The 205,038-nt window shown below is 47.4% G+C and overlaps 5 protein-coding genes and 1 pseudogene across 16 annotated transcripts; 3 read left to right on the top strand and 3 right to left on the bottom strand.

Annotated features, from left to right (window-relative positions):
- Nucleotides 1-3,843: 3,843 nt before the first annotated feature.
- Nucleotides 3,844-7,486, bottom strand: LOC109575899 (nuclear pore complex protein Nup88 pseudogene; annotated as a pseudogene).
- Nucleotides 7,208-110,977, top strand: FYCO1 (FYVE and coiled-coil domain autophagy adaptor 1). 6 transcript variants are annotated; one of them, XM_070776811.1, is made up of 18 exons: nucleotides 7,208-7,317; nucleotides 42,565-42,707; nucleotides 46,339-46,445; nucleotides 48,165-48,290; nucleotides 51,384-51,490; nucleotides 54,745-54,888; nucleotides 58,064-58,154; nucleotides 59,111-61,477; nucleotides 62,466-62,558; nucleotides 63,317-63,435; nucleotides 65,556-65,723; nucleotides 68,245-68,394; nucleotides 69,109-69,308; nucleotides 71,798-71,942; nucleotides 91,283-91,378; nucleotides 95,158-95,368; nucleotides 105,039-105,148; nucleotides 107,196-110,977. In XM_070776811.1, the coding sequence occupies exons 2-18, from the start codon at nucleotides 42,653-42,655 to the stop codon at nucleotides 107,269-107,271; spliced, it is 4,365 nt and encodes a 1,454-aa protein (XP_070632912.1). In that variant the 5' UTR covers nucleotides 7,208-7,317; nucleotides 42,565-42,652; the 3' UTR covers nucleotides 107,272-110,977. The 6 variants fall into 6 exon arrangements, with proteins under 6 accessions (XP_070632912.1, XP_019839889.2, XP_019839885.2 ...); XM_019984326.2 differs by lacking the exon at nucleotides 7,208-7,317 and adding an exon at nucleotides 31,946-32,409; XM_070776812.1 differs by lacking the exon at nucleotides 7,208-7,317 and adding an exon at nucleotides 36,815-36,865.
- XCR1 (X-C motif chemokine receptor 1) lies at nucleotides 20,455-30,592 on the top strand. Its single transcript, XM_019985151.2, has 2 exons — nucleotides 20,455-20,997; nucleotides 25,419-30,592. Exon 2 carries the CDS (start codon nucleotides 25,436-25,438, stop codon nucleotides 26,435-26,437), a length of 1,002 nt encoding a protein of 333 aa, XP_019840710.1. The 5' UTR covers nucleotides 20,455-20,997; nucleotides 25,419-25,435; the 3' UTR covers nucleotides 26,438-30,592.
- On the bottom strand, nucleotides 79,879-85,269 carry CXCR6 (C-X-C motif chemokine receptor 6). Of its 5 annotated transcripts, none has more exons than XM_070776816.1 (3): nucleotides 85,139-85,220; nucleotides 82,431-84,641; nucleotides 79,879-81,747 (listed from the first exon to the last, which is right to left on the bottom strand). In XM_070776816.1, exons 2-3 carry the CDS (start codon nucleotides 82,536-82,538, stop codon nucleotides 80,704-80,706), a joined length of 1,152 nt encoding a protein of 383 aa, XP_070632917.1. In that variant the 5' UTR covers nucleotides 82,539-84,641; nucleotides 85,139-85,220; the 3' UTR covers nucleotides 79,879-80,703. The 5 variants fall into 5 exon arrangements, with proteins under 5 accessions (XP_070632917.1, XP_070632916.1, XP_019839890.2 ...); XM_070776815.1 differs by having other exon boundaries at nucleotides 82,431-84,908; nucleotides 85,139-85,154; XM_019984331.2 differs by lacking the exon at nucleotides 82,431-84,641 and having other exon boundaries at nucleotides 85,139-85,269.
- A 10,971-nt stretch (nucleotides 110,978-121,948) lies between the features above and the next one.
- CCR9 (C-C motif chemokine receptor 9) lies at nucleotides 121,949-137,960 on the bottom strand. Of its 2 annotated transcripts, XM_019985133.2 has the most exons (3): nucleotides 137,838-137,960; nucleotides 130,995-131,039; nucleotides 121,949-124,130 (listed from the first exon to the last, which is right to left on the bottom strand). In XM_019985133.2, the coding sequence occupies exons 2-3, from the start codon at nucleotides 131,013-131,015 to the stop codon at nucleotides 123,048-123,050; spliced, it is 1,104 nt and encodes a 367-aa protein (XP_019840692.2). In that variant the 5' UTR covers nucleotides 131,016-131,039; nucleotides 137,838-137,960; the 3' UTR covers nucleotides 121,949-123,047. The 2 variants fall into 2 exon arrangements, with proteins under 2 accessions (XP_019840692.2, XP_070632919.1); XM_070776818.1 differs by lacking the exons at nucleotides 130,995-131,039; nucleotides 137,838-137,960 and adding an exon at nucleotides 127,078-127,428.
- Nucleotides 137,961-177,842: 39,882 nt separating this feature from the next.
- LZTFL1 (leucine zipper transcription factor like 1) lies at nucleotides 177,843-195,942 on the top strand. 2 transcript variants are annotated; one of them, XM_019984983.2, is made up of 10 exons: nucleotides 177,843-178,001; nucleotides 182,517-182,641; nucleotides 184,925-185,119; nucleotides 188,552-188,612; nucleotides 189,616-189,687; nucleotides 190,729-190,794; nucleotides 190,877-190,954; nucleotides 192,893-193,069; nucleotides 194,106-194,209; nucleotides 195,497-195,942. In XM_019984983.2, exons 1-10 carry the CDS (start codon nucleotides 177,999-178,001, stop codon nucleotides 195,513-195,515), a joined length of 900 nt encoding a protein of 299 aa, XP_019840542.2. In that variant the 5' UTR covers nucleotides 177,843-177,998; the 3' UTR covers nucleotides 195,516-195,942. The 2 variants fall into 2 exon arrangements, with proteins under 2 accessions (XP_019840542.2, XP_070632920.1); XM_070776819.1 differs by lacking the exon at nucleotides 190,729-190,794.
- Nucleotides 195,943-205,038: the final 9,096 nt, after the last annotated feature.

The raw sequence follows: 205,038 nt of genomic DNA on the forward strand, positions 1-205,038 counted from the left end.
CTCTGTGACCCCCTGGACTGTAGCCCACCAGGCTCCTCTGCCCATGGAATTTTCCAGACAAGAATACTGGAGTGGGTTGCCATTTCCTTCTCCAGGGAATCTTTCTGACCCAGGGATCAAACCCGAGTCTCCTGCATTGGCAAGCAATGTGCTTGTCATATATGGGGTTCACAAACACTTTCTCTCAGTCTGTAATGTATCTCACCAGTATCATTTGCAGGCAGAGGTTTTTCATTTTCATGAAGTCTAGTTCTGTCTTTTATGTATGCTTTTGGTGTTCTAAGAATTTGTCAACAAGCTTTCAGTTCAGTTCAGTCACTCAGTCGTGTCCGACTCTTTGCAACCCCATGGACTGCAGCATGCTAGGCTTCAATGTCCATCACCAACTCCCAGAGCTTGCTCAGACTCATATCCATTGAGTTGGTGATGCCATCCAACCATCTAGTCCTCTGTTGTCTCCTTCTGCTCCTGCCTCAATCTTTCCCGGCAACAGGGTCTTTGCCAGTGAGTCAATTCTTCGAATCACATGGCCAAAGTATTGGAATTTCAGCTTCAGCATCAGTCCTTCCAATAAATATTCAGGACTGATCTCCTTTAGGATGGACTGGTTGGATCTCCTTGCAGTCCAAGGGTCTCTCAAGAGTCCTCTCCAACATCACACTTCAAAAGCATCATTTCTTTCATGCTCAGCTTTCTTTAGAGTCCAGCTCTCACATCCACACATACGACTGGAAAAACTAAAGCTTTGACTAGACAAACCTTTGTTGGCAAAGTAATGTCTCTGCTTTTTAATTTGCTATCTAGGTTGGTCATAACTTTTCTTCCAAAGAGCAAGCTTCTTTTAATTTCATGGCTGCAATCACCATCTGCAGTGATTTTGGAGCCCAAGAAAACAAAGTCTGACACTGTTTCCACTGTTTCCCCATCTGTTTGCCATGAAGTGATGGGACCAGATGCCATGATCTTAGTTTTTTGAATATTGAGTTTTAGGCCAGCTTTTTCCCTATCTTCTTTTACTTTCATCAAGAGGCTCTTTAGTTCTTCGCTTTCTGCCATAAGGGTGGTGTCATCTGCATATCTGAAGTTATTGATATTTCTCCCGGCAATCTTGATTCCAGCTTCTGCTTCATCCATCCCGGCATTTCGCGTGATGTATACTGCATAGAAGTTAAATAAGCAGGGTGACAATATATAGCCTTGACATGCTCCTTTCTCTATTTGGAACCAGTCTGTTGTTCCATGTCCAGTTCTAACTGTTGCTTCCTGACCTGCATACAGATTTCTCAAGAGGCAGGTCAGGTGGTCTGGTATTCCCATCTCTTTCAGAATTTTCCACAGTTTGTTGTGATCCACCTAGTCAAAGGATTTGGCATAGTCAATAAAGCAGAAGTAGATGTTTTTCTGGAACTCTCTTGCTTTTTCTATGATCCAACGGATGCTGGCAATTTGATCTCTGGTTCCTCTGCCTTTTTAAGTCCAGCTTGAACATCTGGAAGTTCACGATTCAGGTACTGTTGAAGCCTGGCTTGGAGAATTTTGAGCATTACTTTACTAGCGTGTGAGATGAGTGCAATTGTGCGGTAGTTTGAGCATTCTTTGGCATTGCCTTTCTTTGGGACTGGAATGAAAACTGACCTTTTCCAGTCCTGTGACCTGGAGGCCTCAAATTTGAGTTTTGCAAATTTGCTGGCATATTGAGTACAGCACTTTCACAGCATCATCTTTTAGGATTTGAAATCTTTCAACTGGAATTCCATCACCTTTACTAGCTTTGTTCGTAGTGATGCTTCCTAAGGCCCACTTGACTTTGCACTCCAGGATATCTGGCTCTAGGTGAGTGATCACACCACAGTGGTTATCTGGGTCATGAAGATCTTTTTTGTATAGTTTTTCTGTGTATTCTTGCCACCTCTTCTTAATACTTTTTCCTTCTGTTAGGTCCATACCATTTCTGTCCTTTATTGTGCCCATCTCTGCATGAAATATTCCCTTGGTATCTCTAATTTTCTTGAGGTGATCTCTGGTTTTATCCATTCTCTTGTTTCCCTCTATTTCTTTGAATTGATCACTAATTCAAAATTTAAATTGAAGTTCTTTTTTTTTTTGACCTATAAATATCCAGTTTCTCTAGCACCATTTGTTGAAAAGTCTGTCCTTCCTCCAGTGAATTAATTTTTTTTTCCCAGTGAATTAATTTTGCAGTTGTGTCAAAAATCAGATGGCCTCACTGGTGTGGGGCTATTTCTGGGCTTTCCATTCTCTTCCACTAATCTTCACATCCACCCCTCTACCAATACTACAGTTTAAATTATGACAGCTGCATAATGAGTCCTGAAATAGAGTAGGATGATTACTCCCATTTCTTTCTTTTTTTCAAAATGTTTTAGTTATTTTGGTTCCTTTGCTTATTACATAAATTTTAGAATAAGTCTGACTCTGCCTGCAAAAAATCTTGGAGGATTTTGCTAGAAATTTCATTATAATCATATATCATTTGAGGGAGATTTAACAATTTTACTATGATGAATCTTCCAACCAATGAATGTGTCTTCATTTATATAGCTTTTAAAAAAATTATTTTATCAGTATTTTGCAATTTTTAGTATATATATTTTGTACATTTTGGTGATTTATGCACAGGTATTTCTTTTTTGAAAGCTGCTAAGCTGACAGACTGGTTCCAAATAGGAAAAGGAGTACGTCAAGGCTGTATATTTTCACCCTACTTATTTAACTTATATGAAGGGTACATCATGAGAAACGCTGGACTGGAAGAAACACAAGCTGGAATCAAGACTGCCAGGAGAAATATCAATAACCTCAGATATGCAGATGACACCACCCTTATGGCAGAATGTGAAGAGGAACTAAAAAGCCTCTTGATGAAAGTGAAAGTGGAGAGTGAAAAAGTTGGCTTAAAGCTCAACATTCAGAAAATGAAGATCATGGCATCCAGTCCCATCACTTCATGAGAAATAGATGGGGAAACAGTGGAAACAGTGTCAGACTTTATTTTTTGGGGCTCCAAAATCACTGCAGATGGTGATTTTAGCCATGAAGTTAAAAGATGCTTACTCCTTGGAAGGAAAGTTATGACCAACCTAGATAGCATATTCAAAAGCAGAGACATTACTTTGGCAACAAAGGTCCGTCTCGTCAAGGCTATGGTTTTTCCAGCGGTCATGTATGGATGTGAGTTGGACTGTGAAGAAGGCTGAGTGCCAAAGAATTGATGCTTTTGAACTGTGGTGTTGGAGAAGACTCTTGAGAGTCCCTTGGACTGCAAGGAGATCAGCCCTGGGATTTCTTTGGAAGGAATGATGCTAAAGCTGAAACTCCAGTACTTTGGCCACCTCATGTGAAGAGTTGACTCATTGGAAAAGACTCTGATGCTGGGAGGGATTGGGGGCAGGAGGAGAAGTGGACAACAGAGGATGAGATGGCTGGATGGCATCACTGACTTGAAGGACGTGAGCCTGAGTGAACTCCGGGAGTTGGTGATGGACAGGGAGGCCTGGCGTGCTGCAATTCATGGGGTCGCAAAGAATTGGACACGACTGAGCAACTGATCTGATCTGATCTGAAGCTGCTGCTAAGTCACCTCAGTCATGTCCGACTCTGTGTGACCCCATGGACTGCAGCCCACCAGGCTCCCCCATCCCTAGGATTCTCTAGGTAAGAACACTGGAGTGGGTTGCCATTTCCTTCTCCAATGCATGAAAGTGAAAAGTGAAAGTGAAGTTGCTCAGTCGTGTCCGACTCTTAGCGACCCCATGGACTGCAGCCCACCAGGCTCCTCCGTCCATGGGATTTTCCAGGCAAGAGTACTGGAGTGGGGTTTTTTTGAAAAAGAGGTTTCAAATATAATATTGTACTTTAATTTTGCTTTCCATGTGTTTCTTGCTAGTATATAAAAATGCCATTGATTTCTATGTTGATCTTATATCTTGCAGCTTTGCTAAGCTCACTTACTATCCTAGAAATTGTTTCAGTTTTGTTTTGTTTTTGGATGTTACTAGACCATTATGTCAGCTGCAAACAGAGATTCATTTATGTCTTTTCATCCTGTATGTCTTTTCATCCTGTACGTCTTTTATTTCCTTTTGCCTTTTTGTGCTACCCAAGGCTTCCGGTACTGTATTGAACACAAGGAGTTAATACAGACACCCTTTCCTTGCTCCCAATCTTAGGGAAAAACATTCAGTCTTTCAATGTTAATATTTTAGTAGCTGCTGGTGTTTTAATAGGTACTTTTTTTTTTAATCAAATTGAGGAAGTTCCCCGCATCCCTTATTTTTTTTTAAGTGTTATCATAAATAGTTGTTGAATTTTTTCAAATGATTTTTCTGTATTGATTGATATGATTATGTGGTTTTCTTCTTTAGCCTTTTAATACAGTGAATTTCATTGATTGACTTTAAGTATCAAACCAGCCTTGCATCTCTGGAATAAATCCTGTATTCTGTTTGCTAATATTTATTAAAGGTTTTTTTATTTGTATTTGTGAAGGATATTGATCCATGGTTATACTATGTACTTTTTGGTATCATCTGTATCCAGTTTTGGTAGTAGGGTAATACTGGTCTCACAAAGTGAGGTGTGAAGTGTTGTCTCTTCTTCTACTTTCTGTAAAAGATTATGTAGAATGGGTGATAATTCTTCTTTAAACATTTGAAAGAATCCTCCAGTCAAATTATCTGGAAATTTCTTTCTCAAAAGTCTTTAAATTGTGACTTCAATTTCCTTGAAGGGCTATTCAAGTTATTTATTTCATATTGAGTGTGTTGTGATAATTTGTATTTTGAGGAATTTATGTACTTCATCTAAGTTATAGATGTTCATATGATTTGATTATTACCTTTGATATCTGCAGAATGTGTAGTGACACACAGTTTCCTTCCTGTTATTAGTGTTTAATAATTTGTCTTCCTCTTTTTTAAATACAAGCATTTATTCAATTAATAAGAGTATAAAAAGTAATGTACAATCACACCAAAGTTCATCCAGAATGCCTCTTCATAAATTATGAGATTGACGCACTACCTACTGCGCTAACAAGGCGCCTGCCTCTTTATATATTGGTGCTATGTGTTCATTTTACAGTGAGATTAAGCCTGCATGTGTGTTAACTCAGACGTGAGTCTGTTCTTGGTGGTTCAGAAGTTTACATGATTTCAGATGCCATTAATTTGCTTCACCATTTCTCTTATGTGCTCACCCTTCTCCTTCAGGATGGACTGAATGCATTTCCACTGGTAGGTGCTGAGAGTAATGGTGGGCTTTTGAGGACTCAGTACCTTTTCCATCTTTCGTTGTTGATAGTCTTTTTTCATAGTAACCCATTTGACAGCATTGCCCAAATGACGAAGTTGATGAGTATCGCTATAATTCTTTCTTCGTGTCTCTCTCACTGTCAGAGAGAACTGGGAGCTGAGACTGAAAACTGTGAAGTACTTTTTTCATTCTGTTCATGATGTCTTCTTGTTTTTCCTTGGCTTCCTCATATTTGTCAGCTAAGCGCTCAGCCATTTCCCGTAGACTTTTCCTCTCCTCTCAACAGTAATTGAGATCTTCTAATTGTTTCTTTTTTAGTCACACAACAATTTGACCCTCCGCTGAATCTCCTCATTTGCCAGGTCCTGTTTAAGAATGTAGTATTCCCTGAACACCTGGGTGGCTCTGCTGATGAGCTGAAGACATTCTTTGGGAGGAGGAGCCGTATCTTTTTCAGATGATTTCAAAAATGCTGGATTTGCAACACCACGTTGCAAATGCTTCTAATATGCTTTTCAAAGGAATCCGGGGTTTCAGCCAGAATACGGAGGGGAGACTCTGCCATTTCAACATCTTCTCGGGTACAAAGCAGGGGAGGAGACGCTAGATGGACTGTGCTTAGTAAAGGCCTGAGGAGGTATTCATAGGTACTGGTGATGCAGATCATTGTTGGCCCCAGGATGTCAGGGATGATCCAGATCCTTGAAAAGGAGCTGGCTGACTGCATGGCAGTGGCTTCCTACAAAGAATGTGCTGTACAAAGCACTTCTGTTCTGTAGCCAGTTCCTGTAAACTGTCCTTGTCTTCTTCATCTGATCCAAGAAACTTGTGAAGTTTATGAATCCAAGGTAGCCCAACACTATGTACAGCAGCTTAATGAGTATAGTGGAATCTTAAGGGACACTTGGGATCTCTATGAAGTTTCATTGGACAAGAAAAGTCAGAATCAAAGGGCTCATCCTCTCCGGATGCCAATTTCAGAGCAAGCTCCAACTCAACACACTCAAACACATACAGTGATGGAATGAGGTCAGCCCTGGAATCCCAGGACTTTTCTGATGTGTGGTCATCTTCTTCTTCCCCCTCCAGCACAACGCAGTGATGAAGCATTCCTGACTCAGTAGTAATCACCAGGATGTTGGCGACACATGGTAAGCAAAGCACAGCACAAGCATGGTAGCCATAGTTATCTTCAACAGCAGGATGCATGGGCAACGGGCCGAATAGCTTACCCACACTCCCAGGGCTGTGCAACAGACTAACAAACGTAAGGAAAGTCTCCTCATTTTCATATAAGATGTACAGGGAGTAGCCACTACTTCTTCTTTGCCTTTTCATCCAAATATGTGCTTTGGGACTGCTGACAATGGCCCAAAGTCAAATGCAACTGCTGTCTCTTCCAGAGATGCTGTGTAGGCCCTTCCTTTGTTGAGTATGAGACTTTCCTCTTCTGCTTCTGAAAGTACGATGACCTTAGTCATACACAAAGGGTAAATTCTTATGACGTTGTCTGACGTTAACGGCACAATTTGAGTATCTAGCAACTCTCTCGGATACCAGGCAACATGCTTCAGAGTCAGAGAGGTTGAACTGGTGAAAAATCTCTCAGCAACGGGAGTCGTGCTACAATTCACTGCTGATTTTCCACCTTCAAATTCAGAATTCTTTCCCCATCTTTTAGGTAATTCTAATATAAGTCCTTTTATTCCTACATGATGCTACATGATGTTGTGCTGGGCTTAACAAGGCTTGATAGATTTCAAACAGGGGTGCATTTATGCAAAGCCGTCTCTGGTACTGCGAGAGGGAGGGCTCCTCACCGGCGCAGCTGGGGCCCCGAAGGCGCATGACTAAGAAGGCGCTGTCTTCTGCGCCCCACAGAAAGAGCTCTCTGCGAGGCCCAAGACCAGCTTTCTCATCAACAGCTGAGGAGGCAGTGGCGGCGACGAAGGCAATGATGAAGCTGGCTTCTCGGGTTCAGCTGAGCTCTGCTTTTTCCGTCCCTCTCGGAGCCGCAAGAACACGGCGTGGTTGGGCAGCCAGGTAGGCCGCAGCTCACCGTCCCCGGGGCCGCCTTCGGCGCCGCCATCTTGAGCCCACAGCTCTCCGTGGCCTCGCCGCTGAGCGCGCAGCCAATCCGCTCCAGCCGTCCACTGCCTCGGCCCCGTGTTTTTTTTTGTTAGTCTTTCTAGAGGCATACCACTTTTATTGATCTTTTCAAAGAGCATACTTTTTTTGTTTCGTTTCTCTGTTGGTTTTATGTTTGCAATTTTATCAGTTCTCTTCGTTTTTCCCGTCCTTCTACTTGAGTTTGTGTCTCTTTAGGTTCTTAAGTGCTTAGATTATTTATGTGAGATATTTTCTCTTTCTTAGTGCTAAAAATTTCCCTCTTGGTGCTGCTTTTAACTGTGTCCCACAAAATTTGGTGTTGTGTTTTCATTTTTATCCCATTCATCGTTTTTTTTTTTAATTCCTCTTAAGTCCTCTTTGATCCTTGGATTATTGAAAAGGGTGCTCTTTATTTTCTGGTAATTCACTTGTTGAAGATTTTTAGGCACAGTATGTGGGTTTACTATTTTTTATTATATTATTTTCAATTGTTGATTACATAGTGAGGATGGGTTGAAAGGAGACCCATCTTTATCATTGAGGGAGCCCAGAACTTTGTCAGCTAAGTTGTGTTGATATGGAAATCTATATGAACCACCCCACCATACACACACAGGAGCACACAACCACACATACGCAAGCCCACACACATGCCCGTGGCTTACTTATACCCACACCTAACCAGTGCAGCTCAAATTCTCATTTTCAAAAAACAAAGCTAATGGCAGGGACCATGATTTAAAAACAAAAAAACAGGAAAAGGAAGCTGTTTAGGAAGAAAAAAAAAAAAGCACCAAATCAGCGTCATATCTCTGAAAAAACTAGGTCAAACCAGAACCCTCCAGCGGAAATAGAGGTATTTCAGGTTCTGGGTTGCCTGTAAGCAAGCTGAATTTCTTTTATGTTGGCAGCACCTGCCTTCCTGGTCAGCCTCTTCTCCCTTCCCACCATCACTGCCCCCATCTCAACAAGGCCAGTCCGACAAATTCTGCTTTGGAAAATCGAAAGGAAAGAAGACACTACACTGACTACAACAATGGAATAGAAATTCCAGGAACTAAAGATGCATTGAGAAGAGAGAAAGTTATGTCCTGCAAACCAATTCAATGTCTGAGCGATAATAACGCCCTTCTCAAATGACATGTAATGAAAACTATATGTATATTGTATTTGTGTTTATATGTAATATATGTACATATATAAGTATGTTCATTCCCCATCTGATAACTATTTCTGTCTTGCAGGTTGTTTAATTTTTGTTTCTTATGTTTCAATCTATCTAAACATTTACATGGTTGTAGCTTTATAATACACAGATATATCTGGCAGTGTCTCAGGTCCCTCAGAAACTGAATCTTTGGGCAGGCTGTTAGTTCCAGAGGTGCAGTGAGGGAGGCACCCAATCAGTGTAGACCAGGGTTTTTCAACCTCGACACAATCGCTATTTTGTTAATTTTCTTTTGTAGGAGTTTGTCCTGTTTGTCCGTATCCCTGGCCTCTACCTGCCAGGTGTCAGTAGCTTCCCCAAGCTAAGATGACCAAAAATGGCCACCAGACATCACAAAATTGCCCCCAGTGAAAAGCTGGTTGTTTCAACATGTTTCCTTATTTCCTGCCCTCAATGCTGTACAAAGCTGTGATACTTGGTACCGTAGCAGGCATCTTGCAGGCATGAGGGAATGATATTACAGAGGCACTGAGGCTAGTACATGAGGTAGAAGGGGCCATGGTTTTTGATGACATTGCCAAAGTACTACACCAACCCTAGCATTACCTCCCTATGGGAAATCAATAGCTGCCACCACTTAAGCCTCTTTGGCCCTGTGTTTTGTCATTTACAGCCAAGACCATCCTAGTGAATCCAGTGATCACCTTACTCCTCTGCTTAAAACCCTTTGCTAGTTCTCCATTCAGGATGAATTCTAGACTCCTGAGCTTAGCACCCGAGGGCCTTTGTCTCTCCCTCCTGCTCATCTCTCACCACCCTCTTAGCACATATCTTTCCCCTCTTGAGCCTTAAGTAGAGTCCTCTGACCCAGCCTGGAGACTTCCTGTCCCCTATGTTTACACTTGCTGGTCCCCAAATGGCACATCCTTCCTCCTCTGCTCTCTCCCTTCACTCCTACTCCTACCTTTCAAGACTTAGCCCATGTACTCTCCTTCAGGAACTTGTCCCCAAATCTCCATGTGGTGGTTTTGAAACATGGACTCCAAATTATTAATATTTGACACTCGTCTACTTGAGAGTGACTGGGCAGGGATTTGGACCTCAGTGACTTTTTATATTCTGGATGCTGAAGTAGGGTGCTAACTGACTGATCCAGGGAAGTGTTATTCAGTGATACACAAGACAACCTTCGTGATAAGGACGTGCAGTGCGTGAGATGAGCTAGTCAGACCTGCAGGCGTCGGGCAACCCAAATCAACCCAAGCCTCTGATGCTGCTCATCTTTCCAGCCTCAAACCCTAGCAGTCTGCCACTTCCACCACACACCTCTCTCGGTGTGAATCATTAGGAGGCTCAGAATGTGCCCCATTGCATAAGTGTTCCCCCACACCTGACATTTAGCCACCTTTCCCTGCATAACTCCTACTCATCCTTCAGATCTACCTTTGACATCACCTCCTCTAGGAAGCCTTCCTCACCTCTCCAAGGCTGGCATGCCCAGAGCCTTTCCCTCACACTGCACTTAACACATTGCCTTCTACCACCCGTTTCCACCTTTGTGAGCCTGTGAGCATCTGAAGGGCAGAGAATGATTTATTCCTTTGTGAGCCACCAGCCCCTAGAACAATGCCAGAGGCTGTTATGAAAATTAATGTTCATGGCATGGTTGTGCCAGTGGTGTGGCTGGCTGTGTCCTGCTCTTGTCCTCCATTCAGCCAACATTTATTGAGCTCTGACCATGTACTGAAGGTACAGCTCTCTGCATTTCGTCTCTTGCCACTCTCTGGGGAGCTGGAGCTCACAGTTATAGAGCTCTCACTGGGGGTTATCCTCATACCTAACTCATCCGCTTTGTTCGATCCTCTTAACAAGCCAGTGAGGTTGTAATTATCTGCAATTGATGTTGCAGATAATTGTAATTATCTGCAATTCATGTTGGAAACTGAGGCGCCAGAATTATTAAATGGGCACTGAATCCTGGAGTCCACCTTTGAACCCCTGCAGCCCAACTCTAGAGCCTGTGGTATTAATCTCTACACTGCCTAGCTTCCTTATGAACCCCCAGACTTGTCACGAATGCAGAGGCCCAGGCCTCACCTGAAGCCCTTGTTTCTGTTGGTCTGTAGGCAGGACCTGGGGATCCCCTGTCCTCATGAGCCCCACATGGTGCAAAAACGACAGTGGCCAAGAGCATCACAGAGGGGCTGAGGCTCCGTGAGGTCCAGCCCTGATGCGCCTGTCTCACTGCATCACAGACACCTCCTGTCCCCAGTCTTCTCCAGACCCTGGCTGCTTCTGCCAGGAGAAGGGTCCCCACCTCACGCACCAACCCATGTACTTGAGGAGCAGTGAAGCAAGTGAGAAGAGGGAGCCCTTGAGGCTCAGGATGGGCTGGCAAAGCCCCAGGGACATCCCAAGCGGCCCCTTCCAGAGTCCCTGGAGAAGGTCAAGAGGTCTCCCGCTCTTCAAATGTCTCTTTAGTCTGTGGTGCTGCCAGACACGTCCAAACGGCTCCGTCCAGAACCCTCCACACCTTCTGAGCACACCCTGGGGTTCAGTCCTCTAACCGCAGCCATGGGGCCCTCGGAAGCTCCTTGACGATGAGTCCTGGTGATGCCAGTGGAGTTTGCTGTACCCGGGACAGTCCTGGCTGGGGAGCAAGTCCTCAGTGAAAGCAGGGCAGCCCTGGCCAGTGGCTGATTTCCCCAACTCTCAGTGTGAAAACCGTCCACCCAGGCCTGTGGGTGAACAGAGCGGACCTCCAAGGAAAGGGCCTCTCCCCGGGAGTTGGTGACTTCACCATCACAAAAGGTTGAAGGGGTCAGCGGGAAAATTTGGCCCTTGACCCAGACCAACTCAGCGCTCTTCACTACCTACTAAACAGCCAGACCTGCTCTCAGGGGATTTCCCAGCCATGTTCAAATGGAAGCTCAATCGAGTAGGCACCTCTGTTAAAGCCACATCAAAGGTTAGTTTCTGGAGAGTTAGTAAAACTCCGGATGGTGATAGTCGTCAGGGGGCATGTAGAGCGTGGGATGGGCGAAGGTGGAATGGAAAATCGATGCAGGGATTTCCCCGAAACCAATATTACAAGTTCTGACTCTTGCTCTGTAATGAGGCACCCTCCAATACAGAGGCCTAAAATAAGAGCCATTTTATTGTGTCTCACAAATTGTGACTTGGAAGCTTGAGCAGCACTCAGCTGGGTAATTCTTTTTCAAGTGGCATCAGTGGGGGTCCCCTCATGCCACTGAGCTAGAAGATGGATTGCTCCAAGCTTCCCCACCAGGTCTGGTTCCAGTAGAGGAGGCTAGAAAGCTGGACTGGGCAAGATCAGCTGCCCCACATGCAGCCTCACCAGTGTGGTGGCCTCATGGAGCTGGACTTCATAAATGGTGGTTCAGGGCTATCAATGAGAACGGTAGGGACCCAGCTGAAGGCTGCTCGGCTTCTTATGACCTAGGAGTCCCAGAATCTCATGTCCACCAAATTCTATCCATCAAGCAAGTCACCAAGACCAGCCCACATTCAAGAAGAATGGAGTTAGACCCTGCCTCTCAATGGAAAGACTGGAAAAACATTTGCAGCCATATTTAATGTCCCTACTACAGAAGAGCTAGGAAACACTTGCTGCGCGTACTGAGGGGGATTTTTACTCCCCATGTTGGTCTAGCTCATACTGTGTTCCAGGCTGTGTCCTGGGCAATGGAGAGACAGAGCAGTGATCAAGGCAGAGACATGGCGCCTGCCTTCTCAAATACAGCCATAACCCAGTGCCTGGCATGTGGGAAGTGCCAGGAAATGTGAGCTGCTGGTATTTTAATTGTTAAATGAATCATTATTGGATTAAAAATAATAAGCACAGTGAGCATAAGCAGAGAACAGTTTTGGAGAATGACAAGGTGCAAAAGAACACAGTCAAGAGAGTCTGACCTGTTCAGGAGGGTGAAATCTGAGCCAAGGAGGAGTAATGAACTGGGGGGAGGGGAGCGGAAGTAACGTGTGTGGCCACCGAGTGCAGCGGACAAGGGAAGCGTGCATCCCACGAGCTGGCCAGGGTCAGGCCATCTAAGGCTCTTAACTGAGTGCCTTACATCCATCCTTCCAGGCCATGGCTGATGTCTAGCAACCTTCTCCAAGAGCCCATCTCACCAGGTCCTCCAGTGGCTTTTTCTTCCCCAGGCCTGGGCTCAGTAGCCACTGCCTGCCCTCACTGGTCCAGGGACACCTCCCCATCTCTGCCTGCATCCCACACCCTGTCCATGCCTTTGTGAAAGTCCATTCTTTGCATTATCCTCAGTCACCCTCTTGAAAGGACCATCTGTCCCTTCCTGGAATCCTGAATGATACCACTACACCAGCAAGAATAGGAACTTGGGACATTATCTCAGGAGCAATTCTAGGAAAATGATAACCTTCTATCCAGGTGGCCTGGTAAATTGTAACAACCAGCTCTCCAGAGGGTAAAGCCCTGATTTGCATTGACTTCCAGATTCCATTTTCCAGTTTCCCCCTCAGTCAGTCTCTCCCATCAGGAAGCTCCATAAGCCTCTTATCCTTCTCCATCAGAGGGCAGACAGACTGAAAACCACAATCACAGAAAACTAACCAATCCAATCACATGGACCACAACCTTGTCTAACTCAATGAAACTATGAGCCATGCCGTGTAGGGCCTCCTAAGACTGATGGGTCATGGTGGAGAGTTCTAACAAAACGTGGTCCACTGGAGAAGGAAATGGCAAACTACTTCAGTATTCTTGCCTTGAGAACCTCCTTAACAGTATAAAAAGGCAAAAAGATATGACACTGAAAGGTGAACTCCCCCAGTCAGTATGTGCGGAATATGCTACTGGAGATCAGTGGAGAAATAACTCCAGAAAGAATGAAGAGACGGAGCCAAGGCAAAAACAACACCCAGTTGTGGATGTGACTGGTGATGGAAGCAAAGTCCAATGCTGTAAAGAGCAGTATTGCATAGGAACCTGGAATGTTAGGTCCATGAATCAAGGCAAATTGGAAGTGGTCAAACAGGAGCTGGCAAGAGCAAACATTGACATTTTAGGAATCAGCGAACTAAAATGGATGGAATGGGTGAATTTAACTCAGGTGGCCATTATACCTACTACTGTGGGCAGGAATCCCTTAGGAGAAATGGAGTAGCCATCATAGTCAACAAGAGAGTCCAAAAAGCAGTACTTGAATGCAATCTCAGAAATGACAGAATGATCTCTGTTCGTTTCCAAGGCAAACTATTCAATATCACAGTAATCCAACTCTATGCCCTGACCAGTAACGCTGAAGAAGCTAAAGTTGGATGGTTCTATGATCTACAAGACTTTCTAGAACTAACACCCCAAAAATATGTCCTTTTCATTTTCAGTTCAGTTCAGTCACTCAGTCATGTCCGACTCTTTGCGACCCCATGAATCGCAGCACGCCAGGCCTCCCTGTCCATCACCAACTCCCAGAGTTCACCCAGACTCACATCCATCGAGTCAGTAATGCCATCCAGCCATCTCATCCTCTGTCATCCCCTTCTCCTCCTGCCCCCAATCCCTCCCAGCATCAGAGTCTTTTCCAATGAGTCAACTCTTCGCATGAGGTGGCGAAGTACTGGAGTACTGGAGTTTCAGCTTCAGCATCATTCCCTCCAAAGAAATCCAGGGATGATCTCCTTCAGAATGGACTGGTTGGATCTCCTTGCAGTCCAAGGGACTCTCGAGAGTCTTCTCCAACACTACAGTTCAAAAACATCAATTCTTTGGCGCTCAGCCTTCTTCACAGTCCAACTCTGACATCCATACATGACCACAAACACCTGGAGTAACAAGGAAATTTGGCCTTGGAGTACAGACTGAAGCAGGGCAAAGGCTAATAGAGTTTTGCCAAGAGAACGCATTGGTCATAGCAAACACCCTCTTCCAACAACACAAGAGAAGACTCCGCACCAGACATCACCAGATGGTCAACACCGAAATCAGATTGATTATACTCTTTGCAGCCAAAGATGGAGAAGCTCTATACAGTCAGCAAAAACAAGACCAGGAGCTGACTGTGGCTCAGATAATGAACTCCTTATTGCCAAACTCAGACTTAAATTGATGAAAGTAGGGAAAACCAATAGACCATTCAGGTATGACCTAAATCAAATCCCTTATGTTTATACAGTAGAAGCGACGAATAGATTCAAGGGATTAGATCTGATAGAGTGCCTGGAGAACTATGTAAGGAGGATCATGACCTTGTACAGGAGGCAGGGACCAAGACCATCCCCAAGAAAAAGAAATGCAAAAAGGCAAAATGGTTGTCTGAGGAGGCCTTACAAATAGTTGTAAAAAGAAAAGAGAAAGGCAATGGGGAAAAGGAAAGATATACTCATTTGAATGCAGAGTTCCAAAGAATAGCAAGAAGAGATAAGAAAGCCTTCCTCAGTGATCAATGCAAAGACATAGAGGAAAACAATAGAATGGGAAAGACTAGAGATGTTTTCAAGAAAATCAGAGATACCAAGGGAAAATTTCATGCAAAGATGGCTTCAATAAAGGACAGAAATGGTATGGACCTAACAGAAGCAGAAGATATTAAGAAGAGGTGGCAAGAATACACAGAAGAACTATACAAAAAAGATCTTCACGACCCAGATAATCACGATGGTGTGATCACTCACCTAGAGCCAGACATCCTGGAATGCGAAATCAAGTGGGCCTTAGGGAGCATCACTACGAACAAAGCTAGTGGAAGTGATGGAATTCCAGTTGAGCTATTTCAAATCCTAAAAGATGATGCTGTGAAAGTGCTGCACTCAATATGCCAGCAAATTTGGAAAACTCAGCAGTGGCCACAGGACTGGAAAAGGTCAGTTTTCATTCCAATCCCAAAGGAAGGCAATGCCAAGGAATGTTCAAACTACTGCACAATTTCACTTATCTCACACGCTGGTAAAGTAATGCTCAAAATTCACCAGTCCAGGCTTCCACAAGTTCACATGAACCGTGAACTTGCAGATGTTCAAGCTGGATTTAGAAGAGGCAGAGGAACCAGAGATCAATTTGCCAACATCTGTTGGATCGTTGAAAAAGCAAGAGCATTCCAGAAAAGCATCTACTTCTGCTTTATTGACATTGCCAAATCTTTTGACTGTATGGATCACAACAAACTGTGGAAAATCATTAAAGAGATGGGAATATCAGACCACCTGACCTGCCTCTTGAGAAATCTGTATGCAGGTCAAGAAGCAACAGTTAGAACTGGACATGGAACAACAGACTGCTTCCAAATAGGGAAAGGAGTACGTCAAGGCTGTATATTGTCACCCTGCTTATTTAACTTCTATGCAGAGTACATCATGAGAAATTCCAGGCTGGAAGAAGCACAAGCTGGAATCAAGATTGCCGGGAGAAATATCAATAACTTCAGATATGCAGATGACACTACCCTTATGGCAGAAAGTGAAGAGGAACTAAAGAGCCTCTTGATGAAAGTGAAAGAGGAGAGTGAAAAAGTTGCCTTAAAATTCAACATTCAGAAAACTAAGATCATGGCATCTGGTCCCATCACTTCATGGCAAATAAATGGGGAAACAGTGGAAACAGTGAGAGACTTAATTTTGGGGGGCTCCAAAATCACTGCAGGTGGTGACTGCAGCTATGAAATTAAAAGATGCTTGCTCTTTGGAAGAAAAGTTATAACCAACCTAGACAGCATATTAAAAAGCAGAGACATTACTTTGCCAACAAAGGTCCTTCTAATCAAAGCTATGGTTTTTCCAGTAGTCACATATGGATGTGAGAGTTGGACTATAAAGAAAGTTGAGTGCCAAAGAATTGATGCTTTTGAACTGTGGTGTTGGAGAAGACTCTAGAGAGTTCCTTGGACCTCAAGGAGATCCAACTAGTCCAATCTAAAGGAAATCAGTCCTGAATATTCATTGGAAGGACTGATGCTGAAGCTGAAACTCCAAAACTTTGGCCACCTGATGCAAAGAACTGACTCATTTGAAAAGACCCTGATGCTGGGAAAGATTGAAGGTGGGAGGAGAAGGGGTCGACAGAGGATGAGATGGTTGGATGGCATCACCGACTCAATGGACATGAGTTTGGGTAAACTCCAGGAGTTGGTGATGGACAGAGAGGTGTGGCATGCTGCAGTCCATGGGTTTGAAAAGAATCGGACATGACTGATCGACTGAACTCACTGACAAGATTCCAAGGTGTCAATACTTCCACCATGGTTGATTTCAAGCCACCAATGTGACAGCAGCCAGTTCACAAAAGTCCTAAAAATAAAATGCAGGGTGGTGAGCTAGCTCCATCATTCCTCTGCCCAGATCAAATGCTAGCTCCAGTCTCTCCATTGGAGCCACCTCAGCCAGAGGCTAGATGTTCCAGCAGAGAGGTGGGGGGCCTCTGAGTGCTGTTGGCCTCTTGCCTTCTGGGCCCTATGAATCCCAGTGAAGCCAGGATGCTCTCTCTAAGGGCTCCTAAAAGTGCAAGACCTTTCATGTCCCTCTGCCTGCTCTCATGTGCATGGGGCTGAGACCAAAACAACTATCCCTCTCCCTGGATTTGGTCCAATTAGGTCATGAGACCCTGGGGATCTAGAGTCAGCAGTTCTCTTATTAAAAGCAATTCATTCCCACCAAGAGCTGCACTCTGATGCTGATGCCAGAGACCTCTGATGCTGATCTCGGCCCTGAATCCCGCTTCCCCACAGAGGGATCCAGACCTTAACTATGATAACCAGACCGCTAAATACTTTGTGCCTCACCCAGAACTGAACTTCCCCCTCTGTATGTTGAGTCTGTATGAGGCTGAACCTCAATTCCATCTGTGTCCAGCCCAGCCAGTGTTTTAGAACTTTCTGTTTAAGGTGAGAGCATGAAATTCTTTCATAACGAAACCAAATGTGAGGAAATGTGAAATGATACTTTCAAATTTTGTCTTCATATTTAGGGAACAGACATTTGTTAAACACTTGCTGTATGAGTCCTTTCATTAATTACCTACCTTGGCAAAGAGCAGTTATTATTACAGACATGCATACACACACACTCACACACAATTGGGAGAGTAAATTTGTAGAGAAAATTCCTAATTCAAAACAACAAAATTTGAATCAAAACAACATAATATTACAAGTATCCTTTCAGACTGACAAAACTTTTTAAAGTTACTAACACCTGATTTTGACTAGGTGTACACTATTGTGGAAATGTAAATAAATACAACCATTTTAGAGGACGTAAATAGTATTTTGGCAACACTTCAGTTCACTTCAGTTGCTCAGTTTTGTCCAACTCTTTCCAAGCCCATGGACTGCAGCATGCCAGGCTTCCCTGGCCATCACCATCTCCCAGAGCTTACTCAAACTCATGTCCATCGAGTCAGTGATGCCATCCAACCATCTCATCCTCTGTCGACCCCTTCTCCTCCCACCTTCAATCTTTCCCAGCATCAGGGTCTTTTCAGATGAGTCAGTTCTTTGCATCAGGTGACCAAAGTATTGGAGTTTCAGCTTCAGCATCAGTCCTTCCAATGAATATTCACGGCTGATTTTCTTTAGGATTGACTGGTTGGATCTCCTTGCGGTCCAAGGGACTCTCAAGAGTCTTCTCCAACACCACAGTTCAAAAACATCAATTCTTCAGTGCTCAACTTTCTTTATAGTCCAACTCTCACATCCATTCATGACTACTGGAAAAACCATAACTCTGACTAGAAGGACCTTTGTTGGCAAAGTAATGTCTCTGCTTTTTAATATGCTGACTAGATTGGTCATAACTTTTCTTCCAAGGAGCAAGCATCTTTTAATTTCATGGCTGCAATCACCATCTACAGTGATTTTGGAGCCTGAGAAAATAAAATCTGTAATTGCTTACACTGTTTCCCCCTTCTATTTGCCATGAAGTGATGGGACCAGATGCCATGATCTTAGTTTTCTGAATGTTGAGTTTTAAGCCAACTTTTTCACTCTCCTCTTTCACTTTCATCAAGAGACTCTTTAGTTCTTTGCTTTCTGCCATAAATATGGTGTCATCTGTATATCTGAGGTTATTGATATTTCTCCCAGAAATCTTGATTCCAGCTTAAACTTCATCCAGCCTGGCATTTCACGTGTTGTACTCTGCATAGAAGTTAAACAAGCAGGGTTACCATATACAGCCTTGACGTACTCCTTTCCCAATTTTCAACCAATCTGTTGTTCCATGTCTGATTCTAAGTGTTGCTTCCTGATCTGCATACAGATTTCTCAAGAGGCAGGTCAGGTGGTCTGATATTCCAATCTCTTTAAGGACTTTCCACAGTTTATTGTGATCCACACAGTCAAAGGATTTGGAATAGTCAATAAAGCAGAAGTAGATGTTTTTCTGGAACTCTCTTGCTTTTTCGATGATCCAACGGATGTTTGCAAATTGGTCTCTTGTTCCTCTGCCTTTTCTAAATCTAGCTGGAATGTCTGGAAGTTCATGGTTCATGTATTGCTAAAGCCTGGCTTGGAGAATTTTGAGCATTACTTTGCTAGCATGTAAGATGTATGCAATTGTGCAGTAGTTTGAACATTCTTTGGCATTGCCTTTCCTTGGGGTTGGAATGAAAAGTGACCTTTTCCAGTCCTGTGGCCACTGCTGAGTTTTCCAAATATGCTGGCATATTGAGTGCAGCACTTTAACAATACTTGCCAAAATGTAAAATGCACATTCTCTATGATCCAGAAATGCATCGCTTCTAGTAATCCATCCTACAGAAATTCAATACCAGTACATTAAAAGTATATGTATTATAATCCTTGCAGCATTCTGATAATTTTAAAAATTGAATGCAAAATGGATGTTCGTTGAAAGGAAAAGAAGCAAACCCTAACACCATAATGCAGTGGAACACTTTCTAGCCATTGAAAAGAATAGGATAGGCTTGGAGAGACTTTCATGCTGCTGCGTTGAATGGAAAAAGGATAAATCAGTGTACATGATAGGATCATGTTTTTGCAGAGAAAGACTACAAAATTTGAGCCTTCATACATTATTGTTGGGAAAAAAAATTTGAAGCAGCTCTGTGGAAGATGATTTATCAGTTCCTCAAACAATCAAACAATCCTGCTCCTAGGTAAATACCCAAGAGAATTGAAAAAAATTATATGCATACAGAAACTTACAAATGAATGTTCAGAGCAGCCTTATTCATCACATCCAAAGAGTGGAAACAATCCAAATGTCATTCAGTTGACAGCTGGTTGAAATGTGGTTTATCCATACAGTGGAATATTATTCATCCATAAGGAGGAATGAAGTACTGACACATGCTGCAACATGGATGAACCCTGAAAATATTGTGCCGAGTAAAAGTATCCAGACACAAAAAGGATCACATATTATATGGTTCAACTCACATGAAATTTCTAGAATAGGCAAACCATAGAGACAGAAAGTAGACCAGTGGTTGCCAAGAGATGGAGGGAACTAGGGAGTAAGATTGACTACTGGCAAACAAGCATGAATTTCTTTTGAGGGTGATGGAAATGTTCTGAATTGGGTAGTAATGGCTGTGTACAACACTGAATATGCCAAAAACCACTGAATCGTGCAGTTTAAAATGGTAAATTTTATGTTACATGAATTATTTCAATTTAAAATAATAATAGTCATGCACTACTGGTATTTATACATTACTTTAAAACATGTAGCTATTTTTAGTTATTTTTGGCCGCAGTGAATCACCGTTGCTGAGTGCGGGCTTTCTCTAGTTGTGGCAAGTGGGGACGGCTCTTCGTTGCAGTGCACAGGCCTCTCATTGCGGTGGCTTCTCCTGTTGCAGAGCACAGGCTCCAGGATGCGATGGCTTCAGTTGTTCTGGAGCCATGGGCTCATTAGTTGCGGGATTCGGGCTCAGTTATTGTGGTATATGGGCTTAGCAGCTCTGTGGCACGTGGAATTTCTTCTTGGACCAGGGATCGAACCTGTGTCCCCTGCATTGGCGGGTGGATTCGTAAACACTGGACCACTAAGGAAGTCCCACATATAGTTTTTGATAAAATTTAAAATACCACTTTAAAAAACACATTATCTTTTAAGATCCCTAACTGCAAAATTACTTTATCTGTCCTTGGTGGCACTGAGGGGCTCAAATGACACCTAAGTCAACAAGGTAGGAAAAGACTCATTGAAAAAGATTCTGCTTCTGGGAAAGAGCCTAATGTTGAGATGGTTGGATAGCATCACCCACTGAATGGACATGAGTTTGAACAAACTCCAAGAGGTAGTGAAGGACAGGGAAGCTTGGTGTCCTGCAGTCTATTGGGTCACAAAGAGTTGGACGTGACTTAGCAATTGAATGCCACCACCGCCTTCCTCTAGCCCACTGAGAGGGTGTCTCAGTTTCTTTGTGCAAAATAAGGAACAGAGAAGCACCATTTCTGCCTGAAGGCGCTTGTACAGAGGTGCACATATAGGTGAGTTCCTTTACAACCCTTTCAAACGTATGTTTTCCTCTACTTTTAATAGCTGATAGCTGGAATTCTTAAATACTGAGTAGGTATCAGAAGCACCTGGAGACCAGCTAAATAACGCAGATTCCTGAGCCCTCCATCCAGAGGCTCTGGTTCCCTGAATCTGGGTTTTCCCAAAAATCTGCAATGCTGCAAAGCATGTCAGTAGAACATGCTTTGAGTAGGACTGTCATACATAATCCTTTTTCTTGTGCTAAAGAAAGGGGAGGTGTTTGGTTATAAATCTTTAAGTAAGGCATTGTTATTATTAGTGTTTGAATAATTTAGAGCTGTATTTCTCAATCCAAATTATTCTGTGGACCAGAAAGCTAAAGTTACTCTGTTAGAATTGAAGTGGACTTCGGAGATCTCAAGGTGGGAGGGCAAGGACATGCAAAGGGAACCCCTAGGATGAAACTCTGAGAAGCTTGGGGTTTGGCACCATTCTCCTTTCCGTGCCCAAGGCCCACCATGCCCAGACCAAGAGCACCTCTGAAAACTTGAGTAAACGTATTAATAACTGACAAAACATGGAATGATTTGTTTTTGTAGGTGCCTGATATCCCTTTAATTTCTAGTTTGCTGAGTTTATATCATGAATTGTTGTTGAGTTTTGTCAAATGCTCTTCTGTATTTGTCAAAAAGGATCATATAGTTTTGTCTTAGTATGGTCACTTAAATTGATTGATTTTCAAATGTTAAACCAACTTCATACTTTTGGGATAAACACTTGGTCATGATGTATTAACCTTTTAAAATATATTGCTGGATTTGATTTGCTAATAATTGGTTAAGGATTTTTATGTCCGTCTTCATGAGAAATATTGGTCTACTGGTCTATAGTTTTCTTTTACTGTAATTTTTATCTGGTTTTGGTATCAAGGTTATGTTGGTCTCATAAAACAATTGGAGAACTACTCCATCCTGTATTTCATGTAGTTTGTATAAGATCAGTGTTATTTCTTCCTGATATGTTTGACAGAATGCACTAGAAAAATCTGGTTCTGGAGTCTTCTTTGTAGAATAGTTTCTTAGTTTTTTAGAGCTGACAAAGTTTCTGTAATAAAGGTAGGATTATGTCATATCATTTCATGTCAGTTCTGGTAGGTTGAATTTTTAAAGAAATCTTTCTATTTCATATATGTTTTTGAATTGGTTAAAATTGATCATAATATTTCTTTGTTATTATTTTAAAGTTTGTAAGACCTGTAGCAATAACCACTCTTTCATACCCGCTATTGACAATTCATGTTCTCTCTTTTTGTTCTCAGTCTAGCTAGAGTTTTCAGTTCAGTTCAGTCGCTCAGTTATGTCCAACTCTTTGCCACCCCATGGACTGCTGTACTCCAGGCTTCCCTGTCCACCACCAGTTCTTAGAACTTGCTCAAACTCATGTCCATTGAGTTGGTGATGCCATCCAACCATCTCATCCTTTGTTGTCCCCTTCTCCTCCTGCCTCCAATCTTTCCCAGCATCAGAGTCTTTGCCAACGAGTCTGTTCTTCACATCAGGTGCCCAAAGTATTGGTGTTTCTGCTCCAGCACCAGTCCTTGCAATGAATATTCGGGACTGATTTCCTTTAGGATGGACTGGTTGGATCTCCTTGCAGTCCAAGAAACTCTCAAGAGTCTTCTCCAACACCACAGTTCAAAAGCATCAATTCTTTGGCACTCAGCTTTCTTTATAGTCCAACTCTCACATCCATACATGACTACTGGAATAACCATATCTTTGACTGTATGGACCTTTGTTGACAAAGTAATATCTCTGCTTTTTAATATGCTCTCTACGTTGGTCATAACTTTCCTTCCCAAGGAGTAAGTGTCTTTTAATTTCATGTCTGCAGTCACCATCTGCAGTGATTTTGGAGCCCAAGAAAATAAAATCTGTCACTTTCCATTATTTCCACTTCTATTTGCCATGAAGTGATGGGTCCAGGTGCCATGATCTTAGTTTTTTGAATATGGAATTTCAAACCGGCTTTTTCCCTCTCCTGTTTCACCTTCATCAAGAGACTCTTTAGTTCCTCGTCACTTTCTGCCATTAGAGTGGTGTCATCTGCATATCTGAAGTTATATTTCTCCCGGCAATCTTGATTCCAGCTTGAACTTCATCCAGTCAGCCATTTCACACGATATGCCCTGCACATAAGTTAAATAAGCAACATACAGCCTTGTATATAAACAATATACAGCCTTGACATACTCCTTTTCCAATTTGGAACAGTCCATTGTTCCATGTCCGGTTCTAACTGTTGCTTCTTGACCTACATACAGATTTCTCAGGAGGTAGGTAAGGTGGTCTGATATTCCCATCTCTTTAAGAATGTTCCACAGTTTGTTGTGATCCACAGAGTCAAAGGCTTTAGTATAGTCAGTGAAGCAGATGTTTTTCTGGAATTCTCTTACTTTTTCTATGTTTTAATACCTCTTTTAAAACTTTTCCCAAATAACCAGTTTGGGCTTTATATGACAGGAAGTGGGCTTAACAAACTCCCGTCCCAAAATATCTCCACTTCAACTTGTCAGGAAACTGTAAACTTCTTATAGATAGAAACTATTATGTTCACATCCTAAAATCCAACATCTATCATGGTGCCTGCTGTGTGTCACTGATCATTATGGGCTGTTGTATTGAGTCAGATAAACTCTTCTTTAAAATGTAAGCACTCAATTTCTAAATGTCAAAAAAATAAGACCATGAGATATGATTAAAAGCAGAATGGGTTGACCAGTTTAAGTAAAGGGCTCTTAAAATCCATAAGGAAAACAGTATTATCTCAAGTAGAGAAAGAAATAAAAGCCATAAGTACTTTGAAAATAAGAACCAGAAGTGGACAGTAAACATGCAGAACTATCTGTATCCCCCTATATAGTAAAAGAATACAAAACAAAACAACCATCTTAATATTTTCAGTTATCTTCATTTTTGTGTTTCAAGAGGCAAATTGACTTACCTACCTAAAATAGGATAAATTTGGAGACTCCCTCCCCTCCTTATTAGTCCTCCTATCCCAAACTGGAAAATGGTAAACTATTCCTCCATTTCTTCTCCTCAAAATACAAGGACATAAAGTCTGGATTCTAGTGTTGGCCTTCCTGGCTGTTTCCTGGCTTTATAACATTGAGCAGTTCGTTTTACCAGTCTGAGCTGGTTTCCTCTTCTGTAAAGTGGAAATGGTCCCATCTTGTGAGAGAGCGCTGCGGGATGAAGGGAGCAGATGAGCACTGCGAGTCAGCACGGGGTCTGGCTCAGAGTGGACGCAGAGAACTCTTACAGTGCGCTCTGTTTCACGTAGCTGCTTCATCCAGGTCTCCCATCCTCCTCTGAGGCCCTGCAGCTTCATCTGCCTCTCTCAGTGAAATTGCCAGCTCTTCAATCCCTTTTCCTGTCTCCTTGGCTTTCTAGTCTCACTGTTTCTAAAATCTCACTAACCCAGAGGACTGAGTCAATTTGCCTTTATGTTTTCCTAGCCACTCACCTTCTAATGGACATAGGTTATTTCTACTTGCTCATAAGATATTCTATAAACCAAGCTCCTGGATGATGAAGCTTTCTGCTTTGGGAGTTAATCCTGTGTTAATGGGGATCTGATCTCCCAGATTCTCAACATTCATTGAAGTCTTGAGATTATTTCATAATTAGATTTACATGAAACAGATGTTTGCTTCATTTGTCTCTTTTCTTTTTTGACTGGTTCCAAGAGACTGCAAGTGTCCTGAAACAATCCTGCTGTCAGGATTCCTATACTTTCTGGGAATGAGGAAGGAAAGGAAGGAGCAGAGGAAGAAAGGAAGGGAGGGACAGAGGGAGAGGAGACAGGAAGGCAAGTAGGATTGGTAAATGCTCACTAGGTATTAATAAATGAAGGGATGACTCTGGGATCATTAGCCCTGCTTTGAAGATAAGGACCTAAGGTTCAGAAAGGTTAAAAAGCTTGTCCAAGAACACAATTTTGGGCCCTACACTTGATCTCAGGTTTTTCTCCAATATTTTGGCCACCTGATGTGAAGAGCTGACTCATTTGAAAAGACTCTGATGTTGGGAAAGATTGAAGGCGGGAGGAGAAGGGGATGACAGAGGATGAGATGGTTAGGTGGCATCACCAACTCAATGGACATGAGTTTGGGTAAACTCCAGGAGTTGGTAATGGACAGCGAGGCCTGGCGTGCTGCGGTTCATGAACTTTGATATCCAGTTCCACTGTCTTTCTGTTACACCTCCTGGGACACTGGTCTACCTTAGTGCTACTGAAAAGTTCCTAATTCCATTATAAAGTTCACCAACCAGTAGCTGGGCCATGGATCACATCTTTTTGTACCTTGGGTCCTGTTGCTCTCTAGCCTAACCACATGGCTTTGAACTCCATGTCTCTATCACTTCAGATGCTCTCAGCGTCTAGATGGAGCCCTCAGACATCCCGGAGTCCACCACCTTTTATGAGTATGATCCTCAGAGCTTTCTGTGTGAGAAGAGGACCTTTGTCTTCGCCACTGTCAGCACCACCATCCTGTACTGCCTGGTGTTCTTTCTCAGCCTGGTGGGCAACAGCCTGGTGCTGTGGGTCTTGGTGAAGTATGAGAGCCTGGAGTCCCTCACCAACGTTTTCATCCTCAACCTGTGCCTCTCAGACCTGGTGTTCTCCTGCCTGTTGCCTGTGTGGATCTTGGGGTACCACTGGGGCTGGGTGCTGGGAGACCTCCTGTGCAAGCTCCTCAACATGGTCTTCTCCATCAGCCTCTACAGCAGCATCTCCTTCCTGACCATCATGACCATCCATCGCTACCTGTCGGTGGTGAGTCCCATCTCGTCCCTGCGTGTCCACACCCTCCAGCGCCGTGTGCTGGTGACGGCTGCCGTGTGGGCAGCTAGCATCCTGTCCTCTATCCCTGATGCCATCTTCCACAAGGTGTTCCCTTCGGGCTGTGACTATTCGGAACTCGAGGGGTTCCTCGCCTCCGTCTACCAGCACAATGTCATCTTCCTGCTGTCCGTGGGGGTCATCCTGTTCTGCTACGTGGAGATCCTCAGGACCCTGTTCCGCTCACGGTCCAAACGGCGCCACCGCACGGTGAGGCTCATCTTCACCATCGTGGCGGCATACTTCCTCAGCTGGGCTCCCTACAACCTGATCCTGTTCCTGCAGACACTGTTGAAACTGGGGGTCATTCAGAGCTGCGAGGTCAGCCAGCAGTTGGATTACGCCCTGCTCATCTGCCGCAACGTGGCCTTCTCCCACTGCTGCTTCAACCCCGTGCTCTACGTCTTCGTCGGGGTCAAGTTCCGCAGGCACCTCAAAAGTCTGCTCCGGCGCTTCTGGCTGTGCCGGCAGCAGGCGCCCAGCCTCCCTCCGTCACCTCACCCCCCAGGTGCCTTCACCTACGAGGGCATCTCCTTCTATTGAAGGGGAGTTTGGTGGGGCAGCAAGGAGATGGAGGGCACCAGGCTGGGAAACGCTACAGCTGCGGCTGGTGGATGACAGCAGTACGTTACACCAGGGGGTCCTACGGGCCCCCTCTTCTGCAGAAAAGTTCCCCACCTGGAAATCTTACATTGCCATCCAGAAAAATGCTTCTTAGATTTTGAGGAAATCTTTTCTCCTTTATTCCTTCATTCAAACATGGATTTCTCAGCCTTGATGAGGTCAGGAGACTCTCAAATGTGAAAGGCTTCTGGGAAAGAAGCGTCCTTCAGGACTTGACGAGGGTCTGGAATTCAGTTGTGCAGCTCTAGGCTGCTGGCAAGATGGTGTTCCCTCCCTGACTGTAGGATTGTCCCCCGGTGTTGGAGGTGGTGGCTCTGGATGGGGCTGTCTGCAGAGCAGAAGTGATTACACCTGCAAACAAGCACAGTCAGAGTGAAACATGGATTCTGAATTCCCACAGCTGGACCAGAGATGTGCCCTGTACCATAGCTCCAGCGTCCGGCACATGAACTGGCTACTTGCATATTTAGTCTGTAAATCTTTTATTGAAAGAATGAATGCAGTAAGTGCCACCTTCTACAGGCGTTTATGTGGAAGCTATAAAGAGGAATGAGATGCAGATACTACCCTCCAGGTGCCAACAGTCGAGCCCTGAGGGCCCAGATGACTGGACACCCACCTTGCTGAAGGCATCCAGGGTGAAGATTCCTCCAGCACCTCCTCCTCTCCAAGTCGATGTTGAACTGACGCTTCCGATCCATCACGTTCCACCTAAAGTGTTCTCCTGCTCCTGGTTGATGGTGCCAGCTTTCTCCACAAGCCGGGTTATCTTGGAGCCCTGCATTTCCTTTCCCTCCACGCCCACGGCCAGGTCCTGTTGATGTTACCTTCCCAGTATCTCTCACATGCCTGTGGCTTCCTCCCCAAACAGCCTCACATCCTCAGCATCTTCCTGCTGCTCATTTCTTTCCCCACCAAGTGTCCTCTGCATTGATATCACAGCACTTCAAAACCCTCACGTTAGGTTCAGATAAAGCCCAAATACCATAGACTTTATTTGCATGTAAATAAAGACCGCTTCAATCTGGTGTCAACTAACTTTTCCATTCTTTCTAATTTTTGTGGTCGTTCAGTCGCTAAGTTGTGTCTGACTCTGCAACCCCATGGATTACAGCACACCAGGCTTCCCTCTCCTTCACTACTTCTTGGAATTTGTTCAGACTCAAGTTCATTGAGTCGGTGATGCCATCCAACCATCTTGTCCTCTGTCACCCCCTTCTCCTTCTGTCCTCAGTCTTTCCCAGCATCAGGGTCTTTTCCAATGAGTCAGCTCTTTGCATCAGGTGGCCAGAGTATCTGAGCTTCAGCTTCAGCATCAGCCCTTCCAGGGAATATTCAGGGTTGATTTCCTTTAGGATTGACTGGTTTGATTTCCTTGAAATCCGCAGGACTCTCAAGAGTCTTCTCCAGAGCCACAGTTGGAAAGTATCAGTTCTTCGGCTTTCAGCCTTTTTTATGGTCCAGCTCTCACATCCAATTTTGATCCAACATAAATCTTCACCCCCCAAGCAGCCTAGAACCCAATCACAAAAGACCACATTGGTCCTTTCCCAAACACCCTTCTCCCAGTCTCCTCTGGTCCTCTGTCATGCTGGGCCTTCTACTCCTTAACCGGCAGGCCCTATCTGAAACACCAGCACCCTCGGTAAGGCATCTGCAATCCGTACATTAGGAGAATAGTCTCTGTGGTGTCGAGGCACCCTGCCTGTCCCTCTGAAATAGCATCTGTCCCCTTCCAGTGTGTTGTAGTTGCACCCACGGATGTCTGCTCTCCCTGCCCCATCACACTGGAAACTCCCAGATGGTGGGAACCTGGGCCTGCACCTGCCAAGCAGGGCCCCAGTGTCCTGTCACTGTACTGGGTGCAGAGAAGAGTAACAGCTGCCGCCCGTGTTCTGATGTGCTTGTGGGGGAGCCAGGACCACGTGACACATTCCACCCTGTTTGCCCCAGCCTGCTTCTTTACCGATACTAACTTTTCTTTGCTAGTCTCCACTCTCAGAGCACACTGCGTCTCTCTCTCTCTGTGGCAGTGGCTTACCTTGCCCATCCTTTTTATTTAGTGGTACACTGCCTATTTCTTACAATATCCCAGAGCTTCACATCAAAGGACGTAGATGAAAACCACCCTCTAAGCTTTCCCCTACCCCACAGACCTGATCCCAATCTGTGAGCCTGATTCACTCTGGAGTAGGGCGTTTGGAAAAGCTCCCTAGGTGATTCTGACATGCACCCCAGTTAAGAACATTTGGCTGCAACTCCTTGAAAATGGGAATTCCAGAGACTTCCACAGTCCCCTGAGCAAGACTTTGCACTCAGCAGGCATTCAACACATGCTTGTTGAATCTGCCTGCCAACGCAGGAGACACAGGTTTGATCCCTGGGTCAGGAAGATCTCATGTAGAAGGAAATGACAACTCACTCCAGTACTCCAGTATTCTTGCCTGGGTAATCCCATGGACAGAGGAGCCTGGCAGGCTACAGTCCACAGGGTCGCAGAGTTGGACATGACATAGCAACTAAACAACAGTAGAGCCCTCACCTAGAGCTTAGAGGGTTTATACAGCATTTCCCCTGAAGTTCCTGCTCCAGTTTCAATGATCTCTTTGCCCCTGGGCAGCCAGTCTTGAAGGAGTTTGACCTGACTGGGGAAGAGTGAGGGTCTAGTTTTTAGAATTATGCCTGTAGCATCTGTTGGGGAGGGCTGGCTGGTGCAGTTGTTAAACAAAACTCCCATGGATTTGCTAATCGATTGGCGTGGCCATCACTCACCATGGAAGAAAGGAAGAGCAGAGGAAGGAGACAGATAGCTATGGGGGCAGAGCTAAGCCTATGAGCTTCTGGTCAGGCTCATCATCCCGCACTCCTTCAAGCTGATGTTATTAAAACTGTATTCAAATTCTGTTCAGAGGGCGGACTGAGCCCAGGGAGCAGAAGGGCAGAGGACTCCATCACCCACCTACTTTGCTAAATCAGAGCTGGTTTTGAGCCCACTCTTCTTAGAAGGCAGGTTTGGGGATCTTGTGTCACCGCTGGGCACGGCCTTTGAGAACCTCACTCCATGGTCTCCTCAGCCCATCCCATTCCTTCATATCCCAAGATACTTCTCTGAGTCAACACATACAGCCATATCCCTGGGAGCACTTCATCAGTACAATCATGTTTGTCTCTGCATTTCTAGTGATGTTTTAGGCCCTCCAGTAGTCTAGGGTAATCTTTAATCCAGAGTCTTCTCCTAATCTAGCTCCTAGAGAATACAAGGGAAGAGGCAGAGAGAGAGAGAGAGAAATGAATGGGAAGATGGAGGGGCACCCACCCTACCAGAAAGGGACCCTGGGTTGGACTGCTGAAGGAAGCAGCCTGCAAGCCGCAACCCAGCGACCACACTCCATGTTTGTTGGCCACACTCTTCATGGACGACAAGCTCCTCCTTTCCCCTCCCTCTACCACTATTGAACCTGAGCTGGGCCACTGTGGGCCTGTCCCTTCTTATCCAGTCAAAAACGAGATGCTCTGGACTCAGGGCTGTAGACCTCCTGCCATTCCTGGAGCATTAAAAACCCACAACAGCGCCAAGGGAAGAAACTCCTCACAGCATTTCCACCTCCACCCTCTCTCGGACAGAATCAGCAAGAGAGAAACCATGCTGATCTCTAAATAGGAACATGCCTCCAAGCCCAGGGCAGCCCCGGACCTCAGATGACCCCAGGTGACCCCAGCCAGAGTGGAGGTTCCTTGAGGGCACGAACCCCATTGTGCATATCTAGAACCTCCCTCAGTGCCCAGCAGTGTTTATGGTTGGTTAAGTGGATAGGAGATCATCTTTTTAGCTTTTTTCCACTTTTGTTTCTTCTTCCTACACTTGCTTACATTACATCTTCCACTCAACAACAGGCACCAGCCAATGGGCTCACCAGCCCAGACAGTGCCTGGTTTGTTGAACGCATGGCTTTCATTTGTGAAACCTGCCTGTGACAGGACAAATATGGATTACTCTTAAAAATCATCTCATAAAATATAGAAACCATCACTGTATCATGGATGCAAATAAAAGATTAGCATGTACTGACTTACCTTGGGCTGTTTATGTTCTCCTCATTTCTACCCAAGATGATTATTTAAGATTCTTTTATTATTTATTTACTTGTCTGTGCTGGATCTTAGTTGTAGCACTCAGGGTCTTTGATCTTCATTGCAGCAATCAGAATCATTAGTTACAGCACACAAACTCTTAGTGTGGTATGTGGGATCTAGTTCCCCCGCCAGAGATCGAACCTGGGCCCCCTGCATTGGGAGCATGGATTTATAGTCACTGATCACCAGGGAAATACCATTATTTAAGATTTTTAAAAGCTCTCTGTTTATGAGGGATCCGGGTTAGGTTCTTGGGTGAATGGAGTGATACAGAAGGAGGACTAGAGGTAAAGCATGGAACAAGCTCTGTATGGGTCAGGATGGTAGGAAATTGGCTCTGCTCAGGCCTTAGGTGACATTGCCCAGGAGGCCAAATTTGTTTTGAATGCTCCTAGCCTCAGTTTTCTGTCCCTCCCTATCTCTCCCCTGGCCTAGCACTTGAGTTTTCCATCTTCAGTGTGTCTCAGGACCCACTGTGCGTGAACAGGGACCTAGCAGAGGTCAACCCTCCAATCAGAAGGAATGCTGGGAATTTCAGGCATCCTGAAAACTTGATAGGATATATTTGACAGATTTGGAGGGACGTTTGGTACGGGGAAGAAAATTATCCTAAATCCTCACCAAGTTATTCTGAGCACAGCCCCCTCTTCACCTTGGGGTCATCCCCAATCTTAGGTGTGGGGTTGTTGCAAACCGTCCCCGCCCCATGCAACCCCCTCCACAGAAGAGTGTGGCTGGAAGGACCAAAGGATGACAAAGGTGGCCTGGCTCCTTGACTTTATCATTTTCAGAAAATTAGCCTTGAGCATCAGAGAGAACACATGGGCAACAGATGGGCAGGTGGAACTGGACGGTTGCAGGGATTAGAAAAGAGGGTGGATAAATCCTGTGGGGTAGAAAAGTGTTTCAAAAGAAAATGGTGAGAACGGGCCAAGAGAAAGGGATGGTGCTGCCAGGGCCAAGGAATGGAGGACAGCCACAGACTGAAGTACTCCACGTACTATTGCTCTCCTCTCTTGTGCCCAGTCATTACTAATGAATGCATTTTGTTCTATTGAGTGTAGACTCAGAGTGCTTCACAACTTACCAACAGAAAATATACCATGAATAGAAATTGGGCAGAGAGCATGGAGAAGTTGGGGGAGGTAGTTCATTCATTAACAGTTTTTGAGCACTGCTTTTAAGCAGGTCCCTGTGTTAAGTACCAAAGGGGATGAAAAGACAGACCATTAGACCCAGCAATATATAATGCTTTTTATTTAGCCCAATAAATTTCTTAAAAGTTATCATTTCAACATGGAATCAATATAAAAATGTTTGTGAGCTATTTTACACTTTTTTGGAACTCAGGTGTATTTTGTACTTAACAGCACATGTACAGTTCAGCTCTAGTCACAATTCAAGTTCTTAAAAGCCACATACGGACAGCACTGCCTGCAGGATCCCAGGGATATGTTTATAGACCAGCATGCCCCCAGAGACTGCAAGAGTTAATTTAAGGCCGGCTGCCCCTTAGGACCTGTGTGAGTAGTAAACAGCAATTCTGCGGGGCATGCTGGGAGTTGTAGTTTGCGCTCGTCTGCCCATGGAGTCCAATGGGAGTTGTAGACAGCGGCCCTGTGGAGCACGCCGGGAGTTGTAGTCCGCGCCTGTCTGCGGAGGGGTCAGCGTATCATGGCCGCCTACGCTGAGCTCTCGTACTCTTCCGCTTGGCCGCAGAAAGTTTCGGTTCTGTCACGCCTTGGACCCACGAGCGAGTAAGTGCTGCGGAGGGCCGGCCAGACTCAGGGGGCACCTCTAGCTGCTGTCTCCGGAGCGGAGACCTTCCCTCCGGGCGCGACTTGTCACCTGTTGCCCTTAACGTCCCTTCCCATTCCCGAGTCTTCCACAGACCCTGTCGGAGCCCCGAACCCTTGCCCAGCGGGCTTAGGAAGCACCTCGGGCTGATGGATCTGACGGTAGAACCCAGACCTCCTCTGATCATCAATTAGAAAGACAGACACCCTTCGCCCCCTCCAAGCGCCAGTTCCAAGACTCCCCTCGGCCGTGGGGTCGCCAAGGAGGCCACCATGTGTGGTCCCTAAACGAGTCTTGGAGTCTGTAAGCACAGGACAGGTCCCGAGTTTCTGCTTGCCTCGTCTAAGAGGCCGCTGACCTTAAGAAGCGTACTTCCTGCCTCAGCTGGGCGGGGACAGCCCACCCCTTAACTTTGCAAGACTCCAGAACTTAGCTTTTGCCGGGGTCTCTCCTCCCGTCGGTCAGCGGACGGTTTATTGATCCTGTGCCATCCCAGGCCACGGCCTAGTCTGTTGACCCTCAGCGGCTTGTGTTCCGGTGCAGAGTTTCCAGATAACACCTAGGTGATTGTTCCTGAAACACCTGTGGATTTATGAGTAGTGGGGTGGCTGCACCGGCCTCAGGCTAGAGTCCATGTTGTTAAGAACCTAGGTGGGAAGGCTGGGTTTTATTTTTGTGAGAAAAGCGTGTGTGGTTGGCACTTTGACCACGTGGCTCTCAGTGCATTTGTATCCTCCGATGCCCTTTGTCACTCTTCTCAGTTCCATCCGCTGTCCCGTCCGCAAAAAAAAAATGAGCGCTGCCTGCGCTGGCCACAGCGTCTCTGCTCCTGTACTTGTCTTACCACAGCAGTTTCCTTCCCAAACTGAGAAATGGGTCAGGGGCTCTTTGAGGGCAGAGGATCAGGCCTTAATCTGCTCGCTGCTCTCCTGCCACTTCAGCCTTATGGTCGCCTCTGCAACAAGCTTAACTATGCCATCTGCCTAATGCGGGCTGCTGGGTATTGTAGGGGGTTGAGGGAAGAGCAGTCACGCTGAGGTTTTCTGCTTTCAGTGGCTCCTGCCCTCTGAAGTGGGCCCATACTGAGTAAGTTCCACTTGACCCTCCCTCCCATGAGAGTTGTGCTCACAAGTTGTTGAATGTCCTCTACCAGTGATGAGCTACTACTGTTGTTACCCTGGAAATCAGAGGTAATTGTCTCAGTGATGGGACGTGGTCTTTGATTGAAAGAATCTGAAAAGGCTTTAGGACAAATATTTTCTGCTTCTGTTAAAAGTGTTCTTTGTGTGGTGCTTCATTTAGTTTTTATTTTCTCTTCAGTCACTTTATTAGGAAAATAAACATACAGAATCATTGAAAAAATTGTGCCGTGAATGTCCACTCACCTGTGTGATTCTACAATTAATAGTTTGCTCCGATTATTGTTGTGTTGCTTTAGAGTCCGTCCTCCAGTTGCTCTTCGGATGGTCTTTGCTCCTTTGCCGGCGGTTTGGGGATACCAGATGGGTTCAGGAGCCACACTTTTAAGCTGGTCCTTTGGGGATGAGATGGACCCCGCAGATGTGTGTTATGAGAGGAACCACCCAAAACAGTACAAGATCAGAGCAGCTGGTGATTTTGTCCCGTGTTGATCCCTGGGGCTGTGGGCTGCTACCGCTAGAACATGCAGTAGGCACTCAAGAAATGGCAGGCCCCCTGTTCCCTTTAGGGGAGAGGCTTGGATAATGGGTAACCTGTGTTTTCAGGTGATTCCAAGGGCAACTTTGGTGACTCAAAACCCGAGTGTCTTTAATCCTGAGGCGGCGGCAGCATACTGTCCAGCTGTGGTGCTGTGGTAAAAATCACTGATGGAACTCAGGCTGGAGCCACACTCACTAGAGCAGGCCCAGGCAGCAGAGCAGGTAGGGTTCATTAACCAGAAGCCTCCTGTGAGCACAGATGGAGTTTGGCCTTGTCAGCATCTGCTCATCTACTGATCCTGCTCATCTGCTGAATGTTACTGTGTTGCTCAAAAGATAAACAGTATTTCCCATTTGTGATCTTAATGCCAGGTTTCTGTTTTTGTTTGTTTTTAAAGCTCTTGGTTTAATAGCATCTGTTTGAATAACTAAATAAATCAGTAGGGTGAGTTTTGAACTGTTTCCATGGTTTTGTGTTTATCCTGCTGTTTTTAGAGGTGTCACGATACTCTCTCCTTAAGAGCTTCAGCCTCCACGCACATGGGCTCCCTGACTTTCAGAAAATCAAGATGACAGAGCCGTGCTGCATTGGGTAGAAGGTGGTTTTCCCCTCTTCCTCACTTTGGAGTCAGTTCTCCTGTTGGTTTTAGTGGCTCCCAGTGGTCCTTCCTGTTGACACATGTCTCTGTGGCATTTGAAAGAACCCAGGTGCCTGTTTCTAGTTGGGCCAGATCCTCTGCAGGGATGAGGATGTGTGTGTCAGTGTGTTTCCAAAGACAGACTTAAGCAGAATCTGTGGCCGTGTGGCTGGTTCCAGGGCCCAAAGGCAGGTACTGGGCCTGCCAGGTACTACAGCCTTGGCCTGGGGCAGAAAGCCAGGTTAGGGGAACCCTTGGAATCCAAAGGAAAAACTGAAGGGAAAAAGCATTCCAAGCAAGACATTGGTCTGCAGAGGGATAGGCCAAGAGGAGAATCCGTGTGAGAGGGGCAGGGTGGGCTGGGAGCTAAATCAGAGGCGGTGGCTTCATGCAGAACTGGAAGGAACTGTAGCCCACGTGCCTTTTCCAGGGCATCTGCAGCCTGGGTTAAGAGCAGGGCTTAGAAGCCTCGACCAAAGGTAGCCACTGAGAATGTCTGTTCTTCTCCTCGCCCATCTTCTCTGTGGAGGAAGGTAAAGGGTAACACCTCTCTACACTGCACATGAAAACACACCCCCACACACACATACACACACACACACGTAGGAAGAGGTCAGAAAACTTCCCGAAGACAGAAAAGCTAACATTGCCTCAAAATAGTTTGAACCGAATGTACCATGGGTTTCCCACAGTCATGGCATGATCTTTACTGCATGATTTGGTGCACAATAGGGAAAGGATATTTCACAAGGTGAACCTGATCCTGCCTTCCTAATAGGGTTCTGGATGTTTCCTCTGGGATTTCCAGTGGCCAGACATTGGCCCTGCACCCCCAAATATGGATGTATGGCTCCTTCCTGAGCAACTGCCCACCTTCCTAAAAAAGACTGCTTTCTCCAAGCCCAGAAGCAGCACCTCACACCCCCAAGTCCCTCTTGACCCTGTTCTCCTGGGTCAGCCAACTGGAATTGGGGCCAGTTTTGTTCCAGGAGGAGTGACCAAGAAATCTGAAATTGTTGGTGGGAGGGAGGGGGCCAAGAAAGGGTGCAAGAAGTGATGGCCAAGGCTCAAGTCTTCATTTCCTTTAAGAAAGAAGAGATGACTATGAGGAATGAGTGTTTGGGCTAGATGACCCAGGCCCGCAGTTAGTCAGTGCTTTAACTGTAGGTCTTCAGACATAATTGAGTCACCTAATGAGGCTTTGTTCACGTGCGTTGAAGCATCAGCCTCTGAACTGGCCTCTGACAGGCTCTCCAGCACTCTCCTAGGCACTGTCTTGAAGCTCTGGAGAGGTCAACTTGCCTGCCCACTGACTGCTTCAGCGCTGACTGACCCTAAGACCTCCAGGCCTTCACAGCCGCAGGTACCAGCCAAATGCCCCCCTTCCCATAGGTGGCAACTGGATAGATGCTGTTGGGTGTGCTGAAGCCAGTCAAGGCAATGACTCTTCAGAAAGAGTTTTCTGCTTTTGACTGGTCTGAACTGTCCTTGTTCACATTCTTTCCTGGTCAGGGTGGAACTGACAACTGGTATGCTTCACCTTGTCCAGGAGTCGGGGAGGAGCCCGCCATATGATGCCCTGTCTGGGTCACGTCTTAGCTGTTGCGTTGGGAGCAAGCAGAACAAATCTGGCAGGCCGGGCGAGGTTGTCTCCTGTGCCCACACCTTCTTCCTTTCTTATCCGTCTTTCCCAACATGGCTACTCAGATGCTGTTGTCGACTGAAAAAATATATATACACAACGTGAGAGTTATGAGTTAAGTTTTACCTGGGGCAAAATAAGAAGTTTAGCCTGGGAGACAGCGTCTCAGGTAGCTGAGGAACTGCTCCACAGAGGTAGCGGCTAAGGTCAGTACTGTACATGATTTTAGTGGAAGGGGGTGCATGCAGTTGAGCACGCATCTTGGCAAAGGCTCGCAGCCAGTCGTGAACAACCTAGTCTTTTCTAGATATGAGAAGATGTAAGATTTGGGCTCGTAAAATCTCCTCCTGAAAATATCTGTTGATACCTATCTGCAGGCCTGCTCTGCTGGTTTCCCAGAGTACAGAGTGCCTCATTCCTGATCTCCATCCTGAACTCCAGTCAGAGTGTGTTGAAGGTCAGTGACTGCGGTGGCTAGAGTGACTTAATCCTTGTAGAGGCAGATGGCAAGTGCCCATTTCCAGTTGGCATGGTGTTGTTCCTGCCAGAGTCAGCTTCTGGGCCACATTAGGAGTATTAGTCATTTGTACCATAGCGTGAAGAAGTTTATATGAGTCAGCGTCTTTGTATCTTAATTTGAGGTTGAACTGCTGTCTCTGTTGTTTAAGGCATTAGGGCAACTGGGCAGGTGTGGGAGGAATTTGGAAGTCGAGGAAGGTACTTCACCTCTAAAATAATTCCTCGGTTGTGACTTGGAAGCCAGCCAGTAGTCCCAGGTAATAAATAAGAATTTTTAAAAATGTGTTTAGTCCCTTTTTGTCTTTATCAGAAGATTGGATGCTTTCAGACATTCTGGATAAGCTTAAACATAATTTTGTGTTGTTGGCAAGAGACTCCACTGTTCCCTCAAATTTTATAAAATAAATTTCTTTGGTATTTGAAAGAGCTTGCCAGAAACTAGTGAAGGAGGTGTTTACAACGTCATCCACAAGGACACTGGGTTCCTGGAGGTGATTTGCACTGTGGGGGCCTTGCAAGGTGCTGGAGCCCCGGAGCCCATGGTGTGGACCGAGCAATCTCTGAGTGTCTCCCGAGTTAGGAGAGCAGTTTGCAGTGGGTTGTAGAGGTCAGGACCATGCTGGTTCATGCCAGAAGTCTGGGATCCCCATGATATAGTAGGAAACACATATTTGGTCTCTGTCCCTGGTTCCTGGCACAGAACTTCTAATACTCTTGGAATTTCCTGAGTAATAGGAGTGTCCTTTGTTTTTCAAAACAAAACCCTTTCAACCACACAGGCAGTTTATGCTAGTAAGGTTGACTCTTCCTGGGCCCCTATAGGTGGTGTCTTGGTAAGGGCTGCTTGCTAGAGGACTTTCAGCCCCATCCTTAGACCCCCCTTCAGAAGGGCTGAAGTTAATCACCAGTAGCCAGTGATTTCATCAGTCATACATTAAGTAATGAAATGCTCAAAATTTTCCAAGCGAGGCTTCAACAGTATGTGAACCGAGAACTTCCAGATGTTCAAGCTAGATTTAGAAAAGGCAGAGGAACCAGAGAGCAAATTGCTAACATCCGTTGGATCATAGAAAAAGCAAGAGAGTTCCAGAAAAACATCTACTTCTGCTTTATTGACTACTCCAAAGCCTTTGACTGTGTGGATCACAACAAACTGTGGAAAATTCTTCAAGAGATGAGAATACTAGACCAGCTTACCTGCCTCCTGAGAAATCTGTATGCAGTTCAGGAAGCAACAGTTAGAACTGGACATGGAACAACAGACTGGTTTCAAATCAGGAAAGGAGTATGTCAAGGCTGTATATTGTCACCCTGCTTATTTAACTTCTATGCAGAGTACATCATGTGAAATGCCAGGCTGGATGAAGCACAAGCTGGAATTGAGATTGCTGGGAGAAATACCAATAACCTCAGGTATGTAGATGACACCACTCTTATGGCAGAAAGTGAAGAGGAACTGAAGAGCCTCTTGATAAAAGTGAAAGGGGAAAGTGAAAAAGCTGGCTTAAAACCCAGCATTCAAAAAACAAAGACCATGGCATCTGGTCCCAGCACTTCATGGCAAATAGATGGGGAAACAGTGACAGACTTTATTTTCCGGGCTCCAAAATCACTGCAGATGGTGACCGCAGCCATGAAATTAGAAGATGCTTGCTCCTTGGAAGAAAAGTTATGACCAACCTAGACAGCATATTAAAAAGCAGAGACATTACTTTGCTGACAAAGGTCCATCTAGTCATGGAATAGATCCATGGTTTTTCCAGTAGTCATGTATGGATGTGAGAGTTGGACTGTAAGGAAAGCTGAGCACTGAAGAACTGATGCTTTTGAACCGTGGTGTTGGAGAAGACTCCTGAGAGTCCCTTGATCTGCAAGCAGATCAAACCAGTCAATCCTAAAGGAAATCCATGGTAAATATTCATTGGGAGGACTGATGCTGAAGCTGAAGCTTCAATACTTTGGCTGCCTGATGTGAAGAACTGACTCATTGGAAAAGACCTTCATGCTGGGAAAGATTAAAGGTGGGAGGAGAAGGGGACAATAGAGGGTGGTCAGAAGTACAGGTAGTGACAGGTACTGGGGCTTGTGACTGGTGTCTGAAGCCCGGGCAGTCTTGTGGACTGAACCCTTAATCTGTGGGGTCTGCACTGACTCCAGAGTTAGAATTAGAGTTAGTTATAACTGAGTTAGAATTGAATTGAAGGACTTCCCTGGTGGTCCAGTGATTAGGACTCCGAGCTTTCAGTGCTGAAGGCCTGCGTTTGATCCCTGGTCAGGGAACTAAGATCCCATAAGCCATGTGGCATGGACAAAAAGAAAACCAGTTGAATTAAATTGCAGGACACCCAGTGGTGATAACTAGATATTGGTATGGGGGAAAAGCCACACATTTGGTGTCAAAAGTGTTAGGCATAAAAACAGCTCATCCCTAAGCCAAAGGGCAAGCTCGTCTAGAGATACGAGGAAATAGAGTGGAGGGGGACTGCCCCCTTTCTGTCTTTTGAAGTTCAGTAAAAACCTCAGGATCAGGAAACGGGAGGCCAGAATACTGAGAGTCATTCTTTCAAATCCATGAAACTAGCATTCCTATGGAGACCATTTGCTTCCTGAAACCCTGGGAGGTGGTGACCCACAGCCATGTGGGGAAGCCTGCTGTGACCTATAGACCCAGGGCTTTTACCTTGGTGGTGATGCAGGCTCTTGTAATCAGTGCTTGGGCACAGCTCACCCCATGACCTGGGAGCTTGGCCTTGGCAGAGGGGGGCAGCGCCAGGGTTCAGGCAGAGAAGGCCTCCTGGGCTCGGGCTGACACTTGCAGCTTCACCAAAGCACCAGGAGGTCCAGAAGGAGCATGTTTCTGTCTGTTCAGGCTTACGCTGCCAAGATGCCAGTTTGGTTTACAGATACTGTTACCCTTGTGCCAAGCTCCAAAGAGGGCTGGTTTCTAGGAAATCGAGGTTGGTTGTATGGTTCGTGCGGTATTCCAGCCAGAGCCTGGATGAGGTGACTCAGAGTATGTGGTTGTCAGGACTTCCTTTCCAGGTTCCTCCCTCCCCCTCCTGTTTGGGTCTCCCCCAGCTCTCAGTATGCACACAGACCCAGTGGACTCTCCAGGTCATCATCTTTCAAGGTCATTTCCCCCCGAAGCTACAGGGCTCTCTGTTGACCATAATCAAATAAGAGGCATGCAGGTACAGACGTGGCCTCGACACCTGTCACGCCCTTTCTTCCTCGGGTCTCTTCGATGACCTCCTGTTCATTTTTTAGGCCTTGCCCAACCCAGTCGCCATCACAGAGTGTCCACCACACTTTCCCTTCCCCAAGTGGAATGAACATTCCCTTCCTCGGGTCCCATTGCATCTTGTTAAATTCATCCCAGTGCTGCTGTTTCTTTTGTTGAGATAAAATGCACAGTAAGTGAGGTTCGACACATACGTTTGTCAAATGTACACAGTCACGTAGCCACCACCATAATCAAGACAGAACAGAATTGGTCCCCAAATTTCTGCATGTTCTCCTGTAGTTCTCCTGTAGTCAGACCCTCCCTTTCCCGTCAGTCCTCGGCAGCCGTAGATCTGATTTCTCCCCAGAGCTTCCCCTTTGTAAGAATAGCACGCACGTGGAATTGTAAGGTAGATGGCTTTCCAGTCTGGCTTCTTTCACTTGGCAAACATCATGTGTTGTGTGTATCCTTGGGTCATTCCTTCCCGAGTGTTCATAACTTTTCGATCATATCTCTGCGTGGACCTCTTGTGCCTTATCTGCATATCTGAACGCTTTCCTGTCTGTCTGGTCGGCACACAGCCAAGCTCCTCCAGGGCTGGACGGTGCCTGTGTGCCCTGAAACCCCAGACTGAACTTGGCAGGGTGGTGCTGGGCAGCCGCGCATTGACAGTGGTTGTCTTTGACCGACTCTTCCTTGTGGGAGGAGCCAAGTGTCTCAGGCAGCAGGGCCGCTGCGCAAGTCTGACCCATCCTGGGCTGCTGCTCTCTAGGGCCCTGGCTGGTCCCAGCTTGGGCTTTGTGTTCAGCAGGGACCCAGAGAGCCGCCCAGGGAAGGGCAGGCTGGCTTCCGATAAACCAGCCTGCCCTCACTTTGATGGTGGGGTGCCAGCACGTTTACTGGGGACTTTGGCAGAGTCTGTGGATCCCGTGGCCCTCCGGGGCTCTGTGTCTGAAATTCCTGGGGGTGTGGTGCTGGCGTGTGCCTGTCTAGTTCCTCTAGGCAGGAGAAGCCCTCTTTGGGCCTTGTTTTCCCTGAGTCACAGCCACGCCGGCTTGTGAGTTAAAAATAGGCCTCGGGACATCTGCGCCATGACAGCCCCTCCCTGGGCCCCAGGCTGACCTGCAATGCTTTTGTAAATATTTGGGAACTTGCAGTTCTCAACCGTTTTTCCTCCTGCCTAGTCTCCTGGGCCAGCTCATGTTTGAAGCACTCAGGCTGGCGGCACACGTGAGAGGCCCTGGAGCTCGGAGCCGCTCCCAGAAGCCAGTGGAAGTGGTAGCGTTCGCTGTAGCGACAGTGGCTGCGTTGTAGAGCTAAAGGGGTTGAGTCCAGACTGACCAGGGTTCCCCTCCCTGCTGGCCCGGGCCATAGACGAGTTACACAGCTTCTCTGCACCCAGGTTCTCCCTTGCACGTTGTCTGCTCCTCCCCCGGCCCCAGGGTACTGCCAAGGGTTAAAATGACTGAGTGTGTAAAGCACCTCGCAGGCCCAGTGCACAGGTGGCTACTCTGGCCACCTCTCGTCTTGCCAGCTGATTTTGCCAGCAAACATTACGCCTTTGCATCAGCCATCTAAGGCAAGGATTAGAGGCTCTGAAAGGAGGATTCAGTGGCGTCCACACCTCCTTCCGATGCTGCTCGGATCTCCTCCTCTGTTTTGGTCTGCCACCGCTGTGTCCTTACATCACTTCAGCAGCTGCCCAAGTGGCACTGGTAACTCGGGACTCACCAGCCGCGAGAGGACTGTAACCACGCTTAAAATAGACACGTCCCTTGGCTGTGCAGGCCCCCGGTAGCCCCTGGTGTCTACCCTCCCCGGCTGAGCCGGACGCTGGGCGGCTGGAGGCCACAGACCTCCCCAAGAGGCAAGCCAGGCTCTCCTTGGTCCAGAAGCCCTGAGGGTATGTGTCCTCAGCCTCTCCCTCCATGGCTGCTGCTGGCCAGAGGTTACCAACCATTCCTCCAAAAGCAGCCTGGGAGGGCGTGGGGCCGGGCACAGAAGAGACAGAGCTGGAATGGCCGCACCTTAGGCCTAGCTGCAGTGAGTGGGGGGCTGGACTAGTTCTGGCCTTGGTGTAGCGGGGTGAGGGGAGCCGCTGGGAGGTTTTTAAAGGTGGAAAGTGAGGCAGGCCTGCCTAAGAGGGCAGCCTGGGAGGGGAGCTCGGAAAGAATAGATGGCTCTATTTAGTTGATCTTGTTTCTTCTGAAGCCCCAGACGAGGTCATTGTGCCTGAATGTAAGTGTCTCAGAGAATGTAAGTGTTTCAGAGCAAGGCTCTCGCAGAAGGGTTCAGCCCTTCCCGTTCAGAGGAGACGCCCAGACGGGGTGACGTTGCTCCCGGAGCAGCGTCCCTCTCCTGCTGACTTTAAGTCTGTCTGTGACCCCTTCCTCCACGGCCTCCTCCCTGTGCAGGTGCCACCATGGAGTCTGACCGCTGCTGAGCAGCCCCGGGCAGGAAGCGCGCAGCCAGGAAAGGTGGCCCCAGACGGTCACGGTCACCATGGCGTCCACCAGCGCGGAGAGCCAGCTGCAGAGAATCATCCGCGATTTACAAGGTACGGCTTAGCGCTGAGGGAGCTGTGGTTGTGCTTTGCCGGGGCCAGCTGAGTTTCAGCCCTGTGATCTCTGTTTACACTGACGGTAATCGGAGCCCTTGGCATACATCACTGAAATATTTGGGGCTCAGATGTCCACCCCGTGTGAGGCTGGAGGAACTTGCCTGGCCCTCGTCTCAGACACTGTACAGGCAATGTGTAGACAGAATCAGATACCCGTTTCTGTGTCTGACTATAGTGTGTGTGTGTCTGTGTGTGTGTGTACGCACACCACCGGGCAATGCTGGAGCTGGCTCCTCTGTGAAGGAGTATTCACCCGCCCTCTGAGTAGGAAGACGACATACCTGCCTTTCTCGTTTTGCTCTTCCACCTGATCCCGGTGAACTCACTCCAGTTGGGCCTTCTGCCTCCCAGCCTTTCCTGAGCTCGGCGTTGCCCAGCGACAGAGACCGGCTCGTGGGCCTCGGCTGCACAGAGGGAGAGCAGGCAGGGGTGCCTGCGAGGAGAGCAGGCTTGGAGGAGTGGGCTGTATTCTCTACTGACTGCGGAGTCCAGGGCCCAAGGCCACCTTTTGGTGCCGTCCCGAGGGTCAGAGTTTTAGCAAGTTTTCCATCCCTCATGGATCACCAGGGCAGATCTTGTGAGCCTCTCTGGAGCACCAGCGGATGTGCTGTGCCCCCTTCTTCCACGGCACGGGGGCCCTGGTGACACTCCTAATAAACTCAAGGTCCAGGTTCCTTACTGCTCAGACCTGTGATAACCAACTGCAGTCGCTCCAGGCCATTGGAGGCCGCAGGAGTATTCATTGTGAGGTCAAAACTGGATGAGATAAAAATCACTTTCTCAGGCTTCTCTCCTATTTATGTAGAGCTTTGGGCCTCTACTAGCTGATGATTACGTGGCATTTCACTGTGCCAGGCACGAGTCTCCTAGATAATAACTCACTGGGTCCTCACGTTTGGTCCTGTGAGGCAGGAACCATTTCATTCCCATTTTGCAGATGTAGAAACAGACCCAGAGAGGCTAAGTGACTTGCCTAAGGTCACCCATCCCGTCAGATAGAGCCTAGGTTTGCACACACAGCTGGTGCCATGGGCTGCGCTCTTAACCACATCAGTGTACATCCAGCTGCAGTGTGAGATGCCTCTTTCCTTTTTAAATCTACACACACACATGGGCACACACATACGCGCGCGCACACAGAAGGTACAGTGACAGTCCCTGCAAATCCGAGTTGGCCCTGGTCTTCAGAGCCTTCTCCACAGAGTGGACCGTCTTCTCTGTGTTTCAGTCTCGGTTCTCAAGGATGGACTCTGGGAGCTGGGTCCTGATTGGAGGGAAGAGAGAGGAAGGGAGGAGCCCGTGGCAGAGCTCGTGAGCCTGGGAAGAGGACAGGCAGCTGCTTTTGTTCAGTTGCCCTTCTGCACCCCACGAGCTGTCCTTGTCTGTCATCCCCCACGTCCCAGGTCATCTCAGTGTCCAGTACGCAGTGCTAAGAGCACCTCAGTGGGAAGTTTCAAAAGGCATCACACTTTGTCAAGACCCTTTCCTTTCATCTGTTGGTAACGGGCAGAGTTTAGAGCAGGAAATTTCATATTCCATATCCAAGGCTTCTTCCTGCATTTCAGGAGTTCCCACGTCAGGTTGTGAGCTTTGCCCTGCCTGAGGGTGGAGGAGGAAGGCTCTGTGTCCTTCCTGGTCCCTGGCCCCTGGCCCTTGGAGCCCCCACGGCAAATGCTTCTCATTGGGCACACTGGACACTGGTCACGTGTTGTGAGACTCAGTCCCAAAGAACCTGTCTTTGCTGTTGGCTCCCTGTGCCTGAGGGGTCAGAGTTGGTTAACTTTTAACAGCTCAGGCCCAGCTTCAGTCCTTGGCACATCTGCTTTCTAACGGCTCCTTTTCTTTCAAGAATTGTCAGTGAAGGCAGTTTTGTCTTGCATATCTCAAACCATCTCAGCTGGGGATGTTTTTCTCAGGGTCTAAACCAGACCCAACTTCTGACAGTCCCTCTGTTCCACAGAAGGGCTGTGAGTGTCAGAGGGATTTCTCCTCTTTTTCTGCATTAGTAAGTAAATTGTCTTAGAAGTTAAGAGAGGACCTCTGGGGTCAGCACCAGGATTCTCTTGAGAGAACCAGGGTTCTTGTGCCAGCTCTGCCATTTGCCACCCTTAATCTTTGGCCAAGTGCTCTGACCTCTCTGTGAGCTCCTTGTCTGTGAAGTGGGGATGAAAATGCCCACCTTTGTCAATTCTACTTTGTACCTTTTTTTTTTTTTTTCACATTTTAACAGCTATGAAATTGGGCTCATCTTAAAATCAATTGCATCTTCAGTTCAGTTCAGTTCAGTTCAGTCACTCAGTCGTGTCCAACTCTTTGCGACCCCATGAATTGCAGCACGCCAGGCCTCCCTGTCCATCACCAACTCCCGGAGTTCACTCAGACTCAGGTCCATCGAGTCGGTGATGCCATCCAGCCATCTTATCCTCTGTCGTCCCCTTTTCCTCCTGCCCCCAATTCCTCCCAGCATCAGAGTCTTTTCCAATGAGTCAACTCTTCACATGAGATGGCCAAAGTATTGGAGTTTCAGCTTTAGCATCATTCCTTCCAAAGAAATCCCAGGGCTGATCTCCTTCAGAATGGACTGGTTGGATCTCCTTGCAGTCCAAGGGACTCTGAAGAGTCTTCTCCAACACCACAGTTCAAAAGCATCAATTCTTCGGTGCTCAGCTTTCTTCACAGTCCAACTCTCACATCCATACATGACCACAGGAAAAACCATAGCCTTGACTAGATGGACCTTTGTTGGCAAAGTAATGTCTCTGCTTTTGAATATACTATCTAGGTTGGTCATAACTTTTCTTCCAAGGAGCAAGTGTCTTTTAATTTCACGGCTGCAGTCACCATCTGCAGTGATTTGGAGCCCGAAAAAATAAAGTCTGACACTGTTTCCACTATTTCCCCATTATTTCCCATGAAGTGATGGGACCAGATGCCATGATCTTTGTTTTCTGAATGTTGAGCTTTAAGCCAACTTTTTCACTCTCCTCTTTCACTTTCATCAAGAGGATCTTAGATTTGTTGAAATACAGCAATTCCTGCCTCGCAGCACTCTGTTGAATAAGGAAGACACACAGAGGTCTGGCCCCTAAGCGGCACTCAGTTGGCAGAAGCAGATGGTGGTGTTGCTCTTGCCATTGTCGTCATGACCACTGTTTGCACATTCTGGGACCTCAGGAAGCCTGGATCTACCTGTACTGAGCAGTGGGGTTATGGTGAAGAACAAGAAACATGGTGGGGGAGAGGATAAAGCCCTCAGGAAGTCTGTGTTAGGGACTGCTGTAGGATTCGTCCATGCAGCGGACGTTTTGTCCAAATACTGCTTGCAAATTATGAGGCCTTCTTGGTGGGCTTACAGGGCCAACCGAGAAAGGTGCCGAGTCGGCGGGCTCTCAGGACAGCCTCGTGCCTTCTGACTCGGAGTTCCAGCCCACGGATGTTTACGCAGCACCCACGTGTGCACAGTGCTTTGCCATCGTGGACCACTTACTCCCGCTTCCCCGGGTCATCCTGCTGCTCTCTCTGAGGCCAGACTCCATCTGGTTACATGTTCCTGTTTGTTGTCTTAAAGATGCTGTGACAGAACTAAGCAGAGAATCTAAGGAAGCAGGGGAACCCATCACAGATGACAGCACCAACTTGCATAAGTTTTCTTATAAACTTGAGTACCTCCTCCAAGTAAGTGACTCCTGCCATGTGTTGCTTTCTGCTCTGTTGTCTCTTGTCTCCCTCTTGGTTGCCTCATCAATACACAGGACGCAGCTCCAAAAGCTTGTGGAGCTGTTGAGCCCTCCTGGTTAGACTGAAGGTCAGAGCTATCCCCAGCCTCCAAGTGTGATCCTCTGGGGAATCAGATTGTTGCCCCTCAGGATGGTGTTGGGAACTGAGAGCATTCTTCAGAGATTTTGGCTTCCCTGGTAGCTCAGCTGGTAAGGAATCCACCTGCAATGCAGGAAATACCGGTTCGATTCCTGAGTCAGGGAGATCCCCTGCAGAAGGGGACAGGTACCCACTCCAGTATTCTTGCCTGGAGAAGTCCATGGACAGAGGAGCCTGGCAGGCTGCAGTCCAGGGAGTCACAAAGAGTCGGACACGACTGAGCGACTGTCGCTTCACTTCAGAGATGTATGTCCTCTTAATGCAGGTCACAAGGTCTCTGTATAGCAGAGATCTTCACTTTGGGGCAATCCCATACCCCTTTGGCATCCCAGTGAAAGCTATGGAATCTCTCCCCAAACATAGTTATACATACCTGGTCACATCTTTTCCAGGAGGCTGTGGGCCCTCTGAAGACTATCCAGAAGTCCCCATTTTAGAGCCTTGCTCCTCAAAGTGTGGTCATAGACCAGAAACATCTGCATTACCTGGGAGCAAGGCAGAAGTGCCCTCTCGGTTCCCACCTTGACCTGCTGAATCAGGACCTCTGAGGTCAGCCCAGGAAGCTTTCTTGTAACACGTCCACTGTATAACCGAGCTTTTATCTGCTCGGTTCAAGAAGCACAGATCTACAGAACCTGCAGATGTGGAAAAATATAGGCAACTACAATAGGTAGGAAGGAAATGGAGCAATACAATAACAAAACTTATCTCAGGGTGATGGTATTAGGCATTATAATTTTTTCTTTTCTATTTTAGTTTATTTTATCCAGACCTCCTAACAATGTATGCACATGTTTTATAACCAGAAAAAATGCCATAGAACGCTAGGTTATGGGACGATACCTCTATCATTTGAACACCGTGAGTCTGCACTGTCACCTCCCACCAGAGCGTATGGCATGAGAGCCCACTGGAGGAGGTGTCGCGGTGTCTCGAAGTCTCACCTGTCATGCGCCTTTTCAACTGGTTCTATTGTTTTACACTGTGGAAGTATTAATGGGCTTTTTTTTTCCCTGAATTCACCCATTTTGGTTTGGGTTTTGAAATGACTCATGGCTGACATTTATTTGGGCTTATTCTATGTATATTAAAACAGTACTGAAACTCGAGTTGCATAACTGGGGTAAGATGTCACTAACGCATTTCCCTATGTCGAGGCACTGTTAATAACTCTTCATGTTGCCCTGGAACTTTTCTCTTGCATTTCTTTTCCGTGTGTTAATAGCATCTTTGGAGTCTTCCACCCAGCTCTATGCACAGAGGTCACTTTAGGGGCCTGTTATTCCTGAATCTCCCTGGTCATATGACCTTGAGCTAGTTGCTTAACCTCTCCTAGGCTGTTTCCTCACCTATAAACTGGGGACTAAAACACCCTCATTCATCAGTAAGTAAAAATAATGCCAATAAAGAGCCTCACTCAGTGCCAGGCAACTAAGCAGCTGTTGTCATTACCCATCGTTAAATGGTGGGATAAACAGCAGTGTGTTTGAACGTCCTCTCTCTCCTTTCTCTGCCCAGTTCGATCAGAAAGAGAAGGCCACCCTCCTGGGCAACAAGAAGGACTACTGGGATTACTTCTGTGCCTGCCTGGCCAAGGTGAAGGGTGCAAACGATGGGATCCGATTCGTCAAGTCCATCTCAGAGGTGAGTGAAACAACCACTGATCTCACCTCTTCCCCTCTCCGGCTTAAGCCTCTCTCACAGAAGCCTGCCAGTGAGCGTTTACCACGCCCAAGAGTGGCTGAGTCCCGACTGTGTATGAGACCCCAGCCCACACGTCACCTCACAGGGTGGGCTGTTCACATTGCAGTCTGCTCATGGTACCCCCGAAGAGATGGACAGCACAGGACACCTTCACCTTTTTTTTTGAAGAATTGGTTTCTTAAAGAAAATCTTTACAGTTTGCTAGGCTACTTTCTCTATGCCCAGAAAACTTAGATTTGAGATGAAGACAGTGTAGTGGGATCTTGAGAGACATTTCTTAAAATGCCAGCAATAAGCAGCTTCCCATATTAAGTTCTAAGCCCCCCAAGAGCAGAATGCCATTGCTTTGCTGTTTTACAAAACTCTGGATCAACAACAACACACATTCTCTGTCTCATCAGTCTAGTCCATTTGTTAGTGAATGACTTTGCACATTAGGGAATCCACCTAGATTTGAGACAGGAGGTTTATACATTTCATCTTTCTTTTCTGTATCTCATCAGTAAGTCTAAGGTCCCTTTAAAACCAGAGCACATGCTCCTTGGCTGGCCTCCCACAAAGGCCACAGGGTCATGTGCTCTGGGAAGGACTCCCCAGCTGTGACTCCTGGAGCCGGGTAGGTTTCCTCTTACAGAGAATGACAGCGTTAGACATGCGGACCCTGAGGGCTGGGCGTCTTCCACCAGCTGTACCTTCTGACAGCTGAGAAAATGAGGGAAGATCCTGGCTCAGAGGAATTGGTTTAACGTCCAGATGTACAGACAAGTCTTGTGAGGTCGTGCCTGGTGGGACACTCGGGTACATGATTAAGTGTTGTATTGCTTCTCTATGTAGTGCAGTGAGTTTTGATTAGATGCTAACAAAAGTTAAGGAATTGAATGATGAAAGTGGACCCGTGATCTCAAAAAGTTCTTAAAAAAAGGCTATGCAGTGTCTTCATTTGCTATACAAAGGAACTATTGTTGTTCCCTTCCCCAAAGGATGTTTAAAAAGACCTTTTAACATAACTCCTTTCACACATATAATGGATTCAGTTAATAGGCCTGACTTAAAATGTAGCCTCAAGTGTTTGCCTTTAAAAAATAAAATGTTCTAAGTGCTGTTACTCTGGCCATTTTATTAATTAGGACAGGCCCTTTCCTTGGGAGCTTATAGACACAAGCTGTTATGTGGGGTTTTTTTTTTTAGATTCAGCGGGACCTGGGTGTGGATGTGTGTGCGTGTGATCGATACGCTTCACTTCACGATGCTTTGCTCAGCTGTATTCAGCTGCCTGGGTCCCTGGTTGTCACGGCTAAGCACTTTGTTCTCACCTCACTCATAAGTGGAAAGCATCTAGACGTGGGGATGTCACTCTCCCCGAGCTCTGTCGGGACCACTCCCTGTGGACATGCCGTGGTGGATTTTACAAAACCAGTGGGTCAGGCTGCCGCTACCACCTTCATTTCCAAACCCTCTGGCTGTACCCTGAACCCACAAAACTCACATGGAGAAATGTCCTACAGACTGACAGAAATGTCGTATGAGGTTTCACACCTTCTTATTTTTTAAAATTACCTCATATTGTGGTATCATTTCCTCAAGTCAGCGATGAGAAGGCATGGAACCCTGAGCTTAAAGGTGGTGGGAACGGAGATGTTTACAGCATCGTGAGCATGCTGGTGCTGGAGGCCATACGTCCTGTTTCCTGTCAGCCCAGCGCCGTGTTAGCTTCTTAATAGGATGGAGGGTTGTTGTCATTGTTCAGTCACTAAGTCCTGTCCGACTCTTTGCGATCTCACGGGCTGCAGCACGCAGGCTTCCCTGTTCTTCACCATCTCCTGGAGCTTGCTCAAACTCATGTCCATTGAGTCAGTGATGCCATCTAACCATCTCATCCTCTGTCGTCCCCTTCTCCTCTTGCCCTCAGTCTTTCCCAGCATCAGGGTCTTTCCCAGTGAGTTGGCTCTTCACATCAGGTGGCCAAAGTGTTGGGAGTTTCATCTTCAGCATCAATCTTTCCAGTGAATATTTAGGGTTGATTTCCTTTAGGATTGACTGGTTGGACCTCCTTACTGTCCAAGGAACGCTTAAGAGTGAAGTGTTAGGACTGTCTTTTGGTTAGACCGCTGCCGCCCTTCCCCAAGCCGCCAAGGTAAACACTTCTGACCTTTGAAGAGATGGGAGGGAATGAGGCTTGGCTGACCCCGGTCAGAGCCAGTAGCTAACAGAGCAGGCGCATGTGGTAAGTTGGCAGGTTTTGAGCTCCTGCCTATTATCCTGAGCGTCTGGGGCTGGATCATCAGGAGCATGAACCCTGATTTGCATACTTATCTCAAGTGTCTTGCTAGGGCCAGGCTCTCTGACCAGCTTGCCCCACCTCTATCACAACAAGCCAGAAACCTCTTTAGAAGCCATGTTTTGTCACTGTGGGGAGAGGTTGTGAAGGCAGGCCTGCACCCGGACCCTCTATCCACCTCAGGGTTATTTGCACCCCCTCCTGCTTCCACATGGGCTCCAGCCAAGCCCCCTTGCCTTTTCTGCTGCCTCTCTTCTCCCAGCACTTCAAAACCCAGCCCAGACATGTGCTAAACAGAGACCATCTCTCGCTCCTCAAGGGTACTTCTGCTATGAGGAGCCCTCCATTTATCTCCGGCTTATTTTCTAAAGATTCCAGATTAAACCAGACCATTTTCATCTCTGACTCTAAACCCAGGGATTCTGAGGGAGCAGAGGAGGAAGAATGACCTTTCAGTAGAATCCACAGTAGATGCTTGAGCCTCTCATGACTGTGTCTTCTATGGCACGTTAGTTGGAGTCCACAGATTATTCTCAGGTAGAGGCCTGCAAGACGTCCACACACTTTAGGCCTTTTTCTCTGAGGCGACGTTCTCAAATGTTTTGTGTTCTTTGAGAGACTTGAGTGAAGCTTATGTGTAGGGAGAACTGGGTGGCATTTTCTGCCCTGTTTCTGTTTTTGCCAGCCATCCTTGGAGGCCTTTGTTTGGAATTAGGCTAACAGCTCTTGGTTTCTATTTTATCTACTTTTTCCAGCTCCGAACGTCTCTTGGAAAAGGAAGAGCATTTATTCGCTACTCCTTGGTGCACCAGAGGTTAGCCGACACTTTACAGCAGTGCTTCATGAACACCAAAGTGACCAGGTAAATGCGTGGCAGTTCTGGCTTTACCCCGCGTGATTCAGAGGTGACCTGAAGGCCCCTCATGAACAGTGCTGGCACTAATTACAATGGACAGAGAAAGACAAATATCGTATGTCTCTTATGTGGAATCTGAAAAACAGTATGAATGAACTTATTTATGAAACTGTTGAAACAGGCTCACAGACACAGAAAACAAACTTCTGGGGGAGAGGTAAGTTGAGAGTATGGGATTAACACATACACAGTACTATATATAAAGTAAACAACAAAGATTTACTGTATGGTACAGGGAACTATATTCAGTATCTTGTAATAAGCTATAATGGAAAAGAATTTTTAAAATATAGACATGTACCTATATTGTTGTTGTTCAGTCGCTAAGTTATGTCCAGCTCTTTGCGACCCCATGGACTAAAGCACGCCACGCTTCCCTGTCCTTCACCATCTCCTGGAGCTTGCTCAAACTCATGTCTATTGAGTTGGCGATGCCATCCAACCATCTCATCCTCTGTTGCCCCTTTCTCCTTTGGCCTTCAATCTTTCCCAGCATCAGGGTCTTTTCCAGTAGGTCGGCTCTTTGCTTCAGGTAGCCAAAGTATTGGAGTTTCAACTTCAGCATCAGTCCTTCCAATGAGTATTCAGTGTGGATTTCCTTTAGGATTGACTGGTTTGATCTCGTTGCAATCCAAGGAAGTCTCAAGAGTCTTCTCCAGCATCACAGTTTGAAAGCATCAATTCTTCGGCGCTCAGCCTTCTTTATGGTTCAACTCTCCAATCTGCACTTGACTGTTGGAAAAACCATAGCTTTGCCTATACAGACCTTTGTTCTCTATGTCTCTCTTTTTAATATGCTGTCTAGGTTTGTCATAACTTGTCTTCCAAGGAGCAAACGTCTTTTAATTTCATGTACATATATGTGTGTAACCAAATCACTTTACTGTACTCGTGAAACTAACATAGTACTTGTAAATCAACTATCAAAGAAAATTATGATGCTGTTTATAATACACAAAGTGGAAACCATCAATGTCCAATGATAGAGGGCTGTAAAATTACAGCAAATTAGCTTAAATGGCATAGCATGACATCATTTAAAATTCTAATAAGGAAGTCTATATAGCTGCTGCTAAGTCGCGTCAGTCATGTCCGACTCTGTGACCCCAGAGACGGCAGCCCACCAGGCTCCCCCGTCCCTGGGATTCCCCAGGCAAGAACACTGGAATGGGTTGCCATTTCCTTCTCCAATGCAAGAAAGTGAAAAGTGAAAGTAAAGTCGCTCAGTCGTGTCCAACTCTTCGCAACCCCATGGACTACAGCCCACTAGGCTCCTGCGTCCATGGGATTTTCCAGGCAAGAAGTACTGGAGTGGGGTGCCATTGCCTTCTCCGGTCTATATAGCAACAATGAAAATAATAATATAACGATCAAGGGAAAAGAATGCAAATCTTATTTGTTCTAATGACAACAATGAAGAAATTGCAAAAAACATATAAAAGGATTAGAAAGTATATGAGAACATTACGTGATAAATAAAAGGTAGGAATATGTCATTTTTTAAAAAATTTTTTTTTTGCAGTGAACATTTTTTTTTAACACTTTTCACCAGGCATTAAAGTGTATGAGGCCTCTGAAACAAGTTCAGTTCAGTTCAGTTCAGTCGCTCAGTCGTGTCCAACTCTTCACAACCCCATGAATGGCAGCACGCCAGGCCTCCCTGTCCATCACCAACTCCTGGAGTTCATTCAGACTCACGTCCATCGAGTCAGTGATGCCATCCAGCCATCTCATCCTCTGTCGTCCCCTTCTCCTCCTTCTCCCAACCCCTCCCAGCATCAGAGTCTTTTAAGGAGCCCTCAAACAAGTGTGATAAACTAAAAGATTATAATAGCAATAATGCCAGCCACAGTGGCAGTGCCTGTGTGTGCCACATCCTGGCACAAGCAGAGGCCTCCATCTGTCATCCTCTCCTCCCCTTCCTGACCACCGTCCTTGGCGCACACGGAGCAGGAAGCCCTGAACTGTCACAGGTGAGGAGACAAAGGTCTAGGGAGGTCAGATGCCTCTGTCTGGGCCCCACTGATGCTCAGGTGGGAAGCAGAAACTGGGGTTCAGGTCTCAGAACTCCTAATGCCAGGTGCTTTCGCCTGGTGGATGGCATGTCCTTGGTGCTGGCAAACATGCCTCTCCGCAGAACCACCTGTGGAATCTAACACCAGCGAGCCTGGGGCCTCACCAGAGGCACTGAGTCAGTGCCGGCCCTGTTGGTCTGGGCTCCCTGGAGCTTGTGACAGCAACCAGATGGGGGGCCTTCGGGCCCCTTGTGCCCCTTCCACCCCCTCAGCAGGGGGAGGAGGACAGGACAGAGAGCAGGACTGAGCACGTGGAGCCGGGAGAGGATGTCAGATTAGGAGCCTGTTAGCTGAACCTCTGTGGCTGGCCCGGCTGCCCTGCCCACCTCTGCTGCCCTTCTACCTCTAGAGCTTCTTCCAGTTAATCAAAGAGATGCTTCTGAATAAAAGAAAAACTACTGGGGGGAATATTTTGTTTCATTTTGTGTCACCTTTAAGATTTGCGTAAATGCGTATTTCTCTTGTATGTGCTAAGCTTTGTGAATTCATGTGAGTTGAAAACCTTTGCACATTTGATTTGAAGGTTGTTGTGAGGTTTAGTCACAGCTGTCATAAACTGACTTAAAGTGTCTCCCAGTTCTCAGAACTCAGCCACATAGCTCATTAAACTCATTAGTGTTGTCTCTTTAATTCTTACTGTTTCACATGAAGTAAAACAGCCACCACCTCAAAGTGGAGATATTTTGTTCTTTGACTTTTTAAATACATGTCTGGACAGAAATTAGCAGCGAGTTCAGTGTCCTGTATTGCATTCTCCAGAAGGGATAGAAGACAAGATTTTCTTATGAAAAGGAAGTGTTCTTTCCCTTACAACTGCCCTTTCCTGGATGGTAATTCAAATTTAAGGTTTCTCACATTCTTTGGGGGAATAGATAAGATATAAATAATAAACAAATAAGCATCTAGTTCATTTCAGTGATTCCTTGAAGAAGAGTGAGTTTAAGAGTTACATACTTCAGTGGTGAAAATCACATTGGGATGTGTATCTTTCTGTCTGTCTTTAATTAACTTAGTACCCTGAGTTGCAAGTTGATGAGGCAAAGCCGTGCTAGGAGGATGACTAAATGCACTCTTCCATTATCCTTATTGTTCCTGTACTTGACCCCTTTCCATATTTTTCTGCAGTGACTGGTACTATGCAAGGAGCCCCTTTCTGAAGCCAAAGCTGAGCTCTGACATCGTGGGCCAACTTTACGAGCTGACTGACGTCCAGTTTGACCTGGCATCGCGGGGCTATGACCTGGATGCTGCCTGGCCAACGTTTGCCAGGTACTTTGAAGAATTAACTGCTTGGTTGAAAAGAGGGGAAAGAGGTGTTTGATTTTGAAGCTTGCCATCAGTCCGCTCAAAGCAGTTTTGCTAATGCAGTAAATGACCTTATGCTTGCTCATTTTACAGACTTGGTTGCATCGTGACTAGCGATAACATCTGAAGGCTCCAGCCTTAAACTTAACCGAGTTGGTTAGGCGGTATGAGTCAGTGGAGATGCATATGCAAAACCCAGGGTTTTCAGATGTGTTAAGGAACTCAGTGTGGGAGCGAAGTGGAAGCAAGTGGGCTTTTCCCAGTTGTGTTCTCCTAGATACAGTTATTATCATGGACGCCAGTGAGAGGGATAGAAAGCTCATCGCATAAGGGTTGTTGGAAAGTTTGCTTTGCTGTGTTTTCTTTTCCTACACCAGCACAGCGCCCACACAACTGCATTCACACAACACCCATTTCAGGAGTGAGGTGCTGAGGAAACAGGCGCAGAGAGCGGAGGAACTTGCCCAGCGCCACACAGCTGGCAAGAACAGGGCCAGGGCACCAGACTCGAGTTCAACTCAAGCCCAGCACTCTTCTTTTTTTTTTTTTTTTGCTTTCTGTAAAAAAGGTGTGTTTTGTTTTTAATTCCAATTTTTTGAATTTCTTATGAGGGACTTCTTTCTGTGGAGGAAGAAGTACTGACTATAATGGAACCCATATGCCAACTACTGGGGCTTAAGAGCCAACATTTTTGCCATATTTACTTCACACGTCCTTTTTAGAATGGTCCAATTTTAAAATCATTACAGAAAAGTTGTAAAAACAGGACGCAGTGCTCATCTGTCCTTCACCTCAGCTCTCTAGCTATCAGTGTTGTACTACAACTGTTTTCATCATTCTCTTTTCTTTTGACATTTTTTGGCTGCACCTCATGGCTTGGGGATTCTTAGTTCCCCAACCAGGGGTTGAACCTGCGCCTTTGCAGCAGAAGCATGGAGTCTTAACCACTAGACTGTCAGGGAATTCCCTATCACTTTTTCGCCTTATGTAAACGTGGTTTGTTTACATTCTCATTTGAGAATATGTTACAGCCCTGATTGCCCTTTACTCCTAAGTATTTCATTGTGTATTTCCTTAAATCAGGGACATCCTTTTATACAACCTCAGCACAATTGTTAAAATCGGGTAATTGACACTGATACAATACTGCTGTCCAATCTACAGAACATACTCAAATTTTAAGAATTATGCCAGACACGTCTTTGATCCAGTCCAGGATCACGTCAGTGAATTGTCAGGGGTCTCTAGTCCTTGTTCATCTGGGATAGTTTCTCTTCTTTGTTGTTCATAGCATAGACATTTTTAGAAGTAGAGGCCAGTTATTTTGTAACTTACTCCTTGATTTGAGTTTGTCTAGTGTATTTTCCTATTACTGTATTCAGATTAAGCATTTGGGAGAAATACCCCAGGCGTTGTGTCCGTCTCGGCGTATTGTACCCAGAGGTTTCATTACTAGTGAGGTTAACCATCATCGTTTGCTTATGCTGGTGTCAGCCAGGTTCTCCTGAAGTTTTGTTTCTCTCTTTGTAATTAATATGTATCTTATTGGAAGACATTTCAGACTAGGTTTTTTTTTTTTCTCTTTTATCCTATTTCTTTTAAATCTCTCTCCTGTTAACATCCATTGGTAAATCTTTCCTGAATCAATTACTGTCGTGGTTATCAGAGTGATTTTCTGAGTCCATTTTTCCTTCTGCATTAGTAGTTGGCATTCTGTTTGTAAAGGAAGATCTTTTCTTTCTTCTCCATCAGTTTATTCATTTGCTTATTTATAGCGGTATTGACTTGTGGATTCTTTTTGTATTCAATAGGTTATATTCATCACTGTAATAATTTTAAAGCTCAAGTTATCTCATATTAGGCCAGTCAAAGCCCCTTCAAGCTGGTTCTAATACCTTTTTTTTTAGGAAATAAAATATAGATTCAAACAAAGCCCCACCCCATGGCCATCCTTTCTGATCTCTCCCTGTCTAGAAGTAATTACAACCCTGTAGTTGATGCGTGTCGTTCCCAGATATTTTTGTGTTTTACTGTGTGTTCTCATAAATGTATATATAGTTTTATTTTATATATATATATTTTTTGCATTTGCATACATTGAATCGTGAAGTAGCTATTCTTTTGCAACTCGCCTTTTTCATTCCACTTTGTTTTTGAGGTTTTTAGCCAATTGCACAGGGAGTTCTACAGATGTGGAATGGGACTGGCAAACCATGGCCCACAGGGCAGTGTGTGACACACCTTTATTTACCACCGTCTATGGGTCTTCTTTCAGGCTGCGGTGGCAGACTTGAGTTGTTGTGACAGAGCCCAAGGCTTACAAACCAAAAATACTCACTGCCTGGCACTTTACAAAACAGACGACCAGTGCGTGGCGTAGTGTTCCTCTGTGTGAGTAAAGAGGCTCTCTGTCTCTCCAGTGATACAGAGTCAGACTGGTTCTGCTTTCTCCCCTATGATACACTGCCGAGAGCACCCGCACGTCACCTCACACACGTACGTGACTGTCTTCCGGGTAGATGCTGAAAGTGCAGCGCTGGGTTGTGGAGACTAACAAGGTGCAAAATGCAGCAATTGTAGATTAAGGGACAGATTCTGGTTAAGTGAAAGTACCTTTCATTTGCAGTGACTAGTGCCATCAAATAGAACTTCCCGCAGTGTAGAAAGTGTCCGGTGTGGTCACTTGAACCAGAGGTCTTCCCGCCGCATCACCCGTGTAGCGTACTGTAAAGCAGTGACCTCAAGGCCCAACGCACAGTGTGACCTCTGTTTACCAGACTGACTGCTGCTGGTTCCTCACTGGCAAACGAGTAATGGCTGGCACCAAAGTTTCTAGGAAAGCTTAAATCTCAAACTGGGAAAATAGTATATCGTTCCTTTTTGACAGTGGGAGCAGAGCCACCATGCTTAGACTTCAGCAGTGGAGTCCAGCTGGCACAACCAACCTGAATGTGTGCTTTGGTGGAAATTGTTGGACTTTGCCCCCTTACTGTAGCCAGGTGGGCATCACCCCTGCCACCACCTGGTTGCCAGTTGACAACCAAGGCCTCCCCGAGTGTGTGTGTGTGTGTGTGTGTATGTGTGTGTGTGTGTGTGTTTCCTGCTCTGATGCAGGCGTGTCTGTTCTGCGGCCCCACAGGAGGACCCTGGCCACCAGCTCTTCCGCTTACCTGTGGAGACCACCCAGCCGAAGCTCAAGCATGAGCAGTTTGGTGAGCAGCTACCTGCAGGTAATGCCAGAAAGGCTGGGGCCTTCCTGTCTGTCATGTCCTTGCCCCGCCCAACTCGGGACCTTTTCAGACACCTGATGTTCCAGCCCCAAGCCGCATAATCCCTCAGTCCTACCCGCTGTTTCCTAGAGTCCAGGTTTTTACAACCAAAAGGAACTTAGATCTTTTAAAAAGCAAGTTATTTTTTAAAACTTTTTGAAGTGTTTTAGAAGAAGTGATTTAGCACTGTGGTTAAAAGTGGCAAGATCATATTCTGACTGTCACTTGCCACCTGTGTGACTCTGGGAAGGTGACTTACCTTCTCGAAACTTGAGCTCTCTCATCTGTAAAATGGGATCATAACAATTATCCCAGCCCTTAAGATGGTTGTAGGAAGTAGACAAAGGTATGCACGTACTGTGCTTGAGGGCTTGGCGCAAGCCTAGTGCTCAGTGAATGCTAGTGGATAAGGTCAGTTTGGTTAATTTTGTTATCTATGTGAATGGAATGTATCATATAGTTTAATGGGAAAGAACACAAATTATTCAGCAAAGCAAAATAAAGAGTAATCAAGACAAGAAGCATTCAGAGTAGCATCTTTACCCCATTTTGTGATATAATCGCAGCAGGAATTGTGGGTACAGTGCAGTGGGTGAGCAGTAGTTTACATATAACTTAATTTCTCTGAGAGCGAACATCCACTGTGTTACCGACACTAGCAGCGGTGGGATGGGAAACGTCGATTCTGGGTCTCGGGAACTCATGCGTGTGGCATTGCATCATGGTTTTAGGATGTGCTGCTGACCTTCTCTGGCAGCTGCTTTGAGCAAAGGAGTTCCAGTCCTCCGAATAGCTCCATAGACTTTAGGTCACCTAATTGCTGTAGTTTTCCTTCTGTTCGCATTAAATTCTAAAGCTTGACCAAACAGCTGTGTAGCTTCATCCCCAGGCCACTTATTTTCCATGTTTCCGCCCAGACTCAGGAGATGGCCTCCAGCCTGGACCTGAGCAACCCCTTAAACAGCGAGTCCCTGGAGGGCTTCGACGAGATGCGGCTGGAGCTGGACCAGCTGGAGGTGCGGGAGAAGCAGCTGCAGGAGCGGATGCAGCAGCTGGACAGAGAGAACCAGGAGCTGAAGGCGGCCATCAGCCTGCAGGGAGAGCAGCTGCAGGTGGAGAGGGAGAGGGGCCGTGCCACCGCTGAGGACAACAGTCGCCTTGCGGACATGGTGGCTGCACTCCAGAAGCAGTGGGAAGTCACCCAGGCCATGCAGAACACCATGGTGGAGCTGCACACGTGCCTGCAGGCCCTCGAGCTGGGGGCTGCGGAGAAGGAGGAGGATTACCGCTCGGCCTTGCGGCGGCTGGAGTCCTTGCTCAAGCCCCTGGCTCGGGACCTCAAGGCCACCCATGACTCCCCGTACAGGAGGAACCAGGACATCCCCGCGGCCAATGTCCTGGAGCAGCTGGCCGCAGCTGAGCCAATGGCCGCTCCGGCTCTGGATGCAAAGGAGCGGGAAGAGCGTGTCTCCAGTGACTCGGCCCTGGAGACCCAGGAGCTGGCGGTGAGGCTCCAAGCCTTGGAAAGCGAGAATCCCCGCATCCAGGAGCTCAGCGGGCAGCAGGCAGTGCAGCTGGAGCCACTGGCCGGGGAACTGCAGCTGAAGGAGGAGGCCCAGACCTGCCTGGAGCGCCTGGTGGAGGAGACAGCCCTGCTGCGGGATGAGCTGTCCTGCAAGGGGCAGGAGGCAGCCCAGCTCCGGCGCCAGCTGCAGGAGTCGCTGGGCCACTTGGGCTCCCTGGAAGAGGAGCTCACGGAAGCGAGGCGTGAGGCGCGGCAGCGGCTGGAGGAGAAGGAGCTGCTGGAACAGGAGGCCCGCTCGCTGACACGGCAGCTGCAGCTCCTGGAGACCCAGCTGGCCCAGGTGAGCCAGCACGTGAGTGACCTGGAGGAGCAGAAGAAGCAGCTCATCCAGGACAGGGACCACCTCAGCCAGAAGGTGGGGATGCTGGAGCAACTTGCTGCACAGCTAGGCCCAGGTCTGCCCGACGCGGCTGAGACGCTTGAAGCTCTGAACTCTGTCCCACAGCAGGCCTGCGAGATGCCAGAGGAGGAACAGCGGGGCCTGCGGGAGGGACAGACAGACAATCCCAGGGTGCACGGGACCGGCATGGAGGACCAGCTCCAGCAGGCCCACAGGGAGCTGGAGAAGGAGCTGCAGAATGTAGCTGAGCGCAACCACATTCTGGAGGAGAAACTTCAGGCCCTGCAGGCTGATTACCAAGCGCTGCAGCAGCGGGAGGCGGCCAGCCAGGGCTCCCTGGCCTCTCTGGAGTCAGAGCAGACAGAGGCAAGCATGTGGGCCCACATGGCAGAGAAGGAGGCTGCCCTGCAGAGCAAGGAGGCCGAGTGCCGGCGACTGCGGGAACAGGTGGAGCAGGGCCAGCAGCTCGCCGAGGCCCGGGATGGGGAGCTCCAAGCTCTTGCAGGCCAGTGCCAGCAGCAGACCCAGCTGATTGAGACCCTCAGGGCAGACGGAGGCCAACAGGGTCTCAGCCCACCTGAAGACCATGCGCCGCAGGAGCTGGCCGTCCAGCTGGCCCTGTCTCAGGCACAGCTGGAGATCCATCAGGGGGAGGCCCGGCGACTCCAGGCCATGGTGGTGGAGCTCCAGGCCAAGCTGCAGGCCGCCCTGGGGGACCAGGAGAAGGTGAAGAGCCAGCTGAGCGTAGCTGAGACTGCTCTGACAGAGCACAAGGCCCTTGTGCAGCGACTGAAGGAACAGAACGAGGCCCTCAACAGGGCCCACGTCCAGGAGCTGCTGCAGTGCTCTGAGCGCGAAGGGGCGTTGAGGGAGGAGAGGGCCGAAGAGGCAGAGCGGAGGGAGGAGGAGCTCCAGATCCTGCGGGAGGAGCTGTCCCGGGTCAGGTGCAGCTCCGAGGAGGCCCATCTGGAGCACACTGAGCTGCAGGAGCAGCTGCACCATGCCAACATGGACACGGCAGAGCTTGGCATCCAGGTCTGTGCGCTGACTGCGGAGAAAGAGCGGGTGGAGGGGGCGCTGGCCCACACCATTCAGGAGCTGCGGGAGGCCCAAGAGGCAGCCTCCAGGGAGCGGGAGGGCCTGGAGCACCAAGTGGCAGGGCTGCGGCGAGAGAAGGAGAGCCTGCAGGAGCAGCTGAGGGTGGCCGAGGAGACAGCCGGCTCGCTGCCTGGTCTGCAGGCCCGGCTGGCCCAGGCTGAACAGCACGCCCAGAGCCTCCAGGAGGCCTCACGCCAGGAGCTCGACACCCTCAAGTTCCAGCTGAGCACCGAGATGATGGACTACCAGAAAAGACTGAAGGTAAACCTCCCCCAGCCGTTTGAGCTGCACCCACCCCCTGCAGCAGGGCCTGGTGGGCCCGCGAGTGAGTGGGAGGCGCCTTGGGCCATGTGGCCCGGGAGTGTCCTGTTGTCACAGCCCACAGAGTCCTTGTCGTGCGAGAGCCTGTCAGGGACCCAGCACCAGGGAGGGTGCCTTCACTCAGACATCTGATGCCATTGCAGACAAGTTGGGCCCACACAGAATCTGTTTTTGTAATTAGCAGCCAACGTTTTAAGAGCAAGTTGCTTGTAGCTTTAGTTCGGGGGCTTCTTTTGAAATCTTAGGAGGCCTGTAAGCCTGTGCCCTCATTCCTGCATGGCAGCAGGAGCAGGGTGGGAGTGCCTGCTATAAGGAAACATGAGGCCTCTGGTGTTTTCCTTACCCTCGTTTATGTACTTGCTGTCCAAGCCCTGTGGGCTTGTGAGTTCCTGACTGCCTCAAATCCTGTCCCTGGATTCTCTGTCCCTTCAGCTGCCTTCTGATAACAGTGCAGTTGTAATAAACCAACTCAATTCATTTTCACAAGACCCTTGGGGTAGACGAGCTTATGTGTGCCCTAGACTGCACGGGGGAGAAGGTTAAGAGTGAGGACACAGGCAAACAGTCGGGGCTTCGGCCTCTGATGCTCGTCACGTGTCTGTGTGCTTCTGGGCCTGTGCGCTCTCAGCCCACTGCTCTCGCTCAGGCAGCTGCTGCCTCCCCACAGATGTGCCTCCACCCTGTGTCGCTCCATCCCGTGTAGCTCCACGTGGCTCATGCTCCACCTTCCCTCGTAGAAATGAAATGCTAAGCTCAGAGGCCAAGCTAAATCTCTTAGCTTGACAGGACTGTATTACCAGTGAAGCCCAAAGCTTAATTTAGTTTGAGAGAAAGAGAAGTGGCTTATTTTTACCCACTTGGGTGAATGGGGCCGAAGGAGTCCCAGAACAAGGACCCCACTTTTCTGATCCCTTTCCCATCCTCTCAGACCTCCAGTGAAGAATGCAGGACCCTCAGGGGCCAGCTGGAGGAGCAGGGTCGGCAGCTGCAGGCCACCAAGGAGGCCGAGGGGAAGCTGAAGGTAGGCCCGAGCCCTGGGGCCCAGGGGAGGTGCTCCTGCCTGCCTGAGCAGGGCCCGGCCCCTCATCCACCTGGTCATCGTACTCCCGGGCCGTGGGCCTGTCGGGGAGGGAATCTCACTTGTCTCTCACCGGACCATCAAGAGGCCTCCCTGCGGGAGATCCAGTGTGCCCTAGACACCCAAAGTCTGTGTCATGGCCCTGCCACTCCCTGAACACCTGGCTGGAGCTGCCAAGTGTGTTTTTTTATACCACCCCCCCCCTTGTCTTTGGAGAAGGAAATGGCAGCCCACTCCAGTATTCTCGCCTGGGAAATCCCATAGACAGAGGAGCCTGGCAGGCTACAGTCCATGGGACCGCAAAGAGTCAGACACGACTGAGTGACTACCGCGCACACACATCCGCACGTGTTCTCCAAGTCAGTGAGTCTGACCTGAGCTGGAGCAGGGGAGGCACTGAAATCTGTCTTCAGGGCTGTGACATTTTTCAGAAACCCCCATACCCTACAACCACACCTCTATCCCCACCCTGGAGCCCCTACACCCACCACAACTGGCCCTAGTTGATGCTCAAGGGACATAGTTACAAACGGGAATCTGTCCTACTCCACACACGTACTAGTTCTTGGCCTCTTAATCTTAAATGAAAGCCCCTCCCGTTAGAAGTGCGCCGGCCAGATGGGGTGGAGCGAGCCAGTCACCGTGTGGTACCTCGCACGGCTTCTGCAGCCAGGTATCTTCTCCCTGCTGTCCTGTGCCAGGCTGCCCAGGCGGACGTGCAGGAGAAACTGAGCTGCACCAGCAAGCACCTTGCCGAGTGCCAGGCCGCCATGCTGAGGAAGGACGAGGAGGGGGCCGCCCTGCGCCAAGACTTGGACAGGTTAGTTACACAGTCTGCCCGCGGGGCCAGTGGGAGAGTCCGCACGGAAGGGGCGGGTTTGGTCCAGTCGTTTAGAAAGTCAGCCACTCACTCAGCTTTAAAAAGTCCTTTTGCAAGAAAAGCTGTAGACCCAGGGAGTGCTTATGTCGGAAGCATGCCACAGAGCTCCTTGGCAGTCGGCCTGTCACAAGCCTGTAGAAGCTGCAGGGAACCTTTCTCTTAATCCATTGTCGTCTCTGGGGGGCATATTTCAGTTCAGGAACTTCATGCTTTGGTAAAAATCAAATGAAATAAAAATTGGGCAAGTGTCATGATACTAACAACAGCAAACATTTAAGCCTAAAATGTGGCAGGTACCATTTTAAATGCTTGAAATCTACTTGCCTATTTAATCCTCCCAACGGTCCTGTGAGGATGGTATTATTATTTATCCTATTTTATAGAAGAGAAAAATGCGGCTCAGAAGAGTGAAGTCGCTTTCCCAGGGTCACAGTGTGTAAGTGGTGATGGCAGGACTAGAACTTAGAACATTTGGCTCCAGAGTCTTTTTCTGAACAACTACCTAAAAAATATATAGACAGATAGTTTTGTGTTTTATTGTATTTTGTTTTGTTTGGGGGAACTGGTTTGTGAATTATGTGTGTGCACGTTTTCCCCAATATGAGTTTTGACCTGAGTTCTTCATCAATGACAGGCTGCGGGGTTAAGTGTGAGGTTCTCCCAGCTCATCCAGGAGTGAGCGAGCGAGCCAGGGAGCAGGATCAGCTTGTCTTCTGATGCTCCACAGACTCTGTGGTGCTGTGTCTGTGGAGAACACGTCTTGCCGTCACCCTTTCGTCATCATTTCTTTTAACCTTAAAATATGGCCCTCCCTGTGTCCAGCCCCAAGGCTGCCGCGTCTTCAGACCTGGCAGCCCCGGAGTTGTGCATCATCAGCCCACCACCCAGCGACGGGGCCAGGCTCATCCTGCAGGGATCCTGGCGCCGGATTGCATGTGTGCTCCCAGCAGAAGCAGACACATCAAACTTCCCTGAGGCTTTAGCTTTCCCACCCATCTCCTACCACCTGCTTCTAGGCCTGCCCCAGGCTCAACGGGAGATCCAGACCACATTGGATGCGTAGTAGCCTAGATGTGTGTTTCCTCTCATCTGACTGTCCTTTCAGAGTTCAATTCCTGTAGTACTCTGGCTGCCCTTAGCCAGGTCATGTTCGTGTGACAACTTAAATAGAACCTCCTAAGTTGGTAGTATTTTTTTTAATGCTATAACTGTGTGTATATCTATGTGTCCCCAAGATCATTCGGTGGACAGTGTCTCGTAAACAGCCTGCTGACAACTTTTTGCTGGACATGGCAAGGCTGGAATAGATACAGATTGATTGGTCAGGTGCAGCCCTCTAGTTTTATGGAGCTTTTGTGAATGCCTTGGTTCATAAACCATCCTTGGAAAGCCACTGCCTTAGGGAACTAGTGAGCTGAGTGAGAAGTGGGCAAGGATGGGCAGACTCTGGTTCAGCCAGCCCCTCTCATAGCTTGAGACTCTGCAGTACCCAGAGCAGGATTCCGTAGGCCTCGAAGCCTCAGGTTGAACTCCTGGCCATTCAGAGTTAGTGCCTGCTCTGTGCCCAGTGCCACACCTCATGTGTAGAGTCCCAGAGAATCGTGGGGGACAGATGCTCCTCTGCCTGGTCACCTCCAGGAAGCTGCGCCTCAGTTCTTCCTGTTCTGACTCCTTTTTCCTCTGCATATCCACCCCCCGTCACAAACCCATGCACCTCACCCATTGGGCTCCTTTCACAACCTCAGTTTTCTCCAAAGAAAAGTGGTACGGAGTTTGACCCACCTGGGGTGCTCCTAGTGACCTGAGGTCAACCTCCTTTCCCGAATGTCCCTTGTATTTGTTGTGGGGGTAGCAATGTGTGAAGAGTTTGGGTGTGTGAGAGGAGGTTTGAAGGCTTAAGGTTTGAATATACACCCTGTGAGCAGAACAGTGCAAGGGGCTCCCCCAAGACAAAGGCTGGTAGGGCAGCGGGACTGCTTATTAGAGGCTGGGATTAGCCCGGGGGAAGGGGGAAGCTGGAAATAGTGGGTGATGAGAACTACTTACCACTCCTCCACCAGGACCCAGAAGGAACTTGAAAGAGCCACCACAAAGGCCCAGGAATATTACAACAGACTCTGCCAGGAGGCGGCAGAAAGGGAGAAGAATGACCAGAAGATGCTCGCTGACCTGGATGACCTGAACAGAACCAAGAAGTACCTGGAGGAGCGGCTGATAGAGCTGCTCAGGTGAGTGTCGGGACAGACCAGGGGCCGGGGGCTTCCCCTGAGCTTGGCTTTTCTTGAAGGAAGTGTGACTCTCCCTGAAGGGACTGTTGCAGGGAAGTGGGCCCTGTCTGCTTGTGTTCTGTTGTAAGGGCACACACACATGAACAGGGTCTACTTAGGCCCTTGGCAGCCTTAAAAGACAGGATTTCATTGTTCCCACTAGTGTGCGTCTGGTTTGTGTTTTCGTATTGCTGCGTTAATTGTTTTCAAACTCTCCATGTACTCAGCCACAGAGTGACAGTCAAAGATGATTAACATCCTCAGGGACTTCTCCACTCCCTTGCCCCTCTCTCAGGAGTCCTTTTCTCCTTCTCCTCCATCCGACTCTTCCCAGCGCTCGGGGCCCCAAACTCCAGTGCATCAGGTAGCAGCTGTGTGCTTCGTCACTCAGGCAGCAGACAGTGGTGTGAATGTGCGAGCCGGGCTGGAGGGGCTGAGAAACCAGAGGGCAGGCTGCGCTGCTGCTGGCACGTCCCCTCACTTCAGAGAAGGTAGAAATCTGGATTCTTATGTGAAATTGGTCTGAGTTTTAAATGTTGGCAAGTCATTCCAAAAAATTTATAAAGCTTTTTGTATGGGTATCTTTCTTTTTTGGCTGCGCCCTGTGGCTTGTGGGGTCTTAATTCCCTGACCAGGGATCGAACCTGTGGCCCCTGCAGTGGAAACCCAGAGTCTTAACCACTAGACCTCCAGGGAAGTCCCAGAAGTTTTCAAAAATACAAAGGTAGATAGCAGAATGCGCCCCTCGGTACCTGTCACCCAGCCTCAGCATTATGCTCATGACCAAGTCTTGTGTTTCCTGGAGTCCTACCCATTTCTCCCACCTCCTCAGACTGTTTTGAAGCAAATCCCAAACTTCCTGTCATTTTATCCACAAGTATTTTGGTATGTGCCTTCCTAACACTGGGACTGCTTATTTTAAACAACCACAGTATCATTACTATGCTTAAAAATTTACTAATTCCCAATGTCATCAAGTATCTAGTCATTTTGAAATTTTTCCAATTGCTTTATAATTTTTTCTAGTCAGAATCTAAATTAGGTCTGTGTGTTGCATGGTGATACGTTTCTTGGATCTCTCTTACTTAGGCATGGTTTCCCCACCATCTCTCTTCTTTTCCTTTGCAGTTTACTTTTAAAGAAAGCAGGCCATTTATCTGGTAGAGTTTCCTGTAACCTGGGCTTTGCTGATTACATCTCTATAGTGTCATCTAACATGTTCTTCCCTCTTTGTGTAGCCTATAAATTGACAGTTATAACTAGAGCAGTGGTTCTCAACCCTGATGCAAATTGGAGTCACTAGGGGAGCTAATAACTAAAGTAACACTCAGGTCTGGACCCCACCCAGACCAACCAGAGTGGAATTCTTGGGAGTGAGGTCCAGGTATCAGTGAGCAAGAGTTGAAAATCCCTGCTCCACTAGACGCTGGCTCAGACTCAAAGTTTTGTCCAAAAAACTCCATAAAATTGGTTTATAGTTTTGGGTCTTTCTTTCAAGAACCACATAAAATCTGGTTAGCCCTTTCTTTACAGTGTCAGCAGCCATGCATAAGCGATGCCTAAATGTACTAATTCATTTGGGGTTGCAAATTGGCAATAATAAATTTTGACTAATTTGGAAGCTTGAAAACTCTGCCCATGTGCCATCAATTTGCAGACTAGGGACTCAGCATTTGTGACCTCTGCGTTCACACACCTTCCAGAAGTTTTTGTTGGAAAAGCCCAGGTCCTGACACAGTTGCCACGTTGCCAGGGTCTGGGCGCCTGGCCTCCTGGGGCCAGACAGAACAAGCCGTGGCCCAGTTTGGAGAACGATGCTGATCACAAGACATGAGTCTTTCTGCTTCCTGACAATGTCAGGCATTCCTGAAAAGTCCATGTTCTGGTTTATATTTCAGGGGAACAGTCTTTGGTTGACTTGGAGTCCCTGACTGATGAGAGTGCCAGCTTCTCTCAGGGCCTGGTGGCTCTGGTGTGGCTCTCAGTCATCAGTGGCTCACATGTTGCCAGGGCCATTAATTATTACTTAAACCGTAAAAACAAGAAGGGTCCCAAACATCCTGAAGATTTGGGTGGGCGGTATATTCCTGGTTATCTGGCTCACAGCACACTGGCTGTCGTGTACTTGTGGCAGCACGTGACAGCCTAACCTCCCAGTGGCCGTGTACACGGTCATTTAGACCCCTGGGCAGCTGGTGACCCTTGTTAGTGCTGGCAGGTCTTTGCAGTTGCCAGAGCCTTTTATGGACCCCACAGGCCCCCATACCTTCACATGTGTGGTGTCAGATCAGGACCCACACACTGGGGGACTCCTGCTGAGTCTGGATCTGCTGTGGGGTGACAGGTGACCTCGGTATCAATAAAAGTGAATTCCCCTCCTGTCTTGCAAAATTCAGAAGCAGTCTTTTGAAGTGAATCCAGAGGTAGTTCTGTCATTTTCATGGACGCTTTCTTCTGTTTTTCTAATGTGGCTCTGTCCCAGGGACAAGGATGCTCTCTGGCAGAAGTCAGATGCCCTGGAATTCCAGCAGAAGCTCAGTGCTGAGGAGAGATGGCCCGGGGACATGGAGGCGAACCACTGCCTCGACTGCAAGCGGGAGTTCAGCTGGATGGTGCGGAGGCACCACTGCAGGTCAGCGGGCGGCTCGTGGGCAGGGCCCAGAGCCAGAGCAGAGGGCTCCGGACGGGGAGTTAGGGCAGGCGTTGGCATGGCGGCCGCTTGTCTAGGAAGAGCATGTTGTCTTTTAGTTTTGAGGGAACCAGTTGAGGAGGGGGTGTTAGGCAGGGTCCCAGCAGGACACTCAAGGATCCCCGAAAGGGAAGAGAGTTGAATACAGGGCATGTGGGCAGAAGTAAGGGGGCCCCCAGGGATGTGGGACACCCAGAGACCCAAGTCTCGATGCTCGCTTGGCCTGTGGGGATCAGAGGGGAGATGGACTATGGAGAGAGCAGGGGCCGAGGCTCTGCCAGAGGAAGCAGAGACCTCCCTGCCCCCAGGACCCGAAGATGGGCAGGCGGGAATGAATTTCAAGTTGGGACGGGGGCGTGGAGAATCATCTTTGGTTTTAGAGCCCAGCACCCAGGCGTGGGATGCCCACCTGCATCATAATGTCAGGGAAGGGGGCTCAGCCTGCCTGCTAGGACCCTAGGAAGTAAAACTTCCCATTAGGTGTCACCCAGGCGGCTTTCTTGGAGTCTTAGGAAAGGGGCCTTGAGGCCATGGTCCAGAGCGGGCAGAGTTGGGTGTGATGAGCCGTGTGGCGTCCGGAGCCCAGTTCCAGCGCCGAGCAGGGCGCTCGCGGCCCCTGTGTGGCATCCTTACAGCCCATGCCCGTGTCGTCCCCAGGATATGCGGCCGCATCTTCTGTTACTACTGCTGCAACAACTACGCCGTGAGCAAGCACGGTGGCAAGAAGGAGCGCTGCTGCCGGGCCTGCTTCCGGAAGCTGAGCGAGAGCCCCGGCTCTCCCAACAGCAGCAGCTCGGGCACCAGCCAGGGGGAGCCCAGCCCCACGCAATCCCCGGCCCAGGCCACCGGAGGCCAAGGTCAGCTCCCCCACTGCCTCTGTTCCCCGGGGCCACCCTCCCCACCGCCCCACTGTGGCTGCTTAGCTGAGCCATGCCTAGTTCAGTACTTCCAAAGTGAGGCACTGAAACTTTCTTTTTGATGTAATTAGGATGAAAGTGAATTGAAAAGGGAATAACTTTCTCCTGATATGATTCAGCATTATTATTTAACGTGAAATCTGTTTGCCTCTTAACTCATGTACCACCGGTGGAATGCCACCCCACGCTTTAGAAAATGCTGTCTCCCAGGCCCCAGCCCCGAACTTCTGTCCCGGGATAACCGAAGGCCAGGCGTTGAATCTGGAAATGAGCGCATCCTTCCCTGTCTTCCCAGTAGCTCATGTTCTCAGGCAGAACTGCAGTGACTCGGGTGGCAGTGAGCGCTGTCTGTGCTCAGACACCACTGCCTCCTGTAGCCAGAGCCCTGCCCTCCTCGGCCTCAGTCTGGATTCAGGCCAGCCAGCCTTCAGAGACACTGTTAGCTCCTCTTTTGTTTAAATGGATCATCAAGGAGGTTGGCCGGCTCCATTATTTATACTAGATACAAACAACTGCTCAAGGATGGGGAAGTGTACTTTGCACAGCATTAGTGTGTTATTTAAAAGTTACTGAATTTTGAAAGCCCTTTATATATCCTGAGTATGATTTATTTATCATATATGTGTTTTACAAATGTTTTTTTCCCAACCTGTATCCTGTCTTTTTAAATTTTCTTTTGATGAGTATAATTTGGATAAAGTCCAGTCTATCAGTTTTTTTTCTTATGGGTCAATTTTTTCCTGTTCTTTTAATATCATATCTCTTTTTGTTTGACTCAAGAACTCAAAGGTCTTCTTTTGTTTTCTCCTAAAAGTTTTATAGTTTTAGATTCACGTTTAGGTCTATGGTTCATTTTGAGTTAATTTTTTTATATGATGCAAGCTTTGCCCAAAGATTCATTTTTTGTAAATGGTTGTCCAGTTATTCCAACACCATTGGTTGAAAGGTCTATTCCCATAGAATTGCTTTTGTGCTTTTCTCAAAAATCAGTTGCCTTTATGTATGATTCGGTATCTGGACTTTTTGTTCCACTCCATTTACCAACGTGCCTTTTCTTTCACCAATACCACACTGTTATGATTGCCGTAATTTTATAATAAGTCTTAAAATCAGGCAGGGTGAGTCCTCCAATTTTCTTCTTTATTAAAGTTTGGCTATTCTAGGTTGTACACTTTTCCATATAAATTTTAGAATTAACTAGTCAGTTTCTACAAAAACATCCTGGTGACATTTTGGTTGGGATTGCACTGAGTCTCTACAGCAGTCTAGGGAGAATTGCCAAAGTAACAGAGTTGAGTCTTCCAGTCTACACGTGGCAGAGCACTCAGTTTAGGGCTCCTTTGGTTTCTCTCGGCGGGTATCATTTTAGGTCCCTCTTGGTCATTTTCCCTTCCCTCCTCTTCCTTCCCCCTTCCTCCTGCCAGCCTCAAAAGGCGGGTTCAGGAATGTGGCTGGGCCTGTGGAAAAAAGCCAGTCCTGGTCCCCCTTTTCAGCCTGTGCCTCAAGCCGCCCTCCATTATGCAGACTTCGGACCAGAGGAAGAACATCCCTCCTAAAGCCCGGCCCGTCCAGGAGCCGTGAGGCAGGGCCCACTGGGAACTTGCAGCCCACATGAACTCTTCTTCTCCTGACACGCTTGGCTCATTCTGGGTGTTTCAGTGACAACACAGGGTGGCATGGTGCCAGCGTGCTGAGGTTGCTTGTTTTGATTTCTGATATTTCCTGCCTCCTCCCCTGCCTGTCTTTCTGTCTTACTTGCCTTTTCTTCATCTCAGGCCTGCCATCACAGCTTCCATCACATGCAGGAGGGTGCTTGTTGGCGGGGTGGGGCTGACTAGAACAGCAGCATCCACACAGCGTCCTTCCTACCCAGTGCTCTGCAGGGTTAGGCACAATTCTGTCAAGCTTCAGGGGTTGGGGGGGTTGGGTGGGGTTGGTGGGGTTAGGTAGGGGGGTGGGGTCAGTTCTTTTCCACCCCCTAGTGGACTGAGATGGAAATGCAGGTCACACAGACTCCTGCTCTCAAAGAAGCATGCATGAGGTGTGTGTCTGCTGGAGCAAGGATTCAGCAGCAGGGAAGTATGTTTATCTTTTTGTTAGGTTCTTTCCTGATAAGGTTTTGATAAGTTTTTTCCTTCTAAGTAAGGGGCCTCAGAGAACATGTTAGAGCTTAAAACCCCTCCACGCCCCTGCCTAAGGGACTTCAGAGAAGACACTTACTTTGTGCGTTCAGTCTCACCTGTAGTCCCCTCATCTGCTTTTCTGAAACATCCCAACAGCCCTTTGTTTCCATCCCGACAGAGTTGCTGTCGGTTGAGCGAGTGCTGCAGGGTGCGTCCTCCTGGTTCGTCCTGCGTAGCTGCACTCCCTCCCCATCCTGTGCATGACCATGCGTCTCTCCTCTCTCTCTGCTCACATCTGTGCCCCAGGTGCAAACACAGACTGCCGGCCGCCGGATGACGCCGCCTTTGACATCATCACAGATGAGGAGTTGTGCCAGATACAGGAGTCCGGCTCCTCCTTGCCTGAGACACCTACTGAGACTGACTCTCTTGACCCAAATGTGGCTGAGCAGTGAGTAGACTCACATCCATTTTCTGAGTTCTCATGAAGTGCCTGGCATCGTGCCTTCTTTCTTTTTTAAAAAATATCTATTTGGGTGCACGGGGTCTTCGTTGCAGCACTCAGGGTCTTCAGTCTTCGTTGCAGTGTGCAGGACCTTAGTTGTGGCGTGCGAACTCTTAGTTGCGTGTGAGATCTAGTTCCCTGACCAGGGATTGGAGCCAGGCCCCCAGTAATGGAGCTTGAGTCTTAGCCACTGGACCACCAGGGACGTCCCTGGCCTCGTGCTTTCTCATTGGAGGATTAGGAAAGCTCAGAAGCAGGGTCGCCTGTCTTTCATTAAGGGAAGGTGCCTGAGAACAGTGCTCAGGGCAGGTGGCCCTTGAACAGCACCAGGACTCGGGGAGTGGTCAGCGTGGAGCCTTGTCAGAGAGTTTCTGGGCATTTCTGTCAGCAGTCCTCCTGATTTCAGCAACTCCATGAAGCCTTTTTTGTCTTGGGCAACTATATTAATCCACTTAGGCCGCCATGACAGATGCCATACACCAGATGACTTCAACAACAGAAATCTAATTTGTCAAATTCCGGAAGTCCAAGGCCAAGGTGCCAGCAGGTTTACTTTCCCCAAGACCTCCCCTTGGTTTGCAGACAGCCGCTCTCTTTCTGTCTTTGCATGTGGTCGGCCCCAACCCTGGGCATGTGCACCCTTGTCTCTCTGGGTCCTAATCTTCCATTCTTATAAGGACACCAGTCAGATTGGATTAGGGCCCACCTCATTGGCCTCATTTTAACTAATTTCTTTAATGATCTTGGGCTTCCCTGGTGGCTCAGATGGTAAAGAATCCACCTTCAATGTGGGAGACCTGGGTTTGACCCCTGGGTTGGGAAGATCCCCTGGAGGAGGAAATGGCAACCCACTCCAGTATTCTTGCCTAGAGAATCCCATGGGGTCACAAAGAGTCGGACACGACTGAGCGACTTGTCACTTTTAATGGTCTTATCTCCAAAAGCAGCCCCGTTCTGAGGCGCTGGGGGTAGAACGTCAGCATGGGGACTGAAGTGCACGTGCTCACGTGCAGCAGAGATCCGGGATGACTTCTGCTGGATGATTCAGAAGAGCAGCCCTTCCTGGGCTGCCACAGCCATGCTCAGAGCAACACACTGCTCTTTAAAAACCACGTCATAGAACTACTCATCAGGCCTGGTGATGGTGCCACAAGAAAGGAAGCTCAGATTAATTTCAGTTCTCTCAAGCGGTTTCTCTCAGAAGTTCCTCTGGCTTCAGCTAAGGCCTCTTCGAGCCCCAGAGTTCTAAAAGCAATAAAAAAATATAGACAAGTCTGTTACCCAGCACTCCATGGAACCGAGGGACTTTCCCCCAGCCAGCCTGGGCCCTGTCCCATCACCATGACCCAGACCCTCCAAACCTTTCACTGCTGTAGATGGATGGCGTCTGGCACAGGGCCATCCATCCTTCAGTGCCAGCTCTCCATCGGCCTCCCCAATTTTTCTGGGCCAGCTGTTTTCCAACAAAGCTTGTGAGGAGAGTGGTGCAAGGGCTCATTTCTAAATAAATGAGATAACTGCATCAAGTGCCACCGTGCTCAGGTGGCGAGAGTTTAAGTCAGGGGACCCAAGCAAAGGTCAAGTTCCCCTCCCTGGCAGCCTCACTTGGTGCTTCTCAGCCCCGGGGTCCGGCTGAAATGCAGTTTCTTGTGCAAAGCACTGCCTGCTCAGAAGCTCGGGGGAGAATTGACAGGGCCCCCGTGTGGGGGGCACACACTGAGTGGGCACAGTTCGTGGCCCACTCTCCATCCAGGCTGGGAGCTTCGCGGGCTTTTGCCCACTCATGCTGAGATCTCTGTTCCTTTCTTCATGCCCAGAATTCAGAGGAGGGTTGGCACCAGTCTGTCAGATTTATCATCTGGGGTTTCTGCTGCATGGGAGGAGATGCACTTAATCTTGGGAGGCTCTCAGCTCAGGAGATTTTAGGCTCCAGCGTGTGTCCCTATACTCGGTTATGCTCAGGCTTGAAGGTGAGTGAACTCGCGTCAAGGATACAGCCAACCCCATCACCCAAGCAAAGGTGCTCACTGTGACCGTGGGCCTTTGCTTTTCCTTCTGAAAGGCCCACCTTGAAGCCTTGCCTGATTGCGTGAGCCTGCAGTGTCCCCCCTGACCCCCATGGATTTGCACTAAGCCACCCTTTTCCTTTGTCACCTGGCAACTCTTCGCTGACTGTGCCTTGACTCCTGGCCAGGTGGGTCAGGGGTCAGGTGAGCCAGACCAGAACCTCAGGGCCTTGGAGATGGCCTCGGGCTCTCAGGTGCATGAGAAAGTACCCCCGAAGCTCCCCTGTCACTTCACCCCTCATCTTCCCCTTTCCTAGTAGGAGCAAAAGCAGAAGGTCTTTTGACCACTGACAAACGTGTGTGTTTCAGTCGTGGGAAATCAGGAAGCGTTCCAGGGAAAGGAAACTGCCAGCATGCTGGCCTCAGCGTCCAAGGCAGATCCGGGGTTAATGGATGGGTCTGCAGTCCTGTGCCTAGTCTGTTTGGGCGAAGGGTAAGCCCTCCGAGTCAGTTCAGGGCATGCCCTGTCTCACACCTTGCTTACACATTAACTGGAGGCAGACACCTGTGTCTCCTGCAGCTTTTTCTTAGGTTTAAAACCACCAGGAGTCTGAGAAAGCTGTGGTGGGGAGAGGGGTGGTACAGAGCCTGGGTGTGTGTACACGCCCTTGCCAAGAGATTTAGAGAAAGAAAACAGCGAGTCCAAAGTAAGAAGTGGTCCAGGGTTCTAATCCGGAGAACAGAGGCCGCCTGGAGGTCGTGTTGCTAAAAGCCCTTGTTGGAGCTTTTTCCCTCTGGAGCTGCGTCTGCACGCCCTCACTTGGTCCCCGCCCAGCCCTCCACAGGGTAGGGGTTATGGTCCCTGTTTCTTGTATCGAGGCACTGAAGCTCAGGAGGCCAGGTAACTCACTCCAGGTCAGGGGGTTGCAAGCGTCAGAACCAAGCTTTGTACCCAGAACCCCTCCCTCTAGTCACGGGCACGAGATGCATTTTGCAGCGTACTGCCGCCTTCTCCTGGCCCCGTTTCCCCATCTTCCCATCAAAGAGCTGCCCTCCTTCCTTACCCTTCGTCCACTCCCCGCTCCACACACGTGTCCTCAGGACAAACACAGTTGTCTGCCCTGGCCCCTTGGCTGTGACAGGACAGGAAGAGGTCCCAGAACCCAGGCGCTCAGGGAGAGCTCGCAGGATGCCGCCGATCCCTTAGCAGCCTCTGAGTGGCCCCGGGGCACAGGCCTCACCAGATGGGAAGCTGACATTCTCCAGACGCCGCGAACATGCACACCTTTCCCCACAGTCATCCAGGCCCACCTTCAGCCATCTCCCTGACAGAGGCCCAGCTGTTCTCAGGCCTGAAGCGGGCTGAGAAGGAAAGAGAGCTCCTTTCGCCCACAGCAGGGCTGGCCTCGAGTCCTTGGCCTCCCCAGGCCTGCCTCCCCTCTTGAGCAGACCATGTCAGTGAAGAGCTTGAGCTCCAGAGTCGGACGCTCCTGGTCAGGCCCTGGTTCGCTGTCTCTAGGTTCACCACGGCCCCCTGAACTGAACTTCCTCCCTGGCACATCCAAGACGGGGCCATATCCACTCCCACGGAGTTAAGAGGCTCGGGTGTGTACCATGTGGGAAGCCTTCCATGCAGGTGCCTTGTTTTGCGATGTTTTCCCTGAGCTGTGAGGTCAAGGATCACGCTGTGGTATCTACTGCATGGGCCCTGGTTTGCTGCACCTCGGAGCTCAGGTGTCTTTACCAAAGAACGTCCTGCCTGATGCCCAGGATTACTGAGTCCAAACTCTAGAGACTGCGCCAACCCACAGAGTATCTTAGTTAGCACCTACTTTAGAACGGGTGCTCTGTGGTCAACGCTTCGGGGAACTGTTGTGGGTTTATCACCAACCAGGAGATCCAATGCGTGGTATTTCAAACAAAATGAGAACACAAAATGGTGAACATGGTTGAGGTTAGAAAGCCACCTTTTGTTGTTGTTCATTCGCTCGGTCATGTTTGATGCCATGGACTACAGCACGCCAGGCTTCCCTGTCCTTCACTGTCTCCTGGAGTTTGCTCAGACTCATAGCCATTGAGTGGGTGATGCTAACCCACCATCTCATCCTCTGTTGCCCCCTTTTCCTCCTGCCCTCAGTCTTGCCCAGAATCAGGGTCTCTTCACATCAAGGGGCCAAAGTATTGGAGCTTCAGCTTTAGCATCAGTCCTTCCAATGAATATTCAGGGTTGATTTCCTTTAGGATCGACTGGTTTGATCTCCTTGCTGTCCAGGGGACTCTTAAGAGTCTTCTCCAGCGCCACAGTTCAAAAGCATCAAATCTTTGGTGCTCTGCCTTCTTTATGGTCCAACTTCCTCATCCGTAGATGACTACCAGAAAAACCATAGCTTTGACTATATGGACCTTTGTTGGCAAAGTAATGTCTCTGCTTTTTAATACACTATCTAGGTTTGTCATAGCTTTTCTTCCAAGGAGCAAGCATCTTTTAACTTCATGGCTGCAGTCGCCATCTGCAGTGTTTTTGGAGCCCAAGAAAATGAAGTCTGTCACTGTTTCCATTTTTTCCCCATCTATTTGCCAGGAAACGATGGGACTGGATGCCATGATCTTCGTTTTTTGAATGTGGAGTTTTAAGCCAGCTTTTTCACTCTCCTCTTTCACTTTCATCAAGAGGCTCTTTAGTTCCTCTTAACTTTTTTGCCATTAGGGTGGTGTCATCTGCATATCTAAGGTTATTGATATTTCTCCTGGCAATCTCAATTCAAGCTTGTGCTTCATCCAGCCCAGTATTTCACATGATGTACTCTGCATAGAAGTTAAATAAGCAGGGTGACAATATATAGCCTTAATGTACTCTTTTCCCAGTTTGAGTCAGTCAGTTGTTCCATGTCCAGTTCTAACTGTTGCTTCTTGACCTCCATACAGTTTTCTCAGGAGGCAAGTAAAGTGGTGTGGTATTCTCATCTCTTTAAGAACTTTCCACCATTTGTTTCATCCACACAGTCAGAGGCTTTAGCGTAGTCAATGAAGCAGAAGTAGGTGTTTTTCTGGAACTCTCTTGCTTTTTCAATGATCCAACAGATGTTGGCAATTTGATCTCTGGTTCTTCTGCCTTTTCTAAATTCAACTTGCACATCTGGAAGTTCTCAGTTCACATACTGTTGAAACCTGGCTTGAAGGATTTTGAGCATTACCTTGCTAGTATGTGAAATGAGTGCAGTTGTGTGGTAGTTTGAACATCTTTGGCATTGACCTTCTTTGGGATTGGAATGAAAGCTGACTTTTTCCAAAAAGCCTTGCTGCACTTGGGTTAACCTGGCATCTCCATCTTCAGATGAGTACAGAGTTGTCAGGTTCCCTGATCTATCTTAGCCAACATTTGAGGGAAGTAAAGAGATTTTTCACCAGGGTTTTAGCCCCAGCTCTGCTGTGTGTGCTTTGTGAGGTAGTTATCTCTCTGAACTGTTTCCTCATCTGGAAAATGGGGTAGTACCAAACCTCCTAACAAAGGGCATTAGGTACCGTGGGCCACGAAGGAGTGGTGTGTGGAAGGGGCGCTGCCCCAAGAGGACAAGGGGAGCCAGCGCCCCGTCTCCGGTGCTCTCTGCTCCACCTCTGCCCCTCCAGGACAGGCACTTCTGTTTTTTCTGTTCCGCAGCACCATTTCCTCACTGCAGGACGCCCACTGAGAATCCTGGGCTTCAGGCTCCAAGTAGCCCCTGGAATCAGGGTCAGCCTGTGTTCTCCGCATCTCGGATTGTGTGGCCCCGCCCTGCCCCTGGGCTGCAAGTGCAGGGAACTCGGTGGAGGGGGAGACCCTGAGGCCTCAGCCAAGGCAGCCACAGCCCACCCGACCTCTTCCTGCCAGTTGCACCCCAGGCTCCTTAGGTCAAGCAGTGGGTGTAAGTAGAGGCGAGCGCTGCAGGGAGGGGAAGGGCGGCTCTGAGACAGGGAACCTGTGCTCCACGGGGCTGTCCTGTGGACAAGTGCAGAGTGAAAACCCTCAGGAAGCTGCGTGGGCTGTGCCAGGGTATGCTGCCCGGAGTGTCGTGCGCCCAGGAGGGGGTTGGGGAAATGATCTCTGCTCCCAAGGGCAGCAGGTAAGGTCAGAGTGTGGGCCCAAGCAGTGCCTGGGGAGGCAGAGAAGCGGGAAAAGATGGAGCGGCCACGCTTTTCCTCAGGACAGGCAGGCAGGTATTCCTCAGCTGTGGAAGGGCCAGTGCAGAACCTTTTTGCGGGGAGCCTGGACAGAGGGCACATAACAGGCCTGGGGTGGCACATGGCCTGAGGGGACTGGTCTTGTTTGACTCAGCCAGGCTGGCACCCAGGAGGGGAGGACCCAGCAGTCCCAGCAGCTGCCCTCCATTGCCTGAGCGGCCGCCCCCAACATGGCTCCGAGCGTGTGGTCACCGCCTCCCAGCGCTCCTGGACGGAGGGCGTCATCAGCCAGGGGTACAGGTGGTGAAACAGGCTTGGGCGAGGGGGTGCGCCTGCCTTGTCCTGGGGTGCACAGACGTGAAGCTATACTCGAAGCAGGATCTGAGTCACCCCAGAGCCCTGCCTTTCCCCTTACACCACACTGCTTTCCTCTGTGTGGTCAGAGGCCCTAAACTGGGCCAGACACTTCACCCATTCCTTCCCAGTTAGGGCCTCTGCTTCTTGTTCTGGGGTATTATTGGGGACGCTAGGGGCTCATGGCCTCTCTAGCGTAAGTGCTTGGCATTAAGGTGACCGCACAGAGGAGGGTGACCAACCCCCACCTCTCTGAAGCCAACATAAACAGGTTAAAGGTCAGCCTTGTCACAGTGAAAAGGTCAGCTTTTGGTGTTTACGGAGCACTAGATGGTCTCTGTGGCCTGAGCAGAGCTCTCTGCCCTCCTGCCCTCTCTGTAAAGCAGCTCTCCCCATGGGTGTATTTAGCGTGTTTATGAAACAGTTGGTGGGGCCCTGTGGGCCCTGCAAGCCCAGCCTTTACACAGCTGGGCCATGCCCAGCACCTCTGCAAGGCACGAAGCCAACCCTCCCACACCTCACCAAGACACTACCACCATTTGGGGGGCCTTCCTCCCCAAATGCAGAGTGCTAAGTGTTTGCTGTGCGTCCTCTCCAGCCCTCCGCATGCCCGGCCTAAGAGGCAACACTGTTAGGGTGCACGCTGCACCAAAGTGGAGGTGGCTAAGACATTACCAACTGGTCTTAACCCGGTGGCTTGGTGGTAAAGAATTGAATCTACCCGTCAATACAGGAGACACAAGTTCGATCCCTGGGTCAGGAAGATCTCCCGGAGGAAGGCATGGTAACCCCCTCTAGTATTCTTGCGGGAAGTTCCCATGGACAGAGGAGCCTGGCGGGCCCTGGTCCATGGGGTTGCAAGGAGTCAGACACCACTGAAGTGACTGAGCAGCGTGCAGCTGGTCTTAGCAGCCCTTGACTCAGGTCTCCCCAAGCCTCAAAACCTCACTGTTCAGCCTGTTCTGACCCCCTCCCCAAGGTCTCTCTCTAGCTGTCCTCAAAGTATTCTCCATGTTTCAGTGAGTGGTTTTGCAACACGTGAGTCAAAAAGGCCACTTTAAGCCTGTTGAGCAGGTGCTGGGGTACAATAAACATAGACAAACCAGTGACTGACATTTAAAACTCCGTCTCATCCCGTGACCACACTTCAGAGGTGAGACGTGCTCCTCTCGTTCTGGGCAGGAGGTTAGAAGCCGCAGTGAAGAAGCTGGTTTGTTACCAATGGTATATCGATAGATCAGTGCCCTCAGAGTTGATAGTCGTAGACTTATTTCCTGTGCTCTGAGCCCACGAGTGATCACCTTTGTTTTATTCAGGAATACCGCTTTAAGGTAGAATGTGTCTGAGAGTAAAAGTAGTTTGGAGACATTTTAAAAGTTTTATTTCTCAGTCATAAAAATCATATGCTATCTGATATGCATGTATGTGTATAACACACACATTTATACATGATTTGTATGTGAGGCATTGAATAATTCAGATTTTAAGAGCAAACCCACTGAGGATCCATTTCAGAAGTGCTGCTTAGACTCCTGACAGTCTGCACCCAGCTTTGCACACTTTTCTAGCCTTCTGTGGCCCACTGGAATCTTCAGCCAACCCTGTTTTGCTTCAGCCCATTCGTGTTTCCTGGTGCTAGTCCTTCCAGGGTCAAGCAAAGATAGCAGGATTAACCATCTATCTCTATAAAAACGAAACGAAAGATGTGACAGAACCTGAACTCATTTCTGTCAGGCACCTGGTGATGAAGGTCTAAGACACCAAGATCAGCACTGGTTTTCATGGCTGCTCTAATGTCCCCTGCTTACCAGCCGTCAGAAAAGTGTTCAGAACTTGGAAACCAGACTCTTACCTGCCTTCAAAACCTTTGTTGGCCATGTCCCCCTCATCAACTCTGTCCCAGTCCCATTCTCAGTGAAGGAGAACCTGGGGTCTTGAGAATCACATGTCATTTCCTGGCATCAGTATTGTTGGGGTGGAGGAAGGAAAGCCCGGGCAGCTTTCAGACTCCCCTTTGAGCTTAGGCTAGGCTGTGAAAAAGCAGATCTGTTCATGCCTGAGAAGCAGCAGCCCACCCCAGCTGCGGCGTTGGGTAACCTCTCCGTGAGAACGCATGCGCTATACACAAAGCCTGCCTCATCTGGAAGACACAGCTGTGCTCCCATGACATCCGGGAGCCTCCCCAAGCCCTACAGGTGGAACATGCTGGTGGCCTCCACGTTGTGAGACGCTGAAGCACTCCTGGAAGTGTCCTCGGAATACATGTGTTGGCCTGAGACACCCAGGTAAGGGAGGCAGCCTGCATCTTTCACGAGCTTCCAGAAATTCTTCCGAAACTTGAGGCCAACAAAGGCATAGAGCACAGGATTAAGGCAGGCACGCAGGTAGGCAATGGCCTCCGTCACCGTGATGGCGTAGTCGAAGCTGGTCATGGTGTGGTACTCCCAGCTTGTGCTGCGGATGAGCTTCACGAGGTTGAAGGGCGTCTGGGTCAGCAGGAACACCGCCACCACCAGGAAGATGATCTTCAGAGACTTGTGCTTCCGGAAGCCTCGAGCCTGAAGCAGGGTCTTGATGATGACCGAGTAGCAGACGATCATGGCAAGCAGTGGCAGAAAGAACCCCAGGGTCATCTGGATGGCCAGCACCATGGTGGAAATGGCCTCGTGATAACCGCAGAAGGGCTTGTCGTGGTAAAGGACGTTGCCATAGATGATCTGCGGCAAGGAAACCAGCAGGGAAACCACCCAGATGGACGAGCAGATGGCCTTACCCCAGGCCATGCGCTTGGCCTGCTGGTTGTAGGCCTTGGTGGCCCGCACCACCGCGACGAAGCGGTCCACGGTGATGCAGGTGAGCACGAGCATGGACGTGTAGAAGTTCAGCGTGTAGATGCCCAGCAGGGCTTTGCACATGACGTTGCCAAAGACCCACTCATGGATGCCTGCGTAGGCCCAGAAGGGCAGAGTGCAGACGAACACCAGGTCAGCCAGGGGCAGGTTCATCAGGAACACGTCTGTCAGGCTCTTCAGCTTCTGGTAGAAGACGTAGATGACCAGCACCAAGGAGTTTCCCACCAGGCCGCAGGTGAACACCACCACGTACATGCACGGCAGGAAGAACTTGCTGAACCGCAGGAAGTCTTGGTGCCCCTGGCTGCTGTCGTTGGAACCATTGAAGAACCCGAGGTCTTCGTAGTTGTACTCAGCCATGTCGTCTGTTCTGCTGGACCCCTGGGAGTCAGACCACAGGAATTACATGCATTTGGGTTGAGGGTGACCCCTCCTGTCTTCCCACTGTCCCACTGCCCACATTCAGGGTGCAAATGTGCGTGTATGTGTGCTAAGTCACTTCAGTCATGTCCGACACTTTGCGACCCTGTGGACTGTAGCCCACCAGGCTCCTCTGTCCATGGGATTCTCTAGGCAAGAATACTGGAGTGGGTTGCCATTTCCTTCTCCAGGGTATCTTCCCCACCTGGGGATCGAACCTGCATCTCTTAAGTCTCCTGCATTAGCAGACAGGCTCTTTACCACTAGTGCCTCCTAGGAAGCCCCCTCCTGTCTTCCCACTGCCCTGTTGCCTACACGTAGGGGGCGAATAGTCAGCTTCTAAACGCTCCCACTGTTCTGCTGGGTAACAGCCCAGGATACTGGGGACAGCCTGTTCTGGGAGGAAACTGCTCAGCCAGGGACCCTTAACTTGCAGTAAAGTTCTCAGGACCCCACCCACATTCCAGAAAATCCTGTGCTAAATGGCCTTGGAAGCAGAGGTCATCACATGGTGAAATGGGGAGCATGTCCTTTTGGAAGGACTGCACTGGTCTTCAGTGGGGAGGCTGTCTTCATCTGTCTGGGCCTCACAGCAGGTACCCACGCAGCCTGTGCCCCATGTTTTGTGAGGTTGACCCCTGTACCTGGAATTGTGAAAGCCATGGCAATATCCCCCTTAGAGGGGGGTCCACCTTGATGGGCCTGGAAACCAAGAGGAGTTGGGTCCTTCCTGCCCCAGGTGGCCTGTTCATTCTGCCTCATCTTCCTGTGATGGGGAGACAGGTCGGGGAAGAGCCCAGGCTGCCCAGTGCTTTGGCTGAGTGGCTTCCTGCCCAGGGAACTGGGCGGTTCTCCTCACGACCAACCCCAGCCTTCCCCCTCCTTGTCTGTGTATGATATTCCACCCTCAGGGCCTCTTTGGTCTTCAGGAATCTCTTCATGATAGATTACCTGAGAAGGGAACATTGCTCTAGCTTTTACAACCAACAGTGTAGATAGAGCTCAGGGGTCTCCTTTAACAAACGGAAGAGCTGATGGAAATGGGATGTCAGGGGGATGGGCAGCCACAAACAGGGCCGATGGCCAGCCTTGCAGTGGGGCTGCTTATAGCAGAGACCAAATAGCTGTCTTTCTTGCCTGGGGGTCCTAGCCCTTCAAGATTATCACCCCCTGTGACCCTGCTCTGGGCCCTGTGTCCCCGCTGGGGACCACAGACCAGCCCCAGGGGTGACGTCGTCTGGTGTGGGAGCAGGGGCAGCTTTGGCAGCATCAGCCTTGGGGGGTCAGGTCAGTGACCCGCAGACGCTCAGCACGCAGGGGCTCGTGCAGTGACTAGTGCCATAACCCACTGGCACCTCAAGGAGAGCTTTAAGAAGAACAGGCCTTCGTCCAGCAAAGGCAGAATATCAACCAGCCAGATAAGACGGTGCAAGAGAGATGATTTCTGCTTTTGGTCTTCTCAGGGACTTGACTTTTCCCCAGCTGGGTCCTGACTAGAAGGGACGTCCACCTTAGTGCTACCACCTTGGTTGTTCGTAGAGTCAGAGCACCCTCCTGCTCCAAGAAAGGACCTTGCCTTTGGGCTAGGACTGCTTAGTGCTAAGTCCCTCCTCCTGGACCACAAACCCTTGGCTCTAAGAGCGAAAGGCCAGCCCGGAGGCGTTGTGCCCCACCGTCTCTGGGCTGTAGGTCAAGTGGGCCCAACGATGACGTGTCTGTGTTACTGCTTCACGTGGGGGCAAAAACGTTTATCATTTAGGACGTGACGTTGACGGTAATGTCACGTCTGCATTATTGCTTGACTTACTCTTCCCTTTAAAAATGCATTACACTGGCATTGCAGTTTCCTCAGAGGACCCGTGCAAATTCATCTGTAACGGTTGGTAAACTTAAACAGTATTTAACAGATTGGGACTGCATGGTTGTGTGCAGATAGAGTATGAAAAATTACTTTCTCTTCTAGAAATGTTAAAAGCACTCATTTCTTTATTTTCTCTAACCAAAGTCCTAGGTGGATTTGTGAAAATTTAAAACGATAATAATATATCCAACTTTGGAAATAGTATATATTTGATAACGAATAAAGAAAATATAATCTCGGCATAAAATAGAATATGATTGAAACATTTAGGAAGCACCCTTGACTTTGGAAAATACAGTGCATTAAACAGTGTTTTTCTTGGAGCATGGTTGATGTACTGTGTTGCGTTAGTCTCGGCTGTACAGCAAAGGGAGTCTGTTACACATATACATACGTCTGCTCTTTGTTTAGATTCTTTCCCCATATGGGCCGTTAGAGGTGTTGAGTAGAATTCCCCGCCTATACAGCTATGTAGGAGTGTGTATATGTCAGTCCAGTCTCCCAGTTTCTGCCCCCTCCAAAATACATTTAAATTGCTCAAAACAGTGTAAGCACAAAGTAGATATGTGAAATACTATTTGGCTGTTACTATTACAATGAATAAATGACAAAGTGAATGTGACATTGATCATGATCTCAACCTTCTTTGATCAGAAACCGCTTTGAGAGTCTCCTGAAAGCTGCACATCGTTTCCCTCAGTGATGATGTACATACATGCCTGCAATTCCAGGGATTCATGAACTCTAAATCCCTCTGTTCTAAATCCCTCTATGGACCTTGTTTAAGAACCTACGATCAGCTCTGTGGTTTTGACAAAAATTTTTTTAAAACGAACAAAAATTACATTTTATCAGCAGTTCACCCCTGACTTGTAGAATTAGTAGTGACTTATTTCCCTTCCTCATTTAAAATTTTATGTATTTTCGAAAGCTGTTACAGTTGTGTATTGATGTACATGGAGAAAAGAAAGTAAACCATAAGCTAACAAAGGTCCTATAAAATGGGAAGGAAACAAAAAAAAAAGGGAAAAGAGATTAGTCAGTGAACAAACACAGGTAGTTAGCCTCCCCTTATCTCCTGGGGAGGCGTGATTATACCATTCCTGTCAGCAGCATGTTTAGTTTTTAGTTTAGTCGCTCAGTCATGTCCCACCAGGCTCCTCCGTCCATGGGATTCTCCAGGCAAGAGGACTGGAGTGGGTAGCCATTTCCTTCTCCAGAGGATCTTCCTGACCCAGGGATTGAACCCGGGTCTCCCACACTGTAGGCACATCATGTTACCAGCATCATATTACAGAAACAGATTAAGTCACAGTCCTCTATTCTAGCCCTGTGGCAGCAAGTGGCTGAGCTGGAGTTTGAGCCAAGAGCAGTTGAGCTTGAAAACCCTGGCACTTGACTGTACCACGCTGCAGGCAGGACTCTGAGAATCCCCCCAAAACGTGGGGTTAGCCCCTCTTTTAACTATAAAGAAAAAGATAAATGACTCACCGGTAGAGCTGCTCTTTCAGTTTGTTGATCAGACGAGGTTGCTCACAGCAGCAAGGTCTGCCGTTGTCTCTGATGTGGTCCAGGTTTCCGTTGAGTAATTGTGAAGAGTCCTCAGTTGGTGATGATAGGAGACCCAGCCCTTCCCCATCTTGCAGGTCAGAATCCACATGACCCAGCCTGCACATGTGTAATTTGGGGGTCAAAGAGACAAAGCAGTGGCTCCGATGCTGCACAACCCCCGCATCCTGGCTGGGATCTTACCCTTTACCAGGATCTGAGAAGGTTTTAATTTGTAAACCAAAGGGGAGCCATGCACAGGCCTGGCACTGGTAGTCCACTGAAGATGGTGGCATTTATACCCTAAAATTATTTCATCCACTAGTCGTATGTTCCCTTGGAGCAGTTTGGGTCTGGACCAATGCAAAGTTGATGGTATGGCCCGGGTTCTGTGTGTGTGCACCTCCAACATACATGACAGCCCTGATCCCCATAGCAACCCTGCAAGTAGGTATTATCCCATTTTATAGATGGGAATACAGAGGACCATAGCCAGAGAACAACCCTCATGGCTCACAGCCAATAACTGCCACTGCCAGGATGCAAGCCCAGGTGTCTATCATCAGCAGGCCAGTGGGCCAGATGGCTTCTAGAGATGGGTCTGCCAGAGGGCCTGATGTCGCCCTGCCTCCTAAACCCTCTCCACTCGGGTGGTGCTCACCGCCCTGCTTCTCATGGCTAGGGTCACCAGTGAACAGGCTGAACCAAATCCTGAAGGACTTGTCTCTCTCAACAAGACATCCCTTCACAGGGAGCCAGCCTCACATTTTGGAGTCTTTGAGCTTTGAGAGATGAGTTCCTCCCAGCAACAAGCCAACCGTGTCACTTAGGCCCAGTTCACAGGGTGATGACAGAAGGGCCTGAACCTGGTCAAACACACTGACTTGGATGTGCTTGTCCCGCTCAGCGTGTCCTCCCTGGGGAGAAGCAGCCCGGTGCCCTCCGTGACCGCGTCCATGCATGGGAGGGAAGAGAGATGTGTATCTCAGAGCATGACTGTACTTGTGATAACCATTCTCCAGTGGAGAGTTCTCCAGTGGAAAAGTCACAACTAAATTAGAGCCCCTTCCAGTTTGAGGGCCAGAATTTTATTTCTGTTGTCTTCCAATTTGGAGTGTCGGTTGCTTTTCTTTGAAACAAAAGTGAACCTCTTGACGGCAAGTACCCAGTCATATGTCTTGGGTTTTCCCCCAGAACATGCAAACAGTTCCTGAATAGAATCAGGGAAGAATAAAAGGGCCGTGGCAGCTGTGCCCACCGCAGGCTCTCTTGGGGTCAAACTCTTGACCCATTCCCTTTTTCTGAACGCCTGACATTCTGGAGCCAGAGCCCTGGTTCTGGCGGCAGCTCTGGCACCAGGGATGGGGCAGTGGCTGCTGGGAGAGGAGTAACTGCCAGGCGGTGGTGGGTGGTGGGGGCTGTGGAAGATGAGTGGAAAGACCCTTAGAAAAACAGCCTGCCCAGAGGACAGCAGGCGGCGGGCCAGTGGTGAAGACAGGGATGTGGGTCTGCATAGTTACTAAGTAATCAGACATCAAAACCAGAAGTGCCCTTCGTCACTTGGTTTTTCGGCAAAAAGGAAGCCAAAACCAAAAGAAAAACTGGTAAGAATTTAAAAGTCAAGTAAAAAGATGCACGCAAGCCCCACAGTGAATGTGGCCCACCATGTGGCTTAGCTTCTCCTTCCAGACCTGATCTGTTCAGCAGAGCCTTCTGGAATGCTGGGCGTGCCCTGTGTCCACCTGTCCAACAGGCAAGTGTAGGTATCAGGCACTTGGCGTGTGGCCACTGAAACCATGGAGCCAAGCTTTGAGTTTTGTTTTAATTCTGATGAATTTAAGCGGCCACTTGAGGCCAGTGGTGCTGTACTGTACTGGGCAGACCAGTGGTAAAGCAGAGACCTCTCCAGTTCACAGGAGGCCCCATGTAACAGGCAGAGCGGCACTCCTAGCTGCTGGCCTGGCCTGGTGGAGGGCTGGATGGGGCCCTCTGAGGAAGGCTGTCACCAGACACGCAGGCCAGGAGGCTCTCTAGGCTCCATGCCTTCCTCAGACAACCTGAGCGGCCAGGAGTCTGCTCCTCAGGCAGTTGGCAGGAGTGAAGTTAAAGAAGCAAGTGGCTAAGGCGTTTTGATTTGTGACAGGAAAATTCTGTAGATTCCAGCTGCAGATACTGAGCTGGAGAGAGCCCCGCTGTGACCCCTCGTCCAGGCAGGCGTGGACCCTGGACCACCTTGCTGGAGACTTCCTCAGCGTCCTGGCCTGTGGTCACCAGTTCATTCTTGCTTGCTTCTGAAGTGGAGTGAGCCTTGCTCATGTCCTTGAGGACATTAGGGACAGAAAACCACGTTGGCTGTGTGCAAGGCAGGTGCCCAGGCCAAATGTGGCAGGGGCGGCCAAGATGACCACCCCCAAGAGGGCAAGGTGACAGATATACGTGCCTCAGTACGGGTTCCGCTCGACTGACCACAGGCTCAGGGACGGAAACTCAGATGGACAGGATGGGGTGACGTGCCCTCAGCCACAAGAGGCCACCACAGCTAGTAGTCGGTTCCCACGGCCAGAGCAAGGGGAGGAGGAAAGTCACTTTTGGACAGTGAGCTTTTCTGAAACATCTCAGTTTCAGAAAACAAAAGGAGAGAGGGTGCCCCCTAGTGGCCATGCATTTGTTCCGTCCTTCTCAAACTTCAAAATCCCTTGACATCTTCCAGCAGAGTTGCTTGAACACTTTCTGCTGCGTCCCACAGGGAGAAATTTACATGACTACCCAGGTGTGTACGTGTGTAGACATAAAGTCAAACAAGAGCCTCTTAAAAACAATAATGCTTATCCTTACCGCATGCAACATGATGCAAAAATGTGTTGACATTTTCTATTTTATTTTTAATATGCATCATAACTTACTCAGCTGATTCACAACTCACTGATTGGATTGTAACCCACAGTTTGAAGAGCCATTGAAGGGAAAGTCTTCATAGCCTTTGAGACTGCATCACCCACCCATGCACACTCCCCCCTCCCCCACCCACCCCACCCCCACCGGTCACAGAGCTCCCCGACACGGGGCCTCAGCCAGGACTGGCAAGGGTCGTGGGACCTACTCTGGTAATACTTGCAGGTAATCAGGTTGTCTGTGTCATGATGGTCAGAGAGGTGAGATGGAGGAGGAGAAGAAATAATAGATTAAGATTTTTTTTTTTTTCTATCGCACCCCACGGCTTGTGGGATCTTAGTTCCCCAACCAGGGATTGAACCTGTGCCTCCTACAGTGGGAGCAGAGAGCCGCTTCACTGGACCACCAGGGAAGGCCCGGCATCTTTTATGTATTCACTTGTTATTATTTTCTTAATCGTTTGGCTTTTTCTTTTTTAAAAATTCCTTTTTCGTTTTTACTTTTAGGTCTGTGATCCATTTCTGAGTTAATCTCTTGTATATGGTGTGAAGTATGATCAGTTGTTGTCGCTGCCCTTTTGCACAGAGGTATTCAGATTGTTTTCTAGCACCATTATCTCATGGCATGTGGGATCTTAGTTCCTCAATTAGGGATTGAACCCGTGCCTCCTGCCTCACAAGGTGAAGTCTTAGCCCCTCGGGGAAGTCCTCTGATGTCTTTTATTCTTAATGCAGGAAAACTGAGAGAACGAACCACAGTTTTCAGCATTCGTTTTTCATGTGTTACTTATCTCTCTCATTTATGGCACTTGCACTTTGGACAAGGTTGAGAGCAAATGAAACGAGACAGGCTGACTGGCGCTGGGACTCCCGACTCCTCTCCCCTGTCCCCCTGCTTCCCCAGCTATTAAGTGGAGGTTGGACTGGATGATTCTTTGAGCTGCTTCTTGCACTAACATTCTGTGATGGCAGTGTGGGAATCTGGAAGCCAGTGGTTGAAAGATGAACAGGAAGGAGGTGTTGGACAGGGAGGAGGTCAGAGGTGGGCTGGGCCGAGGAGGAAAAGGACTGACAGGCTTGCCCTTGGTGGCAGCAGACACGTCAGGACGTGTTCTTGCTGCACCGTCCCTGAAACAGTGCCCGCCAGGGCGAGCCCGGCTCCTCCTGGCCAGTGGAATGCCTTCTCCAAATCCTTTGAAACTTACAGCCTTTGTAAGCCAGCAGAACTGGGGTCCAGCTGGCTCCTTCTCCTCCCTTTTAGAGAGGAAAACACGGAGAAGGAAGTGGCTCGCCCAGAGTCAGAGTTGGTCATAAAGCCAAGACTGGAACTGCCTTGAGTGACGCCCACCCCTTCCACCTGCGTGCCCCCCTCTCTCTCACACACACACAACACACACACACACACACACACAAGCCATACTCCCTGTGGATCCACTCCACACCCCAGCCAGAGGGCGCCCACTGCTCGGACCTCAGGGCACTCAGACCCGAGGGCAGGGTGTCTGCGGACAGGCTCTCCCACCTGTCGTGGGCTGATGGAGACTGCACAGACATCCCTGGCCAGATACCTGGGCGCTAGTGGCAGTCTGATTATCTCGGGAGCCCTGGAGGCCCCCTCCATGCCAGCTGCCACCTGCACCCTCACAGCAGCGCCCTGGGCAGCCTGTCGCAGTCAGTGGGCTCGGCCCCCCAGCAGTAGACAGGAGCGGGGAGGGGAGTGGGGCCATGTGGTGGGGCGAGCAGCGGCCCAGCCTCGTGGGGGGCAGGTGTGGCATCCAGCTGTCTGAAGGAAGCCAGGTCTTCTGCCAGAGGTCTCCTGAGAGGAGAGGCCCCTCGTGCTGGGCTGTCCTCCAGAGAGAGAGGCTGTGTAATTTGGCAGGCTGCAGTCTGCTTTGTGTGTGAGAGGATCCCGTTCAAGGTGAAGGGGCTGTGGGTTGGCCTCAGGTGTGGCTCTGCTAACCCAGCGCCCGCCACCCTGTGAGCCCCTCGGAGACTTCCTCCTTCGGGATCTGTCCGTGATTCTTCTCTTGACTTCGTCAGCTTTCCCTCTGCCCTCTCATCCTGAGTTTACACACTAACGATTCACTCCCCCGTGTGTATTTCTTCACAAGTATCATGGACGTGCTTTGATTCCTGCAGACAGCCGTGGCCTGTCCTTTGGGGCAGGGACAGTCCCTCCGCAGCCCCTGTTTGCAAGATCTTGTGGGCCAGGGGGAGATGAGACCCCTGCAGATGGGCAAGGCCCAGCGTGACCGGGGGTGGGATGAGTATGCAGTGCAGGAGCACGGAGGGGTGGGAGCGGGCGGCGGCTGCTGCGTGTGTCAGCCCCTGGGGGAGGCACCGGGCCCCCCCCAACTCCCAGTGTGTCGTGGTTACTGCAGTGCACTGCGTGGTACACAGACATTCCTGCCCCCAGAGCCGCGTGAGAGCCAGTGAGGCCTCTGTCCCCATCAGTGGCCTGTGGCCACTGACATCTTAACCAGTACATGCCAAGGAGCGGCAACTCAGTAGGGTTTAAAAATGTTCCGTGGGAACACTAAATGTAAAATTCAGGAGGTACCTTTACCGTAGGACACCTCAGAGCCTTCAATTTACTGTGTAAGAACACCGTGAGTTTCGGAGAAAGAGTATGGGGTTCCCCTCCCCAGGCGCTGGTGTTCCACAGAGCACACTTTGGAAACCTCTTTCCTGCCAGGCAGCTCCGGCAGCTGGTTCTCTGGACAGCAGACCATGATGGGAGGGAAGAGATGTGGCATGGGTCTGCCCCCCTTATACGAGGGGCCCCCACCACCTCCCTCTCGGCCCGTGCCACTTCCTGCCCCTTCACCCTGTCCTTGTTCCTCGGGGAAGGGCCAGAGCAGGCTTGTGGAGTCAGGGACAGGCGCTGTGAAGTCAGCATCCATGGTGCTGGGCACTCGCCCCACGGCTGTAACTTCTGGTGTGGGAGAGGAGGGCGGCCCATTTGTGCCGGGCGGACGCTGGGGAGGTCACTGCAGCCCTGCTGTCCCCCCGCACCTCGCTGTCCTTCCCACCCTAGCCTGGCCCCCGTGGCTCCCCAGACACAGGGTCTGCGGGCTCTGTCCCAGCGTCTGTGATCAGAAGGGCTCCCTGTGTGTTCTGGGGATGGCTACTGGACTCCAGCAAGACTGCGGGCCTATGTGCTGACAGCTAGCTGGCTGTGTTTGTGACATTTCAGGGACACCACGTCCACCTCCCTCACCCCTGAGGATGCTGAAGACATGCCTGTGGGGCAGGATTCCGAAATCTGCTTGCTGAAGTCGGGAGAACTGATGTAAGTCGTGGGCCCTAGCTGGCCTTGCTGGGGTGGCGGGGGCTGGAGGTCACAACTGGGGAGTAGAGGAGGAATGCCAGAGGAGGCCTGGCCTTTCCGCGCCCCCGGAAAACACGCCTCTGCTCGACTGGGCGCCCACAGTGGCTTTCAGGTGTGCGCTGCTTTCTCTTTTTCCCTTTCTTCTTCTTCGTTTTTTTGGTAAGATTTATATACAGTAAGATTTCCCGTTTGCAGTGCACAGTGCTTGGATTTAGACAGATGATACGGCGTAGTCACTGATTGTCTGGCAGCCCCTGCATCCTGCTGGGCCAGAGGCTTATACAGTCTCAGGCCCCTGTGCCCAGCCAGCTCCACTTCCTGTTCTGCCAAAGAGGAAACCTTGATCCAGAAAAGAAAAATGACTGCCCCCGCCATGTGACCAGAGTGAAGATGTAGAACAGTCCCGTCACCCTGGAAGGCTTCCCTGTCCTCTCGCAGCCATTCTTCCCGCACTTCTGTGCCCTGTGTATGTTGCAAGGTGGTGCTTACTATGGAAAAGAAAAGCACCCCTCAATTTTAAATAGAAAACACTAAGAAGGTAAGACTTGAAGGAGTTGCCATGCAGATATGTGAGGGAACAGCATTCAGGCGGAGGGAACAGTCGGTGCACAGACCCTGGGGCAGGATGGTGTCTGGTATATATTCAAGGAATCCAGGAAGGGCCAGTGTGACTGGAGCAGAAAGCAGGAGAGAGACTGGGTGAGGAGGAGACAGGGCCCACGTCACATCAGGCCTTCTGGGCCACTGTAAGGACTTTTAATCTGAGGGAAATAGGAGCTTTAAATAGATTTGGGTTAGAAGCATGACTTAGCCTAACTTACATTAGAAACACGGTCACTCTGGTTGCCATGTGAAGAATGACTGCAGGGGCAGAAGTAGGGAGACCAGTAGAATTTACGTTTGTAATGTGAGCACTGTAGACAACAGACTTTTTTAAGATAACATTTGAGCAGAGATGGCAAACCCTTACTATCTTCTCATTACCATCTCCCTTAGCGAGACTGAGTATTGTCCTCTCGCTGAGCAGGTGAGGTCTAGAAAGTGAAAAGAGATTAAGGGCACAGTCCAGGTCACTGGGTGCAAGGGCAGAATTCTGGAACGTAAAATGATGAAGGACCCTGCATCGGTGCATCCTGTCAGTGAGTGGTGCAGCAAGATCTCCAGATTATGAGACCTCTTTTCCACAATAGACTCCTCTGCCTACTCTCAGATTCTTGAAAACTGTTAATATTGGACAAGACCTTTTTTTTTCTGACTATCAGTTCAGTTCAGTCGCTCATTTGTGTCCGACTCTGCAACCCCATGGACTGCAGCACGCCAGGCCTCCCTGTCCATCACCAACTCCCGGAGTCTACTCAAATTCATGCCCATTGAGTCAGTGATGCCATCCAACCATCTCATCCTTTGTCGTCCCCTTCTCCTCCCGCCCTCAATCTTTCCCAGCATCAGGGTCTTTTCAAATGAGTCAGCTCTTCGCATCAGGTGGCCAAAGTACTGGAGTTTTAGCTTCAGCATCAGTCCTTCCAATGAATATTCAGGACTGATTTCCTTTAGGATGGACTGGTTGGATCTTCTTGCAGTCCACAGGACTCTCAAGGGTCTTCTCCAAACCACAGTTCAAAAGCATCAATTCTTTGTCGCTCAGCCTTCGTTATAGTCCAACTCTTACATCCACGTATGACTACTGGAAAAACCATAGCTTTGATTAGAAGGACCTTTGTTGGCAAGTAATGTCTCTGCTTTTTAACATGCTGTCTAGGGTAATTATAACTTTTCTTCCAAGGAGTAAGCGTCTTTTAACTTCATGGCTGCAGTCACCATCTGCAGTGATTTTGGAGCCACCCAAAATAAAGTTTGTCACTGTTTCCACTGTTTCCCCATCTACTTGCCATGAAGTGATGGGACCAGATGCCATGATCTTAGTTTTCTGAATGTTGAGCTTTAAGCCAACTTTTTCACTCTCCTCTTTCACTTTCACCAAGAGGCTGTTTTGTTCCTCTTCACTTTCTGCCATAAGGGTGGTGTCATCTGCCTATCTGAGGTTATTGATATCTGTCCCAGCAATCTTGATTCTAGCTTGTGCTTTGTCATGATGTGCTCTGCATATAAGTTAAATAAGCGGGGTGACAATATACAGCCTTGACGTACTCTTTTTCCTATTTGGAGCCAGTCTGTTGTTCCATGTCCAGTTTTAACTGTTGCTTCCTGACCTGCATACACAGTTCTCAAGAGGCAGGTCAGGTGATCTAGTATTCCCATCTCTTTCAGAATTTTCTGTTTTTAACTATAATCAGCCAAAAAGTTAATTTAATTTAACACATGGAAAAATGGTCCATGGAATTAAATTTTCACCCGTGAATGAGCTGTATCAGAGCTGTTCTTTAGAGTACTTTGGATTTTTAGTCATCAGTTAGTCTTCTCATCTGCAAAGCTTGGCCAAGTATTCCCAGCCACCTTCACACCTTTGCAACCTTTAGCACCACCCCTTGAACCCCTGTGCAGTCTTAGGCAAGTTACCTACCCTCCCTGAATTTTGGTTTCCACCCCTGTGTTAAAGGGGCAGCAGTATTTTTCTTCACAAAGGGCAGGCTGGTATAGTGGAAAGGCAGTGGCTTTGGCTCAGGTCTGTGTGAACCTAGGCAGAGTCTTTTTGAATCTTAGCTTCCTCGTGTGTTGACGAGAACAAACCCGAAGCTGGCGAGCAGAGTTGGCCCTTTCACCGTTGAGGAGAGGAGAGGAAGGCCACAGGCTCCTGACCTGCAGCTCCTCGCTGGAGGCCCCACCCTCATGGCCTTGACTCACCTGCTGCCTCTGGATTTGCAGAGCTGCAGGGGACGCGGCCCTTAATGAGGGAGACTGCCCTTCCAGGCAGGTTTTTCCTCTGACATAATTCTCACACCAGCCAGAGGCAGGCATGGTCATCCCTGGCTGCAGCCTGAGCCTGAGCCCTGTGGCAGGAACCAGCACCACGCCCTCCGTCCCAGGGAGGAACTCACTGTCCCAAACCTTTAAGCTTTTGGAACTGGCTGTTAATTCAGCTAATGAGAGGGAGAACAGGGACACGGCCCCCAGAAGCCTCTCTCCCCAGGGCCCTCATCCTACCCTGCATTAGCAAGTCTAGGGCATTTGCATTTAAGAAATGCACGTCAGGGTGCCCCCTTGAAATCTCGAGGCAGGTCCCCACTTTCTGCTGAAAAGAGATCACAGACAGAAAGGGCAGGAAGTTTCAGACGATGGGTGTGCATTCTGTGGGCACTAAGCAGGTAAAAGCGGGGGAGCGAAGAACTGGAAGGAGAAAGAGAGAGTGGACCGCTGGGCAGAGGGCAGCGGCAGGAGAACTGTGGAAGCTGAGGCCTCCGCACACACTTCCTGCCCTGGAGGGGTTCAGAGCAGCCCAGGTGTCTCTCGTTCCCGCCAGCTCGCAGGGACCACACCAGCTCCTTGAAGACAAGGATTGTCCTCTGTATTTTTCACTCCTGTGTCCCCAGTGCCTCGAGCTGTGCCTCAAGCTATGCCAGGCATCTCTTAATAGTTAAGTGCTCAGGAAACAGCTGATGGCATGGACTGCACATCAAGGTTTCTCCCACAATTAAGCCTGTCAGTCATGGTGACCAAAGGCTTGGCCACCCTTCAGCAGCCTCCAGCTGTCTCCAGTCACCTCTGAGTTACGGGCGACATGGCCAGTGGACTCAAGCGCTTTCCCCGCCGTGTTTAAGCCCCTCTCTGCATTCATGTTTCAGGATAAAACTACCCCTCACGGTGGAAGAGATCGCCAACTTCGGAGAGGGCAGCAGGGAGCTGTTCGTGCGGTCCAGTACCTACAGCCTCATCCCCATCACCGTGGCCGAGGCAGGCCTCACCATCAGCTGGGTCTTCTCCTCCGACCCCAAGAGTATCTCCTTCAGCGTGGTCTTCCAGGAGGCCGAGGACACGCCGCTGGATCAGTGTAAGGTGAGGCCGGCTCCCTGCCAGCAGGATGCCCGGACAGCCCTTCCCTGGACTGCTCTGAGAAGGACAGAGGGAAACCAGGGTGGAAAAACCCAGGGCCTGCGTCAGGCAGAGCAGGCGATGCAGCTGGGCTTGTCCAGGGGGGACGGAAGGGCCTGAGAACTGTCTCCTAACGTCTGAAGGCCTTTCCTGGGTCAGCTTCAGACAGATGTTGGGATAGGTCAGTAGGTGAAACTGAAAGGAATGCAGATGTGTGACTCAGGTTAAGGATCGTATTTTAACAGTCGTGGAGAGCAAGAGTGAGTCATCACGGGAGGTGGTGACCAAGATCTCTGCTTCCAGTTTTGAGTTTAGGGCGTTCAGCATCTCACTTCAGACAGGTCAAAAGAGACTCATAGCCTTTGTGTCAGTTGGGTGGTTGGGTTGGGAACCTTGGTAGCAGACACCAGTTCATAAACTCCTAAGAAATCCTAAGCATGTGACATTGACTGGCTGGGACCGTCGTCCTCAATTTTGGTTGCACTTTAAAAGGAAACACCCGGGAAACATTTTTAAACGCACTTCTGAGTCCATAACCCAGACGCCCAAATCAGAATCACTCAGGGGGACCCAGGCATCTCTGGGTGATCCCAGTGGGCACCAAGGTTGAGAGTCACTGGTCTCGATCAAGGGAAGAAGTCAGAGGAGAACGGATGGGGTGGAGTGCAGAGCCCAGGACAGCAGATAGGCCTCCGGCGGGGCTGACTCCTCGCGGGCAGCAAGCGGGTGGGGCGGGGTCTGAATTCCTCGCCTGAGTCTCTGCAGGCAGGGTGCGAGGGGTGATGGTGGGAGAGCTGGTTTGCGTGGACATTTGAGTTCCATTGGAATCACTGGGAGTGGAAGGAATGAGGACAGACACAAAGGCTGGATTGCAGCTCGGGGTGCGTCCCAGGCTTTTAGTACAACGTCTCCATTTTCTAAGAATGAAGCTAGAGAGGAGCAGTTCGAAATGGTGTCAAGGAAGCCTTCTGTGATCATATCCACCAGTCCCTCAGGGTGTCCTGAGGGCTCACGTCGCGGTCTGGGGAGGGCCCGGGGCCCCAGGAGGGCCAGGCTCTGGCGCGCTGGGTGCACAGATGGCCGCGCCGGCTCCAGCACCCACGTCTGCTATTTGACGTGGGGGGTACGTCTGCCCCTCTGGGCTTGCTCTCCTGCCGTCCCTGTCCTGTGGTACCTGCTCATTACAGATTGCTTTGTCATGTCTCTCCTCTTCAGATTCATGCCTAAAATTGAAATCTGACCCCCTGAGTTGGCCTTCTTGAACGGAGTTTCATGCTCGTTCTTATTTAAAAACTGCCTTGCCCCTCTTTTCCTTTCGGGGGCTCATGACCTCGCCGCACATGTAGGGAGCCCTTCCTTCCTGAGCAATTCTGAACATCCACCTGGGAGGTCCTGGGCCTGTGGGTGGAGAGCGATTACAGGCTCAGCCATGCAGAGCAGCCTGCCGGGGCAGTTAGTTGGTCGAGCAGCTTAAGCAGTGGGCTTGTCAGCTCTGCGCTAACAAACAGCTGCACTGCCCAGAACTCACCCCAGCACCTTCGCTGTTTACCTCACGTTCCCAAGGCCCGCTGAGCGCCTAAGCACTGCGTCTGCCCAGATTAGACACAGGTGGGTGTCCATGGTGAGAGAGGGAGGGGACAGACCCTGTGTCCACACCTGTCCCCTTGCTCAGTCACTCACCTGCCTAATCCTCATGGCCCTGAAAGACCTAGCTGGTTCCTCTCAGGATTCAGGAGCTCAGAGTCCTCATCTCGGGCTCCGTTGTTGCCTGGAGGGTATGGCAGCCGTTGTCGTTCCCACAGTGGTCGCCAGGGGGCAGAAGAAGCTCACGGTGAGTGAGAGGGTGCTCACTCTCAGGGGCTCCTCTGCCATCCCCAGCCCGCTGTGGGGTTGCTGTTACATCTGCCTGAGGTCCTGGACAGACATCAGCCTGGAGAGTCTGTGTCCAGACTCACTTCTTTAGCATTTCACCTGTGGACTCCCCGGGTGATGCCCTGACCAGCCTGGACCTTGTGGGAACAAGAGGGCATAGTGCACCTCGCAGCACTTAGGTTTCACGGTGACGGAGGCTCAGACATCAGGAACTGGGCTGGGTCCTTGCACTCAGTTCACAACCATTCACTGAACTTCCGTGGTATAGTGAGCTCTGTAGGGCCCACTGAGGATCAGGAGAGAAGGGCCACGCTGGGATCTGCCCTTGAGGAGCTCAGAGTATCATCAGAGAGAGGCCCTATTAAAGAAACAACTGTGATTCCAGGTGGTGACTGTCATGATGGGGTGGCACCGGGCAGGGGGTGGGGGAGCAGTAAGAAGGGCACCTAACCCAGCCTGGGGGGCGTTAGCAGACCAGGAGACTCCTGGGCCAAACCAAGAGAAGCTATTGGGAGGGATGGGAGGGGGCACGGCTTACAGGAGAAGCGTCCAGGCAGGGGAACAGCGTGGCAGCCCAGTGCCGTCTCTAGAGCATGTCAGATACGCCCCACCCGGGACCACCCTCTCTCCAGAGGGCCCCTCTCCATCAAGGCCGGGCCTGGACACTGAGATGAGAGATGGTGAGTTTGGGAAGCACTTAAAAGAAGCAGTAAATCACGGACCTGAGGCCACCCGTACACAGACCACTGGTCTGAAGCCTGGGGCTAGTCAGGGACCAAGATCCAGGCCCTGCCTGTCTCTTTGCCCAGAGAAGCCAGAGGCCTGCCTGGGGCTGTTGAGAGTCAGGGGAGGAGCCGGGACAGGGAGCTTTTTATTTTTAAATAATTTTGAAGAGATACAATTTACATACATACATGTAATTCACCCATTTAAAATGTTCAGTTATCTTAGTATTAGTTATCTTAGCAATTCATCACCACTGTCTAATTTTAGATCATTTTCATCACTGCATAAAGCAAAAAGAAACCCTGTATCCATTCGCAGTTACTACCTCCTCCCAGCAACTAGCAGCCTGCCTTCTGTCCTTACGGCTTTCCTGTTCTGGACATTTCATGTGAATGGAATCACGCGTTACGTGGCCTTTTGTGACTGGCTTTTTCCATTTAGCATAGAATCACGGCTCTGTACCAGGGCCCAGGCCACCGGAGTTTCTCAAGAGAGCAGTAAAACCAACTGGACTGTTCTGCAGACAAGTGGTATAAATCAGGTCACAGCTGTCCAAGCAGGGGAGGCTGATGCGGGATGGCCCCAGAGTTCACACAACAGAGACCTGTCTTGCTCAGGTTTACACGGGACCCCAGTCGTCATCTGTCACCTCAGCTATATGGGCTTTGACAGCAATTGTTGTTCAGTTTCTCACTCATGTCTGACTCTTTGCAACCCCATGGACTACATACAGCATGCCACGCTTCTCTGTTCTTCACTATCTCCCGGAGTTTGCTCAAACTCAAGTCCATTGAGTCAGTGATAGCATCCAACCATCTCATCCTCTGTCATCCCCTTCTCCTGCCCTCAGTCTTTCCCAGCATCAGGGTCTTTTCCAGTGAGTGGGCTCTTCACATCAGGTGGCCAAAGTGTTGGAGCTTCAGCTTCAGCATCAGTCGTTCCAGTGAATACTTGGTTGATTTCCTTTAGGATTGACTGGTTAGATCTCCCTGTTGTCCAAGGGACTCTGAAGAGTCTTCTCCAGCACCACAGATCAAAAGCATCAGTTCTTCGACGCTCAGCCTTCCTTATGGTCAAACTCTTACGTCCGTGCATGACTACTGACAAAATTACAGCTTTGACTATATAGACCTTTGTCGGAAAAGTGATGTCTCTGCTTTTTGTGTTTTTATTACTTTGTTTGTTTGTTTGTTTCTACTTTTTAATACTCTGTCTTGGCTTGTCATAGCTTTTCTTCCAAGGAACAAGAGTCTTTTAACTTCATGGCTGCAGTCACCACCCACAGTGATTTTGGAGCCCAAGAAAGTAAAGTCTCTCGCTGTTTCCATTGTTTCCCCATCTTTTTGCCATGAAGTGATAGGACCAGATGCCATGATCTTAGCTTTTTGAATATTGAGCTGTAAGCCAGCTTTTTCATTCTTCTCTTTCACTTTCATCAAGAGACTCTTTAGTTCCTCTTTGCTTTCTGCCATAAGGGTTGTATCATCTGTATATCTGAGGTTCCTGACATTTTTCCCAGCAATCTTGATTCCAGCTTGTGCTTCATCCAACCCAGAATTTCACATGATACACTCTGCATGTAAGTTAAATAAGCAGGGTGACAGTATACAGCCTTGACATACTCCTTTCCCAATTTGGAACCAATCTGTTGTTCCATTTCCAGTTCTGTTGCTTCTTGACCTGCGTATAGATTTCTCAGGAGGCAGGTAGGGTCTGGTATTCCCATCTCTTAAAGAATTTTCCACAGTTTTACACCAGAGCCTTTGTCTCCCCTAGATGGTTTGGTTGATTGATTTAAAGTAATAGCGAGAAAATCTTACAGATTTTGACCATGGTGGAAAAAACAGCAGCTGGAATGAACAAAAAGTCTATAGACTGTTTTAAAGAAATAAAGAGTATTATCTTACATGTCCCCTTCGGAGGATACTGCCTCGACAAGCTCTTGGCTTTTGCTTTGTAATCAAAGTGGTGTGTGGGAAGGCTGAGGAGCGGGGCACACAGGCATCCCTGTGTAAACCGCAAGCCTTTCTCCCCGGCGCTTCCTCTACATGTGCTTGCTGAAATTTCTCAGGCCAGGTCAAAACTTTTAGGTTATGGATCACAGGAACAGACCCAACCACTCAACCTCCCAGGAGTCTCAGTTCCCTGTAGAACTAGAATATTATAAACCATTAATGGAGCTCGATGAGATACCACATTCTACTTGGTAGAGGAGCTGCCACAGAGCCCACACGTAGGAGGTCCTCATGCATCTCAGTCTCCTCCAGGCTTGTCTTGGGCCCGTCCTGCTCCCTCAGCACCATCAGCTTGCAGTCAGAGCCAGGGTACTGTGGTGGCAGGAGGCTTCTCTGCGCTCTGTCTGTCTCCCAGGCCTTTGAGGTCTCCCTTTTGACTTTTGTCTGACTCATGTGTTATTTAGTTTCGGATATTTGGGGATTTTCTAGACAGCTGCAGTTTTTTTCTAACTTAACTCCATTGTCAGAAAACACACTTTTTATAGTTTGGATCCTTTTAAATGTAATTTTTCTTAATGGCCTAGAATGTGGCCCACCTAGCGATTATTCCAAGTATACTGGAAAAGTCTGTCACTGTTTCCATTGTTTCCCCATCTATTTGCCATAAAGTGATGGGACCAGATGCCATGATCTTAGTTTTTTAATGTGGAGTTTTAAGCCAGCTTTTTCATTCTCCTCTTTCACTTTCATCAAGAGGCTCTTTAGTTCCTCTTCGCTTTCTGCCGTTAGGGTGGTGTCGTCTGCATATCTGAGGTTATTGATATTTCTCCCGGCAATCTTGATCCCAGCTTGTGCTTCATCCAGCCTGGCATTTTGCAAGATGTATTCTGCATATAAGTCAAATAAGCAGGGTGACAATATACAGCCTTGAAGTACTCTTTTCCCAGTTTGGAACCAGTCTGCTGTTCCATGTTCGGTTCTAACTGTTCCTTCTTGACCTGCATACAGATTTCTCAAGAGGCAGGTCAGGTGGTCTGGTATTCCCATCTCTTGAAGAGAGTGAAAACTGTGAAGCACAGTTTGTTGTGATCCACGCAGTCAAAGGCTTTGTCAGTAAAGCAGAAGTAGATGTTTTTCTGGAATTCTCTTCCTTTTTCGATGATCCAATGGATATTGGCAATTTGATCTCTGGTTCCTCTGCCTTTTCTAAATCCAGCTTGAACATATGGAAGTTCTCAGTTCCCGTACTGTTGAAGCCTTGCTTGGAGAATTTTGAGCATTACTTTGCTAGTGTGTGAGATGAGTGCAATTGTGTGGTAGTTTGAGCATTCTTTGGCATTGCCTTTCTTTGGGATTGGAATGAAAACTGATCTTTTCCAGTCCTGTGACCACTGCTGAGTTTTCCAAATTTGCTGGCATATTGAGTGCAGCACTTTCACAGCATCATCTTTTAGGATGTGGGAGAGGGAGAGGGTGGTAAGATTTGGGAGAATGGCATTGAAACATGTGAAATGTCATGTATGAAACGAGATGCCAGTCCAGGTTCAATGCACGATGCTGGATGCTTGGGACTGGTGCACTGGGACGACCCAGAGGGATGGTATGGGGAGGGAGGAGGGAGGAGGGTTCAGGATGGATTTTCTTTTAAAAATTTAAAATAAATTAAAAAAAAAAAAAAAAGGATTTGAAATAGCTCAACTGGAATTCCATCACCTCCACTAGCTTTGTTTGTAGTGATGCTTTGTAAGCCCCACTTAATGTAAGGCCCTCTTGACTTCACAGTCCAGGATGTCTGGCTCTAGGTGAGTGATCACACCATTGTGGTTATCTGGGTTGTGACGATCTTTTTTGTCTAGTTCTTCTGTGTATTCTTGCCACCTCTTCTTAATATCTTCTACTTAGGTCTGTACCGTTTCTGTCCTTTATTGTGCCCATCTTTGCATGAAATGCTCACTTGGTATAGTGGTAGACTGTTTTCTTGGGCTCCAAAATCACTATCGACTGTGACTATAGCCATGAAATTAAAAGCCGCTTGCTCCTTGGAAGAAAAACTATGACAAACCTAAACAGCATATTAAAAAGCAGTGACATTACTTTACCAACAAAGGTCTGTCTAGTCAAAGCTATGGTTTTGCCAGTAATCATGTATGGATGTTAGAGATGGACCATAAAGAAAGCTGAGTGCTGAGAATTCATGCTTTTGAACTATGGTGTTGGAGAAAACTCTTGAGAGTCCCTTGGATAAGCAAAAAGTTCAAACCAGTCAATCCTAAAATAAATCAGTGCTGACAATTCATTGGAAAGACTGGTGCTGAAGCTGAAACTCCAATACTTTGGCCACCTGATGTGAAGAACTGACTCATTTGAAAAGACTCTGATGCTGGGAAAGATTGAAGGCGGGAGAAGGGGACGACAGAGGATGAGATGATTGGATAGCGTCACCAACTCGATGGACATGAGTTTGAGCAAGCTCCAAGAGTTGGTGATGGAGAGGGAAGCCTAGCGTGCTACAGTCCATAGGGTCACAAAGAGTCAGACACGAGTGAATGACTGAACTGAACTAATACTGGAAAAGAATGCGTGTTCTGCTATTGTTGGGTGGAGTGTCCTATAAATATCAGTTAGATCAAGTTAGTAGATAATGCTTAGGATTGTTATGTTCCCTTGATGAACTGCCATCTTTATCATTTATGATACTATCCCTGGCCACGTTCTTTGATGTAAAATCTACTTGGATATTACTGTAGCTTCTTTTGACCAGTGTTAGCATGGTATGGGGCTTCCCTGGTGGCTCAGTGGTAAAGAATCTGTTTGAAGTACAGGAGACTTGGGTTCAATCCCTGGGACAGGAAGGTCCCCTGGAGAAGGGCATGGCAACCCACTCTAGTACTCTTGCCTAGAGAACCCCATGGACAGAGGAGCCTGGCGGGCTGCAGTCCATAGCATCGCACAGAGCTGGACACGACTGAAGTGACTGAGCGGCAGCAGCATGATGTATCTTCTTACATTCCTTTACTTTTAACTTAGTTGCTCAGTCATATATGACTCTTTGAGACCCCCATGGACTCCAGCCCACTAGGCTCCTGTGTCCATGGTATTCTCCGGCAAGAGTACTAGAGTGGGTTGCTATTCCCTTCTCCAGGATGTTTTCCCGACCCAGGGATCCAACCTGAGTCTCTTATTTATTTTTATTCGCTGGCCACACCAGGCTGGGGGACAACATGTTCAAAAGCACGGGAGAATGGCTGAGATTTACCCTCCCAAGAAATAACCAAAACAGACAAAATACGAGAAGCAACGGTTTTCAAGTCACTGCACAGTAGGCGATGATGGACAGTGATCTTTGCTAGAACAAGTTGAGCCCTGAAATTGCCCTGGCTTACTGCTTTGAGACGAAAAGAGAGCAATCAGCAGGTGGAACAAATAAAAAACAGTGAGATGAGGGACTCAAACCTAACCTTATTGACAATCGCATAAATGTCAGTTAGATAAACATCCCAATTGAAAGGCAGGAATTGTCAAGTTGGATAAAAGTAAGCCCCAACCCCATCATGCCTACAAGCAATAAAATTTAAATGTAAAGATACAAATAAGTTAGAAGTGTGTGCCCTCAGTTGTGTCTGACTCTTTGAGGCCCCGTGGACTGTACTAACTAAATTGTCCTAGCTCAGTGCTGCCTCTTCCAGGAAGTCTTCCCTGATTCTGCCTCTCCTCCCACCCACCGAGAGGCTGGGACAGGCACCCCTCCCCAGTACACCTACTGTGACAGCCTCACCCAGCACAACTGAATGTTTTCTTATCTGTTATCACCATCAAACCACAAGATCCTTAAGGGCAGCACTCTTTGGGAACTGACTCCACTTCGGGAACTTTGTGGCCACCGTGTAGCGTTTCAAGAAATAGGCAGCTATGTTCAGCCTTAAGGTGAAAAAGTAATCTCATCTTTGTGTTTTGGATTCAGTCATTTTATACAGGTTGACAACGTTCACGTGCAGGTCTTCTCTAGTTGCGGCGAGTGGGGGCTGCTGTTTGTCGTGCGCAGGCTTCTCACTGCGGCGGCTCCTCTTGTGGAGCCCAGGCTCTGGGTGTGCAGGCTGCAGTGGTTGCAGCCCTGGGCTCAGCAGTTGTGGCTCGAGGGCCTAGTGCCCCTCAGCCTGTGGGATCTTCCCAGACCAGGGAACACACCCATGTCCCCTGCATTGGCAGATGGATACTTAACCGCTGGGACCAGCAGGGAAGCCCTCCCAAAACTGTTTTTAATTTTGGCTGGCTCTGTGTTACTTCCTATTATATCTTCAGTTGTAAAGTGTCTCACCTGGCCAGCAGGTTGAAGACTTCCCGTGGGGAAGATGTTGGCCATCCCAGGACCCCAGCCCCGGCCCTGGCCAGCTCACACCATGTGCTCAGACTTGGCCTCTGACAGTGAGGCCCTAGGAACAATGTTCTCAGAAAATAAGTGTCTCCTGGGATTAATTTCTCATTCTCAGAGGAGATAGGAAGCTGGAGACCTGGAAAGATGAAAGGACTCTGGGACATACGGACTGACTGGGGCCAAGTGAGAAGCCACAGGTGGAGCCGGGGCGGTCAGCCTGGAGGAAAGTAGACCCAGAAGCTTCACAGAGTGCCTGAGAGATGTGGATGGGGGGCTTGGCCCGTCCTCTGACACCCCCAAGGGCAGCAGCATTAGCACCAACAGGAAGGGACCAGGCAGGATTTCACCTGGAGTAAGCCTCTGCTTCCTGAAGCCAGGAAGAAGCTGCTTCTCTGGACAGTAGAGCGTTCTGGCACTGGCATGGTCAGAGGAGGCTGGGGGGACCATTCTTTCAGAATGCTGACCTATCATGATTTTGGATGAAACTCCTGTCTATACTGGTCCCCGCCCCATTGTAAGTTGTTGACAAACCCAGGGCATGTGGAAGGACACCCCCTGGAAGTGGGGGCTGATGAGGCTCAGCTGTGACCTCGGATGAGGCATTCAGCCTCCCGGGGCCTCAGTTTCCTTCCCCAAATGAAGAGTCTGCCCAGAGGCTCTGTGGTGCCCTCCGCTTCTGTGACACTTTCCCATCTGCTTCTCCTCCCAGGTGCTCATTCCCACCACCCGCTGCAATTCCCACAAGGAGAACATCCAGGGCCAGCTCAAGGTCCGCACACCAGGCATCTACCTGCTCATCTTCGACAACACTTTTTCCAGGTAGGCCGCCTCCTCGGTCAGCATCCGGATGAACCCACCTGGCACCCCGCCTCAAGGACAGAGGTGGACGTTTAAAAGCAGTTGTTTAATTATCAGTCCCTGATTATCAGTGGTTCATTAATTTTAGACCTATACTCTGGTGTTCCAGTGTCCTTTGTAGAGTGTGTAACACACAGCCTGATACTTACAGTCTCACCACGGGTTAAGTGTGTTCTCTGCCCTCTGCTCTTATTACTACTACTCCCTTCAGCCGCACAGCAGCCCCGTGCAGTAGGGACTGTCTTTCTCCTCGTGTTACTGCTAAGGGGCTGAGGACCTAGAAGAGGGGCACTCCCAATCACCCAGCTGGTGGTGGGGCTGGATTTGAACCCAGGTGGCCTGGCTCGAGGCTCTAGGCTCTTACCCGGGATGCTCTTCTGCTTCTGCCGTCCTGATGCCCTCTGCCCAGGCCAGAGAAGAGCCAGCAAATACAGTGGAAGGATTGGGCGGATGGGTAAATGGATGGATGGATGGATGAGAGAGAAGTGAAGTAAGAAGGCCCAGAGCTAATCAGAACTGGAGCTGCGAGGCGAGGCCCCTGGGCCCCCTCGTCCAGGGAGTGGAGCAGCAGGTCCCATCCCTGGGGAGCACGACTTCAGAGCTCCAGGTGCAGGTCCAGGAGTGAGTGCAGGGTTGAGGGGTCAGGAGGATGGGGTGAATGGAGATGAGGCTGGAGGGGCGTCCAAGAAAGGAAGCAGGACAGCAGACCAATGTTGGTTGAGCATCTGCCTCGAGCCAGGGCCCTGCTTCATGGAGATGTGCGGCTGGCACGGTGAAGGCTGCTGGGCACCTGTCCCTCTTCTGGCTTCAGTGTAAGCCCTTAGTAGGGGCTCGCTTCATTCATAAGACCTTAGTAGGGGCTCGCTTCATTCATAAGACCTGTCTGATAAGCATTCAGCCACATCCTCTCTGAGCGGGGCCCTGAGCTTGCGGCCACATCCCTCCCCATAGGCGCCCTTGCCAGCCTGCTGGGCTTTAAGCACAGTAACTTAATAGCTATTAAGTAGGTGAGAAGCTGGGGCGCCACCTGTTGGTGAAAGCCGGAGTGCAACCTCTCACCACCTCAGGGCCTTGAACTCCCAGGGCATGTGGCTGAGGGCATCCACCAAGGGAGAGCTTGGAAGAACGGGCTCCCCACCTTTCCCCTTCCCCACCCTTCCCCCACACACCCCCAGGAACATGAACACACCCTGCGTTAGCAGGATTCCTGGGCATGGGCTCTGCATGTCCAGAAAGCTGGTCAGACCAGGCATGGGCCTCAGCCCCTCAGGGCAGCGGTCAGGAGACGGGGTGGAGGCCAGCCCAGCGAGGGTCTGCTCTCCCCTCTGGGTTTTAGTGGAACCCCAGTTTCCTCTGTGGTGGCAGCCAGCATTTTTACTACCTCCCTGAGCCCCACCGCAGGTTGACGGAGAGGCTGGGAGCAGCGTGTTGAGGGCAGAGGCAGCTGCAGACCAGCTTTGCAGTCGGCATTAGGAGCGGCCGTGGTGCTGAGACACACTGCAGCCCTCGCCACTGACGTCGTCTCAGGGCCTAGTCAAGGTTTTCAAAGCACAACAGCGGAAGAGATCCAGATGTCCAGTCAGAATGAGATCCAGGCTCGCCTCCACTGTGTGTGTCCCCTCCACGCCTGCGCCACCCACTTCCCCAGGGCAGCCCAGACCACCGAGACCCCTGAGACACCCCCACCCCAGGGCCCCTTCAGAGCAGCAAGGCAAGGAGGGGTGCTTCACAGTGCGGGACTGGATGGGCGTTTCTGCACCCAAGCCCAGGACAGTCCACGGAGGTGTCCTAAGGCCCTGACATTTTGCAGGAAGATGTCTCTGCTAGAGAGACAGGAAATGGGGGTGAGGGGACCCGGAAGAGTCCACGCAGTCTGTGAGGGACCCCAGGCTCGGAACAGAGGTCTTTGCACCAAAGCTTCCCATGCCAGCCAGCACCCACCCCAGCCAGGTCACTGCAGCTGCTTCCAGCCCTCGGAATAACCCCTCCTTCTCCATTTGTCTCCTAGATTCGTCTCCAAGAAAGTCTTTTATCACTTAACTGTTGACCGGCCTGTGATCTACGATGGAAGTGATTTCCCGTAACCTCAAGTACCTGGATTTTGCTAGTTTCACATTACCCACAGGAAACACTACTCCTCCTCACTTGTCACGTAAAGCACCTAAAAAACCCAGAAAACAAAAAATAGCTGCTCTAAAGCTATCAGTATCCACTATGCAACTTTAGGAGACGGGCCCTTGGCTGCTCGTCAGAGCCGCGTTGCTCCGAGCGCCGTGTACTCGGCGCTGTGCACATCACTCTTAGCCCTGTGGCTCGTAAGGGCTCAAGTGATGTTTTCCATTGTCCTCACACCCAGAGGGACACTATGCCAAAGGTTTAAACACTCAGGAGACCATTGGCCTCTCCAGGGGGGTGCAGTTGGCTCCAGGCCTCCTGTGAAGAGTTTCCCAGGTCAGAGGAGTCCCGACTTCCACCCGTGGAGAGACACAGCCCCCCTGTGCCCAGCCAGGCATCACGGGTGACCATGAGCTGGAAGGCCTGGCCAGACCCTGTGGGGCCCTTGAGTCCTCCCTGGGAAAGGACATCAGGGCACCTAGGGCCCCGCCTGAGATCCCATCCAGCTTCCTCGATCATGCTCCTGTCCCCTCCTGCCCGGGGAGTGCAGGGCTGCTCAGAGGGGCCGCCAGCTGCACTTTTCTCCTGGCCCTTCTATCTGGGCGAGTCTGTCTTGGAGCAAAGCCCTCCACTCAGCTGGGCCTCTCAACAGCTCCAAAATACCACCCTAAGAATCAGAAGTGAAGCTAATCCAGGAAACAGAACCCACCGACTGAGGGCCTGCAGTGCAGTCTACATCCAGAGGGCCAGAGCCCAGATGCTGGGTAACGTCCACGCCATGACCAAAAGGCTGGACACATCAGCCTGTGCGGCTCACTCCTCAGCCTGTCTTTGTTTGTATTAACAAGAGCTTCTGCAGATATGTTTACTAATGATTATATTCAGGGTAGGAACCACTTTTAAAAATCGGGGGCTTCTTAAGAGAAGTCTTTGCTAACTCAAGTATACACAGGCATAATTCATGAATCGGCTCTTTGCTCACCTCTCGGTCCCTCCTCCCCACCTGCCTAGGTTCCCTGCACTGCTTTTCCACTTCCTGCTGCTCAGCCTGCACCTGACACCTGGGAGCAAATGAATCCTCTGTCCTTTTCCGGGACAAGCAGCAGATGATCTTCCTGTTCTCTGTGGCCCTTTTCTCCCACCACAGAGTGCTCACCTGTGATGGCCTCTCTGTGCCCTGTTCACAGGGCAGTCAGGACCCAGGTCCTTCCGCAGTGAGCAGAGATCTGACCAAGCAGCCCACCTTAGCTGTGGTCAGGGTAGAGGGTACCTGGCAAGGCAACTGCAGGTCCTAGTACCCCGCCAGCCCTTCAGCTAGCCCGGTGACTAAGCCGAGTCACACCACATTGAAGCTTCATCTCGTCATTCACGAGCCTGGTCTGACTGGTTTTGAGAACTGACGAATGGGTCAAAAATCCTTGGCCAAGTTCAGTTCAGACCCCATACCTCCCAGGCGCCAGCAGAGGTAGGAGGAAATGACTTTGGCAGTAGACTCAGAACTTCCATTTAAACAGGAGACATAGGCAGTTCCAGGCACTTTAAGTGGGGCTTGAGACACGGTGAACAGAACCTTCCAGAAAAGAGCTGGCCCTCTTGTGCTCTCTTTCCTGGGAGCAGCTGCCTGTGGCAGAAAGCCAGGAGTCTCTAGCACCTCATTGAGCAAGGTCCTGACGGTGCTTAGCACCAAAACAGAAATGGCCAGGCCCCCAGAGACTTCCTGGACTCGTGCTTGTCCTTATAGGGAGCCACACTGCTTGAAAGCAAACTACCCTGCCTTTAAATCCATCTCCCCCTTGAAAAGGATAATCAGATGTAGCTGGCTCACCACTTGAGAGAAACAAAAGACCCTGAAGCATCTGGAATCTCAGTTTGAGTGCTTAGCTTTCCCAGGATACCCTGGAGACATGGCCAAGCAGACGGCCCTCTGCTCATGTCACCACCGTCACCTGCAGCTCGAATCAGCTTTTCTCGAGTAGCTGATATGTTTCCTGCGGAAGCCCTGAGACATTCCATCTGAGGCTTGTTCTGAACCTCTGTGACTCGACCCAGCAGGGGACCAACTGCAGCTTAAAAAAATCCCGTGGCTCTTGTGAAGCCAGCCCAGAGCCACTGCTGCAGGAGCTCGTGGGCCCCTTGTGCCAGCACTGCAGACGGTGATGGCAGTGGTGCAGAGGCCTTCGCCTGCCCACTGCGGCCCCACCCTGCCTCTGCAGCGTATTTAGTTTTTTGTGCTGAATGGACTCTTGTTCTTCGTTACTTTGCTGTGGGAGCTTGGGTTTGCTGTGCAGCTAGAGATCATCTTGGCATATTTAAGTATGGCTTCTATAAACTGCTTTCTTATTTTAAACAAGTTCCCAACTTTACTGAAGTTTGGGGGCTGAGGTATTCTTTTTAATGCAAACAATAATGAAAAACAGCTATTGAAAGTGGTGGCCCCAGCCAGTAGACTGAATTAACACTAAAAGTCAACAAGTAGGAAGCATTCTTGGGATCCCAGATCACTATCTAAAAAAAAAGAAAAAAAATCCCCCATCAGCCTCTTTGGGGGCTGGCCAAGCTCTCTGAATAACTGTTGCTGTTTAGTACAAGATTAGTACCAGCCGCCTTGCTCACCACTGCCTTGGGAGCCACTGATCGCCCTCACCCAGGAACACGAGGCCTCTGTCAGGCACCCACATCCACTGCCAGCAAGCATGTTTGGGAGAAAGCGTAGCCCCTGCAGAGCACTTCTGGCTGGAGCCCACCTACTCCACATCCACTGGATCAAGAGCAGGCAAGGAAATTCTCAAACAGGAATCTGGAACTGAAACACTACATAGGGTCTGAAAAGTATGAATGCACAGCCACGCTAGATAAATCAGAGATAAAGGAGATGGTTTTTTAAAGTTATTTTCAGTTGTCACTCACCTTCGGTGGTGAAGCCATTCCAGACTCATCTGAAAAGAAATCCCCATTTGGAGATGAAATCTCAGTCTGTGTTTTATCACTGTGGTTAGCTGTCAACCATACGTTTTTATAGGAGTTTCAGTTTTAGAAGCCCACCTAGGTGACTCCACCTTGGAGAATCCCAGCCTCAGCTCAGAGGTGTTGAGAATGAGAGCAGAGCCGCCCTCTGCAATGCTCAGAACCAAGGGTCACCTGGCACAGAGAATGTTTAGTCAGCCATCTGCGTTTACAAAACACTTACCCAAAAGGTTCTTTTCAGTGGAACCCTGGGTGAATTCTCTGTTGTGGTGGAAATAAAGACAGTTAATAATGCCTTTTCTCTCTTAAGCACTTTTTCAAAATAACACAGTACATCTTTAAATTTGGGGAGGCATTTCTGATAAAAAGACTTCCTCAGAGCCTGAGGACAAGGGCTGTCCAGAGATGCTCCTGTTCCCCCATGGCTGCAGAGCAACAGTGAAGCCTCAGTTGGGTGGCTTCCAAATCAGAATTGCACTTTAATTGACCAATCCTCAATGCTCGCGGCCTTACAGGGTAGTGGGTCTGGGAACCCATCTCTTTTTTATCTGCCAAATAATTACCAGAAGCACATCAGATGCCAACTCTCCACCTGCCCAGTGGGGGTGAGGAACTTTTGTATCCCAAAACATAGTCCGTATAGCATCTGCTGCACCATTTGGGAATGTCTTATTTTTAATCTCAGGATTTAAATAAACACTATGACATTGAGAGTGGCGTCGCCTTTCATTCCATTGAGACATAAGGTGAGAGAGGAAATTGCACACAGCAGAGTGGGGGCAAAGCTGTTGGGCCATGTCAAGTCCTGTGACTTCAAAAGGGAAGAAAAAAAGCAGCTGTTCTAAGAGGTTGCCAAATTGGCCTGGTGTCTGGACCCACAGTCTGCGCTGAGGTCCGAGTTCAGACTTGCTTCAGCCAATGCAGTGCACCAACCCACTGCCCTCTGCCAGAAGAGCTTCTGCGTTCAGTGAAATTCCCCAGCCCTCCCCTGGTCCACGAAGAGCAGCCTGATTTACCAGAATGATGGAGTCGGGGAGGAGGTCACAGGTGGCCTAAAACCACGGTTAGTCAAGCTGGATCCAAATCTAGGCAGAGCTGCTAGAGGAGGCAGCAGAGAGGGGCAGCGAAGACCCTGGACATGGGCCCCGAGGGCTGTGTCCCAGTCACTCCTCCCCTGGGCAGACTGAGCTTGGGCCAGGCAGTCCATCTGCACTCACCTCTGGAGCGCCCTGTGCCCCACAGGGTCCTCCCAGCCCTCCTTTCCTCCACTTCCCTTCTCGCAGCCTTCTTCCTGCCTCGGATTCTCCTGTGGCCTCTTCTTTCATCAGTTACTCAGGAGCAGGTGATACTTCCTGGAAGTGTATTGTTCCCTGCAGCTCCAGGACCCTGTTTTTCATCCTCATCTCCCTGCTCTGCCTCAGCCCACAGCATGGAGCACAGAGCATGGTGCTCACCAGCCTCTGAATCAGCGAGGACACTGGGCACCATGATCAGCCCTAGGCCATCAGCAATCCCACTGGCCAACTTGGCCAGAGACCAACCCTCAAAACCCCCGTGGTAGAGAAGGACAAAGGTCAAGCCCACAGGGGCGATTTAGGGAGGATGGAGGTGAGCTGGTTACTGGTTCGGACACATAGAGCCTCCTGTGCCCTCAAGCCTCTCCTGTCCAGTAATGGAAGGGTGCTCTATCCAAGTGCCTGAAACAGCACAGCAGAAGGAATTCTGTGTTCATAGGAAAGGCCTCGCAGAGAGGCCACGTGGACTGAGCCTAGGAGAACGGACCCGGACACACAGCTACAGGCTGCTCTATCTGGGCTGGGATCCTGGCCTCCATGCCACACTCCTGGTGCCCTCTCCCCACCTGCTGAGCCGCCCCAAGGTGAGCAAACCAAATCCCAGCTCCTGGTTTTCCAAGCCCCTGACACAATTCCGGGAATTCTGGCCCCTCTCGGTGTCCGTAGACGCGTGCCGCTGCCTGCGATGCCTGCGATGCCTCTTCCGCCCGGAGAGTGTAGCGATTCCCCGGGTGACTCAGAAGGACACTTCAGTCAGGGTCAGACCTCTCGGTTTGAAGATGTGTGGGAAAAATCTGGCGAGTGGAGCCCGCCACCCACACACATCTGCAGAGCAAATAGATGGTGAAACCTGTCACCTGAAATGAGAAAACGGACTTTTATTGAGAGAGCGGTTAAAGCTGAAGCTATCAAAACCCAGGGGAGAGCAGAGCTTATTATGAAAGCCGCTCAAAGTGGGTTAGGGTTGAAAGAAAGGTCAGCCTTTTACTTTTCCCACACTCGCTGGTTTCTGAAGAAAGATAGTAAAGCCGAGCCGAAGTATGATTACCAATCTCTGGGCTTTGATGTGTGTCCCCTCGTCCCTCCCCCATCCCTCGAGCTCCCCGGGGAGGCTGGAGGCTGGTGTGGTTTCCTCACCCCTTCTGGCAGGTTCGTGCTGAGGTTATCGCACTTGGCAGCCCCATCTGAAGCCTGGAATGAGTTGTCTTAGCTCCATAATGAACAAAGAGAGCCAGGCCTCTCCAAACCCGAGGTGCATGAGTGTCCTTCCCCAGGGAAGGCGTCATTTCCAGAGCGCCTTTGGCTTCAGGCCTGTGGCTCCGGCAGGATGCTCAAGGGAAAGGCGATTTCAGGGAGACCTCCCACTGAGCCCTGAGGAGAGAAGGACACCTTTTCTGGGAGGTCACCCATCCGTCTGCCAGGTCAGTGGGACAGGCGCTGGCTTCTCCTTGGCATGAGAAAAGAAAGCGGGAGCGGGGTGGGAGAGGCCCAAAGGCTAGCAGGGCAAAGGAGGGGTAAGAAAGGAGGGTCAGCAGCAGGAAGGGCCTTCCCTGGGGCCACGCCGCAGGCCCAGTGAGCAGAAGTTCTCGTGGGAGGGAAGGAGCGGTGGGGGAACAGGTTTACTGAACAGACAACAAAGGCAGTGACTGCAGACCTGGAGAAAGGAATCCAGTTTGTTCTTCTGACTCTGAGGCTGACTTCAAGGCCCCACGTGCTTTCACAAAGTGGCCACAGCATCAGCCCTCAAGTGGCCTTTGCACAACAGACAGGGTCTATGTGTGAAACCAGAGGTCTTTGTAAAGACAGCCCTTCTGCACCAGCAGGGGCCCCCACAGACCTCTTGGGTGTTCTCAGAAGGACCACACAGTCATGCCCTCAAGATGAACCTGTGGAAAATGGACAGGGACCCATGAGGCCCAGATCAGGTGCAAGGGCTCCTTGGTTATCGAGGGTTCAAGTGTTTTCAGGAAAAGCCCAAGACTCACCCAGGGCTCAATTTTGCTCCAGAGTCAAACTGTTCATTTATTAAGTGTCAGTAAATACAAAGCAAGTAGCAGAGAGTTTCTTAGAAGAAAGTCCTCTTCTTTGGGTTACCTGGTGGCACATTAAAATACAGAGTCATGGGCACGCCGCATGTCAACTCTGGTTCATTGGGTCCAGTTCATTCACAAGTCTGCCAGATGAGGATATTGGAGGTGATCCATGGACCATGCCAGAAAGTCCTTGATGATCACTGCTCTGTCACTATTTTGGTTAGAACTTGAGGAAAGGGGTAAAATCAGCTAATGGATCTGTCTCCTAATTCAGCTTTGCCAGTGACCCTCAAATCTTGGAGCCAGGACCTCTCCCTCAGCTCATTGGTCCAAGCACTGGGATGCAGTGATGGAAATGTCATTCTTAGAGAGGAAGATATTTCCAAATGAACCACCTGGTATGAAACTATCCTACAGGTAAAACCTTTTTACAACCGTAACTTTTTTATGGCTTATGTTCTTATTCAACGGACATGTTACCCAACTGGTCATTTGTAAATAGAAAAACATTCCCTTCCCCAAACCTGAAGTAGTTCCGTATGTGTCCACAATTTAAGATTTAGAGGAAGAAATATGAGTTTGGTATCAAAGGGTCTGGATTAAATAGGGATTCCTAAACTGGTCCATACACAGAATTCAGAAGGTCTTTGAACTTGGGAAAATGACACCTTTCCTCTACTATCTAGCTAAAATTTAGATCTTCTTCAATTAAGAATATAGACTACATGCCACATGAGTATGCATTAGCAAGACCTGTGTCTCTGCCACTGGTGGAAGTGACAGATATTTTCTTCTTACTTAAAAGTTGTTGCAGACCCTTTAAATATCATTTATGCTCATCTTCACTGTGAAATGAAGGTTGTTGTTAGACCTGGTATAGATTGTTTTTAACTGTGTTCATGAAGAGATGTGTATTACTAGTTCACAAATTTATCTTAATATAGAATTATGGTTCAGTGTAATTGGTTTCCCTTATAATCGTATATATTTTATTCATTTTATCCATTCTAAAACATTCTGAGAAGGCTTTGTCAGATTGTCAAAGGAGTATATAAGGGATAAAAAAGGTTAAGGACCTTTGGGTTCTGGCAGGTCTTCATGGAAAAGAAGAGAAAGATCAGCTCATTGCAGCACTGGCTTATTATTTATAACATATAATTAATAGCAGCATAAGTAATTTGATAGGCTCTTGCCATAAGTCAGCCACCTGTTACAGATGAGGAAACCAAAGACCCAGGGAAACTGGTAAGTCTGAACCATTTGGAGAACATGTTACTACAAGGCTGAGATGGCTGTGGGAGTAGTTTTCTCCAAACCATTCTTATTTCACTGGAAAGTATTCTCCAATGATTTAAAAAAAAAAAAAAAAACCTTCCATAAACCAAGCTATGCTGTGGCACCCTTGACCTGTAAACCCTTACTATGTATCATCCTCCCTACAAGAGGTTAACAGTTATGTACTGAGAATTACAGCTCATGGTCCCACACTGTATCAGTGGATCAGATCTCTTCTGGCTCTTAGGTTTTCTGGATTCCAAAAGTTGAACAAGGGAAAGTGCTGGGGCTCACTCTGCCTTTGTTGGCCTTGCCAGAATATTCTGAGTTCCCTAGATTGTTAATCCCACTGAGAAAGTGTCACCCACAGCATGAGACCTTTTAGCGTCTGCTCACTCATTCCTAACTAGCTTTATACCTCCCTTGGCCCCTTTGGTAAGAGGTGTCCCAGCCAAACAGGAAGTTTCCATCAGGTGTTCATTCACTCATTTATATCTGGAGCTTTGTAAGGGTAAGAGCATGATTTTATTATTATTTTTATTTATTTTTGGCTGTGCTGGATCTTTGTTGCTGCATGCAGGCTTTCTCTAGTTACGGAGCGTGGGCTCTAGGCACTCAGGCTCCAGTAGCTGTGGCAGCCAGGCTTTCTTGCCCCACAGCATGTGGGATCTTCCTGGACCAGGGATGGAACCCGTGTCCCCTGCATTGCCAGGTGGATTCGTAACCACTGGACCACCAGGGAAGCCCCAAGAGCATGATTTTTGAGTGGAAGTATATGGTGTCTTCGGAGAAGGCAATGGCACCCCACTCCAGTACTCTTGTCTGGAAAATCCCATGGATGGAAGAGCCTGGTAGGCTGCAGTCCATGGGGTCGCTAGGAGTTGGACATGACTGAGCCACTTCACTTTCACTTTTCACTTTCCTGCATTGGAGAAGGAAATGGCAACCCACTCCAGTGTTCTTGCCTGGAGAATCCCAGGGACGGGGGAGCCTGGTGGGCTGCCGTCTACGGTGTCACACAGAGTCGGACACGACTGAAGTGATTTAGCAGCAGCAGCAGCAGCATATGGTGTCTTGGATTTGCTTTAAAATACCGTAGCAAAGGGAGGAGCTAACGGAGAAAGGTAGGAGTAAAGGAAGAAAGGAGGGAAGGGAGGAGCAAATGAAGGAAGGGAGGCAAAGGAAGCAAAGAGTGAAGAGGAAGGGAAAGGAGAAGGAAGTGGGTGTTGTGGGCGGGATTAGAATGCGGAGAGTGTCGATCACTGTCGGAGCTGAGTGATGGGTATGAGGAGGTTCGTTGTGCTATTCTCACCACGTTTATGTATGTTTCTTTATTTAATTTTTTTTATCTTTTGACTGTGCTGAGTCTTTGTTGGTGCGTGGACCACCCTCCAGTTGCAGCGCACGGGCTGCTCATTGCAGCGGCTGCTTTCGGGGAGCACAGGCTCTAGGGCACGCGGGCTCAGCTGTTGCTGTCCCCAGGCCCTAACTGGACCGCAGCCTTAGTAGCTGTGGTGCACAGGCTCAGTTGCTCCAAGGCATGTGGGACCTTCCGGGGTCAGGGATTGAATCCGTGTCCCCTGCATTGGCAGGAGGGTTCTGTACTGCTGAGCCACCAGGGAAGCCCTATGTGTGTTTTTTTTAATTTTCATATTTAAAGATTTTAAAACGAAAAGAGCATGAGTGGTGATAATCTGAACTAACTCAGTGGCGGGGGCACTTAGCCTGGCAGTGTCGCACAGGCGTGGGCACCGCAGGGCCTTTGCACATGTTACCCCCTCCTCCCAGTGCACCCTCCCTCCCCTTCCTCCTGTAGCTCATTCCTGCTCATCCTTCAGCTCTCAGCTTAATGCCACTTCCTCGGGGAAACCTTCCCTGCCTCTCATCCCCACAGTAGGTCAGAGCCTCTTGTAACACACTAGCATCTCGAAACCCTCTCTTCATGACTGTCTAATTGGCATCTGTCATCTGTGAACTGTGAGCTTTGTGGGCACTGGGCCCGTGTCTGCTTTTCCTTAGCATCACTGAAGCCCAGTGCCTGACATGTAGAAAATGCTCCATAGGTTTTTGTTCAGTGAGATTGGTAAAATATCGTTATCAATTGCTGTATTTTCCCAAGACAACAGGATTTCGCAACAGTAAGTGCACTTCCAAGAACCAAATATTTGAAATTGGCCGTTGATTCACTTAACATACATTTACTGAGTGTCTGTCATGTGTGAGGGCTGTCATAGGCACTTGGGAAATAGCAGTGAACAGAAAAGAAGAACAGTCCCTGCCCGAGTTTATACTTCTTAACCGTCAGGTGGTGCCAAGCGTGGAGAAGAGCAGAGCAGGGAAGGGGACTGTGGATGGGCTGGGATGGCCTGGAAGAGAAGGTGGTATTTAAGCAGAGACCTCAGGAGGTGGCGGAGGAAGCATGTGGCTGGGAGAGACTCAGCCAGAGTCATCTAGGGGATTGTGAGGTGAACTGTCTGACACCTTGTCCAGCCTCTTCTGTAACGCTGGGTCTGTGCCATGAGCTCCTGCAGGTTCAGCCTAGGTTGGTCACGTCATTGCGTTGGATTTGAAAGACTAATGGCAAAATTGTTTGCTCTTTGGTATGCTGTTTAAGGCAATGGCACCCCACTCCAGTACTCTTGCCTGGAAGGTCCCATGGATGGAGGAGCCTGGTAGGCTGCAGTCCATGGGGTCGCTAGGAGTTGGACACGACCGAGCCCCTTCACTTTCACTTTCATGCATTGGAAAAGGAAATGGCAACCCACTCCAGTGTTCTCGCCTGGAGAATCCCAGGGACGGGGGAGCCTGGTGGGCTGCCATCTATGGGGTCACACAGAGTCGGACACGACTGAAGTGACTTAGCATGTAACAAATTACCCGCAAACTCAGTGGCTGAAAACAATAATAAGCATTTTATTGTATCTCATGATTTTATGGGTCAGGAGTTTGAGTAGGGCTTGACACGATGCTTCTTCTGTTCCCTGTGGTATTGACGCACTTTGAGGTGGCGTCCAGCGGGCAGATGGACTGTTGGTGAGAAAGGAGCTAGGAAGACCAGCAGGGACAGCGTGGGGTGAGGAGGACAGGTGGGTGTCCAGGATTCTGGCCAGGTTTGGCTGCAGAGTCGTTGGATCTGCGCATCCTCAGACCTGCAGCGGAATCTGTGGCTCCCGCACGAAGAATTTGAGGCTCCACAACTGCACGTGTTTGGGGAGGAGCCTGTGAGAATGATGTCATCCTCCCGTGGCCCACTTTTGACAGAGGGCTCAGCAGGGCCTCAGCTGTCCCATGTCATTGTTGAGAGTTTGTGTGCAGTAATATCTAAAGCCGTGCCGGCCCAGTCTGTGCCCATGCATCTTTGCAGCCCCTGGTACTCAGCCTGGAACTCGGCACACTGTTGGTCAACCCTTCAAAGCAGCGGCTGATTTGTCTGACCGTGTCACACATGCAAGGTGGGACAGCTTGGTGGGCAGAAGCCAAAGCTTGAGTGCCACAGATGCCCGGGATAATATCCTAGCCTTGTTGGTTCCTACAGTGTGATGCTGGGTGGGTTCCTGATCTCTGAAGTGCTCAGCCCCTTCATCTATAAAATGGTTGAATTACATACAGTATTATCTACCTGGCACAAAGCAAGCAAGCAAGCAAGAGATGACAGCTTGCTTGTCACAGGAAGAGGCAAGCCCATGTCTGTCTGGTACCCACGGGGCCTGGCAGGCCGTTGGTGTGCACAGCGGTCTGCTGATGGTTGAATTAAGATCAGTCAGGCCTCTACTCCCCCAGAGAAGGAAATGGCAGCCCACTCCAGTGTTCTTGCCTGGAGAATCCCAGGGACGGGGGAGCCTGGTAGGCTGCCGTCTATGGGGTCGCACAGAGTCAGACACGACTGAAGCGACTTAGCAGCAGCAGTAGCAGCAGGCCTCTGCTCCCAGCCTCCTCAGATGAGTTCTGTGACGGATGCTCACAGAACACTGTAGCTCTGGGTACCCTGTGCTCTTTGCCCAACAGGTCTCAAATGTGCTTTTGCTAGGCCAGCCTCTGATGAAAAGGTTGTTGCAAGCTGACTTCTCTAGAAGCAGATGCTGAGATGGAATCTTGGGGGCAAGTGTCTATTCGGGATTGCCAACTGTGAAGGGAAGTAGGAGGAAATAGGATTGGGCAGAGAAACCTTGCCAGCCTGGCATGAGGCTGTGTGCATGCTAAGTCACTTCAGTCGGGTCCAACTCTCTGTGACGCTATGGACTGTAGCCTGCCAGGCTCCTCGTCCATGGGATTCTCCAGGCAAGAATACTGGAGGGGGTTGCCACGCCCTCCTCCAGGGAATCTTCCTGACCCAGGGATTGAAGCTGTGTGTCTTACATCGTCTGCATTGGCAAGCGGGCTCTTAACCACGTGCGTCACCAGGGAAGCCAAATATGTCACAAGTGAAGGGGAGCTCACAGAGCCACATGTTGGAGAGAAGCATTTGCTTGTCTTTCGTCAGTTTTATAGTACAGACTTTGAAAGGGACATTAGCTATTTGGGCTGTCTGTAACAATAATTATAGAATTGATTAGAGAGACATTCCCTATCCCAGGAGGTTGCTGGGCTCAGACCACAGTTGGAACAGGAGGGCCATATGGAGTCAGGCCAAGGAAACTGTTGCAGAACCACCAAGTCTTGGTTGGGATGATAATTCTAAAACCATGCTGTCTATTAATCACTCATAGTAAACAATCAGTAACTACTTGTCAAATGAAGACAGAGATTTCTTTGGAGCGTCTAAAATGTGTGAGGTGCAGATACTGGAGGCCATGATAATCTCCCTTTTGTCAAAGTCATTTAGCACCCCTTGACCAGACCTCACTTTGAGACAAGCTGTATTAGAGCTTCAGCATCAGTCTTTCCAATGAATATTTAGGACTGATCTCCTTTAGGATGAACTGGTTGGATCTCCTTGCAGTCCAAGGGACTCTCAAGCGTCTTTTCCAACACCACAGTTCAAAAGCATCAATTCTTTGGTTCTCAGCTTTATTTATAGTCCAACTCTCACATCCATATCTCACATTTTACATCAAAACAACATTCCCCTTTGAATGTACACATTGTGATGTGTTGACTTGAGATTAGTCTTAAAAAATTTTTATAGGTAAAGCAGTATCTTTTTGGATATATTTCATTCAGTTTCCTGATTTTTCTGACCTATAGAGTTCCTGTAAAATGTAATTATATTATAGTCCTCTTTTATCATTACTTCAGGAAAGCACTCACAGACGGATTTTCTAGAAATGTTGAATGGGTGTCCTAGTGGGTGTCCCCTTGCTGGTCCTTCCAATGTTTTTATCTTAGGATAAATCTGCTTCTGAGACCTAGTTTAATTTGAATGTAAAATGGTCCTATTTATGCAGTCCTTTAAACCTGATTTAGCAACAAAGGGTACTTAAAGTCTTTAAAATATAATACAGCTGCCACCTATCTTTGGTCCTGCTTTGACGCTGCGGTAGGACTGGGACAGTCAGGCAGGTGCTAAAGGAGGCCCTTGGAACTAGGGGTGGTCATCGCGCTCAGTGCAGGCTTCGTGGTTCTTGTGGCATTCGTCTCCTTTCCTAAAAATCAGAGGGGGGGAAAGTAGAGTCCATGAAAGCCTTATCTACCTCTGTTGTTGTTCAGATGCAGAGTCATGTCTGACTCTTTGTGACCCCATGGACTGCAGCACGCCAGGCTTCCCTGTCCTTCACTATCTCCTGGAGCCTGCTCAAACTCACGTCCATTGAGTCAGTGATGCCATCCAACCATCTCATCCTCTATTGCCTCCTTCTCCTCCTGCCCTCAGTCTTTCGCAGCATCAGGGTCTTTTCCACTGAGTGCGCTCTTCGCATCACGTGGCCAAAGTATTGGAGCTTTAGCATCAGTCCTTCCAATGAATCAGTAGGGTTGATTTCCTTTAGGATTGACTGGTTTGATCTCCTTGTAGTCCAACGGACTCTTAAGAGTTTTCTCCAGCACCACGATTTGAAAGCATCAGTTCTTTGGTCCTCGGCCTTCTTTATGGTCCAACTCTCACATCCGTATATGACTACTGGAAAAACCATAACTTTGACTGATTGGACCTTTTTTGGCAAAACTAACATGTAGTTCAGTTCAAACTACCTCTGAACTGCCACTTAATCTCCATCATGGTGTCCCATAAGTGACTCTCGGCTGGAGGAGATTGGACAAGCACAGTCGTGGCTCATTCCTCCTCCTCCCGTCCCTCCCCCAATCCTCAGCTCCAGTGGAGCCCCCAGGACATAGTACCAGAACCGAAGTATCAAAAGGGCACGGGATGAATAAACCAAACCCAGTCAAGTTCTTCCACTGAACTGCACAGGGTTATTTAGGTTTGGCCCATTCCTGTTGCTTATTCTGGGTTTCTCAAAGGATATCTGAGTCTTCTTCTGGAAAAGGTGGCCACATGGACAGCTGTGTCCATAGATTGCCTTGCGAAGGTCATCCTCCCCCTGACTGTAGGTGGTTCTTATTGTGCTGGGACCCACGTCGACCTGCCGGTCCCAGGCCAATGCTGGTTTGCCACCGACTGCCCACACTTGGGGTGGGTTGGCAAGGCTTGTGCGTTTTCTCTTGCTCTCCTTGCTGTGGTCCACTTTCTGCGCACTGTACTCCTCGCTGACGTGTAGTTTAGAAGTGGACGGGGAAAAGGATGCTGTTGCAGAGTCCGGCGCTTTGGTGTCCCCTTTGCAAGGGATGGCCTTGGAACTGAAACCACGGCAACTCACAGCCCACTGGGAAAACGAGATGCCTTCTCTGAAGCAAGTGGCAGAGCTGGGACGGTTCATGGTCCTGTTCTGATCGTCTTCTTTGGAAATACCAATGGACTCACCGGAGACACTTGGAAGAGAAGTTTGCCCAGAGAAGAAACTAGAAACTGTTCAGCCAAAATGGTTTTATGGTATTTTGGAAGTGTTATTTCCTTATCCCAGTCTCTTATTCTTCAAAATCTAATATGGCTGTTTGATCTCTGTACACATTTAAAATATAGAGACAGGGTAAAAAAAAAAAAGTGAAAAGTAATGGATATTTGTAAACAGTCATTTAAAAAGCACTTTTCTAATAAATGAAAATATTTAATGTGATAAATTTGCCAAATAGTAAAAAGAGACACAAAGGTAAGTTACATTTTTTTTTTCAGCCTAATCTCTAAGTTGAAAGCTTTTTTTAAAAAAAAACTGTTAGTATCATACAATATGAAAAAGAGAAGCATGGAGGCAAATATCCTTCCAATGGCCTCAGAAACAAGAGGACAAATAGGGCCAGGCCATTGCATAGGGAACAGAGTGGCCACCGTACCAGCCACTCGATAGAGTGAGCCCATAGTGGAGCCAGGTCCCCGCCAACCCAGGTTCTTAACCTCCCTGCACGGGTTGTGAAGACCACTTCAGTGGCACCAGGGGACAAGCTGAATCCTGCCCAGATCAGCGTGGCAGCCAGGTGAGGAATCACAGAGTCTCCAGAAGACGTGGGCTGGTAGCCAGCAGAATTCAGGTGACATGCTCATACGGTCAATTGCCCAAAGGCTCACTGACCAGTGCTGCAGATAGTTTCAGAACAGGAACAAGGACCCTCACTGGCCCCAAAGAGATCAAGGAGAGCAGAAGGGAATTGGATCTGAGGTTGCTTGGAAGGATCTAGATCAACACCTGCCAAGGGTATCAGCCCCCAAAACCAGAGCAGAAATTCTCCAAAGACAGAAACTTTCATGAAGCCTTGTGCATTCGTGGACTGTGGCAATGGCCGATGCTTCTGTGTATTCTTTTGGAAGAGATGAAGCCACAGCGATTCCCAGGGCTCCGAGAAATCAAACGCCTCCTCCAGAGCTCAGCTGCATTAATGCTCAGGCAAGTGGCAAAGCCACGGAGGCCTGCGGTGTCTGTCGTTCATTAATCCTCCTCCGAAAACCACAGGCTTTGCAGCCAGGAGCCAGGCAGCAGTCTCCTGGGATGGCCAGTCAGTTTTAAAGAGTCCAACTTGGCAACTCCTGACCAAAAGTAATAATGCTATTCAAATTCATCCCTTTCTGAGTTTTCTATTTCCCTCTTCTCACTCCTTCTCCCTCTCCACTTTCCCTCTGGCCTGTCAGTAAGGGAAGCTGTGTCTGAATTTCTGGACACTTCCAAAAGGACCGCCCACCTCAGAGAAGCCGCCTCAGAAGGAGAGAGCCCCCGAGGTTGTCTCCAGCAGCATAGATGACAGCTTCAGGCTTCCCTCTCTCCTCGTGAACGAAACCCACTGAGCCTGGCTGATGCAGCCCAGGTTCTTCAGGGTCTTCACAAGATCCCGGCGGAACCTCTCACCCACAAAAACGTAGAGAACAGGGTTCAGGCAACTGTGGAAAAAGGCCACGGTCTGAGTGACCTGGAAGCAGATGTCAATTTTGATGGAGAGGGCGCAGCTGGAGATGAACATGGCGTAGGCATCGATGGTCTGCACCAGCAGGACGCAGTTGTGGGGGAACTGAGACAGGACGAAGACGGTGAGCACCGTGATGGTCACCTTCAGGGCCTTGTGCTTGGAGGACTTCTTGGCCTGGATCAGGGTGTGGATGATGATGGTGTAGCAGCAAGCCATGACCACAAAGGGGAGGAAGAAGCCCAGGATGACCTTCAGGGTCAAGACAGCCGACTTGAGTTTGGTACTGTCGTCGCTAGAGTAGACCATGGTGCAGATAGCAATGCCGTGTTCCTCCTTGACTTGGCTGTACAGGAGTTCCGGGAGGCAGAGCGCGGCCGCCGTCACCCAGATGGTAAAGCAGACCATCTTGCTGTACAGGAGCCTTTTCTGCCTCCACATCTGCGCCCTCATGGCCTGCGCGATGGCGATGTACCTGTCCACGCTGATGCACATGATGAGCAGCACGCAGCTGTAGAAGTTCATCTTATACATACTGTTGACCACCTTGCACATAAAGGTCTGGAATTTCCACTGGTCCGCGGCGGCAATGGCCCAGAAGGGCAGCGTGGCGAGAAAGAGAAGGTCAGCGATGGCCAAGTTGAGAAGGAACATGTCGGTCATGGTCTTCACTCTCGTGCAGTACCAGTAGACCAGGATGACGAGGCTGTTGCCCACGCCGCCCACGATGAACACGAGCCAGTACAGGGGTGGGAGGAAGTGGCCCGCAAACTGCCTGACGTGGCTTTTCTCACAGAAGTAGTCTGTGAAGTTGCCGTCGTACTCCATGGGCGGCGTGCCATCGTAGCTGTAGTCATCTGACAGGTTAGGGATTAGGCTCTGCAAGGAGACACAGGGCGACACTGGGTCAAGGGCTGGCTTTTGGAGGTTCTGTCTGATGGCAAAGGCACGAAGCCCTTGAGCCTTCCAACCCCAGAAGGCTGTGAGAAGGCAGAAGAAGTGTGTGTGTAGGAAGTAGGAATTCCAAGAGCATCTGCTTAGACTGTAAATGATTTATTTATTCAACAAATGTTTATTAAGCAGGTGCTGAAGAGTCAGGTATGGTTCCCACTCTCGTGGAACTTTCCTCCTCTGGGACGAGACACACAAGCAAAGGAACAGTCACAGGCCACTTGACAGGTGCTCCATAGGGATGGAAGGAGGGTCTCAGGGCCACTGGTGGGCAAACTTATCCAACTAAGTGAACGAGTCTGATTGTTCCTTCTCCTGTCTACTCTGCGCTCCCTAAAAGGTCCTCAGAGGCTTTCACACTTCTCTGGGTCCAGATTCCCCTGAATCCTTTGAAAGCTATGGATCCTCTCTTGAGTAGCAACAGTCACACACGTACCCGCTTACACGTGTGCACGCACATGAACACACACGCTTATGTATACACCCTCACGCACATGGACATACACAGGAAACAACACAGGTTGCGTGATTTCAGGGTCCCTTGTTGAGAATTTGTTATGAATTTCAAGACAGCAGAGCATTAAATCAAGCAAGTAACACTTCTAAGCATGAGGCCCTGTGCCACCCACCCATGCAGCCAGCCCTCACAAGCCCTCACGTTTACAGACACACATGCACACACGTTTACAGACACACATGCACACAAGCATGCCCACACGAATACACATACGTATCCACATGGACACAACCCGCACACACATGCACGCATTCAGACACCTGCGCTCACACCCTCACAGTGTGCACACAAGCATGCATGCACACACACCCTTCGGTACAGCTAAGGACTCTCCAGGCGTATTTTCAGAGTGATTGAATTCGCACGTAGAAAGCCTGGAATTGAATGAATTTCATCAAGACCACAAGGCCAGCCTGTATATCCTTACAGGATCGGAGTGCTGGCCACCTTTATGAGTGACAGAGGAAGAGTTCGTGTCCTAGGCTAGGGGAAGCCTGGACACACCTGTCCACCTGTGTCAAGACTTGTACTCATAGCTTTGTCCACGACTGATGGGTAAACGCCCTTTGCATCTCAGGCACAGGATCCTCTGAAAATCTCCCTGCAAATATAAATGTCAGTTATTTACCAGCTTATTTGCTTCCCTACTGTCAGAGCCCCGAGTGCGTGCCAGACCTTGTGTGGAGTGCAGGATGTGCGTGCATTTAATCCTGGGCCTTCCAGGTAGGGGTGGGCCCCTCTTCCAGATGAGGGGCAGCTGGCTTCCAGAAGGAATTCTGAGGTGGCCAAGCCATTTCTTCTGTCCTCTCTGCTCTCTGAGCCCTGGAGACACTGCTCTTGCTGGAGAAGCCACCCACAAAGGCTGTTCTCAGGTCTGGGTCAGAATAAGACCTAGAGAGATCACTGTAAGGATCTGAAATCCACTCATTTCCCACTCACTTTCCATCCAAGAGCACGCACTGGAGCCCCCTGGCTGAGCTCTGGGTTGAGTGATTTCCCACAAGCTGCCCTGAGTTTATCCCGGGGACTGTGTCGAGGTGGCTTCTAAAGAGCTCGCCGTGCACCCCACCTCCAAGGGCGTTTTGGTCTAGCTCTGTGGCCACTCATCAAGACCTAGCTCAGACGTGCATTTGGCATTTACATATAAAAGAGATGTGAAGCAAGGCTTTCGTATTTCCTGAAGAACAGGTGAGAGTTTTTTTTAACTCATGAACCATATGAATTTGTGACTGATGAGGATTCCCTTTGTAATTGGGAAGCTCAGTCAAACTGGTAGCCCAAGTATAGTAACCAAGTAAAACCCTTTGACCAGTGCTGCCTAATAGGAATATAAGGCAACTTCCTTAATTTTGCATTTTCTAGTAGCCAAGTGAAGTCAAAAGAAATAGGTGGGTCTCACCTTAATAATGTGTTTTATGAAACCTAGCATGTCTAAAATATTATTTCGTTATGTAAGCAATGACTTCCCTGGTGGCTCAGACAGTAAAGTGCCTGCCTTCAATGCAGGAGACCCGGGTTCAGTCCCTGGGTCAGGAAGATCCCCTGGAGAAGGAAATGGCACCCACTCCAGTAGCCTGGAAAATCCCATGGACGGAGGAACCCGGTAGACTACAGTCCATGGGATTGCAAAGAGTCAGACACAACTGAGCGACTTCACTTTCACTTTCTTTCAAGCAGTGTAAAAGTTATCAAGATATTCCACATCCTTTTGTTGCATAGACTATGTTTGGACTAAGTGCATTTTGCAATCAAGGGACATCTTAGTCGGAGTGACCACATGTCAAGTGCTTACAGTCCCTACGTGACTCGTGGCTACCGCGTGGGACAGCTCAGTTTTAGGCTGAAAACGCAAGTTCTAAGTCTTCCTGTTTTTTCACTGTTCTGTCGTTTGCTCTGACCCTGTTTGAACGTATGTCCTTTCTCTTCTGTTGTATGCACTCAGTAACTGCCTCATGCCTCTTATGGAACATGACAGGGGCCGTGGGGACAGAGTGAAACAGGGTGTCAGTACTGCTGGGAAGTGCCCAGTCTTTCTCTGAGGGGGCTGACCATTCTCTTCCACATCTTACTGGAATGTCTAGAAGTTCTCTTTCCCAAGGTTTCCCTTGAAGCATTTCTTAGCAAACTGTGTTGTTCTTAGACCCTTTTAAAAACGTGACATCGTCACCAACTAGACCACTGCTCACAGCCTGTGGTCCCCCATGCGCAGTGGTCTGAGCCAGATCTCGAATCTTCTCCCATTGTGAGGAGCAGCAATCTGTGGGGGTGGGTGGGCCCAGACCTGGCCAGGATGGATGGTGTTTGTGTGAAGATCCCACCATCTTATTCCTTGACTGACTAAGAGGTCAGCATGCTCACCTTAAGCTTGAGAAACAGCTCTTTATTTCTTGTTCGTTGGTGATGAATAACGTGATTTGTTCACTCGTTCAGCAAGTGTTTACTAAGCCCAGAGTACACGCCAGGCAAGGAAGCCACTTCCAAAGGTCAGTGTTCTTGTCAGTGATGGTAACAGAAGTGGAGCGAACCATGAGAAAGGTCCTGGACTCACCTGTCATGGAACGGGGGGGAGGGTGGTCTGCCTGCATGCGGGGTCCTGAACTCCACAGCACAGAGGGGCCCTAGATAGGGCAGTATCGTAGGATGGTTCTGTTATTCCCAGGGGGCTACTTAATTGGAGTATTTATATCATTCGGATGATTTTTAGAATTTTGATCAAGAAGAGAAGTGACAAGATCTGATAGTCACAGATCTAAGTAAATGAGAGACTGTCTCACAGCATGCCCAGGGGCTGGCCTGCAACTCAGTGGTGTGGGCCACCTTCTGCTCACGTAGGCTTTGGTTTCTGTCCCAGACAGAGCTTTTAGAGGCTCAACAGGTTTTAGAATGATTTTCAGATGTTAGAGACCATCTTATAGAGGAGGGCTTCCCTGATAGCTCAGTTGGTAAAGAATCTGCCTGCTATGCAGGAGACTTAAGTTTGATTCCTGGGTCAGGAAGATCTGCTGAAGAAGGATAGGCTACCCACACCAGTATTCTTGGGCTTCCCTTGTGGTTTAACTGGTAAAGAATCCACCTGCAATGTGGGAGACCTGGGTTCGATACCTGGGTTGGGACGATCCCCTGGAGAAGGGAAAGGCTACCCACTCCAGTATTCTGGCCTGGAGAATTCCATAGACCGTATAGTCCGTGGGGTTGCAGAGTTGGACACGACTGAGTGACTTTCACTATAGAGGAGACAGACCCAAGGAACAGAAGGTTCTGGCCCAAAGCCTCACCCCTGGGGAATGGTCAAGGCCAGAGCCAGCGCCCTGCCCTGCAGCCCCAAGCTGGGGCACTTGTAAGCCCTGCAGACCCGGCACCTTGCTCTCCACCTTCTGATCCCTGCAGGCCCGGCACCTTCTCTCCACCTTCTGATCCCTGCAGGCCCGGCACCTTCTCTCCACCTTCTGATCCCTGCAGGCCCGGCACCTTCTCTCCACCTTCTGATCCCTGCAGGCCCGGCACCTTCTCTCCACCTTCTGATCCCTGCAGGCCCGGCACCTTCTCTCCACCTTCTGATCCCTGCAGGCCCGGCACCTTCTCTCCACCTTCTGATCCCTGCAGGCCCGGCACCTTCTCTCCACCTTCTGATCCCTGCAGGCCCGGCACCTTCTCTCCACCTTCTGATCCCTGCAGGCCCGGCACCTTCTCTCCACCTTCTGATCCCTGCAGGCCCGGCACCTTCTCTCCACCTTCTGATCCCTGCAGGCCCGGCACCTTCTCTCCACCTTCTGATCCCTGCAGGCCCGGCACCTTCTCTCCACCTTCTGATCCCTGCAGGCCCGGCACCTTCTCTCCACCTTCTGATCCCTGCAGGCCCGGCACCTTCTCTCCACCTTCTGATCCCTGCAGGCCCGGCACCTTCTCTCCACCTTCTGATCCCTGCAGGCCCGGCACCTTCTCTCCACCTTCTGATGCTGTCACGTGTACTTGTTGTGTTGTTCAGTCACTAACTCATGTCTGACTTTTGCCAGGCTCCTCTGTCCTTCACTGTCTCCTGGAGTTTTCTCAAACTCGTGCCCGTTGAGTAGGTGATACCATCCAACCATCTCATCCTCTGCTGCCCCCTTCTCCTCCAGCCCTCAATCTTTCCCAGCATCAGAGTCTTTTCTAATGAGTTGACTCTTTGCATCAGGTGGCCAAAGTATTGGAGCTTTAGCTTCAGCATCAGTCCTTCCAGTGAATATTCATGGTTGATTTCCTTTAGGATGGATTGGTCTGATCTCCTTGCTGTCCAGGGGACTCTCTGAAGAGTCTTCTCCAGCACCACAATCCAAAAGCATCATTTCTTTGTTGCTCAGCCTTCTTTATGGTCCAACGCTCATGTCTGTACATGACTGCCGGAGAAACCGTAGCTACAGTGGCCACACCAAGCCTGAGCCTCAGTGTCTGAGTCCCGGCACCTGAGCTGAGTGGCTGTCAGATCCCCCACCTGCATCCTCCCCCCACCCATCCCGGAAAGACTGTGGGCACCAGAGGATGCCCTGTGGCTTCCTCTGCCCAGGGCAGCCGGGAACTGCCTTTTGCTGGGGGCAAACCTCAGTGCACAGCAGATAAGGGGCCTGCCCTGCCTGCCAGTGCCTGCCACCAGGCGCTGTACCCGACAGGACCCGGCTCCCGAGGCCATGCAGGTGTGTCTTCCTCCCCTTGGGAGCCCTTGGCCCAGAAGCTGCGACCCAGGCATTGAAGATGCTACAGCTCCTGGACTCCATCTTCCCCCGACTTTCCGAGGCCTCCCTCCCGAGTCTTCTCTTCTTTGAGCCATTTGACCTTGAACCCTCCGTCCCTCCCCCAGCGTCGCTTTCCTCATCTGTTAGCGTGGCTCCGCCTTTACTGTGAGGAACACGGCACCCTGGGTGGTGACTGGAACACGGCTGGTCCTCAGAAGAGTGGCCCCAGGAAAGTCACGGCTGTTGACCAAGCTCATAGCCACAGAGGTCACAGCTTGTCCCCGTGTAGGTGGTGCTGGACACCTCTTGATCACAAAAGGTCATTATCTGAGTGCATTTTCTTCCTTTCTGAGGCTGCCTTGCAACGTTTGGATATTTTCCCAAGATCCCAAATGATAAAACCGAATGACTGATGTTATGAGCCCTGTTTCCAGCATCGGGGATAAAGAGCAGATTCTGTTTCAGGAGAAACTACGGTTCTAATTTTGGTCAGAAAAATAGAGACTTATTTTGTTACTTCAGCTTTCCAGGTGGTGCTAGTAAAGAACCTGCCTGCCAGTGCAGGAGACGTAAGAGACTCGGTTCAATCCCTGGGTCAGGAAGATCACCTAAAGGAGGCATGGCAGCCCCAGGCCCTAGCCTGGAGAATCCCACGGACAGAGGAGCCTGGCAGGCTGCAGTCCCTAGGGTTGCAAAGAGTCGAACGCAACTGAAGTGACTTACACACACCTTGTTACTTCAGCAGGCCCAAAATAATCATCTTTTTGGTATTGCTGTTGTTGTTACGGGAAACATGATGAGATATGCAATGCTAAAGATCATCAGCATGTGATAAATAACTTACTTGATGTCAATGGTGGCAACCACCACTCTCCATAGGTGGGGGGAACCTACAGCATGGAGGACATTTGTCAACTCCACTAAGAATGTTTGACTTCAATACCTATGTGTAAAACCCAGATTCTCCCTTTGAGAAAGCAAAATTAAAATCCTTAGGTATTTTTGTGAGCATTTAATATAAGTAAAGCATAGGAATTTTGATTCTATAATTAATTATATTTGGCTATAAAATCATGAATGATTCTCTGGATCATAGCTGTACTCACTGATTTCTATTAGCCTCTTTCAGAGAAATATATATCATTATTTGCTTTTTTGTAAAGACTATAATGTTTGATAAGAAACACGACTAACATGCCCACCATGGGTCTTTTAAAAGCAAATGAATTCTCCCTTGCCCTCTTTTGTCTGAGTTTCAGAACCGACACATGGGACTAAGCACCTTGTAAAGATCATAAAACCCTCACCTATGAGTAAAACCTGAACCAGCCTTCTCCTCTGCCCCCCGCCCCCCGCACACATACCGCAGAGCTCTTCCAGAGCTTCGTGTCTGCACAGCCCTCTGTGCTGGGCACTGACCAGCTGTCTGGAGCATCGCTCAGCAGAACTCTTGTCCTGGGAAACCACAGAGCACTCCTTCCCCCACAATGGAGCCCTTCCCACTCCCCGAAACGAGGCCCCAAATGCAGTGTATTTCAAGGAGCCCAAGGATGTGGCCATACTCACTGTGGCTTCTGTGGGGACCATGGTGGGTCAGACTCAGACTTGCCTCTAGAAAGAGAGGGCAAAAATCAGAACGAGGACTGGCTTTTGACTGAACAGGAGCAAGTTCCGAGAGATGGAGATGAAGCATTTAATTTGTTTGTTCTCATGAACAAAAAAAAAATGCCAAGCTAGAGTTAGAATCCATGTTATACTGATGCTGAGTTAAATAGATTTCAAGTCAAGTCTAGATTTCGCAGTCATCTAGGTTGTTAACCCAGAGTTGAAAGAAATTTCTCCTTTGAGAGCACTTGGGGGCTTTGATGTCTTCCCAGCGCGTCCTTTTTACCTTAACCCTTCTTCTCATAACTCAGCTTCTCTACCAGGCGCCGCTACTCCAATTTTATCCACCAAGTGTCCCCTGAGGACAGCAGGACAGCTCCAGCTGACTGCTGGAGGGGCCCCTCGGCAACCAGGAGGCAGGAACCCCAGGGTGAGGTGGCCTCTGCCAGCATCAGAGTCCCTCACCAGGAAGGGCCCAGCACCCCAACACCTCCCTGCGCGCTCAGTTTACAAATTTGGGGCCTGTTTGCTCTACCTTGACTTCAGCAGGAAAAGGAAGTCCTGCATTTCTTTACCAAAGAAAACATAGTTGTCTCATGCAGAGGGCCTCCAAACTAACTGAGACAAATCTCCGCTGTCGTTTTCTTGTGTTTCGAATCTCTGCAAAACCCACACCTCTGTGGCCAAGCAAACAACAGCTTGGTTCCTTTCAAGGAAGGGTCTGTGCCTGAGTGGGGCATTTCTTTCTTCATACACCTTCAGTGAGTGTGTTTCCAAGAAACATGTTCAGCCCACACCCCAAGCTTCTGGAAGGAAATTTTCCCCTCATACATCCAACTGTAACCTGTTGGGCTATTTTTATTCTTGTTTTCATAACACAGCCTCGTGACTCTCTGTGCTTTCCTAAGAGTGTAGTTGTTTTAAAAACATAGCATGTGACTTGGGAGATTGAGACTGACAAAGATACACGACTATGTATAAAATAGACAAGAACTAGAGAGAACTACTGTACAGCACAGGGAACTCTACTCCACGCTCTTGGTGACCTAAATGGGAAGGCAATCTAAAAAAAGAGTGGATGTGTATGTATCGACGGATTCACTTTGCTGTACAGCAGGAACAAGCACAGCACCGTAAAGCAACCATACTCCAATTCAAAGAAAAAGAGCAACATACCATGTGGGATAGCCACTACGGAAACCCGTTACACCCACCATGTGGTATCTGCCTAAGAAGAACGCAAGCTTATATCCACGCAAAGACTGACATATGAATGTTCATGGCAGCTTTGTTTGTAATAGCCAGCTACTGGAAACAGCTCAACTGTCCTTCAAATAGAGTGAATAGGTCATGGTAGAGTATCCATACAGTGAATTTGAAACAGCTGCTGATACACACAGCAATGTGGATAAATTTCAAAATAACCTGAAAAAAGTACATACTGTGTGATTCCACTTGTGTAAAATTCTAGGAAATGGGAGCTAATCAATAGTGACAGAAAGCAGATCGGTGATTTCCTGGAGAGAGAGAGAAGGGCAGGGCAGGGCAAGGGACAGGAAGGGACAAGAGCAGGCCAAGGAGCCTCTGGGGTGAGCGCTGTGCTCACTGGAATGATAGTGTGGTGATCTCACGGGGGTGCACGAATGTCAGAACTTGGGCTCTGTGCTTCAGACATTTGCAGAGCTGGTAGCTGGATCTCAGTAAAGTGGTTAAAGTAAAGAAAGGAAAAACAGCAAGATCTGATGAACACTTCTTGTTTCTGTCCCTCTTCAGAGTCATATCGGGCCGTTAGCAGGCGGGGGAAAGACACCCAGAACTTCCTCCTTGTAGCCTTCCTGCCAGTAGCTCCTCCAAAGTGCCTTGAAGTGCCTTGGGCTGTTCGGTGGGAATCGAGGGCTCAGTATGAACTCATGGCTTTTAGGGTTAGAAGAGATTAAGCAGATAATGTTTGATAGATCAGTCAATCGATTGATAAATAGATACAGATAAGTTTGTGTCAGTGTGTTTTGTTCGGTCACTTCAGTCGTGGCCGACTCTCTTTTGCGACCCCGTAGACTGTAGCCCGCCAAATTCCTCTGTGGGATTCTGCAGGCAAGAATGAATACCAGAGTGGTTTGCCGTTTCCTCCTCCTCCAGGGGATCTTCCTGACCCCGGAATCAAACCCACGTCTCCTGCATCTCCTGCATCGCAGGTGGAGTCTTGACCTGCTGTGCCACAGTTGTTATGTGTTTTAGCTTATTTCCTGACTCTGCTGCGAGTCCTTGCTGTGAAAGCAAGGACACACCATATAATGACCATTGGGTGCCCAGGTCTTGGTTTCTAAAAACCTTTCTTCCTGACAAGGAACCAGGACCCCATGGAGAAATGCCTGATTCCAGAGTGAGGGCAGGGAAACTGTAAAATGAACTTGGGACTGATTTTTAACCCAGAAAGAAAGTGTTTAAAGGCATTGAGGGCTTGTCAAAGGACAGAGGCACCAACTTGATAGGGTTCCACTAGCCAAATCTGAGGCAATTTGAGCATCAAATTAAATAATGATGGCAGTCATTATAGCACATTCAAATAAATCAGGATCCGTGGATCCATACTGAGAAAAATAAATGAGAAAACTGAGCTCTCCTTATGGTGCCGACTAATAAGTACAGAGGATTACTGTGATTAGAAAATCACCAATGGATGGTGAGATTAGCAGGTGAGCATTTGATAAGAAATTTACTTCGTCTCAAAGAATCTCCCCCCAAATGACAAATTGCCCCATTGACTTTATGATTTTTTTTCTCTTATGCTCTGAAACAAATCTTTGTAAAAATTTGCCTAGTTAAGATGGAAAAATCTCAACTCATCTAATTTAACTTTAATACATCTTGGGGAAGAGGGATATAGTTTATAAGACATTTGTTAGAAAACACTTCATATATTTCTAGTATCTATGTAGCCCCAGACTCTTTGCCATCCCATGTCGCCTCCTTTTAACTTGCACAAAAAGACTAAATATTAGCCAGATAATATCTGAGAAAACAAATTCCCAAAGGAGGAGGCCACATGAAGAATAAAGAATGGATTTGGTTTTAGCTAGTTACAGGTTGAAAATAAGGATTGATGGTAATGATGCTGGTGAGAGTTTGAGGGCAAGGCCTCCACACAGCAGTGGGGAGAGTAAATTTGTGTGACTTTTTCGGAGGATTAAACCGTGTCTGTCGAAACATACAGAGCACAGCAGCTCTGACTCAGCTGTTCATCTGCTGGGAACACGCCCTTCTAGTACTCACACAAAAGAACATAAAGGTACATGAATGCGCTTCCCTGGTGGCTCTGATGGTAAAGAGTTCACCTGCAATGCAGGAGACCCAGGTTCGATTTCTGGGTCAGGAAGATTCCCTGGAGAAGGGAATGGCTACCCACTCCAGTATTCTTGCCTGGAGAATCCCGTGGACAGAGGAGCCTGGTCAGCTATAGTTCATGGGGTCAAAAAGAGTCAGAAACAACCGAGCGACTAACACACAAGATCCTATATGTTGTCTCCCCGCCCCCCCAGAATCAAAAAAACTAAAGGCAACCTATGGGTCAGCAGTAGGTAATATTCTGATACACTCATTCAGTAAACCGCATGTAGCCAATAAATAGAATAAATCAGACCTCACACTGATGCAAGGAGGTCACCAAGATTTTTAGGTATACACATGCAAAATGTAGATTATGATGCATGATCTTTTAAAAAATATATAAAAGGTTATACCCTTGATAGCTGTCAGTACTGAAGTGTTTTCTGGAAGGAAATTAAACAAGGATGTTGTTTTCCTTTAGGTTTTGTAACCTATTTACATATTCTATTTTGTGTACAACATTTTATTTTAAGGGCTATCTTAAAAATAACTTGTCAGCTTAAAAAAAAGGAAAAAATAAGCCCCAGCGCTCTTCCGTCCTGTACACCTGTTTGCAAAAGTTGTCCATAGGAGGAACTCGTCTCCTCCTAACCCTGGAAGAAGAAATCTAGCAAGTAAATTCACTGCGTCTACTACTGGCCACTTTGGAATCCTGCACTGGCTCTCTGTAAAGGTTTATCTTCCTTCCGTTATAAAGGTGCTTTGGGCTCATAGAAGATTTGGAGAGAGCCCAGGGGTGAAACGGAAAATGAAAAATATTCCTCCCTAGACCCCCCCACCTAAAGACCCGCCCCCGCCCCCGCCGCCCCGAGCCTTTTCATCTGCTCCTCCTGCCCTGTATCACATAGTTTTCGTCTGTGTTATTCCACAGACTGCACAAGTGTCAGAGCTTGCTTTCATTTTCTTTTGACCCCTGAGAAGGAGAGAAAAACAGAAGGGGAAAACCCGCAAGTGACAAAACACACCAAAAGCAAGGGACCTCTCTGCCGTCTGTTGGGAGAACATGAGGGCTGGGCTCAGTGGCCCCCGGGTCTCCCCCGCCGCTCCACGAGGCCCTGCTGGGGTGCGTGAGCCACCCCGTCTACAAAGCCTGCTTGTCTGTTGACTCCCGGGGGAGTGAGGCGGGGGAGCACACCGGCCCCCATCTGCTCCTTGGCCCCTCCTTTGCTGCCTGTGGGACCTTAGCAAGGAGCGACCTGCCCTCCCCTAGCCTTGGTTTCCTTGTCTGTAAAATGGACGTGATCACCCAACCTACTCTAGAGGCTTGTTTCCAGGGTCAAGTGCAGTGCTGTGCTTTAAGGCTCTTAGCGGGATGCAGAGAACTCTGCAATGATGAGGAAGCAGGCTTCACCACACAGCTAACTTACACAATGCGCCTGGACACCGGATACACTTTCTTGGCTTAAATACTGTGCAAGACATGATCCATGTCTTCAAGAAGCTCACACTCAAGTACAGTGGATACATCATGGCTGCAAATACCAAAGATGGGAAATGCTAGGAGATGATTTTGGAATTGGGAGAAGGAAGCCGAGTCCCTAGCACTGGAGAAAATCCAGGAGGGCTTCATTGAGAAGGCAACAATTTTGCTGGCTCTTGTAGGCTGAAGAGGGCTTCCCGGGTGGTGCTAGTGGTAGAGAACCCACCTGCCAATGCAGAAGACACAGGAGACCTAGGTTCGATCCCTGGCTTGGGAAGACCCCTAGAGAAAGACATGGCAGCCCTCTCCAGGATTCTTGCCTGGAGATTCCTGTGGACAGAGGAACCTGGTGGGCTACAGTGCATGGGGTCGCAAAGAGTCAGACACAACAGAAAGAACTTAGCGCGCACACATGTAGGCTGAAGAGCATGCGGGCGTTCAGTGATGGGAGAAGACATGACTCCAGGTCAGGGAAATGTAAGAGATATCCACAGAGGTGTGAATGCCGAAAAGCAGCAAGTGTGTGCCGGGTCCTGAGGAGCAGGGAGCTGCTCGTCTCCAAGAGTGGAAAGTGCCTATTAGAAAACTTAGCCTGGGATCCACTAATATCTATCGTTTTTCTAGTCTCTGCTGTCCTTCAAGGCAACCAGTGTGAAAATCCGCATGGTGTTACTCATAGTAGCCCCAGTAAACTGGATACCGTACTAAAGTGAGTCAGGAAGGCAGGTCCTGACTTTGATCTTTGTCCAACTTGCCACACAGAAGTTGAATCACCTCTTGCGTTTTGTTTTTGTTTAGAAGCTCTGCTTTCTCACGTTGCATGACCTCAGGGACTCTGAGCTGTCCCTGTGCAGACTCTCTCTGTTCCCCCAGCCTGGGTGAGGCGCCCACCCCTCGCCGGGCAGGCACTGCACTGGGCCCAGGGGCTGTGAGTGAGGGGCATGTGAGGAGGCTTCAGAGCAGATGGACAGATATTTGTACAAATAGGCTGTCAGATGCCGGATGCTAAAATGGCAGGTGAACTTGGGTTTGTTGGATGAGGGGAGGGAGGAGCAGGCCTCGCCCACTGGTGGCTGTTCCACATCCCAGCCCCGGACCCAGCAGCTGCCCACCCACAGAGGGTCCAAGGGGCCACAGCCAGCTAAGAGCTGATGAGGACAAGTATGTTGACAGGACAAAGCAGTAGTCAGTGAGGAGTCACTTATAATAGAGCAGCTTTACTTTTATCTGATTGTAAAGGACTGTATTCACAATGAAGAAAAAATAATCCCCCAAAGCAAGCATATATAATGAAGAAAATAAAATCTCCCCAAACACCCCTTTCCTAGGATGGCCAGTGTTAATCTTCTGAGATGCGGTCTTTTAGACATTCTAACACAATCCCACATACACACGTAACCCGTGAAGGAAAGGAAATCAGACTACCCAAAGCGTTTTCTGTCTTGCTGTCTAGTTAACAGTCTCTCACGGACCACTTTTAATGCCAGTTCAGTGTGAAGTTATGTCACCAGATTGAGGGGCTGCCAAGTGTTCCACTCTCTGGATTCTATATGATTCATTTAACCAGTCACCTCTTGGTGCAGAGTTCACTCGTTTCCAGTTTTTCGTTGCTACAGAGAATGCTGCCAAAAACACACTTTCCCTGGGACAGCCCCTCAGACCCAGGGACCTCATCGGGGCTTCACTTTCCCAGCCCCGGCCCACCTTCTTGTCACCCGTCCCCCACTCTTGCTTCTCCCTCCTTCAAGGAACAGATCACTGAACAGACTGTCTTGAACCCGAGCCTCACACGTGTGGGTGGGAGGCAGTCTTATTACTCACCCTGGAAGCCTGGGCAAGGCACCCACCTGATTCACCTCTGCCTCCCTGGCAGCTTCTAGCCAAGTACCTGGTGCTCAAGGCCACTGAGCAAGCAAGTGGGTTTTAGAAGCCTTCGTGTCAGCACACAACTGAGGACCCAGCGCCCCTGGGATGGGGAGGAGGAAGAAGGTGATACTCACGGGGGAGGGCAGCGAGTGAGGCTCCGGGAGGAGGCGGCCCCGCCAGCTCTGGGGAAGGGCCTGGCTTGCTCTTTGCCTGGGACGAGGGGCAAGCCTTCTGTGAGCTCTGAGCAGGCTGCTACCTACCAGAAAGGAAGCCAGGCCACCCCTGCCTGAGTTATCACTGGTGGGGTGGCCAGGAGGGTGGGGAGAGGGAGTCACCAGCTGCAGCTTCCAGCAATCAGCAGAGTCGGTAATGTGCAAACAGAACTGAAAAGCCAAGAAGTGCTGGTCGAAGGGAAAACTGTCTTCTCTGAAGATGCTCAGACAAGCCGATCATCTGACAGCCATTTCTTTTCCTAGACAGCGTGACTCCTTTCAGGGGATGGGGAGGTGGAGAGTCCCATCGAGAGGGATCAAGCTGGCCCAAGTGTATCTTTATAAGGTCTCATTGTCTGGACAGGCCTGTGAGGGGGTGATGATCACCCCTACCCCCTGCCCTGGGCATCACAGAGTGACCCATTAGACCTTAGATGTACCTAAACCCGTACAGCTACTATGGTACCATAGCTACTAGCCACGTCTGCCTGTTTAAATTCAAATCAATCACAATGTGACTAGTTCCTGAGTCACAGTAGCCACAGTTCGGGTGCTTGACAGCCGTGTGTGGCCGTGGCTACCGTGGTACACGGCACAGGTGAGGAGCAGGCCCGTCATCTCCGAAAGTTCTGTCGGATGGCAGTGCCACCTTCGAAGGTCACGCATGGGACAGACACATCTGGGAACACAGGGAGTGTTGGAGAGCCAGGAACCCCTTAAAACTGAGGTCAAATACAGTAAGATTTTATTCTGATGTGACCACTATCCATGAGATGTATCAGCATCAATGATGCATTTCATCTTACTGATCATGGGTGTTCAGGTGACATTTTGAAAAACACCTAAACAGATGTTATATTTTTGACAAAGTCACGCGTGCAAGTCTTCACCAGCAACAGCAGCTACGGTGGAGCCTTCGATCACGATACAGTTGCACCTCTCTGGGTCCCAGGGCCAGGCACCATGCCTGGCATTTGAGGGGCATTTGGGGAATAACTGTGAAAGAGAAGCTACAGTCAACAGCCTCTGATGCCCAGAACAGAGAAAAGACTCAAGTTGATTCTTTGTTGTCATTATGGCAAAGACTCTTTTTTTTTCAGATTTGTTCTGGGGAAAAAGTCCCCACAGCACTGCAGTGAGACTGAGTTCGCCTGTTCAGTATATTATATATCGGCCTGTGGCCTTGGCGGTGTTCTTCCAGGCACAGGACCCATCCATCACAGCCACCATCAGTTCCTACAGAACAAAGCCATGCAGAAGATGCAGCTGGCTTTATTATCTAAATGGAAAGGCCAGCAAGTAGCCCATACGAAACATTCAGCGCAGTGAGCAGTAAGAATGAAAGCAGTGGCTGATTCAGCAGCCTGAGGGAGCCGTGAATTCCCTAACCTCGTCCACATTCACTGAGTATCATGTCTAAAACGGGGCCTGACTGAGAATCGGCTGAACGCCGTGGCCTTTCACTTCTCCCTTGGAGTTGGCAAATGATGACAGAGAAGGAAGGGGCCACAGAGGGACACAAATGCCCCCTGAACTGATTTCTGGGGGTCTTGGCGGAGGGAGTGGTGACGTGGCTCCTCCCTTGTGTTTGCTTGGGACCCGGGAAAGCTTCCAGGAGGCTGAGCCTGGCACTACAAGGGCAAGCGCCCTGGGCGAGGAAGATGGCTGTGCTTTCTACCTCCTCTTGACTCGGGCTGCTTGCCCACCACGTGGCTGGTGAGTCTGGTGGGAGGAGGGGCATTGGGGGCGGTGGTCAGGGAACAAGAGAAGGGGTCAGTGTGCTGCTGTGGGAAGAATTCTGTCTTCTGTGTGGCCCCGCCCCCACCCCCGCCCCCGCGGTCCACATGTTCTGGAAGTCGGTCCAGAAGTTCTAGATGAGCCACTTTGGAATTCCCAAGTTTTCCCTGGGTTGCAGAGGAGGCTGGGATAACAAGGCTGGGGAGGCAACAGGGAGAACTTCGGGTGCCTCCAGTGAGCTGGAACGAGAGGGGTTCCTTCTGCTGTCACTCAGTTTGTTTCATTCCTCAGAGGGGACTCCCCATTCTTTTGTTTTCTTTGCTGCGTTTCTCTCTCTGCAGGTAGAATTCGGAGCTGGGTGATTATGGGCCATTGCTGGCTCCCTTTTGCAACAGGGATTTTTCTCTCTGCATTCTCGCCTAGATGAGTTCTAGAGGGCAGGGGGTGGGTGCAGGCCCTCTGGGTCCCAGGGCCTGGGGCTGCACTGGGTTGAAGGTCAGTGAGGGACTAACTGTGAAATGAAATCTGTGCGCCACAGCGTCTCGGGTCTACCTCAGAGGAAAGGCCCAAGGTGGCTGCCGCAGGGGCCAGCGGGAGAGCCGCGTCTGGGCTCCGCTTGTTTGTCCCCACATTCCGAGCATCTAGACAGTCTCTGGCAGAGAATAAATGAGTTTTGCTTCAGTCCTCTGCTTTCCAAGGTCTCCAGATCTAAGGCTAGGTTTGTAATCTCGCTCTTCTTCCTGAGTCTTCGTTATGTATTAGGAAAGTCATCTTCCGAAAGCACTGGGGGGTCTTTGGAAGAAGGCAATGCTAGATTTCCGCTCCTCCTTGATTAAGGCCTTATCATCCCTTGGGAAGTCCAATGTGTCTTAAAGGGGTTAGCGGTCATTTGGTGGTGAGGGTCTGACTAGTGTGGGTTCAAGGCGTTCCAGGGTTAGACTTCCAAGGAGTAAAGTTCATAAGGATTTTCTTTCCCTACTAACTCTGTGAGCACAGGACCACGAGGTCTTGGCATAGCTGCAGTTCAGCAGCACGTTCTAAGGGTTTAGTAATCATCTCTTGGCTACATTAATGAAAAAACAAGCCTCATCCAAGTGCTGGCGGTCTAGAGCAGGGCTGTGCGTTAGCGCTTTCTACAAGGTGGTGGGAACAACATCCTGTGTCTGCGCTGTTCGTGGCCCAGCTGCCACCATGTGTAGCAGTGAGCATGCGAGCTGTGCTTAGTGTGACTCAGAAATGGATTTCTCTAAATTTTATTTAATTGCAATTGGTTTGCATTTAGATAACCCCTTCAAGACACTCTGAACTTCCCATGGGAGGGTGATGGCTAAATCAAGGAAGAGTGGAAATCTATCCTCTTCCAAAGACCCCACTGTGCTTTTGGATTGTCTTTCCTAGTATGTATCGAAGATTCAGGAAGAAAAGCAGGATTACATAAGCCAGTGGCCACCACAGTGCACAGTATAGGTCTACACTGGCCCACAGTGTAGGTCTAGACTGCAGCTGATATCTGTTTCGTAGGAAGACTGACCCTATAGTACGCGGCGGGGGACCACTCTTCTCTTCCTGAGGGCAGAGGGGCTTGAAGGAGGGCCCCTCCCGCCCAAGGAGGCTTAAAGTCGGTGCAGACTTTCTGGGATAACTACGGATTGTTTTTTCTTTTTTGTTTTTTAATTATTTTTGGAGTATAGTTGCTTTCCAGTGTTGTGTTAGATTCTTTAAATTCTTTGTGTTTTGTGGTTAGCACTTAAAACCAGGAAAGAAGAGGAAGGAGGAAAGAAGTAGCCAATTTTGCTAATATCAGTTCTCATGAATAGCCACTGAAGGTTGGGAAATGACCCAGGAGACAATTGTCAGAGGCAGAGGGTGGGAGAAAGAGTGGTCCACACTGTGCCCAGCAGTAGGAATGAAAGGGATGAGAGAGACATGGCGGGTGACCAGGGGGCTGGCCAGTGGCGGGAGGTTGTAGAACGGGGGAGCAGAATCACTCAGAGGCTCTAGGAAGACTTGGGTGCCCATAATAAAAATGAGATATGAGGAATGGTGTTGGTTTTATAAGGTGGTGGTATGTTTAGCATTGGATGTGATATGGTTAAGGTGTTGAAATGAAGGTCTCTGGAACCTGGAGGAGGTCAAGAGTTCATTGCGTGGCCGCACGGTTCTTGCAGAATATGCGCAATTTATAAGGGAAAATAAACATCACGCACACCTCCTGAGGTTTTGTGCTCGCAGCGTGTGAATCGTGAGAGCAGTTGCAGGATTTGTGACTTTATTCGCACCGTCCGTTTATGATAAAACATCAGTCCTTCTGCCCTGACATGCCTTTTCTCACTGGCCAGTCTCATTGGAGTCCTTCATTCAACATCTGTTTGCCAAGTTCCTGCTCTGTGCCAGCGCTGAACTAAAAGCTAGGGATAGGGCAGTACATAAGACCAAAAATACCAAGTTAAATGACAGAGAATTAAAGCGGAGAGATGGTGGAGTGACCGAGGGGGCGTCTCACACCGGGTGGTTAGGAGGGGCTTACTAAAGAGGTGACATTTAAGACCTAGATTATAAATTCCCATGAGCCGAAGATTGGGGTAACCCAGCCCAGGGAACAGGTAGTAGGAAGTTGGGCGTGTCCAAGGATGAGAAGATCATGCTAGGGACAGAGAGGGGTGAGGCGGCTGGGGAACCAGGAGGCGCCCGGTGAGGTGGGCACTTGAGGCCCAGGTCCGTGGTGTTGACCTGATGCCCAGTGTGATGGAAGCCACTGAAGGGGTCTGTGTAGGCAATGACCCAATCCAGTTTCCATTCCTAAGAGATCACTGACTGCTGCCTGGGAAACTTCAGGGAGAAACCAGCAAAGCCTCGTGGTTTCTCTACAGGCTCACTCAGTGTGAGCTCCGGTTGGCCAGACCAGCTCACTGATTCTACCTCACCTTGGCTGGACCACCGCCGGCTCCAGAACCCTCAGCACTGCCTGGCTCTGCCCTTCTGCCCACTCCTGCCTCCAGGGAGGCTTCTGGGCACTTAGGGCCCGACAGCCCAGAGGGAGGGAGGGTACCCTGCTGACTGTCAGGGACCTTTGCAGTGATGAGGACAGTCACAAAGCAAGATTGCCGACAAGCTTTATACAAGACAAGCAGACATACTTTTTTGCAGTTGTAGGTTCACTGCAAAGTTGAGCAGAAGGTACAGCAAGTTCCCACATATCCCCTGTTGCCTCCCCACCCATATCCTGCCCCACAGTGGTGTATTTATAACAACCGATGAACCTACGTCAACGTATCCTCATCACCCAAAGTCCATGAAGGGTCACTCGTGGTGGTGTGCATTCTCTGGGTTTTGACAGATGTGTAGTGACGTGTGTCCACCATTATAGAATCATTCAGAATAGTTCTTCTGCCTTAAAAATCCTCTCTGCCCCACCTATTCATCTTTCTGTCCCCTCTGACCTCTGGCAAGCAGTGATCTCTTTATTGTCTCCATAGTTTTGACTTTCCAGAATGTCGTCTGGTTGGACTCGTCCACTATATAGCCTTTTTAGACTGGCTTCTTTCATTTTGTAATATTCATCTAAGTTTCCTCCATGTCTTTTCGTGGCTTGATAACCTATTTCTTGCAATATTCCTTGTTATTCACCTACTAAAGGCCACCTTGGCTGCTTTCAGGTTTTGGCAGTTATGAGCATTCACGTGAGGTTTTTGTGTGGACACAAATATTGAGTTCTTTTGGGTAAATACCAAGGAGTTTGATTACTGGATCGTATGGTAAGACTATGTGTGGTTTTGTAAGAACCTTCCAAGGTGTCTGTACATTTTGCATTCCCACCAGCAGTGGATAAGAATTTCTAAAGCTTCACATCATTGCCAGCATTTGAAGATTTTGGCCATTCGCATAGCTCTATGGTGGAGAAGGCAGTGGCACCCCACTCCAGTCCTCTTGCCTGGAGAATCCCATGGACAGAGGAGCCTGGTGGGCTGCAGTCCATGGGGTCGCACAGAGTCGGACATGATGAGCGACTTCACTTTCACTTTTCACTTTGATGCATTGGAGAAGGAGATGGCAACCCACTCCAGTGTTCTTGCCTGGAGAATCCCAGGGACGGGGGAGCCTGGTGGGCTGCCGTCTATGGGGTGGCACAGAGTTGGACACAACTGAAGCGACTTAGCAGCAGCAGCATAGCTCTATGGTGGTATCTTACTGTTTCTTTAAATTTGCATTTCCTTGATGACATACGATAAAGAGCTTTTCATAAGATTGTTCATATCTTTTCATATGATTGTTTGCCATCTCTGTATCTTTTTGGTGAGGTGTCTGGTAAGGCCTTTGGCCCATTTTTTTAAAATCAGGTTGTTTTTCATTGGCGAGTTTTAGGTGTTCTTTGTATATTTTGGGTAACAGTCGTTTACCAGGTATGTCTTCTGCAAATACATTCTCCCAGTCTATGACTTGTCTTCTCAGTCTCTTAACATTTTCTTTAGAAGAGCAGTTTTTAATGAAGTCTAGCTTTTCAGTTCTTTCTTTCACAGCTTGCCCCTTTGGTGTTATATCTAAAAAGTGCCCTGCCCAAGGTCATCTAGGTTTTCTAGTGTTGCCTCCTGGGAGTTTTGTGTTTTACATTTAGCTCAAAGATCCATTTTGAGTTGAATTTTGTGAAGAGTGTGAGGCCTGTGTCTGGGTTCATTTTGGGCACATTTACGTCCTGTTGTTCCTGCACCATTTGTTGCAAAGACTATCTTTGTCTTTTTCCATTGTGTTTCCTTTGCTCCTTTGTCCAAGACCAGTTGGCGATATTCATGGGGGTCTCTTTTCTGAGCTCCCCTTTCTGTCCCGTTGATCTATCTGTCTCTTCTTTCACCAATACCACACTATCTTGATTACTCAAAGGCTTTTTTTAACTTGGAGGCTTTTTGTGACCCTAAAAATCAGTCCATTAAACTTTCAACTCTTTTCCTATAAGAAATGTAAATAAAAAATAGGCCCCTCCTCCCCAGCCTCGTCCCCTCTCAGTTTTCTCTATGATGTTGATCCTCACTGTGTCCCCGAGCCCACACTGCGCTGATACTTACTAATTTTTTCAGAAGCTTGAAGGTGGTGTTTTTAAAAAGTCAGAAATTTTCCACGGCTTTAAAATAGCTGTGTCAAAATGTCCCCAGTTTCAAAATGGCCACATCAGAGTAACCACATCAAAGATCGAGTCTCTATCATGGAGGCCCGGAGAAGTGCTTCTCCATGGGGGGCTGTTGACCTGAGGCCTCCAGTCTGGTGCTTTCTCTGTAGAGTCTCTCACATGCAGACCACACGTACACTTACCGAGTTTCTACCTGCTGGGCAGAGAGAAACATGAATTAAGACCCCATCCCAGGCTTCAGATTGAACACAGGTTTCCTTCTGAGAAGTAACAACCCGCTTTTCAAAATCAGCCACATTTGAAAAAATATGTCCCCAAAATAATGTGTAGCAGCTTTCCCAGACTTGAGTCTTGTGGCCTAGAGGTGTGAGTGAGTATTCAGCACAACGCAGATATGCAAAACAGGCAAACAGCACATCCAAGGTTCTGAGGCATTTGCAGAAAGACATCCGCTTGCAATCTTTTCAACTTGGAATCTGTTATTCAGTACTTACGCTGTGGGACCTGGGACCCCCATTCCTTCCCCTCTCCCTTGTGTTGATGAGGCCTTTCCCCCCACATTTGAGATGACTCCAGAGGGAGACAACTGCTCTCTGGGTTCCCACCGTCCTGCATGCACGGTGCTCTGCCAAGAGACTGGACATCAGCCCCTTTCCACTCTGCTGTCCTGGGGGTTGCTCTGTGACGACCTACCCTTCCTTTCTGTCGGCCTCAAAGATTTAGCTCACTTCTCTTCTTGTTTTAAACTTACTGTTGACTTAATATCTTGACCTTCCTCCATCCCTGGGAATGGTCATGGAAGAGGGTGAAAATTGCCTCCCACTAGAACCAGTTTGGGATGACCGCCATGCCTGTGTGACCTGGGGCAAGAGACTTCCTTTATTTCTGAAACATGGTGATGGTACCCCTCCGTAGCCCCCCAGCTGCTGTGAGGATAAAAAAGAGCTAGTATATAAAAGGAGCCTAGAAAGGCCTAGCACTTAGCGTGCGCTCAGCGAGCAGTACTTTCTAGTGAAGGTACTTGATGTCATGGCCATGTCTGAGGTCTGTCCAGTTCTACACTTACTTACCGGGTAGCCTTTGTCTCAAAGCCTCAGTTTCCTCTTTTGTAAGACAGGACGTTAATATCTATTCCATAAAGTTGCTATGAATGTTGCTATCAGAGAGCTTGGCATTTGGGAGGCACCAAAGCAAAAATACTGGCCCTTCTTGTGATAAACAATTTCTCTTCTAAACATTGCAGAGAAACCTGTTAAATGACAGTGCAGGACTTATCGACCAAATTCAACCCACTTAACAGGCTTGCTTCACTATCTCACCCTGGGTCCCCTTCCTAATAACATTTCTTCTTAATGGTTCCGAGGCCTCTGAGGGCTTTCTTGGAGGAGGATGACTCAGACGTTCTCTTGACAGAGACTCTCCACTCTTCTCCAGAGAAAAAGGAAATAAATAAGTGTCCTGAGCCCCTAGTTGTGCCAAGAGCTTTACAACATCATCTTATCTAAATCCCATATAAGGCTACAAGATAAAGTGTGTCCTTTTGAAATATAAGGAAGCTGAGTCTTTGAGGAGCTAACCGAGTTTCCCAAGAAAGGCTCTAAAGGAAATAAGCAAGATGTATCAGTTAGCTGTTGCTGCGTAAGGAACCACTGCATAATTTAGTGGCTTAAAGCAATGATTGTTAGTTAATTCATGATTCTGTAAGTTGCAATGTAAGCTGGGCTCTGCTGGCCAGTTCTTCTCATCCCCGGCAACCTCAGACAACTTGAGCTGGGTCTACTCATGTGTCTGTGGTCAGCTAACAAGTTGATGAGGGGCTGGCTGGCTAGGGTGAACATAGCTCTCATCTGTGTGGTCTCCCATCCTCCACCTGAGTCGCCTGGGTTTGTGCACATGCTGATGGTTAGGTTCTGAGAGAGAGAGAGGGAGGGAGGGAAGAACAGCAGGAGGGAGGGAAGGTGAGAGAGAACACTTGGGATCGGAAGGATGCAAAGCTTCTGAAGATCTGGGCTCTGAGCTAACACACCATCACTTCTGTCTCGTTCTGTTAGTCAAAGCAAGGCACGTGGTCAGCCTAGATTCAGGGGGTCGGGGGGATGCAGATAGACTCTGCCTCTTGGTGGGAACAGCTGCAAACTCCATCTCAAAGGATATGGAAGGAGGGAGACCATTAACTGGGAACATCAATGACATTCATCTCCCACACAAGGTGATTGTCATCGAGGGTGGCTGGGTCATGGAGAGGATGGGGCTATTTCCGATGGGCAAACAGGGAAGGCTTCTCTGAGGAGGTGACATGTATGCTGACGTATGGAAAGGAAGAGCCATTGCATGAGATGGCAAGGGGCTTCCGCTAAGATGCAGTTTTAAAATATACAGTCCCCAAGGCAAAATGTCCGTGTCCTGCAGACAGACCTGTTAGGTAGACATACAGTAAATAAAGGACCTACCAGCAGACACGGGAGAGCAGCGTGGCTTAAACATAGCATCAGACTGCTCATCCCTTCGCCTCCTTCTGCCCCCAAAGGGCTGCAGAAAGCCTGAGGGCTTTTCAATGGCTGATAATTTCATGAGGTAGTTTTGGTTCCTTAGAGAAAAATGTCCCTGAAAATAAGGATATAGGGGCAAGGAGGAGGCAGAAGGAATATGAATGAAGAAGGAAGACAGGAGAGAAAAATAAGAAACACAAGGGTAGAGCAATCTCTGGCATGTGGTGAGCCCTTATAGATACTCGTAGAATCCATGAATGGATGACTTCACTGTCTGCGGCATAAGATAAAGCAAATTACAAATAATCTAAGACAGAATAAGAAAATGTCATGAGCTAAATGTGTGTGTGTGTATGTGTGTGTGTGTGTGTGTGTGTGTGTGAATGCGTGCACTCATGCAATGGAGGAATAATGGAGATAAAGGGAAATGGAGAAAGACACTTCTGCAAGCGGGGGCAGAGAAGCTACCTGTCTTCAGAAGGTCCTGTTACCATTTGAGCGTTAAGCAATGCATAGCCCTCAGGAGGTTACGTAAAAGCCTGAGTGGAGGAGATCTTGCGAGAGAAGGCATGATATTAGGAGTCAGGAATGGCTTCAGGGATGCCCAGAGGCAGGGAGGTTTGTTTGAATTTGGGGACGGAGTAAAGTGAGTGGGTTCAGGGAAGTATTCCAGAGTTAGGGGGACTTGGTAACATATCTACTGCAGGAGCTTTGGGAGGAGAAACAGAGAATTATTATGAGCAAGACTCTGTAAAAAGAAAAGAAAGCAATTCAAACCTTCTCAGCGACAGCCTTGACTTATTAGCCACATTCGCAAAGGCTGGAAACACAGCCCACTCCAGACCTGTCTTCCGACAGAAAAATGGCCAGAGCCTTTCCTCTCCAATCTTTTTAAACAAGATTTGACGACAGAGGGCTCGAGGGATGATGTCACACAGACCCAGCTCTTCGGCCCACACCACACCCCATTTTTGGGGTTTATCCTTGTGGGTAAACTATGGCGGTTTATCCATGACCTCATCCACAGACATAGCAGAACCAGCTGCAGAGAGGCTGGGTCCCCTACCCCCTTCCTCGGCCCCTCTGCGCCCCACAAGTGCCTGTTCTCTCAAGCCCCCAGGCTTCAGCTTTCACCCAGGAAGATGCCCTGTGGAGATAAGTTCCCTTGCGGTTGAGAGCAAGTCGGTGAGCCTGGGTCTGCCAACCCCTTGCTACCACCTGGTTGCTCCTCTGCCTCTGTCACTAGCAGCGTCGATGAGCCCCTCAGATAACCCCAGACAGGGGCCACAGACCGATGTCACTTCCTTAGGTGCGCAACGGATGAGCAGGAGCCCAGATCCCAAGCTCCCACCATAGGAAAGATTCCTGCAGGGAAGAGTTGGTCCTCGGGCCACAGACCAAGCCCCTGCAGCCCGTGAAAGCCAGCCCACAGCTGTTGGCTAGAAATCGCCCTTCTTATTATTAAGCATCTGGCAGAACTACCTCCCGTTTCTGTCTTTCATCTCTGCCGTTGCAATCTTTGGGGGCTTCACTCCGTTTACAAACATGTGTGGGTGTTAAAGTCACGCTATGGAAAAAAAACCATGCATGCACGCACACACCACAGGCTTTTTTTCCCCTCCATTTCTCCACCAGCAGGTGCCTTTATAGCTTTTTGCAGTCAAGCAAACTGTCTTTTGCTACTTGCTTTTGCAGTTTCTCTTTGAAAAGATGTTCTGCTCCTACCAACTCAAAAGAAAAAGACAACCCAAAATTTTAAATGTGCAAAAATATGAAGAGGCAGCTCCCAGATGAGGAAAGAAAAACATCTGAAAAGATGCTCTAAGTGGTATCAGGGACATGTAAGTTAAACATCCTTCAAATAGGCAAATCTGTATGAATTTAATAGTGAGTACCGGGGCGGGGAGCTAGGTAGCCTCACACTCCTCAGTGTGTGAATTGGTTCAGCCATACTGGGAGGTGATGGTGGCAGGATCTGTTCATGTATAAAAGTTGCAGCAGTTCCTTTAGAGACTATCCATGCATGCTCTCAAGGAGGTATTGCAGCAAAGGTACTTGTGTTGGTGAAAATGGAAAACCACCCACATTCCCACCAATAAAACAAGATTACACCAGTTCAGTTCAGTCACTAAGTCATGTTCGACTCTTTGCAACCCCATGGACTGCAGCAAGTCAGGCTTCCCTGTCGATCACCAACTCCCAGTGCTTGCTCAAACACGTGTTCATTGAGTCAGTGATGCCATCCAACTATCTCATCCTCTGTCATCCCCTTCTCCTCCTGCCTTCAATCCTCCCTAGCATTAGGGTCTTTTCCAGTGAGTCAGCTCTTCGCATCAGGCGGCCAAAGTATTGGAGTTTCAGCTTCAGTATCAGTCCCTCCAATGAATATTCAGGACTGATCTCCTTTAGGATGGACTTGTTGGATCTCCTTGCAGTCCAAGGGACTCTCAAGAGTCTTCTCCAGCACCACAGTGTGAAAACACCAATTCTTCGGCACTCAGCTTTCTTCACAGTCCAACTCTCACATCCATACATGACTACTGGAAAAAAACCATAGCTTTGACTAGACGGACCTTTGTTGGCAAAGTAATGTGTCTGCTTTTTAATATGCTGTCTAGGTTGGTCATAGCTTTACTTCGAAGGAGCAAGCGTCTTTTAATTTCATGGCTGCAGTCAGCAGCTGCAGTGATTTTGGAGCCCAAGAAAATAAAGGCTGTCACTGTTTCCATTGTTTCCCCATCTGTTTGCCATGAGGTGATGGACCGTATGCCATGATCTTAGTTTTCTGAATGTTGAGTTTTAAGCCAACTTTTTTACTCTCCTCTTTCACTTTCATCAAGAGGCTTTTTAGTTCCTCTTCACTTTATGCCATAAGGGTGGTGTCATCTGCGTATCTGAGGTTATTGATATTTCTCCTGACAATGATTCAAACTTGTGCTTCATCCAGCCCAGCATTTCACATGATGTACTCTGCATATATGTTAAGTACCAGGGTGACAATATACAGCCTTGATGTACTCCTTTCCCAATTTGGAACCAGTCCATTGTTCCATGTCCGGTTCTAGCTGTTGCTTCTTGACCTGCATACAGGTTTCTCAGGAGGCAGGTAAGGCAGTCTAGTATTCCCATCTCATTGAGCATGTTCCACAGTTTATTGTGATCCACACAGTCAAAGGCTTTGGTGTAGTCAATAAAGCAGAAGTAGATGTTTTTTTGGATCTCTCTTGCTTTTTCGATGATCCAGTGGATTTTGGCAATTTGATCTCTGGTTCTTCTCCCTTTTCTAAATCCAGCTTGAACATCTGGAAGTTCTCAATTCACATACTGTTGAAGCCTCTCTTGGAGGATTTTGAGCGTTACTTTTTTAGCATGTGAGATGGGTGCAATTGTGCAGTAGTTTAGCATTCTTTGGCATTGCCTTTCTTTGGGATGGGAATGAAAACTGACCTTTTCCAGTCCTGCAGCCACTGCTGAGTTTTCCAAATTTGCTGGCATATTGAGTGCAGCACTTTCACAGCATCATCTTTTAGGATTTGAAATAGCTCAACTGGAATTCCATCACCTCCACTAGCTTTGTCCGTAGTGATGCTTCCTAAGGCCCACTTGACTTTGCATTCCAGGATGTCTGGATCTAGGTCAGTGATCACACCATGATGGTTATCTGGGTCATTAATATCTTTTTTTATAGTTCTTCTTTGTATTCTTGCCACCTCTTCTTAATATCTTCTGCTTCTGTTAGGTCCATACCATTTCTGTCCTTTATTGTGCCCATCTCTGCATGAAATGTTCCCTTGGTATCTCTAATTTTCTTGAAGAGATCTCTAGTCTTTCCCATTCTATTGTTTTCCTCTATTTCTTTACACTGATCACTGAGGAAGGATTATATAAAGACTACATAAAGATCCAAGGTTACATAAAGGATGGCATATGCATTCTGCTGAATACTATGCAGTGGTTAGAAAGGAGATGGGTCTATAAGTACTAACAGGAAAAAGTCTCCACAATATGTTTCTGAATGAACAAAGCAAATTGTAGATAATGTGTTCAATATAATGGTATTTCTAATAGAAACAAAACAGAACATCAGAATGACATTAGCTGTGTTTCTGGGGACGTGTTCATGTTTATAACTGTAGCGAAAAGACCTTGGAAAGATTTATACCCCAATGGCCACCACACTACTTGCCTCTGGGAAGAAGTTGGCATTGGTTCGAAGTGGTTAAGGAGGAATTTAGCTGTGTCTACAATCATTGAATATTTTACAGTGAGAGTGTTCAGAAGTAAATTGCATAATTAACATTAAACATTTTAGGATTCTAACAAATATTTATATCGAGTAGCATTAAAATAAACTTGTCCCTTGTCTTAAATGTTAAGTAGACTTTGTATATATACAATTATTTCTCTTTAGAAAGTTATTCTAAAGTCATTCCATTTGTCAGAATCTCTCGTTGTTCACCTGAGAGTTAAAAACAAAGCCAGATTCTCTGTCTTCAACCACAACCACACACAAACAAACACACACACACACATATATACACACACACACATACACCATCACTCATCCTGGGCATAGCAATTTCCACCAGATGCCACATTGTGCTAACTTTCAGGATATCTAAACCACATCCAAGCAGGCCTTTCTGATTAACTGATAACTTTGTTTCCAGGCTTCCGTGCCATCTGATTGTCAACTCATAATTTCAGAGCTGCCAAAACCAAGAGACACCTGACTTGCTGGTGGTGCCTGAGTCTGTGGGTGTAGCCTGACAGTCAGGCACCTGGTTTCCTGACCCCAAACCACACGGCTCCCCGTGTGGCCTCATGAGCATCCTTGTAACATGCTGCCCTGTCCCTCCCACCAGCCTGAGCTTGAGAGTGGGCCCTGCGGAGATGGTGAGAGCCTAGAAGGCTGCCGGTCTGGGAGAATTCATTTCAGGAATATCTTCATTACAACCCTCTAACCCTTGTTCATTACCCCGTTGAATGAGGCCGCATTGTAGAATGGAAAGACATGGAGGAAAATATAAGACCAAACATCCCTGGGATCCATCTGCTTTTGTTGCCATAACCACTCCCTCTGTCCATGGGCCGACCCAAAGGAGAAGCCAAATTGTAAACCTGGAGGAAATGGTTTTAGAGCAGAGGTTAGAAGATGATGTACATGTCATCTTGGACTCATTCTTCCAGACGTTGGGGGTGACCTCATCTTTTTGGATGAGACATACGTGCATTCCTCTTTATTCCAATGAGATGGACATTTTAGGGCTCCAGAATCAAAGCTTACCTGGGATCTTCATTTCTTACCAGGCCTCCTCCAGACGTTATCCACATTGCTTCTGGCCACCTTCCACTGAGGAGGGGCTCATCTGTGGTATGAACTATTGTAGACTCAGAATTGGCTGAATTTCCTTAAGAATTGCAGATGAGAGGCGGTTTGCTCCTTGGCATGCCTGTGTGCCATCCCTGACAGGGGCAAATGGAACCTGTGGGCACAGGGTGGCATCCAACCACTCCCTCCATCAGAGACATTGGCCATGTTCTCTGGGAAACATGACAGAGTAGGCACATGTGACTTGGAAACGAAAAGGAGCTTTACGTCGATACCAGAGCTCTGTCTTCAAGGAAGGTCTTCATGAAGGCTGACAATAAAAAGGGATCGCAGCCTGCCCGTCCAGTAACCCAACGGGCTCCCGTGAGCGACGTGCCGTGTCTGCAGATCTGGACGCCTCGCGTGTCCCTGGCTCCGCAGGCCTGGCCTTGCCTCTGGCCTTTAGCCACAACCCTCCACCCCGAGCGACGCTGGCATTGTCTGTCACTGGCAGCTGCACGATGCTCTGATGCTCGTTTTTCTGTCCCTCCCTGCCAGACCAGGCCGTTACAATGAGCATGTGCTTCCTTCAGCTCTTCAGTCAGATCACACAAAATGTACTTGCATGGGGGATGCTGTCTTCCCAGTAACTCCGCTCATCTCTGCTCATCATTTGACGGCTCACTTGATGAGAGGGCGTTTCAGACTTGAATGTGCCTGCAGTCACAATCTGCATTGTTCAAATGCAGATTCCGAGTCAGCAGGGCTGCCTGGAGCCTAGGAGCCTGCATTTCTAACAAGCATCCAGGTCATGTCCCTGCTGCTGGGCCATGACTACACTTTGAGTAGCCCGCCATCAGAAAGTGAAGTGCAGTCGCTCAGTCGTGTCCGACTCTTTGCAACCCCATGGACTGTAGCCCACCAGGCTCCTCCGTCCATGGGATTTTCCAGGCAAGAGTACTGGAGTGGGGTGCCATTTCCTTCTCCTGCCAACAGAGGACTGTCTCATTTCCAGGTTTGGGAGATGTGGGGAGAAGCCTGTATCATAGTAGTCACCTAAACAGCGGAGGGTTGTCAGGGCCCACAGACAAAATGTACCTAGAGAACCTTATAAACTGTGGTGTGAGGGGAAATTTTTGACAGTTATTGTACTTTATATTATATAAAGTATATTATATACTTACTTCGGATTTCACTGTGTGAGGGTTGAGCCAGTCAATCTCAGTTTCCTTAGCTGTAAAACGGGACGATGTTATTTAAAGAAAGATACATTTGCAGATATTCTGAGTGAGTGTAGTTGCATATTCATCTTCTCTTTGTGAGCTCCCCAGGTGGTACTAGTGGTAAAAAACCCACCTGCCAATGCAAGAGACTCAAGATGTGTGGATTTGGTCCCTGGGTTGGGAAGATCCTCTGGAGGAGGAAATGAAGCCCACTGCAGTATTCTTACCTGGAGAATCCCATGGACAGAGCAGCCTGGCGGCTACAGCCCGTGAGGTGGCAGAGTTGACTGAGCTACTGAACACATACACACACTTCTCTTTGTAATCAAAATAAACAAAAGCTGTGTGTACGTGTATTTATTGTGTGCCTGTGTGTGTGTATTTAACTCACTAAACATTTCTGCTAAATGCTGAGAATCTGGAACCAGCGCTTGGCTAAAAATCCACTCCAAAACTATTCAATCAAACAGCTCTGTTAAGAGCCATCTGGTTGTCTAAGATTTGCAGAGCTTCTTAAGGAACCCAGCATGATTTATGGTTTGTTACCACAACTCTACGAAGCTCGTGGTTTCAACCAAATTTCACTTAGCCCTGAAATTCAGCGGAAAGCTAGGGAAAATCCACTCAAAAAGAAAATTGCTCCTCTGAATCCTGCTGATGACCAGAGCTATCAGGGCCAGAACTTGGGATCCATTCCACTGGGACCAGCCTTTATCTTTGGCAGAGATGAGTTTTCTAAAGAGTACTAAGTAGTAGTGCTTTTAATTTTGTCTTTCATTCTTGTGTAATTGCCAGATTTTCTATCTTAAACATGTATTGCCTTTTTTATGAAACAGATTCATCAAAATATATAATCAGCCACAATAAATTGAACCTATTTAAAGCATGCCTGCATGCTCAGTCAGGTCCAACTCTTTGTGACCCCATGAACTGTAGCTTGGAAGTCTCCTTTGTCCGTAGAGTTTCCCAGGGAAGAATACTGGGGTGGGTTGCCATTTCCTTCTCCCGGGGGTCTTCCTGTCTCAGGGATCAAACCCACATTTCCTCTATTGGTAGGCACATTCTTTACCATGGAGCCACCTGAGAAGCTCATATTTAAAGCATAAAAGTGGGTAAATTTTGCTGTAGTGTGCATCACGGAGCCTGTCTCCACGCGAAGGTGCTGAGCTTTCCCTCATCCCCGTAATTCCCACGTGCCCTTCGTGAACCTGGCCACTCACCCCTCCCCGTTCCAGCACCAAGCTGCTGTCCCTCTTTGGTTGGTTTCAATTTCTAGAATCTTAGATAAATTGGAATGTACAGCATGTATTCTCTTCTGGCCTGGCTTCTTTAACTCAGCATTGTTGTTCTGAGATGTACCCACGCCGCTGCGTGTGGCAGTAGCTGTTTAGTCCTGCTGAGTATCCAGTTATCTGGCCACAGTGCAGTCTGTCATCCAGACCCTGGTTAGTGGGCATTTCGGTTGCTTCCATGTTCGGTTTTTCCAGGTAACACTTCCTTAAACATCCATGTCTTTATGCCTGTGGATATTTCATTTCTTCTTGCATGCACAGCTCTGAGTGCAATGGCTGGGTCACACGGTGACTCTGTAACTTTTGAGGAACCACCCGATTGTCTTCAAGTGAACTGCATCACGCTTACATGTCCACCAGGAGCGTGTGAGGCCATCTTGCTTTCTTTTAAAACATTACTTGAGATAAGTGACTATCTGCTGCTTTAAAGAGAAGATTCAGAAAAGTCAGAAATATCTACAGTAAGAAAAGTCAAGTTTCCCTTTCATTCCATTCCTTTCCTAACTCCTCACACATACTTGTCACTAAGAGCTCGGTGCGTGTTCATCCTGAGCCTTTACTTTCTGCTTGGGCAGGCGTGTGTGTGTGCACACGTGTATTTTTACGTGCACATGTGTGCAAGTGGATTCTCTGGTCGTGCTGCTGTGGCTCTGGCTTCCTTCCTGCACAGTGAAGCCTGGAGACCTTCCTTCTTGGCGCCTGTGGCTGTGCGTCGGTCTTTTGAACGGCCACCGAGCACCATACTGTAATCATCACGGCAGGAAAGAGGTTTTAACACAGTGAGAATTTATTTACCTGTCGTGTGCAAGAGGCAGGCCTCTTGGAAATTGTAAATGAACGTGAAGTTTCTTTTTCTTCTCACACTGAGAAAGGGCTGCCGCTGGAGAAGGATTGAGTTTCTTGCAGTCAGCCTGGTCTCCTGGTGGCAGGTCAGGCGTGGCCGCCCTTCTGGAGGGAGAGAGGATATTCTGTCAACATCTACTGGATGCCGCAGATGTAGACAGCCTGCCCTCGTGTCGTGTGTGCACACCTCGTGTCTGTCAGAGCAGGGTTGCCTTTTCTGGTTCCCAGCGGGGGAAGGCTTCGTGAGGAGGGGCACATACGTTTAGTCATTCTGAGAAGGGCAAAAGGGCTTCAACTCTTCAACTTTCAGCTTTGGAGATGAGTAAAATCAGGAGTTTCTTTTTTATCATGTCAGAGCATTTACCACACCTGCCCGATGTGGTCAGAGAATTTACTCTCTGGTTTAAAACAGACAATAATGTAATCTGTGCCTGACGAACTTGACAAAAAGGCAGAACACAGCCTTCTCCAAGTGGATTTTTTTTTAACAGTCCAGTGTTGCTGGGAATACATTAAATGGTTCCTCTTTATACCTCTCTCAACAATTATCTGGAGGCTGAGTCACTTATACATACAAGAACTTAGCACTATCTTGTAATATAGTTGTATACCTGCGCTTAAATTTATATCATAAACATGTTTTCATGTTATCAAAAATCAATTCAGAAGTTAAATCCAACTGTTGGTCATGTCACAATATTTCAGATATGGATATGCCATAATTTTCTAACCATTCCCTTGTGATTGATTGATTTTTGCTAATAGATGAAGATTTTAAGTACCACTAAGTGAAGAAAAGTTATGAAAACACTTGTCGCAATTCTTGGAAATTAGGTTCTGGTAGCTATACTGTTAGCTATCAAGTCTTGAATTTTTTTAAACTCATCTGATGATAATCCTTTCCTCATTATCCTTAAATTAAATATCTTATGCTACTCTTTTTTAACTTTACTCATCTTAAAGACTTCAGTCTTTAGAAAATGTACAGAATTTTTACTCATTATTTGATAGCAGCTTCTCGTCACACAGTCCTTGCTATTCTCTGATGAGTGTGGTAGGTTAAAGGTCTGTGTGTGTGTGCAGCTCTTCCGTCAAGGACTTGCGTGTCACAGTCTGTTTCACACATGATGTTCCACTGTACGTCATCACCAAAGAATAAGTTAGAGACATCATGACATTACCCGCTGTGGTGGTGGTGGTATAGTCACTAAGTCCTGTCTGATTCTTGGGACCCCAGGGACTGTAGCCCGCCAGGCTCCTCTGTCCATGGGATTTCCCAGGCAAGAATACTAGAGTGGGTTGCCAGCCCCTGGGTTGCCAGGGGCTGTTTTGGACCCAGGGATCCAACCCACGTCTCCTGCATTGCAAGCAGATTCTTTACCAACTGAACCGCCTGGGAAGCCCACATTACCCTCAAAGCACCTCAAGATGCATTTCTAAAAAATAAGAACACTTTCCTTTGTAACCAAAACTAATATGATCACACCAAAAATTAATAATCATTCTTTAACATAATTTAATAGCATGCATATATTCAAATTCCACAAACTTTCCCCCAAATGTCCTTTATAGCTTATTTGTCCAAAGCAAAGACAAATTTCAGGCCCAAATTTCAGACACATTATACCTGGTTATCATGTCCCCTTGGTGTCTTTTAATCCAGCCTCTTTCTTTAGTCTTTTTCTTTCCTGAACCTTTTTACTGCAACCACTGGGTCTATAGACATTCCTTGCATCTCCATGTTTCATTTAGCTGGTTCCTCTTTCCCCTTCATTTCCAGGAAGTTAACACCTACAGGATGACTAGACCCCAGGTAAATATCTTTGGCTAGATCATGGCATCTGGTCCCATCACTTCATGGGAAATAGATGGGGAAACGGTGGAAATAGTGTCAGACTTTATTTTTCTGGGCTCCAAAAATCACTGCAGATAGTGACTGCAGCCATGAAATTAAAAGACGGTTACTGCTTGGAAGGAAAGTTATGACCAACCTAGATAGCATATTCAAAAGCAGAGACATTACTTTGCCAACAAAGGTCCGTCTAGTCAAGGCTATGGTTTTTCCAGTGGTCATATATCGATGTGAGAGTTGGACTGTAAAGAAAGCTGAGCATCAAAGAATTGATGCTTTTGAACTGTGGTGTTGGAGAAGACTCTTGAGAATCCCTTGGACTGCAAGGAGATCCAACCAGTCTATTCTAAAGGAGATCAGCCCTGGGTGTTCTTTGGAAGGAATGATGCTAAAGCTGAAACTCCAGTACTTTGGCCACCTCATGCACTTTGACTCATTGGAAAAGACTCTGATGCTGGGAGGGATTGGGGGCAGGAGGAGAAGGGGACGACAGAGGATGAGATGGCTGGATGGCATCACCGACTCGATGGATGTGAGTCTGAGTGAACTCCGGGAGTTGGTGATGGACAGGGAGGCCTGGCGTGCTGCGATTCATGGGGTCGCAAAGAGTCGGACACAACTGAGTGACTGAACTGAACTGAAGACTGCATCCCAGGTGGTGCTGTGATTCAGAACGCATGACACCAGGAGACACATAGTATCTGGTTGCTCCACCATTTCTGAGGCTAAAATCAATGCTTAGTTTAGGGTGAAGGCAGTCTCATCATCCGTTGTACAGCTCTGTTTTGCTCCTGATGACCAGACCATATTGGTGCGGTTTTTCTTTGGTTCCATACGACTCTCCCAGGCCCCATCTGCTGTTCCCCTAGTGTCTTCAACACAAGTGGGTAGTCCTCACTTGGACCTGCCTTCCCATAATGAGTTGCAAGACTATGATTGTCTGAGTCTCTCATCCTTCTGCACTCAGCTGGCATTCTTCTGTGAAATAGAGCTTTAGCTCATCAACTGGAACTATTTGGTTACCCTGCAATATAGTTTCTACTGGAAAGGCATTAAATGTATTTTCCCCTTAATTACATAGTTTCCAAATAAGAGGTTGTGAACTAACTGCCTCAAATGAGTTTCTTCTGATTTTCTCTTTTTAAAGTATCGTTATGGACTCATGACTTTTAATATATTCAGTGGGTGTGTTTTAATTGAATTATTTTGGGGAGCCAAACGTGGGGGCTGGAGGAGGGATGGAGTGGGAAGCTCCCATGATAATAATATTCTCATCAGAAACCAATGAGCCAAAACTGAGTGTAATTTAAAACAAAGTTTCAAAACAAGAGTGGTTCCAAGTATAACCTTCACACATTCTGGAAAGAGGAAGTGCTACTCTCTAAGAGAAGGATGGAAGACAATTCCGTTAATTATTTTTATCATAGTTATTCACATTCATATTCACTCCTCATCTTCAAGATGTGGGAGAATTCCAGACGTGCACCCGACGGATGGTCCCGTTCACCGATCATCAGCGAGTTAGGTGTATATTGTTACCGATGCCGCACAGATAAAAACTTGTATCCAAGGTCAGGATCTAGTTGACTGGCCTCCACTTTAGGAGGCTTCCAAGACACAACATTTTTAAAAGTTTTTTTCTTACCTGCAGCTGAGGGCCTGACCTAGGCTCTCTTTTTTTCCGTCATGTAACAGCATATAGAAACAAGATCAGAGTCCATCCCTCAGTAAGTCATGGTTTCCCCACCCTAGTTTTCAGAAGAAGCAAGGAGGAGACTGATGTTGTTATTGTTAAAGTGGCTGTTGAGGCAGGTGTGTGCACAGAGTTCCCTGCCCTCATTGACCTCCACGGTCCTGCAGGATGCTCTTGGATTGACTTTGGCCTGTCTCACTCCTGGTCTTCTCCCTGCGGAGCAGATGCATCTGGGGAGAAGCCAGGGCATTCCTGCTCCCCGCTTGGTACTTGGCCCTGTTTTGTGCACTCTCGGCAGAGGCTGAGGCATGCTTCCAGGCCACCTCTTGTGCTGTAGTGCTTCAGATGGGAAATGCAGAGGCTGCCATTAATCTTCGAGTTTCTTCAAAGGAAGAACAAAGGTTTATATTATTTTTAATACATTTTTAAAATGGAAGTATAATCGATTTACAGTGTTGTGTTAATTCCTATGGTACATCAAAGTAATTCAGTTACGTGTGTGTGTGTGTATACATGTATATATATGTTCTTTTTAAAATATTCTTTTCCATTATGGTTTATCATGGGATATTAAATACAGTTCCCTGTGCTGCACGGTAGGACCTAGTTGTTTATCCATTCTGTGTAGAAAAGCTTACATCTGGTAACTCCAACCTCCCCTCCACCCCTCCTCCCGCCCCCACTTTGGCAACCACCATCTGTTTTCAGTGTCTGTGATTCTGTTTCATAATAAAGTTCATCTGTGTCATATTTTAGCTTCCATGTGTAAGTAACACAGTATTTGTCTTTCTCTTTCTGACTTAACTCACATAGCATGATAATCTCTGGTTGTATCCATGTTGCAGCAGATGGCATTTTTTGTTCTTTTGTATGGCTGAGTAGTATTCCGTTTTACACACACACACACACACACACACACACACACACACTTGTTGTTGTATAGTTGCTAAGTTGTGTCCCAACCCTTTCGTGACCCCATGAACTCTACAGGCTCCTCTGTCCAGGGGATTTCCCAGGCAAGAATACTGAGTGGGTTGGCATTTCCATCTCTAAGGGATCTTCCCAACCCAGGGATCGAACGCCTGGCTCCTGCCACAGCTCGTGCATTGCAGGCAGATTCTTCAGCCCTGAGCCGCTGAGGAAGCCCACCCTACGTACGTATGAGAAGGTGTGGTGTGTACATACACCTTCTTTATTCATGTGTCAGTGGGCATTTGCGCTCTTCTACGTCTTGGCTGCTGTGAACAGTGCTGCTGTGAGCACAGGGATGCATGTACCTTTTTGAGTTCTAGTTTAGTCTGGGTGTATGCCCGAGAGTGAGATTGCTGGATTATACGGGAATTCTGTTTTTCGTTTTCTGAGGACCCTCTATACTGTTTTGCACAGTGACTGTACCGTCTTCCATTCCTTCCAGTGGTGTAGAAGGGCTCCCTTTTCTGCACACCCTCTCTAGAATTTGCTATTTGTAGACTTTGTAATGATGGCCATTCTGACCGGTGTGAGGTGGCGTCTCATTGTAGTTTTGATTTGCATTTCTCTAATAATTGGCGATGTTGAGCCTCCTTTCATGTGCCTATCGGCCATCTGTATTTAGAGGAGCAAAATTTTCGAACCAAATTTTACAGCTGGAAGGGGGCGACAGAGGATGAAATGGTTGGATAGCATCATCGATGCAATGGATATGAGTTTGAGCAAATCCCGGGAGATAGTGAAGGATGAAGAAAGCTGAGGCGCTGTCATCCATGGGGTCACAAAGAGTCGGACACGACTTAGCAACTAAACAAGACTCACTTTACCTCACGAGAGTAGAGACTGTGTCTGTTTTCATCATCAGTGTGACCCCAGAGCCCACGATAGTGCCTGTCATAGGAACCATTTCATTATCATTTGATGAAGAAATAAATGAACTGGATAACCAAAAGTCCATTGCTGGCCATATATAATTTTTTTTTCCTCAGGAAAAAGCACTCCGTAACAGAGATAGTGGCAATAACCACCAGGTGGGGGAGAAAACCCTGTGACTGTGCCTTGCATCTCAGGCAGGCCCTGGGGCTGTTATGGATCTCAGTTGTCCCCCAGACAGGTTGTAGTAAACCATATGCATGTCCCTCACAGCTTTCAGTTTCTAAAAATAAATTGCTTTTTTTAGGTAAAGGGTGAATAAGTTCTTGCAGTTAGTTACCCTGAGAGATGTAATTGGTGAAGCATAAGAAACTGATGGACTTCAAATCACTTGTGCACTATGGCTTGTAATGAAGCACCAGTATGTTCTCATGAGGTCTTACCTGGGATTTTGCTTCTTGTGTCTGCAAATAATCAGGCATGACAACGCACGCGCACGCACACACACACACACACACACACACACACACACTTTTGCAAATACAGTTCACTCATAGGCAGGGTCACCTTACCCACAGGACTTTCTTTGCTAAACCTTGTCCCATACCCACCTCCCCACACACACACAAATGCACTAGCTGGGGCAAATGATTTTATGTGAGACTAGCAGCCAGTTAGAAAAAACCTTTTAGGAATAAGACAGATGTATTTAGCAAGCGTCTGGCTCAGGAAAAAACAAACAGTCCACAAACCAAACAGCACTTCTGGGCTTTCTGAGCTTTTGGCATTTTAATCAGCATTCTTGATTTTACTCATAATCCATCTTCCCTTTTAACAGTAAAAATAAACCCTCCCTTGAACTTTTGCCCTCTAAAGTTTTGATCTCTGAAGGCATTCTTTCATAATAACTCTACTACCCACAAAGGGTATCTGTCCTGAGACTAAGCAGGTTTGGAATAAATGCTATTCCCAGGTCTGCTCTGGTTTCCCAGAAATGACACCTATCTCTCTGGCCTAATTAAACTCCTTCCTATAAGGCCAGTGTACTTGGACCCTGTGTTGAATAGAGTTACATTTTTTTTTCCTTCTCTCTTAAAACAATCCCAAATAAAAGGTCCAGAAGAAATATGCCCAGATGAGAGTTAAGCAGGAAAATGTTGGCAATGGACTAGACCAGGTGTCAGTTCAGAGACTTGAGCTGAAAATCTCTCCTAGTAGCAGAAAAAGTGATTGTTAAAACTCAGGTGGGCAGGAATGTCACTCAGCTCTTCCACATTTATTATACACCCCTTGAGCTGAGCTTCCTCATCGTGCCAGTGTTGATGAGACCAGATGAGAACCAACCTTTTCTACACTGTAAAGCTCCCCTGGAGCTCTGTCAGGCCTTGGTAATCCATTTTCCAGATCATTCTTGTGTTTCGCTTGCTGTGGAAGTCACATAGTGCCTTTTACTGAAAACATAGGCACCTGGCCTAAGTATTTTCACAAAATCTAAAATAATAAAAGACTGGCTTCCAGGAAAGAAAATCTTTACCTGCCAATGAGAACTCCAGAATTCTCTTATGAGAAAAATTATAATTTTAGTTGGCTGATGCTATTATTTTTATCACCTACAAAAAGCGTTTATTAAGATCAGCTCCTGATAAATGCTAATCCACCATCAGAATTATTTTAGGACCTCAGAGTCCTTTCTTGTTCATTTCTTTTCCTGCACACACACACATATACCCATACATTCATGCATATACATACAGACACATGTGCACCCATATACGCAAATGCACACACATCCATATACCACACAGATGTGTGCACGTATATACACACATACTGGGCTTCCCAGGCGGTGCTAGTGGTAAAGAATCCACTTATCAGTGCAGGAGACGCAGGAGACACAGATTTGATCCCTGGATCGGGAAGATTCCCCTGGAGGAGGGCATGGTAACCCACTCCAATATTCTTGCCTAGAGAATCCCATGCACAGAGGACCCTGGTGGGCTATAGTCCAGAGGGTAGCAGAGTCGGGCACAGCTAAAGCAGCTTAGCACACACACATACACATATACCATATACTTTACATTCATGGACATACCCTTTCATTCTCTTGGCATCATTTTTTAAATCAGTTATTACTTGCAGCTGCAAATTTTTAAAATATACATGAAATCTTCACTTTCTCCCTCAACAATAACAGTGGCTGTTCATCATGTTATGATCCTTAGAGGTTACCAGAGCCTTATTCTGTGATTGAAAGTGAAAGTGAGTCGCTCAGTCATGTCTGACTCTTTGTGACCCCGTGGCCTATACATTCCATGGAATTCTCCAGGCCAGAATACTGGAGTGGGTAGCCTTTCCCTTCTCCAGGGGATCTTCTCAACCCAGGGATTGAACCCAGGTCTCCTGCATTGCAGGCAGACTCTTCAGCCACAAGGGAAGCCCAAGAATACTGGAGGAGGTAGCCTATCCCTTCTCCAGCAGGTCTTCCCGACCCAGGAATCAAACCGGGGTCTCCTGCATTGCAGGCAGATTTTTTACCAGCTGAGCTATCAGGGAAGCCCCTCTATTCTGTGACTAATATATGATTTATATGCCATTCCAAGGTTCCCAAACGCTAATTTTTCAGAAAGGAAGTGAACTTTATTTCAGTTCTTCACACTATTTAATAAGTACCCCATGTAATATTCTCTGTGAAACATCCACATTCATTCACCTATTATTTTTCACCATTGGAAAATGAGAACTAGATGGCACTGATGTTTCTTGCTAATTAAAGATGAAAATTCCAGCATAAGTTAGAGGCCTGGAGGGGATCAGACATTTTTCTGATAGGTGTGAATAGATTAGAAAAGTTAGACCAGACTTCTAGGTTAATTATAAGATTAAACATTACTTCTGTAAAGCAATTTTTTTAATACAGAAAGAGATTAGTTCCCATTTCTACCCCACATCTTGTATTATCAACTTGTGCTTTCCAGAAAATCAAGATCCTGCGTTTTGCTTTTAAGTCCAGCTGTTAGAGCCATACTTTTTACCTGTAAAATAACTTGTTTAAGGAGCAATGCCTCCAGCTGTCATTTCTCAGAGAGCTTCCTGGAGGCCTGTGAGCTCCCAGCTAGTGGGAACAGGTTGGTAAAGTAAATCAACCTTCTCTGAAACCCATGATTTGTAACTGTGAATGAACAAATACTGATTGCTACTGTAAACATCCCACAGCAAACATTTTCAACCTTGAGCTTCAAAATGACAGCTTTTAGAATTACTTTTTTAAATAATGACGTTACCGGAAAACTCTTTGCTCTTTTGGTAAACACAGACTCAGTTTTTTGGCGAGATAAAATATGAGTCTGTGTTCAACAGAATTGACTATCCTTTTCCTTTAGATCTACATAAGGTACTTTCAAAGTAGTCATGTCTACAGCTTCTCTTTCTCTCAAAATTTTTATTTTTCTTCACATTGAGGTTGCTTTTTTGTTTTTGTATATATAGCATATAAATACAAGTTATAAAATACGCCATCTGATTTTAACTTTAACAAAGGATTTTAAAAAAAGGTATTAGGTATAATAACAGATTATCTTCAAAACTCTAGGTAAAAATGTAAGTAAGTACATTGAGTTTACCTGTCACTTTGAATGCTTCTCTGGAACTGTTTATACCCCAGCAGTCTTGTATCCTATAGTCTCCCGAATCTTCCCTTGACCTCGGAGGTGATGTTTAAGGGCTGATTCATATTTTGGCTAAACTACTTACAAGCCTGTCGAGAATATTTCAGAGGAAAGAAGAGAAACATGAAGTAATTCTTTTGTGAAACATTGGTGTTTTTTCTTGATGGCACACCCTGACAGTTGTTTGAAGAGTCCTGTATGGAAGCATTTATTTTTAATCTACCGTTTATATACCTTATTCACTGTTCCTGGAAGTAGATGTATTAGCCAGTATTTTTTTTCCTGAAAATTGAGTGGGTAAAAGTGTGAAATACCTGGAAAGGCTATTTTATAAAACAAAAGAATGATGGCTGTTCATTTCATCCATTTCACAAGAAAAGTGCAAAATTAGCCAGTATTCAAACTCATACATCTTTGATAAAATTATCATGATTAACCAATTCTCCCCAAAACTAAAACTCACAAAACTGTTTTTTTTCACATCAGAACTGAAAACTAAAACTAGATGTGTGTGGGAATCATCACTTTGATTTTCCAAGTCACAGTTAAATTTTTATTTTGAACTCCATTTCATGGGGAAGGATCTGTACCCCACCCACCCACCTTCCACAACTTTTCCATGAGGCTGGTCTAAATTCCAGGAGGTAAGAGCTCTGTAAATTAGTATGTGCTTTAGACAGATTAGAATTATGTTCTGGTTTTGTTGACATTGTTTTTTGGTATTTTCGAGTTAAGAGGAATAGGACTAGGGGAGTAGCTGTTAGAATGAACAAGAGAGGGTCAGTGATTTTGCAAGTTATTTCAGGAGATGTAGTCCCAGGATATGCAGGAGGAAAGAATGGAGAACTCATGGAGGATTCTGAATCATCTCACTGGTGCGAGTGGTGATGGAACAGGACTCAGACAGACTGGCGGATTGATGTGTTGAACTGACACAGCTTTTGGGGCACTCGGAAAACCTAGAGATGTAAGTTGTAAGCTTCTGGAAATATAAGTTGGGTATGCAGGTGAGAAGCATGGCTTAAAGGTGCAGGTTTGATGGTCATCCTCCTACAAGAGAGATGAAACTGTAGGAATGAGTGAAATTACACAGAAGAGGAAGGTACAGTGTGAAAACAAAGCAGTTGAGGAGAGACCCCAACAGACACCACTTTCCAGAGGGGAACAGAAGAGGGGTCAGCCACGGAGAGCGAGAAGAAGCAGGGAGGAGAGAGAAGAGCAGCAGAAGCCACGGAAAGTATAAAGAAGGAAGCAGTCCGCCCTGGGACATGCTGCCAAGCTGACTCAGACAGGTGTGAGGTTTGGTAAGTGGAGCTCATCTGATGGCTTTTGAGAAGTCTGTTTCAATAGGGAGGAGGAGAACAAAGCCAGACTGTGGGGATGACTGAGCTGTGACACATGAGCAGTCATCAGGGAGTACTCTCCTCAAAGAGGTTAGCAATAAAGAGAAGGAAAAAGTTAGGGCAGCAGACGATAGGAAAAGTTTAGACAAAGGAAGGGTTGGTTTAGGGTTAATATTTGTTATTGTTTTGTTTCATTTTGAATCTAGAGGAGACAAGCATAATTTTAACCTGAGAGGGAATCAGAGAGAGAGAAAGGGATATAGGAGCTAAGCATTTATATATATGTATATATATGAAAGTGAAAACATTAGTTTCTCAGTCCTGACTCTGGGACTCCATGAACTGTAGCCCTCAGGCTCCTCTGTCCATGGGATTCTCCAGAGCAGAATACTGGAGTGGGTAGCCATTCCCTTCTCCAAGGAATCTTCCTGACCCAGGGATCAAACCTGGGTCTCTCACATTGCAGGCAGATTCTTTACCGTCTGAGCCACCAGGAAATTTTATATATATATATATATATACACACACACACACACACACACACACACACACACATACATATATATAATGGGTGGAGTTTACCCAGCAGAGGTTGGAGGAGGTGGATGGGAGCATGAAATCTGGGTCATACTTAGCCTTAGACAAGAGTTTCTCCTGAGAATCAGTAGGGAAAGAAGTTTTGTGGGTGTTCTAGAAGATGAGGTAAGAACTTAGATTATGTAGCCCCTGAGATACTTTGCATGCAGTTAATGACTTTGCCCTCTCTTTCTGGAAAAAAAGGGTGGCAATAATCAACCATGGTTGATGATCACTGATCGTTTGGGGTGAGTCATATCAATGGACACGCACCTTCCCCATAAAAGGAGGTACATGTAGTGCAGTAAAGAAAATGAACGTAATGGTTTTACTGTTCCTGTACAGTGCATCTTTGTGTCCAAGACATACGCTGGTTTCCTGTTTAATATTGTTTTAAAATATCTGCTCAGCCATCTGGAGAAAGAAAAAAGAGGAAGAAAGCTAACAGCAGCGGGCTGCAACCAAAGTGAAAGTATCTGAACGTTGGCCTTGTGTTTGGAGTGACCACCTTTGGCTGGTCTCCATACAGGTCTATGTTGGCCTGGTATTTCTGCCTCTTTTCTTGTTTACAGAGAACAGGCGTGAGGCTTGACCTTTCAAAGGAGGGTGCCTTGGTTGTGGTGGCACATCAAACACTGGCAGATGTAACAAGGGTGCGTTTGCACTGGCTTTTATCTTACTTTCTCTTTATATCGCTAAATTATAAAAGTGATGCCCGCTTAACACATTATTCACCAGAGACATACTAACACATGCTGGACAGTATTGACTGGAGTGTTTCAGTATTCACTTACAGAACAAGTCGTTGGCCACAGACATTAGTTTCAAAAATCCCCCAGTGAATAAAGAGTTAATAATGAAATTAAAATGACAGGCGTACAATGTGTAGTGTAGGGATCAACCACCGCACACCCCTATCCCCATTCTATCACCCGGCCTGGATTTGGGTATAAGGAGTCTGGTGCATCACCTTTCTGATTATGTATTTATAACTGCATTTGTAAGTACCTAAGTGGAATCTTTCAGTGACTGCGATTCTCCAACTTGATTTTGCCACTTTATTATATATTATGACTATCTTTCCATGTCAGTGCACATGGATTCTTCCTGAGCATTTTGACAGCTGCAGAAGACTCCACTTTACTGCAGCACAGTTCATTTAGTCATCCCCCCAAAAGAGGAACATTTAAACAGTCTCAGGGTTTTTACCACATCAAAGCCACAGTAAACATCTCTGTACATACTTCTTCACCCTCTTGTTTTTTTCTTAAATAAATTCTTAGAAGTGAAGACAAATCACTGGGTCAAAGGGCGTGTGCATTCTCAGTTTTGATACTAATTTCCAGTTTGTCCTCAAAAAAAGAGAAGACCTACTCCATTCTTTATCCTCCAACCAAAGTTTTAAAGCATGTCATTTCCTTATACCCTGGGCAATACCAGGTGTGTGTAATCTTTAATATTTCCTCACTTACTGATGAAGAAAATGGGAGCATGAATTCAGGGATTTCCAGGGAGCTTACCCTTCTAGAAAAGCCGAAGGGGATCATCTGTGGGGGTTGAAGAGAAGGGAGGGGAATGATGCTTCAGGGCTAGGGAACTTTAGGGGACAGCCACCTGGGTCATGTGGAAGAGAAGCTGAGCCAGAATATCTCAGCAGCTGTAAAGGCCAGAAGAAATTGAGAAAACATAGTTCAAAAGTTTTTATGCCGTAAATACAGTTAGTTATGTGAGTTCTAGGTTTTGGAACAAGAAAAACAACAAATAGATGGCTGGAAGCATTAAAGGCTGATCAAGCTGTTGTAACAGAGTCACTGGTAGGAAATAGAAGCTTCTCTTGGTGGGGTGATGACCTGGAGAAGTGAGTCAAGGAGAAGAGATGCTAGACCAGAAACACAGAAGGTTCACAAGGTCACAGAAAGACACAGAAGGTTCACAAGGTCACAGTCAGGTCACAGTCAGGCCAGAGGTAAGGTTTAAGGAAAGTGTAGGAACTGGAGAAACTCAGACAGCTGGGGCTTCCCTGCTGGCTCAGATGGTAAAGAATCTGCCTGCTTTGCAGAAGACCCGGGTTCGAGCTTGTAAAGATCCCCTGGAGAAGGGAATGACTACCCACTCCAGGGTTCTTGCCTGCAAAGTTCCATGGACTGGGGAGTCTGGCAGGCTACAGTCCATGGGGTCGCAAAGAGTTGGACGTGACTAACACTTGCATTGTTCAGAGAGTTGATGATCAGAGAGGGTCACTTCTGAGCTGTCAGCATGGCAGTGAAGCAGCTTCAGGCTTAGGCAGAGCCAGGATGAAGGGGCGCCAGCCAGGTCATCCTCGGGTATGCCTGAGTGCACGCAGGATCTGGAGGTTGGTGAAGATGACTGACGGGAGACAGGCAGCAGCAGGTGACTGGAGACGAGAGATGACCGAGGCAAGGGCCAGTAAGTGACCGAAGGAGGCACAGCCAAGTAGTCCCTCCAGGGGTCTGTGTGTTGAGGGGTGCAGTGGTGGAAAGAAGGAAGTATTTATCTTCTGGGATTGCTTTGAGGATTAAACTAAATATCACTTTTTAAACATGAAACGTTTGTTACTGAAACACAGTTCATTGTGCAAAAAATGTTGAAGGCTATGATGACTCACATCATAGAGGGTTTAAAATACATACCTACTTTAAAGAGGCAAATCTTCATACTATTATAAATTCTAACTGAAAAATACATGGGGCCCTATGGATAATTTCTCAACACACAGAACCTTCTCTGTGGATACAAGCAGAGATCCTAGGGAAGAAACTAACTCCATGGTTTTAATGGTTTCTCTCACACAATATTAGATATATAGATTCACACTAAATCTCTTACAATGCAAAACTTTTTCTGTCCTATACATGCGGCTATTGATGTCTAAGTTGTCTTCTGACTTATAATCAGGCCTCGTTATTTTTCAGTAAGACCAGATAAGAACAGTTAGGGACTGTAGATCTCCGCTTATGCTCACTGAAAGTTTCAATTCTGTGAGTGTTAGACGTTCGGAGTTTACCCTCCACGGGTTTGTTCAGGGGTGTTTCTATATAAAGTCGCAACCACATTTCTCCTCCACCGTACCTGCTGGTGCTGGGGAGGGTTTGCAGGCTGACCTAGTGCAGGCCAGATAAAGATACTTCAGTCCTGGAAAGACATCCTCCCCTTAGGGTAACACCAGATGGGTTTCTGAGCCTCCATTGTAGCAGTAAACCAGGTACATTACCTTTTTTCTGTTTGTTTATTTTTAAAACCTTTTAGTTGAAGTGAAAGTGTTAGTCGCTCAGTCGTGTCTGTGACTCAGTCGTGTCTGTGACTCAGTCATGATTCTTTGCCACCCCATGGACTGTAGCCCACCAGGCTCCTCTGTCCATGGAATTCTCCAGGCAAGAACACTGGAGTGGGTTTCCATTCCCTTGTCCAGGGTAGCTTCCTGACCCAGGGATCGAACCCGTGTCTCTTGTGTTTCCTGCGTTGGCAGCTGGATTCTTTATTGAAATATTTATACACAAATACATACAAATTTGTATAAGCATTTAAATTTTCAAAGACTTGATTGAAGTTATACATATAAGAATATAACTCATTATTTTTCACAAACTAAAAATATATAACTTGCACACAGATCATGACACAGAATAGTGCCATAGCACTGGAACCCCAGAAGTCACCCTTTGCTCCCTTTTAGACAGTAACAGATAAAGAGATATAACTTATCTTTATATCCCTTTGTTTTTTAGAGTGTTGGGTTATTTTTTCCCTTGTGAAGATAGTGTTTCTAGTCATGACTTACTTGCCAGTACTTTTAGCAAAGCGATGACATTTTGGGCAGCAGTAACTCCTGCACTAGATGCGAACATACCATTCACGCTTTGTTAGGAATTCACGCGCTGGGCTGTTGGAGGTTTGCTGTGCCTCCTCTGCCCTCTCTGCCTTGCTTTCCCAGGCTAACTCTTGCCGGTCCCTCAAGATTCAGTTCAGGGATCTTCTCAATAGTCTCCTTGAAGTCCCAGACTGAACTAAGTGCCCCTTATCTAGTTCCCCAGAGAGTGACCAGTGATATGAATGTGACCTTCTAATGGGTCTAGCTGCTTTGCTACACAGTTAGGAGCCTAGAGAGCAGGGGTTTCAATCCTCTTTGCTCTCCCAACATCCACAGACATTTAAGGCACAGGGCCCAAGCCCTATAAAATATGTTAAATAAAATACTATGGATATTATATAATATATATTAAATATATAATATATAGTATGATATATGATAAAATATATAATAAAATAAGGGTTTCCCAGGTGGTGCTAGTGGTAAAGAACCCACCACCTACCAATGCAGGAGACATAAGAGACTCAGGTTCAATCCCTGGGTGGGGAAGATCCCCTGGAGGAGAGCATGGCAACCCACTCCAGGCGGTATTCTTGCCTGGAGAATCCATGGACAGAGGAGCCTGGCAGACTACAGTCCATGATGTCACAAAGAGTCAGACATGACTGAAGTGACTTGGCATGCATGCACACATGATAAGATAATGTGAGTCCATGACAATGAAAAGAAAACCACACACCCAAATTAGTAATAGTTTCATGGGATATCTTCAAAATGTATCATTAAGTCAACCGATCAACTAGAATTCAATTTGTAGTTATATAAAAACATAAGGGTTAAATCACAAGAACTAAATAATTCATTCTTGAAGACTCATAATTATGAAAGTCATATAAACCAAACTCAAAATAACATTTAACACAGGAAATAGGGATAGCTGGATGTTTGGTAATATATGATGCATGTCCAGGAGAAGGCTTGCCCAGAGCAACCCCTCCCTCCCCCCCAAACACACACAGTATCTGGAAGCCAGCAGGCACTCACAAATGTTTGTTGAGATGTTCCTGTTTAATTTCAATTCAGTTCTTCAAGAATTGCTCAGAGGTATTATAGCCCAGCCCTTGCTGGGGGCAGGGGGAGGGGGCAATTCAGGTTGATCATGTAATAAAGACTCCATCCTTCAAGGAGCTTGAAATAGAGTAGTGAGAAAGACAAGTATAAACCAAGAATGACACCCACCCCATCGAGAAAACTTCCATCCATGAACACAGCTGCACTAGGCGATTCAGACTTTGCAAAGGGACTGCAGAGCCCTATCTTGGTAAGCAGAGCTTCCTGAGCACATCTAAGTTTTCCATTTTCTAAGCTGGAATGCAGTTGGTGAACATATTTCCATTGACATTAGTCCAGGTAAACATGTAGCAAAGATCGTAGATCTAGGGAGGCCCACATTCCTGAAGAAGACACTAGAATAAATACTCCATCACTGTGTACATCGTGTATCTCTCTCTGCAGTTTGACTTGAAATAACAAATCGAAAAGCACATCTCTGGACAGTTTTACTGCCTTACCTGATGAAAATTCTGGTTCCTTGCTCAGGACAACCTTCTCTCCCTCAATCATCATGCTCACCCACAACTCTTGCACACACCTTTTAAAGACCAGCTGGAATTCTGCCTCCTGAAAGACTCTCCTGAACTTCCTTTTACCTTCAAGACAGTTGACTTTCTCTTCTCTGAACTCCCATTCCCCATATTGCCTGCTCTGAGATCCCTTTGCAAGCTTGCGTCTTCCCTTGGCTTGATCATAAGGCCCTGTTTGAAAGGGACAAATCCCATCTTGCTTATTGTTCCCTTCCCCAGAGTGTCTGTTGTGTATCAGGTTTTCCACAAACAATTGCTGAATACAGGGATTGAGCTTGTGGGTCTGACTCAGATGCAGACATGCACATGAAGCTGTGGAATGAGGATTTGGTGCATATCATCCTATTGGCTCAGTGAGTAAAGAATCTGCCTGCAGTGAAGGAGACCAGGGTTCGATCCCTGGGTAGGGAAGATCCACCCAGAGAAGGAAATGGTAACCCACTGCAGTATTCTTACCTGGGAAATCCCATGGACAGAGGAGCCTGGGGCGTTACAGTCTATGGGGCTCACAAGAGTTGGACTTAGTGATTAACCCACCACCACACCATATGTACAGTAAATTATTCTCGTACTTCACAAGGAGGTATTCCTCCCAACCAGTTCCTAACATTTCTTAGTCAGTCTTCAGTTTTCGATGTTTGGGGTGTTTCTTTCCTTTGGGTTGTTTTAATTTTGGAGATTTAGATCAGTGAAGCTAATCTATCATTTGGGCTAAGACATTACCATCATCCACACGGTCGTAAAGGGAGTTGTAGTATTTTATGGTGAACCACTTCCTTGCCTGACCTCCTGTAAAACGTATGATATTTATTTCACAAATCTAACTTGTCAGCACCCTCTAATACTCTGTGGTCACCTGGAGCACTTTGAAACCAATTGACTCAACGAGCAAATAGAAGAACTGAAAATGGCCTCATGCCATCTCCTTCTCCAGGGGATCTTTCCAACCCAGGATGGAACGCATGTCTCCTGCACTGGCAGGCAGATTCTTAACCACTGACTCACCAGGAAAACCCAGTCAAATGCCATAGTTCCTGTAAAGACTCTTTGAATCCTGCATTCTTCCCTTCTTTCACGTCTTGACTACTTTCTCGGTTGTAACTGGATAGGGTGAGGGGAGTTACAGAGGACCCTGGTAGTGTCACATGGACAAAGCCGTATTCCTCCTTCAAGATAATCCCCTTCCCCTGAAATGATTCTCCCCTACCATTTCCTGCCTACTACAGGAGAAGTTCAGTGTTTTGTCAAATGTTCCTTTCCCATACAGTCTTCAAGATTCATATTGTTTAATGATTTTCTTTATTACTTTCTCTTTTAAGTAAAGCCTCACCTTAGTCCCTCAACCCTACCCAAAGATTTATAGAGTAGGGGACTTTCGGGCTTCCTGAATCCTCCAGTTCTTCCCTGAGATGCTGTCTTGGCCACAGAACCTGGCACACAAAGGGGAGCTCTGTAAATAGTGGCAGAAGAAGTCACTATGTCAAGACCAAGCAAATCTGTCACCTTCCTGTTCCTCCTTTCGCCTAGTCTAGGTTGTAAACACCCCCAAATTGGCGGCCCGGTGTTAAGACTAGTCATTTATAAACTCATAAAAGTCTCATTTTGTAACAATATAAAAAGACCAGAGTTGATCTTTATTTACATTGAGCTCTGCTACATGGTGGACTTCCCAGGTGACTCAGTGATAAAGAATCTGTCTGCCAATGTAGGAGATGCAAGAGATGTGTGTTCGATCCCTGGGTTAGGAAGATCCCATGGAGGAGGAAATGGCAACCTGCTCCAGTATTCTTGCCTGGAAAATTCCATGGGCAGAGGAGCTTGGTGGCTTGTAGTCCACGGAATTGCAAAGAGTGGGACATGATTGAGTGACTGAGCATGCGTGCTGCTAAAAGGTATATAATAGCCTTGGTTGTATGCCTCCCACCCAATCCGTCCAGAGTGACACTCACGTGTGCACACACACAAACACATTTTTTTTTTAATTGTCACAGTGATTTAAAAAAAAAAATAGGAGGCTGAGAAACTCACAGTTAAAGTAGGGTGGAGCTCTTTTCCTTCACAGCTCGATTTATTTGCTCTGGTAACCAACACAAGCTAGTAAGCAGCACGTGTTCAGCCTTTTCATGAGCCAGATTCATCACTTTAAGACCAAAATACATGTACATATTTGCTGACACTATTTAGACAGCTTATGTAATAACACTTGGCTCAGCTGGATAGATGGGCTAACAGTGATACTGTTAACATCCTTGGTACAGAAGATTTTGGATTAAAGTAGAATTTTAAATTAAAATTACTGATGCAGCTTTGCAAAACAACTTAAAAAATCACCAAGCCCCAGACGTATTCACCAATGAAATATTTGTATTATCCACCCATGGCTTTGACTCCCTTGCATTAACAGCACTCAGTAAGCATGGGAGTTTGCTAGCAAGAAAATACACTTAAGTTTCCTTAGAAATGCAAACTGGTGAACAACTGTTTACTTAAACTTCTTAAAAGTGTTTATGAAATTCCTTCTTTATCCACAACATCTAGTAAAGTGACCTTCTCTCTATGTGAATTCAGTGAGTACCTACTACAGTAAGGAAAAGAAAATAAAGATTTTGAGGATTAATTATGGAAATAGAATATGTCTAGCCTAGTGTAGGCACTAAATAATGGCAACTCTTATTATCAAATTTGACAAACACTCATTGAACAGAAACATAAGGAATGCTATAGCAAAACAGAACTTTAAGTGATCTTAGAGGGAGTCATCATGGGGGTCTCAGGATGAGAATCTGCCTTTAGATCCTGCAGGGGGACAGAGGTTCTACCCAGATACTACTGGGAGGCCAGTCAAGTTGGTCAGAGCCAAGCCAGTGCTCCCAGGCCATCCTTCCATGCCTGGGAGCGCTCCAGGTGACACGCAGAGCAACCTCTTGTCCCTGAGGACTGAGATCCTTCCATGGGCAACTGCCTGCATATCATTCCTGAATCATCCAAGCAAAGGACTCCTAACCATGCCCCATCCAAACAGAACAACTGCCCTTTCACCCCCTGCTTTTTAGCCGTCATGGGACACTCGATCCCCTACCCGGAGGGTGAGGGCCTTATGTACAGAGGGGTGGGGATAAATTTGGAAGAAAAAAGCTCTGTCACTTGTATTTGGGTGGAACTAAATGGTCAGGAAACCCTTGCCAAGAAGCCAAGAGATTTGAATTCCAGACTTGGTTCTGCTGCTCTTATTCCTGGCCAAGACACTTTACTTTTCTGAGCTGTCTTTCCTCATCTGAAAGTATTATATCCTTCTAGCTCCTACTTTGTCTGAATTTAAAATTATCCATTTAAATTACTTCCATTTTACTGTATTGACCACTTAACTACTAAACGTTTTCATTGCTCCACCTCTTTTTCTAAAGACGTCATCCATTTGTAAGTGATGAAACTAATACAAATATGTTTCTAAAGAGCAAAACCAGAAAGCAGGTGTGAACTATTCTGGTATGGTGCGTATTCAATCATATTCTGGTTTCAAGAATTTCATTTTTCTTTTCATTTATCACCATATTCGTTTTATTTAATGTAAATCGTGTACAGAGCTTAGTAATTTTCCCAAGAACTGAGTTGAGTACTTTTTTAACTTGACACTTTAACTGCCAGAATAAAGTAGTAGCAGATAAATTCTGTAGAATAAAGCTTACTTACAAATGGATGACGTCTTTAGAAAAAGAGGTGCGTTTAGTAGTTAAGTGGTCAATACAGTAAAATGGAAGTAATTTAAATGGATTGACCACTTAACTACTAAACGTTTTCATTGCTCCACCTCTTTTTCTAAAGACGTCATCCATTTGTAAGTAAGCTTTATTCTACAGAATTTATCTGCTACTACTTTATTCTGGCAGTTACAGTGTCAAGTTAAAAAAGTACTGAACTCAGTTCTTGGGGAAATTACTAAGCTCTGTACACGATTTACATTAAATAAAACGAATATGGTGATAAATGAAAAGAAAAATGAAATTCTTGAAACCAGAATATGATTGAATACGCACCATACCAGAATAGTTCACACCTGCTTTCTGGTTTTGCTCTTTAGAAACATATTTGTATTAGTTTCATCACTGACTCAAGCTTCAGATGCCCCCACCTAGTCTTCTGAAGCCTTGAACATGTGACCTTGGATCTCGGTCTCTTCATCGATAAATTAACCAGGTGGAACCAGCTCTCTAAAATCCTGTCTAGATTTTTAGGTTCCAATTGTGATTCTTTTTTTTTCAATTGTGACCCATTTTAAGTTGCACTGTGTAGGAGCCAAATTCAACCTAAGCTCTCAAAGCATTATCTACACTAGCTCGTCTGTTCCTGAGATAGGGATGATGGTAAATGTCCTCCCCCAGCTTTGAGTGTCCCAGTGTCTGGTTCTGTGCTCCTTCTCATTTCAGTGTCTATCATGTGGGGCTCACTTTCTAGTTTACAGGCTGCCTCCCCAGTGATTGTATCCGCTTGTGTTTGTCTTCTGAGCCTCTGAAATGCCCCCTGAATGACCTATGCCCATTCATTGGCTTTCATCTACCCAAGCCCAAGCTCCCTTTACCCCACTGACATAATCCACCTCTTTCTAGACCTCTGCCTCTTCCAGAACAGTGGTTCTTTTTTGTCTTCTTAGCCACACCATGCAACATCTGGGATCTTAATTCCCTGACCAGGGATAGAACCTATGTTCCCTGATGGGGAGTCCAGAGTCCCAGCCACTGAACCACCAGGGAAGTCCCTAGGATAGTGCTTCATAAAGAGTGGGCCACAGTCAGCCCTGGAGGTTGGTAAAAATTGCAGATTCCAAAGACCCAAGCTTGACTTCGTGATTCAGGATTTCTGGAGGTGAGGCCACGGAAGCATTTGTACAACACTTTCCCCTGATGATTCTAGGCATAACAGTTTGAAATACACTGCTCTTTCACCAGTTTCCGTTTGCGGTTGTTTTGTTGTTGTTTGTTTTTAAGGGAAAAGGCGCTATATTAGAGATTTTTTTTTACCAAGAATGTAAGAAGAAATAGCAGTGTGGAGCGGGTTGTTCAAAGGTCTGTCCAGGAATATGGCAGCTCTGGTGCTGGTGGCCTATTTCAGCCAAGTAGGAAGTCTGGGAGAGGAGAGAATTAAGTCTGGGACGCCCCCACGAGTCCGCTGGAAGGTCAGGAGTCAGCAGTCGTGGCAACGGCCATTCGTCGGGGCCGCCAGGCCACAGGAAGTGCTGGGCAAGGCCGGAGCAGCAAGACTGGCTAGGCTGCCCCGCGGCTCTTGGTAGGGATTGGGTGCCAGGCAGCCGCGCCTTTCCCGTTACTCTTGGCAACGGCGGCCGCTCCTGTAGTCGGCGTGGCGCGTGAGGGCGGGACTTCCCGCGCCTAGGAGCAAGTGCGCACGCGGCGGTCGGCTGGTCTCGCGGCACTTCTGTCGCGTGATCTTGAGAACCAATCAAAGTGCGTAACTCCCTAGTCACGTGCGTCTGTTCCCGTTAGCAACGCTTCTAAACAACCCGCCCTACCTCGCGTCTGGCGCGGTCCAGTGTTTCTCGACGACCCCGGGCTTGGTGAGGCTGAGCCTGGCCTCTGCCGCTTTTCCAGACCGTTGACTTCCCCCCCCCGCCGCAATGGTGAGTAGCCGGCCTGTCGGCGCCACCGCGCACCGAGGAGAGACTCGGAGCCGGGGCCTCGGAGTGATGGCGTGGCTTGCGGCAGAATTTAGTCCGGCCCTGGGCCTCTCTGAGGAGGGGACGCCACGCCGGGTGCGAGAGGCTATTAACCTCGGTGTGAAGCCCTTCTGGGATAATTCTTGGTGGAGCCCTCTTCTAGCAGCCGCGCTCCGCCTAGTCACTTTCTTGCTGCTGCCTGAAGGGCCTTGGCCAAGTCACACCTCAGGTGGCTGGCGAAGAGAGCTGGGGGAACCATCTGCCAGCAGAAGGCGCAAAGCGGTTTCTTGTTCCATTCCAAAAACTCAAGTTTATGCACGCGCGCACACACTCACACGCATACCCCCCCCCCTCCCCCCCGCCACACACACACCCTTTGGCAGTATTAATTATGTTAACGAGCCAAGGAGGAAGAACGTGATTGAATACAACTTTCTTATGTGAGAGTGACACAAAAATCCCCAGGCCCCATTTTATACCTGAGAAAACTTGAGTGACATTCCTTGTGTTCTGACCTGTTCAAAAGAAGGCATGTTTTTCCTGGATGCTTGAACATAATCCCGTTTGTCATTCCAGCCGATATAGAATGCCAGCTTAAACAGCAGCCGTCCTTACAACAAGACACTGTACTGAAGTGTTGAGAAAAAAAAAGACAAATCCAGAGTTGGGGGTGCCACTGAAATAGGCTACTGAAATACTTCCGCAACCAGAATTCCTCTTTAGGCCACGGTGTATATACCAAGCAGTCTTGCAGCTGAGGGTACAACTGTGAACGAAACAAACCATTCCCTACCATTCTTGGAGCCTGTCCCACACATTCTGTTAGTTTCCATAAAATACCATGAACAAATTGAAAAAATGGTGATGTCACAAGAAAATTGACATCTGCTCGCATTCTTATCTGCTGTCATTCCATTTCCCAGGCTAATGCTATTTCTGCTACTGAAATCAGCTGCTTATTTCTGTTCCCTTCACTCCCATCCATTTTAGACTAACTTTTCTGTCTTTTGTTCTAAATTTCATTCTCAGTTTCAGTAATTTTTTCTTCTTGGTCTGGGGTCAGTCTTTACTTGACAGAAGAGAATAGACATTCATTGGGCACTTTGCGCAAGGCACTATATGAGAAAACTGTATGGTATAAGAAATGATTCATGCTGTCATGAGCTTACAGTCTACTTGAAGGAGCAATACCTAAGGAAAAAAAAGACAGCTAATAGTTTTTGTTTAGTCACTAGGTCGTGTGTGACTTTTCGACCCCATGGACTGCTGCACACCTGGCCTTTATTATCTCCCGAAGTTTGCTCTAATTCATGTCCGTTGAGTCGTTGATCCTATCCAACCATCTCATCCACCTACGTGCTAATTTTTGGAGGAAGGCATAAGTAGAGTTAATGAGGGCATGTTGGGAGGCTTCCCAGAGTAGGTAAAAAAGGTTTGATCTTGAAGGATGGGTAGGAGCATGCTTATACTTCTGAGAGCCAATTATATGCATTTCTTCTCACCTCTGCAGTGCAGTTGATAGCTTGAAACCAGCCATGCTGGGAGCTTTTACACTGGAAATTAGCAAGGGCTGCAGATCAGTTTTGTACCCCAACCCTCACCAATGCCTGTTGTTATGCATTCACCAGCCACCACTGGGTCAGATTCAGATTCTTGAACAGGAATGGAGAGGTGCTTTTAGTCAAGAATTGGGGTAATGAGAGTGAAAGTATAGGATGTTCAAGGCTGGTAAGCAGACTAATCTAACTGAATAGGCATGTTCTTAACAGAATCTTAGGAAATGGGGTTAGAGAAAGGGTTTGGGGAGTATGGAGGGCTTATGAGTATAGATTTAACACTGTAAGCAAGAATAATTGAAACTATGAGTTTTTTGGTTTTTTTTTCTTAGCAAGTTGTGACATCATTTTGAGATTTCCAATTGTAGGATATTCTTGCTGACAGTTAACCTGAGTATAGAGATAACATCATTTCTAATGTAGGTATTGAGGTTTATTTCAAATGCCTGGTGAAGATGTGTCTTCTTGTGAGTCACAACTCAGGTTGATTGCAACTGTAACATATCTGTGTTCTTTTATTTATTTAAATTATGCCATTTTTCCAAAAAGGATTTGAAAAGCTGAGTGTAGACTTTGGAGTTAGGTTTCCTGGTTCAAGTCTCTGCTCTCCCACTTGCCAATTCAATAGCATAGAAAAAAAAAATTTCTTTGTTCCTCAGTTTTCTATCTGTAAAGTAGGTTTCTATTTACTTTTTCATAGGGTTGTATTGCAGACTAAATGAGATCATGCCTGGCACTTTGTAACTGCTGAATGACTTTTAGATGTTGTCATCATTACTGTTTCTAATGTCTAACATTAGAAATTAGAAATTTGACATTGCCATTTGAAATAGTTCGAGGAGTGTCTAACAATCCATATAAACTAAAACATAAGAAACTTACTCCTTATTTCCATTCACATTGTCCAGCCCTAAGGCAAAACGTTAATTACCAGTTTAATCAAATAAGGTAGAGTCAGGAAATGTAAGTACACACCACAAATGTGTTGGTTTACATTGGCCAGAGTACCTCAACTGGTTGTTTTGAAGCAGTCTACTGGATAGGTAACCATTAGAGAGCATCATGATATCTTGGATAATTCTTAATTTACTGAACTTTAACAGAAGTATTAAAAATAATGTGGGGGAGAAAGACTTGATGGAGCCATTCATGTGGTTGGGGGGTACTGGTCTGTAGGCCAGCCTGTGATACTTGAGAGATGCTTGTAGGTAACACCTTGAAACAGATCATGTCATCCAGGAGAGGATATAGATGGACAAGAGTAAGGGTCTAAGGGCAGCGTCCTGGGAAATGCAGCTGCTTAAGAGGCAAGCTCGAGAAGACAAGGCTACCAGTGAGATCAAGAAGGGAAGGTGAGGTTAGCAGGCAGAGAATGGAGCAGGTCAGCAGACAGCAAAGCATCAGCCACAGTAGTTGGACTTGTTATTAAGTTGCTGGTGAGCTTTGCAAAGGCGGTTGGAGCAGCATATAGAATGGAGACCTAAGAGTAGAAGAGAGCTAGAGAAATGCAGTGGTAGCTGGGGGGAACCTATGGTTTCGTTTTGGTTTCACACGAATGAGGTTTGTGTGCAGCCTTGTCTATAGTCTGAAGGGAAGAAGAAACCTCTGTATAGTGTTGAGAGGAGAAGTGATTGGTTGAAGTCCCGCAGGAGCTTAAAAGAGAACAGATTAAAGCCAAGAATGACCTTCAAAAGAAGGAGCTCTTTCAGTTCACTTGTCAGGCACATGTCCACTGTGTGCCAGGCACTCTGAGGAGTCCTGGGGATACTCAGGGAACCAGAGGGACAAGGTCCTGGCCCTTGTGGTCTTATGTTCTGCATCTACAGGTAAGGATGTATGTGGATGCAACAAAGCCACGGTGAGGGGCTTAGAGGGTGAAGGAGACGGTGCCCAGTGACCTTGGTGTTCTCCACAATGTTGGAGGCAGCCCTGTGCGCTGAAAGTAAGAGAGAAGCCTGGAAAAGAGGACTGCAAAGTATACCTTTGTCTCCCATAAGAAGGCTATGACACATCAAATTACTCTTAAAGATAATTCAACTTATTTAGTCCCCTGCACTAGATGTTCAGTTTTATAATTTCCTTTTGTAATTTTCAGTGTAGCTATAACATGAAAAAGAACTTCATCAGTCTCTAGCTTATAGTTGCCAAGCTCTCATCTGGTTTAAAAGCAAGAGCAATTGATGGCTGCTGCAAAGTCAAATATACTTTTTAAGGCTGTGTGAGATGGAATAAGGTTAAGTTGCTCTAATAGAGTTTTTTTTTTTTTTTTTTAATAAAATGTGCCTTAAAGAATACAGAAGTTTATTTCTCTCACACTTAACAGCCTTCTCACTGCTCATCTCAGGTATGTGGGTCTGTGCTGCTCCATGAGGTTATTTGGGGTACAGTTCCCTTTCATCTTGCTCCCCCAGCCCCGAGGCCATTGTGCTGTCTGCATGGTTCAGCAGAATCTCACTTCCAGGTTTCAGAGAAATTGGGTGTGGCAGACATGTGCCCTGTGTATTAAGGCTTTAGAAATAGCTTTCATTCCTCTGTTCCCATCTGTTGCTGAGAAGTAGTCACGTGATCACGCCTGACTTTAAGAGTGCTGGAGAGTGTTTTCTAGTTGGGCAGCCAATGCAGGAGATGTGGGTTTGATCCTTGGGTCAGGAATATCCCCTGGAGAAGGAAATGGCAACCCACTCCAGTATCCTTGCCTGGGAAATCCCATGGACAGAGGAGCTTGATGGGCTACAGTCCAGGGGTCACAAAAGAGTTGGACGCGACTTAACGACTAAACAACAGCAAGCCATGTGTCTGGAAAGATGGAAAGAACAGCATTTAATAGACATCTAGCAGTCTGCACCACAGGAGAGCCTGTGCCTTTTCATTGCTGGTTCCTTTATTATATTTTCAAGACTAACAAATTACTTCTCTCTTTCAGGCAGAGTTGGGTCTAAATGAGCACCATCAAAATGAAGTTATTAATTATATGCGTTTTGCTCGCTCAAAAAGAGGCTTGCGGCTCAAAACTGTGGATTCCTGCTTCCAAGACCTCAAGGAGAGCAGGTATCAGAGAATTCTGAGGAGACCCGGTGGGAAGTGACAGTCATCCTTTCTGGTGGCCAGTGTGGGGCAGCTATGTCAGAGGCCATACAAACCACTGCCAGGATACAATCAATTATCCATTGTGAGCAGCTACACATAACCTTGCTGCTAAGTCGCTTCAGTTGTGTCCGACTCTGTGCGACCCCATAGATGGCAGCCCATCAGGCTCCCCCATCCCTGGGATTCTCCAGGCAAGAACACTGGAGTGGGTTGCCATTTCCTTCTCCAATGCATGAAAGTGAAAAGGGAAAGTGAAGTCGCTCAGTCGTGTCCGACCCTCAGTGACCCCATGGACTGCAGCCCACCAGGCTCCTCCATCCATGGGATTTTCCAGGCAAGAGCACTGGAGTGGGGTGCCATCGCCTTCTCCTTACAGATATGTAAAATTCAAGAAATCAGATTGTGGTGGGAGCAGTCTGTCACTAAACACGCACACAGGATAGTGAAGGGATTGCAGGGTTTCAGAAGAGCAGTCAGGAAGGTGTTAAGTGCTGGTGGGTTAATAATTGGCATGCTGTAGTAGAGAGTCCAGAACTGTAATTACTTGAGTTATGAATTAAAAGAGTAGAACCATAAGACATGACATTTAGCAAGAAAATACCTATACAGGTTTATATTGAAACAGAAGAGAAAACAGCAGGAAACCATGAAAAGATTGCTGACTAGTACCAAAATTGCTAGCCAGCTTGTAGCAAGAGGTGATAATTCGCTTGTTTGGACCAATAATGGGAGATAATAAAAGTCCGTAGAAAATTCAGTGATAGAGGATAAAGGGAAGCAGCCAAAAAGACTGAATAATAGAGAGACCTCAGGCTGCTTGGGGATCAGATTTTGGCACACCTGGATGTGGGGACATAAAAAGGGTCTCTAGGTGACCTGCAACTGTGGTAAGCTCTAACGTCACTCAGTGGCAGAGACCATCAGCTGTAGACTTATCTGTTCAGTTTATTTATCTAGTCTGATAATCTGGCTTCCTGACTCACAGCAGCTATAAACAGCAGTCTTGATTGGTGAGACTGTGAGATAGCCAAAGAAGGTACTTCTTTATTTACTTTACGCATTGGAGTTTGGAGTACCTTAATTGCTGTTCATAGTAATGAACTTGGGTTGCTCAAAAAGCAACATATTTTTAAGCAGATTTAGTTTGTTCTATTAAAGAATACAGGAAGATTATTGATATTTTTAATAGGGACTTAAACTTCTGGCTTTTTAAGAGTTGTTAAATTCTGCTTGGTAAACAAAACGTTAAAGCTTGGTAGATCAAATACTACTACCTTGAGTATGACTGTGAGAGAAGTTTGGTGGGGCTCCTGCATCGTGTCCTTCTGGACACAACATGCCCTTACTCCTTGTGGAGTAAGGGAGAGGATGACCAGCATCAGGGCTATAGCTCTTCATCCACTGAGTGTCTGAAGGATAAAGGACCTTGAGGGTGGAGGCAGGGAGCGGAGAGGACTGTTCCTGTAACCCTGTCATTGACGGTAGGAGGCCTGCATGGATGCTTTCTCAAGGCTTCAATTTTTGGGCATGTTTCCGAGATTACTGGAAATGACTGTGGGGTTGAGTCAGACCCCAGTGAGACGCTGGGCACGTCACCTCCACCTCCTGAGCCTGTGTTGCATCTGCGAAGTGAGGAGATTGAAGCAAATGCCTTTGGAGTTCCCTTCCAACCCAGACATTCGTCTGTGAAAGAGTGAGGTTTTAGTACTTTTGATGATGTTCATTTTTATGGCACTTTAATTAAGTTCTGGGGTTTTTTCTTTCAGGTCTCAAGATGCTAAGAAAAGCAATACATAATTAGCACTAATTTTCTTACAGGCATTTACTAACTTTTGAATAGTTTATAAGGTCTTTGAAATGCTAGACAACTAATACAAAGAAAGGGAGGAATTACACCTCTCAGGTGACTTATGAAATAATTAAATGTGATAAAGCTAATTTTCACCGAAAAGCTGAAGAAAAATTAGATAGTTTGGGGCTTGTTTCTGAGCACATAACTTGTATGAAAGGATGTGCACATTTGAAGAGCGAGCCACAGTTTAATCATTTAACCAGACATCAAAAACTAATTGAATCTAAATTATTTTCAAACTGTTTTACGAATAAAGAAGATAGTTCCCAGAGAGACTTCACTGTAACCGTTTCATCCCTTCGATGACACGTTGGGGGCTTCTTAGTTTTGTTTTTCATTGTAAATGGTTTCTGTTGTTTACACAGAGGTTTTGGATCGTGGTTGTTTTTCAGGCTTGTGGAGGAGACCTTCACCGTCGACGAAGTCTCTGAGGTGCTGAATGGGTTGCAGGCTGTGGTCCACAGCGAGGTGGAGTCTGAGCTCATCAACACGGCCTACACCAACGTGCTACTTCTGCGGCAGCTTTTCTCACAAGCCGAGAAGTGGTACCTCAAGCTGCAGACAGATATCTCTGAACTTGAAAACAGGTAATAATAACTGTTTCCACAGTTGTGACCATAGAGGCCCAAGCATGAACTTGAAAGCTTGTGACTGTCTCTGCTGCTGTTTTTGTTGAGCATAGACTGTGAGAAAATTCGGGTAGGATGACAGCAACGCATCCAGTTAATGAGTCAGCTCTTAGGTGCCACTCAGAGTCCTCTTCAGAGTGTCCTGCTTCCACTGTTCCTAGGTGTGATAAGGCCTCTGAGGTCTATGAGATTGCTCTGAAGGTGATTAGTAATTATTCCTCATAAGGCTTTGGTTAGCCTGATCAATATTGTAGTCAGTTTTTAGAGATAGGTCAACTAAGAAGTAGAGGTTATGAAACAGATTTGAAAAATTAATTCAACTACCATCAAATCACACTTAGTAGTAGGGAAGTTTACTTCTATTAATTGCATTAAAATTATATACCAATCTTTAAAATAGGGAAAGTTTTCTTAGAAATCTTTGTAATCTGAACAATATAAAAAAGCTCCCTTATTTTTTAAAAATACGGTAAAATCAGTGAAATTGATACTCACTCTGTGAAAAGTCATGCCAGACATCTGGAAAGACTGACCTGGAGCCCGGGGGCCATTTGCTAAGCACAGATGCAGCGCGGCTCACAGTCTGTGCTGAGCGTCACTGGCTGTGGCCTCGGGTAGGGGAGGAAACCGTCTAGCTTCACCAACTGTCAGTAGGTAATTGATGAGAAAACTTTGAGAAATTGACCTGTTAAGAAGCTTAAAAGAGTAGTTAACTACTATTCACTGTAAACACTTTTGTATAGTCAACATCCACGTACTTTTGCAAATAAGTGGAAATGTTCAGGTGGAAATCATCCGTCTTCCTTGAGAATTTACCATACTCAGTAGGTGTGAACTAATTCCATTTTTCCCAGGCTATTCTATTAAAACCAGTTTTCCTTGAACCTCTACCAGATAACAATGTATATTATATTAGAGCAGTTTGCCTTTCAGTTCAGTTCAGTGGCTCAGTCGTATCCGACTCTTTGCAACCCCATGAACCGCAGCACGCCAGGCCTCCCTGTCCATCACCAACTCCGACTCATCTCCATTGAGTCAATGGTGCCATCCAAACATCTTATCCTCTGTCGTCCTCTTCTCCTGTCATCCCCTTCTCCTGCCTTCAGTCTTTCCCAACATCAGGGTCTTTTCAAGTGAGTCAGCTCTTCACATCAAGTGGCCAAAGTATTGGAGTTTTAGCTTCAACATCAGTCCTTACAGTGAACACTCAGGACTGATCTCATTTAGGATGGACTGATTGGATCTCCTTGCAGGCCAAGGAACTCTCAAGAGTCTTCTCCAATACCACAGTTCAAAAGCATCAATTCAAAAAAAAGAAAGAAAAAACAAAAGCATCAGTTCTTCGGCGCTCAGCTTTCTTTATAGTCCAACTCGAACATCCTTACATGACTACTGGAAAAATCATAGCTCTGACGAGATGGACCTTTGTTGGCAAAGTAATGGCTCTGCTTTTTTTTAATATGCTATCTAGGTTGGTCATAACTTTCCTTCCACAGAGCAAGCGACTTTTAATTTCATGGCTGCAGTTACCATCTGCAGTGATTTTGGAGCCCAAAAAATAAAGTCAGCCACTGTTTCCACTGTTTCTCCATCTATTTGCCGTGAAGTGATGGGACTGGATGCCTTGATGTTAGATTTTTTGAATGTTGAATTTTAAGCCAACTTTTTCACTCTCTTTCACTTTCATCAAGAGGGTCTTTAGTTCTTCGCTTTCTGCAATAAGGGTGGTGTCATCTGCATATCTGAGGTTATTGATATTTCTCCCGGCACTCTTGATTCCAGCTTGTGCTTCCTCCAGCCCAACTTTCCTCATGATGTTCTCTGCATTTAAGTTAAATAAGCAGTGTGACAATATACAGCCTTGACATGTTCCTTTGCCTATTTGGAAGCAGTCTGTTGTTCCATGTCCAGTTCTAACTGTTGCTTCCTGACCTGCATATAGGTTTCTCAAAAGGCAGGTCAGGTGGTCTGGTATTCCCATCTCTTTCAGAATTTTCCACAGTTTATTGTGATCCACATGGTCAAAGGCTTTGGCATAGTCAATAAAGCGGAAATAGATGTTTTTCTGAAACTCTCTTGCTTTGTCGATGATCCAGTGGATGTTGTCAATTTGATCTCTGGTTCCTCTGCCTTTTCTAAAACCAGCTTGAACATATGGAAATTCACGGTTCATGTACTGTTGAAGCCTGGCTTGGAGAATTTTGAGCATTACTTTACTAGCGTGTGAGATGAATGCAATTGTGTGGCAGTTTGAGCATTCTTTGGTATTGCCTTTTTTTGGGATGGGAATGAAAACTGACCGTCTCCAGTCCTGTGGCCACTGCTGATTTTTCTAAATTTGCTGGCATATTGAGTGCAGCACTTTCACAGCATCATCTTTTAGGATTTGAAATAGCTCAACTGGAATTCCATCACCTCCACTAGCTTTGTTCGTGGTGATGCTTTCTAAGGCCCACTTGACTTCACATTCCAGGATGTCTGGCTCTAGGTGAGTGATCACACCATTGTGGTTATTCGGGTCGTGAAGATCTTTTTTGTACAGTTCTTCTGTGTATTCTTGCCACCTCTTCTTAAAATCTTCTGCTTCTATTAGGTCCATATCATTTCTGTCCTTTATTGAGCCCATCTTTGCATGAAGTGTTCCCTTGGTATCTCTAATTTTCTTGAAAAGATCTCTAGTCTTTCCCATTCTATTGTTTTCCGCTATTACTTTGCACTGATCACTGAGGAGGGCTTTCTTATCTCTTCTTGCTATTCTTTGGAACTCTGCATTCAAATGGGAATATCTTTCCTTTTCTCCTTTGCTTTTTGCTTCTTGTCTTTTCACAGCTATTTGTAAGGCCTCTTCAGACAGCCATTTTGCTTTTTTTGCATTTCCTTTTCTTGGGGATGGTCTTGATCCCTGTCTCCTGTACAATGTCACGAACCTCCATCCATAGTTCATCAGGCACTCTGGCTATCAGATCTAGTCCCTTAAATCTATTTCTCACTTTTACTGTATAATCATAAGGGATTTGATTTAGGTCATACCTGAATGGTCTAGTGGTTTTCCCTACTTTCTTCAATTTCCCTTTAGTACTTCAAAAATACAGTGTTGACTACAAACTTCAGACATGTTACATTAACATTGTAGTTTAGTTGTGGCAATTATATTGTACACTCAGTAAGTACAAAAAAGTAGGTGCTGTGGGGATTCAGATTTGAGTGCATGGAACTTAGTTCTTCTACCTTTAGTAACTGGTACCATTTTTGATGTGACAAGGCTCTGTTCATCTCGCTCTGTTGTCTCTGGCATGTAATAGGTTGGTACCAGTGCTTTTATTCGTCTTGTGCGTATGATACAAATCTATTTTAAACAATTACTTTTTCATGTTTTATTTTATCTTCAAGAGAATTATTAGAGCAAGTTGCAGAGTTTGAAAAAGCGGAATTTACATCTTCAAATAAAAAGGTAAATTTTGGTCCATATCTTAATAGCCACTGTTTAGCATCCTCAAATTGCTTAGAACGTTCAGAGGCTGAAGTGAGAACTCTCAAGGAAAAGCATTCAGCTCAAGACCAGAATTCAAAAGTTGCCTTGTGGATTTTTAGGCAAAAGAAAAGCTTTGGAAGTTCCTGTGAAGCACTTGTTTTTGTCTGCTGTCTCACACACCTGCGGGCACATGCTCACGTCCCTTCAGTCCACCTGCCTCCCACTTGTGCAAGCTCTTCACGCAGGCCTCCTGGCACTGTCCCTCCCCAGCCGCGTGACTGTGAGACGACTGGGCCTTGTTCTCCTCCTCTCTCCAGTGGAGACAGCGCTAGTCAGGGCCTGCTTCTCTCTGTAATCAGCCCTGTTGTCTACAGCAACCCTTCCACGTGTGCACTTACCATGAACGCTCTGGCGTTGCCTGGGGAAACATGCCGAGAGGAGTCCAGGAATGTACACGTACAGAAGAGTTTTCTGATTGTTCCTTTGGAACTGATTTCAGGCTAAGAAATTTCTGGTTCAGAGGGCATGAAGTCTTGTGCTTTAGTAGAATGTATGTATTGAGTTGTGTCAAGTTAGTCACCTGCAATGTAGTTTACCTAAATCCTCATCATTATTGCAATTTTGGGGGGTTTGTGCAGAAATGTTGCTTCCAGCTCCCACAGTATTAGAACCTCAGTCCCTAGGTCCTAGGATCTTTGTCTGCTCTGGCTTTGACTACCATCCCTCCCACCCGTCTCTTCCATCTGTCTGTTTGTTTAAGATACAAGGAGGATGGCTTTCATTTTGATCTACCTTTGGTTGGGCACTGTGGGCCAGGCTCTGTCCTCAGCACTGGCACGTGGTAGAGAAGCAAACCAGTAAAAGTCTAGCTGACATCCCATGGGTAGGTTTGCACAGTGTCTCCCACTTAGAAAGTACAGGGGCTCAGTGATTACACGTGCTTTATTTGGTGGTGACTTCAGTTTGGTTTGCTTCATTTCAGTCCATCATAGACAGCATGAAGCCAAAACTGGCTCCACTTCATGAAGGTGGAGCGGCAGAACTCCTGAACAAGGTAATGTTGCCGTCACTGTGAGAAATGCAGCTCTCAGGGTGTGTGCTGGCTGCCTGCGCAGCTCTAGGTGGACATGGGGTGGAAGGTCCGGCCCTGTCCACTGAGCGTAATTAGTCCGTCAAAGTAGTTGTCCTTAATGGTACTTAGTAAGAGGTTTATAAAAAATAATTACTAATATACAACTATTTTTCATGACTCTTGTGTTTTCAACATTATGCTAGATGTTGTTACATAAAAAGAAAAGTAATACCTGGCCTTTTGCCTTCAAGACCTTACGGTCTTGTTTAGAAGGGATAACTAACATTCTAGAAATGGAGACAGGAGACTGCTAACCTTTGTACCACAGGGTGGCAGAGAAGACACAGTGCCATGTGGATGAGAGTCGTGGAGGACTGGCTGTTGGGTACGGTGCTGCCCAAGCTGGGCTGAAAGGCAAAGACACAGTGAATTGTCAGAAGAGAAAGGCCAGCAGGGGACAGAGTGGGCAGCAGTCCAAGGCAGGCCCGAGGCTGGCGTGCCTTGGAGCAGAGTGCAGGCTCTCCTCCGGGCAGTGGTGTGTGTGCTAGAGTGTGGTGAGACTGCGCTGACAGGCGATGCTCGTGGTGGAGCTGGTAACGAGCGAGGGCCGTGGGCCTCTGCTCATAGGGACCCTTAGGGGCTGGACACAGGGTATGGAGTGGTGGTGATTGTGCTTAGAGGATAAGTGGCAGGTGCCATGCTGTGGAGGCCAAGAACAGAACAAGAGTTTCAGGATCAGCTAGGTGAGAGATGGCAGAGGAGGGGACTTTGGGAAAAGGCTGAGAATAGAAGGCTGAAAAAAGTCTGAGAGACTGTGAAGGAAGGAACTAGAAGTCTTAGAGCCAGAGATGACTCATAAATGTTGAGGCTGGCGGACTGGGTGAAGCTGGGATATTACCAGTAGCCAGAGCATCCAGACTCTGGAGTTTCTATGTAATTTAAAAATTCAAAGTATAAGTGAAACAATTTCAAGGATGAAAAGTACTTTGGCTAACATAGTAAAACTTGAATTTACTCACAAAGGAAATTATAAGACTTCAAGAAGAGAATGAGAAATTGAAGTCAAGACTGAAGACCATTGAATCACAGGTAACTGAGAAATACCTAAAATTATTGAAAGCATTCCTTACAGACTGAATATTGCATGTTTTCCATTTGCTCTTGATTTTAGGCAACAGATGCATTGGATGAGAAGTCAAAGCTGGAGAGAGCACTGCAAGATTTACAGCTTGAGCACGGGAGTCAAAAGGTGAAGTCAGTTTTAGCTTTTTCATGTTTTCCAGATAGAACCAAGTTAGAAACTTCCATGAAGTCTTAGTTGCTATCATGCCCCACCACCGGCCACTCCCCAAGAAGGAGGCCACCGCTGCTGTCCTGCATCGAGACAGCCTTGTCCAGGAAAGGCCACGTGAGCGCCTGCTCAGGGCAGAGGGGGCACATGCATGGCTCACGTGCTTCGCGTGTCCCAGAGCACATGGCATCTAAGATTTGCCTAATTTTTTTTTTTTTTAAGTTCTTTTCCCTTTCACTTTCCCATTCCAATTCCAATAGGAAAGAGAGAAGAATGGAAGAGTTCTTAGTTAATTGGATTTGTTGTTGTGATTTAGTCACTAAGTCCTGTCAGAGGTTTTGCAATCCCATGGGCTGTAGCCCACCAGGCACCTCTGTCCATGGGCTTTCCCAGGCAAGAATACAGAGTGGGCTGCCATTTCTTCCTCCAGGGGATCTTCCCGACCCAGGGATCGAACCCCGGGCCTCCTGCATTGACATCTTCAGGAGTATGATAAAATGAAATTAATTTATTAGTTGTGCATCTTCAGATCCATCTGTATCTAGCAGAGTTTGTGTAAAACAGTGAAATTCAGTGTTAAAGTTCTCCAGGTTTGTCTGAGTGGAGTGACTGAGCCCCGCTCCAGCCTGGAAGCCATCGTGGGCACGGTTCTGCCTCGTGTGGCCTTTGCATGGAGATGAGACGCTATAGTAGGACCCCGCCAGCACGGCGGTTTGACTGAGTCTTCTTTGCAGCACTGGCTTTCCTAGTGGGTTTAGTGCCACTGTAAATGTCTACCAAATAATCCCCAAACTCGCTTCATTAGACGTTGGTTACCCTTTTTCTGTGGAAAATTTCAAACATGTATAAGCATAGAAAGAATAGTGTAATGTAACCCAGGCACTCGTCACTCAACTGAGCGGTAGCTCAGTCGCCAAGGCGTGGCCAGCCTGTTTCATGTTAACCTCTACTTTCTTCTCTTCTCCCCCATGATTTTTGAAACGAATTTAAGATATTACATTATTTCATCTGTAGATACTTTTTTAAAATAAAAGGATACTTCTTACATGGCTAAAATGAAAGGAAATATATATGAGTTTCAATCATTATGTACCAAGGACCATAAATTTATAAAACAGCTGACTACTGTGGAACAGTTGTATAATTTCTCAAAAGTAGAACAGTTGCATTTTTGATGATAAATTTGTTTTACAAGCTATTGAAGATTTTGCTCCAATTTTACTTTTTTAAGATTTGGCAAAAGCAAAATGAATACAGAGATACAGTGAAATAAAATCATTTTCAAGACCAGATTTCAAAAATAAGGAATTTTTCTTCTGTTGATAGCAGTGCTCCATGTTCATAGTTAGCAATTATGGACCATTTTCCTGTCTTATTAATATTATTCTTCTTTACATTATAAATGGTATCTGGTAGAAAACATGATCCAAGTAGAGAGAAGATCCAACTGCTTATGTTACACAAAGTGTACGAAAATGTGTATTTCAAATTAAGATAAAAACTTTGTCTTGTAAATGTAGCAAGCCATATACTCAATAAGTGTTAATTAGGCTCTTATAATATTGTGAAACATGTCACCCCAACTCTGGGAAACACAACCTTGTCAAATTTAGGATCTCACCTCTCTCGTTCTCCCTTTGGAATTCCAACAGCTCATAAATCATCCTTGACATACTTGGAAATCAGTGACTGCTGAGTGACCCTGTGTGTGCAGGACACCATGCACTGGGTACCGAGTGACCCTCCAGGACTGCAGCGGCAGAGGAGGCTGGTGGGGGGGCTGGCGTGCACACGCAACACACAGCCTCCTCTTTCCATCGCTGAGGTGTTGAGTCTAAAGCCGTTACTATTTAGGATGTCAGCGTGAACTTATGTGGGTGTACGTATTTTTCATAGGATTTTATAAAGGCCCAAGACTTGAGTGACTTGGAAAACACAGTTGCTGCTTTGAAGAGTGAGTTTCAGAAGACACTTAATGACCAGACAGAAAACCAGAAATCCCTGGAAGAGAATCTAGCAACGGCCAAGCACGACCTGCTGAGGGTACAGGAGCAGCTGAGCATGGCTGAAAAGGTCAGGTTTGTCTGTCCGCGTCGGACTGAGTGATGAATGCAGTGTAACTAAGGGAAATGTGGATAGCTGCAGACTCACTGTATTTTTTCTCAAGGTATTAGGCACTTTGTGTTCTAAGAGATCTGTCACTTTTGGTAGAAAGATTGCTCTCTGACACTAAAGTATCTGTAGTAATAAAAAGCCTGTACTCCTTCCTGGTGTATGCTCACACCCACCACCCTGCACCCCCGTGTTGCTTGTCCTGATCATCCCGTTTATAGTCTGGCAGAGGGTTGGGTGGTGTTTTTCTGAAGGGGTCTGTCCCTGTTTCTTAATTTACAAGCAGCATGCAGAGAACTCGGAGAAGGCAATGGCAACCCACTCCAGTACTCTTGCCTGGAAAATCCCATGGATAGAGGAGCCTGGTAGGCTGCAGTCCATGGGGTCGCTAAGAGTCGGACACGACTGAGTGACTTCACTTTCACTTTTCACTTTCATGCATTGGAGAAGGAAATGGCAACCCACTCCAGTGTTCTTGCCTGGAGAATCCCAGGGACGGCGGGGCCTGGTGGGCTGCCGTCTATGGGGTCGCACAGAGTCGGACACGACTGAAGCAACTTAGCAGCAGCAGCAGCAGCAGCATGCAGAGAACTATTCTTTTCACTTTAGGGATTAGACTCTTAAGAATATACAAGCTAAACTGTAATTAAATTTAAAATCCTCTTCTTAAAATACTTTGGGATTTAGAAAGAAGAGCATGTCTATTTTATCTGAAAATGAATTGACTGTTTCAAATAGATTTCCCATATCTGTGACATAGTATGTTTGAATTATTTGTTAATAATGTACTTGGGAAATGTTACCATTTTATTGGCTTCTCACTTGAAAGAATGTATTTTTAAAGTTTGAATAGTTTTAATTTTATATAAATACATTAAAAATAAATTTAAAAAGCACAGTATTAGTAAATTAGGGCAAAAATGTATATTTTCATCAGATGTGTTCTTTCTTTCCTTAACTATTTCTTATTAATGGACTGAAATTTTTCCTTATGTAGGAATTAGAGAAGAAATTCCAACAAACAGCAGCTTTTCGAAACATGAAGGAGATTCTTACCAAGAAGAATGATCAAATCAAAGACCTGAGGAAAAGACTGGCAAAGTAAGCTGTGCTGATCTTGCCCCTTGGATTGTCCCCCTACCGGGTTGATGTCTGTCCTTCATTAAGTCTAATCTCGTGTCTCGAGAGGTCAGACCAGTGGGGAGTTGCTTTGTCATTCAGTCCAGCAGCCTGTGCTTGGGGAAGGCAAAGGGGCTCTGGCCAGGCCTCATTCGTCACACCCACTAGGGTCTCTTTTCAGGTTCAGCTGGACCTTTAGAGTCACTCAGGGCCACCCTGGGCTGCTTTTGCCATGGATTCTCTCAGCAGGATGTTGGACAGACGCCTCAGCAAGCACATAGCGCAGCACCGGGCATTTCTGCTCAGGGGTGTCCTTGCTGCAGTCCAGGGCCTGCTCACACTGTGCTCCCACGTGACACTTCTGTTGCTGAATTGCTCAGTTGTGTCTGACTCTTTGTGACCCCGTGGACTGCAGCCTGCCAGGCTGCTCTGTCCACGGAATTTTCCAGGCAAGAATACTGGAGTGGGTTTCTGTTTCTTTCTCCACGGGATCTTCCCAACCCAGGGATCAAACCTGAGTCTCTTGCACCTCCTGCATTGGCAGGTGGATTCTTTACCATCTGAGTCACCAGAGAAGCCCCCAGATGACAATTCAGGTGCTACAAAATGAGATCTGTGTGTGGATGCCAGAGCCAGCGTGCCTTAGAAGTGCATGCCCCACGTAGGAGCGGTGTCTCTGGTACAGTTATGTGACACTCTGGCAGGGGTGTGTCCAAGAACTCCCTGCACATGGGGAAGCCTAAGCCCTGGTTTCTGCCGTGGATGTAGGGTTGCCCACAGTTCTGGTGGTCCAGATGGGGTCTTGTAATCAGGGTCATTTCTGCCATCAGTGGTTCTGCCTGGAAACTCAGCTGACATTTTACTTTTATCAGAGTTCCAGGGTACCAGAGCTGAAAAGTGAATCCCAGATCAAACTTTTCCTTAGAGAAGGGGGTTGGTTAACCTTGTACTCACAAGGCCATATCAGCTGTTTGTGTCCATCAACCTTCGACTAGATAATAATCTACTAAGCTGACACGGGTGTAGATGCCACATGTAGTAAAGACTTGGAGCCTGACGGTACGTCAGTGGTTTTCTGGTCCATTCTCTGGTCCAGGAATCCTCCGACTCACCCCCATCATGCCTTAAACGAATCTGACTTGTACCACAGCGGGGATTTTAGATGAAGGATGCAACATTACTGGCTTAGTCACTGGAAGTGTTTCAGGTAAACTCATTTGGTACAACAATTGACATTATGCTCTTAATTAAATACATATTTCTTTCCAGATATGAACCTGAAGATTAGAAACTGATGATTTCATCTGGAAGCTGCCACAACATGAAAGTACAAGCCCTTTCTCAGCTCAGGCATGTATTTGAAGCAGTTTGTTATATTCCCTCTGTTTATTTTTCGAAGATTTAGACTTTGCTTATGATATTTAGAGCTAGAGTTCCTGTTTCAGTTACCTAATTGAGAAGAGAGAAAACCTCCTGACTGATTCTGGCTGGTCATCCCAAACTCCTCTCTGCGAGTACTCCAGTTTCTTAGTTCAAAGGCGGTGAGAATTCTTTAGAGTAAAGAAAGAGTTACCATTTTGCATTAATATAAAGAGTACACCTTTTCAATACCTGTTAAAGCTAGCTTTGTCTACAGTTGCGCGTTCCCTAGAATTCAAAATATAGAATTATTAAAGATAGTTTATTATAAATAAACCTTATTTTTAAAAATGAAATCCAAATTGTTTTCTCTATGTGATCAACAAAAAATATATATGTAAATTTGTTGAAAATGCGAATGCCATTTATTATAGGCATCATTTTTACCAATGACCATGAGGATTTGATTAACTCCTTGAGTCAGACATGTTTTGCAGCCTACCTTTTCATAAATCCGTATTACTGATGAAGAAGGCAGAGGCATCCTTGTACTTCTACAGTTGAGAAAGTATCTGGACTCAGAATAAATGTAATCTTTACACTTCAGTTTATACAATATTCTATTAAATTATATGTTGAATAAGAACACTTTTTAAAAGATCTCTATTCAACATAGAATCAGTTACTAGACTTGAGATTCAGCTTTTGATTATAGTTTATTTATTTAGGTACATTACAGTAACTTCATTTTCAAGAGGTTTTGATTATATCTCTGTTGGCCTGCTTTTCTTGTGTTTGTTTTTGGGATAAATCATTAGAAATTAGGTATCTGGTATCTGTACTTGGATGATGCAACAATATACTATAAGGATAAACAAAATAAAGTTCATAATGCTTCAGAAGGAAAGTACTTGCTTTTAACACATTATTTAGAAAGTAATCATTCCCATTTCCACAAGATTCTATTCACCAAGAAGAGTTTACTGATTCGAGGAAAAGGTTTGTTATTTTTTTTCAAGTTTTTAATACTAGCCTTGAATTTGTTGTTTTTCTTGTAGGTTTTATATTAAAATACTGAAGGAACAAATGATAAAGGGTAAGATAACTCCCCCCAAAAAGAACACAGAAGGCAGTCTTTAAAAGGTGATTGAATGAGAGAAGCGAGGGAGAAAGAGCCGGTCATGAGCCAGCACTTCCTGCAGGGTCACTCCTCACCCGTCCCCGATGTGCAGGTCACTCCTTGGGTTCTGTGTCCTTCTAGAGCTTTCACGGAGTATTCCAGTCACACACCATACTTCTTCAGGCCAGAATTCATTCTCTCTCCAAAAACTATTCCATTGTTTAATGGGCCAGGATATTCTATTAAATTCAGAAACAGACTTTTTTTAAATGGCTTGGTATCTTTTAAAAACCATTTATTTTCTTCTTACCTTAGTTTGATGCATAGGGAAGAAAGTTACGTTGAAAAACCTATGTCGCTAGGTAGAATTTCAACTGAGTATTTTTTTCTTTTTTGATAGCAACTTTGAAATATTCTGTATATCCAGTTCAATAATAAATCAAAAGTCTTTATGATACTGTAAAACTTAACTATGCCCTGCATTAAGATAAACAAACATGACATTTTTTGGCATAAATTAACATAATTCTTCACCATATAAATACTTTTGTGCCTGGTGTGTCGCTGTGTGTGTAACTCAAGTGCTTAGCAAAATGCAGTAGTGAAGCAGTTTTTTTTAACATTTTCCTAGTCTTAAGACTTATCTCATTTAACTAAGAAAGTCTTTTTAGTTGTTGTATTTTGCATTTGTAAGAAGGCTGCCTCAAGCCCTGACTGAACTTTCAGTGTGCTCAGCTCTACAGACTGTGCACGGTGGCTGCCACAATGCAGCTTTAGTTCAGCGTAAATACTCAAGGCTTCTGCTAAGTTATGACTCAGACCTTTATGGACAAAAATAAAATGTAAAGGGTTTTTGTTACTAATTTCCTCTGCTCAGAGTTTAAGTGTTCATTTTTTCCTCATAATCCATTTTGAGTCATGTTAGTGTTTAATGATCATTTGTTTATGGCTTATATAACTCATAAGGAAAATACTGCCCTACATTGAGCTTATTATCCTGTGTGATAAAACCGTTGCTATTTGTTATTCCATTCTGATGAGTTGAAAAGAGTTGACAGAGATGTTTACTTGTTTATTTATTATTAATGTTGAAGTCTAGTTGGCTTACAGTGTTGTGCTAATTTCTGTTATACGGAAAAGTGACTCAGCCACACACATGCATATGCTTTTTTATGTTCTTTTCCATTACGGCTTATCCCAGGAGACTGCATATAGTTCCCTGTGCTCTACAGTAGGGCCTTGTTTGTCTGTTCTAAAGGTGGTAGTTTGCGTCTACTAACCCCAACTCCCAGTCCATCCCTCTCCCTCCACCTCCCTCCTGGCAGTCACAAGTCTGTTCGCTAAGTCTATGAGTCTGTTTCTGCTTTGTAAGTTCATTTGGATCATTTCTTTAGATACCATGTGTAAGTGATGTCATGTGATACTTGTCTTTGTCTGATTTACCTCACTTAGTATAATAATCTCCAGGTCCATCCCTGTCGCTGCAGAGGGCATTATTTCATTCTTTTTTGATGGCTGAGTGATATTTCGATGTATATACATGCCACAGCTGCTTCATCCACTCCTCTGCCAGGGGACATTTAGGCTGCTCCCATGTCTTGGCTGCTGTAAACAGTGCTGCAGTGAACATTGGGGTGCGTGTATTGTTTCAGAACCATGGTTTTCTCCAGGTATACATTGGAGATATACTAGATTGCTGGATCTTATTGTGCTTTTTTTTTCCAAGGAACCTCCATACTGTTCTCCACGGTGGCTGGACCAATTACATTGCCACTAACAGTGCAGAAGGGTTCCCTTGTCTCCACCCCCTCGCCAACATTTATTGTTTGTAGACTTTTTGATGATGGCCATTCTGACTGGTGTGAGGTGATACCTCATTTTAGTTTTGATCTGCATTTCTCTAATAATTAATGATGTTGATCATCTTTTCATGTGCTTCTTGGCCGTCTGTGTATCTTCTTTGGAGAAATGTCTGTATAGGCCTTCTGCCCGATTTTTTTGATTGGGTGGTTTGTTTTTTCTTTGGCATTGAGCCATGTGAAATGTTTGTAAATTTTGGAGATTAATCCCTTGTTGGTCACATCGTTTGCAAATATTTTCCCCTGTTCTGAGGGTTTTGTGTATGGTTTTCTTGTTTGTCTGTTGATGGATACTTGGGTTGCTTCCGTGTCTTAGCTATTGTAAATAGTGCTGCTGTGAATATTGGATGCACGTGTGCTTTTGAATTAGTCTTTTCGTTTTTTTTCTGGATATGTCCCCTGGAGTGGAATTGCTGGATCATTGGGCAGGTCTGTCTGGAGCTTTTTGAGGACCCTCTCTGTTGTTTCCCGCCGTGGCCGCACCAGTTCACACCCCTCCAGAGTACATTCTCGCCATGCGTTTTCGTGCGCTAAAGTAACATCTTTAGAGCTGCTCCACAGTCCGCTGAGATCGTTATATATTTTAAACAAATAAGCCATCTTATGGCTAATCACCTTTTTGAGGTAAACTTTACAGTAATAACATACATGCATTTTAAGGTCCTGTTGGACGGATTTTGGTTGATGCAGTCACCTGTGTATGTGCTACCACAGTTAAGATACAGACATTTTCACCACCTACAAGCTCCTTTCTGCCCCTCTACAGATGGTCTTCTTCACCCTGGGCCCTGGGAAGCCACTGATGTGCTGTCTCTCATGATAGGTTAGATTTGCCTTTTCTAAAATTTTCATATGATCTCACATAGTGTGTCATCCTCTATGCCTGGCTTCTTTAGCTCAGCAAAATGTATTTAAGATTATCCATGTTGGTGCGTGTATCAATAGTTCATTCCTATTATTATTGCGTCGTATACCATCATAGGCTATCTCACAATTTTATCTACCCAACTAAGGAGAAGGCAATGGCACCCCACTCCAGTACTCTTGGCTGGAAAATCCCGTGGATGGAGGAGCCTGGTAGGCTGCAGTCCATGGGGTCGCGAAGAGTCGGACACAACTGAGCGACTTCCCTTTCACTTTTCACTTTCCTGCATTGGAGAAGGAAATGGCAACCCACTCCAGTGTTCTTGGCTGGAGAATCCCAGGGACGGGGGAGCCTGGTGGGCTGCCGTCTATGGGGTCGCACAGAGTCGGACACGACTGAAGTGACTTAGCAGCAGCAGCAACCCAACTAAACCTTAGAATACCTTAAGCAGTATTTACTACACTTCACTTGGGAGTTGAAGATTAGACACTCTCTTTGGACAAACTTGAGATGCCTCCCTTCCCTGACTTCCAAATGGGGATTTGGGTAGGTGGTAGACACACAAGTCCAAACATTAAGGTGTGGTCAGGGCTGAAGCTACAGCGTCGTGAGTTACAAATGTAGAGGTGGCTTGTAAAACACAGTTACGAAAGATGCAGAGGCGAGTGGAGATGAAAAGCCCGGGGCCCTCCAGTATCACGGATCATGGAAAGAGGAGGAAGAAGCAGAGGAGAGCAAGGAGGGGAACCAGAAGACAGTGCCGCCCTGGCAGCAAGCCTGCAAGGCTACCAGGAGGGCAGAGCGACCACCTGGCTCAGACTCGGCTGGGTGGCCATGGGAGGGAGGCCTGAGAACTGGCCGCTGAAGTCAGCCACGTGGGCTCATCAGTGACCTGGGCAGCTTGTTAGAGTGGAGGTGGCCTGCCTGGAGCAGGAGACTGTTAGCACCAATAGGAGGAGAGAGTCTGCAGACAGAGTGGGTGTAGACATCTTTTGATGAGTTTTCCTAGAAAATAAAGTAGAAACAGGGTAGAGGCCAGAAGGAAAAGTGGGATCAAGCAGAGTGATTGTTTTTCTTGAGCTGGAGAAGCCACAGTGTGTGTTCTTACCAGAATGCCTATCCCAGAGAGCTGGGGTCTGGGCTGTCCTGTTTATTCATGCCTGCCCAGTACCTAGAGCAGGGCCCACCCAGCACAGGGGGACAGTCAGTAATTACCTCTAAGTAAACTGACGAATCAGACCTGATAAACCAGAAACTCACATTATATGCTAAATGGTGATAAGGGCCAAGGAGATAGCATGAAGCAGGCGAGAAGGGCATAAAACGTGGGGTGGTGGTTGACTTATTAGCTAAGCTTATCTCTCAGGCCTTGGGAGAAGCTGACTTTTGAGCAAAACTCTGAGGAAGTACAAACAGCTGTGAAAAGAAGTGAGGCAAAAGGCAAAGGAGAACAGGAAAGATATACCCATTTGAATGCAGAGTTCTAGAGAATAGCAAGGAGAGATAAGAAAGCCTTACTCCGCGATCAGTGCAAAGAAATAGACGAAAACAATAGAATGGGAAAAACTAGAGATCTCTTCAAGAAAATTAGACATACCAAAATCATGCAAAGAGGGGCTCAATAAAGGACAGAAATGGTATGGACCTAACAGAAGCAAAAGATATTAAGAAGGGGTGGCAAGAATACATAGAACTATAAAAAAAGATCTTCACGACCCAGATAATGACGAAGGTGTGATCACTCACCTAGAGCCAGACATCCTGGAATGTGAAGTCCAGAGGGCCTTAGGAAGCATCACTACAAACAAAGCTAGTGGAGGTGATGGAATTCCAGTTGAGCTATTTCAAATCCTGAAAGATGATGCTGTGAAAGTGCTGCACTCAATATGCCAGCAAATTTGGAAGACTCAGCAGTGGCCACAGGACTGGAAAAGGTCAGTTTTCATTCCCAGCCCAAAGTAAGGCAATGCCAAAGAATGCTCAAACTGCCACACAATTGCACTCATCTCACACGCTAGTAAAGTAATGCTCAAAATTCTCCAAGCCAGGCTTCAACAATACGTGAACCATGAATTTCCATATGTTCAAGCTGGTTTTAGAAAAGGCGGAGGAACCAGAGATCAAATTGCCAACATCTGCTGGATCATCGAAAAAGCAAGGGAGTTCCAGAAAAACATCTATTTCTGCTTCATTGATTATGCCAGAGCCTTTGACTGGGTGGATCACAACAAACTGGAAAATTCTGAAAGAGATGGGAATACCAGACCACCTGACCTACCTCTTGAGAAATCTGTATGCAGGTCAGGAAGCAACAGTTAGAACTGGACATGGAACAACAGACTGGTTCCAAATAGGAAAAGGAGTTCGTCAAGGCTGTATATTGCCACCCTGCTTATTTAACTTATATGCAGAGTACATTATGAGGAACACTGGGCTGGAGGAAGCACAAGCTGGAATCAAGATTGCTGGGAAAAATATCAATAACCTCAGATATAAAGATGACACCACCCTTATGGCAGAAAATGAAGAGGAACTAAGGAGCCTCTTGATGAAACTGAAAGAGGAGAGTGAAAAAGTTGGCTTAAAGCTCAACATTCAGAAAACTAAGATCATGGCATCCGGTCCCATCACTTCATGGGAAATAGATGAGGAAACAGTGACAGACTTATTTTTTTGGGGGGGGTGCTCCAAAATCACTGCAGATGGTGACTGCAGCCATGAAATTAAAAGACGCTTACTCCTTGGAAGAAAAGTTATGACCAACCTAGACAGCATGTTAAAAAGCAGAGACATTACTTTGTCAACAAAGGTCCGTCTAGTCAAGGCTATGGTTTTTCCAGGAGTCATATATGGATGTGAGAGTTGGACTATAAAGAAAGCTGAGCGCCGAAGAACTGATGCTTTTGAACTGTGGTGTTGGAGAAGACTCTTGAGAGTTCCTTGGACTACAAGGAGATCCAACTAGTCCTGAATATTCATTGGAGGGAATGATGTTGAAGCTGAAACTCCAATACTTTGGCCACCTGATGCAAAGCACTGACTCATTTGAAAAGACCCTGATGCTGGGAAAGAGTGAAGACAGGAGGAGAAGGAGACGACAGAGGTGAGATGGTTGGATGGCATCACCGACTCGATGGACATGAGTTTGAGTAAACTCCTGGAGTTGCTGATGGACAGGGAGGCCTGGCGTGCTGCAGTCCATGGGGTCGAAAAGAGTCAGACAGGACTGAGCGACTGAACTGAACTGAGAAAGTAAGAGAGCCTGGCTCTCTCCAGGCAGCATGGCACCTTGGTTAAGTAAGCAGGGAAAATATTTCAAGCTCTTCAGGTTCAGGAGGAGACATTTTTGTTGTATATACAACAAAATTATCTTTCAGATCTTTTTTTGTTGACTCAAGTGTATTTTAGAGAGGAAATTGAAAAGGTGGAAAAAGGCAGGTAGAAAGGGACCATTTACAAGGGGCCCTGGGGACATGGGAAGTGGAAAATGGAGTGGAATTTTGAGGGGAGATGTGCAGCCATGAATAAATGAGTGTGGCATGGTGGCAGTAAGGCTCCTTCTTCTACTGGAAAAGGTAGCCGGAGCCAGCTCCCATGTGACTTCTAAAGGGCGCATTCACTGGGATCCTGCGTGTGTGCTTTAAAGCTGCATAGAGGATCCTGCCGTGAAACCAGGTTGAAGAACGCAGCAGTGCTCCTGAGACCTTGACATCCCTACAGAGCCCCTGGGGGTCTTGCTGAAATGTAGGTTGTGACTCAGGAGGCCTGGAGCGGGGCCCAGGAGTCTGCATTCCTCACAGTCTCCCCGGTGGTGCTCCTGCTGGGCCAGTGACCACATTCTGAATACGCACAGGCACAAGGAGTCCAGTATAACTTGAAATGTTGAGCTTGTGAAACGAAGCATGTGTGTTTTCTGGCAAAGTGAGATTCACAGGGCTCTCCTGTTATGAAATGAGAGAACAGGCGCAGAACAGCGCAGCAGGGCATGGTGAAGCCCCTTAGGGGCCACTAATTGAGCTGTCCGTGTGCTCTGACCCTGGGAAATATTTTCACAGGGCTCTGTCTGTTTTTCTCCACCAGATTATGCCTTCTAGTGGGTCCTGATTGCTTGTTCCTGGCAAACAATATTTGAGCTGAAGAAATAAGTTTAGCCAACACCAACACAAAGCACAGAAGGGTTCTTCGCGGCTCTCGGGCTGCTGTTTTCATAGCGCTTGGCTGGATCTTCCTCAGGCAGGTGATCAGCTGAGTGGTCGTGGGGAGAAACTGCGCTGTTTTCCAGATAAGCTTGTTTCTCCATCTGTTCCCTCTGACCTGAAAAAAGCCTCTTTGTTCCGTCCAGGCCTTTCTTTGTGTGTGTGTGTGTGTGTGTGTGTGTGTGTGTGTGTAATAAAGTTTTATTAGAGTATAAAGGAGATAGAGAAAGCTTCTGACATAGGCATCAGAAGGGGGCAGAAAGGGTACCTGCTTGCTAGTGTTAACAATGAAGTTATATAATCCAAAGAATATCTGGAGGTTGTAAAGACCTCATCAGTCCTACTCCCATAATTTACATTTTAAAATAACACTGTCCTCAGGCAAGATACATCCTTGTAAAGACCAGGTCTACTCCCATAATTAACATTTTAAGATAACAGGAGGTTGAATCCAAAGACTGTCCTTAGGCAGGATACATTATTGTTATATAATCCTAAGGAATGTGGAGAAAGAAAAATAGTTTGTCCTTTCTTCCTCCTTGAGAATTCCAGAGCCCTCTCTCCTTGGGGACCCCTAGACTCTTTATCAACCTGCCTAGGAAATGACTCTCTCATTCCCCCCTTTTCTTTTAGGAGAATTATATTGCCTAGGGAAAAGGGGCATCGTTCTCGTTCCATAACTGCTTCTGAGTGACCAGGGGCGTTGTCCCTAAATTGGTGAGGCAACATATTCTCCTCATCCTCATATTGAGGATATATGATCCAGGGGCCCCAAATAGTAGCTGTAGGGAGCTACAGCAGTAGCAGGAGTTTGAGCAACCATTTGTAACTTAAAAGCTTTCATGCGGCTAGAAACAAATCCAGTTATACAATTACAGATGCAGGGAGCAAACAGCAAGAACAAAACAACCAGAATTATTGTAATTAAGATAATTGTCCACCATGGGGAACTAGTTAACGTCTCCCAAAGTGAGGCAATTGAGGCTTCAGGAGTGTCCATGGCCCTAATCATCTTGTTCATGTGGTTAGTAAAATGGGTAACATTTGTGCTCATATCAGGTATATATGTACAGCACTGGGTATGAACAATGGCACAAGTTCCTCCTTGTGCAGCTGTCAGAATATCTAGGGCCAATCTGTTTTGTAAAACCACCTTTCTAATTTGTGCTTGTTCAGCATTAAGAGCTGAAATAGCCTTTTGAGAATCTTGTAATGCCTGTTGAGTAAAATTAGTCAAAGCATCCACTTGTAACATAACAACTGTAGTTCCCAAAGAGGGAACAAAGACTTCAGCCAAATAATCATACCAATGAAATACAGACCTTGCCCACCGAGTTCTAAGGTGGGGTAAATTAGCAGGCTTTTCTGGAAGCTCTGAAAATATAAAGCCGTGAGTAAAGGCTAGACCCAGG

The sequence above is a fragment of the Bos indicus genome, chromosome 22 (genome assembly GCF_029378745.1).
Source record: "Bos indicus isolate NIAB-ARS_2022 breed Sahiwal x Tharparkar chromosome 22, NIAB-ARS_B.indTharparkar_mat_pri_1.0, whole genome shotgun sequence".
Classification (NCBI taxonomy): domain Eukaryota; kingdom Metazoa; phylum Chordata; class Mammalia; order Artiodactyla; family Bovidae; genus Bos; species Bos indicus.

Coding starts and splice junctions, on each gene's coding strand:
- LZTFL1 (XM_019984983.2), top strand. Junction 182,642..184,924: donor CAAGACCTCAAGGAGAGCAG/GTATCAGAGAAT, acceptor GTTGTTTTTCAG/GCTTGTGGAGGAGACCTTCA. Junction 189,688..190,728: donor CGGCAGAACTCCTGAACAAG/GTAATGTTGCCG, acceptor TTACTCACAAAG/GAAATTATAAGACTTCAAGA.
- FYCO1 (XM_070776811.1), top strand. CDS start 42,653: ATGGCGTCCACCAGCGCGGAGAGCCAGCTGCAGAGAATCATCCGCGAT. Junction 51,491..54,744: donor ATGAACACCAAAGTGACCAG/GTAAATGCGTGG, acceptor ATTTTTCTGCAG/TGACTGGTACTATGCAAGGA. Junction 105,149..107,195: donor TTCGACAACACTTTTTCCAG/GTAGGCCGCCTC, acceptor TTTGTCTCCTAG/ATTCGTCTCCAAGAAAGTCT.
- XCR1 (XM_019985151.2), top strand. CDS start 25,436: ATGGAGCCCTCAGACATCCCGGAGTCCACCACCTTTTATGAGTATGAT.
- CCR9 (XM_019985133.2), bottom strand. CDS start 131,015: ATGGTCCCCACAGAAGCCACA. Junction 124,131..130,994: donor TGGTCCCCACAGAAGCCACA/GTGAGTATGGCC, acceptor GTCTCCTTGCAG/AGCCTAATCCCTAACCTGTC.
- CXCR6 (XM_070776816.1), bottom strand. CDS start 82,538: ATGAACAGGCCACCTGGGGCAGGAAGGACCCAACTCCTCTTGGTTTCC. Junction 81,748..82,430: donor CATGGCTTTCACAATTCCAG/GTACAGGGGTCA, acceptor TCTGACTCCCAG/GGGTCCAGCAGAACAGACGA.